Here is a 244,735-nt window from a genome sequence, read left to right as displayed (position 1 = left end):
AAGAAAGAAAGAAAGAAAGAAAGAAAGAAAGAAAGAAAGAAAGAAAGAAAGAAAGAGAGGAAGGAAGGAAGGAAGGAGAAAAGAAGGAAGGAAGGAAAATCTTAAAAAGCAGCTAGAAGGAAAAAATGTATTACCTTCAAAGGAGTAACTTCAAAGGAGGCTGAGTTCTAAACACAACAAAATCCAAAGTGAAAATGATGGCCTCAATGCACTGAAAGAAAATACCTGACAACCTGGAACTGTACACCTAGCACAAATATCTTTCAAGAATGCGGGTAAAAATGAAGATATCACACCAAAGAAAAATGAGAATTTTTCACCAGCAGTATCCTGAAAATTTGTAAGGATGTACTTTAAGCAGAAGGAATCTTAAGATTCAAGAATAAAAGAGGGGCAAAGAGAGTAATATGTAGGTAGATATACCTAAATGAATACTGATTATATAAACAACAATAATAATGTGATTGTGGAAGTAAAAAAAAAGAAGGAAGGAAAATGATAATACCTGGCCACTCCGTGTCAGGAAAGGTAAATCAAGTTAAAGGACATGAAGTGGGCGCCTGGGTGGCTCAGTTGGTTAAGCAACTGCCTTCGGCTCAGGTCATGATCCCAGGGTCCTGGGATCAAGTCCCACATCGGGCTCCCTGCTCAGCAGGGAGTCTGCCTCTCTCTCTGACCCTCCCCCCTCTCATGCTCTCTCTCTATCTCATTCTCTCTCTCAAATAAATAAATAAAATCTTAAAAAAAAAAAATAAAGGACATGAAGTTAAATGGCATTTATTAGCAACACCACTAATACATACACATACATTAAGGCTAAAACTAAAAAATAGGAAAATAAACCAAATACTATTCAAAAGATAGCTAACATAATTATATTACCACCGGACAAAATAGAATTTAAGGCAAAGGTCTTACTGAAAAAACAGTTATACTTTAAAATGGTATCTTAATTCATCAAAGAGTTACAACAAATTTGTAAGATAACCAATAAGCCTCAGAATACAGAAAAATAAAAGCTTTATAAAAGATACAGATATATACCAACAATCACTGTTGGAATTTTAATGTATTTCTCTTTGTATTTGATGAAATAGACCAAAAAAAATCAGTAGAGATATAGAAGACATAAATAACATTGCAAACAAACCACGTCTAATGTGTGTGTACCTAACCACTCCAGAGTACATATGAGCACACATGGAATATTTATGAAAAGTTACCACTTAGGATCACAAAAATGTCTCAGCAAATTTCAAAAGACTTAAATCACACCTAGAGCATGTTTTCTGACAATAGTGCAATTAAGCTAGAAGCCATAAACAACAAGATATCAAAATGTCCTATACATTTGTTAATCAAAAAATTAACCCTTGAACAAAGAAGAAATCACCATTAAAATTGAAAAATAATTTTCCCTGAACATCCACGGAAATACTATGAAAAATTACACACAGAGGAGCCTGGTATCATGATCTCAGGATTGTGAGATCCAGCCCCACATTGGGCTCCACACTCAGCACAGAGTCTGCTTGTCCCTCTTCCTCCCCCACCACTTGCTCTCACGCACACTCTCTTTTCTCTCTCAAATAAATAAATAAAGTTTTTAAAAAAAAATTACACACAAATCTTCAGTCAAAACACTACTTAGAAAAAAATATAGCTTTAAATATTAATAATAAGCTAAGCATTCATCTTACAAAGTTTAGAAAAAGGACACCAAAATAAACACAAAGAAGGGATGAAACGAAATAAAAATAATCTTAAAGTCAACAAAGTTTAAAACAAGCAGCCAGTGGGGAGTGCATCAACAATTTCAAACATTAGTTTTTTGGAAAGACTGATAAAATTAATAGACTTCTGATGAAATTGATCAAAAAGAACAAGAATAGTTACAAAAGCTTAATACTAGAAATAACAAAGGGAATCATATTAAAGCTGCTGCAGATATTAAAAATACAATAAAAGGATATTATGGAAAACATCAAGTCAGTAAATTTGAAAATTAAGATGAAATGGGAATTTTGTTTAAAAAAACTTAATAAAACTGACAAAAAAGTAGAAATCCTGAATATAACCAATAACCTATAACCTGAATATAACAGATAACCATTAGAGAAATTGAATAAGTAGCCAAAAATATTTTAGCCCAGTTCCACATGTCATAACTTATATAAATCTTCCATATGACAGAAAAAGATGAAATGCTTTCCAACTCATACATAGCTAGCATAATCTTATTTTCTCAGCTCAATAAGTAAAGACTAGAAAATTATGAGCCAAATTCTCTCATAAAGATATGTGACAAATTCTAATTAAACTATTAGCTAACTAAATCAAGCAATATATTAAAAAGATAATATAACAGGATTAAATTGGGTTTATCCAATGAATGTTAAGGTTGGTTTAACATCAGAAAAGAAATCACTGTAATTTACCATATTAAGAAGTTAAACACAGGAAAATCATATTATAATATCAAAAGATGCAGGAAAAGCATTTGGCATAGTTCAAGTCCCTTTCTTGATTAAAGAAAACAAAAAACAGAAACTTTCAGCAAACTAATAATAGAAAAGACTTTCTTAATCTAGTAGAGTATTTTCTAATAAAATGCAACACACAGGGCACCTGGGTGGCTCAGTTGTTAAGTGTCTGCCGTTGGCTCAGGTCATGATCCCAGGGTCCTGGGATCGAGCCCCGCATTGGGCTCCCTGCTCAGCGGGAAGCCTGCTTCTCCCTCTCCCCTCCCCCTGCTTGTGTTCTCTCTCTCACTGTGTCTCTCTCTCTCTGTCAAATAAATAAATATTTTTTAAAAATGCAATACACAAACATCATTCATAATGGTAAAATATTAAAGGTTTTTCCTTTTGAGATTTGGAAAAAGGCAAGAATGACCACTGTCACTGCTTCTAGTCAATCTGACTTCAGAGGATTTTAGCCACCGGCAAAAGGCCAGACAGGGGAGAAGTACAAGGAACAGAGAGAAGAGCCATCATTGCCATTTACTTCCAGGTGATATAATGGCTTCTAGAGAAACTATTAAAACTCACAAATAAATTTTAATAATGGATACAATATTTAGAATATCAAGCATATTCCTATGTAAAGGTTAGAAAAAAATAATTTTTAATAAATACCAATAAAATCATGTAAAAATTAAGTATCTGGAAATATCTAAAAAAATACAGAAAAATATTTATAAGGAAAGACTTCTACATAAAAATTATGAAAATTTAGTTTCATTTTAAAGAGTAATTAAATGGAAAGAAATAGTATGTTCATGGAGTGGGAAACTCAATATTATAAAGTCAATTTTCCCCCAAACTGATTCATAGATTTAATGCAATTCCAATAAAAATCTAACAAAAATTTTAGTGGAACTTGAAAGCTGATTCTAAAATTTGAGTGCAAGTATGAAAGGATAAGAATAGCCAAGATACCCTTGAGGAAGAAAAATGTTACTCATTCTAACACATATTTGATGGAGAAATTCTTTTGTTTTTGCTTAATTTTTTTTAATAAACTGATACACAATGATTTCCTCCCAAGGGGCAACATCAAATCGAACTGGCAAATATTTACCCTATACAATGCTTAGTATCTTTATGATAGCCAAGTGGTCTTCAGAGTATGACAAAAAGATCTTTCTCTATGGCAAATACTGTAAGAAACTCAAGGAGGGGAAATTGAATAAGAAATAGGGGAGCCTTTTAGTTTTCACCCTATTTTTACGAGACTAATAGGTAGAAATTGGTCTTTAGATGTTCAAATGCCCAATGGATTTTTTTAAATTTTATTTTATTATGTTATGTTAATCACCATACATTACATCATTAGTTTTTGATGTAGTGTTCCATGATTCGTTGTTTGCATATAACACCCAGTGCTCCATTCGATACATGCCCTCTTTAACACCCATCACTGGGCTAACCTATCCCCCACCCCCAGAACCCTCAGTTTGTTTCTAAGTCCATAGTCTCTCATGGTTCGTCTCCCCCTCCAATTTCCCCCCAAAGGATTTTTTAAATCCCCAAAATAATAAGAGTTCATATTCTACATGTACTTGTCAAAATATTTCTCGAACATAATACAGGTATTTTAAGTTGAAGTGTGTATGTTTCTAGTTCTTACAGAATTATGTGATATTTGAAAACAAAATTCATACACAGAGAAATAAGGGTATGAAGAGAGAAAATCTAGAAGCAAAATAAAAATGCCACATCACAAGGGCTAGAGAAATGAGTCAAAGAGAAATAAATCAACTATACCTTTGATTTTCCCAAATGGCAAAATAAATGTCAATGAAATAAACCAGTGGTTCTCAAAAGTGCGGTCACCAGAAGGGCAACATTAGCGTTACCTGGTATCTTAGTAGAAACACAAAGCCTATGGCTCCATCCCAGACCTGCTGATCAAGAACTGTTGGGACAGGGCTCAGGAATGTATATTCTAACAATCCCTCCTGGAGATCCTGATGTCCTTCAAGTTTGAGAACCACTGAACCATTCCAAACCACACCCCACTCATTTTTCACTTATGTGAATGGACAATTGGTCTTAATATTTATTATGAGGATTAAATAAATGGTCACAATTGAAAAGAAAAAAAATAAAATGTCTTTAAAATAGGTTTGAATAGCATCAATGGACCTCGTGTTTTGTCAAAATATAATTAACATGAGTATCTTTTCACTAATTTCATGAAACTAATATTCTACACAAGAAGAGAAAGATCTATCATCAAAACCTGCTTTAAAAGACTTAAAAATATTTCACATAAATATTAGGGAGATATTTCTCATTTGCAATTTACTAATTACGGAACCTCTCCATATACTGCTTCATCTATCATTGCAATTATATATTAGTTAGCACAAGTAACATCATTTTTGTTCCAAGATTATTATTTCATACTAGGATTTTCAAGTTCTCCAGAATTTTTTTTAAATTTGAAAGTGTTTCAAAAATACCCTCATGAGTCTACAATAATACCCTCAGAATTAAAGTGACATTTCTGAATCAGAAAATTTTCTCCTTTTCTCCTATTTGTTTCACTCAGCTTTGTTTACCTAATCACTATCTTCACATCTATTGTATAAAATGACAGATTTCCAACTAAAAGCTCAGTAAACGCACACAGTAGTCAACTTTAATTGTAAAAAATTACAAAACAAACTTTAAAGCATTTCTACCAATGTAAAGCTCTGTGGGAAATTTTCTCAGAGTATTGTGGATGATTATTATGAGCAAAATAATGGAGGTAAGGTAATGTTACAATAACGATCTGGAGCTGTGAGTCAAATGAGTAAGATTAAAGGCACAAAGAAACTCTTCCTAATAAACAAGCAGATAACTGCTGGAAAGAAAAATATGTTCCTTATTTGAAATTAACTGCCAAACATTCTCAACCTACACAAAGCTGTCATAAAGGACATCTAAATCTGTCCTTGTTTGTAACATGTGTTGTGACAAGATTTGACAGTTTATCAAAGAACTATAATTGCCACCTAAACATCTAGCATTTTGTCAACTGCAAGTATGTTTAGTGAAAGCATTTATTCTACTTAAAATACAACAACTGTTTTTCTCTACTTTCTAAAAGAATTGACTGAATTTCTTTTCTCCTTAGCTGATCAAGCTGCATCAGGGCTCTCTCTTTGAATTATTTATGTTGGAATTGGGAAGGGTAAAAGAATAATCAGTAAAACAAGAAACTATTTCCAAGGTAATATATATATATTCTGGGTATTGACTCAAAAGACCTTCAAAATATAGCAATTCTCACAGATCTGTAGAGATGACATTTAAATATGCTTGCCTTGGGAAGGAGAAAGGTAGGCATTTTCTCTATACCACAATTTATTTATCCAGAGTTATTTATTAAGGGATGCTGTCTTAAATACAGAGAATGTGTTCTTCAATAGGCATTATTCCTACCTGTAACTTCTGTTTGAAACAGCCAATAAGATAGATGTCTTTCTCAACCTACAGAGACCAAAGTAAACAGGAGCTAAATCCCCTTGCAATAGATTCACATAACAGAAATGTCAGAGTAATAAAGATATTTCCATGACACTGCCAATCGTTCATATCTTTCAGGAAATAATTTTTTAAAGAATTTTCCAGTCTCAGGTTTGGGGCTTTGCTCTTTGTTGTAGCTGTTTGATAATTAAAAATGCCATTTTTAGGCAAAATTTTCTGCATGCCTTTTAAATTTTTCCTTCATTCTCATAAACCTCAAAGAAAAAATGATACAGTGAGAAAAACCCTATTTGGAAATTCAGGAATCCCATATTTTAGTGCACACTCTGCCTTTAATTAGCTGTTTGATCCCAGACAAGTTGCTTTATTTCTCTGGGCCTCGGCTATCTGTCTGTCAATCGGGTTGTTGGACTGGAAGGTCTCGAAGGCCATTTCCATCTTTAACATTTTATGATTTCAGACAAATCCCTGGAACTATGAGGTGTTGCAACAGCCAGAACTTGGAGCAAAAATAGCAGCAAGACAAAAATTTCTCCTACTTAACACCTCAAGGAAAATGCAACCAACTATTTGTTTTTAATGTTTACATTAGCATTCAGTCCTATTTAGGTAATAATAAGTCTATTTAAAAATCTGTTTTGTTTTTCTTTAAAAAGTGAAAAATGTGTGACACATTGAGAACACTAAGAGAAAAATCATTTTAATTGAAGCTGCAAGTACTTTTTAGTGCTGCTAAATTAAGCTACAGAATTTTCTTCAGAAATCACTGTATGTAGTCAGGCTGAGGATGAGAATTACATAGTATAGATGGTTCTGCTGATTTTATGATAGGAAGGAACATGAATGGAGGGTTGTGGACAGAAATGAGCTGACAATGCACTGTCAACCGTGAAGAGTCTGAATTGAGGACTGGGAAGAAGTTGATGTTGGGGAGAGATGTGATTGGATCAGTAGCAGGACATTTTGGTTTAGTCTTTTTGACACAGCTGTTTACATGGCTTTATAATAATAAACCACTTAATATAAATACACTTTTTTTTTTTCCAGCAAAGTAATGTGTTTCACAGACACTGCCAAATCTTACCCATTCCTGTTGCCTAATCCAATTCCTGAGCTTATCCCATCCGTGAACCTAATCCGGTGGGGGAGCTTGAAGGTGGGATGTGAAAATATATTCAACAAATTATTCAGTAATTTCAAAATACGAAAAAATGGTTATTTGATTTTAGGCTAAATCAAAATGTTTCAGAACCAAATGTCAGACACACAATTAGCAGGATAAAAGTGTATGATTTATATATGATGCCTCCATTATTTTTATGACACAGTTTGCTATTGAAATTCCTGGTATCTGTGGCCCCTTCCACTTCTTTCCCCATTACTCTAACCCCCAGGGCACTTTAGAAGCTATGTACTCAAAATTTGCTAACACTTAATCATCTTATATATTTTATTAGTGTTTTTTTAATTATAAAAGTAATGGAAGTTCAAATACTACGTTGACAGATGGCAATAAAACGTGACAGTCCTCCTTCATCCCAAACTCCCACCAACCTATTCCCCTCTCCAAAGATAATCATAATAAAAAGAACCTCCACAATGATTTGATGTTTTGACTATTGCTTACTATTAAATACATACATTTCATATTATGCATATCTTTTTGACTGGGTTTTTTACATTTAGAAATATCTTGGGGATATTTCCATATGGCTACACATAAGTCAGTTTCTTTAGTGGCTGCTTATTTGATAATTTACATTATATGATAATACATTATATGATAATTTACCTATTGATGGACATTTCTTAGTTTCCAGATTTTGCTATTATAATTCTAGAGAGATTCCTATTTGTCAAGCACCATCTTGTATTCTGTAAATGGTACAACACTTGACACACAGAATACCTCAGGAAATATTGACAGAATGAATTAATACAGCAATAAATAACATTATCAATATATTTTGGGATTTGGGGGATGCCTGTGAATATTGCTATTGAGTAGATTCCTAGAAGTAGATACATCCAGTCAAAGGTTATACAAAATTTCCCTTGCAAAATTTACACACTTACACATTCTATTACAATAGAGGAGTTAATCTATCTTACAGTTTTGGCCCACCTGATGTGTGAAAATGATTGGCATTTTCCTGATTACTAGCACTTTTTCATGTGTTTATTACTTCCTCCCCTACACCCCCCCCCCAGCCCCCGTCCCCTGTGAATTTTCTATTTATGCTACTTCCAAACTGTTTTGGTCATCTTTTTCCTCACTCGATTGGAAAGAACTCCGCCTAAAATATATTTTAGACATTTTCTCCAGTCTGTAACTTCCCTTTTAAACATAAACATCTTTTACGCTGCAGAAGTTTTACATTTTTACGTGTTTCCATTTGTTTTGCAGCCCTAGGACACTACTGCAGGCACCAATAGAAGAAAAAAAATCCACGAACTGAAGAAAGACTTGATTTTTTTAGTTTAGAAGTGTGAAGCGGGCGCCAAACAGGAGTTTTTTTCTAAAGACCCGAGGTCAACTGAGGGCAGCTCGCAGCCGGAAGTGGGCCTGTAACCGGCCTGTAACAACCGGAAGTCCTTCGTTAGTCCGTGGTCTGACGTCGGTTGGGATCTTGGCCGCGGCGGTGATCGCTGGACGAGGAGTGCCTGGAGTGATTGACCAAAATGCCAAATATCAGAATCTTCGGTGGCAGCTCCCACCGGGAGTTATCTCAGAAAATCGCCGCCCGCCTGGGCCTAGAGCTAGGCAAGGTGGTCACCCAGAAATTCAGTAACCAGGAGACCTGCGTGGAAATTGGCGAGAATGTGCGAGGAGAGGATGTCTACATAGTGCAGAGTGGTTGTGGCGAAATCAACGACAGCCTAATGGAGCTCTTGATCATGATTAATGCCTGCAAGATCGCTTCAGCCAGCCGGGTTACCGCCGTCATCCCGTGCTTCCCTTATGCCCGGCAGGATAAGAAAGATGAGAGCCGGACCCCAATATCCGCCAAGCTTGTGGCAGATATGCTGTCTATAGCAGGTGCAGATCGTATCATCACCATGGATTTACACGCTTCTCAGATTCAGGGCTTTTTTGATATCCCAGTAGACAATTTGTATGCGGAGCCAGCTGTCCTGAAGTGGATAAGGGAGAATATCCCTGAGTGGAGGAACTGCATTGTTGTCTCCCCAGACGCCGGTGGAGCCAAGAGAGTGACCTCCGTTACAGACAGGTTGAACGTGGGCTTTGCCGTGATTCACAAAGGAAGGAAGAAGGCCAGTGAAGTGGACCGCGTGGTGCTAGTGGGAGACGTGAGAGAGCGTGTGGCTATCCTTGTGGACGACATGGCTGACACCTGTGGCACAATCTGTCATGCCGCTGACAAACTTCTCTCAGCCGGAGCCACCAAAGTTTACGCGATCTTGACTCACGGAATCTTTTCTGGCCCGGCCATTCCTCGCATCAACAGTGCATGCTTTGAGGCAGTAGTAGTCACCAACACCATACCTCAGGAGGATAAGATGAAGCATTGCTCCAAAATACAGGTGATCGACATCTCCATGATCCTCGCGGAAGCCATCAGGAGAACTCACAACGGGGAATCTGTTTCCTACCTATTCAGCCATGTCCCTTTATGATAGAATAACTTTGAGTTATTCTCTTTTTAAAATAAAATACGGCAAAATAAAAATAAAACATACCCTGCCCCTTGTTTTTTTTTTTTTTTTTTGGAATTTGATGGAAAGTTCAGTAGAAGACCCAGCTTCCTCGGGTGTGACTTTCTGCCTCCCACCTCAGGTATATTAGAGTTTATCTTAAACTGAGGAAAGACAGATTGGGGATAATTGCTGGGATTTTTCTCTCTGGGTTGTCTCATTCTGGCTTCTTTATTTTCTGAACCTTGCAGGTTTAACTACAGCTCAGCTACTGATTTCAGACTTCAAGGGTGTTGTGTGGAGGTGTTTGAAAGTGATTAGGGAACTTTAGAGTACATGTGAATGCTTCAGGATAACTAGCAACTTCAGCCAACCTGATCCACCATCCTCACCACTACCCTTTGCACCATCTTCTACTCCCTTTTCTTCCTCCTCCTCTGGGCTGCTCCCCCTCTCATTTGTCACAAGTTCTTCGAGATCCGTGTTAAACCCATTGCGAGACCAGAGTAGCAGCCTTCAGTTTGAACAGCCCCTGGGTAGAATCATGAGAGGAAGCTGGAAAGTGCAGCCAATGCTTCTGAAGAGGAAGAAGAGGAATCTGTCACCATCTGTTTTGAGAATATATGTATGGGATTCTCCACAGTTGGGGGGGGGGCGGCGGGCAGAGAGGGAAGAGGGATAATCTCAAGCAGACTCCCCACTGAGTGCAGAGCCCCCTGTGGGGCTTGATCTCAGGACCCTGAGACCATGACCTGAGCTGAAACCAAGAGTCCAACACTTAACTGACTGAGCTACCCAGGTGCCCCTGTATCTGTAACTTTTAGTTTTACCTCCAACCACCTTGACCTTTTCTGGGACAAATATCCTGTTGGGTCCAAATGATCAGTGTGCCAGTCCTCTGGGAAGCAAATCCACTTCCTGCTATGCAATCTCTTAACATTTGCATTAGATGTTTTTGCTGTAGCTTCATCTTAGCCTACTGCCACCATGATTATAGATTTTAGGTGATGTTATAGTGCCTTTTGATTAAGCATTTACCTTTGTCCTTCCTTGTATTTGGTTGGCATCTCAGAGGACCTCAGATTTATATTTAAAAATTGGTACTGTTGTCCTCCTGTTGGGAAAACTAATAAAATGTCTGCATGTATGTGGGAAAAAAAATACATATCTGGACATATCATGAAATTTCTGATCTCTAAGAGAATGCACACAGGCCCTAAAATCTCCTAATATATAAAACATAAACAGGGTGATTTTAAAGGAACAGTATTCAGATTACTGTTAGAGTTCTCATTTGATCTCCCAGGCAATAAGCAAAATGGAAAAAAAATTTTGCATTCTGAAGGACATTATTTTCAATCTAGATTTCTTGCCCAGACAATCATTTAATTTTGAAGGCAGAATTAAGGCATTTTAATATATTAAAAGACTCTGGAACTTTACCACCATGAATGCTTTCTGAAAATATCACTTAAGCATACTGAAAATTAAAAAATATATACAACTAAGAAAAACACATGAATTAAAAGAGATAATGGTGAAAATGATATAAAAATAATTTTTCATGACGTTATTATGAAGATTATCACAGCTATTAAGATAAAATTCACATAAAAATTGAGCCACAGTATAAAGTGAATTATTTTAAAATCTATAAATAAAATACCAGATGATATCCACAAAGCATGGGAGGTTAGGAGATGTTAGGGTTGGTCTAAGTATATCAATAATCTTATCTAGTTTGGGAAGGAGGTACGGACACAAATAATTTACATTATAGCAAAAACTGTGTTTACATATGTTTTCTAAAATACAAGGACAAGCAAGATAAAAATGCAATGAATTACTTGAAAATTCCTAGACAGAAAAAAAAAAAATGGATAATGGCAATTATAATGGCATAATGGCACAATGAACAAAGTAAAAAAATCCAGCTAAAGATAGGAAATAAATAAGAAAATATGGCAAATAGCAAATACCAAATATATGTTAAACTAAAGTCAATGCATTAGCTAGAGTCAAGATGTTAAATTAACTTTATGAAAGAAATTATTAGATTGGGTAGCAAAATTATCTAATGATAAGCTGTTTACAGGAGATAAACCTAAACAAAAATTTTGATAAAAAGGGATGATGAAAAATATATCAAGTAAATGCTCACAGAAAGAAACAAGGAGGGATTTTCAGTCAAAGTAAACATGGAATATGTTTTGCTGATTAAACCCCTCCAATAAGTTACAACCATCAAGAATCTTTATACACCTAACAGCTCAACATTGAAATATAAAAAGAAAAACAAGTGAGAGTATGAGGAGAAATGTATAAATTACATTAACAGAGGGAAATTTTAACAAAACTCTCATAAATAATCAAGATATTTTAATAACTACATATGGAAACTAAACAGATAATTCACATTTTCCAGCATGAATGAAAACATTTATGATATTAAAACTAGTAATAGGTCACCAAAAAGTCTTCATACATTTTTTAAAAAGAAATTTACATAGACCGTATACTCTAAAGAGGATTTACTACAGTCATCTTGACAATCCTGTGAAAAAATAGAACTATCAGTAAAATAGGAATAGAATGAAGCTTGCTTGACCTGATAAAGAAAATCCACCAGAGACAAAGATATAATTAATGCGTTCCCACTACAATCAGTCAAATTTCTAAGCCAGTGGAATAAGGCAAGAAAAAGAAGAGAGCAATATTGGGAAAAAAAAAAAAAGGTCAAAACTGTCCTTATTTATAGATGTCATTATTGTCAACAAGAAATCCAACAATCAAAAGAAAATCTGTCTGTTCCTACAGGAGGTCAGGAGAGTGACTACACATAAGATAAATAAAGTAATTGCCTCTCCTAAATACCAGCAAAACATAATTTTAGAATATAATTGAAAAAATTGTCCACAACCTAGGGCAATAAAATCTGCAAAATAACCAGTAAGAAACTCCCAACACTGTAGGACTGGTATGAAAAAAGTTTGCTAAAGGATATAGAATATATGAACCTGGAGAGGAAGAACAATTGAAAGTTTTCTCAAATCATCTAGTCAGTGTAACCCCAATCAAAATCCTAAGAGGATTAAAAAAAAAAAAAAAAACCAAACTTGACAAGCTTTTCTTGAAGTTCATCTAGAAAAATAATTAATAAAAATATTCAAGATATTTTTCAAAATGTTTTTGTATTATAATATATTAAAATATTATAAAGCTACAGGAATTAAGACTGTTGTGTTGATGCAGGAATGAACACATAAATCGATATTACAGAATTTAGATTGCTGAAACAGACCTATGTACACTTACAGGAATTTAGTATACCCATACCCTTTTTAATGGAGGGATTGTGTTACTGGAAAAAGAAGCATAACTGAATCAATTCTCCAGGAAAATCACTATCACAAAGTCTCTGTGGAGGTGCTTTCCTGATATCCTGCCTTGGCAACCACTCCTGCAATCTACACAGATTCTCTGAAATGGGGATGAGACTCCTGCCACAATTTTTCCCTTAGGTATCTTCATATAATTGTTGGTCAATCCAAATGATAGTGATGCTTATAATGGGCTCCTTAATGTAAGTTGACACTGACCAATATCTATCTTCTTGATGATCTTAACTTCCTGCTTACTTGATTCTATTCTGGAAAGCACCTCCAGCCTCTTCAAGACTTCTAATTTAAGTACCATTATAACTCTATTACCTTGTATATATGAAGTATACCCAATGTTATTTCCACACATTTAACTAGTCATTTTGGACAAACTGTTCTCAGAATACAAAATAAATGAAAGAGAGGCCATAGCATAGTAAATAACTCACATAGCAGAATATATTCATCCTATGGTTAGCGAAGTAGCAGATTCTCTGGCTGAAAGCTATAGTGTACTTATGCTTATTGGTCAAGAACTGTTTTATACAGCCCATCACACTACATACCAGCTTCTATCAGATGAGAGCTCACAACAGTACTTAGAAGCTGAAGGGGAGGAAATATGTGTATGTGTATATATATATATATATATAGTTGGCCCTTGAACAAGTTGAGAGTTAGAGGTGCTGACCCCACACACAGTCGAAAACCCTCTTATAACTTCTGACTCTCCCAAAACTTAACCACTAATAGCCTACTGTTGACCGGATGCCTTACCAATAACATAAGCACCAAATTAACACATATTTTGCATATTACACATACTATATACTATATCTGATAATAAAGTAGACAAGAGAAAATGTTATTAAGAAAATCATAAGGAAAAGAAAACACATTTACAGTACTGTACTATTTTTATTTAGAAAAATCCACATGTAAGTGGATAAGCAGTTCAAATCTGTGCTGTTCAATGGTCAACTGTGTATCTATGGGGGTATGTATGCATGTATATATTTGTATATCTATTAAAATTAATTTTGCCAAAATGGCATTCAATCAAGTATGCACATATATGACAAAATTGGCATATCATGTCATTAGATAAATAATGTACTGATCAATCAGTGATGCTGGATAACTATTAATTGGGAAACCAGTTTTTTCTAATCCTTAAATGATGCATAAAAATAAATTCCAGGAGAAATGGTCATAAAAAATAAAACTGTAAAGCACTGGAAGAAAATGTGGAGTAACTTTTATACTCTTGTAATGGAGAAGGCAGTAAACTGTACAAACTTTTAGGCCTAAAAGCACACCTTGAAATTTTACCCTCTCACTTTTAAGAACTATACTCATGAATTATCTCTTTCGGCAAAATTCTGAAGCCTGTTGGTCTAAAGGTAGAGACAGTCATAACGATTCTACTGCTCTTTAATATATTCATTAAATTCATTCAGTTCAACAGACTGATCATAGATCATTACCATTCTCAATACCCAATACCTCTCTGGAGGTTTTTTTTTAGAAATTTGCTACAAGGCTTCCTTTTTGAGGATCCTATCTATCTCTATGAACTTCCCATGCTTTCATTCTATTAGGATTTATTGGCAATTGGTTTCCATATATTTTATATCACATGGGAATTACTTACTTTTCTGATCTTTTGATGGTTTCCCTTCAGGCTACGCTTTTGTTTTATTTTATTTTATTTTATTTTATTTTATTTCTGTTGACCTTCCTTATTCTCCTTGGCATTTCTGAAAACCATTACAAGATTGTTAACTATTTTCTTATTGAGGTGCCCTTTTTTACCTGACTTTTTATGACACTGTACTACAGGGGCTTTTCTCCCAACTCTTGGTCCTTCTCAAACTTCTTCCCCACCATCCCACTGATACAGCTCATTCTCTGCCACCATAGGCAAGTCTTAAGGGCCAAGGCCTCTTTATATATAACTAACATCTAAGGTAAGCACTTAGCCTAATATCCTCCTCCAGATTCTCTGTGCACTTTTGCCAGACTTATTTTCCCAAAATATTACTTTTATTACCTTAATGCCATAATAAAATTTTCAATAATTCCTTTTTATGGTTTACAGCAAACCCCATCCTTTATTTTCACGCATGACCATCAAAATCTGGCCCACTATTACCAACTTTCTGCTCTGTTCTTATTGGTCTATTTATTGCCCCAGAAAATACTTGCAAACCTCTGCCATCATTCCTTTACACACATTCTCCTAACTTCTACTAGACTCTGTTACCTTCCACTTGACTGAATCTTACTTTTCTTCAAGGCCCACTTCTTTTACAAACATCACAATATCTGATCTCTTTGTGTCTCTCTCCTGCAGACTCCTTTTCTTTACATCATTCTTTATAGTGTTGCCTATTCTTATGAGATTAATTTGGATTGTCATTAAGGATTGGGAATATTTCATATATTCTTTTATCTTCAAGACACCTTATTTAATGTTTACCATATACCAAGCAGTCAGTTATTATGGTTTGGTTGATATTTTTAAATTGATATAAACCTTACCTAAGGATGGGTAAATTTAATAGTAGCTAAGTAGGTGTCTTAAATACCAACCTAAAGATTTTGTATTTATTTAAAAAGTAATAGAGAGCCATTATAGCCTTTTCAGTATATTTGCAGTAGATGGCTTTAAAATGAAAATAGTATATATTTTTTTGAAAATAGTACTTTCTGGAAGACAATACAGCAGCATTGTGCAAAGTGAACTGGACTAGAAAGATTCTGCAACTGGGAGATCTGATGTGTCTAGGTGATTTCCATTTTGAGAAATTAGGCCTAAACAGTATTTTTAAAAAAATTTATAGTAAACAAAGAAGTCCTCATTTTCCTAATCCCTAATGTACACAAGGGATGTTTACTGTAATTCAGTCTAAGTATAAATTTCTAAATGTAACACTGACAGTATCTCTTATCAGATGACATGATTAATGATGTTTTCTTCAGAGTGGCTTCAGTTAGTGTTTATTAAGATACTTCCCAAATCCTAATGCTCAAAGATACAGTCAGATGATTCTACTTATGAGCATCCTGCAAGAATCAAAAAAGATAAGGCTGTGATTGAATGGTTTTAAAGAATACTTTTTACCCAGATTTGTTATTGAACTAGTGACTTTGTTTTTATATTCGTCATTCTTTATTTTCCAGAAAAACCTTAATTTCCTCACATCTTTGTAGATGCTATGCAATGACTGTCATAACTCATTGCTTGGAGCTATGGCCTCCCTTTTAGAATATTAGAGATCGATTGTCATATAAGCAATGAGTCTACTTCACAGACTTAAAATCTTCCCCCTTGTTTACCATTTAGCTTTTTCTCTTAATAGCCCTACCACTTAAGAGAGGATCAGGGACACTAGGCCTGTGAAAGTCTACAGGGATGACATACCACGCAGGGGAACAGAAAGGACAAAAGCTTTGAGGTGGGAACGTGCACATGTTAGAATAACAGAAAGAAGATCAGTGTTGCCTGGAGTGGAGTGAGCAGGAGGAAAAGCAAATTGAGAATAAGACAGTAAATTGGGCAAAGCTAGATCCAGTGGGTAAGCCATCACGTGTGCTGAATTTCTCTGATCACTCACCATCAAATTGATCTGTTGTTTGTCCCTGGCTGGTAAATGCTCAAATCTCTACCAGGAAGATTATGTCTTAAATAATCACTGCTCAATAACTTCCGCATTTGTCCTTCACAGGGGCTTTCTGAATACAAAGGCAACTCAAATAATCCCAAACTTGCCAAAACATAAAATTCCAGGCCTCCTACTCTTAACCTCCTATATCTTCCAGATAAGAGCCCTGGGAAACAGTTTTGTTTTGTTTTGTTTTAAAGATTTCATTTATTTGACATTTATTTGAGACACAGTAAGAGAGGGAACACAAGCAGGGGGAGTGGGAGAGGGAGAAGCAGGCTTCCCGCGGAGCAGGGAGCCCGATGCGGGGCTCGATCCCAGGACCCCGGGATCATGACCTGAGCCGAAGGCAGACGCTTAACGACTGAGCCACCCAATTAATCTAGATGATTCCTATGATCAGGTAAGCTTAGGAAACACTAAGCCCGAAAAGTGAGAATAATTTTGAGAGAATTAAAGTGAGAGAATTTTGAGTGTGGAAGGCAGTTTTGGGCAGTAGCATACCAAATTACATATTACTTTGTTAATATTTGTGACAGCTCTAGCCACTACGTAGCACATAGCTGCCATTTTCCTCACCCATGACAATGGCCTTCAGCTCATATGGATCCCAAGGCTCCTTCCTGTTGACTTGGACTTGACCTCAGACTTTTTCTCTGTGCAGAGATCCAGGCAGCCACTACCAATTACTAAGATCTGACAGCAGATGGAATTTGTTTGCCCTCTTGTAGGGTTATCCCTAGACCAGGAGGTCTTCTCAGCTGATTTTTATTTTGAGCAATATTGTATTATTATGTAGAAAAGTGTATTTGTATTTGGGGTTGATCTGTAGAGTTAACTTTGTTTTATTAACTCAGAAAATATACTGACATAGACTTCATAGCTGCAGCATCTAAAAAATAGATTTAGAAGTTTCTTTTATAAAAGTTTATACAAATGTATTTCTGAAATATTGGGCAGTGAAATAAGAATGAGCTTTAGAATTAGATAGACCTTAATTTAAATTCTGGCATGTGCTGCTTACCAGCTATACTACTACCCGGTTAATACATGTCTTTGTATCCCTGATTCCTTATTTCCATAATGGAGACAAAATATCTCACACAATTGCTGTGATTCAATATGAACATGTGTGAAACAGCTAGAACAGTTTGGGTCACGTGGTAAGTACATGAACTAAAGCCTAGATTTCCTCTTTTCCTTTGCTTGAAACAGAAAACTTCCTCTATTAATAGACTTTCTCATAGACTTTTTCCTGTGTTCCTCTATTTGGTAACAGAATTTGGATAGTGTAATGTGGAAATATGAAGAAAAACTCTAAAATGTTATTTATTCAAAGTTTGGTAACTAATATGTATTCAAACAAGCAAAATCCTCAATTAACCTTTTTTCTGTGTATGGGTATATGTCTAGCCTCGTAAGGAAACCAGGGAGCCATAGTTCCTTAGAATTCAATGGGATCCTCCACATCATTAGTACAACACACTGAATTGCTACAGGCAAGTGATGAGAAAATAAGCTAGAATCGGGGCCTCATTTATAAAAATGTATGTCCCGGAGTTAATAAGGAATTGTCCCAAACTATACTTTGCACTTCTTCAGTAAAGAATAATGTCTGTTAATTATGTGCAACCTTCAAATTAAGGTATGTGCCTTATACTACCGTGATAAGTCTGGAAAGCAAAGCTGATCTAAGAAAAGTAAATATAGGAAGAATTTATACCCAAAAAAGTTTTCTACATAGCTCAAATAATCAGAAATCTAAATGAATCAGAACAATACAATCCTTGTACATGAAAGTTATTGCACATTTTATTGAAATTGTATGTAAATGCCTTTCAAATTCTCCCAACTTCTTTGTCTCCTCTTCCCCTTCGGCATGTAGACTACTTCAAACCATATATCAATATGCTAAAATATCAAAAATTAGACTATAGGCTCTTTATACCTATATTATTGCATCAGTTCCAAGGGCCAACCCTCATTTTATATCTCCTACCTCTCCTTCCTCAGCTATTCTCATGGGGATTTGGTAGTTTCTGAACCAGTTCTAACAAGATCAGAGATCAAAAGCTTTGAATCTGCAACCTGGTGTAGGTTTAGAATCAATCAACGCAATGCAACTACTACCCATAGTGGTTGGGTTCCCACGTGTCCTCTCTTTCTTCTTTACCATCTACATAGCTTAACCCAAGGTCTGTTATGTGAGGACCAAGCCTCAGGTCCCTACGCATTGCTTGGGTTGGCATACTCTGACACCCCTCTGGTGTTAGCTATTAGACCGGGATTTTCCTTTGATTATCTCTCTTCTCCATATTCTATCAGCTTTGTGCTCTGGTTCCTGTTTGGACTGGGGCCCTACATTGAGCCCCAGGGGATGTCAAGGCTCTAGTGTGGCATCCTTTCCTGAGGAGAAGCCTGGAATAGTCTTTCCCACACCTGTTGCTTTGTCACATCTGGTCAGCCCTCCTGCACCATCACTTCGATGATTTCCTCTTACGTTGTTCTGCCCATCAAATCAACTCTTCTGATTCTGGCAGTTGCCGGTATCATGCCCAAGCATGCCTTTTAGATGCTGTGCTTTGGAGCTCGCTTCTGACCTCACTGGGGCTATTCTTCCACTTCCTATACCCTTACCTCTGCTACAGTGGGTAAGTAGCTTTCTACCTGGTTCTGACTGTGACCTGCTCCCTGCTGTGGTCCTTATGTGTTTTTATCAGGGTCAACCTAAGTTATTTCTACTTGTTCCCTGGCCACTAATCTTAACCTATACAATCTCTCTTTCATAATGCTGACAGATTAATCTTCAAAGGCATCCTTTTAATGTCATCATTCTGATGCTCAACAGCTCTATAATAGCTTCCTATTGCCTATTTGTTTAAAAAGTTTTTCTTTTGGCATTTAGAAATCTCCCAGGATCCATCCAAATTCCCCAATCATTCTCACAAGTCAGATACTACTTGCTCACAGGCCAAGTCCTTCGCTCATGCTGTTGGTCACACATAAAGTGCCTCCTTCCTCCTTCCTTCATGCCCCAGTGTTAGTCATCACTCAAAGACAAACTCAAGTAGAAATCCCAACACTAAGTCTTTCCTGACCCCTCTAGCTTTTTGGTACCTTGACTAGTATTTAACAATTTAGTTCTTAATTCTTTCCAGTCGCTTCATATGTTTCATCAGTACTGACTTTCCAAAGAAGTCTGGAAGGATTCTGTAAGAGATGACCATTTTCTCTGCTCTTTTATCCCTTCCAGTGCTTAGGACAGTAACAGAAGGCAGGAAATAGATAAAACAAGTTCATTTGGTTTAAAAAGTGTCCAGTAGAGGCGCCTGGCTGGCTCCATCGGTAAAACATGTGACTCTTGATCTCGGGCTCTGAGTTTGAGCCCCACAATGGGGGTAGAGATTACTTAAAAGTAAAATCATTAAAAAAAAATAAATAGTGCCCTGTAGGCAAATCGTTTATTTCCATTGAAAACACACTGCTCACTAAGTTGAGTAGTAGTTTAGTTATGTTTGATACAGTGATTCAATTATGTGCTGCTTTCCTCTGTCAAAGCTATCTAAGTAGCAAAGAAGACACATAAGGTGACTCCACCTGGGTAAAACAGAAACAGGTGTTAAACAATTGTGGAAACCTGTCTAGAGCAGTAACTGGGATGGTACCTGACTCAGCTGAGTTTAAAAGCCTGGGAATAACTGTTTGCTGTTTGTTTTACTCAGAGTTTCTCTGGTATTTAGTTCAAACAGGGCAGAGTACTAGGTGCTATGCTCTCAAGATAAAAGGGAGAGAAAGAGAGAAGAGGGCAGGGGGCAGAGGGTAGGGGAAGAATGAATATAAATATAAAGATTCTTCTCTATGAACCAGCTAAGAGTTTAATCAGAAAAAGCTCTATAGGGGAGCCATGCTTAGTGATACTTACCTTGCATATAAACAGTGGGGTGCTGGTAAATGTTTAACAACCAGCTCTCCGGAAAACAAAAGTCCTGATTTGTACTGTTTGTATATTGCATATTTCGTTGGAATAAACTCCCAATTGCCAAATTCAAGCTACCAATGTGCCCTTACTGAACAAGGAATTAGAAAGAATGGGCACAATTGTGTCACGTGAGCTGGTAGGAGGGGCTCTAGACCCTTGCATAAAAGTTTAGGCCAGTCGCTACAAGAACTTTCTGAAAATAACGTGAGGGCTTTTAAATTCTCTCATGTTATTCAGTTTCCTGAAGCTGCAGGCAATGAACCCCTTATTGGAAAGGGCCTAATTGCTTTTATCAGAATAAGACTGATGACACAGTGTTCTGGAGAGACTAAGTCCTATTCTTCAAACAGTCTTCGGAGGCAAGCAACCCAATATTGCAGAATATATAGAAACATTTCCCATCACTTTTTCTGTTCTTGAAATAACCAGTTTTATAGTGAATAATATTCTTGTGTAATCCGCAGTTCTTACGAGAAGAATTTGGTTTTTCACAATAATAACCTGTCTTAGTCATTTCAGGCTGCTATAACAAGATACCATAGTTTGGGAGGCTTAAACAACAAACATTTAGTTCTCACAGTTTGGAGGCTGGAAAATCCAAGATCAAGGTGCTGGCAGACTCGAAGTCTGGTGAGAGCAGGCTTCCCAGTTTGCAACCTTGCTGTATTCTCAGTGTGTAGAGAGATTTTGTGTCTCCTCCTCTTTTTATAAGGATATTAATTCCATCATGAGGGTCCCACCCTCAGGACCCAATCTCAGCCTAATTACCTTTCAAAAGCCCCACCTCCTAATACCATCACACCGGGGATTACTGCTTAAAGCAACACATGAGTCTGGGGGGAGACCCAAACATTCACTCCTAGCATAACCATTTTTACGTAAGGAATAGGAACAGGGCAAGGGATTGCGGCCAGCATTGGGGGCAGGAGCGAGCTGAGAAGGTAAGCTAAAGCAGAGAGCCTGGTGGAGAGCTCTTGTTCAGCTTCACTGAAAACATATTTCTTCCTCTTGGGCCAACAGGGACAATAATGTGCTATGGCTGTTTTAGAGAAGTGAAAGTAAGAAAATGTTTAAGAATTAGTTGACCAAAAAGTAAACTGTTGTAAGCTAAAAGGTTACAAAAAAAATAAATAAATAAATTGATATTAGAGTGATCTATACAAAATAAGTTTGGACAAGTTTGATTTATTTAAATGAATAAAAACAAAATGTTAATTTATGGACATAATTCGGTAGGCTAATTAGTCATGCAGTACAGCGTTGCCCTTCGACAGTTTATTTCCATCAGCAGAATTAATCACAGCAGAGCAGATGTAGTAGGGACAACCCAAGGTTAAAATAAATGATACAAAATAATGAACTAGAGCACAAGATGATAACCTGGAGAAAGTAATGATTTATTATTCTGCCAGAGCCTTCTGTGGATTGTGCAGCCACTTTATGCAAGCCTGTCTCCCTTTTAACCAGATATCTCTGATTGTAGTGATCTTTTACTTTGCATTAATTTTATCTTTCTTTGAAGGTAGTGTAACTACCTTCAAAGTGATAAGAGCCAATTAGTTTTGCACCATCGAGAAGCACAATGAAATGTGACTTAAGAAAACAAAGATAAAATTAACTGTCTAAATGAGACTACAAGGCAATCTCATCTTTGCTATTTTCTTATAGGACTAGAGCACCATACGTTCAGCATCATAAACTGAAGGACAACTATAAGGATATTTAAGTTGGTTCAAAGACATGCTGTAATGAACACGATTCTTCCAGAGTACCATTAACCAGTAATTTAATGCTAACTTTCCACAGGACTTAAAATCTGTATCTACAGATTACCTTACAGACAAACACAAATGACAGGGTAGCACTATGGGGAACCAAATTCCTTTTAAACTTTATGTTTGGGATTTTGATTATGAAATAAAATGAGTGAGAGTGTCTTCCGTTGAACATCATCTGGCTTTATTATGCCATCATCATCCTTTCCCTGTTGCTTCAGTATACCCAGGACAATTCCAGTGTTTAAATCACAGAGGTATTGTAAAAAGGATAAACTTTTGGTGGAGTTAAAAATTTTGCATGTCTTTTATGTTTTTAGCTTGTGCTTCTGGCAAGAAATGAATGCAAATGATGGTTTAAATAATACAGACCTATTAAATTATTCTAGGTCTCCTTTATCAATCAAAAAATAAACACTTTTAGTGTTAATAAAAAATTTTTGAGGGTTAAACAAATTGATAATGAAAGGTCGTAGTGTTTTTTTTTTTAAGTCAAGAAACTGACATGTATAGATCTTTGGAATAGATTAGAGAGCCCAGCAATAAACCCACATATAAACGATCAATTAATTTAATACAAAGGAGGCAAGAATATGCAATGGGGAAAGGACAGTCTCTTCAATAAATGGTTTTGGGAAAACTGGAGGGTCTCATGCAAAAGGATGAAACTAGACTACTATCTAATCCCATACACAAAAATTAACTCAAGGTGGATTAATGATTTGACTGTAAGACCTGAAACTATAAAATTCCTAGAAGAAAACATAAGCAGTAAGCTCCTTGATATTGGTCTTGGTGATGATTTTTTGAATTCAACTCCAAAAGCACAGATAACAAAACTAAAAATAAAAAGCGGGACTACATCAAGCTAAAAAGTTTCTGCATAGCAAAGGCAAAAATGAAAGGCAACCTACTGAATAGAGAAAATATTTGCAAATCATTTCTCTGATAAGGGCTTACTTTCCAAAATATATAAAGAATTCATAGGGGTGCCTGGGTGGCTCAGTCATTAAGTGTCTGCCTTCGGCTCAGGTCATGATCCCAGGGTCCTGGGATCAAGCCCCGCATTGGGCTCCCTGCTCGGCGGGAAGCCTGCTTCTCCCTCTCCCACTCCCCCTGCTTGTGTTCCCTCTCTCGCTGTGTCTCTCTCTGTCAAATAAATAAAATCTTAAAAAAAAAAAAAAGAACGCATAGGACTCAATACCAAAAACAAACAATCTGATCTAAAAATGGGCAAAAGATTTGAATAGACATTTTCTAAAGAAAACATACAGATGACCAACAGGCACATGAAAAGATGCTCCACATTGCTATTCATTAGGGAAATGCAAATCAAAACCACAGTGAGCTATCACCTTAAACCTGTTAGAATGGCAAATATAAAAAAGACAAGAAATAACAAGTGTTGGTGAGGATGTAGAGAAAAGGAAACTCTAGAGCACTGTTAATGGGAATGTAATTGGTGCCGCCACCGTGGAAAACAGTATGGAGGTTCTTCAAAAGATTAAAAATTGAACTACCATATGATCCAGCAATTCCACATCTGGGTATTTATCCAAAGAAAATGAAAACACTAATTCAAAAAGGTATGTGCACCCCCATATTCATTGCACCATTATTTACAATAGTGAAGATATGGAAACGACTTAGGTGTCCCTTGATGGATAAATGGGTAAAGAAAATGTGATAGATGTGATACACACACACACACACACACACATGCTGAATACTATTTAGCCATTAAAAAGAATGGAATTTTGCCATTTGCTACAACGTGGATGGACCTTGAGGGCATTATGCTAAGTGGAACAAGTCAGGCAGAGAAAGACAAATACTGTATGATCTCACTTATATGGAATCTAAAAACCAAAACCAACCAACCAACCAAACAAAAAAACCCAAGGTCATAGATAGAGAACAGATTGGTGGTTGCCAGAGGAGTTGGGGTAAGGGATGGCCAAAATGGGTAGAGGTGGTCCAAAAATAAAAACTTCCAGTTACAAATTAAATAAGTTGTGGAGATGCAATGTAGAGCATGGTAACTATAGTTAATAATACTGTATTGCATATTTGAAAGTTGCTAAGAGAGTAAATCTTAGAAGTCCTCATCACATGAAAAGAAAAAAAAATTCTGTAACTTTGTATGATGATGGATGTTAACTAGACCTATTGTGGGGAACATTTTGCAATGTGTACAAATATCTAATCATGTTGTATACCTTAAACTAATATAATGTTATAAGTCAATTATATCTCAATTAAAAAATGTTTAAGAAGACTGGTGTAAAGGGGTGCCTGGGTGGCTCAGTTGGTTAAGCGACTGCCTTCGGCTCAGGTCATGATCCTGGAGTCCCGGGATCGAGTCCCGCATCGGGCTCCCTGCTTGGCAGGGAGCCTGCTTCTCCCTCTGACCCTCCTCCCTCTCATGTACTCTCTCTCTCTCATTCTCTCTCTGTCAAATAAATAAATAAAATCTTAAAAAAAAAAAGACTGGTGTAAAAAAATGGAAACAATAAAAAAGATTGAATTATTTGACCTTATTAAAAAAAAAACTCTGTATGGCGAGGTAATAAAGAAAGGCAGAAAAACCATCTTGAGTATAGACCTAACACATATGACAAAGGATCTATAGCTTTATCACGAGAAATAAACAAATCAGAGAAAAGATGATCATCTCAGAGGAACAAAAAAACAAAACAGGTGAACAAAAAAACAGGTAAGAATAATTCGCAGAAGAAATAAAAGGGCAAACTAAACAGAGGAGAGGGTAGAATTCAGCATTCCCAGTAATGCAAGAAATAAAAATTAAAATTAAACATACTATTTTTTACTTCCAAATAAAAAAATTCATACTCAATTAAATACTTAATATTAGCTGGGAATAGGAAAAGATATCATGTCACACATCATATGTAAAAGTATAAATTAGTGAATCTTTTTTGCGGGCAGTTTGGAAATGTTCATACTTTTGGATCCAATGATTCCAGCAGTAGGAATTTGTCCTAAGAAAGTAATCACAGCTGTGCTCAAAAATTTTGCTAACAGGATACTCTTGTTATTATTGTTTACAATGGTGAAAACAACAACCTTAAAATATATCCAATGACAAAATATTCATTAAATAAATTACAGTGTATCTGTTCAAGGACACTCTGCAACCATAAAAGCCTTGGTTCCCAAACTTCTCTGTGCTTTAGAATTATCTGGAGATCTTTAAAAAGTTCCAAAGCCCAGGCCACTTTCCACAACAATTAGACCATATTTTTGGGAAGGAGGCATAGGCATAATTATTCTTTTAAGCTCCTCAGCTGCAATGTGCAATATCGTTAAGAAACTATTGCATTAAGGTGACATCAAAAAATATTAATTATCATGAAAAAGTGTTCATAATATATTGCTTTGTAAAAAAAATCAAGATGCAAAACAGTATTACTGAGGAGATAAGAGTGTTCTGTAAAACATTAACTTTTTTCCTACCTGGTGGATCATCTTATGAAGGTTTCTCAAGCCCCTGGTGACGTACCTCACCTTTACCAAATCTGACTGGACCAGAAGTAAGCTCCTGACTTAGAGGCAGTCAGTCTATGAGCTAGCCAGAAACTCAGGGTAGTTTGGCATCAAAATCTATGACCAAGCAAAAATAAGGTGGGTCAGTAAGAATCTTGCCATAAGGAAATTACAATTGTGAATTTTATGTTTTGTTTTGTTTTTAAAGATTTTATTTATTTATTTGAGTGAGAGAGAGAGAGCATGCGCACAAGCTGGGGAAGAGGCAGAGGGAGAGGGAGAAGCAGACTCCCTGCAGAGCAAGCCCAATGCAGGGCTTGAGCCCAGGACCCGGGGATCATGACCTGAGCCGAAGGCAGACGCTTAACCGACCAAGCCACCCAGGCACCCCCTACTTGTGAATTTTGAAGCAATCCAGCAATTAGACTGAAGATAAAGGGGGTGTATAAAGGAAGTATCTTGAGGCAGAGAAGACTCTTGAGGTAGAGAGGGGGTCAAAAGAAAATTACAGAGAGCATTAGTAAACAAAAGCTATGAAGTGGTCAGAGAGACTAATGAGTGAGAAAGCAGGTGGTGGGAGGGACAGTTTAAAAAGACATACAAAATGAGGAAAGACCAAGAGAGTACCCAAAATGGCATTTGTGAAGCTCCACGAACACTTGTTTAGGCTTTTCTGAGCTTCCTTGAATTCAAAAGACCCACTTGGCCCCAGTTCTCCACGAGGCCCAGTAGAATCCCCAAGAGAATTGTCAAGGTAAGTGTTGTGCATGGTGAGGAAAGTCTGGCTAGTTTCTAGGAGAACAGAAGCTAAAGATTTCAAGGACCAAGAAGGCCAACACCAAAGCAGAAACCAAGGAAACAGACATAGGTAAAAACCATGAAAAACAAATAGATATGGTGATGACACTAGATTCAGGTTCTGTGAGATCCAGATTAATTTCCTGGCAGAGGCTTGTTCGCAGAGAAACCCCTTCTCTATACCTAGCACCTGGTAATTTTTGAATTCTAGTTTGAGACTATACTAAGGCTGGACTTTATAGAACAAACGGGCGGGGGGCACCTGGGTGGCTCAGTCGGTTAGGCGTCTGCCTTCAGCTCAGGTCATGACCCCAGGGTCCTGGGATGGAGTCCCCATTGGGCTCCCCTCTCAGCAGAGGGCCTGCTTCTCCCTCTGTCTGCTGCTCCCCCTGCTTATGCTCTCTCTCTCTCTCAAATAAATAAACACAATCTTTAAAAAAAAAGAACAAATGGAAGAGAATTTCTTTCCTAAGCACTATGGTTCATAGGTTCGTAAAAGAAGGCATTTGGTTTCTAATCCTAGTTACTCTGCTACCACTAACTATGTAGGAGACATAGGAAGAATCATTTTCTTCTGTGCATCTCAGCCTTCCATCTCGAACCAGGGAGAGGATTCAGCTAGTCGCTACCAACCGCCAGGTGTTATCATTGATTATTATATAACGAAACTTAGGACAGTTGGAATTTCCTCTCTCTAAGTATCTTAAAAACAAGGATGTTTTAATATTAATCACTGAATCGGTGTATTTAAGCCAAATGTTTTTACTGTTGGAGACCTAGAACACCAATAATGTTTAACCCATGTTTCAATATCTTGGGGGATATTTGGAAGGAACTCCGTAGGGAACATATGCAGTGACAGTTTTAAGAAAATCGATTTCCGGATCTTCATTTTTTTGAATGGCTTTTTTCTTAAACCTGAGGATGGGCCTATGGTCAAAGTATCATGTCTTTCTTCCTCTTCCACCTTCACTTTCCTAACGCCCTTGTCCACTTTACCAAAGAAAGGCATAAGCTCACCCACCCCGAATTTACAAGGTTGCATTTCCCCAGGTTGTATAAAGACTATGGGATTGCCAAACAAAAGGTAATTCAGAATGTGAGGGTCTGTGAAGCCTCCTCCCTTAACCAAGACACTGTTCAGGTCTCTTTACCTTTTCTGTTTTTATTTCCCATGAATATCCCAAGTCTGAGTGAAAAGAACAATGTAGAGGTAAATCAGTGGTTTTGGGTTTTGTTTCACTTTTTTTAGCATATGTTCAGACTCATAGCAGATATATTTCCATTAACATTTGCTAAAATATTATTGATGCTATAAATTCACATTTGTCTTTTCTTTAGGTAGGTCTCCTGCTCACCATCACATGCCAACTACTTCTCTATTTTTTCATTCCTATCACATACTAATTCGATTTGGACCAACATAAAGAGGATGTGTTATGGATTCTTCTGTAAATAATGCACTTAGAAACACTCATGAAAAACTTCACATAAGCCATACACTTATCAGTGACCTTTTGGTGACCTTCCACTAAAACTTGTCTCACTTTGGAAATAAGACATACTTACCCATGGATATATCCTTTATTGAAAAAAGAAAAAACTGCATTCATCATATTAAGAATTGCATTTCTGATAAAATCTTAATGTTTAGTAATAAAAAGCATAATATATTTAGGTTTCTTTGACCACTTAATATTAAATATAATCATAACTCAACCCAAAAGAAAAAACATTTTAAATACTTAAAGCTTTATGGTAACAGACAATAAATGAGTTTTAGAATGTAATTTTATGTGTATATTTTGTTTAAGAGAGATGTAAAGGTATAATCAATAAATCCTTTCAAAACATAAATAGGGGCACCTGGGTGGCTCAGTGGGTTAAGCATCTGACTCTTGATTTTGGCTCAGGTCATGGTCTCAGGATCATGAGATTGAGCTCTGCATCAGCTTTGCACTGGGCGTGGAGCCTGCTGAAGATTCTCTCTCTCCCATTCCCTCTGCCCCTATCCCCGTGAGCTCTCTTTCTGTCTCTCTGTCTCTATTTCTTTTTGTCACACACACACACACGCACACACATATTAAATACTTCAAACATAAAAATAGATTATATTAGGACAAAAAAAAAAAACCCATTGGGGTAAGTGTAATGAAAATAGGAATATAAGTAGGAAAAGGAACAATGTATACTTTCTGACAAGAAGACCTTGATGTACCTTTCAAATGTACCATGCTGGGCATCAAATCACTATGATATTAGATTCCATTAGTTATATTTAAGAGCAATCTAACAGTTTTAATTTAAAATGTTAGTATTTTAGGGATGCCTGGGTGGCTCAGTCAGTTAAGCATCTGCCTTTGGCTCAGGTCATGACCCCAGGGTCCTGGGATCGAACCCCTCATTAGGCTCCCTGCTCAGTGGGGAGCCCGCTTCTCCCCCTGCTTGTGCTCTCTCTCTCAAATAAATAAATAAAATCTTAAAAAAATAAAAATAAAATAAAATGTCAATATTTTAATATTGTGGAAATCGCATGTTTAGTAACTATTAATCCTATGAGAAAAATTCAAATATTCACTGAAAATGAGTAAGTATCTAAATTTTTCAAAACATTTTTAAGAATAAACAAAAAATTCGGGATGCCTGGGTGGCTCAGATCGTTAAGCATCTGCCTTCGGCTCAGGTCATGATCCCAGGGTCGTGGGATCGAGCCCCATATCGGGCTCCCTACTCAGCAGGAAGCCTGCTTCTCCCTCTCCCTCTGCCTGCCTGCCTGCCTACTTGGGATCTCTCTCTCTTTCTCTGTCAAATAAATAAATAAAATCTTTAAAAAAACAAAAAAAAACAAAAAATTCAAGATTCATAAATGAGAAACTTTATATTGAGTAATGTTTTCTCACCATTACAAATGGTCTTATTAAGAACATGGAAAATCATTCAAAACATATTGCTTACTATATGACAATCATAATAAGATACATTACAATTTTAAAAATCTAGAAGATGCTAAAATTTTAACACTGTCATATTATGCCTTTTATTTGAAAAATATTCATTAGGTTATAGTATTAATATTAAAAACTAAAATATTACCAATGGCCTGGGTGGTAAAATTAGAAGTAATTTTTATTTTCATCTTAGTTTCTCTTTTTTTCCCCTAATTTTTATACCCTAAGCACATCTTACATTGTAATTAAAAATTAAAACAGTAAAATGTATGTTTTGATCTGAACATCAGCAGCTTTCTAAGCGAAAACAATAACAACAACAACAAAAATCCCTGCAGAATGAGATTTTTTATTGTAATTCTAAAGCTTTAGCCAGGACCAATGCTGAAATAAAACCTTCCCCTTTGATCCTAAATTCTGCTGTTTGTTTTTTTTTTTTTTTTAAGATTTTATTTATTTATTTGAGAGAGAGAGAGAATGAGAGACAGAGAGCATGAGACGGGGAGGGTCAGAGGGAGGAGCAGACTCCCTGCAGAGCAGGGAGCCCGATGCGGGACTCGATCCCGGGACTCCAGGATCATGACCTGAGCTGAAGGCAGTCGCTTAACCGACTGAGCCACCCAGGCGCCCAATTCTGCTGTTTTTATTCAGGATTCTCAGGACATTTATTCTGAACAAGGAGGACAGAATTGGGCCCCGTAATAGCAACGGTACTACATCGCTAAAAATATGCCGCCTAAGTCTTTATAAAAAAGCCAATCAGCAGAAAACATATCCTATAAAGGCAACTCCTGCATGGTCCTGAATTATAACTTACCTTAACTGAAAAATATAGAAACTAAAGAACACAGAAATAGTAGACAACTTACATTCCACATTAAGTTTGAATTATTATTCTTCAAGGAGTTCTGAGGCCGTTCAGTGTGTATTAAATCTCAAACAAGTTACAGGTTTTTGGAACCAAACAGTAATTGGTTTGTAAAACTGGCTTAAGTGTTTCCATCTGCACACATAAAATTTTGATTAACTTTCTTTCTAGTTATGTAGTGAGGCATAGCAATGTATTTTGACATTGAGCTCTTATCCACATTTAGAGGACTGAAAGGTCATTATACTTGCACTCTTGGTGAAGACACGTCTCGAGAGTAATAGACTACCCAAGAACAGTACCAGGTGATACTTGGCTAGCAGTCAGCTGGAGCTCAGCTCTGTCTATAGCGACAATTTTTACAAGATTCAATTCTACAAACACGGGCCTGAACACTTTGATTGTGTGCCTTTCATCTTGTATATTTTGGAAATATAGGTCAGAGGAATCTCCTGATAACCCTATGTCAACACACATCTCTTTCCTCATCCTAACCTTGGTCTGCAAAATTTCCCCTTAATTTAAAATATAGAAAACAAAGTTTTACAGAAAATGTAAGTAAGAACATACTAATAAGCAGAGATGAAATTGTGCTTAATCTAGCTCAGTGGGTTAATGAAATAGAACTCTGGAAGCCAAATGGGATAGTAAGGTGAGACCAAATCTTGAATCTACAGTTATTTCAAATGTACAGGTTATGGTATTCTATGGGATACATCTAAATACTTAGGGAAGAGAACATATTAAGTGTCACGTCGAGATAGTGGGACTTGGAAATAGAAGCAGCTTAAGATAAACAGTGATGAATTCTAACGCACTTTTGTTTGACATGAGGGCTCATGGAGACAAGAGACTGTACGAAACTTTAAATTGCCCACCAAACCATTCCTCACCTACTAAAATCTACTTTTCATTTTAATATGTGATTTATTTTCCAAGATACTGCTGTACGTTGTTTGTTAACATATGAAATTCCTCGCGGCACCTGGGTGGTTCAGTTGGTTAAGCGACTGCCTTCAGCTCAGGTCATGATCCTGGAGTCCCAGGATTGAGTCCCACATCGGGCTTCCCGCTCAGTGGGGAGTCTGCTTCTCCCTCTGGCCCTCCCCGTTATGCTCTCTCTCTCTCATTCTCTCTCTGAAATAAATAACATCTTAAATATATATAAATATATATATATAATTCCTCATAAAAGCAGATTTTTGTTCTAGATTTTGCTATTCAGTCTATGCTTCTTTCACCCTATAACAGTCCACACAGCACCCCCTCCAAATTCTTTCTAGTTTATTTAAAGGTTTTTATTTTATTTTTTGTCAGAGAGAGAGAGAGAAAAAGAGAAAGAGAGCACAAGCAGGAAGAGCGGCAGGCAGAGGGAGAAGCAGGCTCCCTGCTGAGCAAGGAGCCCGATTCAAGACTCGATCCCAAGACCCTGGGATCATGACCTGAGATGAAAGCAGACGCTTAACCGACTGAGCCACACAGGTGTCCCCCCCACCTTTTTCTTTTAAGGGTTTTTATTTACTAGTTTATTTAGAGACTAACAGTGACTACCATAATTCCATAATCACTTCTGATGAGATGTTAAGAACAATAGATTTGAACACCAGAATTTGAACACCAGTTCTAACACCTGACTGTGCGTTTGACACTTGACAAGTTACTTGAACATCCAAAATGTTTGTTTCACCATCATTTAAGTGGAAACAGTAATATCCACCTCACATTGCTACAAGAAAGAAACAAGGGAAAAAATCTACCATTTTTCCTAACATAAAATTATTGTGTTCTGTTACATTTTCTCCTACTGTACCATCTACTGGGTTACATTTATTGAAAATTAACCATGGGACAATCTCTAAAGCAATAACACTAAGATATCAATAACTATGTGAAAACAGTATTCTTCTTATCATCAAAGTTGGATGGATCCAGTTAGAGATAAATCTATGTTAAACTGAATTCCATGCCATAATTGGTTTGATTATGGTCTATATTAACCATCACATGCTCTGATGTACTTACCTTATTGGTGCGTTTGTTTAATGGATGTCCTTAATAATTCTGTCAATGTCAATGCTGTTTAAGCTTTTTAATTGTCTTTGGACTTCAGTTAGCACAGTGTTATTACATTGAAATAAGAATATAATTTAAGAACTTAAGTGTTAAGCAAATGTGTGGTTTGATTTGGCTAAAAGTCCAAAAGCAAATGATGAATAAAGAATTTGCAGCCAAGGATAGATTTACTTTTAATGAAGATCAAATTATTGAAGGCTTATTGCAAGGGGAAATATATTAATAAAAATCATCCTGCAAATGTAGGATTAACCACAAAGCAATTAAGGAAAAGCAAGTGCCACTCATTCGCATGTGGAGAAAGTATTAAATCGTCATTTCTATGCTGTTGTGACCTTTGTTTCCCCAGACAATGACAACTTTGGAAGCAATCAAAGCTTAGGCAAATCATCACATTAGTAATTGGGTCCAGTTGCCGCACAGAATTTTTCCTAGGACTCCAAACTCTTTTTTCCTGGTGGGGCTATTAAAAAAAAATTAGTGGTGCTGGTCAATTATTTTATGTAATGCTACTCTGGAAATTTCTATGGATATGTTAAAAGGACAAGGTAATTAATATAAACAGAAATGACTACTGGTTTTCTTCATCAATCCCCATCTGTTGTTAAGAACTCATAATTACAACATACTTTCACTGATAAAAAGACAAATAACAGGAAAGAGAAAGGAAATTCACAATCCCTTTTCCTACTGAAAAGGTTCTAGCTCAATTCCCATCTACCTGGTACACTGAGTAGATAAAAGCTCAGTGTAGTAAAATCTCTACTTAGGCAGGGCGGCATCTCCATGGAAACGTCTCCCCCTCAGTGAAATAATGAGATGGTAATGAAAACAGCTGCCAAATAATGAACCTAGGCACAAGTTGAGGCCAAGTTACTCATGCCAAAAAGTGAGTGACAGGAGGGTCAAATAGATAGGGGAGGGATGGGCAAGGAGTAAGATGAAAGCCCATCAGTGTTTAATTACGGGAAGGGGTGGGAAGAACTGCATTGAATTCTGATACTGAGACTCAGAATTTGATTATTGCAAATTTTGGTACCAAATTTGTGGCATTCCCATTTTAGAGATAATTGGCTATAGAACTTGAGTTTGAATATCTGTATGCAACCTAATGTTTCACATATTTAACACTTGAAACTCAAAACATACGGCTTGACCATTTAGGGATCTATATTCTGCTGGGTTCTAAGGAGCATGTGTAAAAATGGGAATAACATCAGGATGCCAGGGGGACAGTTACATTTGGGGAGATACAAGGATATGATGCCTTCCCTTAAAGTGTTCCCAAGTGAATAGAAACTATACCTGCCACCTCAAAGGTGATCTGGGCCCACTAATTTCAAGATTAAGAGTAGAAATAGGTGGGAGCTGCTTAATAGACTTGGATACATAGAGCAAAGAGAGACGAATGTGAAGCATTCACAATAAAAGGCATGAATCCAAAAGGCCTGGGCCAAAAGTGAGAAACAAGGCATATAGCAACATGAAACACATAGATACACACACACGCATTTGTATATAATTTACATATAATTAATATTTAATTTAAATACCATAGTTTATCACATATATACTTATATTTACATACATTAGCAATTGGTCTGAAAATCCCCCTCCAGGAGAGAGCCACTTCTGTTTGATCAACCACTGGGAGACTGGGTCTCTAGGGCTGTGGCATAGCTGTCCACAAAAAGGGACCAGAACATTATGGATCTTGCTCTAGCTTTCATCCAGAGATAAAGTGAAAACTAGACCCAGAGAAACCACTTCAAAGGATATTTTTACTACTATAGTACATAAGCTATACTTGTTTCATGTAATAGTTTTACCTGGTCAACATGCTGCATATACAGGATAAGGGAAAGGAAAGTATTAGAAAAGGAAAAACAGGCATGAAGAAAAATAATGAGTTTGATTTCAGTTGAAGCAGGACTACCAGAGGTTTTAAAAACTCATTGGAGATGGAAATCTTATTTATTTCTTTTACACATCCATGTGTCCATTCCTTAATTGAATAAAACATTAACAAATGCCGATTAGGGCCTGCACTGTGCCAAGCGTGGAGGGTGAGTGGATAGAGCAGCAAACAAGATAGATGTGGTTCTGTCCTCATGGGTCTTACAGTCTCAAGCGTTGGCACTAGAGGTGGAGATTACTCTTTCGTGAAGCTTGACTGACCGCCAAGGAAAGGAAAAATGGAAGTACCTAGAGGAAATAGCCAAGTTAATGATTTTTTCCTAAGATGAGAAAGATTGGCAAGATTTCATTCTTTTTGATGGCTGAGTAATATTCCATTGTATATATATACCACATCTTCTTTATCCATTTTGCCATTGGCAAGGATGTGGATGGGACTAGAGGGTACTATGCTAAGCAAAATAAGTCAGTCAGAGAAAAACAAATATCATGTGATTTCACTCATATGTGGAAGTTAAGAAACAAAACTGTTGAACATAGGGGAAGGGAAGGAAAAATAAAATAAGATGAAAACAGAGAGGGGGGCAAACAATAAGGGACTCTTAACTATAAGAAACAAACTGAGGGTTGCTGGAGGGGAGGGGTAGGGGATAGGGTAACTGGGTGATGGACATTAAGGAGGGAGCTTGAAGTGATGAACACTGGGTGTTGTAGGCAACTGATGAATCACTAAATTCTACCCCTGAAGCTAATAATACACTATATGTTAATTGAATTTAATTTAAAGAAAAAAAATTTTTTTTAAAGATGAGAAAGATTGGACCATATTCATATCCTGGAGGAAAAAGCTAGTAGGGAGAGGTTAAAATACAGAGAGGGAATAAATAATAAAGTGGGTCTAGAAGAAGAAAGGAGGATCAGGACTAGATCATTCTCACACATAGTGGGGGAAAGATGGTGGGAGGCACAGATGTCCAGGGAAGGAGTTTTAGTTGCTCTGGTCTGCCAGTGTCTATGCAGTGAGGTAGAAAGTGAGGACAACTGCTAAAAAGAACTGGAAGGCAGGAGTCCTAGGAGTTTTTAGGAGGAAGTTTAGAATAGGCTGCTGAGAAATGTGTGGAGTGACCTAGTGGTTAAAATGTGTTGTTCTGACACCAGAAAGGAACTGATTTGAAACCCAGCTCCTCCACATACTGTGACCAGGAGCAAATGGCTTCATGTCTCCAATCCTAAATTTCTTCCCCTGTAAGATGAGGTGAGTAGTAATACCTGCCATGGGGTGATCGTGAGGATCAAATGAGATAATGCTTGTAAAACACCTGTCACAAGGAGTGTTCAATAAATATTAGCTATCATTTATATTAACTCAAGTAAAGGGGCTGACAAACTACTAGAGCTCTGGAGAGAATGCACATTAACACAGGATATTTTTTGCAAAGATTTTATTTATTTATTTGAAAGAGAGAGAGCACGAGCAGGGTAAGGGGCAGAAGAAGAAGCAGGATCTCTGCTAAGCAGGGAGCCGGATGCAGGGCTCAATCCCAGGACCCTGGGATCATGACCTGAGCTGAAGGCAGACACTTAACTGACTGAGCCACCCAGGCACCCCGACACATAATATTTTTAAAAGGATTTTCACGTGGTATTAAAGGACCAACTGAGATTGAGTAGTCTATATTTGGAATGACCCCATTCTCTCCAGTTAGGCAATATTTTATAGCTGTCCTTTACAGCCTGGATATAACAGGAAAAAAAAAAAAAAGATAAATTGTATAATTGTGTTGAGAATTTGCAGCCAGGGTTGACCATAGTGGATATTCATCCACCATGAGGTACGTTGTCTGTAGAGAAGCAAGTAAAGTGGGCAGAAGCTGAATGAAAGTGAAGACGCTAGGGCACCTGAGTGGCTCAGTCGGTTAAGCGCCCAACTCTTAGTTTTGGCTCAGGTCATGATCTCATGGGTTGTGAGATCAAGCCCTATGTAGGGATCCGTGCTCAGTGAGGAGTCTTCTTGAAGATTCTCTCCCTCTGCCCCTCCCCCCCACTTGCATGCCCTCTCTCTCTCTCTCTCTCAAATAAATAAATAAATCTTTTTTAAAAAAAGTGAAGGGGCGCCTGGGTGGCTCAGTTGGTTAAGCGACTGCCTTCGGCTCAGGTCGTGATCCTGGAGTCCCGGGATCGAGTCCCGCATCGGGCTCCCTGCTCGGCAGGGAGTCTGCTTCTCCCTCTGACCCTCCTCCCTCTCATGCTCTCTGTCTCTCATTCTCTCTCTCAAATAAATAAATAAAGTCTTAAAAAAAAAAAAAGTGAAGATGCCAGGGTTCTAGAGGGGAGGGGGGTGGGAGGATGGGTTAGCTTGGTGGTGGGTATTGAGGAGGGCACATTCTGCATGGAGCACTGGGTGTTATGCACAAACAATGAATCATGGAACACTTCATCTAAAACTAATGATGTAATGTATGGGGATTAACATAAGAATTAAAAAAAAAAAGTGAAGATGCTACAATAAGGCAGATAACCTTAAGTCAAAGGGCGGGTAGAGTGAGCTAGAAGGAGCCATCTAAGAGTTGAAGAAAGAAAGTGTTGTTGAGAATAGGGAATAGCGACTCGAGAGTTCCATGAGAGTCCTGTCCATTGACAGCGTGCTTTTGCAAGCAGCTAAGGCTGAGAGCTCAGAATGTGGTCAGCAAAACTCACATTATGAGGTCAAGTTCCCAACTGCTCCTGACCGGGTTAGTTCATATATACTGCCTGTCTCCTATTCCCCTGGAATTCAGCTGGCTTCCTCAGAGGGTTCTGGGTCCTTCTCATTGGTCACCTTGCATTGACTCTAGTCTCTCCCCATTGTGCAGTGCCCTGCCCTCAGGGATGCTCCAAGTGTTTTCTCTTGGGGTGCTGCTCTAGCCATTGCTCTGGTCCCCAAGGTGTGGTCAAATCCTTCATTTCAGATCCTCCTCTGGTAGCCCGGGCTTGTTCTTGATTACTGGCAGCCCCAGCGATGAGCCTTCCTGCTCTTCCCTGTCTCAGTCAAGCTGCTGAAGTGCCCCCACCTGCCTCAGAAGATCCCCTTCTGTGGCTGCAGCAACGTCTCCTCCTGCTGACCAGCCTTAGCTGAGGTAGACGGGAAAAATGCCAAGATTTCCATCCTTATGTGTATCAATCACAAAACCCCCGCTGACGACAGAATGGATGATGGAAGACATGAGCCATTAGAAAATTTATCAATTTGGCTATTGTGTTTAGTAGGTTTAAAATGTGTAATCTCTACCCAAATGTGCAGAAATGATGGAAATCTCATACTTCCACCATTTCAATATCTTTAACTCTTCTTTAAAATGTAATCTCTTTCAGGGCGCCTGGGTGGCTCAGTCATTGAGCGTCTGCCTTCGGCTCCGGTCATGATCCCAGGGTCCTGGGATGGAGCCCCATTCCATTGGGCTCCCTGCTCAGCAGGGAGCCTGCCTCTCCTTCTCCTGCTCCCCCTGCTTGTACACTCTATCTCTCTGTCAAAAATAAATAAAATCTTAAAAAAAAAAAAAAGAAAATGTAATGTCTTTCAGGCACGTAGTAAAAAAAAAAAAAAGGTAGTTTTCCTTCTACTCCTCCTCTCTAGTCTTCTCTTCTTCCCCTCAGTGAACTAAGTTTCCTGAGAATAGGGCATATCTGGTCCCAAAACTGTTCTCTGTCAGTTGCGTTCTGTGTCTGCCCCGTTGCTCTCCCCTCACCCATTCTGCATCTTCAGGCATGTTAACTTGGCATTTGCTATGGCTTAGCTGCCCTTACTTGGCCTTTGGGTATTATGGGTTGCCATGTCCTACCGATATCCCTGCTGCCTGCCATGGTGCCTGGTACAAGATCCCATGCATTTGGAGCTTTCTCATCCTAATGTGAGGCCTTTTTCAGCTGCCCGCCTCCCCCCCACCGCCTTCTCAGCTCTTCTATATAACTCTAGGGAGCTCAAGGACACTCAGCTGTTTTCCCCTCCTATGCTGGAATGTTGTGGGCCTCTGCAAGGTACCAACAATCTCTGTTGCCCAGATGCCTCCTCCAGCCATGGACATCCAAGTCCTATAGCACCAGGCTTCTTGCAGAATTTCTCTAAGGGGCCTGTGGTTCTTTGCTCTGTTTCTTGAATTCCTCCTCAACCTGTCTGGGTTTTCTAGCTAAGGCAGGATCTAAATCTTAGTCATCTTCCTCTCACCTTCTTCTTGACAGCTAGCTAAAATGTTACCTCTTTTCATAGTGTTGAGAAAGATGCCCTGACATTAAAGAGTACATTCTTCCCATTTTATGATTTGTAGTATAAACCACAGATTTTCAAGCTATAAATTGCAATTCATTAATAGGTTATAAAATCCATTTTTGTGTTAACCTTAAATAGAATCAAACAGAATAGAAAATGCTACTCAATCATATCATAAATGTAAAGTATTGTTTTGTAAAGCTTCTGTTTTATTTGTGTGTATGTGTGTGTGTTGTATACTGGATCAAGATGTAAAAATATTTACTTCTGGGAGTTACTATCAAAAAACGTTTTAAAGTCTCTGGTGCAAACTTTGCTCAGTTCTCCAAGCTCTGACTTTTGGGGACCTAAAATATTTTTCTCCTAGAAATCATTTGGCTCTTGCAAATCAAAGTACTTTGACCTATTACTGGTTTTTGATATAAATTTTCAGAAATCAGTATTAGCTCTTTATTCCAGATTCTATCATATCTTCCTCTGAGGCAATGGACCACACTGGATGATTGGGTAAAGATGCTTAGGACAAGGAAAAAAGGAGGAAAAAAGAAACCTGGGACTAAAGTCTTCATAAATTTTCTTATTAAATGGGTGAGAATAAAAAGATTCATACAGTTCCACACAAATGAAGCTATGATCATTTTATGCAATAACTGTATCTAACATTTATTGAACATCTAATGTGCCAGGGATGGGAACACAGAGATGAATAAGAAACTTCTGCTCACTTCCTTACTGGGTAGACAGATAAAAATCATTAATAATGTAGTAATTGCTGGTAACATAATTCAATGTAAAGTGCTAAAGATCCATAGAAGAAGAATTTTAGGATGGCTACTTCATTTAACTCTCAAGATCAATAGGTGTTGCCCAGGCCAAAAATGGAAGGAAATGTACTCTAGGAAGAAGGAACAGCAAAAGGGGGAAAAGTACATGAACACACAGTGCATGTTCAGGGTTATTGGGTGGAAGGTACAAGGCAGAAGTGTAATGAGATGAGGCTGAAAACAAAGACTGAGGACAGACTGAAGAATGGGAGGTTCTTAACACAGTCCTGGCAATAGCATATATTATTAATTGTATTGTTATATATCATGCTTAAGAATTTGTACTTCCTTTGGTAAAGCAGATGGGAGCCAGAAAGTTTTAAGCAAATGTGTGATGTTTCAATGTGTTTTAGAAAGATAAATGCAGTGGAGAAGTGTTACAAAGTGAAGAAAGTTGGTAGCATCCAAAAGAACATGGCAATAAATTGGAGGGAGGGAGGGAGGGAGGGCAGCAAGGGCATTCCAAATACTCCTCGCTGAGGTTAAATGTGGATGGTGTTAGTGGTACCTGAAATGTGGTTTATAAGAGAAAGCACAGAGTTGAGAAGCACAGGATCTTATGGGTAGCTTTGCATAAAACGACAACGAGGGGAAGAAACTATAAAGGTCATCAACAATATTAAGGGAATTTATTCTAGTGTGGGTTTCCAGGGAGGGAGAACTGAAAACAAAATGTGTGTGAATCATAAAGATATTCTTTCTCAGGGGGTTTCATGAGATCTTCTGGCTGCATCAGAATGGGGCCGAGTGGGAGAATAGGGTATCTGAGTATAATACTGGGGTGGGGCATATGCTGAGGTGACAAACCCAGTGGAAGGCTGAGAGTGTCTGTGTCACCTGGAATGGGATAGAGATAGGCGGTATGTGCTGGTAGAGTCAAATGTCTGGTAATGGGAAAAATCTATAGTGACTTGGTTGTCACTTGGGCAACCAAGCATAATGGTATATAATAATTCAGGAGAAAGTAAAATCTGGGACTCCCAGTGGGCAGTCAAGTGCAGGGGAAGTCTGTCAGTAGGTGACCCATTTACTGGGTGGGGTCTTAAGAGAGAATTCTAGTGCCTCAGAGGGAAACTGACAAGGCAAGGTACTACGGACCTATGAAAAAGGGAACACTATGTGGGTGTTAAGTAGGGACCTAGATAGGAAAACAAAAACAGGATCCAAGTATAAGGCTCTGGGTACGGTTTAGGAAGTGGATCTTGGAAACAAGATAGAAGCCTGTTACCAACTGATCGGGAACAACATGAAGAAAGGAGCTGATAGAGAACTGAATTCCAAAAAGTGTTAGTCAGTGCTTCTCCAGCTGGCTAGCACATTATAATCATTTGGGGGGAATTGAAACAAATATCTTCGCCTCGTACCCAATCTAAACCAATTAAAATCAGAATCTGTGAGGATGGAGACTGGGCATTGTTATTTATTTATTTACTTATTTATTTATTAAGATTTTATTTATTTATTTGAGAGAGCAAGCGAGTACACAAGCAGGGTGGAGAGGGGCAGAGGCAGAGGGAGAAGCAGGCTCCCTGCTGAGCAAGGAGCCCGATGCGGGACTCGATCCCAGGACCCTGGGATCAGGACCTGAGCCGAAGGCAGACGCTTAACTGACTGAGCCACCTAGGTGTCCCTGGGCATTGCTATTTAAAACAAAAATGTGTCCTAAACCAAAGTTGAGAAACACTAGTCTAGAGTGTTCTTAACATTAGCTGCCCATTGTAACCACCTGGGTAACGAAAAAAAAAAATCCTGAGGCCGGGTTCTATCCCAATAGATTCTACTTTAACAAGTCTGGGGTTTAGCTTAGACAAAGGTCTTTTATAAAAGTTCCTAGATGATTCTTTTTTTTTTTTTTTTAAGATTTTTTATTTATTTATTTCAGAGAGAGAGAGAGAGCACATGAGAGGGGGGAGGGTCGGGAGGGTCAGAGGGAGAAGCAGACCCCCTGCCAAGCAGGGAGCCCGACGCGGGACTCGATCCCGGGACTCCAGGATCATGACCTGAGCCGAAGGCAGTCGCTTAACCAACTGAGCCACCCAGGCGCCCGTTCCTAGATGATTCTAATGTGGAGCCAAGGTAAAGATTTGGGGTCTAGAACTACACTCTCCAATATGGTAGCCACTACTAGCCACATGTGACTATAAAACACCTAGTCTGAGTTGAGATGTGCTCTAAGTATAAAATACACATTGGATTTCAAAGACTTGCTATGAAAATAATAATGTAAAATATTCATTAATAATTTCTACATTGATTACATGACAGAATGCTAATATTTGGGGTATGTGGGGTTAAATAATATAGTAATAAATTTAAGTTTGCTTTTTGTTTTACTTTTTACACTGTAGCTACTAGAACATTTAAAATTACATATGTGACTCATGTTATATTTCCATTGGACAAATGACAGTCTAGCACTTCTTACATGTTTCCAGCCTAAAGTCCAAATTTGTCCTAAGGAACACAGCTGAGCTAAACCTGGGATAGACTAGCTGTGGGAGGAAAAGGGCCTATGGCCAAAGAGGCCTTTTCTTTATACAACCCTTATTTACTCATAAAATTAAAGTACGTCAGGGATAAGGGAAACATTAGAAGTCATCCAGTTTAACTTCCTCATTTTATAGTAGGAACTATATATTTCATTTCACTTTGTTGTCCTAAATGAAATTTTTCCAATTAGCTCTTCTAATTAGGTAACAAACATTTCCCTTAATAATGTAAATAACTTGAGACTAGAGAAACTTACTCAGTGACACAAGATTCAAATGAATTCTTTCCTTATAATACCTAAGGGAAGGCTGTGGAGAGACAAACAGATTGCTTTTCTCATAATACCTAAAGGAAGGCTGTGGGGGAAGAAATTTGATTTTGGACTTGGGGAGGGGAGCAAGGTAATTGGGAACAGTGAGTACCCTGGAGAATAGAATGGGTCTCAGAGGAGTCCTTTAAGGGGCACTTAGGATAGGAAGAAGATACCATGAATCTGAGTGGACCAGGTGGAGATAGTGAAAAAAAAAAGATACTAAAGGGAATTGGGAAGCTTTTTATTTCAAAATTTTCCTGTTTCCAAGGAAACAAGAGAAAGAAAACTAGATTTCCTTTTTTGCAATTCCCCTAAGTCTGACTAATACTACAGTATTAAAGTCTAGTGATACTGGAAGTTAAATAGACTTTTAAAAATTAAGAGTTGCCCACATAGAACACTGACTATTAAGAGGAAAATTCCTCATAAAACTTAGCTATATACAGTACCTGGATTTTCTAAATGGTAGCACATGGCATAAATCTGGACAAAACTAAGCCTATAACACACTCTGGAGGGGTTGCTTCAGAGCTCGAAGTTTTCCTCTCTTTGCTGACTGACATCCTGGAATTGGACGCTCTGGACAAGAGGGAAGGTGTTCATTTCTTCTTCATGTACCAGAGTCTGCTCTGTTGCAATTTAGAGAATCAAGAACATTAAAATGGGCCTATGAGTCCAAACTTGATTTGGTAACCTTTTGACAGTCAACGATTTTTTTTTTGTTAAATAAATTCCATTTCTTGTGCTTCGAGAAAGAGGTTTCTGTTTCTCCTATAACTTCCTCATCAGACGGTGACCATTTAAATCCAGTTCTATCTGTGCAACTTGTAGCAAATGCAAAATTCTCCCTGAAGGTGAGGGATTCTGCTTTTGGGTACAAAAACAGAACCTTGGGAGGATGGTAAAAAGAAACTCTAGCCAAGCAAAGAGAACCCTGTGAAGAAAGAATTAGGACCAGCCTAAATAATTTTGAATTGATATTCTGCTCTAAATGTAATGTTGGCTCACTCACACAAACAAAACAAAACAAAAACCCTTACGTAATCTTTGTGGGAAAAAAAACTGACTGAAAATTTTAATGATGAAAGGAAATTCGAAGATTACAAGATTACAATGTGTTTAGTCAACAGTTTTGTGGGTGCTTAGATACTCACTTATATCTTGGGGCCATTCTTCTTCCCAGCTTTGTAAACCAAGGCCCACTGCCCAGAACTTGGAATACCAGGCTGCTGTCTGAGTTCTAGAAATGTCTCTGCATGTACTGCAGTTCATTTAAAACCTGAGATCCTAATTTATCTACTTGTCCCCGCTCTACAGCAACGGACCCATCTGATTCAACTGAGTATAGAGTCAACTGCCTTTTTTCAAAAAGAAACACTTTCTTGCTCCCAAATTACGAGTTTGTGCCTAACAAATTTTTCTTCTCAAGTGTAAATTGATTTCCTTCCTGATTCAAAAACAAGTTTATGATGCTCAGAGTTTATGAGGAACTAAAGGTGGGGCACAGAGAAGCAACAGCCAGAGCTGAAGAGGATCCTGTAAACTAGCTTCAGGAAAACCCGCAAGTGCCTTAGGAAAATGCGGCAGTTGCGGAATTGGTTGTGCGCTGAATTCCCAGCAGAGCTTCTACAGTTCCTGCTTCAGAAGGAGTTTATTACATTTTTATTTTTAATGCGTACAAGCCCAACTTATTACAGTAACATTGGCCCAAATTGGCAGATATGGTATAATAATCCATAACATTTCTGGTAATTTTTTAGTACAATAATATCACTTTTACTTGTGATTTTTAATGGCCCTCCTGTTTTTGAACTGAGTACGTGGTCACTCTGAGTAAGAACTACACTCGTCAGCTATCCAGGTAGTTCAGCATAGATACTAATAAGTTCTATTCAATGGGATAAAAGTGGAAGTGATAAACATAAGTTTTAGGAAGAATATCATTCAATAAAATGAGAGTGCAGATGGTGATGACATTACAATGTATACCTCTCTCTCCCTCCACACATATTATAAATACATATGCATATATATACATATATATGTGTGTATATATATGTGTGTGTGTATATATATATCCATACATATACACACTCGCGCATACGTATATATATATCTCTCTCTCTCTCAAGAAGAAATGCAGAAACCATTCCAAGTCTTGCCAAATATAATTTTATATTCACTTTTATAAACAATTAGACACATTTTGGAAATTGTTCATTTTCTCACTTCAGTGACTAATATCCTCACCCCCTACACCCATGCCATATGGCCTTTTTTTTTTTTTTTAATGTTCCTTTTACGTATAGAAGAGTATGGAGATAGGGCTAGGCCCGGGACCGCCAAAGACCTAGATAAAATTTTGTTATGAGTTTGTCCCTTTGACATTCTAGTTGATACCATTTAGGAGTAAAAAAAAAAATAAGGATCATAAAAGGGTGTCTGGCTGGCTCAGTGGGAAGAGCGTGGGCTTCATCTCTGGGTCATGAGTTCGAGCCCCACATTGGGTGGAGAGATTACTAAAAGTAAATAAACTTAAAAAACATAATATGGGACACCTGGGTGGCACAGTCGTTAAACGTCTGCCTTCAGCTCAGGTCGTGATCCCAGGGTCCTAGGATGGAGCCCCGCATCGGGCTCCCTATTCAGTAGCGAGTCTGCTTCTCCCTCTGCTGCTCCCCCGCTTGTGCTCTCTATCTCTCTGACAAATAAATAAATAAATAAAATCTTTAAAAAAAAATAATAGTAAGAATGAGAATAACTAATATATACATATGGAATGTGAAGTGCCAGTCACTGTGTATAAACATAATCTTATTTCATGTTCTCAACAACACAGAGAAGCAGGTATCATCCCCTGCTTTTTAAAGAAAACCTATTTTCAGGATAAAGTTTAAATCCTTATTCATTTTTCTCCTGCTGGGACTAAAAATGAAAGAACTGTGAAGTGTAGCAAGTTATGGGTGGTAAGTGCCTGGAGTTATTCTGCATATGCCATTGTTAGGGCCCTTACAAATATAAAAAAAGTGCAAAGCACCTCATACAGATGTGTTTTGTGAGTGAGTGGGTTGGGGGAAAGCATTGTTTTTAATCAGTCAGCCTGAGTATTTTGGTCCTTGACAACCTAATTAAACTCTAGCTTTGGTTATTTCCGTCAATGAGATGCAAAGAAACACAGATATGAGTCACTTTCCTTTTTTATAGGATATTTTTCCTTCAACTAAATCAATATCATTAAACAATCTCAGAAAATCTGGAGTCTTGGACATCCTTGATATTTCTGAAAATCAGTGTATTCAGGAAAAAATTGTTCATACTAAATTCTTTTCTGCATGATAAAAACACAACCTTGACATAGAACTATTGCCATGATTTGAGGATTATATTTCTCAAAGAAAAAATTGGTTGAAACATTCATCTTTATTCTTTTTTTGCTTCATCCCATCAACTTAATGAACCAAGAATGACAAGCTATAAGGAAAACCTGCATCTCAAGCCATGATTTTATTCCTAAAATCAAATCTATTTTTAACAGCTACTGTGAGCCAGGGACTAATTTTTACACAAAATTATACATTCATGGAAAAACTGTGAATGAATCTACTGCTTGTTAAATGAACATAAGTAAGTGATGGAGTAAGCTGCCACCTAGAGTTGAGATTTTAATTCAGTTCAAAATATGATATAAAAAAGATTCTATCAGTCTGAGATTTTTTTTAAATGTCTCAATATTTAGATGTACATGGAAGTCCTTTAATTCTGAAAGTTAATGTCTGTATAGATTTGGAAATTTTGCCAAAGAAGAAAAGGGTAATATTTTTTAAGGAAAATACAAGACTACTAGAAGTTAAATATGTTGTTATTTATTGGCTATATATTTTTTTAAATGAGTCTTTGGGAAAATATATTTAATATACTAACACATGGAAGTGCTCCTGAAATAATTTAGAATGTCTTATATTAGGGTAACTGGCGGCTCAGTCAGTGTGCGTCTGATTCTTGATCTCAGGGTCGTGAGTTCAAGCCCCATGTTGGGCATGGAGTCTACTTAAAAAAAAAACAGAATGTCTTATGTTATAACTTTCTGGAACAATAGTCTATTCAGCTCAACTCTTCTATTCATAACCTATCCGATTTCCTAGTTCACTTATAGCCACAGTGGGGGCCAAAGACCTCTATGACATGCATATCAGGATCACTATCTGGGTCAACTGGGGTGCCTGGCTGCTCAGTTGGAAGATCATGTGACTCTTGATCTCAGGGTCATGAGTTCAAACTCCAGGTTGGGTGTAGACATAAATAAATAAAACTTAAAAAAAAAAAAAAAAAGGAGTGCCTGGGTGGCTCAGTCGTTAAGCGTCTGCCTTTGGCTCAGGTCATGATCCCAGGGTCCTGGGATCGAGCCCCGCATCGGGCTCCCTGCTCCACTGGAAGCCTGCTTCTCCTTCTCCCACACCCCCTGCTTGTGTTCCCTCTCTCACTGTGTCTCTCTCTGTCAAATAAATAAATAAAATCTTAAAAAAAAAAAAAAAAAGAAAAAAGAAAAATCTGGGTCAACTATTCAAATTTAAATATGACAGTGAATTATTCTAAGGTCTGGAAGCTAATGTTTTCAGTTCCTTAAATTAGGCTGGTCTAATCATACTCTTGTCAGAACCCCTGAAGTTAATAGATCAGCCATAAGAGAACACACCTAGCTCAATAAATTGTGAACAGCTCATTCTGCATCTACCCACAAGTGTGAAAAGGATTTTTCTGGCCTAACCATTCATGTGTAGCGTGGATGGAGCCTTGACTTTGTGTGTACCCACACTCTGTGAGTACGGATTTTCTGGGTCAAAGAGCGCCAGAGAGCATTGATGAGATAAGGGTTTAGAAATAAGCTTCTTTTAACTCTTCACCTGCACAATTCTATGACTGTATGTTTATCAGCTGACTATATTCATTCTTCAGCCCCCACCATGTACCTGGTTATCTTTCAGTTTCTTGGTGCGTGGAAAGTAAGTTGTTGACTCTTTTCTGCCTCACAGAATGTTCTACTTCTTTCTCCTACTCCATACTTCCTCAATCTTGTTCTCCCCACCCACTTTCACAGCACAAATTTATCGTCTTCATTTTGTTCAGAAAATTGTTTCAGTAATCCATTTCCCCTCATTTTCATCATCCTCTTTGCGATCTCTATGGCCCAATCCCCTGTGGGTGTTTAACCCTGTTGGTTTGTCACAGCTTCCCTCCAGCTCCTCTAGGCTCTCCCTGAGAGTCTTTGCCTCCCTTACAGCTCCCCCTAGGAAGCTCTTGCCTTCCTGCTTCTGTAATCAGCCAGAGAGGAAGCAAGATAGGTTTCCTTCTCACTCCCTAGCTATGCCTGTATTGTTAAAGTGTATTCTTTACTTGTCATTATTTGACATTTGCACCTTATTCCTTCTGTCCAACTTGCCTACAAGTTCCTAAGTTCTCTTCTCTTTCTTCTCCCCACCTTTTACTAAGCCATTTTTGTCTACTTTAGAAGATTTTGATCTTCATTGTCCTCTTGTTTTCTACCCTATGTCCAACCATAATATTAGTGTCTTGCCATTTATATCAAAATGTCTTACAACATGAATTTCACACCGGCTGTATAAAAGGTATTGTTCTGTGCTTTGCTATAGTTATTACTTCATGCTAAAAAAACAAAAACAAAAACAAAAAACAACCTCCATGAGGTAGGTATTATTACTGTCCCCATTTTGCAGATGCACAAAAAAACCTAAGCAAGTTGCCCAAGGGAACACAGGCAGTAAGTAGTAAACTTGGAATATGAATCCCAAAAGATTAGGCTCCAGAATCCATAGACAAAGTCACTAGGCTCTACAGCTTCCATGCCTCGGCCCTTTTCTTAACTCTCCTTTCTACTTCCAGTGCACACTACGAATCTCGAAAAATATCAGAAAACCTAGATTTAGGTTGCTTGGAGAAGGGGCTGGGCAAGTCAGCTCACTTCTGACTACTGCAATAGAAAAGCACTGTGGATTCAGGCAGCACTGCTATAAATAGCAAAATGGTAGAAAGGATTGGGAATCAGACAGAGTAGGATCTGATTTCAGGCTCTACAGCGTGTATGGAAGACTTCGTGTGGTTTTTTGACCTTTCAAGTTCCTGTGTGTGAAATGGAAATAGGCATGTCTTTATGTTAGTATTCTAATCCATGTTAGTATTCTAATCTAAAGTTAAGTCTCTTTCTTTTTTCCCTCTTTCTATTGCCAGTCATGTCTCTTCCAGTTTAATACTGTCTTCTGGCTGGATGCTCTGAACTGAGAAAGGTAACACATATATGAGCTGAGAAAGATCTGGAGCCTTGGACCCTATCCGTCCCCCTCTACACTCTGAATTGTTCACTCTTGTAATTTTTGATTCTTGTCAGCATCTGCTAAATGGCGGGCTATAAGTTTTTTCTATAGAACTCACTAGAAGTAATAAGTAAACTCCTAGAGAACAAAGGGTATTTTCTATAGGAAGTAAGTGAGAAATGGGAAAACTGCTTGTCAGTGCAGGGTGACTACTAGAATTGTCATAGCTCTCATGAGAAGCTAGGCAAATATACACATATGTTCTACCACCTATCAGTTACTATATGAATTAGTATACACAGTATATATATGGGACAAGATTTTTGAGGGAATATTAGATGAGACAATGTAAGTCAAATGAGCTAGGTACGTAGTAAGTGCTCAATAAATATTAACTATTTTTTTTTTAAGATTTTATTTGTTTATTTGAGACAGAGAGAATGAGAGAGAGAGAGCACATGAGAGAGGGGAGGGTCAGAGGGAGAAGCAGGCTCCCTGCCGAGCAGGGAGCCCGATGCGGGACTTGATCCAGGGACTCCAGGATCATGACCTGAGCCGAAGGCAGTCGCTTAACCAACTGAGCCACCCAGGCGCCCTAAATATTAACTATTTTTAACAGTAAACATTACTGTCCTATAAATGAGTCTATCACTTGACTATTAAAAGCCTGACTAGTATTCTATGCAAATAAAAATAATAGGACATGCCCACTTGAGAAGTGGACACAGAACTCTGCTTTCATATTTGTATCTTTTCAATTTGATTTAGTAATTATACTCCTCACAGACCACCAACAGTAATGTACTTGAATTTGATCTATATGAGCTTTTTGATTTTTTTAAAAGATTTTATTTATTTATTTGAGAAAAGAGAGAGCACAAGCAGGGGGAGTGGCAGAGGCAGGGAGAGAGGGACAAGCAGACTCCCCACTCAGCCTGACGTGGGGCCTGACCCCAAGACCCTGAGATTGTGACCCAACATGAAGTCAGATGCTTAATCAACTGAGCCATCCAGGTGCCCTGCTTTTTAATTTAATAATTATAATCTGAATGGTGCTCTCAGAATATAAGGGGAAACTTTAAGCAATATCAACATTGCTTAATCAATATGTAGATCAGATCATTTCTATTCACTAATATGTTCGAGAACACTGAAAATATAATACACGAATGTGCATGTTTCAGGTATTTAGAAAACAAAACATATTGGGGCCCCTGGGTGGCTCAGTAGGTTAAGCATCTGACTTGTGATTTCAGGTCAGGTCATGTTCTCCATGGGTTCGTGGGATCGAGCCCTGCATCAGACTCCATACTCGGTGGGAGGTCTGCTTAGTATTCTCTCTCTCCATCTCCCATTGCCCCTCCCCCCCAAAAATAAATAAATAAGTAGATCTTTAAAAGAAAAAGAGAGAAAACAAAACTTATTTTTCTAGGGGATTATTTTGGTGTGTATTATTGCTTAATGTCATATCTCAGCATGGGCAAAAAAAGAAACATGGTCTGGTCAATAAAATGGGCCGATGGCAGTTTTTTATTCTATCTGAAGTCTGAAAAGTAGCATCAAACATGGCAGAAGTTTCAGGAGCAGTTGTGCACCAAAAAATGCATACCCACGGTTGTTCCTGAGAAAAAATCAGAAATCCCCCATGAAACTGATAGAAGTTGAATTAGAGAAGAGATGGGGCAACTAGGTACCATCAACAAAAGGGATCAGGAAAAAGGCGAATTCAGATTAATTTGTCCATGTAGTTTGCCTCCTAAAATAACTATTTTGTATTAATCCAGTCACACATACAAAAGTTTTGACCCAAGTATGATGATACCTTAAAGGCGTTGCTCTACCCATGAGACTTAACAGGGAAATCGTAGCCATCGTAAGATGTACAGAAAGAGAGTTCAGAGGCACGTGAGTGCTCAAGAATACTGCTAGACCCATGAGCCACCAAGGTTACTGAGTGGCCATGGCCACATTAGTAAACTCTGTGCCTGCATCTTCTTATCTGCAAGAGAGGGTAGCAATAAACCCATGGAATAGGGTTGTCTAGAGAATTTTAAAAGGTAATGTGTGGAAAAGCACTTTGAACAGCTCCAGATCATAGTATTTGCTTATTCGATGTTAGCTATCATCACCATCACCATTTGCATTTAAATTTAAAAATGGGCCATCTGAGTACTTATTTCCTGGAAGCCCCTTCCATTGATGGTCATTTCAAAAGATTTCTTACCTGCTAGGAATTGTTTCAGCTTTGTCATGAAATAATCATATGTCTTCCATTTCCTTTAGCCTGAGATCATTAAAGACATAGCAGTAGAAAGTCCTTTAGTACTAGTGAAAGGGAACCAACAGTTACTTTCTTTACATTTATTCTAGGCTGAAGATTGAAAAATCATGTTGTCGGGCCCCCTGGGTGGCAGTCGGTTGAGCTTCCAACTCTTGGTTTGGCTCAGGTCATGATTTCAGGGTCCACATCTCAGGGTCTGCATTGGGTTCCACACTCAAATAAGAGTCTGCTTAAGACTCTCTCTCCTTCTCCTTCTGCCCCTCCCCCCCAGGTAAATAAATTAATCTTTAAAAAAAATCATGGGGGTGTCTGGGTGGCTCAGTCAGTTAAGCATCTGCCTTGGGCTCAGGATACCTGGGATCAAGCTCCACGTCTGGCTCCCTGCTCAGTGGGGAGTCTGCTTCTCCCTCTTCCCCTCCCCCTGCTCATGTGCTTTCTTGCCCTCTCTCTCTCTCAAAAAAAAAAAAAAAAAAAGATCATGTTGCCTTTCATTAATACAGATCCCAAGGAAGTTGTACTAGTTCTTCAAGCTTGAGAAGGGCTTGATATTTTCAAGGAACTTGAAATATTAATTAAACAACATCCTCATGAAGTAAGTCAGTAACTTCACCTTTCATAGTAGATAAATAAGACACAGTGAGGTAGAATAAAAATTTGCCTTGGGTCATGAACTAGCTCATCATTTGAATTGACTTCCTATAAGGTAACTAGTCTGTGCTTCAATCTGATAGGCCAAGCTACAACAAACAGACTATCAAACTACTAATTTGTATATTGTTATATTTAGTGAGGCATTGCTGTATCTTGCTGCTCATGAATCTGAGCTTTGCTTCTCATGCTCTCGCTGCATGAGATGACCTCTCTTCCCTATCCCATTTATTTTCTAGCTATTTTCTTCTCATTTTTGTAACTTATATGTAATCTCCTCTAAGAAGCCTTCCCTGACTTGCTGTCTGGAACTTTCCCATTCACTGTAATAAAACACTTTGGATCCCACAGCCCCTCTATTATGGCATAAACTATACTTTTTTGGAAAATGGGCCCTCTGGGGGAAAAAATTCCTCCTTATCTTTAAACTCTCTAGTACATGCCTAGCACATGGTATTTGCTTAACAAATAATTTTGAAGAAAGAATGCATAAATGATATGTGTATTAGGACAGGAGAGGATCTACCATAATAACATATACAGCCTAAGTTCATTTCTTATTTTATTTTTTGTTTATTTTTAAAGATTTTATTTATTTTTTTGACAGAGAGAGACACAGCGAGAAAGGGAACACAAGCAGGGGGAGTGGGGGAGGGAGAGCAGGCCTCCCGCCGAGCAGGGAGCCCAATGAGGGGCTTGATTCCAGGACCCTGGGACCATGACCTGAGCCGAAGGCAGACGCTTAACGACTGAGCCACCCAGGAGCCCCCATTTCTTATTTTAATATAAATGTCCAACACAGACCTGAAGGAGGTTCTGCACCAATAACTGAAGAATACAGGGTGAAAAGGCTTTACCATCCCGTGGTGCTGGATTTCCTGAAGCAGGTTGCCAAGGATTCCAAGCAGGTTTTAGGTCGTCCAGACAGGAGAAGAAAATGCTATCGGATCACACACTGGAAATTAAATTCACCTGTGATAGTAATTTCCTTCCAAAAATCACTGGCCAGAACTACTCAGCACCGAAGGGAGACAATGCCTATCCCTGGCTTAGCTCCTTAAGTCTCCAGGCTACAGGAATTCAATGGCCAGCACCTGTGGTCTTCTTCAGCCGCCCGCCTTTGAGCTACTGAAACTCCTTTGCACTGTTAGGAGTGCTCGGCATTCACAAGGATGAAGCCTGAAGTGACTGTTGATTAAAGACTGTCCTGTGCAAGAATATAAGCTCAGTTCCCTTTCTGCAGCCTAGGACAACACAGAGGCATCACCTATCCTCCAGAATTCGCCTGTGGGATCATGCTCAAGCCTACCCTCTGTGAGACTTTTGCCTGAACTTACACTTTTACTTGGCTTGATTTCATTCCTTGTTTCACTTCCTTTGTTTCTTTACCAGTCTCCCTGGAGAATATTTCCTTAATACATCACTTGCCTACGCATTTTTGTCTTAGAGACTGCTTCCTAGGAACTCGACTTAAATAGCACCACCTAACTAAAATGTGGGCAAAGAAGTATAATGCATGATGTTTCCAGAAAGAGGAGAACTGATAGAAGTAAGCACTGTGATTTCTACCACAGCACAATGAAAAGCAATTTGGTGATTAAGGGCTAAATGACGTGGGTTTAGCTATCTCTCTATCAACAAGGACCAAGAAGACGGAAGACAGGATGGCACCAGAATGGGTTCACTAAGAGGAGTGACTTCTTTGCCAGGTAAGAAGCTGAGGAAGCCAGACTGGTAGTCCAAAATACAAAGTTGAAAGAAGTTCTGGCCATGATTCTAACAGGAGTCATTATTTGAGGAGAGTCAGTTGTGCAGTAATAATAAAGATGACAGGACCACAAGGAATCCACATGACATCACAGTATAAACAGTATATACAGGGAAGTGCAAGTCCTCACTCATTAGATTTTCTTCATTTAGAGTTTTCCTAGCTATTCTTGAATGTTTATCTTAACATATGAATTTTAAAATCAACCTATTTTCATCAAAACGAAAACAGAAACAAAAAAAATTTCAAGGTATTTTTATTAATAATATTAATAGGGATCACATTAAATTTATATATTAACTTGGAGAGAATTTACATCTTTTTTTTTAAGATTTTATTTACTTATTTACTTGAGAGAGAGAGAGAGAGAAACAGCATGAGAGGGGGAGGGTCAGAGGGAGAAGCAGGCTCTCCGCTGAGCCGGGATCCAATGTGGGACTTGATCCCAGGACTCCGGGACCATGACCTGAGCCGAAGGCAGTTGCTTAACCAACTGAGCCACCCACGTGCCCAAGAATTTACATCTTTACTATATTGAGTTGGTTTATCCAAAAATAAGGGATGCCTTTTCATTTCTGCAGGTATACTTTTTGAATTTGAATTTAAGGGTATTTTAAGGTTTTCCTTATATAGATTTAGCATATTTTCTGTTACGATTATTCTTAAGTATTTATCTTTTTGTTGTTATTATAAATATTTTTTCTTCAGCTGTAGATTTTTAAAAAGATTTTATTTATTTATTTTTCTAGAGGGAGAGAAAGAGTACATGAGGGGCAGGGAGAAGGAGAGGGAGTGAACCTCAAGCAGACTCCACACTGAAGGTGGAGACTGACACGGGACCTCGATCCTCATGACCTGAGCTGAAACCAAGAGTCAACCACTCAACTGACTGAGCCACCCAGGTGCCCTCAATTAGAGATTTTAAGTGGTTATTTTTCTATCTGTGAAAGCTATTGGTTTTTATATATTAATGTAATTTAATATCTGCTACCTTATTAAATGTTTTTTCTCATTTGTGTTAGAATTGATTCTCTTCTGTGTTCTAGGTAAACTAACATATCATATGTCATTGGATACAGTTTTACTCTTTTTCAATTCTTATACTTCTGCGTATTCTTTCTTATATGATTGAATTCATTAATACCTCTGCTCCAAGATTAACAGTAGTAGAGCTAATAGACATCCTTGCCTTGTTCCTGACTTCGGTGCTTCTCTATATACTCATCATATTATGGAAAGGTGTATCAATTTGCAGAGCTTTTTAAACATATGTACGTCTGTGTATGGTTCCTGAGCATCTGCTTTATAAAAAGCTGCAAAAGTGATTCTAATGGAAACTCTCATTTGAGTATATGCTCCATAATAATATAGGGTATAAGTAAGTAAATTAATCAACTGCATAAACATTTGAGTCTCATTTTATGTAGGAACTATGGATGCAAAAACAGGCCTCTTTCCTTCAAGGAGCTGAATTTAGTAGAGAAGAAAGACCTACAAACCAATGATGGCAAAGAATATAATTATTACATTATAGAAAGTGTTCCATCACTGGTATCTTTCCTGAAAGTTATCTTTATCTAGAGTGTTAATAAAATAGTTACTGTTAAGTTTTACAAAATTGCATCTTATAATGCTATTTATTAATCTTTGATTTTTAAACTAACTCAAAATTGACTTACATCAATAGTGACTGACTGAGGGGCACCTGGGTGGCTCAGTCAGTTAAGCATCTGCCTTTGGCTCAGGTCATGATCCTGGGGTCCTGGGATCGAGTTCCGCATTGGGCTCCCTGCTCGGCGGGAGGCCTGCTTCTCCCTCTGCCACTCCCCCTGCTTGTGTTCCCTCTCTCGCTGTCTCTCTCTGTCAAATAAATAAATAAAATTAAAAAAAAATAGTGACTGACTGAAAAAATCATGATGTCCTACAGAAATTCTAAATTTCCCGCCCTACTTCTCCCTCACTCCACATCCTATTTTCAAACTGTAGCCATATTGATAATGGCAAGCAATCTAATTCACTTGTTGATTCCTGGTGTTTTCATAATTATTTTATCATCAGAAATGAATCAGCTGTCTATTAAACAAAATTATGCAAATAAATGTTTTCAAGAGAAAAGAAATACTCTTACTTTTGCTAAGGTGTTTACACTAAGATTTTAAATATTCTATACCTATCTCAAACCAACTCTGAGACCCATATTTTCCTCTCAGTGCCTATTGGCTTTATTCTTTTTAATTTCTCAGCAACTTTCAAATTTGGAGGGAGGTATAAAAGATGGCCTGGGGTGAAGGATAGAAGTGAAACTTTTGGAAAAAGAAGGGATGGAATTTTAAACCTGAAATGGACTGTGGAATTTTAAAAATTAGACATAATGGGTTAAATCTTTGTCATCTTGATTCCTTCAGCTTGAACTGGTGCAACATTTGGATGACTTTCTCCCTGCTTGCAGGCTGTCAGGCTCTTTGGTCAGAGGGACTGTCACTTTGGGAACTGCTCATGATTATTGTTTAGTTTGGGATAAGTTACTACTTTTAATGTCAGGGTAAGGCATCTTATGGAAGAAATAAACACTACCAATAAGTAGATGATAAAGAATAACAAGTCACATATTTCTTGTCCCCAAACAGATTTTTTTTGTGTCTAACTTTTTATTCTTGGAGTGAACACCTACAGCCATGTGAATTTGCACTTCTCCTATAATGAACTGTGATGAAAATCCAGGTTCTGTGGCCAGGAACACCCAGGAGCCAATCCCTTAATCTTATTGTACCCAAACCTTTCTCTTAGCTGTATATTACAGAGTGGCAAAATATTGTTTCTGTTTGGTGATCAGGGCCTTCAAAGCTTTGTGTGTCATGCTTCTCTATCAATCTATTTGTATACATGTTGGGTTAATATTAATAGCCAATAGCATAAGAAGTATTTGTGAAGACAATTAGAGACTCCAAGAATGTGAGCTGGTCTTAAAGGTCAGACTAGCTCAACTACGCATTAAATAGATATAACCTACTGTAGCCTTAGAACTAAAGATAGAATTTCTGTGCATTGATTAATCACACTCAACTGGTAACTTAATGGTTAATATGACTTAAAGAAGCAACACTAAATTTCATCTAAAAGTAAAGTTTAAATGTAGTAAAATTTTTTCTTAAAGTGGGCCAGTTAATTTGATAGCTTTAGCGTCTTAGCTCTCATTACTAGACTTACCAATTAACCTGATACCTTAGTCTAGTTGTTTTTAGTATAAGCCTTAAACATTATTCACTTCAGTCTTGACAGGATATTTATATTATTGTCTACTGGCTCTGATGACAAAGTGTTTTCAGTTTTTAGAAGTTTCAGTGTACCACATTTTAATTTTCAAACCAAATTTATTTTCAAAGAAATCTTGAGTATATTCCTTTATTATGTCCACTATATTTTAAATGAGATTTAAATAATTTCTTTGAGTGCAATAGGTACAATCAACCAAACCTCTTACAAAGGCTAACAGAATATTGCCTCGGTTAGGTAAGTGGGGCTGCACAGCCTTCTGTGTCAAGCTTATCCAAGCAATAAATTACTTTTTTAGACAAAAATCATCCTATGAAATTGCTTTAGCTTTTTCTGAAGTAAAAGTATTGAATGCATAGTATTGGGAAAACTTTATTTTGCTTTTTATCAAACACAATTATTTTCCACTTAATAGCTAGCATCACAAGAGAACAAGATAGATTTCTTATTTTTATTTTATTATGTTAATCACCATACATCACATCATTAGTTTTTGATGTAGTATTCCATGAGTCATTGTTTGCGTATAACACCCAGTGCTCCATGCAATACATGCCCTCCTTAATACCCATCCTAACCCATCCCCCACCCCCCTCCCCTCTAGAACCCTCAGTTTGTTTCTCAGAGTCCATAGTCTCTCATGGTTCATCTCCCCCTCCAATTTCCCCCCTTCATTTTTCCCTTCCTACTATCTTTTTTTTTTTTTAAGATTTTATTTATTTATTTAACAGAGAGGGAGACAGCGAGAGAGGGAACACAAGCAGGGGGACTGGGAGAGGGAGAAGCAGGATTCCCGCGGAGCAGGGAGCCCGATGTGAGACTCGATCCCAGGACCCTGGGATCATGACCTGAGCCGAAGGCAGACACTTAACGACTGAGCTACCCAGGTGCCCTTCTTTTTTTTTTTTTTTTTTCTAACATATAATGTATTACTTGTTTCAGAGGTACAGCTCTGTGATTCATCAGTCTTACACAATTCACAGCACTCACCATAGCACATACCCTCCCCCAATGTCTATCACCCAGACACCCCATCCCTCCCACGCCCCCACCACTCCAACAACCCTCAGTTTCCTGAGATTTAGAATTCCTCATATCAGTGAAGTCATATGATACATGTCTTTCTCTGACTTATTTCACTCAGCATAATACCCTCCAGTTCCATCCACGTCATTGCAAATGGCAAGATCTCATTCCTTTTGATGGCTGCATAATATTCCATTGTATATATATATATCACTTCTTTATCCATTCATCTGTCGATGGACATCTTGGCTCTTTCCATAGTTTGGTGATTGTGGACATTGCTGCTATAAACATTGGGGTGCACATACCCCTTCGGATCCCTACATTTGTATCTTTGGGGTAAATACCCAGTAGTGCAATTGCTGGATCATAGGATAGCTCTATTTTCAACTTTCTGAGGAACCTCCATACTGTTTTCCAGAGTGGCTGCACCAGCTTGCATTCCCACCAACAGTGTAGGAGGGTTCCCCTTTCTCCACATCCTCGCCAACTTCTGTCATTTCCTGACTTGTTAATTTTAGCCATTCTGACTGGGGTGAAGTGGTATCTCATTGAGGTTTTGTTTGGGTTTTTTTTTAAAGATTTTATTTATTTATTTGACACAGAGAGAGACAGCGAGAGAGGGAACACAAGCAGGGGGAGTGGGAGAGGGAGAAGCAGGCTTCCTGCTGAGCAGGGAGCCCGATGTGGGGCTCGATCCCAGGACCCTGAGATCATGACCTGAACTGAAGGCAGTTCCTTAACCAACTGAGCCACCCAGGCGCCCCTCATTGAGGTTTTGATTTGGGTTTCCCTGATGCCGAGCAATGTTGAGCACTTTTTCATGTATCTGTTGGCCATTTGAATGTCTTCTTTGAAAAAATGTCTGTTCATGTCTTCTGCCCATTTCTTGATTGGATTCTTTGTTCTTTGGGTGTTGAGTTTAATAAGTTCTTTATAGATTTTGGATACTAGCCCTTTATCTGATATGTTATTTGCAAATATTTTCTCCCATTCTGTCGGTTGTCTTTTGGTTTTGTGGACTGTTTCCTTTGCTGTGCAAAAGCTTTTTATCTTGATGAAGTCCCAATAGTTCATTTTTGCCCTTGCTTCCCTTGCCTTTGGTGATGTTTTAGGGAGAAGTTGCTGTGGCTGAGGTCGAAGAGGTTGCTGCCTGTGTTCTCCTTTAGGATTTTGATGGACTCCTGTCTCACATTTAGGTCTTTCATCCATTTTGAGTCTATTTCTGTGTGTGGTGTAAGGAAATGGTCCAGTTTCATTCTTCTGCATGTGGCTATCCAATTTTCCCAACACCATTTGTTGAAGAGACTGTCTTTGTTCCATTGGACATTCTTTCCTGCTTTGTCGAAGATTAGTTGACCATAGAGTTGAGGGTCCATTTCTGGGCTCTCTATTCTGTTCCATTGATCTATGTGTCTGTTTTTGTGCCAGTACCATACTGTCTTGATGATGACAGCTTTGTAATAGAGCTGGAAGTCCGGAATTGTGATGCCGCAGGCCTTGCTTTTCTTTTTCAACATTCCTCTGGCTATTTGGGGGTCTTTTCTGGTTCCATATAAATTTTAGGATTATTTGTTCCATTTCTTTGAAAAAAAGTTGATGGTATTTTGATTGGGATTGCATTAAATGTGTAGATTACTCTAGGTAGCATTGACATCTTCACAATATTTGTTCTTCCAATCCATGAGCATGGAACGTTTTTCCATTTCTTTGTGTCTTCCTCAATTTCTTTCATGAGTATTTTATAGTTTTCTGAGAGATATAGTTTTCTAAGTACAGATTCTTTGCCTCTTTGGTTAGATTTATTCCTAGGTATCTTATGGTTTTGGGTGCAATTGTAAATGAGGTCGACTCTTTAATTTCTCTTTCTTCTGTTTTGTTGTTGGTGTATAGGAATGCCACTGACTTCTGTGCATTGATTTTATATCCTGCCACTTTACTAAATTCCTTTATGAGTTCTAGCAGTTTTGGGGTGGAGTCCTTTGGGTTTTCCACATAAAGTATCATATCATCTGCAAACAGTGAGAGTTTGACTTCTTCTTTGCTGATTCGGATGCCTTTTATTACTTTTTGTTGTCTGATTGCTGTGGCTAGGACTTCTAATACTATGCTGAATAGCAGTGGTGATAGTGGACATCCCTGCTGTGTTCCTGACCTTAGGGGTAAAGCTCTCAGTTTTTCCCCATTGAGAATGATATTCGCTGTGGGTTTTTCATAGATGGCTTTTATGATATTGAGGTATGTACCCTCTATCCCTACACTCTGAAGAGTTTGAATAAAGAAAGGATGCTGTACTTTGTCAAATACTTTTTCTGCATCTATTGAGAGGATCATATGGTTCTTTTTCTTTCTTTTATGAATGTATTGTATCACATTGATTGATTTTCGGATTTGAACCAACCTTGCAGCCCAGGAATAAATCCTACTTGGTCGTGGTGAATAATCCTTTTAATGTACCGTTGGATCCTATTGGCTAGTATTTTGGTGAGAATTTTTGCATCCATGTTCATCAAGGATATTGGTCTGTAATTCTCCTTTTTGATGGGGTCTTTGTTTGGGGATCAAGGTAATGGTGGCCTCATAAAACGAGTTTGGAAGTTTTCCTTCGTTTCTATTTTTTGGAACAGTTTCAGAAGAATAGGTATTAATTCTTGAAATGTTTGGTAGAATTCCCCTGGGAAGCTATCTGGCTTTTGTTTGTTGGGAGATTTTTGATTACTCCTTCAATTCCTTGGTGGTTATAGGTCTGTTCAGGTTTTCTCTTTCTTCCTGGTTCAGTTTTGGTAGTTGATACATCTCTAGGAATGCATCCATCTCTTCCAGAAATTGCTGGCATATAGTTGCTCATAATACGTTCTTATAATTGGCTGTATTTCTTTGGTGTTGGTTGTGATTGCTCCTCTTTCATTCATGATTTTATTTATCTGGGTCCTGTCTCTTTTCTTTTTGATAAGTCTGGCCAGGGGTTTATCAATCTTGTTAATTCTTTCTAAGAACAGCTCCTAGTTTCGTTGATCTGTTCTACTGTTCTTGTGGTTTCTGTTTCATTGATTTCTGCTCTGATCTTTATTATTTCTCTTCTCCTGCTGGGTTTAGGCTTTATTTGCTGTTCTTTCTGCAGCTCCTCTAGGTGTAGGATTAGGTTGTGTATTTGAGACTTTTCTTGTTTCTTGGGAAAGGCTTGTATTGCTATATACTTTCCTCTCAGGACTGCCTTTGCTGCATCCCAAAGATTTTGAACAGTTGTGTTTTCATTTTCATTGGTTTCCATGAATTTTTTTAATTCTTCTTTAATTTCCTGGTTGACCCATTCATTCTTCAGTAGGATGCTCTTTAGCCTCCATGTATTTGAGTTCTTTCCGACTTTCCTCTTGTGATTGAGTTCTAGTTTCAAAGCACTGTGGTCTGAAAATAGGCAGGGAATGATCCCAATCTTTTGGTACTGGTTGAGACCTGATTTATGACCTAGGATGTGATCTATTCTGGAGAATGTTCCATGGGCACTAGAGAAGAATGTGTATTCTGTTGCTTTGGGATGGAATGTTCTGAATATATCTGTGAAGTCCATTTGGTCCAGTGTGTCATTTAAAGTCTTTATTTCTTTATCTTTTGCTTAGATGATCTGTCCATTTCCGTGAGGGGGGTGTTAAAGCTCCCCACTATTATTGTATTGTTGTCGATGTGTTTCTTTGCTTTTGTTATTAATTGGCTTATATAATTGGCTGCTCCCATGTTAGGGGCATAGATATTTACAATTGTTAGATCTTCTTGTTGGATAGACCTTTTAAATATGATATAGTGTCCTTCCTCATCTCTTATTATAGTCTTTGGTTTAAACGCCCTAATTTGTCTGATATAAGGATTGCCACCCCAGCTTTCTTTTGATGTCCATTAGCAAGGTAAATGGTTTTCCATCCCCTCACTTTCAATCTAGAGGTGTCTTTGCTTCTAAAATGAGTCTCTTGCAGACAGCATATTGATGGGTCTTGTTTTTTTAATCCAATCTGATAGTCTGTGTCTTTTGATTGGGGCAGTTAGCCCATTTACATTCAGGGTAACTATTGAAAGATATGAATTTAGTGCCATTCTGTTGCCTGTAAGTTGACTGTTACTGAATATTGTCTGTGTTCCTTTCTTGTCTATGTTACTTTTAGGCTCTCTCTTTGCTTAGAGGACCCCTTTCAATATTTCTTGTAGGGCTGGTTTCGTGTTTGCAAATTCTTTTAGTTTTTGTTTGTCCTGGAAGCTTTTTATCTCTCCTTCTATTTTCAGTGACAGGCTAGCTGGATAAGTATTCTTGGCTGCATATTTTTCTCATTTAGTGCTCTGAAGATATCCTGCCAGTCCTTTCTGGCCTGCCAGGTCTCTGTGGATAGGTCTGTTGCCAATCTAATGTTTCTACCATTGTGGGTTACAGACCTCTTGTCCCGAGCTGCTTTCAGGATTTTGTCTTTGTCTCTGAGACTCTTAGGTTTTACTATTAGATGTCGGGGTGTTGACCTATTTTTATTGATTTTGAGGGGGGTTCTCTGTGCCTCCTGGATTTTGATGCCTTTTTCCTTCCCCAAATTAGGGAAGTTCTCTGCTATAATTTGCTCCAATATACCTTCTGCCCCTCTCTCTCTTTCTTCTTCTTCTGGGATCCCAATTATTCTAATATTGTTTCATCTTATGGTATCACTTATCTCTCGAATTCTGCCCTTGTAATCCAGTAGTTGTTTATCTCTCTTTTTCTCAGCTTCCTTATTTTCCATCATTTGGTCTTCTGTATCACTACTTCTCTCTTCTGCTTCATTTATCCTAGCAGTTAGAGCCTCCCTTTTTTATTGCACCTCATTAATAGCCTTTTTGATTTCGACTTGGTTAGATTTTAGTTCTTTTATTTCTCCAGAAAGGGTTTCTCTAGTATCTCCCATGCTTTTTTCAAGCCTAGCTAGTATCTTTATAATTGTCATTCTGAACTCTAGGTCCGACCTCTTACTAATGTCCGTATTGATTAGGTCCCTGGCAGTCAGTACTGCCTCTTGTTTTTTTTTTTTTTAAAGATTTTATTTATTTATTTGACAGAGAGATAGACAGAAGAGCACAAGCAGAGGGAGTGGCAGAGGGAGAGGGAGAAGCAGACTCTGCACTGAGCAGGGAACCCGATGCAGGACTCGATCCCAGGACCCTGAGATCATGACCTGAGCCGAAGGCAGATGCTTAACCATCTGAGCCACCCAGGCGCCCTGCCTCTTTTTTTTTTTGAGGTGAGTTTTTCCGTCTTGTCATTTTGTCCAGAGGAGGATAGATGAATGAGAGAACAATATGCTAAGAGGGTAACAACGACCCCAGAAAAATATACACTAAACAAATCTGAAGAGACCTGAAACTGGGGGAAAAGAAAGAGAAAGAAAGAAAAAAGAAAAAGAAAAGGAAAAAACAACAACAATGGAATATGATCAAATAAGATCAGGCTGGTGCATAGATCAGTGCCATACACTAGATTTTGGGCATATTTTGGTCTTTTAGAAGAAAGTGCCTCCCAAAATTTTAAAGAAAGAAAAACTTATATATGTACAAAAATAAGGGTAAATACAATGAAGGGATAGAATATGACTGTAAAGATGAAAATTATAAAAGATTTTATATACAGAATTGATCAGAAGGTGGTTGATAAAAGAAGGAGAGAATGTGATCAGGCAGGAGACTAGAACAAAGCCGTACACTAGAGATTTAGGGTATATTTTGGTCTGTTAGAAGAAGCTGTATCCCAAAATTTTAAAGAGAGAACAACTTATATATATACCAAAAATAAGGTTAACTACAATGAAGGGATAGAATATGACTCTAACAATGAAAAATAAAAAAGATTTTTTTAAAAAGGGATTGATAAGATGTTGGTTGAAAAAGGGAAAAAGAAAAATTCAAAAAAAAAATTTTTTTTTAAATTAACTTTAAAAGACTAAAGAATCATGGGGAAAAAAGCCATGAATTCTATGCAGTATTCCCCTAGCGCTGGAGTTCTGCCATTCTCATTGATGGGTAAACTTGGTCTTGGCTGGCTGTTCTCGCTGATCTTCTGGGGGAGGGGCCTGGTTGCCGTGGTTCCCAAATGTCTTTGCCGGAGGCGGAATTGCCCCGCCCTTGCCCAGCCGGGCTAAGTAATCTGGTCGGGTTTGCTCTCAGGAGGTTTTGTTCCCTGCAAGCTTTCCATATAGCTTTAGAGTACGAGAGTGAAAATGGCGGCCTCCCAATCTCCACCCCGGAGGAGCCGAGAACTCGGGGCCCCACTCCTAGGTGAGCCCCAGAGAAAAGCAGTCACTCACTCCCGTCTCCCCGGTCTCTGGCCTCACTCCGTGCTCACCTGGCCTGTGACCGCGCGTTTCTATCTCTGGCACCCGACCCCGGGTGGAGTCTCCAAACCCAGCAGATCCCTGTGGTGCAGTCCCGCGCGGCTCCTCCCGGGGAAGGAAGGTGAGTCTCCCCGGATCTGCCGCTTGTTGGGTCCCTGCTGGAGGAGCAGGGGCCCGACTGTGCTGTGGATCACGGTTTATGGCAACCCCAAGCTGAGAGCCCATCTCCTCAGCTCCGTCTCTGCAGCCGGCTTCCCCGCTCTGATACCAGGGTGCTCTGCTGCACTCAGGCACCCCTGGTCTTTCTGTGACCCCGAGGGTCCTGAGACCACACTGTCCCAGCGAGAGTTCCACCCCCCCGCTTAGCCACTGGAGTGACGTCCGTCAGCGGAGCCAACTTCTAAAAGTTCCGATTTTGTGCTCCGCTTCTCTGTTACTTGCCAGAAGCGGCCGATGGAGGCCCCCTACCCCACAGTCCATCCTCCCGAATATCACCTCGGATTCACTTCTCTGCACGTCCTACCTTCCAGAAAGTGGTCGCTTTTCTCTTCAGAGAGTTGCTGCTATTCTTTCCTTCGATCTCCTGTTGAGTTCGTAGGTCTTCCGAATGGTTTGATCCCTATCCAGCTGATTTCCTGGGACCAGATGAAATCCAGGTCTCCTACTCCTCTGCCATCTTGCTCCTGGATTTCTTATATTTTACTGTTTTCTCATTTATATTGAGTCCAGTTTTAATTTGTCCCAGTAAAGATTCTTGCTACCCTATAACTTAATTTCACTGGCTTCTTAACCCAGAATTTTTTTTGAAAGTAATCTTAAGACATCTGAGATATATTTGTCAAATTTGAATTTCATACACAATATTATTTCTCTGAAAGTTATTTCTAAAGGTAGATAAAAGTCATGTTTAAAGATTTGTATAGAATATAGATACTGGCTTCTTATTAGATGCTCATCTTCCTTGATGTTTCACAAGTCAAGTGAATAACAAGTGCCTCTCATTTTACTCCCTTGAGAAATATGCTAACAATATCACACATACACAAATAGGCTAGTATGTGAAGAAAGTAACAAGGGAGGAATTAAATGAAAGATAAGTGTCTTTGGTTAAAGCTCTTAGAAAGCCTTAAAATCTAGGTTAAAAACATCAGGCAAAGATAGACTCTAATCCATACTCAGGTGAATGTAACCACCTCAATGTGGTATATTCTGAGCAAATTCTGACAGGCAAGCTATGTGTTTAGTTTATTTTTGTTCACATTAACTTAAATCAGTTTTTGTGGACTTATAGGTCTTTTTTTGAATCTGAGGCCACTATAAACCCTATTCCTGGGGGGTGGGCAAAATGCACTTAAATACAAACACAAAATCTTGCATACAATTTCAGGCAGTTTGCAGACTTGCCAAAGCCTGCCCATTAACTGCACAGGGATTTGTATTAGTCAGGGCCCTGGTATTACAAGTAAAGAGAAAACCAGTTTATATTATCTTAAGGCAAAGATAAATGTATTGGTTCATGTGTCTAGGATGATACTGAATAATTCACAGAAATGAAGAAATGGCTACAGGAAGTAATGTGTATAGGAAGAACTGGATCTGGAAACTCAACATCACCAGAATATATACGTTCTTTCTGCTGTTCATTTCTGCTTGTCTCTACTTCTCTTGACATATTAATGTCATTTTCTTTCTTTCTTTTTTTTAAGATCTTATTTATTTATTTGACAGAGAGCAAGAGAGCACAAGCAGGGGGAGCAGCAGAGGGAGAGGGAGAAGCAGACCTCTCACTGAGCGGGGAGCCCAATGCAGGGCACGATCATGACCTGAGCTGAAGGCAGATACTTAACCAACTGAGCCCCACCCCAGGCACCCCTTAATGTCATTTTCTCCTGCTCTGCAGGGATGCCTTCTTTCTGTGGTAGAGAACATACCTGCCAACAGATCCTGCTTACAACCCCAGGAAAAACACCAATCCTGAATATCCATAGTATCAAAGCCATGGAGGGACTCTATCTCTGCTTATGTCACTTGTCAATTCACTAATTGCTATTGCTCAAATTAATCAAGTGCAAGTTCCACAGCCACTTATGTGGCAAGAGAGGCAGAGTCTGTAAGTAAAAGAGGGTGGATCACCTTAAAAACTATAACCAACATCCTTGGGTCCCTGTATCAAGAATCTGGAGGAGAAGAGGAGTAAATTGGCAACCAATGGGTAAGCTGAGACTGTGTGAAGGGCGTCAGAGAGCGTCACTGCTCTTCATGGCAAGCTGGTAAACTGGCTCTTTTGGGGAAAAAAGGTTTGCATATACTTATAAATGCATATAAATTTATCAGGTATTTTACTGATACAAAAATGAGTGGCATACAATTTATTAAAAATGATACAAAGTTCAATATTGTTATTATTTGCATATAGCCAATTAATTCTCTTCTAAAGCTTTTGTCGATTTTTGCTGAATTCTTGTATCCTAGCTAAACTGTGATTGCAATTGACAGACAAGTGTTTGGTGAACGAACGCTGGTTGATATTTTCTTTTTCTTTAACGTTAAAGTAAGATGTCAGAATTTCATTCATTTGTCAATAGTGTGAGCAACTTCTTTGCTGAATTGGATAGTAGTTTTTGAATGACAGAAGAACAGTTTCTCAATTTGTGTGTGTGTGTGTTATTCACAATGTAACAGTTGGTCATCACACCTTTTAGGTTTAATGTGAATCATTAACATGTTCTTGATCACTTTCTTAACTCTAGAAAATCAGCAAAACAGCAAACAATAACCAGGTCTTCATTTTGTAATATTTGCCAATTTCCTTGCCAAATTCCTATAAATATTCTCTCCACAGCTGGTTTTAAGCTATCTCTGGGATATCACTGAACAAAGAGTTGAGAGATGTGAAGTAGCACACTATTCTATAGTATTTTTGCCAAAAATAAGCATAAATGACCTCGAAAACATAGGTAATAGTAAAATAATTAGGAAGCAAAGATTTTTGAGTATTCATGACCTTTGTGTTGTATATAATTTATCTAATTGTAAGTTTATGCACTTTAATTTTTTTTTGCACCTTAATTTTTAATAATGATTCTATCTAAAAATTGGCTAGTAAAATTCCAAGAATTTTAACAATTGCCCCTTGCTCATGATTCCATCTGAATCAGCTCCAGCACACCACTACTGATGGTTTGCAAGATTTTTATGAAGAAAAGGGTAGGTAAGAAATAAGAACTTGAAGTTACTATAAAATAGGAAGCTAATATGTGAAATGAAGCCCTGCTTTGGCATCACTATGATTTCTCTAAAACAATATACTCAATAAATATAGCTGGGTGGACATCCAGTATTAGACATGCTCAAATTTGAATGGCTTTATAGTTTGACAAGTTTTAGATTATACACCATTTCAGGTTTTTTAAAATTCATTTTCTCTTTTATTAGGCCCAGTGATGGAGTGCTTATTTTATCACACTTACAAAAAGTGTAATTTCCATAAGCTTTATTTTAGTTAGAAAAGGAAGCCAAAGCAGAATCTCCTCAAGCCTTTTCTGTTCCTTCATTGATGTGTGTGATTAAAATCTCACTTTCATTTCATCACATTATGAACTCTATCAGAATCTCTTTCATACTCTAATAATTGGCTAAAAAACTATACTTGACAAAGTGGAAAAATGAACACTAGGAATACGCCGTTTATCTCAGATGTCCTGCCATCTTTCAGAGATTATAATTTGGTCAAAATATAGGAATGAAGGAAAATAACAGTGAGAAACACTTTTGATATTTTACTTTACTTTTACCTATTTAGCTTTGAATACAAAAGTGTCTGCTTATTAGCTTTCTGGCCATTCAAAACTCTCCTGTGCTTTAAAGCAATAAATGAAATGAATAAATGAGAGTAACTGCTGAATAAGTTATATTGAAAATGAGATAGTAATTGTGTCATTTAGTTATTATTTTGTCTTTGATGTTGAATACAGACATGTTACTGTTAAACCTGGTGTTACTGTAAAAACCTACTAGTTTTAGTTAGTATACATTTTAAATTTTAGTATTCTTAAAATAAGCAAAGCAAAGCAAAACATATGATTATATGAGATACAGTGTTCCAAACATATTTCTAAGGAATTGGTTCAAAAGGAAAGGGATAATGAATGAGATTGGTAAATAAGGGAAAGAAAATCTGGAGCTTAGGAGAAATATCAGAAATGACTGAAAATGAACTTAACATTTGCTGTCTGCACTGTCAAAAATGGGACTTGGCAAATCAACTCTGGACTTATGTTCTCAGAAATGTCCACTTGCTGCAGCGAAGTAGGCCTGCTGCTGAATTTCGTGCACAGTTCGTCCCTTGTGTTTTGTTCTTACTGGTGTTTACCGATCACAGGTCATCCCTTTCAGTTCCAATGAGGCTCAGAGGCAGCCTGTGACCATGGACATAAGGATACTTTAGGGACTAGGGATTAGCCCAAGGAGACAGAGGAAGAATTGATTAATGATAGACTTACCCACATCAGACACAGATGAAGAGAGACGATGCATCTGGTCTAGAAAAACAGAAAAGCATTAAGTCTCTGAGAGTGAAGAATGAAGGAGAACAGAACTGACACAGCTCAAGTCTGGCAATGCACTTGGAAAGGGAGGCAGAGTGGAAGAAATAGACTAGATACCCTTAGGTTACAGCATAAGCATGGTGTGAGGCAGAGGCCAATAGGCATGAGGCAGACATAACAATCATATGTTGTCAATGATAAAGAGGCCTCAAGTGGGCTCAGAGAGATTAGCTGAATGTATAATGCATGTCAATCAATGAGAAAAATTCAATAAATATGTGAAACTAGCTTTTACTATCAGGAGAGGTAAAGTGTGTTTACAATAGACTGGAACTATGGTTAGATTTTGACACGTTAACAGAAGAAATCAGATAAAACTCTATAGAGTTCATACCCTTATCTGTTCTTATATAAGGAGGGGAGTGGGTAAACTGGAAAAACAAGTTATTGTTAGGTTGATTGTAGTATATTTCAAGAGATCCTCATGAGATCTAGACTATAAAAAACAGAAGATGCTTGAGAAAAAGAGACAGGTTTTTTTTGGACATTCAAAGCATATATTAACTCCTAGATCTGAGGCTGAGTTTGTGGGTAGTAGTATAGTAGGAAAAAGAGTACATTTCAAATCAGAAAAGTCTAGATTCAAATTGATATGCTATTTATTAACAGAGAACTCTGAGGCAAATTCAAAAAACTTCTGAGCCTTAGTTTCCTCATTTTAAAAATGGGGCTAACAATGCTTACTTACCGTGAGGTTTGAAGGTCACAATGTACATGAGGCACCCGGCACAGAGGAGGTATGCAGTAACATTCATTCCCCTGTTCCCAAGTGAACTCTCAGTGTGGGAGACTCTTTCTGTCGGGGTAAGGAGTCCCTGAAGATATCCCCAGGCAAAACTTGCCCCATGGTCCAATTGACCGAAGTCATTCTTTGATGCAATGCCTGAGCCAAACAGGACTGTACTACCTCTTTAATTCTCTATTTTCTTTATCCTTGGATAACGGCTATTAGAACTCTCTGGGAAGGCTCTCAGTACTTCAGGAGCAACCTGTCCTTCATTCCGGTTTATGTCTCTTATTCACTCTTTTCCCTCATCCATTAACTTTCATAGTTTTCCTTTCTGAGTAGACCAGATGGAGCAGGATCTTCAGTCTTCAGCCTGTCCACCTCTCCCAGAAATCTGTGTGTGTGTGTGTGTGTGTGTGTGTCACACGTGTGGCTGTTTAATCTGTAACACCTAGGTCATGATTTGATATAGTAGTTCTCCTTAAAACCCAGTGTAACTATTGAGCATCGACTTAAGTACTATCACTTAAAACAAGTCCCTTCATCCAGGAAGCTGGGGGGCAGAACAGAGGATGAGGATTTCTCAGGTTAGACACTTCCTATTCTCAGTAAGTAGAGTTAAAAAGTGTTTTATTTGGGGGGCGCCTGGGTGGCTCAGTTGGTTAAGCGACTGCCTTCAGCTCAGATCATGATCCTGGAGTCCCGGGATCGAGTCCCGCATCAGGCTCCCTGCTCAGCAGGGATTCTGCTTCTCCCTCTGACCCTCTTCCCTCTCATGCTCTCTGTCTCTCATTCTCTCTTCTCAAATAAATAAACTCTTAAAAAAAAAAGTGTTTTATTTGGGATACGTATTGCTAAGTGTGGTAACAACAACCTACTACAATAAAAGAACTTGACACTCACGCAAAGTCCAAAGGTTTTTTTCTTTTTTGATCTAGTAGATGGGTTCTCCTGTAGGGTTCTTTCCATCTCAAGTGTCTGTTATCTCAACCAGTAGCATCCAAGATCACCTTGGAAGGTGGAGAGAGAGGAGGATTGCTACATTCCATTGACCTGAGCTTGTTACATGACCCCACCTAGAGAGGCAGGATTTGTAATCTTTCTCAATGCCCAGAGGAAAATGAAATGACTAGGTCAACACATCATCATCTGCCAGAGAATGATTTAGAGAGATATTATGAAATATTCCCTCTTTCCCAAAAGTTAATGGTTCATAGATTAACAACTTGCTTCTAAAGACAAAAATAAAATTGGAGGACAGAAACTCAATTATATTTTCACATCATAGAGTTTCAGTGTAACCAAAATTTCTGGCAGAACCATGAAGAATACATTTGATGAATTAATCAGACACAGACTGAAACAAAGTAAAAGCTCTTGTTTAGGAAATCAACAGTCTTTCACAGAGTACTACAACACAATTAAGATAGTGATAATATAGAACATAATTTTGGGTTAACAAAATTACAATAAAAAAATTCTGTAATTCTTAAGCTGAGAATAGCCAGAATGGCCATTTTTTTTTCATGCAGTTTTAAGCACAGTATATACTAAAGTAATATTTTGTACATATTTGCTTGCCTGTGATATTTCCCCCATCAGTTTCCTGCCCTAAACAGTACAAACAATAATATATAAAGATGAAGAGCGAGATGGCTTGTATTTTAATTATGTGATCCTAAGATTTGAAGGGAAAACCAGATCTCATCTATTTCTTCCCTAACCCTCTTTTTTGAAGCTAAAATACACTAGGCAAAAATGTAAAAATGAGAAATGTCTTCTTTGTACCTTCTAATCACTGAAAGTTCAAAAGTTTCCATATGAATTCTATAACCCTGTAATCGTTACAGTTTAAATAGTTATCCTCTTTAAGCTTTAGTGAATAAAATAATGTGTAAACAAATAGACAAATTTCATGATTCTATTAAAGGATTCTCTGGTAAATAACCAATCATATGCCTTTACCCAGAAGGCAGACATCTCACTTACAGAAACACAGTTTAAAAAAAAAAAATGGATTCCTTCATTCATCCTTCTGCTACTCCTCCCAATAAAAACAAACATTTCCCATTCAAAGCAGAACATTTAGCTCTGTTAGCAACAGAAAGAACACTTCCCCAGCAACAGGAAAACCCAAAAAGGACATCTATTTTTAAAAATCAAATGTGAAGCCCTCTGCATTTTGCTGATTTGGTGAACAAGATAAATCTTATCCATCCATATTAGGTGAATATCCTATAGATTTCAAGAATAAATGGCCTGATTTCACATCCTTTTATTTGCCTATTTGCTTTGTTTTTTATAGACCAGAACTTTTCTTGACATGTGTGCTGATTTCTCTGTTTGTGGATATTTCCACACATGGCTGTTATAAGGTAGGACGTGTCTCATTTTCAGTAGAAAGGTGGTAATTTAAGGAGTTCGTTACCATTCACAGAACAGTTCACAGCAGCGTGTGCCTCTGGTCTGTAGCAAGGTTTTTGAAAAAGGTGATGATGACTACGTTTGTTGAAGGAAAGTGATAGGAAAATGAACTGCAGCTTTTTTGCTAGCATAGGCACCACAGTTTTAAACTTGAAAAAACCTTAAAAAGCATTTGATCTTGAGCCACAGGACATTGCCCAACGTTTCAAATAACACTGTGTACACAGTATGTTAGTATATTAGTGTTAATCTAATTATATGTTTAACCTCCTAACTACAGAAAAAGACACTAAACTCAACAAATGATGGATTTTCATTTCCAAGGTTTAATCCTATTTAATAGTAAAGACAGGACCACAGTGTAAATCTTCTCGGGCTCTTATTCATTTTCTTCCACAGCCAATATTTAGGGGCATATGTCTAATATCTTTTCAATTTAATTATGTGTACATCTATTACTAACAGGTTTAAATTTTTTATTTTTTATTTTTTAATATATTTTTTACAATTTTATTTATTTGAGAGAGAGAGGGGGAGAGAGAGAGAGAGCACGAGCGGGGCAAGGAGTAGAGGGAGAAGCAGACTCCCCACTCAACAGGGAGCCCGATGTGGGGTTTGATCCCAGGACTCTGGGATCATGACCTGAGCTGAAGGCAGAAGCTTAACCGACTGAGCCACTCAGGCACCCCATAAATTTGAAATTTTTATTTAAAACAGAAAGATAACCATATATGCAAGGGTGATGGCAGGTCAAATTAACTCTGTTCCAATTAACATAATATATTGCCATTTAAAAACAATAGTAATTTTTAGAATAATCTTATTCTTTACCTTACTTGTTAAGCTAGTAAAGTAGGGCACAATATAATAGCAATCTTTTATTTCACCCTTACTCTGTAAAAATGGAACTAGCTGAGGTAAGCCGTAAATATGGGGACATATTAGGTTCTATGAGCACTGATTCCTTTTCTCATTTCCTCCTTTGGCTGAAGGCAAAAACAGGAGGTCAAAAGCCAGTCATAGTTCTTAAGATTCACATAAGAAACTGGGGACATGATTATTGAAAAATTTTAATTTTTAAAGTTGACTAATTTAATATACTTGAAGTTACAGTAGTTACACACATATAATTCTAAATTATGTAACTATATGGTATATAGAGAGATACATACATACATATGTGTATATATTTAATTTTTTCATTAAATATCAACTTTACTACTAGTTGTGTAAACTTGAGCTAAAAAAATGTAATTCTCTGGACCTCAGTTCCATCATTTGTAAAATGCGAATAGTAATGTTTTATTATATAATTTTATACTATTGTTGTGAAGCACTTAGAACAAAGGCTGGCATATGGCAAGAACTTAATATCAGGTATTATAGAGAATTATATATTTAATATATCAAATATATATGTGTGTATCTTTATTGATCTCTCTATATCCAAGTGAAATTTTTTCTGTAAAATCATCAGTTGTTTGGGTCTATAATTAAAAATGTAAAAGTAATTTCATTACATATTTTCCTTTCCTTTTATGTTTTAGGGCTGTGAAGCTATTCTGTATGATATGACGTTAAGTTGTTGCGAAAAAGCACAGAGTGAAACTTACTATGTGCAAATGAGAAAGAAATCAAATCATTAAGGTGATTGGGGGAATCTCAAAGAGAGTAGAGTGCTACAAGAGAATCTAAACGTATTACAAACGTATGAAACAATCGCAGGGAAGGAAGTTGGGGGAAACGTAGCTGAACTAAGCAACTTTGGAAATAACTGAAATTAGTAAGATTAAAGACAAAAGGAATTTTGTCTAGACACTGTATTCTAGTTGACCAGGTTGTTGCTAAGGGTTAACAATTCTGATATTGCTATGCATGTATACTGAGATTAAAGAGTTAAAGAAATGGATGGCAAATGGTAGGAACCAGGTTTCCCACTGTTGGGAGTGGGAATTTACAGATAAGCAAAGGGAGAAGGCTGGAATGATTCACTGTTAATGGGTTAGAGTTGGGAGACATCAGTATGAACTCATGTTACCTTAATATAAATACAGATGGTTACATACAGAAATACGTATAGATAGGTGTATATATGGATTAGTGTACACACACATATTTCCTTGCTTTGTCAGTTGCAAGGGATGAAAAGAAAGGACACCCTGAGTAGCAAAGAACACACTTAGTGCCTAGATCTTGTTTTCTAATACCAATCTCCAATAAAGGAATGGAAATTCCTTAGAGAAATGGCTGATTCTAGGACTGGGGTATAATGACCCTGGAGCATTTTGTAGTATCTAGAGTATCTTGTACAAAGTAAGGAAGTGCTTAAAAAACAAACAAAAAACTACCCCACATTGATATGAATACATTAAGAGGACATAGGGCAACTAAGAATTCCCAATGCCCAAAGCTGGGACAATTTGAGCAACAAAATAAAAAAGTGTTGGATTTAACCCAAAGTATAAAATAAATATGTACGAGTCCATACTCATATAAATGATTGAATTGATAAAAAATGAAGAAGAGACAAATTTCCCATGCAAAATAATTCCAAATAATTTAAGTAGATATTCTGTCCTCAAGGAGAAGGAGCATAATCCTGGCCTCCTTGTGTGTGGGCTGCTGCTAGTGACTTCCTTCCAAGGAGTATAGCAGTATGGAAAGGGGAAAAAACAGTAACTTTGTAGCAGAGAAAGCTGACAAGCACTACCTCAGCCAGGTTGACTGAAGTCAACATCAACAGTGATAAATGATGTTGATAGTATATACCCTTGATAGGTGACTTGGGGCAGCTCACTAAATTTGTCATGGTCTCAAAGGGTAATAAGATCTACTGTGACAGCCTTCCTCAATTGTTAAGCATAATATGTGCAAAATACCTCCCACAGCACCTGACCCATAAAAAGTACTGAAAAATAGTATTCATAATTGAGAATTAAATGTTTGAAAAGTGCTCCAGGTCTAATTTTTGTGATGTAAAAATATCTCTTTTAAAAACTATTGGGGACGCCTGGGTGGCTCAGTTGGTTAAGTGTCTGCCTTCTGCTCAGTTCATGATCCCAGGACCTTGGGATCAAGGCCTGCATCTGGTTCCTTGCTCAGCGGGGAGCCTGCTTCTCCGCCTGCTGCTCCCTCTGCTTGCGCTTGCTCTCTCTCTCTGTCAAATAAATAAAAACCTTAAAACAAACAAACAAAACTATTGACTGAAGTTGCCAGTGTCTCTTCATACTTCTGAAATGTGAACATTATTATTTTGCTATGGCTACATCTATTATTAGCAAAGCTTCATATTATCTCTGTTTCAGTTTCTTAGGCTTGAGTTGTCTCAGTATTTCCTCAAAAAATACTATGCAAGAAAAAAGCACAAGCTGGGCTATTTGAAGCTAGACTTCAAATCACTCTTAAATGCCCCAAGATTTCTGCTTCCTGTTGCCCTACTAAAGCTATAACAGATTCAGGATATCCTGCTGTTGTCTTTCTTAGAATGTGTCTCCTCTGTTGGCAATGCATTACTTCAATACTGAATCACGGGCTTTGTTATTGGGCCTTGTTAATGAATGCATAGTACTATTTAATGTTCAGCAGCGGTGGTAATTGACACTGATGATATGGTATTACGAAGAAACTGGAGTTAATGAAATGGCTTAAGAAACCAAAAGATTAAAATATAACAACTGTGTGATAGATTTGATTTGCTTGGAAGGTTGATGCTATATTTCTCCAGTTTTTCAAAAGGAATTGTAGCCAATTTGTAACAACCTGAATATGCAGGAGAATCTTTTTTATGTTTTAAAACGAAAGAGTAGGCAAACTAGATATTCCAAATTGCTGCTTGGTGGTTTAGAGATCACTGGCAGTGGCCTGTTTAAAAGCGTCACACACTTGGTTTTTGCCTCTGACCTCCTTTTGTCATACCTTCCTGTGTTAATTGGACAGATTGGACACTGCTGTTGGGGAATCAAACCTTTTGCAAGAACAGCCACGTAAATATCCTTATCATGTGTTTCTTAAGACAGATTGTTTTGTTTTGAATTTCTGATTGATAGCTAAAGCAGCCAGCATTTCAGATCAGCTGGTTCCAGGTTTCCTTTGTACAACTGATATGTTTTCAAGACCACATGGAATGCAACTGTAATCGGTACCAAATTAGGTGCTTATTTTAAGCTAGCTGATTCTGTAAACATTCTTTCCCAACTATATAATTCCTCAATTTCCATAACTCACCAAAATGGCGTACCATATTCAGTTTGTTGCTCCCCTTGCTAGCAAGTTAATTTTAACTCATGCCCAAGATAAATACAAGGTTTGTTTTTAACATATTTTATCTTTTTTAGCCCTCATCCCATTACCACAATCAAAAATAAAGGCGTAGGTCACATTTCTGTCATAAACTTCTCTCCAGCATTCTAGTGACAGTAAAAGTAACTCGCCCCGTAATTGCAAGATAAGAATGCACATTGGCCGATTTAAAAAAAATTAACCTTTCAACACCAAAGATTTTGCTTTAAATCAATTTTAATTAGGCTTTTTCCTTTTGAGGTCTTTTAGAAAATGATTTACCCACTCACTTAAGAAATATTGTCTACTATATTCCATGCAATATTCTTAGTATTCTAGGTGCTGAGGAAACATCACTGAACAGAACAACAAAAATATCCCTGACCTCGTGGAGCTTATATTCCAATGGAGGGAAGACCGACAATAAGAAAGAAAAACAGTAATTACGTTAGAAGGTATAAGAGTTATGAAGAAAACTGAAGCAAGGGAGGGGGGGGGGGGACAGGCAACGTTTTAAATGGGTTGATCAGAGTAGGCTTCTTTGAAAAAGGTGACATTTGAGCAAAGATGGGACAATTGTGAGGGCTCTAGCCATGCAAGTATTTGGTGGAAAGATCCTTCTAGATGGAGTACAGTCAACGCAAAAAGATGCCTTGCTGTTACAGGAGCAGGAAAGCTGGAACAAAGTGCTTGGTAGAAATGAGGTCAGAAATGTGGATGTGAGGAGGGACTTGGGAGGCTAGCTAGCATAAGGTTTTTTAGGTCACAGAAAGGACTCTGGCTGAGAAAACAGGGAGCTAATGATTTTGGCTTGCTCCTAGGTCTGTAGATAAACTCTTAAATGTTAAAAGCATGTTCATGTCACATTATAGGTTGGTACAAACCTCACGTTATGTTTACACTTACTTCACCACCTTTAGAATAGGTGAAAATGTATTGCTCCTGGAATGGGAAAATAATGTACAAAAAGTTAAATACTCAAGGCTAGTCGCCTAAATTACAGTTTTAATTCACCAGCTGGTATCTTAAATATTAATAAGTATCCTTCTCTTCTTACTTACAGGTTGGAACAATATCTTTTTCCAGCTTCCTTGTTGTCTCTAGTATCTCTTAGTTTCCCTTAATATCTTAGTCCAGATAGTATATTCCAATCGTATTTCCTATTCATGGCTTAATCTGTCAATACCAGTAACACACTTTATTGTGTTGCAGAAATCAGAATTCTACTGGGCCAGTAATATGGAAATTATGTATCAGATGTAAATCGAAACAACAACAAAAACTACTTTGCCTCAATTAGTTGAATTCACTAAAATGAAGGTTTTTCTTGAATTTCTACCAGACTACCTAAATGAACAATTTTGTTTCCTTGGTGAGGATACAACAGAATAGTGGTAACACAAGTTTGTAATGCCTTCACTTAGTATTTTGAGAATATGGGAGTAATGTGTTAAATTTCATTTTATAAAATAGTACCATTGTTAAGGAAAGGAGTCGAGGTGTGGGTAAGGAGATTCCGGAAAGGGGAATGAACTATTGGCATTAGTTTCCCCAAATGCCTTTGTACCCCCTGTAAAAATCTGAAAATCTTCAAATTTCCTTGTAAACTAGTTTCTAACACACGCCAGAGTTAACACGCTTTGACAGCAGGTTCAGGTAAACTACTTTCATTCAAACTCAGGTAGAAGTGACTGCCTCCAATTCCACACAATGTAACCCATCTGGTAGTAGATTCAGAATGGTGTCAGTCTCAGGGACTTCTATGCACAGAGTGCCCGAGTTCAGTCCCATTTCAAGTTGGCACTGTTTACAATGACACCTGCTGAAATTTGCACCGATACATAAACATATTCTATCCAGAAGCCAGTAGAACTGTTGAAATGGCAGTTAAAAAGCAAAAGTGGCTTTACTTTTTTGATTGTTTTGTTTTTGGGTCTCTTAGAAGAAGCGAAACTCGGCCCTCATTGTTATGCAGGTGCTGGCCAATCACCTAATCTGCGACAGTCCGAACCGCTAGGATCGTGGGTAAAGCTGATACGCCTGTATCAGTTCTACAACCTGTCGCACACACCAGAAAGGGGTTCGCCGACGACTGGTAAGGACAAAGGAAAGTTTCTGTCAAAGTTCAGGAAGAGAGGAACTGCGCGGGGAGCAGTTTCAGATCATATTTAACCCCATTCGCGGAGGGACCCGACCCTCCGCATGCTCCTCGGTCGCTGCTGGGCAAAGGAAATGCGAGAGGAAGGTTTTTCTACAGGACATCTGCCGCCTTGTCCCCGAGACGCGCGAGGTTCGCAGCGCCATCAGTCAAAGGCTCGGTCTCTGCGGGTCTCGCTCCTCCCCAGAGTCGGCCCAGCCCGGCGTGCGGCGGAGGACGAGCGAACTCTGCGGACGCGCCCGCCGGATCCCGGGCTGGCCCTGCGCTGGGCCCCGTCTCCCCTCCCGGCAGTCCCAGGTCCGCCTGAGAACCCAGCTTCGGAGGCCTCACCGCCGCGGCCGAGCGGGCCGCGAGGCGTCCGCCTCCACTTCCCCACGCGCCGGCGCCATGGAGACGGTCACGAGTCGCCGGCGGCTCCTGCGCTCACCAATGGGAGCGCACGTCGCGGAAAGACGCGGACGTCGCTCTTCCAAGATGGCGGCGCGTCCGTCGCGAGCAGCCGGGCCGGGGGGAAGCCAGCAAAGCCGAGTAAAGCCGCCGCCCGGGAGAGGACTGAAGGAGCTGTTTCGGCCGTTGGCGGCGGCTCGGGCAGTTTTCGCTGCTGCTACGGCTGTTGCCATGCGGCGAGGCTAGGGAGGAGCTCACTTCCCCGGGGTGTAATAATGTTAACAGAGGTAAGCGGCGACGGCGGCCAGTGTTTACCTGTGAAATGGGGAAGGGGCCGGCGCCAGCTCTTCCGAGAACATCATTTCTCCCGCCCGCGGGCCTGACCCTCCGTAGCGGGCCCCGGGGCCCGAGGAGCAGCGGGGATCCTACAAGTGCCCCCTTGAATAGGAGCTGTGCTGACTCAACAGAGTCCCGCCACCTCCGGCTGCTGTGCCTCTTCTTTCGCAGTTGCCACTTGACCGTCGCCCGTGGCACTGGTCACCCTCCTGCTGTCGCTACCTCCTAACTCATCGCTTCCTTCGTGGTGTCCCCTTACACGCTGCTCTGTGGCAGCGTTGGTCTCTCTGCATTGCTGCTGGTTCCTGTTCCCCTACGGTTTGCCCGAGACCTCCCTTCTCCGGTCCCGGCCTCCAGGGCCCTCCACCTCCAAGCTCAGTCAGCATCCTGGGTTTGTCACTTGGCCAGACCGGTTTTTACCCACCCCCTACTTTGCCTCCTTCGTGAAGTGGACCTTCTTTCTCAAACGACACTTGAATAGCCCAGTTGTATCACCGTACCCCCTCCCCACCCCCGACCCTGTCACCTTTTTGAATCGTAGGAATCAGAAAGTTCAGTTTAGCATCTACACTCTTGATTTGCTTAAGGCTCCCTTGGTACCCTTTGTGGAACAGTTTTTTTTTTTTTTAACTTGAACCTGAAATGGAAGTAGGGCAACTATGACTAGCCAATCAGTGTCCCTTTTCTAGTGCCTCATGTCCATTGCAAAAAGCAGACTTTTTGAAGAGTCTGCCTTTGTAGAGTTTGCCTTTACTAGCAATACTTTAAGGGCAAGAACTAAATTGGTCTAATTAGATACTTGACCCAAGTTAACACAGTTATGTGTAGTGGTATATGCTGGTGTAGGTGTCATTGAAGATAAATTCTGCAGCTTGTGGATTTGAGGAAATGTCTTAGAAGCTACTTGCTTGAAGTCCTTTGAAGGTTCCGATGTCAGCTGTCAGGGACTAGTAGTTTGGGCATCTTTGTGGGCTGAGTTAAAGATAGGGAACAATTTTAATGGGCAACAGGAAGTATTCCTACCTGGGCCAAAAGGGAATAAAATCGTTTGTAGTTGAGTGGCTTTTATTGTGTTAAAATGTGATGAAAAAGGATTTACTTGCCTTTCCAATTTGATAAACCTCTGAGGAAGTTCACACTTTGGTATTTGCACTTGATTTGCACACAGAGCCTCGGCTATGATGTCTCTGGTAAATACTTACTGGTTGATTGTAATTCATGAACTCCTTGTTTCTAGTAGTTTGTAGCTCACTTAATATTTCTTTTTTTTTTTTTTTAAGATCTTATTTATTTGAGAGAGAGAGACACAGAGGGAACACAAGCAGGGGGAGTGGGAGAGGGAGAAGCAGGCTTCCTGCTGAGCAGGGAGTCTGATTTGGGGCTTGATCCCTGGACCCTGGGATCATGGCCTGAGCCACCCAGGCGCTCCTCACTTAATATTTCTAAATTTCACATATTTTTCATTCCTGGAGTTTATTAAATTCTCAGAGATTATGATATAACTTTCTGTTGTCATTAGCAGTATTAGGTTAAAAAAAAGATCTGAGTAGCAGAAGTTGTATTTTTACCTTCAGTGTGCTATTTTGGTGAGAATAATTAGCCTTATAATAAGTTTCAGTGGAGTCTTTAACGTGTGATATTTTATGACATGATCTTATGATGAAACTTGGCTTAGGCTAGCATGTTTTAAAGAGTTGTAATGCTATCACATGAGCTCATTGTCTGCTAGTAAAATGCTAGTGCCTTGATTTGGAAGGACTGTACCTTCTAAGCTTCTGTATTGTAAAATGATTTCGTGTTTCAGTGAAATATTTTAAATAGTAAGTCATTGATGCCAGTAAGATGTACTGTAGTGCTTTGTGTGTTACTGGTACAAAGCTTGTAAGTAGCCGATCCAGGTTTCCCACCTTGGCAGTCCCTTCCGAGTCCATTCTGTTAACTACTACGAAGGCCCAGATTAAATGGTACTTGGATTTTATCTTTGGTTTGTAGTAGTCATTTTATAGATTAGAAAACTGAAGCCCAGAGACTGGTCCAAGGTCAACATTTATTAGTGGCAAATGTGAAACTTGAATCCCATCTCCTGACCTAGTACAGAATTCTGACTGTATAGCTTTCAGTGAGTAATTTTCAGCTCTCTTGATCGATTTTATAATACACTACTATCTTTTTTTAAAAAGATTTTATTTTATTTATTTGAGAGAGAGAGAGAGAAACAGCATGAGAGGAGAGAGGGTAGGGGGTTGGAGGGAGAAGCAGGCTCCCACTGGAGCCGAGAGCCCGATGCAGGACTCGATCCCAGGACTCCGGGATCATGACCCGAGCTGAAGGCAGTTGCTTAACCAACGGAGCCACCCAGGCGCCCCTAATACACTACTGTCTTGTCCCAATATTGTCAGTAGGTAAACTGAGAATTATTACTTGAGAAAGACTTTTTACTTTACCTTAGCCTTTTGTTTCTAATGCTCAGAAATAGTCCTATTTTGAAATAGATAGAAAATTTTACTCAGTATTGGTTACTAAAAAATTAATAGTGTGGGACTCCGTTTTATTGCTTCTCGTTCTAACATAGATCAGGAGATATTAGGGGAAGTGATTTAATTCATGTTAGATCTTAAAATATATAATGATGAGCTATGTTAAAAAAGAATCTCTTGTTCAACAAGCAGACCCTGTGCTCAGAAAGTGGTGAGTGGTACTATCTGCTTGGTTCTTTGACATCTCAGCATTGAGGTAGGAGATACTGTCCTCGATAGCCAGATGAGAAGACAGAGTTAAAATAGTTTGCTTAAAATTATGTAACAGGTGGTGGAACCAAGAGTCACACCTAGGTCCTTTTATTCCACATTGTGTGCTGTTTTTGTGGCTCAGTGTGGAATGCATATCATTAATTTTCTTTTGTAGCTGATAATCATCAGTAGAGACTATTTTTAGGTTTAAGTTTTTTTTTTTGAACCAGGATGAGGATGCCAAGTATATAGATACATAATAATAGCAGTAATGATAAACATGCATATAAAACTTCAGTTTTGCATTTTGTCAAAATAGGTCTTTGAAACCTTTACAGAAATGAGAAACTATGCAAGTGATCAATTAAGAGCCATCTTAAGTTAATGGAAAAATTACCTAGTTGAGCAAATTAATATGTATATTGAACTTTGAAACCTGTGATATGATAGATTAGTGTGAATTGAAAGTACAGCCCAGTAGGTCCTCTTGCCCCCCCCCCCCCCTTTTTTTTCTCTAAAGGGCAGTTAACAGTTTTCGATTTAAACTTTTTGGCTTTAATTTGTATTATTTTCATTCTCAATACAAATGAAATACTTAAAAGACTTGCTAGCCATATCCATGTGTCTTTTGCATTTTCCACATAGGGATGACAGATTTGTTTTAAATGTCTAGTTAATCTTTTTCCCCTTCTACTGTCTTTGCCCCTGTTAGGACTTCTTCTTAATGTTACTCCTATTTGTCAAAAGTATACTTGAAAATTATTTGTTTAATACCTATTCACCCTCCACTGCTCTCTTTTTTAAAAAAAGTATAAATTTACATATATCAGAATTAGGGTATGGGATGTTTACTTGAGGATTTGTTTCAGTTAATCTGAATTTTCACAGCATTAGAATATAATGAAATACATTAGGATATAAAGAAGTATTTATCAACGGATTTTCTTTAAACACATTTTTAAACTTTTTTTCAAAAGCTATTAGGGTTATGATTCTGAGCATTTATTATTACAGAGAACTAAAGGTATAGAAGTTGTAGGAAAATATGTTGAATTTAAACAAGGGCTGTGGTATACTCTGGAGGTTGTTTTTTGCATAACAAGCAGTTACCAGCCTGTTGATATTTGTCTTGTGCTTTCAGAAATATGTAGTAAAACATTGTAGCTGTTTAAGCTTAATAATTCGGGTTGTGTGCAAATGTGAGGCATTAGTAAATGTTAAATAAAAATGGTTTATATTTGTGTTAAGTCACTGCCACCCAGATTTATTGGTTTTGTTTTTTTTTTTAAATATTTTATTTATTTGACAGAGAGAGACACAGCGAGAGAGGGAACACAAGCAGGGGGAGTGGGAGAGGGAGAAGCAGGCTCTCCGTGGAGCAGGGAGCCCGATGTGGGGCTAGATCCCAGGACCCTGGGATCATGACCTGAGCCGAAGGCAGACGCTTAACGACTGAGCCACCCAGGCGCCCTCAGATTTATTGTTTTTTTTTTTTTTTAAAGATTTTTTTTTAATTTTTTATTTATTTGAGACAGAGAGAATGAGAGAGAGAGAGCACATGAGAGGGGGGAGGGTCAGAGGGAGAAGCAAGCAGGCTCCTTGCCGAGCAGGGAGCCGGATGCGGGACTCGATCCAGGGACTCCAGGATCATGACCTGAGCCGAAGGCAGTCGCTTAACCAACTGAGCCACCCACGTGCCCGATTTATTGGTTTTTATATATTGACACTAATTGTAGCTTTTGTGGTTAACAAGATACAGATGGGAAAAGGCGGACTCTAGCACTTTTAGAAATCCCAGATTAATAGTTGTTAAGGGAATAAAATTTTGTGTTTCAAATACATTTTACAGATATTTGCACAAAGGAAGTTCTTTCGGGATTTTCAGAGCTTTTGATAGGTGATTTGCTCTCAAAGGTGATAGAGTTTGCATTCTGTTGCAAAATTGTTTAACCATGTGATGGGTAATTTTATTTGTCAGCTTAACTGGCCATAGGGTGCCCAGATTTAACAGTATTTCTGGGTGTGTCTTTTAGGGTGTATCTGGATGAGGATGAGATTAACATTTGAATCAGTGGACTCTTTAAAGTAGATTGCTCTTCCTATTATGGGTGGGCACTCTCTAATCCCTTGAGGGCCTGAATAGAACTACAGGTAGAGGAAGGAGGAATTTGCCCTTTTTTCCCCTCTGCCTTACTACTAGAGCTGGGACATCACATCTCATTTTATCTTCTTCCCTTGGACTGGGATTTAAATCATTGGTCCCCTGGTTCTCAGGCCTTTGGACTGAATTACCACTAGTTTTCCTGGGTCTCCAGCTTTCAGATGGCAGACTGTGGGACTTCTCAGCCCCCATGATCATATGAACCACTCCTTCATAATAAACCCCCTTAAAAAAAAAAACAAACTATTATTTCCTATTGGTTCTGTTTCTCTGGAGAACTCTAATACAGAGACTTAACAGAGTTTCTTGTGTGTCTCTCTGGGAAATCCTGAGATGTGATGAGTTGTGCAGCAAGGAAGGATTTTGGGGGCTCTTTTTAACACACTCTTGCCAATAAGTGTTTAGTAAAAAATTATGCCTTGCTTTTGTTAGTATATTTGTTAAGAGAAATATTCTTGGGATGCGTTAATCTTTAAACTACACGAGCTGTTTTTTAAATGATTAATGATACTGTAAAGGCTTCTAACCAGAACAAGAATCATAGCTCCATTGGCACCTAAAGGATGTTAGGAAGTAGGAAAGAGATTTTATAAGGGGAATGGAAGGACATTACTGTCTAGAATGGGGCTGGCTGCTAACTATACACACAACATTGTTTAGCATCTTTTGATAAACCGAGTTGAATATTGCCAACCATTTCTCAAGAATTTTAAATGGGTGGGGCATCTGGCTGGCTCAGTTGGTAGAATGTGTGATTTTGGATCTCAGGGTTGTGAGTTTAAGCCCCATGTTGGATGTAGAGATCACTTAAAAATAAAAATAAAACGGGACGCCCGGGTGGCTCAGTCGTTAAGCGTCTGCCTTCGGCTCAGGTCATGATCCCAGGGTCCGGGGATCGAGCCCCACATCGGGCTCCCTGCTCGGCGGGAAGCCTGCTTCTCCCTCTCCCTCTGTCCCTGCTTGTGTTCCCTCTCTCGATGTCTCTCTCTCTGTCAAATAAATAAATAAAATATTAAAAAAATAAATAAAAATAAAATCTTAAAAAAAGAATTTTAAAGGGCCTTTGATTTATTTTTTCCCTTTTGATTCCAGATTTTCCGAGTTTATAAATAAATTATATTCATAAATATTTTCATTATGTTTTATTAATCTAGCACACATATACTCCTTGTTCATCATTCCTGATCAGTAGGTTGCTAGCTAGTTGATAAATTTCAAGCAAAAGCAAATATATGTGACATTTTAGTTACGCCCTACAACTTTATATTAAACATGTCTTCCATTCAGTATTTTGAAATATTAAAATAGAGGTTTTAGTTTTTCATAACTATCCTTGGGAGTCCTAGATAGGGAGATATCAGTGTATATGACTCTGGTGTTTGGATGGATTGTTCCAAAGTTTGTTGACCAGTTTTCTATAGACATTGATAAAAAAATATTTTCTTAACTAGTCTACTGTATGTTTATGATTAAAAGTGTTATGTTGGGTGCCTGGGTGGCTCAGTCAGGTAAGCGTCTGCCTTCGGCTCAGGTCGGGATCCCAGAGTCCTGGGAATCAGTCCCACATCTGGCTCCCTGCTCAGCGGGGAGTCTGCTTCTCTGCCCCTCCCCTGGCTCATGCCCCCTCTCTCTCACTCCTGTCAAATAAATAATAAAATCTTTATAAAAAAAATAAAAGTTACATTAATTGCTACAAGTTTATGAAATTATTTTATTTGGGAAAATACAGAATTAAATTTGGGAGAAGAACTAAGAAATAAGTAGAAATGTTTGTAGTTTTAAAGATTAAAGGTAGGGACGCCTGGGTGGCTCATTCGGTTAAACATCTGCGTTCAGCTCAGGTCATGATCCCAGGGTCCTGGGAGTGAGTTCTACATCGGCCTCCTTGCTCAGTCGGGGGGAGTCTGCTTCTCTCTGCCACCACTCTTCCCCTGTGGCGTGTGCGCGCTCTCTCTGACAAATAAATAAAATCTTAAAAAAAAATAAAGATTAAAGATATTGGTTATATGTCATAAGGCCACTGGAAAACCTATTTGCTTTTCATCTCTTTATGTAGTAATTGCCAGCATATATATAGCTTTTCACAGCTTACTTAGGTTTAGTCTCATTTCTAGTGTAACTGTAGAATGAAGAGAAATCTCTTAAAGGGAGAAGAAAAAGGTTATGAGAGGAGGTTCGCTTCAGGTGGAATAAACCAAGCTGTGTTAGCTGAATAATAATGGAAAAGGATGAGCTTTTGGAAGAGGAAGAAAATAGGTTCTATCATGGGGAAGTTTTCAGTGCTGATCACTCAATAGCTAGCCATTTGGGGGTGAAGCTAAGTGACTTTATGGCATTCCCTGAGTGAGGGTCTCAGAGTATGGTTTTTACAATGTGTTTTGAAATTTTGTGGTTTTACAGACCATTAAGTGTCCTCTCTATTGATGTTAATCTGAAATTGACTTTCTATTTCTCAAGTTTAGTTGTGTGTTTTTTTTTTTGCCTTTTTTTTTATTATTATGTTATGTTACAACACTAAATATTTGGGAGGAGAGGGAACTTTGAATTAAAGCAAGTGGACAGCTTTTAAACTATTTTACCTAAAAAGGGGGTTAAAATTGAGTGAATAAATAGGCTGGACTCGTGGTGGTGATGCATCCTCATGTCTATCAATAAATCACACCTACCACAGTAGTGAGGCAACAGACAACCTATATGTTAAGTAATATAAGGATGAGTCCCGACTTCACTTATTTATGATGTGACATTAGGGAAGTTGTTTGAAATTTTTGAGTCTTAGTTACCTTGTTTATAAAATTGGATAATAGCACTTCCTAGCGGCTCTCATATTGTTGTGAAGATCAGATAAAATGATAGAGTACAACTTTGTAAATTGTCAATCATTATACAAGTATTAGTGGTTAATACATCAAGTTCTTTTTCTGTATGCCTTGCACTGATATGAATCCAAGTCCTAGGCTCCATCTAGCATTATGGCTCATTGGCTTCTTAGTGGGTGAATGGATGGAGCCCTGGAGAAAGAGGGTGCCTCCTGGCTATTGGTGCAGATACAGGGGAGGCAGAGAATAGATTAAAAGAAGTGAAAGGAAAAAAAAAAAAGTAGACTTAGAGCCTGTCTTGCAAACTAGTAATGAGGTTAGTTTCCTGTGTAGTTGGTAAACTGATTCCAAAGCATTTTTGAAAAAGAAGTTCTAAAAAATATTTTGAAAAAGGTTACTTATTTGAGGGTTAGCAGTCATTTCTACATATTAAATATTTGTGGGAAAAGAAATTATCCTAAACAACAGGAAAACCTGTTGTTTAGGATAATTTCCATAAGGCTTTGGTTATAACTTGCACTAGAGATTAATTTTTGTGGTTTAATTTGTTCACCAAACACAAATACACCTACTGTGTGGTAGGCACCTGAGAAGTTCTGGTGTTGAAGCAGTGAGTCAGATCTGAAACCTGCCCTCAGGAAGTTCACTATCAGAGCTAAATTGTGCCAGTTTGTCAGTCATTCAGCTGAAGCCTTGAGGTCTTTTGTCAAAATAAAACCGGTAACATAATTAAAGGATGAAAAATTAAGCGGAAGAAAAGGTTGGAGTATGTAATTAAAAGGTCATTACTTGCATTAGCTTTATAACTCCAGGTAAAACTACCAGTTTGGATGAGATGGCAGCTCTAAAATGAGTATCTCCTTGCTATTGAAGAGTCAGCCCATCTCTCCTTTCTGTATTTGCTTCAAGCTAATTCATAATAAATGGAAAAAAAAAAAAAAAAAAAAAGAGAACAGAGAGGCAAAAAAATCTGTGAATTTGTCATGTTCTTTGTTTTTGTTTTTTTCCTGAAAAAACTCTTTAAATCTCCTTAAGGGGTCTACCATAGTCTACTGAAGGATCCAGCTGAATTCTGTTACCCTGATGAAAGTAATGCTTAGTCTCCACCCTCATCTATTATATATTCATTTATATGTTTATTTTGTGTTTCTTCCTTACTGATTGCAAGCTCCTGAAGATGGGGCTTACAGTTGTGTTCCCAGTTCCTGCTCCTCATTAAATATCTTTTGAGGGAATAAATGTTAAATATTCTTTTCAGTAAGATTAAGGTAAAAGTGAAAAATAATTAAGACAACAATTGTCTACCATAAATTAATGCTATCACATCAATTACCTTTCAAGGTTTGGTTACTATCAGTGTCCATTAGATAGTTTTTAATAGGATACTGTGGTTGAATATTGTGTTTGGGATCACAAAACAGAAATTTGACCAAAAAAAGCTGAACACCAGACTTTTCTTTAGAATGTTTTTCTGTCTTAATTTTTCTTACAGGTAAAAGTATGGTTAGATTGATCTTATTTTCATATGACCAATTACAAATGCAAGAACAACTTAGATTTTATCTTGTATATCTTAATACTTAATTTTTATTATGATTTTATGTGTACTACTTAAAATTTGTATTCCTGAACTAGATAAAACTTTGTTTCTCACAGTACAATAATGCTGATTTTTGTGGTGTTTTGTTGAGTGTTTCACAGTTTGTATAGACTTTAATGCTATCTTGAAAGTCTTCAAGTTTGAGGAAAAATTTGGTCATGGGTTTCAAAAATTTGGAAATTTGGGGGGTACATTTTCAAAGAGGGCAGCTGCTACCATAATCTCTTGACTAAAAAGCCTCTCTGTGTCATTGTTAGAGACAGAACACTGTTAGATCATTTCAAGCCATCTACAGTTCCATTATAAATTCAGAAATGATATGTACCAGAAAAGTTCAATGAAACAATTCTGTGTTCAGCTTTGAAAATTAAACTGGTTTATGATCTTTAAGTTAGTACCAGACACATCTGGAATAATTTACTGTTGTTGGTTTATTGCACTGTTTTCTCCCAATTTCCTGAGGAACCTTTTTATCTGATGCATCTGTGAAATCCCCAGTCTTGCTTTTGCTTTTCACTGGAGCGCTGCATGATTGGAGAGTCCTTGGATGTTACTATGCTTAAACCTGAATTGGTTTTGCTCCTGGAACCCTGGAGCTATTTTTAGCCTGGCTATGGTTTGGCACTAGGGAGTGTGTGATTCTTTGTATTGTGACTTTTAAGGCTAGAGTTGAGTGACAATGTGCATGGGTGGAGAATGGCTTTTGGATTCACTATCATTTGAGGCTTGGAAATTATAAAACTGATTGAAGTTGTGCCGTGTTAATGGAAGAATTAAATATGAAATAAAATTTCATCTCATTTTAGTTATTACATAAATTTTGGGCAGTAATTGGTCTGATTTTAAGATATGTGTTATCCAGTGTTTCTTTAAGTCATAATATTGTACTTTAGATTAGTTCTTGATGTGTCTTCTCGAGTTTATTTGAGATGGTATATTTTTCTCAGGGTATTTAATCAGACTGCAGTTATTAATATAACAGCTATTTTTATGCCCGATGTTAATTACTAACATCTGACACATTTTCTTTTTTTTTTTTTTTTTTAAAGATTTTATTTATTTGACAGAGAGACAGCGAGAGAGGGAACACAAGCAGGGGGAGTGGGAGAGAAAGAGAAGCAGGCTTCCCGCCAAGCAGGGAGCCTGATGCGGGGCTTGATCCCAGGACTCTGGGATCATGACCTGAGCTAGAGGCAGACGCTTAATGACTGAGCCACCCAGGCGCCCCTGACACATTTTCTTGAGGTAGCACCTAAGTGCTCAACACTTAAACCTTTGGAATAGTCAAATCCTGGTCAAAGCAGAAAAAGAGGAAATGGGATAGGGGGAGGTTGAAGGCAGCTTGAAAGGTGTAACAACAAAGAAAAAAACCCCTGAAATATAATGTATTTTACAAAGAGTGGGTATGTTGATTACATAAAAATTTTAGAAAAATCAGTTAGGTTTCAGAGTATTTTGTAATTTATTAAAAGTGTGTTTTATGAACTAAAGCTCAGCAAGTTAATGTCTGATAACTCAGAATATTGAATCAAGTAATAGGCACTAATGCAAAATTTAGTATGATTATCTTTGTACTGGGGCACAGAGTGTTAGTCATCTTTTTTCTACCTATCTATAAATCTTTATATGCGTACATATATGTATTTTCTAATCACAAATTGAACATTCTAATTTCTGAAGAGTGTATGCTGAAGATTAAGAGCGATGGCTGGTGTCAGATTATTTGGATTTGAATCAAAGTTTTGTCACTTTAGAGCATTTTGACTTTGGAAAGTTATTAACTTTTTTGAACCTTAGTTTTCTCATCTGCGTGACTGTAAATTAATGGTACTTACGCCAGTTAAGTATTAAGTGAAATGACATGTTAAATCCTGTGAATAATGTTTCCCACAGTAACATTCAGTAAATACTAGGTTTTATTATTTCTTCAGATGTAAATAGCAAGTAATTTATTTTCATAACTTAGAATTTAGTGTTTGAAGTTGTTTTCTGTGTTCTTTGTTTCATAGTGGAGGTTTTAAAAAGTCAAATAAAACAAAGAAGTCCTCTTTGATCCAGATGATCCAATTCTTCCCTTTCTAAGTTTTTACTAACTTTCTAATTTATGTATTACGTTGAGAGCTAGATTTAGACTGAATTTCAGGAGGAAATCGAAGAGGTGTTACCTGTACAATATGAATTGGTCATAACTAGAACTTTTGACTAACCGGTATATCTCTTCTATATTAAAGCTTTTACTGTAGGTGAATGAAAGGGAAAAAGTTGTAGTACAATTTCATATTTACTGGCTTTAAAAATGCCAGTGTTACATAGTTTTCCGTTATGAGAAGTACTATGATTCTTGTCATTTTGATAAAGTTTTACGTAAAGTAGCTTTGAATTTATATAAGCTCTTTTGGATTGTTCCTTTTATAGGGAATAGGCGAGGAATGTAAAAATCCTTTGTTTAAAAAATATATATAGTGGCGTGATTTGTATTAGTATTGTGTAGTGAGTTAAGGAAAGGACTGAGGGCTATGTTATTACAAATAAAATTTGTACTTACAAGTCTAAATAATGGATACTAAGCATATACATTATTTCAATCCCTTCATACAACAGCCGCCTATCTACATTCATCCAATAATAAACTTATACACAAGGAGGGGGTGTTCCTGTTATAAAAACATTTTACTTAGCTGGAGATTACGCCATCAAAATCCTTTGTGGGTGAATCTGTATCTTTCTTTATTTTCCTTTCTGTACTTATTTTTTCCTTCTTGTTGGTGATGCTTTGTGGATGTGTTGATTATTTTCCCTTGCTTCTTTTATTATTCTCCTGTCTGTAAGCTTGCAGCTTGCCCTCTCAGGGCTTTTCCCCTAACCTTTACCCTTTCCTCCCTCTTGCCAATAAATTAAACAGGCCATTTTCATTTTTAACTTACCACGAATGGGTATAAAAATATTTTTCTGTTGTTAATTTAAGAGGTGAACAAATAAAACAATATATATATATTTAAAACAATATAGTGCAGTATAATTTTTTTATGATGGTATGCCTCTTGTCTGAATTTATCTTCATTAAAGAGACTCATGATCTCTGAGTTAATGAACACTGTTGAGCTTTGTTTTTTTATTGTGAATTAAAAGGATCTTGGAGTACTTTCAGGGTCATTGTTTTGATATTGAGTTGTTACTGTACAGCTGTTAGGAATGTGAAGGAAATTTATATGTATCTGTGCCAACTCTAGAACATACCCTAGAAGTTATCTGAATACTATTACTTACAAAATCTACATCAGATTTTTAAAGACTACAAGGGATTTAGGATGTTAGTGTCAGTTTAGTTACTTCAGGTTTTTCTGATAAATTGAATTTTTGAATCTCAATAAATCACTTTTATTTTATTATTCAGACATTGTGTGTAGAATCTTGCCCATCCCCTCCCTGCTTCCTTTAAAAAAAGTCACTTGAGAGTCTGTGTAAAATAACGGTTCAAAACATGCTTGAATTTTAAACCAAGCTCAGTTCATGGCCCAGTTCTATGAGTTAGCTGTTTCCTCATCTGTAGAATAGAGTTAGTAATATAACTTATGTCAGAGTTGTTGTGAGAATTAAATATATATAAAGTGGTTAGCAAAGGTCCTAGCCAATACGAAGCACGTAGTAAATGGTGGCTCTGACTGTTGTGTTAGAGGATGCTCCTTTCCATAAGAAGAAACGGTAGAAGATTGGTGAGAGTTTATGGCTAGGCTTTGCATTAAAGATCTAGGTCTCTCAACTGTGATAGGCTTGTGTTGTTTTGATTTACCCTTGGATGATGTATGATGGCAGAAAGCAAAAGTTGAGTTTGAATATTGAAACTTGCATTCGTGTATTGTTCCAGTCATGTGTGAATGAGAGAGAAGAGGGGCCATTTAGGAATATGGCCTGATTTGTCTTGCTTTTGTGCCTGTGAACTGCTGTGCTAAAAGTTTTGTGGATATTAGTAGAGGAACACTTTTGTACTTGGAAATCTTCAGCTGTATTAGTTAAATTCATTCTTTATAATTCATTTTTGTCAAAGGCACTGAATATGAATTGCCATGTAACTAAGCTTATTTTTCAGTATGAGGTAATGATAGGGAATGGTCTTGATTTTCTTAAAAAAGATTTTATTTATATATTCGTTTATTTATTTAGAGAGCATGCATGCGCATGTGGGAGAGCCAGGGGAGGGGCAGAGGGACAGAGAGTATCTCCAGTAGGATCCAGGCTGAGCAGGGTAGGGCTTGATTTCAGGACCCTGAGATCATGACCTGAGCTGAAATCAGGAGCCACCCAGCTGCGCCAGAAAATGGACTTGATGTTTGAGAATCTTTATGTAGTATAATGTGGCCCCAAAAAGGTAGGTAGACAGTAGACCAATTGTTGGGTTAGAAAAGCCTAGTGCAATACTGTATTATATTAGAACAATACATTTTATTTTAGTTTAGTGATGTAGTAAGGTATTCATGGAATAGGAAGAAAATTACTGAGAAACCTGGACGTTCAAGATTTTAATTTTTTTTTTTTAATGTTTTCTTTCTGGTCTTGAGGAATATAGTGGAATAATGCCCTCTTCCCCAATAAAACATTTCCATCGTTGTTTCAAGAAATGTAATGAATTCAGACACTCTCCATTATTTAGAAAGAACATCTTTAAAATTATTTATAGAAATATATAATATATAAAGTATATATAAAATATATAATTTTAATCAATTTTTTAAAGTGCAGTTTTTCAAACATACAGAAACCTTGAAAAATAATGCTTTTAGCACTCATGTACCAAGTACCTGTATTGTTAACATTTTGTCATATTTGCTTTATTTCTGACTCTTCTGTGTGTTATTTTTGTTGTTGTAGCCGAATCATTTTAAAGTAAATTGCAGATATTATGTCACTTCTCCTTAGAATACTCTCATAATCTCCCAAGAGTATGGATTTTTTTTTGGTTTTTTAAGTTTTTATTTTAAGGGGTGCCTGGGTGGCTCAGTCGTTAAGTGTCTACCTTCGGCTCAGGTCATGATCCCAGGGTCCTGGGATCGAGCCCCGCATCGGACTCCCTCCTCCGCAGGAAGCCTGCTTCTCCCTCTCCCACTCCCCCTGCTTGTGTTCCCTCTCTCGCTGTGTCTCTGTCAAATAAATAAAATCTTTTTTAAAAAAAGTTTTTATTTTAATTCCAATACAGTTAGCATACAGTGTTATATCAGTTTCAGATGTACAATATGGTGATTTAACAATTCCAAAATTACCTGGTGCTCATAATGACAAGTGTACTCCTTAAGCTCCATCACCTGTTTAACCCAGCTCCCCACTCACCTCCCCTTTGAAACCATCAGTTCTCTATAATGGTGAGTCTCTGTTTCTTGATTTCAACCCTCCTCTTTCCGCTTTGCCTGTTTCTTAAATAACACACATGAGTGAAATCATAGGGTATTTGTCTTTCTCTGACTTATTTCACTTAGCATAATACCCTCTAGCTCCATCCATCTCATTGCAAATGGCAAGATTTCATGCCTGGATAAAATTCCATATATTATATATGCACACATTTCACATTTTTATCCATTAATCAGTCAATGGACACTTGGGTTGCTTTCATATCTTGGCTATTGTAAATAATGCTATGATAAACGTAGGGGTGAATATATCCCTTTAAATTAGTGTTTTTGAATTCTTTGGGTAAATACCCGGTAGTGTGATTGCTGGGTTATAGGGAGGTTCTATTTTTAACTTTTTGGGGTACCTCCATACTGTTTTGCGGAGTGGCTGCACCAATTTGCATTCCCACCAGCAGTGCACTAGGATTCCTTTTTCTGTACATCCTCACCAACACGTGTTGTTACTTGTGTTGTTGATTTTAGCCATTCTGACAGGTGTGAGGTGCTATCTCATTGTGGTTTTGATTTGCATTTCCCTGATGGTAAGTGATGATGAACATCTTTTCATGTGTCTGTTGGCCATCTGGATGTCTTCTTTGGTGAAATGTCTGTACATGTTTTCTGCCCATTTTTCAATTGGATTATTGGGTTTTTGGGTGTTGAGTTGTGTAAATCTTTTTTTTTTTTTAAGATTTTATTTGAGAGAGAGTGAGTGAGAGAGAAAGCATGAGTGGGGGGAGGAATAGAGGGAGAGGGAGAAGCAGACTCCCTGCTGAGCAGGGAGCCTGCCTCTGGGCTCCATCCAGGAACTCCAGGATCATGACCTGAGGCCTAAGGCAGAGGATCAGTTGACTGAGACTGAGCCACCCAGGTGTCCCAGAGTTATGTAAATTCTTTATATATTTTGCATACTAACCTTTTATCAGATATGTCATTTGCAGATGTCTTCTCCCATCCCATGGGTTGCATTTTAGTTTGTTGATTGTTTCCTTCTCTGTACAGAAACTTTTTATTTTGATGTAGTCCCAGTAGTTTCTTTTTGCTTTTGTTTCCCATACCTGAGGAGACATAACTAGAAAAAAATTGCCATGGCTGATGTCAAAGAGGTTATTGCCTGTGTTTTCTTCTAGGATTTTGATAGTTTCCTGTCTCACATTTAGGTCTTTCATCCATTTTGCATTTGTTTCTGTGTATGGTGTAAGAGTGGTCCAGTTTCTTTCTTTAACATGTTGCTGTGCAGTTTTCCCAACACCATTTGTTGAAGAGATGGTTTTTTTCCCATTGGACGTTCTTTCTTGCTTTGTTGAAGATTAATTGACTATATAGTTGTGGGTTTATATCTGGGTTTTCTGTTCTGTTGATCTCTATGTCTGTTTTTGTACCAGTACCATACTGTTTTGATTACTGCAGCTTTGTAATATAATTTGAAGTCCGGAATTGTGATGCCTCCAGCTTTGCTTTTCTTTTTGAAGATTGCTTTGGCTATTTAGGGTCTTTTGTGGTTCCATACAAATTTTAGAATTGTTTGTTCTAGTTCTGTGAAAAATGTTGTTGTATTTTGATAGGGATTGTATTAAATGAGGATTTAAAAAAGTAGACAGCATTATTGTCACACCTAATAAAATTACCAATAATTTCCTTTTATCATTGAATATTCACTATATTAAGATTTCCTCAGTTTGAACCAGAATCTATTCCAGCAATATCATTGTTAATATATTTAATCCAGAATAGGTAATCTCTTCATCTTTCTTTCTCCTTCTTCTCTTTTTCCTCTTTCTCATCCTCTTTTTCCTCCTCATTGTTGTGAATGATTGTCCTGTGCATTAGGATGCACACAGCAACATCCTTGGCCTCTGTGCTAGTACCTTCTTCTTTACCCCCCCCCCCCCCACCTTTTGATAACCAAAATGGCTTCATATGTTGTTAAATGTTTCCTGGGGAGCAAAGTTGTCCCTGGCTGAGAGCCACTGCATTAAAGGTAGTACTCCTTCTTCACTGTAATTTTTTAGATATTTATTCCTTAGAATTGTTTTTATCTTGAATTGATTCTGTTCCATTTTTGTGTGTCTAGCCTGCTTTGCTTATTTATGTACTCTTTTGTTGTTTAGCTAGCAAGTGGTAATTTAAAAACTGGTTTTATTGAGATATTATTCACATACTCTACAGTTCACTCAAAGGGTATAATTCAGTGACTTTTAATACAGAGAATTACACCTCCATTGCTGCAATAAGTTGTAGAACTCATTACTCCCAAATAGAAAAACCCTCACCCTTTAGCCATCATTCCCAAATCTTCCTTCTTTGAGCCCTAGGCTATCACAAATACCTCGCTATGGCTTTGCCTATTCTGAACATTTTATATGAATGGAATCAGAATATGTAGCTTTTGTGACTGGCTTCTTTCACTTAGCAAGTTTTCAGGGTTCATACATGTTGTAGCATATATCAGTACTTCAGATTTCTTGTATTGCCTAATGATATTACATTGTATAGGTACACCACATTTTGTGTATCCTTTGATCTGTTGGTAGACATGGGGTTATTTCCATTTTTGTGCTATTCTGAATAAAGCTGGTGTGAACACTTGTGTACAGGTTTTTGTATGGACATGTTTCATTTCTCTTGGGATGTGTGGTAGGAATGGAATTGCTGGATCATATGGTAACTATGTTTAACCTTTTGAGGAACTGTGAACTGTTTTCTAAAGCACCTACACCATTTGACATTCCCACCAGCAATATAGGAAGTTTCTAGTTTCCACATCCTTGATACTCTTTGTTATCTCTCTTTTTGAGAGATAGCTGTCTGGTAGGTGAGAAGTGGTATCTCATAGTGGTTTTGATTTGCGTTTCCCTTACGCTTAATGATGTTGAACATCTTTTCGTGTGCTTTTCATGACCATTTATCTTCATTGGAGAAAACGTGTATTTGAATCTCATGCTCTTTTAAAAATTGGGTTGTCTTTTTCTTATTTAGCTTTAACAGTTCTTTGTATATGTAGAGGTTCGTTATCAGATATTTAATTTACAAGTATTTTCTCCTGTTCTGTGTGTTGGCTTTTCATTTTCTTGATGGTATCATTTGAGTGCAAAATTTTCTGATTTTGATATAGGCCAGTTTATCTTTCTTTAGTTGATTGTGCTTTTGGTGTCAAAAGGTATTTACATTTTGCAGTGTATTTTTTGTAGTTATCTTCAAGAGATAGTATTACTAGTATTGCATAATCGAGACCAAGTAGATAATAGTAGAGCTGAAATTAAGTTGTTGCAGTTTTCTCTAACTTGAATTTTTAAAAATTTTTTGTGAATTTAGTATCATGGAGATGGTGTGTATGTGTTTATAGAAGACTTTACTGAAATTTGAGGGTGATGAAGAGTTGGGTTTACATTGTGCAGTGTTGAGGGGCGCCTGGGTGGCTCAGTCCTTAAGTGTCTGCCTTCGCCTCAGGTCATGATCCCAGGGTCCTGGGATCAAGCATCTGGCTCCCTGCTCAGTGGGGAGCCTGCTTCTCCCTCTCCCACTCTTCCTGCTTGTGTTCCCTCTCTCGCTGCATCTCTCTCTGTCAAATAAATAAATAAAATCTTTACATTGTGCAGTGTTGGATAATTAACAACCACTATGCTCTTTAGTGGGGAAGCTAATAACTACAGTGACCTGAAATTCTGCGGTGTTCCTGTTTTCAGTTGCCCTGTTGAGTGTTCTTCATGGTTAGTCACACCCCTGGAGGAGGAAGAATCCTCCCAGAGCAGAGACACCGTGTATTTCCAACCTTGCCCTCTTTGCCCCTGTAATTTGCTTACTCCCCCTCGCTAAATTCCTGGCTGCATTATCTCGTGATAATTGCAGTGCTTATCCCATTATTTTTTTCTCCTAGCACATTTTGAGTCTCTAGGTCTTAACTTTGGAGATCCTTATTAGGCTGGCTTGTTTCAGCATCACTCTACGTCCAAGAATGTTACTCTTGAGAATCATCTCTGTTTATGGTCTAGCTGCCTTTTCACAGTCACTTGCAGCAGTGTCTGCCTTCATCACCTCCATCTTCCTAATGTCATACTTCCTACTAAACGTTTTAAAATTCTTATTAACTACTTAAATAATTACACCTTGGCAATATACAAATAGTATTTTTTTAAAGATTTTCCACATGCAAATCTGTTTTAAAGGACATGTGTGTGTTAAGCTGTTTCCTCCTTATTACCATAATTTGACCAACTATATGCCTTGCATCTCAAGGATGTTTCATATTTTTTGCTTAGAGGAGTTGTTATGTTATGACAGTCTTTATGATCATAGTTTGCTAGAAATAAATGTTAGTAATAGTGTATTCATTTAAATATTTTAAGTGAATTGTTAATTGAATGCTAATAAAATCAATTAAGGATATGGTGTGTCTTTTGTAGGAAAAGTAGTATGTGCAATCTAAAAATAATGAAGTATTATTTGCACTATAACATGATTTTTGAAAAGTAAACCAATGCAGAAGCATATTTAGTAAAAGTATTGTTTGCTTTTTCCATTTTCAAAACCGTATTTACTTCCATACCTTTCTCTATATTTAAACACACAAGAGAATTTTCTTAAATTTGTAAAAATAAGGTTAAGGTAGTGATGTGAATTACCTTTTCTTGCTTTGATAAGTTTCTGAATTGTTTATCTAATTTTTCCAATGATTCTTGTTTGTTAGTATACTTTATACTGTTATCTTCCCCCTACCCTATAGATAGCAGTTACTCAATGAACTGATTTGACACAGAAACCAAGGATAAGTGGAACCTAAGTGTTAAGATGCCAGTTGATGATCAGAAAGGAAGATAAACTGTTGAAGATTATTACTGGGGAAAAAAAAATCTTGATTTATATAACACTGATTTGATGATTGATCAGGATACTGTGTGTTCAATATATACTACTGAGAGCATACTGCATGAGCCAAATGTTATACTTGGCACCAAGAATACATCAATGAACAAAACATACACAGTTTATGTCCTCATGAGACTTATAGCATATGGCATATATCAGGAAATAAACAATTTCAACATAATGTGATAAATGGGGATATTGGCAAGAGAGTGGTTGAAATGGTGAACTGTGGAGTCCGGTGTAGATAGGGAAGTGGATACAGAAGTGGGCTAAATAAGGAGAAAGTAGAAGAATCAAGTGTCTGCAACTCCGAATGACAAAAATAGATACAGTTGGTATAACTAATTTAGAGCTGGAAGATTGTAGTCAGAGAATAAGATAATTAATTTTCACATTTCCCATTCAGAGAAGACAAGGTGATGATGAAGTCTAGAGTGTGGTCTTACAGTGGCTAAAGTAGAGTTGCACTGGAAGTTGGCAAAGGTGAAATATTAATGATGTTAAAAGTAGAGTGATGAATGGATTATCCATATGTATATTAAATGATTCAAGGTTATGTAGTACTTGGGATAGAGAAGAATGTTGAGTGTCACATATCAGGAGTTTCGAATGAACAGTTAGGCGTGCCTTCGAGATTAGTAGTTCCTCCTTGTGACCATGTTGAAATAACTTTGGGAACTTAACAAACTACTAATGCTCTTACCTTAATTTTGCTGCACCTCGGAAATCCTAATAGCTAGCTCTCATCCCCAGCTCTTCTGATTTAATTTGTGTGTGGTGTAATCTGGGCAACGGGACTTTAAAATCCCCCCAGGTAATTCCAAGGTGCAGGAATTGCACAAGGACAGAGGTTCTTACAGGAAACTGACTGGGAGTTATGATTGGGACCATGACCCTGCATTAAAAAGTCGGAGTAAGTGATAAATGAAAAAATAAGCAGCCTTTGAGAGAAGTGACTTTTATTTAAAGCAAATAGTGAAGTTTTTGAGGATGTAGGTGTGTGTTTTTTGTTTGTTTGTTTAACCATGGAACAGCGTAAACCTAGAGGAAAGCTTTGGGTGGGAGGGAAGCAGTGGGAAGTTGGATAATGGAGGAAAAAGCAAGAACAGTACAGTGGTTAGTGTACAAGAGAGTACTGATAACTGAATACATTTATCTTGGTAGTGACCAAACATAACAGGACATAGTGGGTTCAGAATTGATGTGGAAAATATATTCATTCCATAGTGGATGACAGTTGCTAATTGGGTAAATGGTTCTCAGGAGTCAGTTTTGACCTTGATGGGTTGAACATCATAGGAAACGCTAGCCTTGTACCCTTCTCTTTGTTATGGGGTAATGGGGTTTGGACTGATTGAGCAAGATCTGTGGAGAGACCCAGAGTTCTGGGCTGTTGTTCCACAGGTTCCCTGGGGAGCAGTTAGAGGCCTGGTTTGTTTGTTCTGACACTGGCAGGTGGCAGCTTTGGAGTGTCAAGGCTTGGTCCATTCTGCATAGCATAGTTCTGCACACTCACTCTGCTGCTTATGTGTGTTTGGCACTCTGCTGTACCTAACACCGGCAAAACCTTTACTCTTTCTTTTACTCTTGATGCTTTTCAGAATGATTGTAATTGTCCAGTTTCAGATTTGTGTACAGCTCTTGATGGGTTTTATTTTTTCCCAGTGTGCAAGAATTGGAGTAGACTTAGAAATTGGCAAACTTCCCCTTATTTATACGTTTGAATTTTGTTTTTTGTTTTTTGGTTTTTTTTAAAGATTTTATTTATTTATTTGAGAGAGAGAGAATGAGAGAGAGAGAACACATGAGAGGGGATAGGGTCAGAGGACGAAGCAGACTCCCTGCCGAGCAGGGAGCCCAGTGCGGGACTCGATCCCGGGACTCCAGGATCATGACCTGAGCCGAAGGCAGTCGCTTAACCAGCTGAGCCACCCAGGCGCCCTATACGTTTGAATTTTAAGTATAGAGAGTCGAAGTTCAAGTGAGTTTCACAAAGAAACCACTCAGCTTCGATTAGCTAAGGTATAATGGACCTAGAAATTTGTAATTGTTAAACTGATTCAAATTTGTTGCGAGAATAAATGGGTTAATTGCAGCTCATTTTATTAATTTGACATGTAACTTGATTTTCTTGCACTGTTAAACTTGGAAAATGTGATCATCAGACCTCCCTGTCACAGAGTGCAGCAAATTCTTCTTTTAAAATGAAAGCTTTTCAAATTATAATACTTGCAGTCTGAAAGAGCTACCCTAGTTATGCATATGTACTATGAAATTAGTTTTGAATGAAGAGTTGATTCAAAACATTTAAAAATTTTTTCAGTATATTTTTGGTCAAAATAAGGTAAGTAGTTATGTAGTAAATTTAATAACAGCTTGATGTAGAGATAAGAAAATTGTATGCTAAGTGGAAAACAAGACTTGCATAATTATAGTGTATCATGTTAACTAGTAATTAAAATCCATGTGCTTTTACTAAGCAAAATATATGTCATGATTAAAGCTTTTATGCTTTGTTTAATTAGATGATTTTTCATACAGTGATCTTACTTCATATGTGCTTAAATTATGAAACTAAAAGTAATTTTTTGAGGCTATGACACCAAGTAGATGAAGCCTATGATAGGTCATGGGGATTTAGGGTACATCAAAAGGATGCTTGTAACAGCTGGGTTATTACATGCATTTTTATATCTTTTGTATTCATTGTTTTCAAATGTACTTATCAAGGTGGAAATTGAGGCACAGTTAGGCTAAATAGTGCTCCTTCTTGTTTTCTTTTTGGATTGCATTCATTGGCTTTCCTGATATTAAGGTGGATATGAATGGTATCCATTTTTCTAAAAGTCAGTTGATATTTATTTAAAAACTACACAGCAAGTCAGTTGTCTTAGTCATCTGTGGTTTTATCTCACAGTTCAGTGTTTTTATTTTTTTGTAAATATTTTATTTATTTATTTGACACAGAGAGACACAGCGAGAGAGGGAACACAAGCAGGGGGAGTGGGAAAGGGAGAAGCAGGCTTCCTACTGAGCAGGGAGCCCGATGTGGGGCTCGATCCCAGGACCCTGGGATCATGACCTGAGTGGAAGCCAGATGCTTAACGACTGAGCCACCCAGGCGCCCCTCTCACAGTTGAGTTTTAACAATACAGATTCAGATGATTCATAGGAATGTTAAGATTTTTCTTTGGCTGTGATAGCTGACATCTTTTGGCTTGAAATTCTAGGCCAAAATGATTTCTACTCTACTGTTTGGTGGGAAATTCTGGTAACTCAGGTCAACATTTGTTATGTTGGAGTATATCCAGAGCTGCTTCCTGAGGAAACCTTTGGCTTTGCTTATTTGTCTTTGCTGTTTTCTCCACCTTATAAAAGTAGGGTTGAGAACACTAGTCTCTTTAATTTTTATGGTTTATTTGACTTATAGGTGTATGTGGATTAACTCTAAATCAGAAAGCTAGACAACCAACACGAAGCGATCTCAGGCTGTATGGTCCCAAAGCCCAAAAGAATTGATACTCTTTAATTTAGAGTTAAATTTGGAGTTAATTTAGTCTAACCTCTCTTCTAGATTGTCTTTCATCTATTTTTTATTTGTTTATAATTGTGGTTAGATTCTCTAATTTCTGCCCTTGGATATAGTTTGATTGCTAGAAAACTATAATCTTAGAACACATTAGTTTTACTCTTTGCAGAATTGCCTTCATTGAATTGACTTTTAATGTTTATGTCCACTTCTATTTAAAGTCATTATGAGAAGCAATTTTGTTAAACTTTCTAATGACTTTCCTGCACAACTGTTGTTGAGAACATTAACCAGTACTTCATGCTTTGTTTTTCAGGTAAATTCCTATATGATACAATTCTTTAAAAATTCAGAGCTGCAGATATAGAGCACCAGTTAAATGAGAGGAACCTTGGATATCATCTGTTTCCAACCTGTTTACAGATGAAGAAATTGAGGCTCAGAGAGGTCAGCTATAAGTAGCTGGCCTAGAACCCGGGTCTAGAAATTGTGTCTTCTAACAACTGACCCAGTTTTTTTTTTTTTTTTTAATTTTTAAAAAATTGAGGAGAACTTGAAATTGACATAACAGAGTTAACCATTTTAAAGTGAACAATTCATTGGCATTTAGTACAGTCACAGTCTTGTGCAACCACCACCCTGTCTAGCTCCAAAACATTTTCATCACCCCAAAAAGAAGACTGTATTCATTATAGTTGCCCCCCATTTTCTCCCTATTCCCTCACTTCCCAGAGGTTGGCATCTGTCATTCTGCATTCTGTTTCTATGGATTTATCTATTCTAGATATTTCATATAAATGGAATCATACAATATTTGACCTTGTGTGTCTGGCTTCTTTCATTTAGCACAATGTATCCATGTTGTAGCATGTATCAGTACCTCATTCTTTTTTTTTTTTTTTTTAAAGATTTTATTTATTTATTTGACAGAGACACAGTGAGAGAGGGAACACAAGCGGAGGGAGTGGGAGAGGAAGAAGCAGGCTTCCCCTGAGCAGGGAGCCCGATGTGGGGCTCGATCCTGGGACCCCTGGGATCATGACCTGAGCTGAAGGCAGATGCTTAACGACTGAGCCACCCAGGCGCCCCTACGTCATTCCTTTTTTATGGCCGAATAATACTCTTTTGTATGTAGATACCATAATTTGTTTATCCATTCATTTGTTGATGGACATTTGGGCCACTTCCATCTTTTAGCTATTATGAATAGTGGTGCTGTGAAGATATATGTGCATGTATTTGAGTTTTCAGTCCTTTGGGGTATATACCTAGAAGTGAAATTTCTGATCATATGGTAACTGTTTCATGTCAGACCTTATCATTTTACATATCCCCCAGTTTTGTTTGTTGTTTGCTTCCCCTCTATTCCACTATGGTAAGATCATGGTGGCTTGAAAAGAAAATGAGCCAAAGAAGAGTTTTGTTTTGTTTTTTTTTTAAAGGTATGAGCTCTCACTTGATAGGGCTTAAGCAGATTTTCAACCATGTTTATTTTTTTTTTCCTAGTTGTTTATTGGTTTATTGAATTTTATTTTGGTTTGTTCTTTTCGTTTAAACTGAGTTGAAATTGTACTTCTTCTTTTCCCTTACAATATTTATGTTCTTAGAACCTTTGAGAATGATTTTAGAAGTCTAAATAAATGTCAGTTTATTTACTGTCATTTATTTATCAAAATAACATGGAAATAATCAGAAAGAATAAATAATATGGGTTATTTTGGGTACTTTGGGTACTTTCAAGAAGTTATTTGTAGGTTTTAATGGCCTGAAGTACAGGTCAAATTTCTGTGTCTTCCACTTGTGTTTTGGGGATCAATTGGCAAGGCTTGGCAGTTTGTTTTTTTATCTCAAAAATTTTGGGACCATCCCATCACTTTAATGTCTTTATTAAAACAGTGCTTTGTATTACACTTGGTAGATGGATTTTTTAGAAGATTTTAAGTAAATGCTTAAGATGGGTTAAATAGTCCTCAGATCTCTTAAGTTTTTGAGGTAAGGCTGATTTTCATTTAGTTAGACTAAATAATGACCCTCTGTCATTATTGAAGTCTGCCAATTTTTTTCAGTATTTCATTTTTTATTTCATTTTAATTGTCATAAAATGGCCCTTACTAAATTATCTCTTTTCCAAGAAAGAAAAAAAAAAGTTAAGCTAATGTCAACTCTGGAAGAAGACTTAATTGAGTTTTCCTGTTAACAGAGAAAATTTCTTACTCCAAATAAGAGTATAAACCTATATTTATAGTCCTTGAGGAAAGAATCTGAAGGTCATTATTATTATTACTATTATTATTATTATTATTTTTGCTTTAGTTTTAGAAGCTAGAGATCTAACAGGTACACAGAATGCATTTATTTAGCTTTATGAAAAGTCTTAGGTATATTAGGCTTTTTTTTTTTTTTTAACATGCAAAGCATGGAATTACTTTAGATGACAAGAATTTTATTATAAAGATACATGATGGAATCAGTAAAATAAGAGCTTTATTAGATATTCATGCTTCACAATAGAACAGACATGGCTGCCCTGCCTGGCTAGCTACCTGGTTACCTTGTGACCGACCCTCTTTAGAATTAGACGTTTGTTAATCCCTGTGCTAGTGCTTTGCTATTACAGTTGACTTTCTGTTACTGTGTTACTGTTGCTTTTATCCCTCTTAGCACCAACTGACAGTTTTAAGAGAAGATCTTATTGGTCACATGAGAGTCCCCATTTTCTCTAGGCTGTCTGTGTTATTTGATAGGGCTTTACTGCCAGGCCATGTTACAGAACATTAAATCAGCTATAGAAATCCACCGTTATAGCTGTCTGTGGTCCTCCATGGTGGGGGTCATTTATGTGATTCAGAGCGTGGTGCTGTATTCCTAAGGAATCCCTCAGAAGATCATTTAAGGTATGGTAGGCAGGCATTTTTGAGCAAAGTCCAAGAAGGAAGGCAGTGTATCAGGTGAGTACCTTGCTTGTCTAGAAAGAAAGTTTCATAATTTGACATAGTTACTACATTTGCTTTGGGTGCTGCTTTATGGATTTCTGGGGTCTTAGGAGAAAGCCATTTTATACTCCCAAGTTTACATCTTTCATGTAGTTAGAAAAATTCACAAGACACTTCCAAAGGGTTGCTTTAAGAGTTTATATATCTTTGAATTTGTTGTTATGTGTACACATGTACACACCCCTCACACGATCATTGCAAGTTAATTTTTAAGCCATTTAAGTATAGGAGGTCTATAATCCAATTCTGTCTCTTCAAAGTGAGTAAACAAAAGTTGAGAGCATTTCGATTGCCCAGATTTGCATGATGTCTTAGAGCAGAGCTATGATTAGAAGCCAGAATTCCTAACTACTTCTGTGTTAAAGTTTGTAGTGCCTATTTAGTGACTTAGAAAAAACAAAAACGGCTCTGTGTTCCTGGCATTTATCTAATCTTATTTAGGACTTTCCAGTTGGGAATCTTGATTGTAAGGAACAGAAATATACCTCCATTACCTCATATAAAAAGGAGAATTCAGGGAAGTAAAATGGAATGCAGCTGGTCCTATGGGAACTAAAAAGCTAAGGTCTCAACTCTCTGTTTCCCTCTCTTCCTCTCCCTCCCTCTCTCCTTCTTTCCACCCCCCTTTCTTTCTCACTCCCTCCCACTTTCTTTTTCTCTCTTACAGGTAACTACGAAGTCTCTCATCTCAGCTTTTCAGAATGTATTTGCTTCATTTTCAGTTTTTCTCTCAGTTGGCTTCCTTGCTTACTTATTGGCCTATATGTCCCTTAAAATGGCCACCCCAGCCCCAAAATGTACGTATTCTTTTTCAGGTTCATTGCCCATCATTGACTGGCTACAATTTGTACATTTTCAAGTTACTGAGAGAGAGAGCCTAGTCAGATCATTGATGGAGCCAGGTCTCACAAGGTATACATTGTCTGTTAAACAGTAAGTTGGCTTCCTTTGTGTTAGGTGTACACATACCTGGTCTAGACCAGGGTGAATTTGGGAGGGGGGAAAGGTAGATAGGATAGTATGATTCTTGGGGCTTGTGGATAACAGAATGGGATAGGCAGATGAAACCTGCCTTTTATAGATGTAACAATTACTGGTTTTGTATTTCAAACAAAAATTTGTTTGTTTTATAAACTCCTAAATAGGTCTTACATTTGGATGACAAAGACTGAACAGATCTTAGCATGGGACATCATATCCTATACATTTGTGCATTGCTAAGTTCATTAATTGTAAATGAATCTCTGAAGTCATAACTCTCAAGTTATCACTTCTAGATACATGCTTCTAGGGGATATTTCTTTTTAGCTCTCCGCCCCTTTTTTTGTCAGATTGTTTATCGTATAACAAAAGGGGTCTCCTCCTGAATTCATTCATGTATTCATGCATATCACAGACTCTTTGAATTGTATTACATTCTAGGAATCTTGCTAGCTGTGGGGAGATGAAGTTGAACATGGTACATTCCCTGTCCTAAAAGAAACTTTAAATTTTGGAAACAGCTGTCCCTCTTGCAATTAATTAGAGGTTCAGCTCTCTTTGTACCTTTGAGTCACATCTATCTCACCTGTACTCTTTTTCCTAGATATTTCCCTAGAGCCCAACATGCCTGCAAATCTCTTCCCGTTCATTCCTAAACCTACTGCAGTGCGGTTCTATGTTACTAATGTATTGATCCTGCTCTCAGTAAAATCATCAGTTACCTTCTAGTTGTCAAGTTGTCAAGTCCCCTGGATATTTACTAGTTTATATGTTACTGAACTATTCTCTAGCTTTTGGATACTGCTGATTACTTCTTTCTTGGGGAGATACTGTTCTCATAGCTTCTGGGACTCCACCCATTCCTGATTCTTTTTATACCTTTCTAAGCATGCCTTCTCAGTCGTCATTATGGGCTTTGTTTTTCTTTTTCTGCCCCTTAAAATATTTCAGTATTTCATTCTTGACTTGCTGATCTTGATCTGCTTCATTCCAATTTGTAAGATTACTGTTTGTAACTTCAAATTCTATATCTCTAGCCAGAGTATTCCCTTGAAAATAACTTATATTACTATATCCAGTTGCTTGCTGGCTACCTTCACTTGAGATCTTGTGTATTACCCTTGACATGTCCCTTAGTGAACTTGACTCCTTCATCCACAAAACAAAACAATAAACACACTGTTCCCCAACCCTGTTCTCACGTATGTTGTTTGGGGTGACTATCTGTTCAGTCAGTTATTACTCAAGCTTAAAAAGCTATGATGATGGCTTTTTCTCATGCTCCATGCAGTTAATCACAACATCTATTGGTTGAGTCATATAGATACTTCTCTAGTTTATAGACTTTTGTGCATGCCTACTACCTTTCCCATATTTCTGGCTTTTAGGTAATATGACATAATTGCCCTCCTTAGGTTTTTCTGCCTCCAGGTTTGCCTGTTTCAATTTGTGCAGGTAGTTGATAGAATGGTTTAAACTTGTATATCCCATATGCTTCTCACAATCTACTTTTTAAAAACAACCTTCATTGGCTTCCCCATGGAAGTGTTTCTTGCTTCAGTGCCTACTCCTGTTGTCTTCTCTTTAGCAGTTTCCCTGTTCTTTATCTGGCTATGTTCTTTTACCCTCTGAGACTGGTCTTAGGTATCACCTTTTCTGGATACTTCCTCTGATTTGCTGTGCTTTCTTCCCTTCGTGCTGGGTCAGATCACATGCTCCTTCTTAGTGCCTTGTATTAGCTGATGCATGCTATATTGTTTTATATTTATATATATATGTGATTCTCTTCCACAAGACTGTGAGCTTCTTGAGGCCAAGAACAATGCTTATCTTTTAAATCACAGAGCCTGGCTACAGTGGGCATATGATAGACCTCAGTAAGTGTTTTTTTGTTTTGTTTTGTTTTTTTTAAGATTTTATTTATTTGAGAGAGAGTGAGCAAGAGAGGGAGAGAGCACGAGTGGGAGTAAGGGGCAGAGGGAAGGGGAGAAACAGACTCTCTCACTGAGCAGGAAGCCTGACACAGGACCCTGGGATCATGACCTGAGCCCAAGGCAGATACTTAACCGACTGAGCCACCCAGGTGCCCTCTCAGTAAATGTTTGATCAATGAATGAAGGAAGCTTCCAGTCTAGAAAAGGCAGATATACATAAATAACTCTGTAGAATTTTAAATAGTGCTATGGAGGCAGAGAATGCAAGGACTGAACGTTCTATCTGCTGAGAGAGATGTGCTTATGAGGGAGGATTTATTTGATGGAATATGTAAGTTTGAGCTAGTTCTTGAAGGGAACTTGATAGATTCTTGCTAAACAGGAAAGGTAATCCATACTAGAGGATAGACACAGGAGAACAAGTTGTACTCATGGAATAACTAGGTATTTCAGAATCTTTTCTAAAGGTCATTTTAACAGTAAGGAGGATAGAATAGAGGGGAGGCAGGAATTGTAGTCTTGCAGGCTATAATAAAGGTCTTGTCTAAGGCTTTAGTGGTGAAGAGGGGAGGTCCCCAAGAGATATTTAGGATATAAAGTATAATTAGTTGGATGTGACAATTCCAAGAGGGGACAATCCAAGATAACTTTGAGATTTATCTTTTCAGTAATTGGATAGGCACTGATGCTCCTTTTAAGGAAGGGAATATAGGAGATATTTAGGGTATGTAATGAGTTTATTTTTGGACATGATGAATTTGAGGTACCCATGAGAAATTTAGGCAGAAGTGTTACATATGCAGTTCAGTGTAAATTTTAGACACTCAAGAGGCATATTTGGGCTGGAGGCATAGTTGTTTTTTTTTTTTAAAGATTTTATTTATTTATTTGAGAGAGAGTGAGAATGAGAGAGAGCACATGAGAGCAGGGAGGGTCAGAGGGAGAAGCAGACTCCCTGCCGAGCAGTGGGCCCGATGTGGGACTCGATCCAGGGACTCCAGGATCATGACCTGAGCTGAAGGCAGTCGCTTAACCAACTGAGCCACCCAGACGCCCCTGGAGGCATAGTTTTAAAAGTCAGAGTACATATGAGGCAGTGAAAAGTAGTAGATTAGAAAACAAGATTATTCAGGGATTACATACGTAGAAGACTCTACGAAAGTGAAAACAGTATCTTGGGAATTGCAGGCTTTTTTTTTTTTTCCCCCTTTAAAGATGATCAAGGGCATACTTGCAAAGCAGTATTAATTTTACTTGATCTCTTTTATTTCCTTTTATTCTTAACCACTTTAACAAATTTCAGAGATTTCCTCCTTGCAGTCCCTATTTATGATTTCCTTGTTTTCTTCCTTCCCTTTTTCATCCATTGGATTCTTCTTCAGTCTATTAGTTTATTCTTCTTTAAGTGTTTGTTGTCAGACTAGAGAAAAGGAAAGGCCTAACTCAGGTATGTGAATAGATTCCTTCATGAAGTAGGTGTATATATTTATACCTTTGCTTCAACTAAGTAATAGGCTATCTGCCATTTTTTAAAACATAATACTCTTGGTTTATCTTTTGTTTTCCCACTTTTGATAATGACATAGTTGTAGACCAGTATTTTGCATCTTTAAAACAGCTGTGAAGTTATGATGATAAATTATATCTTGGACTTAGAATCAGATGGACCTTTCTGCAATTGTTGGTACTGTGGCAATACCGAACCTGAACTGAACTGAATTCTTGGCTCATTTTCATGGGGCTTGTTGCCACTCACTTTTATCTCATTGTTGCCTTGCAGGGATATAATTCTACTGATTCCAGATTTTTCATTTTTTTAAAAAAGATTTTACTTATTTATTTATTTGACACAGAGAGAGAGCGAGCACAAGCAGGGGGAGCAGCAGAGGGAGAGGGAGAAGCAGGCTCCCCGCTGAGCAGGGAGCCTGACTCTGGACTGGATCCCAGGACCCTAGGATCATGACCTGAGACAAAGGCAGATGCTTAACCAACTGAGCCACCCAGTTGCCCCCAAATTTTTCATTTTTTAAGAAAAGCCAGAAATCCTGATTTGTATGTGATGTTTTAAATGTTTATTCAGAATTTTTTTAAAAAAAATACTGTTGGCCAAATAAAACACACCAGGTTTTGATCCCTTTCTCAAAACTTAAATTCTTTGTAAAGAAGATCAACCAGCATCACCTACTGAGATATTTGAGATATGTTTTGTTCTCTTGCATACGAGGGTAAGAAAGGAAACTTGCCTGGAAGCCACGGAAGACTATAGTGGCAAAAGAGACAGGCTCAATCCCTTGGTTTGGAAGATTGAATAATAATTGGGTCTTGAAGTCAAATGGGCTGAGATTTATCCAATCTGCAGTAAGTATCCTGACAGTGAATTCTTGTTACCTTCAGCTCCTTATTTGCTGAGGTCTTGATTCTGAGCACCATGGTCAGTTAGGGAAGATATTTTTCTTATTATTTTATCCTGCATATTTAAGTACAGAATTAAAACACCCTCCCTCTCCTCTCTCTTACTGTCTCTTTGTTTCTGTCCCTGTCTCTTTCTCTCTCACCGTCCCCTACTGTACTCTGTTGTTTTGCCCCAAGAATGCAACCCACATAAATAATGTTTCTGTCAGATTCAAGTTCAGAACACCTGATTTACTAAACTAACTCGGAGTGTAATTTGTTAGGGCTTACTGTATTATGTTTATTTATTTTTGTTGAGTCAAAGTAAAGAATTTTTTTATAGGAAGTCTCCTACTCATTCCATGAGAAAATCAGGGAGATTTGTTGGAACTGACCTTTGGCTTTTCTGTTTGTTCTTCGTGGGAGGGAGGAGTAATGATTCTTACAAGTGGAAGTTTCATAGTTTTGATTGTGCATGTTTTAGCAACAGCTTTCCCTTGTAAATAAATTGCATTTGTTTAAAAATTAGATCTTACAATTAAAAATTATATTTAAAAAAAGTGCTACAAAATGTTAGAATTTGATGATTAATTCTTGATTTCATTGACCTTTTTTTTTTTTTTTTAAGATTTTATTATTAGAGAGAGAGAGAGCACAAGTAGGCAGAGAGGCAGGCAGAGGGAGAGGGAGAAACAGGCTCTCTGCTGAGCAAGGAGCCTGATGCGGGGCTCGATCCCAGGACCCCGGGATCATAATCTGAGCCGAAGGCAGCCAGTTAACCAACTGAGCCACCCAGGTGCCCCTTCATTGGCTTTTGATAGGTATGTGATATCAGATTAGATTATGAGAGGTATTTATATACTAGGTGCTCCTGAATAAAGGAAGTGTGATTTTCTTTGGGTGGAGAGGGGAGTCTAAGTGGAATTAGTTGAAGTATGTGCTAATGTATTTTATCAACTAAAATTTTGATCATCTAATAATTTTCCATAACTATGTGATACATACTTTATATATGTTTGTAGTTTCTCTTAGGGTTTTCTGTATCAGAGTGGTGGATCCCTAGTTTCCCCTACTAAGGTGAGAGATTATGAAATCCATGAAATGAATCTAAACAGTTAATTTTAATATCATAAAAATTACTTTTTTTTACATTTTATTAAAAGGTGAATGAATTTTGAGCTGTTTGACTTTTAGCATTTGTTCTTTTGGGCATTGATAAGGTTGACAGTTTATTATAATTCATGACTGGTGCCAATTTGTTATCATTTTCTTCCTTTGTAAAATCTTTTTGTACTTGTGATTATTTATATGTAGTTTTTTTAAAGACTTTTTGGGGAACAGTTTTCAATTTACAGCAAAATTTAGAGGAAGGTACAAAGATTTCCCATTTACCCTCTCCTCCCATATATGCATAGTCTCCCTTCTATATCACTCACAAGAATGGTAGATTTTTGTTGTCGAGGCTGAATTTATATTGATGCATGATAATCCCCCAAAGTCCGCAGTTTACCTTGTGGTGTTGTATATTTGGTGGGTTTGAGCAGAAGTATAATAACCTATATCCATCATAATACCACGCTGGCTACTTTCAGTCTCTTAAAAATTCTCTGTACTCTAACCTATTCATCTCCCTATCTTGTCCCTTCCCACTCCCCACCAGCCACTGATCTTTCTATTGTCTCCATAGTTTGCTTGTTCTAGAATGTTTTATAGTTGGTATCATACCTTCCTCTCTCACCCCCCTTCTCTTACTCCGTAGTAGTGGTGTAGCTAAAAAGGCATCACTCTACTCAAGGTCATGTCGTTTTTCTCCTGTGTTATCTTATGGAGTATTATAGTTTTGTATTTTACTTTCAGGTCTGTGATTTATTTTGAGTTAATTTTTATGACAATTTTAAGATCTGTTGTCTTAGATTCACGTTTTTTTTTTTTTTGCATGTGGATGTTTGTTTTTTTCTAGCACCATTTGTTGAAAGGAATGTCTTTGATTACATGTAGCTTTTTGGAAATTCTTAAATAGTGCATTTATCCCTCACAGCTTACTTTGTTGCCATTTATAAATGGAATCTTTAAATATATTTAGACATAAAAATGCAAATAGCCTTGAGCATTGGGCTTCAGTTCAGTAAGCAAATGATATTCTCTGTCCTACTTTTCAATCAAAGAGTACTTTCTCTGTGGCACACTCTTCAGTAGTCTTAGCATTTGTGAATCTTTGTTCACTTGGAGTTTTTACTTTTGGAAATTACCAGAGCTTTAGTACATAAAGTTTATAATCAGTTTTGTGTAGTACCATTTTGATGGAAAAAAGTGGGTAACTGTAAAGAAAAGAGATTTTCTTAACTGCAAAATTGCCTATGGAAGACAATTTCAAAGGAGTTTGAATACTTTATAAGCTCTGGAGGCTTATAAGAAGATTTACAAAATGTAAATCTTTTTATAGTGACACATCACATTTTTATGTTATCATTACATGTGTATTTTACTTATTTAGTTTGTGAGCATATTGAGGGCAGAAACTGATTCATCTTTGTGTAATTAAGACCCAGTACATAGCTACGTGATTGTTACAGAATCATGTGAAACCCCCCAAAATAATTATTTTGAAGGACAGTAGTTCTTATATAAAATGTGTACATAACCACAAAGTAGGATATTGAAACTCATTACTTACTTAGCCTGTCTCTTTCTTGCCCTTTTTTTTTTTTTTTTAAAAGATTTTATTTATTTGTCAGAGTGAGAGTTGAGAGTGCATGAGCACAAGCAGGGGGAGTGGGAGAGGGAGAAGCAGGCTCCTCACTGAGCAAGGAGCCCGATGTGAGACTCGATCCCATGACCCTGGGATCATGACCTGAGTCGAAGGCAGATGCTTAACCGACTGAGCACCCAGGCGTTCCTAGTGATTGCTTTTTAAATTCTTTTGTATGTAAAATATTTATACCATCACAAAATCAGATCTACACAACGAGGTGTTTTCAGATGTCTAGTTCTTATCCCTTCTCCTACCCCATTTTCTTCATTCCTCATAGATCAGTTAAAAAAGTTTCTCTACATCCTTACATTAAAAAAAATAAGCAAATGTGTGTATATTTATAATTCTGTCCCTTTCTTAGCTGAATGATACCTATACATACTTCATTAGTATGTAGTTGAATTTTAAAAATAACCAGGGTAAATATGCTGGTAAAAAAATACAATTTGCAAAATACACAGGATTGGTATTTTCTGTTCTGATATCTTGTTGGATTCTAGTAGCATGTAATTAGAAATTTAACTATCTTATTCTTTGGTGGCTTTAAAACTTTTGCTTTAATCAGTTATTTTTAAGGGAATACTTTTCCTTTTTGTATGTCAAATATATGTGTGTATATATATATACACACACAAACACATTTATACACACGTCATATATATGTACACATGTATATGTCAGTCTCATTCATAAACAAATTAAAGATAGACCTTCATTTGCCAAATGGGAACATTAGGAAAAGAATCTGTTTTCTTTCTTTTTGATGGAGATTGGAGGCTTATTTATTATTTAGATATCTTTAATTTATTGAGTTATTTATTACATTATATAGGCTCCAAAACAATATGTATACCTAGAAATATGTTGTCTCTGAAAAGCTCTTTTGGTTAATTTAATTCAGCCTTGTGTATCTACTAGATCTTTTAACAGAAATTCAGGAAAGCTTGATAAAGCAGTTTTTCAGTTTGAGGCTTTGAGTATTTATTGGAAGCCTGTTAAGACTATTCTTTGCTATACTGTCCCATCCACATTTTAGATACTTTTATGATTTTTCCTGTGTAAGAGAAGGTGCTGAATAAATACCATCTTTTGTTTTTTTTTTTTATCAATACTGTAGTTATTTCAAGACCCCAATTCAGTGATTCCCAGTGTATGGGCTGTGGGAATGAGAAGGAGGTCTGCAGCCTAGCTTAGTTGGTATCCTGAATAAATAAATACATATTATGAATGTTCCTGCTATTGTTTTCAAACTGTGTGTAGGTATTTTGTAATTGATAGTATCTAGTTTAAAAAACACTATTGTAGCTTATATTTGTCATTAGATGCTAGGAGTCCTAATTGTGTGTAACTGTATGGTAGTCTATGACCTTTTATAACTACTGCTCTAATAAAAAGTGAAGGGTTTGTTCAGGTTGTCAAGTATTTCCCATCCCTTGGGTTTTTAGGAGTCAAAATGGTTATGTATGAAACTGTATGAAACATGCAGTCTGTTTTAAGGGTGTGAGCAGCTATTGATTACTTAATGGCTTACACAAGAAATGTATCTTTAGGGAGTTACAATATATTTTTTTAAAGATTTATTTATTTGAGAGGGAGAGAGAGCAAGCATGAGTGGGAGGGGCAGAGGGAGAGAGAATCTCAAGCAGACTCTAACATAAGTATATGTATGTATATACATACATATATATGTACATAATTCATTCTTCAAAATGTATAACAGTTGAACAATATACTCCTGTTGTAAGGGAGAGAGTTCTATTATCAAAGAACTAAAAATACATACTCCCAGTTGGAAGAGGTAGGAGAAACTCTCCTGGTATCTAGTAGCTGTTATTTTTGCCAGCTGGGCAGTTAGCCATCTTGGAGACCAGGGTCATTGATTGAGGTATCTATCCTTTCCACAGGCCCTCTATCTTTCCTGGCTCACCAACTGAATTGAAAACACCCTATCACAGTAGTCTTTAATCATCCTCCCAAGAATATGCTAGGCATCTTAAATAGGAGTGAGTAGAAGAGGATCTTTATTCTCTTGTCCCTTTATTCCCTTGTATGAAAAGAGGGGTTTGGGACCAGTTGCTCCAGCAGATGTACTGATGATCCCTGTGTGGCTGCTATTCTTTGGTTTCCTCCCCATAAAGGAAGTAATGATGTGGGTTACTGTCAGCATATATTGAGACAGCCAAAAGAACACTTTTTTGTTCATCAGTTTCATGGAAGAACAAGGTCCAGATTTTTGGGTGACTTTTTTTTTTTTTTGCAGGTGGGAATTTGGTATGGGTTGTACTGGAAGGAATGTATAGCTCTGCCTAAAGCCATAAGGTGGGTGGTGGAGGAACACTTCAATTTAGGGTCCTTTTCGTTTTCACTTTTCCTAGACCTTTTCCTTGTCTTGCCATTTCCCCTTTCCCCTGTCCTCTCCTTTTCTCCCCTCCCTCCTCTTTCCATTCCCTCCATTTCATTTCTCTAGTTAGTAAATTAAATATTTCCATTTTTAGTGAGCAGCTTCTTTGTACCAGGCTTTGGTTAAATTATTATATAATGTTGAACGAGACAGGTTCCGTGTCAGGAGTATATGCCATCGAAATTACTTGGAGAAGAACTTCCAACTTATTGTAAGTGGAATAAGGTGGGAGGAAAACAATTTATAGTTGTAATAAGGCCAGTCTTCTTTTGGGTACTTATTTTTATTGTTAAACTCATATGATTTCTATGACCCAAGTTGGCGCTGAAGTATCAATTTTAAGATTCTCAGCGCTTAAATTTTAAGATTTAAGGATCAAATCTCACTCTTAAACTTATTAGCTTGCATGACCTTAGGGAGTTTTTTTTAAGCTTCTCTGTGCCTTAGTTTCTTTGTTACTAGACTAAGAATAATAATGAACACTAGACATTGGACTCATTTATTTACTCCCCATAACAGACAAATGACATAGTTGAGGAAATTAAGGCATATAGTGGTTATCTAACTAATAAATAGTAAAGGTAAGATTTGCACTCAGTCTAACTCCAGAGTCCATATTGTTTGGGCACTATGCTGTCCTAACTTATGATTATTTAGTAAGGTTGTTCTGAGAAATAAATGCGGTAAAGTATGTAGAATGTCTTGTACAGTTTTGGTTCTCAAAGCCTTTTAGGTTTTGGAGTTTGTGAATAAGGTTTTGTGGACCTAGAGATTAATTTAAGGGGAATTATAAATATATAGTTGTCTTAAGTTCTAAACAGTTCTGATAGCTTGTTGGAAGTGAAAGAACCACAGACATAATGGATTAGCATCTGCATTTTAAGAGTCTGCATTTAAGATTCTTAAAGTTTAAAAAGTACCGGAGTAGATGATGTTCGAAGGTTTCTTCCAGTGCCCAGTTGGTGGGTCAGTGGTTCTAGGGAATCAGATAGCAAGGATATTTTTAGCATTGATTATTGTATTTAGAGAAGAAAATGGTAATATATCAAGTATTATTTTAATGTAAATCACTGTAATAGAGATTTATTTCTATTTTTTGACTTCCACGTTAGGTCAACTTTTGAGGTAATTAATACCTGTTTGAATTTGTAGAAAGTTTCTGATGTGGTCCAAAATGATCCTAAATTTTATCATCTTGTATCATCTTAGGAAATAATTAGAACTCAATTTTTATATGGTATAAGATCAATTGTTTTCCTTAATCTCACCAAATAATAACATAATAATATCAGCCAGTTATATATATGTGTGTGTATATATGTGGGAACAGTAAGAATAATATAAAACTTTCTAGTTTTGTGCAATTCACTATTCTGGTGTTTGAATGAACATTTTAAAATTTGAAGTTAACTATTGTAAGAGATTAACTACAAAGCAAATGAACATGTGACTTGTTTGATTGAAAATGTGTAGTTTTATTAGTCTATGTAATATAAAAATTTCAAAATTAAAGAAAGGGTCTTCTTTTTTAGATTTTTTTTTTTTAATATAACAGTAATGTCTGTTTTGTTCATGCTAAATCATTAGTACCTGGCACATTGTAGTAGGTATTGACAAATATTTATTGAATGAATAAAAATTTGTGTTTTGAGCATTTTGCTGCCATTTTCAAATGAGAGGAGATAAGATTGGGTTTTAGACATTCAAGCATCTCCCCATGTTAACTAACTGCTACATTTAATAATCTTCCCCATATTAACTGATTGTGATTCTTCTTTGAAAAATTTTTTAATTGTGAGAGGTATGATTCAAACAGAAGAAGAAATATTACATTTCTTACGCTCTCTTCCTTTATCTATAGCAGTAGCTGCTTGGTTCATTTTTAAAACCTCTTAATATATCTAAACAGTAAGTTGTTTAGCTTTGAAAAACTGGCTAGCAAGCATAAATCTAACTTTGTAAAGAAAGAATAATATTGCAAATATTAGGTCAGACCTCATTCAAGAAAGTAGTTTGAATAAAATATCTGGGTCATAGTCTGGTTTCAGCTTTCCTGAGAGTTTATGAGAACTCTTTGCAGGGAAGTCAGTGGATAAGGTTTTGAGTGAATCTTGAGAAATAGCATCTGTTTTACATAGTTGGGTATCTGGCAGTACTGTAATGTGGATCCAGGTACTGGGGTGTTCAGCAGAAGTATTGTCAGAGGGATTAGACTGCTCTGTACTTTATTCTTAATCTCCCTGGCTTACTTTCAGCTCTTAGGAGTCAGAGACCCCTTGTGTAGGTGAAATAGTATCCCCAGCTGATTCAGGGAGGAAATCATGAGGGCAAAGCAGAAACTTCATCAGCAGGGCTTTCTGTCCTCTGGTTAAAAAGTGGCCAGGAGGGGCGCCTGGGTGGCTCAGATGGTTAAGCATCTGCCTTCGGCTCAGGTCATGATCCCAGCGTCCTGGGATCAAGCCCCACATCAGGCTCCTGGCTCAGTGGGAAGCCTGCTTCTCCCTCTCCCTCTGCCTCTCCCCCGCTCATGCTTTCTCTCTCTCTCTCTCTCTCTGTATCTCTGTGTCTCAAATGAGTAAATAGAATCTTTAAAAAAAAAAAAAAAAAAAGTGGCCAGGATGGGGGCGCCTGGGTGGCTCAGTCCGTTGAGCGGCTGCATTCAGCTCAAGTCATGATCCCGGGGTCCTGGGATGGAGCCTCACATTGGGCTTCCTGCTTGGCGGGGAGCCTGCTTCTTCCTCTCCCTTGGCTGCACCCCCTGCTTGTGCTCTTTCTTTCTCTCTCTGTCAAATAAATAAAATCTTAAAAAAAAAAAAATGGCCGGGATGAGGAAAAAGGATAGTAAAATTACAAATGAATAAGAATTGCACCAGCCTTATATAAAAGAAGAAATTTAAAAAAACTTCCCCAGAGTGACATAAAAGAGAATATGAACAAATGGAAAAATATTACTTGGGCTAGGAAGACACGTTATTATAAATTCTCCTTAAATAAATTCTAAGATTTCTGTTCATATGTCATCTGGTTGAGAGCTTCTTATATAGTCATATATATATAACTTACATAGCAACCACATGTAGTTACTTTATTTTTCTTCATAGCACTTATGCCCATCTGATATAACTATAAATTTATTTATTATTATTTTTTTCCCCTTCTGGAATGCAAACTTAACAGAAGTCTGTAAATTTATCCGAGTGTGCTTGTCTTTGTCTCCTTACTAGCATGTAGCCTTGTGAGGGTATGTTTTATTCCTTGTGGTTTCCCCAGCACCTTGTGCTTATAGCACATAGAAAGCAGTCAATGACTGGCGAATGAGTGAATAAATAAAACTGTCCTTTCTCTCATAATCCATAGAACTTATTGTCTATTCCATAGTTTTCTGGTCATTAATTTTGTTCACTTTAGCATCTTATAATGCTTTTTATTATTTTCTTTTGGTTCAGTGTCTAATTGTTTCATTCCTGTAAGACATTCTTCTCTGTGCTCCTTGATGGCAGGAATGGGACAAATGCTTCCTTTGTGGACCTCACAGTACAAGGCAAATGGATGTAGGAACTTGTTGAATTGAATACGTTTATTTATTCATAATTACCTAAATTGCTAAAATCCAGTTTGCCTTCAATAAAAGGAGTATTTTAAATATATAATACAGTATAATTCTAAACAAAATAGGGGTTTTTGTTTATTTTTAAGGACTGAGAATTTTTGGAGATGTTTTTTGAGCTCATGGTATATGTTGGTAATTGAAATTTGGAAGTTGTGCAATTATAATTTTACAAATTTCTGGACACAATTTGAGTAAAAAACAATTTTCGGTGAGATGTGGATTTCTTACTTTGAAATTTTAATTTTTTAAAAATGTCTTGTTATGCTGTAGTTTTGTTGGAACTTGGTTTTAAAATGAAATATTCTAGGGGCGCCTGGGTGGCTCAGTTGGTTAAGCGACTGCCTTTGGCTCAGGTCATGATCCTGGAGTCCCTGGATCGAGTCCCGCATCGGGGCTCCCTGCTCGGCAGGGAGCCTGCTTCTCCCTCTGACCCTCCCCCCTCTCATGTGCTCTCTCTCTCTCTCATTCTCTCTGTCTCAAATAAATAAATAAAATCTTTAAAAAAAAAAAAAAGAAATATTCTAAACAAGTACAACTTTGTAGTCTACCTAACTTTTTATATATAAATGTTTTCATAAATACTTTTTTTTTTTTTACCATTTCTCATGCCAGCATATCATTCAACAATTTGTGTAATGATTGCTTCCTGTGCATTTACATTGTCACTACATTTTAAAAAAATCATTGCTGATGTACTTAAATACCTTTCTGCATATAGATTTTGTATATTGTTTCTTGGAGATAAAGCTCTAAGAATGTAGTTAACATTTTCAAAAGTAAATACGTAACAATTACTGAAATAGTAACTGTATATGTTTAAAAGGAGAAATGTAAAACTATGTAAAAGTTTTGTTGGTTCTTTTCTAATTCATATGGACATTTATTTATTAAACATTTTTTTTCTTTGCTTTATTTCAGACCAGTCTATCCATATGGGGATGGGGAAGCCTTGGCATTGTCCTTTCTCTAATAACCTTTGGACCCTTTGTAATATTTTATTTGGCCTTTTATATCCTCTGCTTTGTGGGTGGGTAAGTATTCTCAATGATAATCTTACAATTCAAATGTCATACACTTGTTAGAAATTGAAACAAATCACCATGAAACCTCAATAAGAAGAAAAAAAATGACCATGAGAAATGGTAGTATGATTTGTGAATGCTATTTTTGCAAATTATTTTTTTTACCAAAGTTAAATAAAGTAAAATTAAGATATGCAATATAATAAAAGTGGTGGCGATAGTTATTTGTACCAGAAATATGGATAGTCATCTTCAAAAAATTTTTTGATGATATAAAACTTTTGTATAATTTGAAAAGTTTTAAAGATTTTTTATTCCTTTTGGTGTTGTTATTATGTTTTAAGGTGGAAAATTTTTTATCTATTACAATATTAACAAGATAAGTAAGTTAAATTGAGATGACTCATCAAGTTTTACATAGTATAGAAGATACTGTTTCATTGATTAGACTTCATACAATAATATTAATTATTTCCCTTAGTGAATGCTGTCATTTTGTTATAGAAAATTTAAACACCTGATTTTGCTATTTTCTCTTCATTGTTTATTTGATTATGCTTTACATTGAGTTGATAAACGTTCGCAAGAGAGGTTTCAGTCATGATTTAGTATAGCTTCCTATGTGGAGCATTTGGTTCAGATGTGAATTGTATCTAAGAAAAGTATAGAAAAGAGAGGTGGATGCTTGTTACTTAGATACTCAAACCAAGGTAGCTTAACTGAGCGAGTATTTTGTTGTTACTATATATATTTATATATATGCTTGTGTGTATGTATGTATATATAAGATATGTTTATGTAAGTATTTGTGGTATGAATGCCTTTGAGTTCTTTTTAAAAACTCTTTTGAGGCTCCAAGTATTTGGAGGAGTTATTGGAATCTATAGGTTTAGAGAACTTAGATGAATTGAATAGGATACATGAACTGCATCCTGAAAGACTATATGAGACACTCAAGGAGTGATTTCTGATTGTACTTCCCACCTCCCACCTCTTTCACGATAGGGTTTGAAAGTTCTGTGTGGCCTTTTCAGAGGGAGTACACCCACTCTTTGTGAAACAAGTGAGAATCAAATCAAGCAGCTACCTCAAGGTCTATCCCTAAAACTGCATTTATTTTAGATTTAACAGTTTCATTATAATTGCTTAGATATGGTACTGGATACTGAAACAATGAGAAATAAGCTATCAGGACCAGATAAATGGAACTTTGAATATCTTTATTGACTAAGATTATTGAAGACTGTAGGTCTGCAGCTCCCTGGGCTTCCTAAATTACACTTCTTTGTCACAAATGAAGACCAGAGAGCAGAATGGTTGCAGAGCTGTACGGTTGCACCTCTTCCCACAGAGTCATGGCTGCTTTTACTGATTGGAAAGGAGGCCGTTTTGAGGAGATGTTTCTCTGAAAAGGAGAGATTTCTTCTCTTTCATGAATTGAATAAACCCTTGGCAAAAGTGAAAGAGAATGATTTCAGACTATTTCCCAATATTTCAGAAAGGGAGAAAATTGTAGCTTTCTTTGTCAGTAGGAGCCCTAGGAACCCTTGGAAGTTGGAGGGGTGGAGAATTATTTCTCAAACTAAAGTGCTCCATATAAAGTTTTGGAAGAGGGGAAGGGTGAGGAGTCCATGCATTTCAAAATCTTGGTAACCTTTCTTATTTCCTTTTTGAGTCTGCAGATTTATCAGGGAGTAATCAAAATTGATTTTAGATACTTCTAAAGTTCTGTAAAAATTTTTAGATAAGATGGGATATTAGATGGCATGCTAGGATCACTAAAAACTTTTTCGATAATATTAAGAGTCACATGGTAAGGTCTGAAACTCCAACTTCATGCTATATCATAAATGTTCTGGTCTGATGTTCTGTTCAAGATTGTTAATCTCAGTGAAATTCACTGCCGTAGTAAGGGGACTTCCAACTTAAGTACTAGAAAGCCTCCCAGAATTCTCTCAGGGGATTAATTAAGCATTTCTAGATTACTCAGTTATAGTCAATGACTACCATAGTTCTGAATCAAGTCTTCCTTATTTTGGCTATAATTAGAAAGGAATGATTGTTTTTTCTTTGATGTAACTTAGTATAGTTTAATGCCTTATGAATTGGAAGAGCAGATACAGGCTTTTAAATATCAATCTCAAGTAAAATAATTACATTTCATATAATCATTTCTTGGTTTTAGTGTGTTTTTTTATTGTCTAAGTTTTTAAGATACTTTTTTTTCCTTATATAAAATGCAAGTTTGAGAGCAATTAATACATTCCTAGGGAAACCACCTTTGTTTAAAATTCTGCAGTTAACCATCTACAGTGTTGATAATGTATATGTTTTGCTGATAGTCAAAGCTAACTCCATATTTTCTATAATAAAGATAGCTTTTGGAAGGAAAATCACTTAGAGTTTTTTGTATTATGTGTTTTTTTGGGGGGATACTATTGATACTGTGTTATGGGTTATTTAATGGAATTCTGTTAGGTTGCATGATGCAGTCATTTGTAGCACCTGTTTTTACTTAAACCTCAAGGCTGAAACCGGTGCTTTGTAAGATTAGACTGTTCCTTAGTTTACTTTTCTACTATCATTCTTTGGACAAAGGTTAGTGTTTTATCAGTCTGTCTCATGATAATAATTTTAGAAATACATAGTTAATATAAGCATTTAATTATGTCTAAATCTGCTTATTGCTAGATATAACTGAAATATGGGGCCAACTTGATTCTTAGTAATAGTATCAGATGCAAGACAGATTAAATTTATTGTTCCAAGGCTAGCTTTTTTAAAAAGAAACAAAGAATTGATAACATGGGCTGATTTGATTTTGTTTTCTCAACTCATCTTTCAGCTTTTGTAGTGCTTGTACTAAAGAGCAGCAGATAGCCACAAAAAGCAGAGGACTTTGAGAACCTTCCTTTTAGTAGTTGAGGCTGATCCATATTTAATTTTTCATAGTTCCCTTCTTGTCACAACAGCGGTTGAATTGTTGTAAGATTACTATAAGATTATTATAAAGTTAGAATTTGATGTTTTTCTGTTATGGATTTCCTGTCTACTTAGTGGTGCTTAGATTTAACTGGTAAATTTTAAATATAGGAAATATTGATAGCATTTAGTCAATACTTAGAGTAAAACAGTTTTAAGCCAGTTTTTATCTTACCTTAACTCTATAATTGTTTTAAAAAAATAGCCTTTGGAATGTATTTATATGTATTTTTAAATTCCGGTCTGATTATAAACTATATCTTTTTTTTCTTCTTTGGACTATAATTGCTTATTCTGTTTCCATAATGGCAAGTTACGTTACTATTTCACATTAATTAGTTAATAGAACTATAGAAATGTGTGATTTTAGCTATAGATTTAGATCTCATTTGTCTTCATCCTTGGTTACCTAGCCTACTTATTTAGCAAGGGCTGATTTTCCAAAAGTTTGAACTTGTTGCCAGGGATTCTTTATGAAACATTTATATGAAAACTTTGAAAGGCATTCTTGTAGAAGTTCACAGAATGTTTGTAGTTGTTTTAAACTTCAGAACATAACAGTCAATTACTTGCCTTGCTGAAGTCAAAAGCTGATTTTTTAGTGAGTGATAAACCATCTATTAAATCTGAAAAATATCTGGTTAATAGATGTGTTAAGTTATAAAACAATTTTGTTTTTGTTTCTATAATTGAATTTTTTCTGCCCCAGGGGTTTTGTGGTTACTCTCCTGTTTGGAAAAACAAACTCAGAGAAGTACCTAGAGCAGTGTGAACACTCATTTCTTCCTCCAACGTCAACTGGGATTCCTAAGGTAAATAGGGTAAAGGAATGTAAAACCTCAAAGTCTTGTTCTATGAAATGATGGTAATGTGATCATCTGTATGTGGCTTGGCAGATGTTCCTATAATCCACTGATGCTCAGTATAAACTTATGGGACACTTTCTGATCATGCTTAGAAAATACATTTTAAAAGATTATTTTGAAAACTTTTATAGTGTTAGATGTTAAGAGTGGGAATGCAAATTTTAGGAAAAGATAGAAATTTGGGGCCTCTTCCTACTATCTTAACACAGGATTTCAAAATTTGAAATGAAATGAATTGCATAGAAACCAGAGAAAAGAAAATGGGTATTCTTTTTTAACTGACTTGAAAAATACAGCTTACTATTAGGATACCATATTCTATAAGTAAAATTGGAATTTGGTACTATAAGTAGGCTTTAGATTTGCATTGTCTTCAGTTCTTGTGGTATTGGGATGGTTTGTTTCATCTTGTATGAAAAGAGACAAAATGATCTGGAGTTAATGCCAGTATCTTACCTTTACAGTTACTAACTTGTCCATTATGTGCTAAGATGTAGGAGATGCAGAGATAGTTATATACAGTATTACTTTATATTACTGAAATAAAAGAATTCACCCTATCCTTGGATGTTGCATGTTATAATTTGAAGTGTGTGTTTTATATATATATTTGTACTTTTGTTTGTTTGTTTTTGTTTTTTGTTTGTTTGTATTTTTAACTGAAGAGTGTCCCACTACTTTTCACTTTATTTCCAGGCCAGTGGTCTTACTGAACACTACAGAGAAATAGAGAAATTCATTTTCTTTTGTGCTAAAAATCAAATAAAAAATTTTATTTGGCACCTGCTATACTGTTTTGGGCTGGGAGGGGGAAGGGAGAAGAGGAGCAGAGTTTAATAAAGACAATCATTAACTTGATTCACCTGAAACACTAACTTATGGTTTGAAAGTTTCATTGAAATACAACAACAGTATATCTTACATTTTCAGTTTTCTCACATTCTAAATAATATTTGCCAATTTTACTAAACTTTTGAGGATAACAATAGATTTTTTTCCCTGGGTGTCTAGCTGTGTTAACTTGAGAAATAGTCTTTGGTTTGTATCAGAGAATTGAGAAATAAGATTACTGACTGACTTGAAATGACAGGGAAGTTGCAAGTTAGAGGTAAACTATACAGATTTTAAATCAAGAAAATATGCAGTAAAATGTTGTGATTTCCCTTAAGTGCTTAGAAGAAATGAAACGAGAAGCCAGGACTATAAAGATTGATAGAAGATTGACAGGTGCCAATATAATTGATGAGCCTCTCCAGCAAGTGAGTTTTCGTATGTGGTATTTGAATTCCTTATATTGTGTTGTAAGGTATATTTCTTTTGAAAATACAAGGAAATGAAAAAAACAAAAAAGAAAGAAAATACCAGGAAATAATTTTTGCTATTTATGTAAGATGCTGGAAATTCACTGTAATGCTGTTCTTGGATTCTGTACTTAAAGATACTGCCTTATTTGTGAAATCATTTATAATGAAGTGGTTTATGTAGTATTAAAGCCTTTTGTTTGAATTTGCATTTAATAAAGTTTTTGCTGACCTAGTTGATAATGTTTCTAATTATTTTAAAGTTAAAATGCTCTTTAGCTGATGAATAAGCTTAGTGTTTTGGCAAATCAGACAATTTGTATTATAGTTTTTTAAATGGATATACCTGATTTGATTCAGAAATCTTAAAAAAATTAAAAATTATTCTCCCTCCAGATAGTTTTCATTGATATTTGATTATATGATTATTATAATGTGTTCTTTAAAATTCTAACATTTCTTTTATAGTTAAACCCATATTTAGTTTATCAGATTTTCAAAAATAATATACATCAAGTTGTATTATTTGATGTATTGACTGATTTAATACTGTTGGCAGTATCAAAGTTATTCGATTTAAGTGAACTCCTGTGTTTTTTTTTTTTTTGTAATTTGATTGCAACAGATCTGATGATATAATCTTGGAAAAGTGGTTTCTTTTTGAGAATTAGGGTCAGTTGGCATTATTTTGCACCTCATTCCATCAAGCTAATTAAAACTCTTCATTATATTATAGCATTGAAAATTTATTTTTTTTGCAAGCTCTATCTTACCTCAGTATGGGTAGGGGTTGACCATAGGTAACTCTAATTTTTAAAAAATTTGGGCAGTGGGTGAATTGGGACACCAAAATAATTTAAAATTTTTTGAAATGGTTTTTTAGCATATCGGTCCTTTTGTAATGAAGGCAGGTTTTTTTTTTTTGTTAATCACAATTTAGTATGTAGAGAGTAAATATAAATTGGTAAATAATCCTTTCAGGTTTTAATTTGCTGCTGATACTTTTTAAATCCTAAAAAGCTGTGTTTTTTCCCAATATTTTTGTTTTAGGTTATCCAGTTTTCCTTGAGGGATTATGTCCAGTATTGGTATTATACACTAAGTGATGATGAATCTTTTCTTCTTGAAATTAGGCAGACTCTTCAAAATGCACTCATTCAGTTTGCCACTAGGTAAGGTCACTGATGCAGAAAAATTTAAATATGTTGTTTATACCAGCATGGAAAATGACTTTTAAATGGGAGAGGGAAATTATTAATTATTATTATTAAAAGGTAAGTGAAACAGTAGATGATTGTGAGATAACTCTCAAATTATAGAACTAGAGCTCTAAAAACCTGTACTTCTTTAAATTTAACCTTTACATTTACAGAATGTTTATCTTGATTAAACCCTGTTCTCTCAGTCTGAATGTCAGTTTCTTCCTCAGGGTCCAGTCATGTGACTTTTACCTCACTCACTGAGAATACTTTTTTTCACCTCTTACCCAGATACTCTGTTTTATTTGAGTGCCATGGAAATAGTTTCAGTAAAACTACTCTTTTTTTTTTTAAGATTTTATTTATTTTTTTTATTTATTTGAGAGAGAGAGAATGAGAGACAGAGAGCATGAGAGGGAGGAGGGTCAGAGGGAGAAGCAGACTCCCCGCTGAGCAGGGAGCCCGATGCGGGACTCGATCCTGGAACTCCAGGATCATGACCTGAGCCGAAGGCAGTCGCTTAACCAACTGAGCCACCCAGGCGCCCAGTAAAACTACTCTTTTGACATATACCTTATGGAAGTCCTCTCAGTGGGAGAGGAAACCAAAGGAGCATAAATCGGTGGAGAATATTCAGTTTATATTTTCAGAAGTATATTTTGATGAGTTTGCTTTAAGAAATTTTTGTGAGATATACTAAAATTCTTACTTTACAAATCCCACTTATATACTGCCTCCTCTATGACACAATATTTTGGTCTATATCATTGTATTTAAACTACTTGATTTTGGGGGTAGCCATTTTATATACAGAAATGACTTATTTTTGAAAGAAAGGATTTTATGTTTAGATGAGTTTGAAAATTTTTTTGATTAAAAAATCACTACACACAAAGATTTTCTTACTAGCCTATAGCCTAAGGCAGGAAGCTGCATGCCATGGCCATGAGAACACCTTTAAATCAGAAGGTGCTATTTTTCAGCCAACCCCCTGTTCTTCCCTACTTAGGTTCTTAAAATACAATCTTGTACTTTTGAGAATCTTGGAGAATAGAGCTTTGCCCTGGGGCTTTTACTGCATTTTTATCTCTGTGCACATAGATGTTTCCAGCTGAGTCTACCCTGTCAGGACTTTTCATCTGTAACTCAGGTAATCCTAAGCTTTAGAGTAGGAGGTTAGTTCCTCAACCTCAGGTCATTGGGGAAGCCTGCAGTAATGTTTATGGTTTGAATAACAACCTTACTTGTAGAGATAAATTTGAGTTCCTTCTCCCTTAGTATTAACAGCAGACATTTGCAGAGTAGCCAGCCTTAATTACAAGTGTAGAGTTGCTTTGGAACACAGAAAATAAAGTATAATTAAAGTTCAGAAATAGGATTTTATCTCCTTTATTTCATATATATAACGTTATTGAGTATTAGGTATTCATTTTTTCAGGCAACTCTTCTGAGTCAGTCATTTGCTACTTTCTATAGTAACATCATCCTAATGACTTTTTTTTTTTTGCCCTTTGGAAACGTGGGAATAGGAGTTCATTATAGATGTGTCTGACTTCCTAAGTATATATTGAAACATAACAAATTTTAGACCTGGAAAGAACTTTGAACTAGGAATTGGGAGACTTCAGTTTGCATTCTGCTCTACTACATAGCTCTGGAACTATGAGCACGTATTTTAAACTTTTTGAATCTTGGTTTTTCTTATATGTGATAAAAGCATAGTAATATCTGCCCTGTTCTGTGTTCCTCACAGGGTTATTGTTGGCATCAAATTCATCTGTCCATTCAACTAATATCTTGTGATTCCTTTGTACCAACCAGGTGCTGCAGATACTGCAGTGAATAAAACAAAATCCCTGATCAGTGGAATGTAATGAAAATAATAATTTTGAAAATTGTGAAGGAATTTAGAAATTTAAGTTTTTAATGCCCTTTGACATTTATAATTTCACAACAGATGAGGAAGCTAAGGTCCAGAAGGACTAAATGGTTAGTCCAAGATTATCCAGTGAGTTGGGACAGAGTAAGAATTAGAATCAGATTGTTCTTAGCAGTCTAGTGTTCTTCCTCCATTCCCTACCAGAAGATATATTATGATCTAGATTTTTCATCTTAGTTTCCCCCACTTTTTTTTTTTTAACCTTTCATTGCAATGCTTTCCCTGTTTTTGATTCCCCCAAACCACTTTTTCTTTACACTTCATGTAATAAATTGTTATGTTTTTGGCTTTCCTCCCCTTTGGTAACATTGTATGCTATCAAGCTGAATATTTAGGTGATTGCAGGAAAAGTCAGGTTTCTTCCATCCTAGACTGATCTGAATTTATATCTTTGCTTTCTCATTGGCCTTAAGATTTTGGACAAATTAATCAGCTTCTTTTGAACCGTAGCTTATTCATTCATAAAAGGTTGATAATAACGAAGTTACTTCTGAGGCTGTTTTCAGGCTAAAAATGGTATGAAGTAAAAGCCTCTGGCATTTAGTAAGGCTCAGTAATTGATAGTGCCATCTCTGTGAATGACTTTATTTTTGTTCTATGTTGGTTTTTTTCTATTACTACTAAAAGGTATGTCTTAATAGAGTCTCCCTGACTGTTTTCAATGCTAGTATAAAGAAAATTAGGTCTATTTACAATCATTTGAGTACTACTTCAGTCCTTGTTCTGTGCTGTCTGTCGTGTATTCTGGAGCAGACAACAGGAGCGCTACATTATTGCCTCTTTCAAGTCACAGTCTTGTATAGGGGCCCATGAAGTCCTGAAAATGTACACAGAACTGTTTTTTTCCCTTTTGAGTGATTATAGATTTCATTTTTAAAAGGGCCTATGAATCCAGAAAAGATTTAGAACCACTCAGTTCTAGTGTTCATATTTATTCATTACCCTGAGGAAACAATTACAGAGTATCAGCATAAAATGAAATGCTAATTTTGAGACATAACAGGAAGAAAAAGATACTTAGAGTCTGAAGTCCTGATTTTCAGCTTTAGTGCTATTATTTATTAAGCTGTATGGTCTTGAATGGGCAAAACACATAAATTCTTGGAGTCTGATGATAACCCGTATCTACTTATTAGGTTGTTAGGGTTAAATGCCCTCTCTCAATGCATCACATGTGAGAGAGTACTTTGTAATGATAACACCTTGTGTTAACATTAGTACCTGTTACTCTAGTAGCAATTTGGGGATGGAAACCTTCATAGAGCACTCTTGACTTCTCTGTGGTAGAACCTGGGTGTGAACTAGGTTGGAGCTTTAGGGGTTGAATCTGAGATAACCTATGTATTTTTATTTCTCTTCAAATAAGATATTATGTATAAGGCTGAGAGTCCTGGGAGATTTGTATTATAATTCTACCTGTACCATTGAGTTACAGTGTACTTAAAATTTCTTAACATATGTCTAAAATAATAATAGTAATACTTGTAGCAAACTTAGAATTGTGAGGGGCAAATGAGATGATGTCCAAAAAGCATTTCCTGAAGTATTTGTCAACCAACAAGTGGTATTTTGAGCAAGTTACTTGACTTTCTGTGTCTCGGTCTCTGCATCAGTAAAATGGGATAATTACCTCATGGGGTTGTTGTAATGTTTATCTGGAGGAGTAGTGCGTGTCACACACCACAGGGTCTAGTACATAGTAAATGTTCAGTGAGTGTTAACTTGGCTGTTACTGTTAATTTTTGTTATAGATTACCTTCCTAGGATATATAGATACAGATTCTTTGACTTTGTCTTAGTTTGTTCTGTTTTGTGGGGGAAGGAGCAGGTGGAGACAATATTAAAGCACATAAAATGGAGAGAAATAAAGTAGTCATTTGTGTGGTACTGAGAGCAATTTTTATCTAGAGGTAGAATGGACCAGAGTAACTAATGAAGACCTCATGTGGATTAAAGTTAAAACTGGGCTTCAAGAATGAAGGGGGGGAAATCGGAGGGGGAGATGAACCACTTCAGAACCATCGGAGGGGTGTGGGGGGATGTGTTAGCCTGGTGTTGGGTATTAAAGGGGGCACGTACTGCATGGAGCACTGGGTGTTATGCACAAACAATGAATCATGGAACACTACATCAAAAACTAATGATATAATGTATGGTGATTAACATAACATAATTAAATAAAAAAATAAAATAAAACCGGTCTTCAAGAATGAATAGTGGAATAGACAGAGGGATGAAGGACATGTTAGGAAAGAGCAAAGTTCTGAGAAGGGGAATAAGATTAGTGTGGTTGAAGCAATAAGGAGATACAAGTGATCAGGGAACCTTGTTGCTTTCACAAGTGTGAAATGTGGCAACTGTGTTCATCCCTGTTCCCGTTAACCCCAAGATTAGCAGAAGGGAGATATATTCTAATGCCACTGGGTTCTTCCTAAAGGGTTTTCCCATGGCAGGAGGAGGTATGGCTAGATAGGTTCCAAGATTCAGTGGTTGTAATACTAATGATAGCACTGTTTCTGGAACGATGGGGGATATGTTCTGAAAGTTTAACCATTTTTCTCACTAACCATTTTGCTATTGAAGTAATAGATCATGTGTTCCTAGACTTGTCCAAAAGGCAGGCACATCAAATAATGGACATTTGCAACAGTAAAATTGTATATACTCTTTTGCTGTTTTACATTCTTTGCCATTTGAAAACTTAGCTTAAAACTGACTTTAACTAGAAAGATGATTATTGTCATATTTACTACAATATAGCAAAAACAATTAGGAACCATTAAGTATTTAAAAGAAGGGGCAATAAGTTAATGTTTTTGCATATGTAGAATAGACCAGGAGTTGTTAATTGTATAGTTATATAATTCACATACCATACAGTTTACCCACTTAAAGTCTCAGTGGCTTTTAATATATTTATAGAGTTGTGCACCCTTCATTACAATCAATTTAAGAACATTTTAATGATTCCATGGGAAACCTAGTATCCACTTTTCATTCACTCCCTACATTCCCCCCAAAGTTTCTAGCTCTAGGCAACCACTTACCTACTTTCTGTGGTTTTGCTAATTCTGGACATTTTATATGAAGGAAATAATACATTATGTGTTCTTTTGTAACTGACTTCTTTTACTCAGTGTGATGTTTTCAGGGTTTATCCATGTTGTAGCAAGTGTTATTACTTATTCTTTCTTACTGCTGAATAATATTTCATCATATGGGCATAAACCACATTTTGTTTATCCATCAGTTGGTGGACATGGGATTGTTTCCACCTTTTGGATATTATGAAGAATGTTACTATGAACATTCAAATACAAGTTTTTCTGTGGACTTATGTTTTCATTTCTCTTGGATATATAGGAGTAGAATTTCTTTCGTACACAAGTTTTTCTGTGGACTTATGTTTTCATTTCTCTTGGATATATAGGAGTAGAATTTCTATGTTGTGTAGTAACTCTTTACCTTTGAGGAACTGAAAATTGTTTTTCAAAGTGGCTGCATATTTTCACCAACACTGTATGAGGGTTCCATTTTCTCCACATTCTTGCTTATACTTGACTGTCTTTTTTTTCTTCTTCAAGTTTTATTTATTTAAGTAATCTCTTTACCCCACGTGGGGCTTGAACTCACGACCTTGAGATCAAGAATCACATGATCTTCCAACTGAGCCAGCCAGGTGCCCCATGATTTTGTCTGTCTTTTGGATTACAGCCATCCTAGTGGGTGTGAACTGATACGTCGTTATGGTTTTGATTTGCATTTGCCTGATAGGTAATGATACTGAGCATCTTTTCATGTGCTTATAAGTCATTTGTATAGCTTCTTTAGAGGATGTCTGTTCAGATCTTTTCCCCATTATTAAATTAGGTTATTTGTAATTTTATTTTTAAATGGAGTGTACTGTAGTCAATTTTTGTAAATACAATTTTATTGGGCAGTCACACTGATTGGTTTGCATTTTGTCCATGGCTGCTTTTGTGCTACAGTGGTAGAGTTGACTAGTTGTGACCCCAGACAGTGTCGTCTGCAAAGCCTAAAATAGTTGCTCTTTGGCTCATTAGAGAACAAGTTTTCTGACTCCTGAAATAGTTTTTAATCATTAAAATATTTAGGAAGTGTTGTTAAACAAGTAGGAAATAATTTTAGAATAAAAACTCATGCAATAGAGTGTATGATTTTGGCTATGTAAAAAACTCAATATGCATGCATAATAAAGAGACTAATAGGAAATACACTAAAATATTAACTGGTCTTTGGATTGTGGATTTATGGCTGATTATAACTGATGCTGAAAATCAAAAGAAGGAAATTACACTTTACAAAATGGGAATATATTTTATAGCCAGAGATAGAAACATTTGGTAATGAGCAATAAAGATCTCTAAGATGGCTTATTTTAAACTGAATTTTCCTGTTTCTCTGTTTTTTACGTTCTTAGGAACATGTAAATTTAAGAATCATTTTTTTTCGACTACAGATGACCTGTTTTGTATAGGCAGCCACCATCCCTGTATGTCTTTGGAAGGTGATCCTGGAAAATAATGCTTAATAGAGTGTTTTGTACATGATGAAATAGTGGAATAATAGTCAATAAATTCTTGTTGATTGAGTTCCTGTTTATGACTTACATGTTACCTTTTTTCCCCACAGAATTTTAATATATTTTATTATTGAGTCTGGGAATGTTTCATTTGTCAGGTACATTTTACTAGAAATCTTGTTTATTAAAATAGTTAGCAGCATTACTTTAATTTTTTAATACTTAACATTATACCTAAGAGGATGCACACTTAGCCCCAGGTTATTTATTTTTTTTTCCTTTCCTGTAGCTTGTTTAAGGCTTCGTGCTCTGTGTTCCTTATACTTAATCTCTAAGATAGGTGAATGTGCTCTATATGTGTTTCTTTAAGTTCTTCATTGTATGAGAGCCACATCCTTTAGAACATCTGGATATTTAACCTCTTTTTGAAGCATTGGGACACAGGATATAGAACTGGACTTCTTATGTAGTGTTACAGTTCACTAAATACCATTTCCTTTAATATGGTTATATAAAACTGCATATCTAAAATTTTTCTCCCATTTCTTCCAATTTGTTTGTAACTTTAAGAGTCAGGAAGTTTTGTGTTCTTATTAAGGTAAAGAAAACAGTGAATTGAAAATTAAGTACCTTGATTTATTTTTTTAAACAAAGCCTTGATCTCACTAGCTATATAATCTAGAATAAGTAATTGAAGCCTGGCACTACAATGATAGGGACTTGTAATTATTTCAGATCCCTTGAGTGTTAACTCCCTGGTGAGGTTGGTACTAGTCTCAGTTTGTTTTTATTTTTCCAGTCATACCTTGTCCTCAAAACATGCCCTCATATACTCCGTCATACCTTACATTTTGAATACCATTTGAGGAGTTATTTCTTATAATGTCTAATGTTGCTAATTAGATTTAACTTACTTAGAAATTAAAGTACTTTTCTAGTCTGTTACTTTACTAGTAGGAGGTCTTAGAATAAGATGATAATAAAGTTTTTATACCTCTTATATTTCTATGTGGTCAGAAAGAATGCTTCATTTCAGACATAAAAGACATTTAGTAGACTAATCTTTTTTTGATGGTTAAGTCTATCAGTGAAAACTTAAAAATTTTTATTTGATTATCCCGATGACTGCTATTCTTTATAGAATGAGGAAAACAATAAATTTGTAGTTTTAGAAGTCTGCTGTAAGTTTTCTGAAGTGTAAATATTCCCACCGTGGTTGATTTTAAGCTATCGTCAGGAAGTCACTGAAAGTGCAACTAGAAAAGAGATGTGCACGTTTGGCCCCGCGCCGCAACTGGGAAGAGGTGCAGCCAGTGAAGGGAGCAGACAGGTTTGTAACCATCAAGCAGTGAGACTTGTTTCTTTGTGTGGTTGCTAATTTAGCTCTTATAAAAGAGGAATTTTCTATATATATTTGAGGATTATGGTAGAGAGTAATAATAAATTTCATGTAAGTTCAGGAATGCTGTGGAAAAAATGTTGCATTCTTTTATACTTATCCTTATAATTTGATTTTTAAAATAATTTTAAAAGGGAAACAAAGGTGTTCGAGAGAGGTGGTTATGGTAACGTATTTATGAGTAAATTGAGATTGGAAGAAGTGTACTTCTTTTAAAGGATTTAGAAGCAAGTTTACAATTCTGTGCCTTAAAAATCTGCTCAAATTCAATTTCAGGCTGAAGCTTTTGGCACTGTGACAAAGTATTCCCTCAAGGGCTCCTAAACGATGGAAACAAGTAAAGGTTTATGTATTATAAAGAGTATTTCCTTTCTAATAGGGAATTATGAGGGGGAAGTTACTTCCTGATTCAATGGCTCAGGGAAGAAGGAATTCTTCTTTAGAACACCACCTGCTTTCAGCAAAAAATGTCTGTGGATCCGTTGATCAATAGCCCTCTACTGGAGTAAAACTTTTCCAAAATCTTCTCAAAGATCCTTGCTTGTTGAAATCTATCCAGAAAAACTAGGAATTTTACTATAGTAAAGTTTTTTTTTTTCAAAAATGCATATTTTTTTTTTTACATAGAGGATAAAAGAACTTATATATAGGAGATTAATATATATTATTATAAATTTATGTGATTGGTTATTATATTTCCTTTATTGATTAATATATCTTTAAAAAGCCTTAAAAAATATACTTTAAACTCATACACACTATGCAGTATACAGTGCCATTCTTACTGTTTTCAAATAAGGTCTTAGGAGTCATTTCTGAGAAAAAATAGTGTGGCATCAGGAACATAACATTTATTATAAGATTGTTTCTGTGGGAAAATCAGTTTTTACCTTTATCATTTTGATATAAAAAACCTTTTCCAGGAAAGTATTCTGCCAAGAATGTGAAGATTACCTTTACTGCCAAACAGCTACCCACTTCTCTAGTCAAGCAAGTCTACCACTACATGGTGACCCTTGCATATACCATGCTCATTCCCTTCTTTTGCTCATTCCTTTCTTTCTCCTGTTACAGTTAAATTCATTAAGATTTGTTTTAAGTGTAGCTGCCTTATTTAATCCTTTTAAATTACAACATATCACTTAATCAACCTCTACTTACTTTTGTGTGTGGTTATCGTCAAACAAAATTTTAAGTTATTTTTGGCATGGTCCCAGTTCTGGACTACTGTAGTAGCAGTTCTCTTAACTTACTTTAGTTATCCAGTATTCTCCATTCCCTTTCGAAGGTGTACTGACTCATACCCTTAGTATTAAAGCTAGGCGAAGAGACCACTCTCTAGTACTTCTGTCCACTTCTATGCCTGGGTCCTGTCCCCAGAAAATCTGATGTACTTGGTCCCTGGTGTGATCTTAACATGTGTGATTTAGAGGAGAAAGATAATCAGTTATGTTAAAAAAAAAAAAAAGAAAGTTGTATTTGTTTCTGAACCCATGTATCCCAGTTACACTTTTTATTATAATCATCACTTAATTTATTCCTACATAGTTGGAAGAAGTATGAGAATGGCAAGGTAGTTTCTGTAAAAACTAAGGCATTTGCTTTGGAATTTTACTCAAGCTAGTTGATAGATTGCAGTTGATTCAGGTGTGCAGAAGACAACTAACGAAATATTGGTGGAAAAGTCTTGAAGGACTGCATTCAGATTTGTTCACAAATGTCTTTAGTTGTCATGCCATTTAAAAGAAACTGGACACCATAACTGTTGCAGTGTTGTAATATTTTATTAAAGACAAAAGCCACATTAATATCACTTGGCACGTGATGCAAGGTCTTATGTTGAAAGATTTGTATGATTTTAGTTAAAATGAAATATATTCATGACTCCCTCTTTTGTCAAATATTTTGATTTACTTACCAGTTTCCCACGTACTGTGTGTGTGTGTGTGTGTGTGTGTGTGTTGCACATGCTTGGTTGGGTATTCAGGTAATATAATCAGGGACTCTTAAAGCTCTAAGTGTCTTTAGAGAAAACAAACCCTGGGAAGTGATGTGATTTGCTGAATTTCACAACAAATGAAATGGTGAATCTTTTACTTGAATTAAGGGCGTATATGCCAATCTAGTGTTCTTTTACAGAAATCCTTAATTGATTTGGGTGTGTTTTTTGCATTACTGATGCTGAGCTGCACACTGCTTAGCAAAGATGGAACCAGTGAAGCAATTTATATAAATCTCATTGCCGGCCCACATATTTGGGATATTCACTGCATTTTTTTTTTTTTTTGGTATTAGCATTAAATAGCTTAGAGATTTAGAGAGGCAAAAGGAGCTCCTCACTTTATGTTCTGTTTCAGAACTTTAAGGAGTAAAGAGACTGTCCTATGCACCTCATGTTGCCTTTCTCCAGGGACCTATTAAGAGTGTTTTTGACCCTGAGAGAGGAATCAGTAAATCACTATGTATCGAGTGTTTCCAATGTTCAATACATTATTTAGCCATGGGAGATACCACTGTGAATAAAATGAGCATGGAATAAAACAGATGAAGTCTCTGGCTTCCTGAGATTTTTATCTCAGCAGTTGTATTTATCTCTACCAGTTGAATTATTTAACTGTAGGTTGTAAGTGCTATAAAACATGAAAAATTTGGTGCTATGAGATCCATACCTCGTCTGAAGGAATATGGCAGAGAGAGAGGGGGGCGAGGGGTATTGAAGGCTGCCATGTAGAATAGATATTTTAGATGAACTCTAAAGTAAGTGGGAATTGTCAAGCCAATGTGGGGGAGAGAAGGGAAATGTGTGGAGAGTGGGCAGGGGTGAGCAAACTTGGCAGAGGGATTAGCCTGTCCAGAGGCTCTGAGATATGAAGGGGGATATTTGAGAAATAGAAAGAAAGCATGTGAGTCAGCAGAACAGAAGGGAAGGAGGAAGGTGGAACTGATGGTGATGAGGAAGTAAGCCTGGTCCTCCTGGGCATGCGAGATCTTCAAGAAAGTATTCATGCTTAACCCGGAGATTGATGGGGGAGGTATTGAACTGGTTTTGAATCTCGTATTTTGTACTGTCATATTTGTATTTGTATTTTTTTGTTTTTTACATTTTACCATCTTTTTTATTGTGATAAAACATGCAAAATTTTAAAAAGACCGCTCTGGCTGCTCTATGGAAAACAGAATGGAGGGGAGACAAAGGTGGATGTGGGAGACCATTTAAAATAAAAGGCCAGGAATAGAATGCTGGCATTAGGGATGGAGATAAAGGCATGCAAATATATGTTGAGAGGTACACTGGTTTGCTTTCTGCTTTTGTACTTTAATAAAACTTCATTACTTGCTTGCATTCCTAATTAACTTCCGTAATTCTTGCAACCATTCTGTCAAGATACATAAGCTTCAGGGGCCTGCTATGAATTTTAGATTTTCAAGGTAAGGTTGAATATATTACTTATTCTCTTGGTCATATAGGAAATAATGCTCTCCTATCTTTAAGTTCAGGAAAGGAAAGCTTAGTAATAAAATGAAAGTGTAGGTAATAGCATTTATTGTAATAATCCGGGTGTTTTTATTAGAATAGAAATCAAGTGGAGGAATACTTTAAACAAAGTGAAAAAGAGCCTTGACTATAAGGGTACCTGGATGGTTCAGTTGGTTGACCATCCAACTCTTAATTTCGGCTCAGATCATGATCTCAGGGTCATGAGATCGAGCCCTGCCTTTAGCTCCGTGCTCGATGTGGAGGCTGGTTGGGATTCTTCCTCTTCCTCTTCCCCTCCCCCCACTGTCATGCTAGCGTGTGTGCTCTCTCTCTCTCTCTCTCTCTCAAATAAATCTTTAAAAAAAATAAGAGCCTTGCCTATAGGCATAATTTAAGAATAATTGATACTAAGAGCTCTAATAGAAAGCTACATGTGGATCAATTGAAGAAAATGTGGCTATTATATAAATTGAATGACTTTTTAATTGATTTTTCTATTCATGTTCCATTTATTACATATTTATCAGTACATTCTAATTTTAGGGAGTACTTCACTGTCATCAGAATATTTTCAAATTTTGTTAAGACAAATACTACTAGAAATTGTTAGTAGATGTTTTCCTAATTTACAAAGGGAAGCGATTTACTACTGTTGTTCTTTTCTTCCTAACCTAGAAAAGTTCCTTTGAGTTGAGCAAAGGGAAAATAATGATCTTAGGTAGAAATATAGAATGCTGTTCCTGGTTTTCTCCACCCTCAACATACTTGTATATTGAAAGTAGAAATCCCTATTTTATTTTATTTTTTTAAAAAGATTTTATTTATTTATTTGACAGAGAGAGATACAGTGAGAGAAGGAACACAAGCAGGCGGAGTGGGAGAGGGAGAAGGAGGCCTCCCACCAAGCAGGGAGCCCGATGCGGGGCTGCATCCCAGGACCCTGAGATCATGACCTGAGCCGAAGGCAGACACTTAACGACTGAACCACCCAGGCACCCCAAAGAAATCCCTATTTTAAATTGAAAATAAATTTTATGTATTTGCATTGCTTGTTTATTTTCACTTATTGTCAATGTTATCCTCTGTAATGAGTTGAGATGGGTTTAAAATGCCTTCTAAAATTAGTAAATTTTATTTTGTTTGAGAATTTCAATAACTTACATAAATAGCATTTTGCCCTGAAACAAAACAGATATAATTTGAAAGATGTATTCAGCTTTCTTCTAAATTTGTTAGAATGACCATTTTATGGATAAAATGAGTATTGGCCTATACCAACTGAATTCTGTTATAAAATTTTTAGATGTGGATGATTTTTTACAAATAATTTATGTAAAGACTTTTGAAAGATGCTTATACAGATTGTGGGTTTTTTTTTTTTTTTTTTTTAAATAAATAAAAGGGAGACTCTAGAGACTGCTAGGTTTAAGTTTTTATTTTCGGTTTTATGTTGAAGCTGAGTATTGTCACCAAAGTTAGTATATGCTTATATACTATGGCTCTTGTAGTATTTTAAGTAATGTTAATCCCTTTTCAGATCCCTGAGTGCAGTTTACTTTTTTAAGGTTAATTTCTTTTGTGTTGATGTACTTAGTAATTTACTCTTTCTTCCCACATATGTAACAAAATTATAGTGTGCATTTGAAAAAATATGAGTGTTAATAGCTTCTGTTTTTATTTGAAAACAAGCATCTGGGGCGCCTGGGTGGCTCAGTCGTTAAGTGTCTGCCTTCAGCTCAGGTCATGATCCCAGGGTCCTGGGATCGAGCCCCACATCAGGCTCCCTGCTTGGCGGGAGGCCTGCTACTCCCTCTCCCACTCCCCCTGCTTGTGTTCCTGCTCTCGCTATCTCTCACTCTGTCAAATAAATAAAATCTTTAAAAAAAAAAAAAAACAGGCATCTGTTACATTCCTTAATGCCATCAACACCTTTAAGTTTTCTCTGAAAATGCTACAATAATCAAGTTAATTTCTTCACTACCTTCTTTATTATGTATGTTTGGGTAAATAACATAGTGAAGTATAGTATACTTTTTCTTTGCTCCTCTGTTGCCCAGCATCTTTATGAATAGATTCTTTTATCTATTTGGTATGTTCCTAAAAAGGTAAATTAATTTGAGTGCTAATTTAAGGAAAATCGCACTGAAAAAAATACTTACTTAAAAATATCAATCCGAGGAGAGGTGTAAACTGTTTTTGACTTATCTGTTTTGTTACTGTTTCACTGATGTACTAAAGTAGCAGTGTTTCTTGAGGTTTGTTACTTTTAAGATAGAGTAATAGGTAACTTAATAAAATTAGTAATCACCTTTTTCATGGGTACTGTGGTATTTTGTATCATTCTTTAAGCCATTTCTGTGTGACTATAATTATTTCAAATGGTCAAGTTTTTAAGTGCAAATATCTGCAAACAGAAACCATTTAGACTTATACCAAAGGTATTTGGTTCAGAACTTGGGCTGAACAACTAAAGAGAAGAATGTAGAGAATTCAGAAAGGGTGCAGAAGGAACCAAGAAATGTCTCAAATGCTCTTTTAAAAGCAAACAAAAACATTTCGAATCCCTAATGTATTCTTCTGTCTCGGTGAGAAATATATGATATACCTGGTGTCAGACTCATTTTAGATTTAACTGGAAAAACATTTTTTTCATTATATTTTAAGTACTTAGTATTTTAAAGCTTTGGCACATAAAATACTTCAAATAATATTGTTCAAAGACTTCGTCAACTAGATTTGATATACCTTGGGTCTTGTGAAAGGGAGGACTAAGATGTAATTGAAATTAAGTAAACAAAATCTCAGTGTAAATAAATTCAGTCTCTGTGATAATCATGTTTATTAGTCATTAAAATGAATTTATACTTTTTGATTAAAAAAGCATTTATATAATGCTTTTATCTAATGTGTTTTTTATAAGGTCAAAAGAAATAGACTGGCAGCCTTATTTTACTACACGTATTGTAGATGATTTTGGCACACACCTACGAGTATTCAGAAAAGCTCAACAGAAGATAACAGAGAGAGATGATCAAGCGAAAGGTAATACCTTTATTCCCTTTGAAAATTAGGACTTTAAAATCTGTCTTTCTTTATCATTCTGTACATCTTATTCTTTTCTTTCTGCAGGTACAGCAGAAGATCTTGTGGATACCTTCTTTGAAGTTGAAGTTGAAATGGAGAAGGACGTTTGCCGTGATCTAGTGTGCACTTCTCCCAAAGATGAAGAAGGTTTTCTTCTCAGTTTAACTCTTTGGAGAACAGTAACTGTTCAGATTGGTTAGAGACAAGTTAGCAGAGCCAGGGAACAAAATAAGGGTAAAGGGTGAAATTATTCCTACAGGATAGGTAGCATAGTATAGACAGTGTCACTATTCATCTTATTTTTTAACTCTTAAAAGTAGTTTCCAGATTCTTTTCTCTTTTTTAAAGGTTGTCTTTAACATTTAAAGGTGGTTATTAAAGATTACTTCTCTTCTTTTAAAATACAGCAGGCACAAACAATTTATAATTGTAAATTTACTTTTTATGGTCTACAGTAATTTATCTTCTCCATACCTGTTACCCTAAAATATTTTCTAAGAGAATGAGTGTAGTGATTTCAAATATAGTTTATCGAGTCGAATGGACTTGTCTTTTCTTTGTGAGAGGTTAGACCGGATAAGCTTTAGCTGAGGAGGTTGTCTTTTCCTAGTTTTGCAGCCTCTCAGAAAGAGTCTTTGCTACTTAGCACATTTTTTGATTAACAGGATCAGCTATATAATTCTATTCCCAGGAAGTGTCAGCATATGAACTACAGAGTAGTTCTAGTTGTGGAAATTGTTTTCTTCAATTTTTAAATTGTGCTCTTCTTTCCCCCCTTTTTTCTTCTTTCCTTTTTATATTTACACTGCAATTCAATTTTTAATTGCCGTTTCATTAGCACTGGCATGAAATAATAGCTAAGTATAAGAAATAGTTATAGTGATGTGCAGTACTTTTCATGTAAATCGAGGAAGTAGTAAAATAGAAGAGCATGCTCTTTTTCTTTTGTTACTACCTACCAAGATAGTGGAGGTTCTTTCTTGAAAGAAGAATTACAGGTATATTTTAAAATATGCAAATAACTTTTAAGTATGCTAAGATAATGTCTAGTAGAAGTGTAGAATACGTGGTACAACCACAACTGTTTAGGGGGAAAACATTTTGATAATAGAAGTTTCTCAGTGATTCAAAAACAAGGTAAAGCTGAGCAGAATAAAAAAAATACTAGTTTGATTAATGAATCGTTACTGTTTGGAGAATAATGAAAAAATTTAACCAATACTGATTTGTACTAATTAATTATTAAAATAATAAGCTGCTATAATTGGGAAACTACTTATTTCTGCCTTTACAATCAGTGGAGATTTGATATTTTCTAATGTTATTATAGCTACCTTTTTCATTTCTAGGATTCCTAAGGGATTTGTGTGAGGTCTTATTATATTTATTGCTACCTCCTGGAGATTTCCAGAACAAGATCATGCGATACTTTGTCAGGGTAAGCTTAAACTCATATCAGATAAATGGCTATAAAGAAATTTAGCGTGGTAATTCTCAAAATATTTGGTTTCAGGACCCTGTTAAATTCTTAAAAATTATTGAGGACCTCAAAGAGCTTTTGTTTACATGGGCTGTATTTATCAACATTTACTGTATTATAAGTTAAAACTAAGAAATTTTGAAACACAAGAATACACAAGCACACATTCCATTAGTTGATTTCTATCATCACGCCATCATGGTCCTTTCTGAAAATATCACTGTGCGCTTGTCTCCTTCCATCACCCAGAGATCCCTTTACAAACTTTGAGGACTGCCTGACTTAGAGTTAGGTATGGGGATTTTTGGGTTATAACAAAAATATGTTTTAAATTTTAATACAGCTTTACCGAGAAACTTACTAGAGTTAGGCTAATTAAAATAACACTTCTGGATAGAAACTTTAAAAAAACTAGGCAGCTAAGATTCTGCTTCTTATAATTAGAAAATGAGTAAGTGGGATAAGAACAATAGTCTTGGATTTTTTATTCCCCCTATATAAATATAGGAATAAAATTCTGTATACAGATGTAAAGGAATAACATTTTTGTTTTGATTGCTGGTTATGATTGAGAAATGCTAGCTAGCTAGCTACAACCCTTATGCTGGTTGAATGGGTAAGATCAGAGTTTCTAATTTATATGAAAGTGAAAGCTTAGGATCTTTTTGTCTACCATCCAGCAAAATAGATACCAATTCCTGAGGTGTGCTTTTATGCTTTTATGTTGTTAAAAAGCAATTTCACACAATTTCTTAGTACCTACCTAACTCGAGTTCAGTGTACTTCTCTAGTAGGGTAGTGGTGCCGTGAATTGAGTAGTAAATGCTTGGTTTTAATGGGAAATGTCTGATAGACGATGTATTGTTAATAACAATTATTTGGGCTAGCCATTATCAAGGGCACTAAATACCTGACATGTCTATCACTAGATTCACATCTAGCACTGAAGGAAGACACTGCTAATCAGTTACAGTACTCGTTCCTGTTGAGTATTTGTTTGGCAGCAGAATCTTTGTCTACCTGGTACACTAGACAGCCACTGCTGGGCAGTGTCTCAGCAGCTTTCACATGGCTGGCAAACTTTTCCCTCTTGAAATTTTGTCTTTACTTGGGTTCCATGTCATTGCTGTCCTGATTTTTCTCCTCCTTTGGTCTCCTTTGTAGTCATTTTTACATGTTTTAACTCCTCTTGTATTTAACTTTTAAATATACAAGTTCTTTAGGCCTGGGCCCTCTTCTTGCTCACCCATTCCTGTGTCTTTAAATACCATCCAGGTGCTAGTGACTTTCAAATTTATATCTTTAGTACAGACTTTCCTTCTGAGCTCCACGTGCCTCTGACCAGCTGCCCACTGAAATCGCCATTTGATTGACGCACAGCCCTTTTAAACTTTAAATGTTCAAAATGGAAATCTTACTCTTGTTTCCATGTCCTGTCTTGCCTTTTAATCTCCTCTCCATCCTAGTAAATGCTGTGACCATCCAGCAAATATTTCCCATCTCGAGTTCTTCCAGAGGTTTACAAGGCCATACATGATGTGGCTTTGTTTACCTCTCTGGCCTTTGTGCCATGCCGTCACTGTATTCCAGTGATGCTGTCTTCGTCAACGTAGGGCCATCTCATGCTCCTCTTTTTCTGGTCAAAATGATTCCTCTTATTCTCTTGGCTAAATTGTATTCACCCCTCGTATCCCACTTCCTCAGACATGCCGCCCCTGACCACCCAGTCAAGTCCCCTCATAATTCCCTATTGCTGTAGCCAAGTACACAGTTATTTTCCTTCAAAGCATTTACCGTATTTCAGTATTATAATTTGGTTGTTGTGTTTACTTACTTGATGCCTTTTTTCCCCACAGTAGTACTCTAAGGCCCATTAGGACACAGGCCATATCTGTATCATTATTATCTACTTCATGGTTGTCACGGTGCCTGGCACATAGCACATATCCAATCAGAGAATTAGTTTTAATGAGAGGAAACCTATTTGCCCTTCTTGCTGAAGGTGCACATGCTACTGCAGCTCCTGGAGATGTAGTTGACTCTTAACGAGACGTGACTGATGACCTGCCTTGTTACATGAGGTTATTGTTGAAAGCAAGTAGGGTTGGTTATTTATTTATTTATTTTTATTTCAAAAGATTTTGACAGAGAGACACAGCAAGAGAGGGAGCACAAGAAGGGGGAGTGGGAGAGGGAGAAGCAGGCTTCCCGCTGAGCAGGGAGACCGATGTGGGGCTCGATCCCAGGACCCTGGTATCATGACCTGAGCCGAAGGCAGATCCTTAACGACTGAGCCACCCAGGCACCCCTACAAGTAGGGTTATTTAAAGAGCAAATATGTTTTGATGTGGATTGTAGACCAGTATTTCGTATCTTTATGGTTGAATCTAATTGTGTATACTTAAGTATCCTGCATTCAGCAACTCAGGTTTTTCTCTCTTAACTTGATAATTCTTTATCAGTTTTCTTTTGTTGGTAATTCAAGTTTTCCCAAAAGATGTTTTTGTTCAGATTAAATAACAGATTAAAGAGTTTTTCCTTCTTGGGGCGTCTGGGTGGCTCAGTCGTTAAGCGCCTGCCTTTGGTTCAGGTCATGGTCCCAGGGTCCTGGGATCGAGCCCCGCATCGGGCTTCCTGCTCGGCAGGAGGCCTGCTTCTCCCTCTCCCACTCCCCCTGCTTGTGTTCCCTCTCTTGCTGTGTCTCTCTATGTCAAATAAATAAATAAAATCTTTAAAAAAAAAAAAAGAGTTTTTACTTCTTTCCTTTATATGGATTGTACAAATCGTAGTATTTGACTGTAGTAATTGCTATTTAATCGTCTCTGCTTTCTGTCCATTACCATGTTTTATTTAAAGATTCATGGCCTCGATGACTTTGTAGCTTTTAAGCCTTCATATTTGACAGCAGGTGCTTGTCTTAAAGTAGAAATTATATGGAAATGGCTACTTATTTTGGAATATTTAGAGCTCTCACTAGAACCTGTATAGGAATTGTTGAGTCATATGATTACATCTTAACTAACCAAACCCTTTCATGAGGCAAATTAGAAGATAAAAGTAATTTTCTAAGACAGACTGACTAATTGCATTGACTAATAAGCACTAAGTTTATTCACATGTTTTTTTTACTTTGCAAAGAAACTTTCAAGAAACATAGTTTTGTTTATGAATTTTCTCCTTACAAAGCACATTTTAAAATTTGAGCATATGTGGCCAGAGATAATTTGAAGGAAAGAATTATGTAAATAATATAATTTTTTAAGATGTTGGAGGCTAAAAGTCATCTTGAAAGAATAATTCCTCCTAATTTTAGAATGTAAGATGTCTCGAAAGATACTTCTAAAAGTTATCAGAACCGTCGCACATTTGACTTAAGGATTACTTAAAAATCAATTAATTAGTAAAAAAAATAAATAAGAGATACTGGCTGACTCAGTTGTTAGAACATGCTTCTCTTGATCTTGGGGTCGTGAGGTTGAGCCCCACATGGGGTGTAGAGATTACTTAAAAGATGTGAAGACAAGAAAATAATTATAATACAAAAAAAAAGTTACTGGAACCTTCATGAGTGCCTTTTGGAAATGTTAATTCATCATTGGGTAATAGTTTTCAGAGACTTACACAGCTTACAAAAGTAGAGTTTATATAAAATATCTCTCTAAAGGAAAATAAAGTGAAGCCTACCTTTTATGAGCTAAGTATACCAGAAAATGGACCATATAAATTAGAGATCTTGATAAAAGGAATAAATAAACTGGTCCTTTAATTAGAAAAGTGAAACATCCTGTTAAACTTTTAGTTATTTAGCCTTCCAGTTTTCTTAAGAAATGGTGTTTCATAGATTCAGGTATCAGCATGCATAAAAGAATGAAGATTAGTAATGGGTGAAAACATGGTATTAATAGAATCAGCACTAAATTCTTTATTTCCATTCCTTTAATATTTATGAAATGCCTGCCATGTTTAAGAATATGACCTTGAGTAAATATTTTTGAAGATCGATAAATCAATAGATCACTTGACAAATGTCATTTGTATGCAGAACGTTCCTAGATAGTGGTAGCGTTCTAGAGAAGTGGAAGAGACACAATTACATAGAGAAGGATAAGTGACAAATGCCATAAATTCAGGGCATGAGTGTATTTTAAACATGTAAGTAAAAGAGTATTCAGCTGAAATGATCAAAGTTTATTTGATTGGAGATTTCATTCTGTAGTCAGTCCTTGGAGGAAGAGCAGGATTTTAGTAGGTAGGAGCATAAACAACTATAAAGAATGGGAGGATCTATTCTAGAGAAAGATGAATAATTAACATATTTTATTTTCTATTAGGAAAAATTTCAAACACAGACAAGAATAGAGAATAATACAGTAGACATTTATGTACCAACTACCCAAATTTAACCAGTGTTAATGTTTTACTGTAGTTGCTCTGTTCTTCCCTTGAAGGTAACTACTATTGTAAAATTGGTATCTTTTCCTTTTGTTCTTTGTTTTTATACTTTTAATATAGATGTAGGAATTCATACATCTGTATGGTGCCATGTTTTGCCCTTTAAAAATTGACATAAATGCTAACATACTAGAGATACCCTTTTACTTTTTTCCACTCAACTCTAGGTGCCATTGTGGAGATATATCCAGGTTGGTATAGGTAGCTTCATCTCATTTATTTTAACTGAGATGTATTAGTTAATCTTTTTATAATATTGTGTTGGTTATCAAGTATTATGTGTATCATACCTTTCTTAAGTAACAGCGTTGTGTTATTTACATTATGCTAGTGATTTAAGAAGTATATTAGGTTAAATTTGTTTTTTACAATTTTTGTCCAGGAAATCCTTGCACGAGGAATTCTTCTTCCATTAATAAATCAACTCAGTGATCCTGATTATATTAATCAATATATCATATGGATGGTACGTACGTTCTAAAATTACAACTCTGTTTTTAAAACAGTTTTTTAAAATTTAGAAAGAGTAATTGGAGATCAAGATGATCAAGCAATAATTTATTAAAGAAATTAGGTAAAAATATGTTTAAAGGTAATCTTTATATTTCTAGTACTTCTGTTTGCTAATATGTTGAATGCACTAGCCAAATTCTTTTTAAGAAGTTTGTTGATAATCCTGTTACAATTTTGGTGTTGTTACTACTTATTTAAATTAAAAAAAAAAAAAAGATTTTACTGCCTGAGTGTTTAGGATGAGTATTTTAAAAAGTTGCTGTTGCTGTTTGGTTTTAAACACAGCTTGTGGTCTGAACTACTTAAATAGCATGTACTTTACATTTTTATACCTTATAGTGGAGGAAAGTATGGTGAAAGGAATACTGGAGTGAGAATGGGAGGATGTGTGTTCTAGATTTGTTTCTGTAAGTTGCTTAGTGTGTGTGTAAGTAGCTAGTTTTCTATAAATCATAGTTTTCTCATCCGTCAGACATATCAAAGGGTTAGTGATTAGTAAGTTTACTAGGTCTAATTATTTTCGTGTGTGATTATATATGCTTTTCCTCAGTAAACTCATAGTCAAGAAAGAGTTGTAAATGGGCTATTGCTGGGAATTCTTTGATACATATCTCTAGATCTTTGATTCATTTTCTTGAAATAGAATTTCTTCTCCACAGTTGTCTTCTGTTAACTCAGTCTAGCTTTCTTAGGAAAGAATTACTTTATTGTTCTTTGTTTCTAGTAGCCATTATCAACCTTGACATTGTTTTATTGTTGTTGTTGGAGCAATTTTTGTCTTTCCCACCAGATTGTGGGTTACCTACAGGCAGAAATGGTTTTGTTAGCTTTGTGTTCCTAGAGCCTTTTATGGAGGTCACACAACTTGATTCTTCTTTTCCTTTGTCAGTTTTTTTAGCGTCCTGTTGGGCTCTTCCAAAGCTTTAAAAACATGCATATCTGCCTAATTAAAATTTTTAAGAATGCATATCCTTTAGTTAGGAGTTCTACTCATGAAATTTATTCTAAAGTGATAATAAGTAAGTTTGAAACAATGTATATTTAAGGACATTAATGCCAACATTGCTTTTAAAACTAAAAAATTGAAAGCAATTTAAGTGTTCTACATGGAGGATTTGTTTAATAAGTTATGGCATATTGATACAATAGAGTAAGTACATGAAGCCATTAAAAAGAATGATGGTAGTGTATCTTGAATATGAAAAGATGTTTACATATATATTTTTAAAGATTTTATTTATTTATTTAAGAGAGAGAGTGGAGAGAGAGAGATCCTGAGTGGCGGGGAGTGGGGGGTGGGCAGAGGGAGTAGCAGACTTCCCGCCGAGCGGGGAGCCCGATGCAGGACTTGATCCCAGGACCCCGGGATCATGACCTGAGCCAAAGGCAGAAGCTTAACTGACTGAGCCACCCACGTGCCCAAGATGTTTATATTTTTTATGTGAAAAGGATAACTAAAGGTGATGTGTGTGTAGATAATGCTTTTTAAAAATAAATATATAAGTAGGGGTGCCTGGGTGGCTCAGTCGTTAAGCGTCTGCCTTCGGCTCGGGTCATGATCCCAGGGTCCTGGGATCGAGCCCCGCATCGGGCTCTCTGCTCAGCAGGAAGCCTGCTCCTCCCTCTCCCACTCCCCCCGCTTGTGTTCCCTCTCTCCCTGTGTCTCTCTCTGTCAAATAAATAAATAAAATCTTAAAAAAAAAATATATATATATATAAGTAATTATAGTTTTATTAATGACTATATAATTCTGATAGTGTATATACTGTTTGAAATCTTAATAGAAAGAATTCTGAATGTTTTAATTTTCCTCTCGTTTATATATTTCACTTTATAGGGAGTATTGGTTATATAATAAAAAAGTAATTTTTTAAGAAATAGGAAAGCAGGTAAAATTTAAAAACATTTCAGTAATGAAATAAGAGTAAATAGTTTTTTTTTAAGGGTAAATGGTGTTAGGAGATTTTTTTATAACACAATAAAATGGATGTTTTATACTAACCTTAATCAGGATACAATACTGTATAATCTTACTGGTGGTACAGAAAAGGATGCTTGTTCACCAGAATGTTATGGTTATCTCTCACTCCTGGGATTAGGAATTATTTTTTTCCTATATATTTTTTCTTTAGCTTTCAATTTTTCTTTTGCTGAACTTGTATTAACTATATAATTAAATATATGGTGTAAACATTTGGGGGGGTTGGAATTTAACACATGCTCTAAAAGGAATTCAACCACCAAATCTTTACTTATTCTCCCCAGAGTTGGATTAATACTACTATTGTGTATGATGCTTCGGTCTTTTTGCTATTTAATGAACAGGAGTTGATCCCTATTTCATGTTTCAGTACAATATCAGAAAATATATTTAAAAGAACAGAGTTTATCAATAAAGGATCTTTAGCCTACTTTGTTGTCTGGTTTACAGTCTTTTGACATTATTCGTGTGGGAAACCTTGTATACATTGGTATTATAAGTATTAAAATGAGCTGAGTTCTTATTCTTAGTTCAGTTATATTAATGGTATCTAACCATATAGTTCATTTCTATTTGGACGGAAAAGTTTAGTGCAGTCTAGTAGTAACATATCTTCTCTCTATAAAATATTAGTGTTACCCAAGAGTAGTTTTAAATTTTAAATCATTTCTAAAAATAGTATGGATGGATTTGCATTATTCATCTCTGTGTGTAATTTTTTTAAATAGCAACTAATTAAGGATTAGTCTTATTTCTTAACTCATATTGTTACCTTCAACTAGAGCAGATAAATGGACAGTTGTTTGTTTCTTAATGTATTCTTAGAAAAATCATGTCTTTAAAAACCTACCATTTTTTTAATCATTGAAGTAAAATTTACCTAAAGTGAAAGAAATTGCCGAGTAGTCTTATAAAGTTGTATTCTAATTTTGCACTTCCCTAGCACCATTTGAGAGTTTTCATCTCTCCACATTCTGATGAACATTTGGCATTGCTGTTTTGTTGTGGTTAACTTGAATATGCCTGATAACTAATGATATTGAGTATCTTTTCATGTGCGTATTAGCTAGTTTTTCCCTAGTTCTGGACTTCTGCAGTTCCCAGGTCTTCAACTCCTTATAGAGAATGGACAGTATCCCAAGTCTGCTGCCTTTTCGTAGCTTCCCTTACTGTTTTACTTAAGTATTGTTGGCAGTCAGAGTGGTTAGTCACTTTATAATATCCTCGAGTACTTTTTGTCTCTCACTTTATTTGTTTGGTGAAACCACACTCTGGTTAAATTCAACTCAACTGTCAACTCCCATTCCTGTTCTTAAACAGCACATGGCTGGGGGAAAAAAAACAAAATAACAAAGTTATTTATGTGATCACATTGATTCTGTTCAATTTAGGTCAGAGAATGCCACTCTTCTGTTTAAAACCCTCCAGTAACTTTTCATTCCACTCAGAGTGAAAGCTCCCTCATGTACTGTACCCTACCAGATTGGCCTTCCATTGCCACTAATCTCGTCGTCTACTCCTCTACCTTTCTTTGGGACCATGAGTGCAGAGTTTTTCATTTTGTTTTCTTAAAAGCATTGGCATAAACACTTACTGTAAGATTGTGCCTACTTCGCACGTGCTAGGCACTGAAGGTTCTTTTTTTCCTTACTGAGTCCCTCTCCCACCTGTTTTTTAAACTTTGTTTTCAGATCCGTGATTCTAATTGCAACTATGAGGCCTTTATGAACATTATTAAATTGAGTGACAATATTGGAGAGCTAGAAGCGGTCAGAGATAAAGCAGCAGAAGAATTACAGTATCTTCGATCTCTAGATACAGTTGGTGATGGTAAGTAATTCATTTAAGTATAGAAATGTTGTACTTCTTTAATTATTACTATATCTTTACACAGAACTTTAATTTACCTAAATGTCATTTTATGCTATTATTTTCACCTTATCTAAATCTAAATCTTTCTTATTATGTTAACATGTGCTTAGAATAAAAGCATTATAATTTTCTGAATGTGAGGCTATTAATATTGTAATTATCTCTAAAGTAAAAATAATAGGCATGGTTTAATTTTAATTAAATAATTTCACTATAAAATTTCAGATTATTTCTTTTATTGTTTGCTCTGTTTGTGGTTATTATGTTAAATTACAATACATACATGTTTAAAGTATTCCATAAATAACATTACCACTAGCTCACAATCAATTTGTTTGTATTTAGATATCAACACTATCAAGAATCAAATAAATAGCTTATTATTTGTAAAGAAAGTATGTGACTCAAGAATACAGCGATTGCAGTCAGGCAAAGTAAGTAAAGTACTTTCAGATTAATGTTTAGTTATAAATACTTTATATTTACTAATATCTCTAGCAAATGACAAGAAGTGGAATATTAACCAGTGCAGCCCTCCACAAAAGGACTTGTAGGAAAAATTTCTCTAATACATTATGGTATTAATAAGTATTTGTTAAAGCCAAAGAGATTAAAACACTTCCTGTAAAATGCCACAGTAATTAAAGATTTTATTTATTGATTTACTTTTCATTTTTTATTCAAAATTTAACATTTATATAGTTTTATACACTGGGCACCATTTTAGATGGACCTAATAGACAAAAGCTCTCTCTTCATAAAACTTATGTTTTAGTTGCAGAATCAAAAATAAACCAGTAAATAAATTAATATAAAATGTTAAAAGTGTTAAAAACAAGTAAATATAAAAAATAACAAGTAAAGCAAAGTAGAGGGATAGAATGTTTTAGATGGATGCTGAGTGATTTGGTTACATTTGAGCTTAGAGAAATCTGATAGAATAATGAGAGAGTCCTGAGAAATTTTTTTTTTTTTTTTTTAAGAATCTTTCAGGCAGAGGTGAAAGCATATGCAAAAGCCCTGAGATAGGAAGATGTTTGGTGAGTTAGAGTAGGTCAGCATGGCTGGTATGGAATAAATGAGAGGGGATGATAGTAGGAATGAAATTGGAGAGGAACCTTGGGGGTTAGGTTAGATCATATATGGTTTTATCTACCATAGTAAGATTTTTTAAAAAATTCTAATTGTGATGGGAATCCATTGGAGATTTGTGCTGGCAAGTGACATGATCTGACTTATTAGTTAAAATAATTACTTGGGCTCTTTTGTGATGTTTAGATTGTGGTGGAGTTGCAGCGGGGGACAAGAATGGAGACTGAAAGATCATTTAGGAGACTGTTGGCTTTAGTCCAGTAAGATGTCTGCAGAGGTTGTGAGAAGTAATTAGAGATTGGATATAGTACTAACAGATTTGCTAATAGATTAAATATGGAGTGAGAAAGGACAAAAAAGGATTTGAGGATTCCTAGAATTTTTGGCCTCAGCAACTACATGAATCGTGTTGCTGTTTACTAAAATGGATAATACAGGAAAGAGGAGGTTTGAAAGAGAGAATCAAATTTTGGATGTTTTAGTTTGAGATCCCTGTTTGACAATCAAATAGACCCAGTAGCTTGTAAACTCTGTAGTTCAAAGGGAAGGTCGGTGATGGATTATTAGATGTTTATTTAAAGTAAAGAGACTGGATGAAGTTACCTAAGAGAGTGAATGTAAGTAAGAATATAACCAAGGACCTAGTCCAGAGGCAGTATAGTTACTAGAGTTTAAGACAAGGTGGAAGATCTAGCTAAAGAAACAGAGTAAGTGGCTGGTGAAATTGAAGGAAAACCTGGGAGTGTGATATTCCAGAAGCCAACTATAGAAAGTTTTTAAAGAAGTAAGAGATCAGGTATGTCAAAGGCTATTAATAAGTTGAGTAAGATGAAGACTTAGAATTGACCATTAGATTTGCCACCAGGGGAATATTGGTGATCTGATAATAGCATTTTGGAGTAGTGGAGAGAAACCCTTATTGGAGCTGGTCCAGGAGAAAATGGGAAGAGATGAATTAGAAACAGTGATTATAAGTAGCTGTTTGGAGGGGTTTTACCTCAAAAAAGCAGAGATTTGAGCCTTACAAACAGAAGAGCTTTTTTTACTACCTTAGTTTTTAGTGTAGTCAATTTTTTTTTCTTTTTTCTTTTGGCTGGTTTTCTATTTTGGAAATTTGTTGTGACTCTCTGGGCTTATAGTTTTACAATGTATTTAAATTTCTTAAGGAATAGAAGACTTATTTTTATAAATCTTGAGTTTAGTTGCTGGATTCATTATAACTCACATTACTTGAGGCCCACATCTGTCATATACCTGAGTGTACATGTATGTATATCTTTGTTTCAGTTAACTGTATTTTAAAATTATATACCCATGCACATTCAGTATAGAACGAAACGGTTTTATGTGTCTTTCTATAAAAGATGGTAGAGTTTTTATTCTGTTAGAAGAAAAATTACTCTTTCGAGATATTTCCTGTTCTCTCAGTGGATAGATTTCAGTCTGTACTTGAAAATGTTGGGCTTTATTTATTCTTGGACATTGTAAGCATTCCAAACATCCCCTTTACCTCCTAAAATGTTCATTTTCATTTGGAATATGTAGAGATAGAGAATACTTGAAATTCTAGTAATTCAGAATTATTTTGTAATGAAAGAAGTGAATGCTTATCATAATACTTTTAATGCATATTTACTAAGCAACTCTTAACTAGGAAATTCTCTAGGCTGGGACTGTTGGGAACCCACATGAACGAGAAAATGCTTAATATTTTTATATCTATGTAGAGATCTTTAACCTAATGAGTGAGTAGATGAAGTATTAACCTACCTTTATTTTTCTCTGTAGGAAATAAATACTGTGAAACTGGCAGCAAACTTTGGGAAACTTTGCACAGTCCCCTTGGACAGCATTCTTGTAGACAATGTTGCACTACAGTTTTTTATGGGTGGGTAAATCCATTTTATGAAAATAATATAGCCCTCAAAATTTTTAATAATTATAAATATAATTAAATTTTAAATATATTAAGCATGCCAAATATGTTTTTCCTCCACTCTCCATTCTCTGAAGTATTCCTTTTGGAATCATAGAGGTAGAGATATATTTTGTTTAGAAGGAAAGAAATGCTTATTATAACTTAAATGTGCATTTGTTAAATATTGCTTATTTAAATTCTAGCAGAGTCTATGAATTTAAATTATTTGAGAAAGAGTACTTTATCAGCAACACACATTGTTTATAACTTATTTGTATCATTTTGTGCATGAATAGAAGGACTTTATTTTTATATCATTTTAATATATATAAATATTTACTAATTTTGTTAATATTATAGTTGACCCTTGAACAACATGGATTTGAGCTGTGCAGATTCACTTATTTATACATGGATTTTATTCGATAAATACAGTATAGTAATACAGACATATTTTCCTTATGATTCTCTTAACATTTTTTTCTCTAGCTTACTTTAAGAATATAGTACATACAAAATGTTCTATGTGTTAATTAACTGTTTATATAATTGGTAAGGCTTCCAGTCAGCAGTAGACTATTAGTAGTTATGGTTTTGGGAGTCAGGAGTTATGCATGGATTTTTGACTGCGTGGTGAGTCAATGCCCCTAACCTAACCTCTGCATTGTTCAGGGGTCAACTATACATCAAAATTGCTTTTTATCTGGAGAACATTTTCAGTAACCTTCCTTGATTCTTCATTTTCATGACCAAAAACATAAATATATGGCTTGTTGAAGATTCCAATCCTTACTTTTAATATTTGTAGGAACATTAATATTATAATTTTCATAATCTTTATTAAGAACAGAAGCCGAATGTTACTAAAGTAGTTTATTTTTGATGAAGCCTTCTGTAGCAGTTTTATCTCCTAGAAATTTTATCGTGAAAAATGAGATTTAAAAAAAAATACATCCATTTGTGTTTTTCACATAACTGGTCTTTTTAACCTAACCAATTTGTGATGTAAGCATTCTTCATCTCAGGCATTTGCTTAACAGTTTGAAAATGTAGAGTCTTAAGTATTTGAAACTTTAATCCTTTTTAACTTGTCATATGGCTACATGCACCCAAAAATGTGTGACATTAATATCTATGTTGTTAACGGATTTTGTTTGGTAGATTACATGCAGCAAACTGGAGGTCAAGCACATCTCTTCTTCTGGATGACAGTGGAAGGATACCGAGTTACAGCCCAACAGCAACTGGAAGTTTTATTAAGTCGTCAGAAAGATGGAAAACATCAAACCAACCAAACCAAAGGTCTTTTAAGAGCAGCTGCTGTTGGAATATATGAACAGTATTTATCAGAAAAGGTGAGGCTCTATTTTGATTACTGTTTTCTTATCTTCTTTGGTAGTATCATTAGTAATAATTTTTATAATACTTATAAATATTCATTACTCATACTAGGCACAACTACTTGCAAGCATTATCTCATTTAACCTTGATAACAATCTTTTTGTATATTATTATCCTTATTTTATAGGTAAAGAAACTCATGTTTAGAAAATTGAGTTAACTTTGCCAAGGTCATGCAAATACTAGTGACAAAGTCAAGATTCAAGGTCACACACACTCTAGATTTAAGGACACAAAAGATTGAAAATAAAAGAATGGAAAAAGGTAAACCATGCATACAGTAACCAAAACAGAGTTGGAGTGGCTATACTAATGTTAGACAATAGATTTTAAAACAAAAATTATTACTAGAGAAAAGAGGAGCATTTTATAATGATAAAAGGGTCAATTGATCCTTGATTTATAACTGTTAAAACAGTTATAAGCACAACAGCAAAACCTCCATATACATAGGACAAAACCTGACTGAATTGGAGAGAGAAATAGACAATTCAGCAATAAGTGGGTATTGAAGACTTCAATACTCACTCAATAACTGATAGAACAATTAGACAGAAAATGACCAAAGATACTCAAGAATTAAAGAACACTATAAACCAATTAAACCTACACATCTATAGAATACTTCCCTTAACAACAGCAGAATACACATTATTTTCCCTTAACAACAGCAGAATACACAGCTTACATGGAACGTTGTCTAGGTTAGATAGACCCTTTGCTAGGCCATAAACAACTCTGAATTTAAAAATAATGAAATCATACAAAAGTATGTCCTTTTATCATAGTAGAATTAATTAGTAATTAACAGAAGGAGTTCTGAGAAATTATAAGTTTTTAAAAATTAACACATTTCTAAATAGTCTCTGGGTCAAAAAGAAATCAAAAGGAAATTAGAAGGTATTTTGAATTGAATGAAAATAAGAACACAGTGTATCAAAATTTATGGGATGCAATTACAGCAGTGCTTAGAGAGAAATATGTCACTTCAAATGCCTAGTTAGAAAGAAGAAAGATCTCAAAATGACAATTCACATTTTCACCTTAAACTAGAAAAGGAATAGCAAAATAAATTCAAGGTAAACTGAAGGAAGGAAGCAGTAAAGATCAGAATGGAAATCCGTGAAATGGAAAACAAAAGAACAGTAATGAAAATCAATAAAACCAAAAGTTGATTCTTTAAAAGAAAAATAAAATTGACAAACCTTTAGCCAACTTGGCCAAGAAAGAAAAGAAAGTCACAGATACCAAAATCATGAATGAAAGAGGAGGCATCATCACCAACCCTATGGAAATCAAAAAGACTATAAGCAAATACTATAAACAACTTTATCACAAGAAATTAGACAACTTAGATGATATGGGCAAATACCTTGAAAGACACAGATTGCCAAACTGTCATTCTGATACGAAAGCCAGACAGAGACATCATTCAGGAAACTACAGACCAATATCTCTCATGAATATGGACACAACAATCCTCAAGATTCCTCACACTCCAGTATTTGTAATGGTTATGCTATAATACCTTTTAATTTATATGTCCTAGCACAAAAATTGTATTTGAAATTTTTTTAAATAAGATTTTATTTTTATTTATTTGAGAGAGATAGCGAGAGAGAGAGAGCATGAGCGGGGAGGAGAGGGAGAAGCAGACTCCCAGCTGAGCAGGGATCCCGATGCGGGACTCAATCCCAGGACCCTGGGATCATGACCCTGAGCCGTAGGCAGACACTTAACCGACTGAGCCACCCAGGCGCCCCTGTATTTGAATTTTAAGTGTGAATTTTATTTGAAAACTGCTTATTAGTCCATTTGCTTATATTTTTGCCAAATGAAATATATCATTCTGTTAAAGAGTGCATATTTTAAAGAATAGTAGTATAACAGACACATTTGTATATCCCATCTAGCTGAAGAAATAGAACATCTACTGTGCTTTTGAAGATCCTTATTATATTCTTCACCTGTCTTCACCTGTCTTGTTTGCCTGTTTCCTTACTCCCTGATGAAGCCAGTTTTCTGTAATTATTCACTTACTTTCCCATACCATTTTACTATACATGTATGTTCTAAAGCAATATCTTGCTTAGCTTTGTTTTTAACCTTTATATAAATGGAATGATACTGAATGCCTTGCTTTTATTCCCCTCATTATTATATTGAATTTTATACATGTTGATTTATGTAAGTGTAGTTCATTTTTACTGAAGTCAAGAGTTTATTTACCTTCAATAATATTTATGAGCAGTTTGGTTTGTTTCCCTTTCTTTTCTGTTATACTTTTGCTCTGAATATTGTGGTTCATATTTCTCCCTGCACACATTCAGGAGTTTCTGCTGTTTAAAAACACAGTTTTAGTGTATATATCTAAGTCTTTCTGTGTTAATTTTTAAAGTAGGTTATAGAGTAAGCTCTATTGTCTATAGTCCAGTAGAATGGATTATAGTTAATACTGGAAAAATAAAAATTAATAGTTACTTAAGTCAGTTTCTTTCAGCATTTTAAAGATAGTATTTCATTGTTTTCTGGCTTTCATTATTTCCAGTAAGAAATCAACTATGAGTTTGTTATTCTTTTGAAGTTAACCTTTTTTTAAAGCTTTGAAAGACATCCTGAGTCTTGGGAAACCCTTCCCTAGGACACAGAAGTCCCAGATTTTAGCAGTGGATGGAGAAGATTGAGAAAAAATGCAAAACCCATACATGATTCCAGAATTCAGAGCTGAAGGCAACATTTTAGTGCAAAAGACCCTGGGATGGATTTCCCACCTTCAGTAGTCATTGCTGTCTTTTTCCCTTAGATTCTAATATTGGCAGCCATTATTTACTCTTTACAGTGAATTCTCCATCATGTAGCACTCCATGTATGGCTTAAGTGCATTGTTAACATGAATGTTAACAATCCTTCTTTTACTTTTCCTGCCCTGTGCTTTGTATTATGATGGGACTTTTTAATTTTTAACATTATGAATATTGTAACCATGTTTTCTAAAAGTTCAGATAATGAAAATGAGAATGATGACAGTACCAACATCAGCATGACCCAGACATTGCCAAAAAAGGAGACTAAAGGACTAAGTCATTTTAATGACAAATAGAAGGAGCCCTACACCTGGATTAGGGAGAGTTAAATAACCAAAATAAAGCATGCTGACTGCATGATGTGCAAAAAATATTTTGGGATTGGTCTTGGTGGAGAAGGGGATATAAAAGCAAATATGGAAACTGAATTTTGCAAATAATTTTAAGTCAATAAAAAGTTTTTTTCATCTCCCAAAAAGACCTCAATGGTCAGTTAAAAGTAGTGGCTGTTAAGTGAATAGCTTGGGCATACTGCACAAATGAACACACATTAGCCTGTCCTTTTTTTTTTTTTTTTTTAAGATTTTATTTACTTATTTGTGAGAGAAAGAGAGTGAGAGTGCATAAGCACAAGCAGGGGGAGTGACAGGCAGAGAGAGAAGCAGGCTCCCCGCTGAGCAAGGAGCCTGATTGGGGACACCATCCCAGGACCCTGGGATCATGACCTGAGCCAAAAGCAGACATCTAACGGACCGAGCCACCCAGGCATCCCGCTTGCTTGCTTTTTTTTTTTTTTCTTTGACCCATTATTTATTTATTTATTTTTAAATTTTATTCTTATGTTAATCCCCATATATTACATCATTAGTTTTAGATGAAGTGTTCCATGATTCATTGTTTGTGCACAACACCCAGTGCTCCATGCAGAATGTGCCCTCCTCAATACCCACCACCAGGCTAACCCATCCTCCCACCCCCCTCCCCTCTAGAACCCTCAGTTTGTTTTTCAGAGTCTATCGTCTCTCATGGTTCGTCTACCCCTCCGATTTCCCCCGCTTCATTCTTCCCTTCCTGCTACCTTCTTCTTCTTCTTTTTTTTTTTCTTAACATATATTGCATTATTTGTTTCAGAGGTACAGATCTGAGATTCAACAGTCTTGCACAATTCACAGCGCTTACCAGAGGACACACCCTCCCCAGTGTCCATCACCCAGTCACCCCATCCCTCCCACCCCACCCCCCACTCCAACAACACTCAGTTTGTTTCCTGCGATTAAGAATTCCTCATATCAGTGAGATCATATGATACGTGTCTTTCTCTGTTTGACTTATTTCACTCAACATAATACCCTCCAGTTCCATCCACGTGGTTGCAAATGGCAAGATCTCATTCCTTTTGATGGCTGCATAATATTCCATTGTATATATATACCACATCTTCTTTATCCATTCATCTGTCGATGGACATCTTGGCTCTTTCCACAGTTTGGCTATTGTGGACATTGCTGCTATAAACATCAGGGTGCACGTAGCCCTTTGGATCCCTACTTTTGTATCTTTGGGGTAAATACCCAGTAGTGCAATTGCTGGATCATATGGTAGCTCTATTTTCAACTTTTTGAGGAACCTCCATCCTGTTTTCCAGAGTGGCTGCACCAGCTTGCATTCCCACCAACAGTGTAGGAGGGTTCCCCTTTCTCCGCATCCCCGCCAACATCTGTCGTTTCCTGACTTGTTAATTTTAGCCATTCTGACTGGTGTGAGGTGGTATCTCATTGAGGTTTTGATTTGGATTTCCCTGATGCTGAGCGATATTGAGCACTTTTTCATGTGTCTATTGGCCATTTGGATGTCTTCTTTGGAAAAATGTCTGTTCATGTCTTCTGCCCATTTCTTGATTGGATTCTTTGTTCTTTGGGTGTTGAGTTTGATGAGTTCTTTATAGATTTTGGATACTAGCCCTTTATCTGATATGTCATTTGCAAATATCTTCTCCCATTCTGTCAGTTGTCTTTTGGTTTTGTTGACTGTTTCCTTTGCTGTGCAAAAGCTTTTTATCTTGATGAAGTCCCAATAGTTCATTTTTGCCCTTGCTTCCCTTGCCTTTGGCGATGTTTCTAGGAAGAAGTTGCTGCAGCTGAGGTCGAAGAGGTTGCTGCCTGTGTTCTCCTTTAGGATTTTGATGGACTCCTGTCTCACATTGAGGTCTTTCAACCATTTGGAGTCTATTTTTGTGTGTGGTGTAAGGAAATGGTTCAGTTTCATTCTTCTGCATGTGGCTATCCAATTTTCCCAACACCATTTGTTGAAGAGACTGTCTTTGTTCCATTGGACATTCTTTCCTGCTTTGTCAAAGATTAGTTGACCATAGAGTTGAGGGTCCATTTCTGGGCTCTCTATTCTGTTCCATTGATCTATGTGTCTGTTTTTGTGCCAGTACCATGCTGTCTTGATGATGACAGCTTTGTAATAGAGCTGGAAGTCCGGAATTGTGATGCCGCCGCCTTTGCTTTTCTTTTTCAATATTCCTCTGGCTATGCGGGGTCTTTTCTGGTTCCATACAAATTTTAGGATTATTTGTTCCATTTCTTTGAAAAAAGTGGATGGTATTTTGATGGGGATTGCATTGAATGTGTAGATTGCTCTAGGTAGCATTGACATCTTCACAATATTTGTTCTTCCAATCCATGAGCATGGAACGTTTTTCCATTTCTTTGTGTCTTCCTCAATTTCTTTCGTGAGTATTTTATAGTTTTCTGAGTACAGATCCTTTGTCTCTTTGGTTAGATTTATTCCTAGGTATCTTATGGTTTTGGGTGCAATTGGAAATGGGACCGACTCCTTGATTTCTCTTTCTTCTGTCTTGTTGTTGGTGTATAGGAATGCCACTGACTTCTGTGCATTGATTTTATATCCTGCCACTTTACTGAATTCCTGTATGAGTTCTAGCAGTTTTGGGGTGGAGTCTTTTGGGTTTTCCACATAAAGTATCATATCATCTGCAAACAGTGAGAGTTTGACTTCTTCTTTGCCAATTTGGATGCCTTTGATTTCTTTTTGTTGTCTGATTGCTGTGGCTAGGACTTCCAATACTATGTTGAATAGCAGTGGTGATAGTGGACATCCCTGCCGCGTTCCTGACCTTAGGGGGAAAGCTCTCAGTTTTTCCCCATTGAGAATAATATTTGCTGTAGGTTTTTCATAGATGGCTTTTATGATATTGAGGTATGTACCCTCGATCCCTATACTCTGAAGAGTTTTGATCAAGAAAGGATGCTGTACTTTGTCAAAAGCTTTTTCTGCATCTATTGAGAGGATCATATGATTCTTGTTCTTTCTTTTGTTAATGTATTGTATCACATTGATTGATTTGCGGATGTTGAACCAACCTTGCAGCCCAGGGATAAATCCCACTTGGTCATGGTGAATAATCCTTTTAGTGTACTGTTGGATCCTATTGGCTAGTATTTTGGTGAGAATTTTGGCATCCATGTTCATCAGGGATATTGGTCTGTAATTCTCCTTTTTGATGGGGTCTTTGTCTGGTTTTGGGATCAAGGTAATGCTGGCCTCATAAAATGAGTTTGGAAGTTTTCCTTCCATTTCTATTTTTTGGAACAGTTTCAGAAGAATAGGTATTAATTCTTCTTGAAATGTTTGGTAGAATTCCCCTGGGAAGCCATCTGGCCCTGGGCTTTTGTTTTTTGGGAGATTTTTGATGACTGCTTCAATTTCCTTAGTGGTTATAGGTCTGCTCAGGTTTTCTATTTCATCCTGGTTCAGTTTTGGTAGTTGATACCTCTCTAGGAATGCCTCCATCTCTTCCAGATTATCTAATTTGCTGCCATAGAGTTGCTCATAATATGTTCTTATAATTGTTTGTATTTCTTTGGTGTTGGTTGTGATCTCTCCTCTTTCATTCATGATTTTGTTGATTTGGGTCATTTCTCTTCTCTTTTTGATAAGTCTGGCCAAGGGGTTATCAATCTTGTTAATTCTTCCAAAGAACCAGCTCCTAGTTTCGTTGATCTGTTCTACTGTTCTTTTAGTTTCTATTTCATTGATTTCTGCTCTGATCTTTATGATTTCTCTTCTCCTGCTGGGTTTAGGCTTTATTTGCTGTTCTTTCTCCAGCTCCTTTAGGTGTAGGGTTAGGTTGTGTACTTGAGACCTTTCTTGTTTCTTGAGAAAGGCTTGTATTGCTATATACTTTCCTCTTAGGACTGCCTTTGCTGCATCCCAAAGATTTTGAATAGTTGTGTTTTCATTTTCATTGGTTTCCATGTATTTTTTTAATTCTTCTTTAATTTCCTGGTTGACCCATTCATTCTTCAGTAGGATGCTCTTTAGCCTCCATGTATTTGAGTTCTTTCCGACTTTCCTCTAGGATGTGATCTATTCTGGAGAATGTTCCATGGGCACTAGAGAAGAATGTGTATTCCGTTGCTTTGGGGTGGAATGTTCTGAATATGTCTGTGAAGTCCATTTGGTCCAGTGTGTCATTTAAAGTCTTTATTTCCTTGTTGATCTTTTGCTTAGACGATCTGTCCATTTCAGTGAGGGGGGTGTTAAAGTCCCCCACTATTATTGTATTGTTGTCGATGTGTTTCTTTGCTTTTGTTATTAATTGCCTTATATAACTGGCTGCTCCCATGTTAGGGGCATAGATATTTACAATTGTTAAATCTTCTTGTTGGATAGATCCTTTAAGTATGATATAGTGTCCTCCCTCATCTCTTATTACAGTCTTTGGTTTAAAATCTAATTTGTCTGATATAAGGATTACCACCCCAGCTTTCTTTTGGTGTCCATTAGCATGATAAATGGTTTTCCACCCCCTCACTTTCAATCTGGGGTTGTCTTTGGTTCTAAAATGAGTCTCTTGCAGACAGCATATCGATGGGTCTTGTTTTTTAATCCAGTCTGTTAGCCTGTGTCTTTTGATTGGGGCATTTAGCCCATTTACATTCAGGGTAACTATTGAAAGATAGGAATTTAGTGCCATTGTATTGCCTGTAAGGTGACTGTTACCGTATATTGTCTGTGTTCCTTTTTGGTCTATGTTGCTTTTAGGCTCTCTCTTTGCTTAGAGGACCCCTTTCAAGATTTCCTGTAGGGCTGGTTTTGTGTTTGCAAATTCCTTTAGTTTTTGTTTGTCCTGGAAGCTTTTTATCTCTCCTTCAATTTTCAATGACAGCCTAGCTGGATATAGTATTCTTGGCTGCATATTTTTCTCATTTAGTGCTCTGAATATATCCTGCCAGTCCTTTCTGGCCTACCAGGTCTCTGTGGATAGGTCTGTTGCCAATCTAATGTTTCTACCCTTGTAGGTTACATATCTCTTCTCCCGAGCTGCTTTCAGGATTTTCTCTTTGTCTATGAGACTCGTAAGTTTTACTATTAGATGTCGGGGAGTTGACCTATTTTTACTGATTTTGAGAGGGGTTCTCTGTGCTTCCTGGATTTTCATGCCTGTTTCTTTCCCCAAATTAGGGAAGTTCTCTGCTATAATTTGCTCCATTATACCTTCTGGCCCTCTCTCTCTCTCTTCTTCTTCTGGGATCCCAATTATTCTAATGTTGTTTTGTCTTATGGTATCGCTTATCTCTCGAATTCTGCCCTCGTGATCCAGTAGTTGTTTATCTCTCTTTTTCTCAGCTTCTTTATTTTCCATCATTTCATCTTCTATATTACTGATTCTCTCTTCTGCCTCATTTATTCTAGCACTTAGCGCCCCCATTTTTGATTGCACCTCATTAATAGCCTTTTTGATTTCTACTTGGTTGGATTTTAGCTCTTTTACTTCTCCAGAAAGGGTTTCTCTAATAACTTCCATATTTTTTTCAAGCCCAGCTAGTATCTTTAAAGTGATGATTCTGAACTCTAGATCTGACATCGTACTAATGTCCGTATTGAGTAGGTCCCTGGCAGTCGGTACTACCTCTTGTTCTTTTTGCTGAGGTGATTTTTTCCGTCTCGTCATTTTGTGCAGAGGAGAAAAGATTAATGAGAGAACAAAATGCTAACAGAGTAACCACGTCCCTAGAAAATATACTTTAAACAAATCAGAAAAGACCTTCCAGAAAGTGGTCGCTTTTCTGATGAGAGAGTTGTTGCTCTTCTTTTCTTCGATCTCCTGTTGAGTTTGTAGGTGTTCAGAATGGTTTGATCCCTATCCAGCTGAATTCCTGAGAGGAGACGAAATCCAGGTCTCCTACTCCTCCGCCATCTTGCTCCCGCTTGCTTGCTTTTTAAAAGTAGAATTACTTTTGGGCGCCTTTGGTAAGAAGTTTATGGACTGGGAGGAATTTGTGGCCCTTTGAAATGTAGAACTTAACTCTGGCAGATCTTACCAGCAATCATGCTTTCTGTAGTATATCATGTTACATCAGATTGTGGCAACAAGAGTGTATTTTCCATTGCTACTACGTATTTTGATTTGAATAAATGGGAGTTTTAGATATCTTCTTGATTACTAAGATTTTAATAAATTGCAGAAAACGTAAAACAAACTTTGCTCATATATTTGCATATTTAGTAGACAGTGCACTTGATCTTAGCCAAAAGGCTGAGAAACAATAGCACACAGTGCAAATGTAAATTTTAACAAATTCCTTTCAGTCCATAAACTTCTTATCAAAGAAAATGAAAAAATCTTACCTGCTAAATATCATATATTCCTTCTATACAGTACTGCTAAAACAGGATATCATTTGCTTACCTGTGATATTGAGGTTTTCATAATGAAGTTTTTTGGTCAATTTTTAGTTTCTTCAAAACATTAGAAACACTTAATGAGATTTTTGACATTATAAAAATGTCAGAAAATAACTTCTTTAGACATTTGCTTCCACATGGCTCTCATTGTTGCCAGCCATAGAAAAGATGCTAAAATATTGACATGCAGTTAAATCATATTTTCAAAGAATGTGATAAGAATAGTGACATTAAAAATAAATATGGACAAGAATTGCAGTAAACAAATTTATTTGCTTTTCTCCAGAACTATTAAATGATCTTTGAAGAGGCTAAAAGGAACCTTGAAAAGGATAGATTGACCTGAGTTGTATATGTGTAGGCTATAAAAAAAAAACCTCAGTCAAAAAAATGACTAATTTTTTTTGAAATGAGACTGTTGAGAACTCAAAAAAATATCATAAGAAGGGGATAGTTAGCTTAACAGGATTTTCTTAGTTTCTTTACTAAAACTATAATTTATTTGGAATCTTCCTTCACTCTTACAAGTTTAAATGACCTGTTTTTAAAACTATTTTCCTTGAGAAAGAGAGGTATAACTTTTAGTGACATCCATTATGTTTTGAAGTGTTTAAAATGGGCATTTTAGACACAAATAGTCTATATGTAAATTCTTAGATGCAGTTTTTAGTAAGTAAAATGTCATTATTCTGTGCCTAAATGGTTTTACTGAAAAGATACTTAACTTGATGTCATCACATTGGACTGATAAGGGAAGTAAGTGTGATGTAGGCTTAAGAACAGAGCTGAAAGTCTGAGTGAATTTTGTATTTGATTGTATTCATTTATACCACTTGATTTAAAACAAAACAAAGCAAAAGATGATGTCCTAAAGTCTGCAGGCAGATCAGAGAAGTATTGTTAAAAAAGGAAACACAAAAAGGTAAAAATATCCTATGGGATCATGGAATAAAAAAAGTAGTTTTTTAAATTAAATATAGATAATACCTGTTTAGTCTTATTGTAGGTATATAACTTTTTTAGAAGTCTTATATTTATGCATTTTAACAATACACAATAATATAGCCTACAATATTTAAATATCTAATAAAGAGCTTAAAAAGTTAAATTGTGTATTGGAGGATAAAACCTAAATAGTTACATTTTTCTCTAACATTATTTGTTTAATTAGTCTTATTAATTACTAATTGCTATTAACTAGTCCTCTTGTTTTAAATAACCACATTTGTGTGGAAAAGTACAGAATACAGATTAATAGATAATTTTGGAAAAACACTTATTTTTGTATTTTTATGTTAAAGTGGTAAAAAATGTACATAAATATTTTTTCTGTTTTTACTTTTTTTGAGTGGGGAGATCTGGTTGGTTGTGTCCCATGATAACTCTAAAAGTTTTGGTCACGTTATACCAAGGATGAGTCCTAATCCAGTTCTGTGTATTTGAGATTCTAGGAAAAAGTAAACTAAATAAAGGTAAAATGTTATGATTTTCAGATTTGCACCTTATTTCCTAGAAACTGAGTTTCATGGGCTTAAAGGACAACTGACAGGGCAAAATAACTAAAATCAGTCCCTCTCTAAAATTTTTGTCACACACTTGAAGTTGTTTAGTTCTTTTTTTGTTTCAGGGGAAAAGACACACACACGCCACCACAGCACATCCTCCTCTACACACACAAACAACAAATAAGCACTCTTCCCTTCCTCCTGCAAAAAACCCCGACCAGCACACAACGTACTTGAGCTTACTAACTAGAATGTAGAGTGAACCAGGGAGCATTAGACGTTGTATAGGCTTTTTCCTACATATTTATACCCTGCTGTTTATATACTCTTTAAACCTTTTCTCCTTTTCTGTATTTATCCCATCTTTTCCTTGGATATCCTATTGGGTTAGCATAGAGAAATTATTTAAACACTGCATTCTTGTGCAAGTTTCTTTAGAAGTTCCCATCCTTATCACTCATTTATTCTCTAGAGCCTTCAGAGCTAAAAATTCAAAAGTTGGCATGCCAAAGATGACCATATTTCTAGCTTTTCAGCATTTTTTTCTTTCAATAAAGAAACTTTTCACATTGAACATCAGATATTATATTTCTGTGGCATATCTGTCATATTATGCACTTTACAATGGAAATTGTTGGAAAAATTAACTTTTTATATTTTTGTTCCTCCATATCACACTGGAACTTCACCACAGCATTATAAAGCCAAATTTAGAAAAAGGGTAGTCTCTTAAAGACTATTTAAAAAGATTGTTTCTAGTGTTAAATAAGTAACAAATGGCTTATTCTTTGGCAGTCATATTAAATACACATCCAGGACTACTGGATGTTCAGCACTAACTCCTCATGATAGTGTTTCCTATGTGCCAGACACTGTGCTTGTATGCCTTAGATAAATCTCATTTATTTATTTATTTATTTATTTATTTATTTAAGATTTTACTTATTTATTTGAGGGAGAGAGAGGGAGAGAGAGCATGAGCAGGGGGAGGGGCAGAGAGAGGGATAAGCTGACTCCCTGATGAGCAAGGAGAGGACGTGGGGCTCACTCCCAGGATCCCGGGATCATGACCTGAGCCGAAGGCAGACACTTAACGTACTGAGTCACCCAGGTGCCCCAGATAAATCTCTTTTAATATGGTAAAATACTAATACAGTTACATAATAACCATAGGTGGTATTATCTCCATTTTGCAGATTGAGGAAATGAAACCTATTGAGAGGTAGCTAACTCAGCAAATGTCAAGATTTAAATCCATGTTTGTCTCCCAGTATACTTTATACTACATGATGACAAGAAGGTTTGGTTCTTATTTCAGCCTTCTTAAACGTCAAGGTGTTGTTTATAAACCAAGGGTTTTTTTGTTTTTTTTTTTTTTACCAATTATTTTCGATAATATGGTTCCATTATATAATTCTTCTACTATAAAGAATTAACTTGAATTAGAAACTCAAAAGGTCATTACTACTATTATTTTTCTCTTTTAGGCATCTCCAAGAGTTACTGTTGATGATTATTTGGTAGCAAAATTAGCAGATACTTTGAATCATGAAGATCCAACCCCTGAAATCTTTGATGACATTCAGAGGAAGGTATTATATATAACATTTATCATTATATGTTTCTTATGAAAAAAATGTATGTTTCTATATGCATGTAATTCATTTTTTAAAAGATTATTGAAACAAAAGTATAGTGGTAACTAAAAAGGTGAGTTAGCTAACACTTCTCATTTACAAAAAAGGTAGGCCAGTTTTTTGTTTATTTAAATGACAAGTGAGGAAAATCCTTATGCTGCGTTATTGAAATTTGACTAAAGGGCCAGATACATAGTCTTAGAATTTCATGAGTTGATAATGATGTATAAATGACCTGACATAAATTTCTTTTACTGTGTTCATGGAGCCTTTATGTGGACTTGTTTCTTAGAGAACACTACTTCCTGGAACATTATATATAACCTGTCATGTGACTTGTGTTGCAGTGGGACCATTTTCAATACATTGAGGTACTAGAGGGACTGTTAGTTGTGAAATTAGTTGAGAAATCATTAGTTGTGGTGTAGGCTTATTGCTGGCATCTTACAAGTATGGAATGTGTGATTCATTATAGCAATACCTCTTTCTAGCTTTTGGTGAAATCTTATTAGTGAAAATTAGTACATTATCTGTATTAATGATGGAATATCTTGATTTATTTCAACAAGGTTTATGAATTGATGCTACGAGATGAAAGATTTTATCCTTCCTTCAGACAGAATGCACTTTATGTGCGCATGTTAGCTGAGCTGGATATGTTAAAAGATCCTAGTTTCAGAGGATCAGATGATGGTGATGGAGGTAAGGTGGCACATATGCATGGTGTGTGCATGTGTGCGTGTGTGTGTGTGTGTGTGTGTACATAAATATTTCTATATACTGTTGACCAAAAGATGATGTTTCAAGTAAGATAAAAAAAATGCCTTGAAGCCCAGTGTGACTTGTAAAATATTTAAAATTCTATAAATGAATGACAAAGTTTAGTTAGTACTAAATTAAAATGTTGAAAATTTAGTAACAGATTAGAACATAACTATAAAAGCCTTGAAGTCTTAAGAAGAATGTTTTCTTGAGTTTTGTCACCCAAATATTTTTTATGGTAGTTTCCGTTTGGCTAGTAACTAATAATATTCATGACTAACAGTGGGATTATTGAGAAGATTAAATGAGATAACAAGTCATGATCCTGAGAGTGTACCATAAACTATATAAAGCATTGTTTTAAAAAGAATAATTTTTTTCTCTTTTATTACACCATTTTCCAAATCCTGAACAGTATAAGGTGGAAGAAACTACATGAGTTGTTTATTCCAGTCTTTCAATTTTTTTCAAATGAGGATATCATCAGTATGATACAGTGAAGAAGCAGACTTTGAGAATCAGAATATTTAAATTTTACTCCTGTTCTACTACTTAGTTCCTATAGTGTTGTTGGCCAAACACTTAAGTCTCATTTTTCTCAGTTGTAAATCTGGAATAATGATTTTGTCATAGTAATATCTTCAGAGTCATTATCACACCATTGTCAGATTTAAAGGAAATTATGTATATGAGAATGATTTATAAACTAAAACAAATACCAGTTTTTATTAGTGGTATATAAGCAGTTATTTAAAAATAGTGGGAGAGGTAGCACTTAGAGCACAAGTCTCCATATTGTGAAGCCCAGTGGCCATTTTACTGGTGATCCAATTCAGCAGTATTTATAAAACTAATAAAATGTGTAAGGTGTGATAAGCTTCCTGGTATGTTCAAATAAGCAGTAGAAATAAAAAGTAAATGGGAAAGATTTCAGTAATTATTTTAAGAGAGTAATTTTAATTATTTATGAATAAGTTTTATGGGCAGGACTACTTGGGGTTGGAGATACAATAGGTCTATTAAGTGGTAAGCACTGCTTTAAAAAATATCTGTTACAGCAGGTTCCTGCTCTTCCCTCTCCTCTCTCGCCCTGCCCCCCTCCCTGGTCTGTATTAGTAAGATTTTACTTTTTAAATAATCTAAGAAATCCAGTTACAGGAGTTTGCATTTGAGTTTTAATAACTTTTATATTGGTTGTTGATCTAGTATCTTGAGTTTTTAAATTAATACTCTTTCTGGTTTGTTTTATTTGTAAACCCGGAATAATATTCCATTAACTGGATTTGATAGCATAATTAAGGAAGTTTGGGGTTTTTTTAAGAGTACTTCTGTGGGAGCTGAGAGTAAAAATCAGTGTAACTCAAGTTTATTATACAGTTATCTCTGTATTTACTGTCTCTTGAAAAATCTTTTACAGAGCTGCTATGAAATTTGCAAGTAGCAGTGGAATGTATATATAAATATATATAAATAAATATATAAGTATTTTTGTTTATTTTAATTTCATCTACTCTAGAGATTTCTTAGTATTATGGATTTGCTATATGACCCAGAATGAAAGAAAGATAAGTTGAATCATAATCGGCTAATGGTATGAGCTTCTAAGTAATCTATAATTTAAAATGATAGTAGCATTATATTATGTGGCAGTAGTTTTTGTTCCAATAGTGTAAAAACGCTTCTAAAGTCTAATATATTGACTTTAACTTTTATTTATATCTTTCTAGGCAGTCTAGTTAGTTGTCTTGTATGCAACTAATGGAACCAATTTTTTTATAAGCCATCTGAAACTTCCCAAAACTTCATACTTAAAGCATGAAGTACATTAAAAATTTTTTTCTGCAACTTGTTTTGGTCTGAAGTAAATGTACTTCTCATATATCAGCCATTGAATCATTCTTCACATTGGAATTATTAATTGAAGTTTGAAATTATATACATAAATATATCTTTTGTCTTTCTAGGACATTGCTTTTTAGTATTCTTTGTCCTTATTGGTGATCTTTTATACATCTTATAACTAAGAAATTGTCTAACCCCTTGAAACCATTTGAAAAAAGTATGTAGAATGATGGGTATAAATATGAAGCATTATTGTTAAAAACAGCTGTCAGGTTTATTGTCTTTGCCTGTGTTTAGGTTTTAGGCAATTGCTAGGACTTTTTCAATAGTGATGCTTATGAATTTTGATTGTTTAATGAAAAATAGACCTTACCCACATTTTTTTGTTATAAATTCATTTTTGATTTTTAAAATTAAGGTTCCTGGGATCAAGCCCTGTGTCGGGCTCCCTGCTCAGTGGAGAGCCTGCTTCTCCTTTTCCCTCTGCTCCTCCCCACCAGCTCGTTTTCTCTCTCTCTCAAATAAATAAAATAAAATAATAAAATAAAAATAAGATTCTTGACATTTTATTTTTTAGACATTTTGAAATAATTGTCTAATCTAGTTTTCAACTATATAGATGATTAAAAAAAAAAATGCAGGCTACATTTGAGCCTAAAATGAATGGGCCAAGTCTTATCATGTGTGATAGTATCCTTTAGTGTTTTGTTTTGTTTTGTTTTTTACCTTCTGGGAAAGAAATTTCATTCCTATTTAATCAAACTTCAGTAGGTAGGTAGTAGCTGAATGGCTTTTGTAATTATGTGTGTGCTCTCTCCTCCCCTTTTTTCCTTCTTTCTATTTGTGATTGCTTTTTTTAGTTAGTTCAGCCTTAAAATATTTTTAAAGTTGGTATTTCTCCTTCATTAAAACATGGTCACACAGTCTTTTAAAAAATATTTAAATAATGCTGTTTTAATTTTAATCACATTATTTTTCTCACCATATCAAATCATACTTTCTTTTGTTTTCTAATGTTTATAGGCAGTTATCAAATTCTTGACTAAATGTGGGCCTAGATTGATTTTAGACTCTATTTCTGTATCTTCTTATTGTTGATCACAAAAGTAAATTACATCTTGGGGCGCCTGGGTGGCTCAGTCGTTAAGCGTCTGCCTTTGGCTCAGGTCATGGTCCCAGGGTCCTGGGATCGAGCCCCGCATCGGGCTCCCTGCTTGGCGGGAAGCCTGTTTCTCTCTCTCCCACTCCCCCTGTTTGTGTTCCTTCTCTCACTGTATCTCTCTCTGTCAAATAAATAAATAAAATCTTAGAAAAAAAAAAGTAAATTACATCTTGTTTTCCTTCTGATTGCTCTTTTAACTTGATTTGAGAGGTGGGCAGATCACAGAAGGAAGTAGGAGGTATATAATTGAATACGGAGGATAGAGAACTGTTTGCTCATTTTAATTATCACCTTGCTATTAACCAAGGGGTAATCCTAGGTGGAATTTCCTGTTTACTTTTTGTGACCATAGGCCTGAGGAACCAAGAAATGTTCTTGGGCATTTAGAATTGTTAAAGATGGAAAGCAACACCAACTGCTTCTTTCTAAAAGTAATAGAAATTGATTTTATCTATCTATCTATCTACCTATCTACCTATCTATCTATCTATCTATCAGAGAGAGAGAACACAAGCAGGAGGAGTGGGAGAGGGAGAAGCACGCTTCCCGCGGAGCAGGGAGCCTGATGCGGGGCTCGATCCCAGGACCCTGGGATCATGACCTGAGCCGGAGGCAGACGCTTAACGACTGAGCCACCCAGGTGCCCCTAGAAATTGGTTTTGAAGACCCATTTAGATACCCAGATTCGTAAATAATCTCAAGTGCTGGAAGCCATACATTAACCTTAAACTGTATAAGAATACTGCTTCACCATATATTCATTTCTGTTTTTAACAGAGGGGCATCTTAATTGGTAACTTTGTGTGCTCAGATATAGAATAGAACACTGAAGGAAAAGACATTAATTTTATAATGTATAATTGACTTAGCTCTCTAACATTACTTTTTAAAAATAATTTAGTTGTTTTTTAAGTAAATGGCAGTGCATATGGAGTTTTACATATCTTGTTCTATTATATATTGATTTAAGAATCTAGGGTTGTGATATTTTGGGGCCAAATCTACCAAGAGTAAGTGGACATAATAGGTATATTATGTATACAAACCGATCTATTTATTCTTCACATGAAAGAAAAATTTTATTTATACTATTTCTTAATCCAGTGAGACAGAACTAACAAAAAGCTTGTGACATTTCCTAATGAACTTCACTCTGCAGTGTTTTCCTCATGTTTACTTTTTATCAGACAACTTCATATGATACAATAAAGATAAAATATTTAATAATTGCTCTCCTGTACACGAACGCCTATTTTTGGTGTGTGTTTTGGGGGGGGGGGCAACTCAGGTACATTTATATTTTCTCTGAAATATATGGCTTGCAAAACCATGAGGCTTAAGGGAGCAGCAGGTGTTTGGGAGTAGTATACCACAATTTCCTTTGCTGTTTTATTACGTCTTTGCTTGGGTGACTTTCATTCTTGGTGTTTGAACCTTAGATAAAACAATTTCTTCAAGTTTTTTACTGTGTACTAAGTTGAATTTCCCCTCCCACAGAGTCTTTTAATGGGTCTCCTACTGGAAGCATAAATTTGGTAAGTATTATTATGGGTACTTAATTATTAAAGTGACTTGAAAATATTATAAAAGGTGAGCTTTAACATACATAAATAAATGATATATTAGAAGCTCTCAGATCATCCTTTTATATCATAAGAAGTTCTTTGCTTTAAAAGAAATGTTAAATTCACGTATAAGAGCCTCTGAAATTTATTTTCATTTTTAAAAATGGGCTTTAAGTCACATCTGCATAATTCAGTTGTATTTGATTTAAAAAAAAGTGACTTCATTATTTTCAATCCCAATATTTAGTATTTTGAAATGACTCTTTGGTGATTGCTATGTTGGATAGTAAACTTGTGACATACAAGTGTTTACATTGAAATTCGGTTTTTCTTTTTGTATGTAGAAAAGAAATATAAAATTAGGATATCTGAAAACTTCCAGATATTTCTTAATGTGCACACTATGGTTGTTATAAAAATTTTTTTTAAGCTTAAGGCCTTATAGTAAATAAAGCAACTTTATTTTAGGATTACAAATTTAAGAATGATATACTTTTAGCACATAAGCTGTCATTGGCATTTTATACATTCAAAGTGAAGTGTGAAATAATGAACATTTCTGTTCTTTTATATATACACCCTTGTCATGAATAACTTATTTCATAAAATGCTGCTAGGAAGAAATATTATTATGTTCTGTGAAAGTTTCAGTCCAGAGTTTGTGGGGGGTTAGGGAGAGATTGCTTGCTTTGTTTTTATTCTACTTATATTATTTCCTCTTTCAGACTTTTTATAATAGCTAAATAGTCTACAGGTCCATTATCTTATGTTGTCTTCTATATATAACTATATTTCAGAAAATAACCTTATTGAGGGTTTTATTACTCTACAAAGTACAACGTTTAACAAAACACTGAAGCAGTCAGCCATAGTGTTATGTCAGATATGATGTAACATTTGAAATATTGTCCTAAATCATTTGGTATCATTACCATTTGTTTGTTATATTCCATAACCTTATAACAAAAAGGAATAACTTGTAGAGCATGAAGAAAGTATTAGCAATAATACTCATTTGTAATGAAAATGTTTCCAGATGTGATGAAACTTCCTTCATTTGAAATTTCAAGTGTTCACTTTTGTAGTGCTTGTACAAGTGTTTGAACAGTGGTAACAAATACTTTTTTTTCTTTATTCCATATCTGGAATAAATGCTTTTCCAAATAAGAGTGATTCTTTTGTCACGTAGAGATATAAACCAGAGAGTCTCTTGATTGACAAAGGTCACACTTGAGGTCAGGGACTTGCAGTATTTTGTTATTCACATAAATCTATTAAATTCAAGGTTTTAAGTACCTGGAGTCTTTTGGATTCTTTTTTTTTTTAATATATAGACAAATTTTAGTGGATAGCTACGTTTTAAAAATAGTTTTAAGATTGTAAAATAAGTCGTCATAATAGTTTTTCCCAAAATGGGAAAACAAAACACTGAAAATAATGTGGTGATTTACTTGTTTTCAATTGAGAAACAAGTAAATAATGTGGTGATTTACTTGTTTTCAATTGAAAGAAAATAATGTGGTGATTTACTTGTTTTCAATTGAGATTGACAGGTAAATTATAAGCCTTTCTAGCAGTGCCATCATAGTTGTGTGGATTATCACAGTAAATCTGAACTTTCATTTTTTGTCTTATCATGTTAAAAAAAAAACACAACTTTTTTTGCAAGCAGTTCAAGAATCTTAACCCAAGAATCTTTACAAACTGTATTTTATTTCAGGACAGCATAAGTCTACTTGTTTTGAAATCACAATTTTCTTTTACTAAATAACACTTATAGTTCTAAATCAGAATGTAGTTAATATTATTTCACCAACTGTAATTTTATAGTCTACTTGATATTTACATTTGCATTATACCTGTGACTGAGAGATGTTTCATTGGATTTTTTCATCATATTCAATGAAAATAATATTAATTGTTTAAGTGTGCTAAAAAGACATTTAGGTACAAAGTTTTCTAACAATTTCTGGGTTGCATAGTATAAGATGGTAACATGTTTAAAGTAATAAGTACTGTTTTGCTGTTGAAATGTTACTACAAGGGAAGGTTAACAATAATAGTAATAACAAAAATACTTCTTAAAACAATTGCTTTATATTCTCTGGGATAGCTTGTAATTGGAAGAAGATCATAGTAAATAACAATCTAAATTTTGTAGAATATTCTATTTTCTCTGAGGCTTCTATCTTTCACATAAAAGTAATACTAAAACAAAGGTAGTGTTTCTGTCAAGATGTTTTATTATAGGTCATAGGACCACTTAAAAATAAGTGCACTCTTTTCAGAGCATTATAATTCACTGTAAACTGACAGAGTTGTAGAGCAAGTATTACACTGTTGTACCATTGGGAACACTGAGGTACAAGAAAGACTGGTTGGTTTGGCTAAAGTCTCTTAGGGTGTCACTGGTGAAGCCTGGACTAGACCCATTTTAATTTAATGATTCGTCCACTTGACCAGGAAAATACTGTGGATTATCTGTATGTTATTATCATACTTTGTTGCTCTTAATGAATAGTCTTAAGTAGTAAACTTTTTGGCTTTCTTCTTAGAATGCAGTTGGCTTTCTTCTTAGAATGCAGTTGCCTTAATTTAAATGGCTGTATGTCATATATAGCTGCATTTAAGTCATTTAAATGACTCTCCTAATAATATTGGTAATATCATGTTAGAACCCAAAGTTCATTCAGATCCTGTGGTTTTTAGAGTATAAAATATGTCTGAATCCTATAACGTCGGTGTGTCAGAGACCATTTCGTTGTTCACTGATTACTAAGAGGACTCGTAGGCCTTAGCATACTCTGACTCTTCTGGAAAGGATTTATTAGAGAGAAAGGATATAAAGCAAAATCAGGAAAGGGAAAAGGCACATGCAACAAAGAACAGAGGAAACCAGGTACAAGTTTCTAAGACTCCTCTCCCATGAAAGTCACATTAGACAAACTTAAATCCTCCAGCAATGAATGTGACAACACATATGAAATGTTGCTGCCAGGAAAGCTTATCTGAGACTAAGTGACCAGGGTTCTCACTGGAGGCAGGCCACATAGGCAAACCTCTAGTTAGTACATACTAAAATTCCAGACTCCCAGAAGGAAAGCAGGTGTTCAGCATAAACAGTTATTAGGTACAGTGAACTACTCTTAGTGGTTAAGGAATGGTGGGAACCTTCCCTAATTCTAAATTCCCAGATGTCATCCAAGGGCCAGGCTTGCAAGCATTCCTTTCAAAGGAGAGCAATTTCAAATGAACTCTTTCTTGTTTATTTTTTTTCCCAGCTTTATTGAGGTATAATTGACATAAAACATTACATAGGTTGAAGATGTATGACATATTGGTTTGATATTACAAAATGGTTACCACCTTAGGGTTAGCTAACCCCTCCATCACATCACATAGTTACCATTTCTTTTTGTATTGAGAACATTTAAGATTTACCCTCTTAGTAATTCCAAGTATATAATATTTTATTATGATTATTATTATTTGAAATATAGTGGACTCAGGTTAACTCTTTCTATACAGTCTGTCATTATGTGCCCTTCTAGGTATGTGTGGGTGTGTGTATATGAGGCAAAAAAGTTTTAAATTTAAACCCAAAGGCCATAGTTGAAAAAAGATTCATTTGGGTCACTCAGTAATGATTTTTGTTTGTGGAATTATTTTTGAAAATTATTTAAAATCTTAGACTGGATTCACTTCATGTAATAAGTAATCATAATAGGTAGCATTTTTTTGTGTTAGGCAGTCTTACTGATGTTTTACATGTCTTCTTATTTAATCCTTACATAACCCTATGATGTGTAGGTACTATTACTCTCATTTTATAGATAAGGAATCTAAAATTATTCCTAAGTTTACAAAAATGTTACATAATACAGAATTGGCTCTAGTATAGTTCAACATTAAAAAAAATTGAAATGGTAACTTAAGAACATGTCTACTTATTTTTATCCATATTTTTTTCCTTGCCATATATTGAATATATTTGAGAAGTAACAAATGTCGGTATATGGATAAACAATGAAGGAAGAAATAATCAATGTACTAAGTTGATTTCTGAAATACTTTGTTTTATAGTTTTTTAATTGTGGATTTTCTCTCTGCTGTTAGTATAAATAGAGAAGATTATTGTTGGGGGAGGAATACAGATAATATAAAGTTTACGTGGGGCAAAGATGAGTAAGGCATATATGATGTAGGATGCGTTAACACTTTTTTCCTATAAAATTAAAATATTTTTTTGATTATTTTTCTTTTTCAAGTCTTTAGATGACCTTTCAAATGTATCTTCTGATGACTCAGTACAACTTCATGCTTACATTTCAGACACTGGTAAGAGACTTTGTGGTATAATTATTACTCAAAAATTATTAATTATTATCACCCTTGGACTATTTTCTACATTTATTTTTACAAACCATTTTTCTCTTCTGTAGTCATTTTTAAGTTACATTTTTTTTTCTGCAGCATGTTTTCCAATAAATTCTGTTACGTTTGTATTATGGTTTGATATATACTCTTTATCATGTTCAGTGATATTTTGTGTATATGTTATGATGTACTTGTATATCTTCTTTCTCTAAGGTTGTTACTGTTTACATTTGGAAAAGCTTAAATTCTAAGCATTTTGTCATTGCTAATAAACTCTTGAAACCCAAACTTTTCTTCTTCTTGTTTGCGTCTTGCTGATAATTGTCTGCATAATTCTTATTAAATTGCTTGGGGCAGATTTTAGCTCCATCTTTTTTATACATGTAAAGTCAGACTAGATAAGTGGGTTAATGAAACATTGGTATAGGAGTTTACAGACGCTTAAGAAATGCTTGGATGAGGTGAGAAACCTAAAATTTTGTGACTTAGCATACATGCAAAATGGTTAGTGAACTGAGAAAAAAATCTATTTTCATCATTGCTATTGGGTTATTAGATAATGCCAATGAGTAGTAGATAGTGATGGTTTACTTATCCCGCCTCTCATGTTCCTAGTTTATAGGAGTGTGTCTGTCCGATTACATTTGAAATATTACCATACTGAGGTATCTCAGTTCAGTTTCGTGCTTACATTTTAGGTAACTAAGAAGAGATTTTATAGTGCAAGTACAGCTTAAAAGATAGTTTGCATTTTTTTTTTTAACATCTCTGTTTTCTTTTTCTTCCCACTGGAGCTGGAATCTCATTTTGCATTGTGTTCCCTGCCATATTTTTGAAATAAGTTATTTATAATTACTGTCTAAGTTGTTCTTTTATCCTTTACAGTTAGTTGGTGCATACATTACTCTGCTTATAAAGGTCATTAGATAACAACTTTGTCAATAAAACCAGAGGTTTTGTTGCTTTTCTTTCTAGCTTTTATTATAGTTGTTTCACTTTTCCTTCCTGAAATTTTAAAATTCTTTTTAAAAATCTCTCTTTTCTTTGTTGGTTTATCTTCCAAATATGAAAGTCTTTGTTAAACCACAAATGTTTAGTATTTGTCCTTTTATTTCTTTCTTAAAGACCTTAAACTTTATGTCTCAAAGAAGATACTCATGTCTATATTTCTTATGTAGATCTTTCTTTTCTCTGAAAGTTGTGGTTTTTCTAGCTCTTTTGTCCATTTATTCAAGAAGTATTTATTAGCTTCTTGAAATGTATGAAAGCACCATACTAAGCATTTTTAATAAATTGTTATTTTTGTCAAACTTATGTATAAATACTAAAGAGGCAGCATAATACAGTTTTAAGAGCATTACTTTTTGTCCATTTCCATGGGTTCAAACCCCAGCTCTGCCACTTAATAGTTGGGTGAACTTGGGCAAGGTCCTTAACTTCTCTGTACTTCAATTTTCTTATCCATAAAATGCAATAATAATAATAATATTTACTTCATAGGGTTGTTAGAGGACTCATTAATTACATTAGTAACATTAGTTTGTTCAATAAATATTTTACCAGTTGGACTCCAGAAAGTCTAGATTTTATATTCTTAGCATCTTTATTACAGGAAGTAGAACTTAGAGTCCAGTGAAGGGCTTCTCAAGGAGTGGTCCATGAACCAGTGCATACTGCTTCTCTTCTTTGTGAAATCTTCCTTTAAAAAATATTAGCTCAATTAAGCAATGTACTTAATGATGAGTCTGATTTATATTCTGGTTCTTGTTCCTTATCTGATTCTGGATTAGTGACAAATAGTTTATATCACCTGCTGTAACATTGTCCTAATGAAAACAGAATATTTCCACAATAATATCTCACCATCATCTCATAATCAATATATGCAACCTCATTATCTTTCTTTAAAATCAAATTGCCTTTTTATCTTTTGCACAACCTCTTTATTCTTCCTATTGTGCATGCACCCAAGTCATGAGCTCTTCTGCCTATCATTTTGTGATAAATCTGATAATTCTTCTTCCCCTCATTTCTGTTCTTCTTATTCTCCTTGCTCTTGTTAACTTCTAATTGGTTATGATTTGCTCCTAATTGGTTTCTGCTTTCTGTTTTCCTTCCGCAAACCTATCTTGAGCACAACAGATAAAACTATTCCCGGGGCGCCCAGGTGGCTCAGTTGGTTAAGCGACTGCCTTCAGCTCAGGTCATGATCCTGGAGTCCCAGGATCGAGTCCCGCATCGGGCTCCCTGCTCAGCAGGGGGTCTGCTTCTCTCTCTGACCCTCCTCTCTCTCATGCTCTCTCTCTGTCTCTCTCAATAAAATAAAATAAATCTTTAAAAAAAAACCAAAAAAACCCACTATTCCCTGTTGTCATGCTAGCTGTATTTGAGTGGTGGTGGTTCTCTAACATGATGAAAAAGTTTTGTGCAGTTTGTTCTGCATAGGTCTCTGAGAGGATGGCTGGAAGAAGTGAACAGTAAATAATAAATAGTGTTACCTATAGTAATAGGAAAAAACAAAGAATGTCAAGATCATGCCTGGAAAAGGTATCTGTCATCCTCAAGAAATTGAAAGCCTATCTTGATTCCCAACATGGGTGTGTCTAGAGTCAGCCATCTTCAAGTGATTTGTACCACAGGTCCTCCTAGCCTGAGAGGGTGTTAAAAATAGTCACAGAGATAAAACCTAAGGCAAGAATGCAACACTATGAAAAAACAACCAAATACAATTGTAGAAAAAAATACTGTGATTGAAATTGAGGTCAGTGGTTAGATTAAGAAATAGACCAGATGTAGATGAATGGAGACTCAGTAAACTTTTAAAGACCTGAAGAAATGATCTAGAATAGAATACCACACTAGAAAGAGGTAAGAAAATGGAAAAATAGGAAAGAAAATTAAAGAAAATGATTCAAAGTGAATCCCTTTACTTAAGGTTAGTACACAGTGGGAACAGGTTTAGATTTTAGAGACTACCTCACTGGAATGGTTTGTGACACGTCAGTAGGAAAATGCCTTTTCCAAAAAAAAAAAAACAACTCCAGAATGAACTACACTTGTAAATTTTTGAATGTTATAAATGGTGAAGAGGCGTGTCAAAAGAGTGCATGAAACCTTATTCCTTGGCTTTTGCTTTCTGTTTAGTTGAAGAGATTTTAATTGAAATACAGCTGAATAGTGAAGGTTACTATGAAAGATTATTTTGTTTCTGTTATTTTTCCTCTATTAATTTAAAGAATAATACTGCAGTAGGTGGTAGTGTGGTATCGAAACTAAGAATCGGCACAAGCTCTTGAGGAAGAGAGTCTAAAGTAGATACCACTGTGTGGTTGGTAGTGTCATCATGAACTTATGGTGGAGTTACTGTGTATAAAATCTTGTCATTGTGAGTACAGAGGATGGAAATCTATTTGACCCTTGGGTGACATCCTTTGGTCTCAGTCTGTCATTTCAAATTCTTCTTCATTTCATGTCTTTTTGTTTTTGTTCTTCATCTTCCTCCTCTTTGTGTGTTTTGTTCCTCTTCATTTTGTTTTAAATGACTAGTATATGCTGACTATGACCCATATGCTGTGGCAGGCGTTTGTAACGATCACGGCAAGACATACGCATTGTATGCCATCACTGTACATCGGCGCAATCTGAACAGTGAGGAGATGTGGAAAACCTATCGTCGCTACAGTGACTTTCATGACTTCCATATGAGGATCACTGAGCAGGTAATGAGGTGGTTAAAGTTTCTGTGTTTTACATTGTTTCCTGATTTGATGTGCGATTCTAAATAGTTCTGAGGATGCTAAGATACTGACCAGAGCAGAAGAAAATAAAGTAAGCATTTTCGTATGATCAGCATAATGTCAGAATGATTATGGGCATTTAACCAATAAATCAATCTTTAACCAGTCCCAAGCATTGTAGACCAGTGACAAAATATCAGTGATCTACCTTGGAAAATTAAAATGAATGTATATTTCTGATTGTGTGTGTGTTGCTTTGTAGAGGTGTTTGGGTTTTGTTTAAAATAGGGAGGATCACTGCAAGGCATTTTGTGTTTTGTTTTCGGCAATATAATTCAGAGCTCTAGTTATTTTAAATGGTATCCTTATCCCCACAGTGTAACAGTTAAGTCCTTTATCCATCAAGTTGTTTTATAAACACAACCTAAATTAAATTTAACATTAACCAAATAATGTTTTTAATTCTTACTAAATACAACCCTTTTGTTTTATAGAAGTATATGGACCCTTAAGGATAACACATGTAAACAAGTTATTTCTCTGCTTTACTTTTTTATTAAATACTTTCTTCTTTAACTTTGAAAAGTAGATTATCACCAGATGAATTGCAATATGTGATCTGTGGAATTTAACTTTTGAGAATCTTTTATTTCATTCAAAGTTTTTAAATATGCGGTGATATTAAACCAATAAAAATAATAATTACTGGTGATGTTTGGACAGAAGCTTTGAAATGGCATTGTATTATTTGAGTCATCAGAAAATACCTTTTTCAGTTAAGATAGTGGAAAAAATATGGTTGATACCATGATAATCTCATTAAAATATTCTGTGAATAGAGTGAGATAAACTATTAATGGCTTAAAAGTGATTAAAAACAGATTAATGTTGGCTCCAGAAGCCCATATGAAAAAGACTATTTTTTTTTTTTAAAGATTTTATTTATTTATTCATGATAGACAGAGAGAGAGAGAAACATAGGGAGGAGCGGGCTCCCAAGGAGCAGGAAGCCCGATGCGGGACTTGATCGCAGGACCCTGGGATCATGACCTGAGCCGAAGGCAGACGCTTAACCATCTGAGCCACCCAGGCGCCCGAAAAAGACTATTTTGAATCATAAGGAAATTAATAACTTCAGGCATGCCTGTTCTATTTTTGTTGTTAAATAGATCACCATGTTTCTTGATTTGTTTCATGTTTAGCTTGATTTTTGTGGTTTTTTTTTTGCAGAGGTGAAAGAATTTTCTGTCCCACATTGAAGAAATAAATAATTGCTTTGATTTTTTAAATATTGCCTGTTTTGTATGCTAAAATCCCACAGCTTATGTATCTTTCTCCCCATCCTCACACTTTAACCAAGCAAGACAAATTTAAGATAATATGAATTGCTAGGAAGTAGTTTTATTTACTTGCAAATCAATGAGAATTTGGTATAATGTGAAATTTTCTAGTCTAGGAATGTAAATGTCATGTTTACATATTGACAAATACAAGTGAAGAACATACTTTAAAAAAACTTTATTAATAGAACAGTTCATACAGAAATTCTTTTTCTTTTTTTTTTTTTTTAATATTTATTTATTTGACAGAGAGAGAGAGAGTACAGGTAGGCAGAGAGGCAGGCAGAGGGAGAGGGAGAAGCAGGCTCTCCGCTGAGCAGGAAGCCGATGTGGGGCTCGATCCCAGGACCCTGGGATCGTGACCTGAGCTGAAGGCAGACACTCAACCGACTGAGCCACCCAGTCGCCCCCAGAAATTCTTTTTCAATACAGCATCAAAAATTAAATGAAATTAATAAAGTGAATTCATTTTTGAGAGGGCTCAGTACAGGCAAAGTGGTTTTGACTTTGTGTTTCCTATCAAGTTCTGTTAGTGTTTAATAAGTACTTAACTATTTAGATTGCTCACAGAGCTTAAGAATTTAAAAACAAAGCTTGTGAGTGAAAATGTAGCTTTAAGCAAAATGCTAAGCATTTGTAAATAAGATTCAGGCTGTTTGCCTCTTAGCTCTGCTTTACCTGTAGTTTTAAATTTAAATCTCTCATAAAATAGAAGAAAAATGCAGTGACTGAATAGTAATACATCCATTGGTAACAGTACAACCTGTTGACACAAATGAATTTTAACTCCATAGAGCTCTTGAAGTGTTAACATTTTTTAAAACAGGTTTTGTTTAACTTTGTGATGTGAACTTTTTCCAGTCTAAATATATAAAAACATTTATTTTCTTTAAAGATTTTTTAGCCTCATTTGATATTTTATGGGTAAAGATTTATAAAATTGAAAGAAAATAATTAAAAAATTAAATGTGACATTATTTTAGAAATCGCCTGAACCTACGCATTTATTTATTCAACAAATATGTATTAAGTTTTTTCTCTGTGCTTGGTACTGTTCTCAGTGCTGGTAATATATCAGTGAACAGGACAGACCAAGTCCTTGCCTCTCGGAGCTTACATTCTAGTAGACACTGCATTACTGTTACACTGGGTGAATTGTATATTAGTACTGATAAAATACTAGTGATTTAGAAAATATTAAGTATGCATCAAGGTAACTGAGTAAAAGTATTTATGTGCCTGGCTATAAACCAATTTTGAATCCTTCTAACAAAATTTCAGGCATGCTCTTTGAATTTTCCAGTAGTGCATCAGGAAGACATAATTCAATGTAGAAAGATAAAATCTTTTATTTTGGAATGTTTATGAAATATATATATCTGAGTTCTTTGTGAACATGAAATACTCTTTAATTTATGTGAGTTCTTATGTTCAGGCAAATTTCTAATTTTTTTTCTTTACATGCTTTAAAAAAATTTCTTGAATTTTTGGCAGAGGGAATTATATTACCTTTCAGGGAGTGGGCTACTTCTTACTTGTACTTATAAAATCTTTAAAATACCAAACTTGTAATGAGTTTAATATAGAGTATAAATTTCACCATTTTTTCCTTTTATAATAATAATATTTGAGAGAACTGTCAGTCATTAATGCTTCTGTTCCAGATAATTTTAAAACGAGTTTGATAATCTAGGCTTTAAGAAAATAACTTTTTTGGCATTTAATTTGTTTTCTTTTTCTTTTTCTTTTTTTTTTTAAAGGTTTTATTTATTTGACAGAGAGATAGAGCACAAGTAGACAGAGCCGGCAGGCAGAGGGAGAGAGAGAAGCAGGCTCTCCGCTGAGCAGGGAGCCCGACGCGGGCTTGATCCCAGGACTCTGGGATCATGACCTGCGCCGAAGGCAGACGCTTAATGACTGAGCCACCCAGGCGCCCCTAATTTGTTTTTTTCTAATTAACAAGGTTTAATATTTTAAAGTTTCTGAAATAAATTGTTGTTTTATTGCAAACTGCTATATTCCTTTGATGTATTAATTTGCTAGGGCTACCGTAACAAAATACAACAGACTGAGTGGCTTAAACAATAAAAAAAATTTTCTTTCAGTTCAGGAACCTAGAAGTCCAAGATCAAGGTGTTGGTGAATTTGGTTTCTCCTGAGCCATCTCCCCTTAGCGTTCAGATGGACACCCTTTTCTCTGTGGCTCCACATGGCCTTTTCTTTGTGTGCTCACCTCCTTCATGTCTCTTGTGTGTTCAGATTTTCTCGTCTTAAAGACACCAGTCCCAGTCACATTAGATTAGGGCCCACCCTGAGGGCTTTGTTTTAATTAATCCCCTCTCTAAAGGCGCTATCTGCAAATACAGCCACATTCTGGAGTACTAGAGGTTAAGGATTCAATGTATGACGTTGGGGCAATACCTTTCGGCCCATAACATCTTTGTATTACCAGAATAAAGTATGTATTCTGTAAAGTTAAGTCAGTAGTTAAAGATGATGTAGAAAAGTAATATTCCAGCAAATTAAATAACTTTTGGGACACCTTGAAAAACTTAATTTATTTCCATAAGGTATATAAGGTATGATTTTTTTAATTCATAAAACCAGGAACTCTCCACTGGACATTTGATATTCAATGAGGACCCATTCTAATACTTTTGTGAGCAACCAAATTTGTGAATATGGCTACAGCATAACATTTGCCCTGTAAATTGCAACTTTCCTTTTTTGTTTTTCTTGCCTTTGCTGAGGCAAAAGAACTGCCTTTACCTTTCATGTATAACATACAATGAACTTATTCACATTATAGTTGCAGGCAACCATCAGATTTGCCATTCCATTTAATAATTTTTTAGAATCTTCCAGTTTGGAGATGAAAATTAACTTAAACCTTTTCATTTCCTCTTTAATCTCTGCACCAGGAATGAGTTTTCTTTACAGAACCATTACTGTTGATGTTTTTAAACAAAGGATGGTTTTAGAAAGTTTGTTTCAGTTTAGGACATGTATCACATGGGAAAAACAGGAAGGCTGCTTGAAGTTTCAGTTACTAGGCTTTTGGCCAGCCACAGTCAATAGCTAAATGACCTTCCTCCCGTGCTGTGTTAGTAGCTGGTGTAGTTAAACTCTGTGCTTTAGCAAGGCACAGCACATTACTATATATGTGGGCCTTTGAAGGTGCACCCAAATGTTAAGTCTGTAAATGCTAGACCTAAGAGCATATACACTTACTTGGTGCTTGTGGTCTTGCAAAGATACGATACATACTAATGGCTTTTAGGTTTTTTTCTTAATAATCTCTGAGTTTATTTTTCATGTGTTTGATGGGGAAGAAGTGTCCATGTTGTACTACAGTTGTTTATATACAGAGTTGTAATAAAACTGTAATCAATATTTTGAAATTTGCCTTTTCTATTTTTTTTTTTTTTTTAAGATTTTATTTATTTGACAGAGAGAGACACAGCGAGAGAGGGAACACAAGCAGGGGGAGTGGGAGAGGGAGAAGCAGGCCCCCCACGGAGCAGGGAGCCTGATGCGGGACTCGATCCCAGAACCCTGGGATCATGACCTGAGCCGAAGGCAGATGCTTAACGACTGAGCCACCCAAGCGCCCCACCTTTTCTATTTTTAATAACTAGCTATTAGAATGATTAACTGATTGACAGTCATCAATATTAAAAAAGATTTCTTTAGTAGATTTCTTAAGCCAGGAACTCATGGGTCTTTGGTCTTTAAAAATATATTTGCTAATACTTTATTCACAAGTCAAAGTGTTAAGGAAAATATTTTAAAACCTTTTATTATTGATAATTTTGAACAAAATTAGAGTATTAAAAAGGAAACCCCATGTGGACATCATTCCTCTTTTTTTTTTTTTTTTAAAGATTTTATTTATTTATTTGACAGAGAGAGAGACAGCGAGAGCAGGAACACAAGCAGGGGGAGTGGGAGAGGCAGAAGCAGGCTTCCTGCCGAGCAGGGAGCCCGATGTGGGACTCGATCCCAGGACCCTGGGATCATGACCTGAGCCGAAGGCAGACGCTTAACAACTGAGCCACCCAGGCGCCCACATCATTCCTCTTTATCAGTTATCCATGTTTGTCATTCTTGATTGAAAATACTCCTTTATAAATAAGTAGCATTAGAACTGTGGACATACTTTCTGATTTTTGCTTAATAGAATATATTACAAAATAATCTGTTAAAGATGCTTTTGATATATAGAGGAATTGTTCCTTGGAAAATGCTTTTCATTTTTTGTAAAAAAAAAAAAAACTAAAATTATTGAATGTATTTTATCTTCTAGTTTGAAAATCTATCAAGCATATTGAAGCTTCCTGGTAAAAAGACTTTTAATAATATGGATAGAGATTTTTTAGAAAAAAGAAAAAAGGATTTAAATGCATATTTGCAGGTAAGTCCATGTTTATTATTACCCATAGATTTTCATTTTAATGTAGCCTACAGATATAGTAGATTTCTTTATTAAAGAATGTTTTAATATAATAGTGGAATAGTAACCACTTTTCAGTAGTATGTCACATCTGTTCAGTAATTTATCAATATTCTCTGTTTTCTGGACACTGCTAGGGATTTTGTCACTTCAGGTTTAGATGAATACACACACACAGGCACACATGTGTCTTACACATTACTGTAAAGTCTAGGTGTTTTATGGTACACTAAACAGATAAATGTTTCCAGTTCACTAGGTAGTTGCTCTTCAAAGCTAGCATATTTTCATTCCTGATAAATGCCTCCTATGGTCCACAGTAAGTCTAAGACTTCTAAAATTACAGGATAATTCAAAAGAGGAATAGATCTGAGGGACTATTTCTTACATGTAGTATTCTAGGTATGTAGATTTTCTATTGTGGAATAACAAAACTTGTCTCACAAAGTTATTTATCCCAGAAAAAAACTTTTAGACCTGGGTACCCAGATGTCAGATATAATAATAATATCACGTTATAGTTTTTTATACTAATGAATGATTTGTAAAGGTTTTTCATCAAATAGACCTGGCTTTAGCCCAGGTATGTAATGTTCCATTATTTAGACCCCCTACTCCACCCTCTAGAACAGGGGTCAGCAAATTGCAGGCTGCAGACCAAATCTAGTTCACCATATGTTTTATTGAGTTTTATTGGAACACAGCCATCCATTCAGTTTATTATTGCCTAGTACAACTTTTACATTTTGCTACAGTAGAGTTGAGTAGTTTCAGCAAAGACACAGTGGACTACAAAACCGAAAGTAATTATTATCTGGACCTTTGCAGAAAAGTTTGCTGACCCTTCCCTCGTATGTAGTGAAACTTAGCTAATGCTATACTGGATATTTTGTTTGGAAGGTTTCTCTCTCTCTTAAGCATTTATAAAAACATTTGTAAGTTTGATTTGGTTTGTTTATAACCATAATTGTAATTCCATGGCATTATTATTTCCTGGAAAGATAGCAAAACATATAATTCTCTTATTATTTACCTTTGTCTTCTGACTTAAAGCTGGATGTGTGATATGATTCGTATGACTCTTGTCAAACACTGGTTTTTTAATTTAAAAAAATTTTTAAAGATTTTATTTGAGAGCAAGGGAGCACAAGTTGGGGGAGGGGCAGAGGCAGGGGGAGAGGGAATTGCAAGCCGACTCCATGCTGAGCACAGAGCCCAACTCGGGGCTTGGTCTCACAACCCTGAGATCCATCACCTGAGCTGAAATTGAGTCAGACGGATGCTTAACCGACTGTGCCACCAGGCACCCCAAACACTTTGATTTTTTTAATATGTTAGCTTTAATTGTATAAAAATCTGTATCAGTTATGTGTAAGATTTAAAAGACTTTTTCCCAAATCTGGTGCCATAAATGTATCTTTTAAATATGGCTGTACAAAATATATTGTAGCTGATGAACTCAAGATATGTCAAAATAACGTTCCATTGAAGGCATTAAGGTAGAATGTTAGGTTGTATCATTAACAGTTGTGAAAGCGGTATGTTCAGATTATTTTATGTACTTTCTATTAATGTTAACTTTAGAATTAGGATGTGATAAACATAACAGTTTACTAATGTGGATCTTCGTAGTATAAGCTATAAGACCTGAAAATGGACTATAGTAGTCTCCTCCCCTTATCTGTGGTTTTTGCTTTCCGTGGTTTTACTTACCCAGTCAGCCATGGCCATGGTCCAGAAGCAGATGATTGTCCTTCTGATGAATTGTCAGAAGGTCAGTAGTAGCCTAATGCTGTGTCACAATACATATGTCATTCACCTCACCTCGTCTAATTATGTAGGCATTTTCTCATCTCTTATCATCACAAGAAGAAGGGTGAGTACAGAACAGTAAGATATTTTGAGAGAGAGACCACATTCACAGTATATTGCATATACTTTTATTACAGCATATTGTTACAATTGTTCTATTTTATTGTTATTATTGTTAATCTCTTACTCTGCCTAATTTATAAATAAAGCTTTATCACAGGTATGTATGTATGTATAGGAAAAACCAGTATATGTAGGGTTCGATACTATCTTTGGTTTCAGGACTCCACTGGGGGGATTGGAATATATCCCCCATGGAGAAAGGGGAATGCTATAGTAAATACATTTGACAACTGTCACAGTAGATGCATTGAAAGTCAAAAAAGCAGATGGGAAGAATATACACCGAACTATTACTGGTCATAGAATTATTGATGACTTTATTTATAAACTGTGTAATTGGTTTTTTAAATACAAAATTAAAATTCTGTAGATGCTTAATTTTCTAGCAGATAAAATTATAGATAGGAGTTAATTTCCAATACCGTATCTATGTAGGATATCTTCTTTTTTTCCCCCATTAGTTACTGTTGACTCCTGAAATGATGAAAGCATCCCCAGCTTTGGCTCACTATGTGTATGATTTCCTTGAGAACAAAGCCTACAGTAAAGGGAAAGGGGATTTTGCTCGCAAGGTAAGCAGACCATTGCATTGGTTTTCTTTATAGGTCTGTTTTCATCATTTTTAAAAAAGATTTTAATTATTTACTTGAGGGAGAGTGAGAGAGCACAGAGGGAGAGGGAGAAGCAGGCTCCCCACTGAGCGGGTAGCCTGACACGGTACTCAATCCCAGGACCCCGAGATCATGACTTGAGCTGAAGGCAGCCTCTTAACTGACTGAGCCTCCCAGGCACTCCTTCATACATTTTTAAATAAAAGAAAATAAATTTACATTTGTAAGTTTTAAAACCGGAAAGTTTTATTAAATGCTTTTTGGCATGTTTATCTTCTATGGTTTATTAAGCCTGCTATTGATAGGCATATCTGATAAATATAAACTATTTTTACGTGTAGATTAAAATCTAGCAGGAGCTTAAAAGAAAGAAAAAAGACTTTTTGAAATAATGCAGTGAGGAACATTTGCCTAAGATAGGTCCCAAGCTTTTCAATAACTTGAGGAGGAGCCATTTCTTACTGACAGGAAGGGTCTTTTACTTGGAATGAGGATAAGAAAAATGTTCAATAGGTTATGTTCCTGAAAGTATTTATGCCCCTTGGGTGAAATCTTTATTATTTAAAATTTCTTTGGGGATATGGGTCCTAAACTTGGAATTAGATGGTAGGTTAAGACAATAAATGACAAAGTGCTCAAATCGGGCAAGATAGTTTAGTGAGTGAGAACACAGACTTTGGAATTAGTCTTTGGTTTAAATCCCTGCTCTGCCATTTACTAGCTGTGACCTGCAACATGTTAGTTACTTCACGTTTTGGTCCTTTAGTTTTCCCAAGAAATGAAGATACTAATCCTCATTTTACAGCATTGTACAAGTCAAATGTGATATTCCATGTATGACAGCACCTGGCACTTCATTAACTTCAGAATAAATGTTGCCTCTTCGTAGGAGTGGCGGCAGTCGTAGTGGGAGCAGTAACAGCAGTTGGGAGGCCTGGGTGAATAGTGGGTAGGAACTCTGTAGTTTTATACCTTTTCAAAAGTCTAAAATTATTTCAAAATGAAAATTAAAAACAAACAAAAAGTGACTTCCCTGCCACTCCTCCCCGCGCTCTGAAAAGACTAAAAAAAAAAAAAAAATTATGGAACTGGTACAAAATAAGTAAGAATTAACTGGTACAGAATAAGTAAGAATTAAACATAAGAACTGTGTATGATTACTCTAGGGTGTTGGGTTTTAACATCCAAGCGGATATTAACATTTTTTAGTGGAGTGTTTTAATAACAAGTTCCATATTATGTGCCTCATAATGGTGGGGGGACAGTGTGGTGAAATGTCTTTGTATTTCGTGATTGAAGTGATTGAGTTTAAATTTCAACTCTAAGTGGTTTTATTGTCAGTAGAGATGCCTTCTAGTGTTCCATCTTTTTGGTATTTACCTTATTTTCTCTCAAGATTTTATCAATTTTAAGAAGAACTAATAAATCAATAACAGCTTTTTTGAGATAAAAGAAATGTTACCTCAAATGTACACAATTTCTTTTTGTCGACCATAGTACTGTGTGTGTAGAGCATATATATGCTCTATATATCTGGACAGCTGTGTATTGCTTTTTAAAAATATTACCACTGGAATCTAAAGATCCTCTGAATCTTTCTGGAAGTCCATAGTAACATACATTTTTCATAAATCATATTGGCTGTTACCAAGGTCATCTTGACCTCTTTTAGATTGGCAAAATAATTTTTATGCACATCAAGAATTAGGGGTTTTCAGCTACATTTCCTTTTTGGCTAAATTATAATTTAATATTTTTTTCTTAATTATATTTCACTGAAAATTAAGTAGGTATTAGAGAAATCATCTGCAAACATCTCAGTGGCTATCAGAGCTTGAGAAATAATACTTTATAACATATTAACCTGGTCACAGAGTTTGTCTAGCCTTTCAAAATATGTGGGCAATTCCTAGGAAGAGTAACTAACACACAGTCTTCCTTTATTCACACTGTTTCTTTCTATCCAGTTTGATACTACGGTGTGAAGGCATTTTTTAAGTTATAGTTAAGGGACCTAAATTTAAATTAAAATTACTTTGTGTTGTTACTGATACACATAATTGAAGTGATAATGCAGGGAAAACATCTTTGGTAAGTCAGGCCAAGTGTACACTTATGCTGGTGATCCATAATTCATTCCTCTGCTTGGTAATTTACAAGTTTGTTTTTTTGTTTTAAGCACGTGTTTTAAGACAAATCCTGTTTGTGGAAATCTTGTCATACAGCGATGGACTCTGTTTTTATGCTTCTGAAATTCTGCTTTTTTCAGGATTAGGCATCAAAATCACCTGTGGAGGTTTTTCCATCCCTCTAGTTCACCCATTCCCCGTCCCCAATACAGATGCTTGGGCTTTACCCTCAGAATTGAAAAACAAAAAACAAAAAGGAAAAAGGAAAAAAAATAGATTCTGTAGGTCTAGGATAGTGCACAGGCAACTATTTATAATTATTAACTAATACATGATACAGATTTAGGTTCTGTTATTTAAGAGTATCAGTGGTAGTTTAGCCCCATGTCTGGTGTGAGGCTACATACACATACACACATATGTAGTTTTACCCACAAGTGCACATGCACACAGAGTTAGCTTCACCTTTTTAGCCTTTTTATCTCTGTATCTGTGTACCAGTGGTAGTGTTTTTCAGACCCTTCTTCGTACTTGTTTTTGTCCTTTGGTTCTCTTCTGAATTGTTCTATTGTGACAATGTCCCTCCTAAATGTTGCATATTCCATCAAGCATATCTAGAGCACTATTGACTCAGCTTAATCCAAAGAGTAACTAAAACTTCCAATTATTTTATGGCTATCTTGAAATTCATTTGTTGTCATTTTTTTATAGCACTTATTTAACCTTTTCTAGTTTTTCTTAATGGAAACCATGAAAACATACTAGAGTGAAGGAGTTTTATCTTCTTGATGCCATCTCTTAACATTGTGCTATGTTCCTGAAGTAGTGGAGTTCAGTGTCTTTTAGTTTTTTGTTTTTGTTTTTGTTTTTTTTTGGTAGGGAACATAATTTGTTTCTGCATTAGTTCTTATGAGAGTCACACTTTCTGGAAAATATTCTTGTAGATTTTTTATGACTTTGATTTTGTGTCCCTTTTTTGTTTTTTTCTTTGTTTCTGTTAAAATTCTCAGAGTTCCATATGCAGACTATTTTGGTTTCTAGATGTTTCTTCCTTTCTTAATTGAAATTATCTGACATTTGTGCAGTCAGAATGTCAATTTTAATGCTTCCTATCCCCCTGGAGATTATTCCTTTTTATATTTCTGATCATATTTTCTTTTATAGTTTTTCTTTTCTGTCTTACTAAAGGATTCCATAGTCCCTCTATAGATTCTGAGCATGTAATGTAACCAAAAAATTATTTTAAAAAATAAATCTTAGTTACTTGTTAGTTACTTGAGCTTTCTGCTTATTTTATCTGCTTGTTTATTTTTCATTGTCTCCTCAAAATACCTATGTTATTATTGCCTTGAATTGTAGCAGAAGTATGTTGTGGCTAATTCCGTTTGCACCAATTTCTGTTTTGGAAAATGTTTTATTTATTTTAGCTTATTTCTTTAATAAGGCAGCCAAAACTTGTAATCACTAGCAACATATTTTATTTTTTGTATAAGCTAAAGCTTATATTTTCTAGCAATTGCCTTATCACCAAGTTTTTTAATCATATATTTGTGTGTGAAAATACATTTTAAGACAATACATTTTGAAGAAAGCTCTGTACTTTTAAAATGCAATTAGATATTATAGACTAGAAAGTTACTGCATTTTTCATGTGTGTTGCACTCTGTATTTTCCCAGGCTTCTCAGTTAAATAACAAGTCTGATACAATGAAGTCATGGTATAATATCTTTTCCCCTTAGATGGACACTTTTGTAAATCCACTTCGAAATTCTATGAGGAATGTTTCAAATGCAGTTAAATCCCTTCCTGATAGCTTGGCAGAGGGAATGACTAAAATGTCAGACAACATGGGCAAAATGTCAGAAAGATTAGGTCAAGACATAAAGCAATCATTTTTCAAGGTAAGAAGATGTTTTCAGTAATATCTACAGCAAACTATTTTTAAATCAACTAAGATTTATTGAGCTTCTGCTTAGATTTACCTTATTTCTTTTGAGAAGTCCAAAGCTCCCTAGACACATAGTCTTATAAAAAATAAAAAAAAATAAAGAGAATGAATTCTTATCAGAAATGGATACTGTGAAATCCAGTCACTCCTCAGGCTTTGCTGTGGTAGAATTTTGAAAGCCAGTAAAGATAACCGACATCCTTTGTACTGTTATATTCTATTATGCCATTTTTATTTTATAATGCTATTAAATTTTAAAACAATAGCAAGTGCTGTTGTGCAAATGAGCTATACTAGTATTCATCAGGAAACATAAAGCCTAATTTCTCCTGCTTCACCTGACCAAGTGGCTAGGCTAGGAGATCAAAGGGAGGAAAAGTCTCACAATCATCAGGCTCTGGGGCCATCCTTAACTTGGATATACAAGTGAGTGGTATAGAAGAGTTTCATAGAGAAACATTTTCATCACATTTGCAAATACAGGTAGCAGACCAAGTTGTTTGTTACTTTCTGAGTTATACTTTTTATAATTTTCACCTACTTGTTTAACGTTATAATCAAGACTATAAAAAGAAAACTTGTTACTGTTAGAGTTTTCTATTTGTTAGATCATGTTTGAAGAATAAATATAATATGTATATAAATATAGAATAAAAATACACACAATTTAAGAGACAACTCCTAAAATAATGTGTGTATAAATCCATACTTTTCTATTTATTCTTATACTTTCTCTGATGCTTTATCTTTGTTTCTAATCATGGGGGGATGTACACTAACACTGGAAATGAGGATTTTTGCCAAGTGGCACTTCCGCCGATAACTACTCATATGACTTTGTACAGAAGTCACTGAGCTTTTCCCCGTTCCTTTTTCCTTACCGGCAACATGAAGGGGTTATAAGTGATCTTGATGGTCCCTGCTGTGCTGACAAATGATTTTCAACTAACACCGGTCTCTCCATTTTCCTCATAACTTATCTAAAACAGGTTAATTAGTTTCTTAAGTCTGTTAACTTACTGTCAAGCTCCTTATGGTAAAATAAAGATTGGAATTCTGTTCTCTGGCTGTGCTACTAACTTTTGGTTTTTAAATCATTTAACCTTTCTTAGCTTTAAGTTCTAAAAAGTATAGGGGTTTTACTAAGTAATCTCCCCTTCCAACTCAAAAGTCCATTTTTTTTTTAAAGAAAAAAATCTTTTGGTAATGAAGTAATCACACTTTAACATTGGGTTTCTAATTGTAGAGTGTTAATACTTTTTAATACTATACAAACTTTATATATCGTTCCAAAAATCAAATTAAATGCTATTATTATGCTTTATACTCATTTTGATTTATTATTGTATTCTTTCACTGTCTGCTTTAGTGTGTTTATTTTGCTCTGTTTTTATATACTTTTAAATGTTAGGTGCCTCCTTTAATTCCGAAGACTGACTCAGATCCTGAACATTGTCGGGTCTCAGCTCAGCTTGACGATACTGTGAGTTAATTTTATTTTTGGTAGTATTCAACTGTAATTGAAATCATACTTGGTAAATCTTTTTAACTGATTAATGAAGTATAATACGTATACCTATTACTATATACCTATGTGTATATATTATGTGTTAAGTTTGATGAATTCTTACAAACTGAACGTGTCCATATAATCAGCACTCTAAGCAAGAAACAGAATGTTACACCAATACCCCAGAAAGCCCCTAATGCTCTCTTCCTGTCACTATCCTCTCCCCCACCAAGGATAATCACTATCCTGACTTCTACCCTGCTTTTATGCTTTATATAAATGAAACTGTAAGGTATGTACTCCTTTAAGTCTGGCTTTTTTTTTTTTGCTCAACGTTGTGATATTCTTCCGTGTTGTTTTGTGTGATTGTAGTTTCTTCATTCTTGTGGACTTACAGTACTCCATTTTGTAAATATAGTATAATTTATTTGTTGTAATATGAATAGTACTCCTGTGAACATTCTGGTACCTGTCTTTTATTTGATTAAAAAATTAAGTATACATTTCTGTGGGGTCTGTACTGAGGAATGGAATTCCTTGGTTAGAAGGTATTCATAAGTTCGGTTTTAAGAGATACTGTCAAATAGTTTTCCAAAGTGTTTGTGCTGCTTACGCTGCTGCCAGCAATGCATGAGGATTTCAATGCTCCATAGCCTGTCAACAGTCAGTATGTTGTGTCTTTTAAATTTTAGCCATTCTGGTTGTATCTCATACGGATTTCCATTTCTCTGATGACTGTGGAAAAGTTGAACCTCTTTGCATATGTTTGTTGGCCATTTGGGTGTCTTGTGTCTCTAGCTCTTTCCTCTACTTTTCTGTTGGCTTGGCTGTCTTTGTCTTTTTTGATTAACAAGAGTGCTTTATATAATCTGAATAGTGGTTCTTTGTCAGATAAAAGTATTTGTGTATTGTGAATATCTTCTAGTTGGTGTGCTTTTGTGCAAAGTATATATATAATCTGTGCGTACTACAAGGTCACAAGGATCACTTGTGATTTTCTTTAAAAATCTTTTTTGTTTTAGCATGCCGAAATTTAGATTTCCCATTCATCTAGGATTGATTTTTGTGTATGGAGTGAGGGCAGTTGACCCAAGCACCATTTACTGAGAAGGCCTTCTTTTCCCAAGTGTACTGTTTCTCCCTTGTCACAAATTAGATTATCGTATATGTTTGGGTCTGGGCTTTGTATTCTATTAGGCAGATTTATTTTAAAGTCATAATTATCTCCCTTCAGTTTTTCATTGAATTTCCTATAATAAACTGTATTAAACAAAGATAATATTTTATTTGCTTTTTAAGGAGTATTTTATTATGAGTTATGCTGGTATAACATTTGTAACATCATACCTTCTGTTGAAAGTTTTTACAATTTAGCTATTTATTAGAATTACCATGTCTTACCAAACTAATGAGTATATACTCAATCAGAAAATAGAGAAGTATTTATTTGCTTCTGGAGTGAAATCCGTCTCTGCCCCCCACTCCCTCACCAGCCCCAGCCATTCCTTGTTTGGTTTAGCTCTGAGTTTTCAATATGTGGAAGGGAAGGTGCACTAAGAAAATGTTTACAGTGTAACAGTGAAAATAACTCATGCTGTTTTCTCAAGATTTAAATTACAACATGGATGAGGAAATGATTGGAAAGAGTATCTTAGTGATGAAAGAATTATAAAATTACTGGCAATTATATGCAGTTTGATTGTAGTTCTAAATCTGTTTTGCTTTGTATATATTTTTTCACATCAAAGCTTTCTCGTCTTTATTTTTTTTTTTAACTTTTATTTTTTTGCTCTTCTTGTAGTCATCTTTACTTTTTACATCATTAATTGAATATTCCTGTACAAATTTTTACTTGCTAAAAGTTAAAAGAAAATTTTAGGGGCGCCTGAGTGGCTCAGTTGTTAAGCATCTGCCTTCGGCTCAGGTCATGGGATCGAGCCCCGCATCAGGCTCCCTGCTCCACGGGAAGCCTGCTTCTCCCTCTCCCACACCCCCTGCTTGTGTTCCCTCTCTTGCTGTGTCTCTCTCTGTCAAATAAATAAATAAAATCTTCAAAGATTAAAAAAAAGAAAATTTTAGAAGTATAGTGAAATATGCCTTTTGTAATAACTTAGCTATATACCGGATTTTATTTTAGCTTCTTTTTCCTGAAAATACCTAAGTATGTACAACGCATTAAGCAAAACATGTTATTCTGTGTAGATTGTGTTTTGTTCTATTAAATCAGGAGAAATGTTGAGACTGTTTTGTTCTTTATCAAAAAGATGCTCCAGAAAATCGGCGAAGGGGGCCAGCATTTGCCTTATCAAAGCAGTACAGACTCTACTAAAAGTAAAAGAGCTGAATTATTTTTTCCTAAGACATCATAGATTCACTTTGAGTTTTTTTCACTACCACTTTGGAATTGTAGGGTTGTAAAATTCTGTATTCTTGCAAAATGACTGTTAAAAACCTATGTTTTTAAAAATTAGAATGAAATGTTAGGTTATGAAGACCGTAGTATAACTTATTCTCTGATCTCTGAAATTGAGTACCAATCATTTTGTAAAAGCAGCAGAAGTAGCCATTCATAGTATAGATAAGTAACTCAAATAAATGTATTTTCATTTCTTCCCATATTTTTTCAGGTGGATGACAATATTCCACTTAGGGTAATGCTGCTTCTTATGGATGAAGTATTCGACTTAAAAGAGAGAAATCAGTGGTTGCGAAGGAATATCAAAAACCTACTTCAACAGCTTATTAGAGCCACATATGGTGATACTATTAATAGGTACCAATTTTTTTTTTTTCATTCCTTAGAGCTGTTCTTACTTAGCTCTTAAACATGTACTTCTGGAAGTAGATTGTTCAACCTTTGTAGGAGAATTTTCTTCTCTGAGCCTTTTAAGATCATTAAAACAGTCTGTTGCTTTCACAGATAATTTACATACCGATTAAGTTACTTCATGAAAGGAATGCTTATTTTATACGCCTTTTAAAATTTTGACCCTACTAATTTAAATTTCTTTACTTTCAGAAAAATTGTTGACCATGTTGATTGGATGACCTCACCTGAGCAAGTAGCCGACTTAGTGAAACGTTTCAGGTATATCTTAAGACACAGTCACTTCATTCAGGTAGTACGGAGTTTAGCATTGTTATCACTAATTAACATTCACTGCTTTCCTTTTCTTCCTGACCATAAAGTTGGTTTTAATCATCACTGATGAGCAAGAAGAGTTGTAAGAATTATAAACATTTGTTCCGTGGACTTTTTGATCTTTGTTTCTTTAAAACCAGAGTAGAAAAGTATAAGAGAATAATCTTTAAGATGTTGGTTATATTTTATCACAGTAATGTGGCTTTAAAGTAATTGAAATCCTTGATTTTAAATGAAAATTTTAAAAAATATGTATGTCTCTGCCTATGGACTAATTATTAACTATTTGAACCCCTGAAAAGAATACAAATTAAGAGCAGTGATACTCCAGTTCATATGTTCATCCTACAAAAATATTCTGAACCCCTCCTCTGTGCCTAGTATTTTCCCAGTCACCAGGGACTGAGATAAAATGTAACCCCTTCAAGGAAAGTACCACATAGTCAAGAAATAAACCTCTTTCCTAAAAGTGAAAGACAAGCAAGGCATAAATATTCATGGCATCATGTACTCTGAAGTAACAGAAGCAAGAAAGGAGCTATCAATATTGAACATTACTTGCTTGGCACTGTGCCAACTACTTTATGCGTACTTCCTGATTTTACCCTATTTTATGAGATAGGGATTGGTCTCCATTTTGTTATGTGAAAAGTGAGGATTAGAGAAGTTGAGTGGCTTGTCCAAAAGCTCACATGCTGGAAAGCGGGGAACAGCAGTTTAATCTGAAGCTGGGTTTCTCCCCACTATACCGTACTGTTGCCAAAAGTTAGAGCACCTGTCCGGGCATGTTCATTCTGTTTCAGGGCCGGTGAATGATGTTTGGTTCACTGTGGAGCAGTGATTCTCATGTTGGAATCACTTGGAGAGCTTTAAAAAGTACTGATACTTGGATCCCATTTTTAGAGTCTGACTTAATCAGTAGAAGGCCTGAACATGAAGATTTTTTAAAGCTCACAGGTGTTTCTAATGTTCAGTCAAAGTTAAGAACAGCTGCTCTGGGGAGTCTCTCCCTCAGACCAAATTCACAGATGGAACCTTAGTTAGTGTGTTCCGTTCTTGCCTTTGGCCTGTGAATTGGAGAGTTGGAATCAAGCACGCTGAGCAAGTGAAGAAGAGGGTATATATATGTGAAAGGAATGTTGTAATCAGTCTAACTGTAAGGTGTGGATGCAGCATTAGTTTTGTATTGGCTTACTTATAAGGAACCTGAGGGAGATTAACTATAAGGTATCCAAATTCAAGATATTGTGGGGTTGTAGTTGGATCAGATGTTCAATCTCATTGAGATCAGAGGCCTACTTTGAGTTTAAATGGCTGTGATGTAGTCACCTGTATATTCCATTTTGCTGTCTTTTTCATTTGTTAGTGTTTATAAGTTATTCCAGGGCAGAATTCATCTGTTACTTCTCTTATGTATATCCTTTTACACCTAAAATTGAACCCTGCTCTTAGTTACTATTTTTTGAATGTCATACCTCTATAAAATTTCAGAAGTGTTTCCACTTTCTACTTACATTTGTGTTTTCTGTAGAAAATTGGGATAATTTTACTGATTTATATCATTAGAAAATGAAAATTTTTACAAAATGTATTTAATTTTCTTAAATAGAGATGCCTTTTGGCCAAATGGCATTTTAGCAGAGACTGTTCCATGCAGAGATAAAGCTATTCGAATGAGAACAAGAGTTGCAGGAAAAACTAAATTACTTTCAATTATGCCAGGTGAGTGAACAGATTTGGTAAAAATCTTACTAATTTGTAGTTCTTCTGAATTTTTGGCACCGAGCATGCTGCCTATTGATTTTCGTAACTACCATTTAATGGCTTACCATGAATTAGGTAGGCACTGTTGCTGTGCATTTCTCATATATTCTTCGCTAACTCTCATGACAGTATTAAGAAGCTAGGCACTGTTAACATCGCAGCTTTATATGTGAGCAAATAGAAGCTCAAAGAGGTTAAGTAAGCCACTCCAGGTTTCAAGCTAGGAAGTGACTGTTGGGCTTCTACTCCATGCTGAGCGACTTGAAAGCCACTGCTTTTGATCATGAGAAAAAAGTGGTGCTTTTAACCATGTCATTTGCTACCTTGAGCCATTTTGAGAATAAAGTTGATGACAAAATATGTGACAGATGAATAAAAGAACATGAAGTGTGAGGTTTTCAGGAAGTATATCTGTTCTACTTCAGAGAACATATTCTTTCAAAGAATCCCTTTATGTAGAAACATTATTAATCTCAATTAAAACATGATTCCGAAGAAAATATACTTAGTGGCATTCTTTTGGTCTAATTTGAATTACTTCTTTAGAACACTGCTGTCTTAGACTCACTTTGTCCCCCTTTTGACTTCTCTCAATAAGAGGGCCTCTATAATATGAAAAGCAATTTTGTGTGGCTGGGTGGTTGTTTGGTCCCTTCTTTAATTATGAATATCTTTGAAAATACTTAGATATCTATTCTCCACGTTTTGATAATGAATATAGAGTGGAAAAGGAGTATTTATGAAGTTCATTAACATCATGTAATATCTATTTCTTTTTCTGTAACTTTGTTTTCTTTAACTTAGAACTATATATAGTTCATTTTCATCATAGATTTTAAAATCTCTCTTCTGTCAGTTAAGTTGGAAATTTGCCTCATGGCTATTAATTCTGTCCTATTGTGTTTGGAGAAAAAAAGCAAATTACAGAAATAACATTTTAGAACAATAGATGACAATTTAGGATTAGATACTATTTAATATACTGTTAGCATAAACCAGATTGTGCTGTAGACTGATTTATATAGCCGAAAGAAACTAATGCATTTGTCCAGTAAGTATTTCTTGGGAGTGTTTCATGTGCCAGACACTTTCTTTGCACTAATCTTTGCCTTCTTGGAGGTTACACTCTATTAGGGAACCACAGACAGAAGGCAGACAAATAAATAAAGGCCAGTATGTTAGCTAGTAGTGCAGGAAGAGGGAAGTGCTGGGTGGGGGCAGCTGTGTGAGAAGAGGACACTTGGGTGAAGACTTGAAGGAAGTGAGGCTAAATATAAAGGTATGTGTTTATATACACATAATCCCTGTCTTGTTTTTATTGGTAAATTCATAAGCCGTTTGCTTTAAATTACCCTGTACTCCTAGGTAGAAACATACCTTCTGGAAGTTGCATGTTTTTTTTTTGAAAGCAGTTAAATAGTATTTACTGCTCTTGAGGCCCTGATTATAAATAATTAAGGGTAGTCATACATGTTCCCCTATTCAACTATCTGTAATAACTTCATGTTGCCTGGGAGTAAACTCCACACTTGGCTCACTCTGATAGCCATAGCACTTATTCCCATTCTTCTCTCCGCTTTCTTTTAAAAGAATCTTAAAATTTAGCCAAACTGTAGTGCCCCCATTTTTTGAACCTGCCTTGTTTTTCCCACTTAGCTCTCATTTGCTCGTTGTTCTCTCCCCCAAAGCTAATCCATCATCTGTTTGTGCCTGTCAAACTCCTGCTCGGGTAGCAAAGTCTCCTTCATTCATCACTTCCTTGAAGGGAACCTTTTTTGATTATATACCATGTGGAATTCTCCCCTCTGTAAACATCTTTATACTTGGGGTATAAAGTATACTTGCCAGCTTTTTGAGATCGTTAATCAGCTTTCATACACCATTCCCTTACAGTATTTCTCACTGTGCGTTAGACACAGTAAGACTATTTGTATAGTGTTTTAGCCTTTGCAGATCACTTTTCACACTGTTTCGTTAAAGCTCTCCAAATTCTTAGTTATAAGGATTTGGTTGTTATTATAAATCCCCATTTTACAGATAAGGAAACAAACTCAGGATGGGTAAATATCATATAGGTATTTAGGGACAGGATTGTAACTCTAATTTGGGGTTTCACAGTCTAGACCCTGCTTTTTTGTGTGTTTTATCATCCCCAGTATCTATTCTTACATAAGTGGATGGATGCATGAAGACATGTGTAAATTTTAATCTCAGTTAGAATATAGAATACATAGCTGAAACACATGAACTGAAGATCTCCTATTTATTACCCTGCTGTGTACTTCACATACTTTAAACTCAGAGGATAGTTTAGGCCTTGTGTTTCCTTTATATGAGTAATGAATGATGTTTTTTTGTCCACTCTTCATTTAGATGAACTGAAGCACATTATCGGGGCTGAAACAACACGGAAAGGTATTCTTCGTGTTTTTGAAATGTTTCAGCACAACCAGTTAAATAGGAGAATGGTTTATGTCTTCTTGGAAGGCTTTTTGGAAACCTTATTTCCACAGTATAAATTTCGTGAACTTTTCAACAAACTGCATTCACGATCAAAGCAGATACAGAAATATAAACAGAAACTTCAAACTACTCAAGCGCCTTCTTTACAGAAGAGGTGACACTCCAATCTCTGAAGCTGGTGTTCATTTTGTCCAGGACTAATAATATGGACAGATCTTCTGGGGCTTAACTCATATACTGTCATGTCGCACCAGTCTTTTAGTGTCTCAAAATAGATTATTAATACATCCATAAGACTGTGGTTCTTCTCATCCTCGTCCATAATCAAGCCACTACCAAGAGAGATTTCTGTGTCTCAAATGATTTGGTGCATACTTTTGCAACATTGAGAGAATACTGCCCCCTTCTCAAGCAAGAATGACATTGGTCTCTTCCATTTCAAACTAATCAGCATTCTCCAGCAATGACAAAGTGCCAGAATGTATACGTGAGAGCTGAGGAAAGCACAAAACAATGGTTCACAGATAAACTGGCTAATTTGTTTAACCGTGGGAGACTGAGCAATGTATGATTTGGAGGGATTTGTTTTTGCATAATAATTTTATAGATCTTTATCAGAATTTTGATATAATGTGGATTAGCCAGGTGAATGATCTTTGGAACATCTGCTTCAGGTCAGGGGAAAGTGACAGGATGCCCTTAAAGTATGAAGTAACCTTATACCCTAATTACAGTTTTGTGACATAAAATAAAACCAATCAAAAACAGAATTTGATTGGATTTGTTATTATTGGTATAAAACAAATTTTAATTGATTCTTACGTGCTTTGGGGCTCTGTTTTGCTCTTATGGTACTCAATCATAAGTTTTCTTTTGGTGTTCTGTGTGCAAAAAGAAGCATATAGTGGCGCTCTCAGTTAAGTTTCAAAATTATTACAGTTTTCTTTAAGAGATTACTGATTACACAATAGGGAGTATAATCTCGAAAGAACTGCCAAATACATTCTGTTATTTTAAAAACATGGAAATTAAAAAAAGAACAGCACCATTGAAAGTTACAATGTGATCATTTTAAATTGTGTGATCTAGACATACCTTAGGTGATTGCAAAAGTAGCAAATCAAAGGATTAAATGAGCTTTTAGTCATATGTAAACAGACAAATTCCTAATTCTATTACTGTGTATATATATATAAAAATAAATAATGAAAACAGAACTATAATATTTTTTAAAATATGCTTTTATTTATATTTTGCATAATGTAAAATTCTACTAAATAAAGCAAGTTGGCAAAACCCCTGGGTGTATACATTTAAGTCCCTGAAATAATTTTATACCAACAACAACAAATTACCTTTTCCAGTTCTGGAGCCTCTGCATTTCTTTTAGTTTTCTCATTCTCCGTTTGTCCATCTTGGAAGTCTTCATATCCCTTGTATGCAGGATTTCTGCATAGTTTTAAATACTTACACTGACTAAGGGTTTGGATATGTCAGCATTTTTTGTTTTAAAAATATTTAACACTACAACCTTAAAATAGTGAAGCTACTTATCAGACCACTGAGCCAAGATCCTGGTATTAAAAGAACGTCTGGGTGCTTAAGATAAAGGGACAAAGTTTCGGTATCCCAGTTATTTGGGAGCTTTAAGATGGAAACAAGATGTTATTGTCTTGTTTTCACCGAGATTCTACTTACAAAGTGAAGCCTAATAACAGATTAAAGCCTTCCTTTAAAGCTTTATAATAATAATAATCATCATATTTATTAATAATGCTGTTGTGCATACTTACAGTATGCATATATTCAGCATGTATTGCATGTCTAAAGAATTACATAAATGAAACCCCTTTCGTTGCAACTTGCAAATGAGAAAAGATCCTTATTGACTCTGGCGGAAGAAATAATACTTTTTCTTCCCAGTGTATTTCCCTGCCGTGGTCCCCCCCCGCCGCCCCCCATGCCCCAGGCTTTAAAGGTGAGGATTTGTGAAACATGTCTGTAGGAAGCATCAGCATGGCCATAAGTGCAATGATTCTCAAATATACCCTTGCCCATTTCAAGTATATTTTTGACATAAATAAGTCTAAGAGTAAACAAGAATTCATTTAAGAGCCTAGTGTGTACATATGAAAAGCATTTCCAGATAATGTGAGGAATGCTGGCCATCAACCAGGGAAAGAAAGAAAGGTCCTGCAAAATTGCAACTTTTCATAACAGAGCCCTGCAAGGTAACTGCAATCATACCAAAAACTATATGAGTAAATGGGTTTTTTAAATAATTTTTTTGTTTCAAGAGTTTATATTTCAAAAGCAGAAATGTCAAATGGTAGTTTATGTAAACGGTTGTGCGTCTTCTCTATGCACATCTATGTTTTACATCAGAGAGCTGTGGTCATGCTAAAATTAGAGATACTTTTTGAATGACTTGGTCAAGCTGTGTGTAAAATATTTAATTCATAAGTCAAGTACAGTGTACTATGTTTAATAAAGTTATTACATTTAATGCATTTATTGCATATATAAATATATACCTGAAGAGGCTTTAAGTCTTCTGATATTTGATTTTTTGAATGTGTTTTTAAGTCAGTGGTGCCTTTAGGCGAGAACCTTCAAAATTAATCATCCTCCTTTGGGTTTTCTGATTTTTTCAGGTAACAAACTATTTAGAAACCATCACTACTAACAGTTGATTCACCTAAAAATTGATTGTATGATTTAAATATAGCGCTTAGCTGGGCATTTCCTCTGATTGGGGTGTTCTGAATAGTTGCTGAAAAAATTGTGCCATTGACCAATGGATGCACTTGGTTAGCCTTAACTTTTTTTTTAAAAAAATTAAAAACTTTCTTGAATATTTCTGTTGGCTCATCTTAAGTTTGTGCTGCTGGTGTTTGGAAAGAATCAAACAGTTAAGTGCTACCAGAAAGTGTATCAATTTTTAAAAAATTAAGAACAATATAAATTTCACAATCTAAAATTTTAATTTTGTGCAATATTTTCATTTAATGCATGTGTATTTGAGTAATTGTAAAATAAATGAATTTTTAATGTTTTGAGATCTAGTTTAAACTGTCTTCTTAACCCAACAACTTACATTCCGTTGTTGCTGCATCCTTTTATTTAAGGACTTGTTTTAAAAGTCTTTTTTGTCACTCCTTGTAAAATTCTTTTGTTACTGGTAAATTTTGCTTATAGGAGCATGGCTCCTGTATTACAAGGGAAAAATATAAAGAGCACATCTTAGGATTATAGTTGTTAAAAGATAACTTGTGCATAACATTGTACAGTAAATGTCAACTGTGTGCCTAACTATTCTATCAATACTTTCCTTCTTTAACAAAGAAGAAACAACAATCAGAATGTCAGTTATTTTTATTGAACTAAAAAGAAGATTAAAATTTTTATTTGGTTTGCGTTATGTTCTGTCCATTAGAAAATACTAATAAAATATTAACAAACCTTTTTGTTGAATTTATTTAGTAGTGATGTATTCTTATTACTTTAAAAAGTGCTTGCTCAATGGTCTTATTTTTAGTATCTCTGTGTACTTTCCTTTCTTTTTATTTTAGAAATCAAGCAACTTAAGTTCCCTAGTGATAGAAGAGCTGTTGAGTGATTACTGATAACTTAGTGAATTTCATTTTTCCATTTATGGGGCAAGTAATTTACGACCACTATGTTCTAGAAACTTCATACTTAACCTATCATACAAAATTATAAAGTCATTTTCCCATAGGGAGAAAGAGCTGTACTAAGTAGTCCATTAACAGTTTTTATTTGATCTCATTTTTAATTCATAGTCTGCCTAATATTTTAGATGTTTCACTTCTAAAGGCAACACAATGTGGCTATGTCTGGTTGGTCATAATATTTTCAGTCTTGCATCTGTATCCATAGACTTCTCAGACATCAGCTGTGAGTACTTTTACCCTGCTATGGACAGGCATAGTATTTGTCAAAGTGCATCCTGTAAAATATTGGTCTCTTTAAGATGTTTCTGAGCAGTAATTTTATACTTCTATGTAACTTATGCAAATCTACGTACACTTCCAAACCCTAAAATGTTCCTTTACAAGTCAAATGATACTATCAAAGTTTCTGAAAAGTTCTGGAATAAATAAGTCTATTTATTTTGTTTACCTAACTTTCCAAACCACAGAATTTTTTTGTCATCAACACCTGTTAATAGCTTGATAATGTTCCCGAGGAACATGATTTGAAAAATCTTACATGGGGTGAAAAAAAGGTGAAGCATCTTTTTTTTTTTTTTTTTAATTTTATTATGTTAGTCACCATACAATACATCATTAGTTTTTGATGTGGTGATCCATGATCCATTGTTTTCGTATAACACCCAGTGCTCCACACAGTACGTGCCCTCCTTTATACCCATCACTGGGCTAACCCATCCTCCCCCCTCCTAAAACCCACAGTTTGTTTCTCAGAAACCATAGTCTCTCATGGTTCATCCCTCCCTCCGATTTCCCCCGCTTCATTTTTCCCTTCCTTCTCCTAATGTTCTCCATACTATTCCTTATGTTCCACACATAGGTGAAACCATATGATAATTGACTTTCTCTGCTTGACTTATTTCACTTAGCATAATCTCCTCCAGTCCCATCCATGTTGATGTAAAAGTTGGGTATTCATCTTTTCTGATGGCTGAGTAATATTCCATTGTATATATGGACCACATCTTCTTTATCCATTCATTGTTGAAGGGCATCTCGGCTCTTTCCAGTTTGGCTATTGCGGACGTTGCTGCTATGAACATCGGGGTGCATATGGCCCTTCTTTTCACTACATCTGTGTCTTTGTCCAGTAGTGCAATTGCTGGGTCATAGGGTAGCTCTATTTTTAAATTTTTGAGGCACCTCCACACTGTTTTCCAAAGTGGCTGTACCAACTTGCATTCCCACCAACAGTGTAAGAGGGTTCCCCTTTCTCCACAACCTCTCCAACATTTGTTGTTTCTTTCCCTGTCCGTTTTTGCCATTCTAACTGGTGTAAGGTGGTATCTCAGTGTGGTTTTGATTTGGATTTCCCTGATGGCTAATGATGATGAACATTTTTTCATGTGTCTGTTAGCCATTTGTATGTCTTCTTCAGAGAAGTGTCTGTTCATCTCTTCTGCCCACTTTTTGACTTGATTATTTGTTTTTTGGGTGTTGAGTTTGAGAAGTTCTTTATAGATTTTGGATATCAGCCCTTTATCTGTAGTGTCATTTGCAAATATCTTCTCCCATTCTGTGGGTTGCCTCTTTGTTTTGTTGACTGTTTCCTTTGCTGTGCAGAAGCTTTTTATCTTGATGAAGTCCCAAAAGTTCATTTTTGCTTTTGTTTCACTAGCTTTTGGAGATGTATCTTGAAAGAAATTGCTGTGGCCGATGTCAAAGAGGTTACTGCCTATGTTCTCCTCTAGGATTTTGATGGATTCCTGTCTCACATTGAGGTTTTTCATCCACTTTGAGTTCATCTTTGTGAATGGTGTTAGAGAATGGTCGAGTTTCATTCTTCTGCATGTGGCTGTCCAATTTTCCCAGCACCATTTATTGAAGAGACTGTCTTTTTTTCCATTGCATGTTTTTCCCTGCTTTGTCAAAGATTATTTGACCATAGAGTTGAGGGTCCATATCTGGGTTCTCTCTTCTGTTCCATTGGTCTGTATGTCTGTTTTTGTGCCAGTACCATGCTGTCTTGGTGATCACTGCTTTGTAATATAGCTTGAAATCGGGCAACGTGATGCCCGATTGTTTTTCTTTTTCAACATCTCCTTGGCGATTCGGGGTCTTTTCTGATTCCATACAAATTTTAGGATTGTTTGTTCCAGCACTTTGAAAAATGTCATTGGAATTTTGATCGGGATGGCATTGAAGGTATAGATTGCTCTGGGTAGCATAGACATTTTAACAATGTTTATTCTTCCGATCCATGAGCATGGAATATTTTTCCATCTTTTTGTGTCTTCTTCAATTTCTTTCATGAGTGTTTTGTAGTTCCTAGAGTATAGATCCTTTACCTCTTTGGTTAGGTTTATTCCGAGGTATCTTATGGTTTTTGGTGCTATTGTAAATGGAATAGTTTCTTTAATTTCTCTTTCTACAGTTGCGTTGTTAGTGTATAAGAAAGCAACTGATTTCTGTGCATTGATTTTGTATCCTGCCACATTACTGAATTGCTGGATGAGTTCTAGTAATTTGGGGGTGGTGTCTTTTGGGTTTTCCACATAAAGTATCATGTCGTCTGCGAAAAGAGAGAGTTTGACTTCTTCTTTGCCAATTTGAATACCTTTTATTTCTTTTTGTTGTCTGATTGCTGTTGCTAGGACTTCTAGTACTATGTTGAACAATAGTGGTGAGAGTGGGTACCCTTGACGTGTTCCTGATCTTAAGGGAAAGGCTCTCAGCTTTTCCCCATTGAGGATGATATTTGCTGTGGGTTTTTCATAAATGGATTTTACGAGCTTGAGGAATGTTCCCTCTATCCCTATACTCTGAAGAGTTTTAATCAGGAAAGGATGTTGTATTTTGTCAAAAGCTTTTTCTGCATCGAGAGGACCATATGGTTCTTCTCCCTCCTCTTAATAATGTGTTCTATCACATTGATTGATTTGCGAATGTTGAACCACCCTTGCATCCCGGGGATAAATCCCACTTGGTCGTGGGGGATCATCCTTTTAATGTATTGTTGGATCCTATTAGCTAGGATTTTGTTGAGGATTTTGGAATTCATATTCAACAGGGACATCAGTCTGAAATTCTCCTTTTTGATGGGGTCTTTGCCTGGTTTGGGGATTAAGGTAATGCTGGCCTCATAGAGTGAGTTTGGAAGTTTTCCTTCTGTTTCTATTTTTTGAAACAGCTTCAGTAGAATAGGTATTATTTCTTCTTTGAATATTTGGTAGAGTTCCCCAGGGAATCCATCAGGCCCTGGACTCTTGTTTTTTGGGAGGTTTTTGATCACTGCTTCAATCTCGTTACTGGTTATTGGCCTATTCAGGTTGTCAATTTTTTCCTGTTTCAGTCTTGGCAGCTTATAAGTTTCCAGGAAGGCATCCATTTCATCCAGATTGCTCAGTTTATTGGCATATAGTTGTTGATAATAATTTCTAATAATTGTTTCTATTTCCTTGGTGTTAGTCGTGATCTCTCCCCTTTCATTCATAATTTTATTAATTTGGGTCCTTTCTTCATTTGGATAAGTCTGGCCAGTGGTTTATCAATCTTATTCTTTCAAAGAACCAACTTCTAGTTTCATTGATCTGATCTACTGTGTTTCTGGTTTCTAATTCATTGATTTCTGCTCTAATTTTAATTATTTCTCTTATGCGTGGCTTAGGCGTCGTTTGTTGCTTTTTCTCTAGTTCTTTAAGGTGTAGAGTTAGTTGGTGAATTTGGGATTTTTCTCTTTTTTTGAGTGAGGCTTGCATGTCTATGTATTTCCCCCTTAGGACCGCCTTTGCAGTATCCCATAGGTTTCGAACCGATGTGTTTTCATTCTCATTGATTTCCATGAATTGTTTAAGTTCTTCTTTGATTTCTTGGTTGACCCAAACATTCTTGAGCAGAGTGGTCTTTAGCTTCCAAGTGTTTGAATTTCTGCCAAATTTTTTCTTGTGATTGAGTTCCAGTTTTAGAGCATTGTAGTCTGAGAATATGCAGGGAATAATCTCAATCTTTTGGTATCAGTTGAGACCTGATTTGTGACCCAGTATATGGTCTATTCTGGAGAAAGTTCCATGTGCGCTCGAGAAGAATGAGTATTCTATTGTTTTAGGGTGGAATGTTCTGTAAATATCTATGAGGTCCATCTGGTCCAATGTATCATTCAAAGCTTTTGTTTCCTTGTTGATTTTCTGCTTAGATGATCTGTCCATTGCTGAGAGTGGAGTATTGAGGTCTCCTACAATTAACGTATTGTTATCAGTATGACTCTTTATTTTGGTTAACAGTTGGCTTATGTAGATGGCTGCTCCCATGTTGGGGGCATAGATATTTACAATTGTTAGATCGTCTTGTTGGATAGATCCTTTAAGAATGATATAGTGTCCTTCTGTGTCTCTAACTACAGTCTTTAGTTTAAAATCTAATTTGTCTGATAAGAGAATTGCTACCCCAACTTTCTTTTGAGGTCCGCTGGCATGGAAGAGGGATCTCCATCCCTTCACTTTCAGTCTGGATGTCTCTTTAGGTTCAAAATTAGTCTCTTGTAGGCAGCATATAGATGGGTCCTGTCTTTTTATCCAATCTGCAACCCTGTGCCGTTTTATGGGAGCGTTTAGGCCATTCACGTTGAGAGTGATTATTGTAAGATATGAATTAATTGTCATCATGTTGCCTGTGAAGATGTTGTTTTTATAGATTGTCCTTGTAAATTTCTGTTGTAGATCACTCTTGGGGTCGGTCTTTCTCCTTTCATAGAACTCCCCCTTAATATTTCTTGCAGGGCCAGCTTAGTGGTCACATATTCTTTCAACTTCTGCTGGTCGTAGAAGCTCTGCATCTCTCCATCCATTCTAAATGAAAGCCTTGCCAGATAAAGTATTCTTGGCTGCATGTTCTTCTCATTTAGTACCCTGAATATGTCTTGCCAGGCCTTTCTGGCTTGCCAGGTCTCTGTGGATAGGTCTGATGTTATTCTGATGTTCCTCCCTCTGTACGTAAGGAATCTTTTCCCCCTAACTGCCCTTAAGATGGTTTCCTTGGTTCTAAGATTTGCAAGTTTTACTATTACATGCCGGGGTGTTGGCCTGTTTTCCTTGATCTTAGGAGGGGTCCTCTCTGCCTCTAGGACTCGAATGTTTGTTTCATTCCCCAGATTAGGGAAGTTCTCAGCTACGATTTGCTCAAATACATCTTCTAGCCCTCTCTCTCTCTCCACTCCCTCCAGGATTCCAATTATTCTGACATTGGAACGCCTCATGGTGTCACTTATTTCTCTGATTCTATTTTCATGGATTCTGAGTTGTTTTTCCCTGGCCTCTTCTTTTCCCTTTTTATCTATTATACTGTCTTCCAAATCGCTTATTCTCTCTTGTCTCAGTTACCCTAGCTGTTAGATTATCTAGATTGGATTGGATCTCATTGATAGCATTTTTAAGTTCTGCCAATTCCCCTTTTATTTCTGCCCTTAGAGACTCTATGTTGCCATTAATTGATTTCTCCATTCTAGCCATTGTCTTCACAATTGCCAGCCTGAATTCCATCTCCGACATCTTGGTTATATCTGCATCCATTTGTAAATCTGCAGCATAAGTCATAATCTCTGAGTCTTCTGTTTTGGGGGCTCCTCCTCCTAGTCATTCTGTTGATGGCTGTTTGAGGGAATGTATAGAGTTGAAATTATTGACCAGAACCCAAGCAAGATGCACCTGTTTTCTTGGGACCTTAGGGTTGCTGGCCTCTTGTTTTCCCAGCCTGTCTTCTGCAGGAGGGGCCTGCCGCGCTGTTACTCAGGCCACCCTCTTTGGGCGGAGTTGCCCTGCGCCCCTGTGGCAGGGGATGGGCTCAGCGGGAATCAGTGTTTGGGGCTTTTGTTCTCTGGCGCCTTTCCCTGGCAACTTTCGCGTGTCTTCCGCGAGTCAGAGCAGAAGAGACCGTTTCCAACCCTCTGCCTCAGAGCAGAGAGACCTCAGTCTGTTCTTCAGTGAGCTCTCCAGGCCACACTGTCTCCGTTTCTGTCCGTGCTGCTATAAACTGCAGCGTCCTGGGTTGTGCGACCCTCCGCAGCGCCCCAGTCCTGCCTCCAAGTCGGGGCACCTCTCTGCCCTTTGTGCTTCTAAAACCACCAGGCGCTCCCAGTTCGCGCGCGCACGCACGACTCCGCCGCTTGGGGTTCTGTCCCGGGGACTGCAGTTCGCGTGTGCACGACTCCGCCGCTCGGGGATTCCACCCCGGGGGTTGCAGTTTACCGGCGGGACCCCGGCGCACCGGGTTTCCATCTCGGAGGCTGCAGTTTGCGTGCGCGCGACCGTCGCTCCGGTTTCTGTCCAGGGGGCTGAGGTTCACGTGCGCACAACCCCGCTGGTCTGGTTTTCCACTCCCGGGGGCTATCCTAAAGTCCTTTCCCGACGCTACCAGTCTGCGAGTGTGTGCCCCATCCACAGCGTGCGAGGCTGTCACTCACCGGCGGTGTGGGATCCCCACGGCCAGGCTCCCTCCCGTTGCCATTTATCCTCCGATATCTGCCCGCAGAATCACGGCTCCCCGCTTCGTACCTCAAAACCAACTGCCTGCGATATTCTGTTTGTAGAGATCCAGATCTTCTTACATCTCAGGCTGGTTTCGTGGGTGCTCAGAGTGGTCTGGTAGATATCCAGCTCAATTCCGGGGACCAGTTGAAATAGGGTCCCCTACTCCTCCGCCATCTTTCCCCCCGTGAAGCATCTTTAGTTAGGGCATAAACTCTAGATAGAATATAAACCAATGGATTTGGGCTATGAAGTTTTATTTTCAGCCTGTAATTCCAATGGAAAGTTGAGTCTTTGAAAGAAAAAGGAGAACATGAAAAATTAACAGATGGTTATATATCAGATACTAGAGTTGTGGACCTGAGTACCAGAATAATGAACTCAGTAAGAGATAATATAGTATGTCCCATGAGGCGTGGGAAAGATACTTGCCAAGGATCTTGCTAGTGTGGTCAAGAGGATATTAAGTAGGAAGTGCAGAGGGGAGGGAGAAATGTGATACAGTTCAGTTTTTAAAATGTGTGCCAGACATTGACCCATATATACTGGCAGATATCGTTTGGCCTAGGAAAAATTGCAGCAGCTGAGAACCTAGTACTTCACAAGAAAAAAAATTTAATAGAATGAAAATTAATCCACTCATGTTTATTACAGTGTATGAGAAATGGATGAAATGTGATATTTTAAGTGGGTAAACATAATCTTTTGCATAGCATCAGGTGGAATAAAAAATAGGATTTTTGTATGGGAAGTCCCCAGGACCACCCCCTGGTAATTCACTAGGAGAGCAGACAGACTCAGAGCCTATAGTCCTACTCACAGCTAAGGTTTATTACAGCAAAAAGATAAAGAACAAGATCAAAAGGAAAGGGCTCGTGGGGCAAAGTCTGAGGGAAACCTCATGAGCTTCCAAGTTATCCTCCCAGTGGAGTCTTGCAGGAGATACAATTCTGCCCCCAGCAAAATGCACTTAATTCTGCCCCACGTGAACTGTTGGCAACCAGGGGAGCTGATTCAAGACTGATTTTTATTGGGGGTTGGGGGAGGTCCTGTAGGCACTCTGCCTGGTATGTACTAAGATTCTGGACTCTCCAAAGCAAAGCACGTATTCTGCAAAAGCCATGCTTTTTGTACAATTTAGTTTGGGTAGGAATGCTTCCGAAATTAAGTTCTCAGATACCTGAGAACAAGGGCCAACCTTGTAAGGCGGCCTTTCAAAGGACAGCAGTTCTACCTGCTGTGTTAATTCTTTTTGCTCAACTATATACCTTGATCCCAAGAAATGGCTAATAGTGATGAAGATTTGCACTGAAAGTAAGATTTATCCTCATGTAGAAGCCTCTATACCTAGAGGTGGAAATAGCAGAGAGAATTTAGACGTAGATAAAAGGGAAGAAAGATGAAGCGATGTTGTCTTCTATATATACTGCAATCCAAGAAGCCAGAGGAATAGATTTGTGTATTTCCAATAAAGATTCCCATAACAGTTATTTAGTACTTAATACTCCAAACAACCTTTTGAGGTATCGATACTGTTCTGCAGTTGATAAATGGGAGAACTCAGGCATATAGTGGTTGAGTCATTTATCCAAAGTTTCACAGTGGGTAAGTGCTCAGGATGGAATCTCAGCCGTGGTGGTTTGATTCCAGTCTGTGCCATAGTTTCTCAGGAGTGCTATTGACATTTTAGGCTGCATAATATGTTCTGGGAGCTGTCCTGTGCATGATGGGATGTTTAGCAGCACCCTTGATCTCAACCCACTAGATAATTTCCGTAACACTACCCTTCACCCCCAGTTATAACCAAGAATGTCACGAGACACTACTACATGATATCTGGGGCAAAATTGCTACCAGTTGAGAACCACTGATCTATGTTCATTCACAAAGACTGTCTTTTCTCCACAAGCAAATACATGACAAATCTGTGACTTGCCTTGTAGGGGAATGTAAAGAGGATGCCTAACTCTGCCTTAAAAGGAGGGGAAAGGCGGGTGGGGAGGCAGCAAAACCAAATATTTAACCTTGTCTTTAAGGAAGCATCCCTGTAGTTGACGGGAGGGAGGGGGAAGAAAGGGAGTTTGCAACCTGAGAGAGAAAACGGGGTTTTTCTTAAAGATGTGAGATGAATGTATGAGAAAATTGCCACGATCAGGCTGTTAACTTGCTAACACTGGTATTGTGGGATCTTTTTCTTTCAAATAACTGTTGTCCCTTTTATTTTGTGAGCCAGTCCTTCTAGAGCCTGAAAATTCCCGTGCAGTCTTTGCTAGTAAATGCTTTCCCTGAATGCTCTTGTGTCTTGAGTTTTCCTTTTGACAGGTGAGAACCCCACTGGGATGCCCAGGTGACTCACCTAATGCACTGACTTTGCCTTCAGGGATGAACCTCATTCCACAATTAGAGCTTCTACCCCTGCTGACTGTTTTCTTTTTCTTTTCCTCTGGTTCTTCTTCTGGGTCTTGGTCAAGTCAGGTTCTGGTTTTGAGTAAGTGCGCAGATGCTTCATTTCTCCATTGATAGAAGCAATGTTGGGAAGCTGGTTTTGCTTTCTGATCTGATTATCAAGCAGTCATTTGTCTTTTTTTTTTTTTTGCCTACCTGTCTTGGGGATTCTTAATATCTTACTGGCATTTCAGACATAGGTTTAGTCAGGCCAATAGCTGGTCTCACCTGTCGGATTAAGATGGTCACGTTCCAGCCCACAGGTGTTCCTTCTGGTAGTAGAATCCTCCATGTTGTTTGTCTTATTCATACAGTACTATAAGCTAAAAAAAAATTCAAGAAACAATTTTTCATGCCTGTTGGAAAGAAAGCAGCTTCCCGCAGTCATTCTTGTCTTTGAACTCCCTCCTTACAACGCTGTTACAAAGAATTGGTAAGTTTTGTTCCTTATTTTTGATTCAGATTGCAGTTGTAAAAGTGAGCCTGCTAGTTGTGTGTTTGTGCGTGTAAGTGGAAAAGAAAAAAGCCTTTTACAAATTGTCTGTGATACTGTACTTGTTGCTGGCATTCACCCACTTTATGGCCTCAACTTCTGGAATTAATTGGGCATAAAAATTGATCATTTATAAGCACTATTGGTATATCTAATATAAAAATACAGATTAGCCATCAAATAGAGAATGCATAAAAAGATGAAAAAATTAAAATTAGTATCATTTGGTTTTAGGGTAAGAGTTGAGAATTAAGAATTTTCCTTGTTTTATAACTATGTATGATAGAATGGGACTGCAGATTGAAAGATTACTTCTGGCTTGTCAGGAGCTTTGTGGCTTCTTATGCAACCTGAGGGAAGTTGAGTAGCCTGATTTTTTTCTTCCTTACTTCTTTAAGAACAAACAAAAAAACCCACAGTGAACGAGATGAAGATTTGAAAAAAAACCTTTGTGTCAAAAACTAAATACACATATGTACTGAAATAGGAAGAAATCTAGCACTAAACTCCTCCAGGGTTTTCTAGATTGCTCAAGAGTTGGATAAAATTCTTTTATTGCATGAGTATGAAATATTTTCCAAATGTGTTTGCTGGTAGACTTGTGTATCTTTGCTTATCTCCATAATTGATAAATTAGATTATAAAGTCTTAAATTTAATGAAGCTCCTATTCTGATTGCATAAACAGACTAAGTAGGAATTAATGTAAATTTAAAATAAAAGAACCAAGTAAGTTTCAGAGTCAAAGTAAAAAAAAAAAAAAAAAAAAAGGTCCAGTGGATAAATTTGCTAGTTCTTTAAGGAAACCCAAATACTTGCTGAAGGAAGTGGGGTAGAAGTTAGTCATTCTTTAAATTAATGGCCTAGATTGCTGGGATGCAAGATCAGAAACAAAAACATGCATAAGCTATCAAATAAAAGAAGAGTGCTAAGAGCTTGTTTTAATAATTAGGTATATAAATGTAGAAAAAGTCAAAATATTACTAAATGAAGCAAATACTTGGATAAATTAGACAGTTTTAATAATTTTGGTTTAAAACAACTACATGTCTTTGCCCTAGTATGAAAAGTAATATTACTCTTAAGTTTCTAATTTTTATAAAACCTGGATATGTTTTCCTATGGAAAGCCTTATTTGAATGTCATGTATTTCCCACACTGATTTAATGGATCAAGTAAGTTATCTTTGTCTCCACAGAACATTTAAGATTATGAAAATGTGAAAGTTGTGTTTGACTAATTTAGTAGTTTTCAAATGGGGGTGAATTTACTCTTCATGGAACGTATGGGAATATCTGGACATTTTTGATTGTTGGGACCAGAGAAATTACTTAATGAGTAGAGGACAGGAATATAGCTCAATATCCTATAGCATTGTAATGAGTAGAGGACAGGAATGTAGCTCAACATCCTATAGCACCCTACAACAAAGAACTTTCAGGTCCAAAACATCAATAGTACTGAGGATTGCAAAACCCGGAACTGAAAAAAATTATTATGGCTTTATAAAAAGGATTTATTCTTCTGGTGCTTCAGATCATAAAACAGTGTTGTATAGTTACTACATTTACAATGACTATGTAAAAATTTTTATATGGTTTTTGAAATTCATCTATGTTGTGACAAGTATCAATAACTCATCCTTTTTATTGTTAATAATATTCCATAGTGTGGATAACTGCTTATCTATTCCTCAGTTGAAGGACACTGGCTTATTTCAAGGCCTTGGTAATTATAAATAAAGCTACTATAAGCATTGTTGTATAATAAAGAATTTGGCCTCTCTCCTTGGTTCCTGAACCTGGTAGACTCTAAATCCATGGAATTTCCTATGTAATGGGGGTGTCTTTGCTATTCATGAGCCCCTTAGATCACCTGAGTTAATGCTAAGGAGATGAGTTGACTTAGGATGGGAGCTGGTCACCAGAAGGATCAATCATGTGATTAAGAGGTTTGGGTAAGAAGAGGGGAACTGGAGGGGTGCCTGGGTGGCTCAGTCATTAAGCATCTGCCTTCAGCTCAGGTCATGATCCCTGGGTCCTGGGATCAAGCCCCACATCAGGCTCCCTGCTCAGTAGGGAGCCTGCTTCTCCTTCTCCCACCGCTGCTCCCTCTGTCTGTGCTCTCTCTCTCTCTGTCAAAAAAATAAAATCTTAAAAAGGGAACTGGAAATTGAGTTCAATTATGTGGCTAATGATCCAATCAGTCATGACTCTGCCATGGAACTCCAATAAGAACTCATGACATCAAAGCTCAGTAGAGTTTTCTGGTTGGACAACAAACACATTATTGTGCTAGAACCTTGACCCATCCTGATTCCATGGGAAAGGGGGCAAGGAAGCTCTGCATGTTGGAACCTCCCAGACCTTACCATCTATGTCTCTTCATTTGACTGTCCTGATTTGTATCATTTATAGTAAAACTGTAATCAAATTATGTTTTCCTGAATTCCATGAGTAGTTCTAGTGAACTATTGGAATGAGGTTGTGGGAACCCCTGGATTCATAACCAGTTAATCAGAAGTACAAGTGGCCTGGCACTCCCAAGTGTGGTTGGCATCAGGAGTAAGGGCAGTCTTGTTGGAGACTGTAGAATGTGATGTTAACTTTGAATGATTAACACAGAATTGTATTGCTGTGTACTAGTTGGTGTCAGAATAAGCATTCAAGGGAAAAATAACACAACGAAATCAGAGGGAGAAAAACCATAAGAGACTCTTAATCATAGGGAACCAACAGGGTTTCTGAAGGGGAGAGGGATGGGGGGATGGGGTAACTGAATGATGGGCATTAAGGAAGGCAAGTGATATGATGAGCACTGGGTGTTATATAAGACATGAATCACGGACTTCTGCCTCTGAAACCAATAATACATTATATGTTAATTGAATTCAAATAAAAAAATAAAAATTTGAACTGTGAATTCAGTGTCTTTTATAGATACAGAATTACTCAGCTGTATTTGTTTATTCTTGAGAAAATTTTGGTAGTTGACATCTTTTAAGAAATTTGTCCATTTTATCTAAGTCGGGGTTTCTCAACCAAAGTGACGTTAGGGTAGGATAATTCTTTGCTGTGGGAGGGTGTCCTTTGCGTGATAGGATGTTTAGCAGCATCCCAGGCCTCTATTCACTAGATGCCAGAAGTCTCCACTTGGGACAACCCAAAATGTCTTTACACAAGACATTATGTAATGTCTTGGCTAATTGCCCACTGTTGGCTGAGAATGGGTGATTTAAGTTATCAAATTCATTGTCATAATGTTTTTTGTAATATTCTCTATCTTTTAACATACGTATGATCTGTAGGAACTTTCTCTCTTTTATCTCTGATATTGGTAATTTATGTCTTGTCTTCTTCTCCCTCTCCTTCCCTTTCTCTTCTCCCTCCTCTGCCTATCTCTTCCTCTCATCAGATTGGCTAGTGTTTAATTTTATTAGAACTACTTTTGGTTTCATTGATTTTCTCTGTTGCTTTTCTGCTTTCAATTTTATTTTTTCATGTTTTTATCTTTATGTCTGTCCTTTTCTTTTCTTTCTTTTTTTTTTTTAAAGTTTTTATGTATTTACTTATTTGACAGAGAGAGAGAAACAGCATGAGAGGGAATAGGGTCAGAGGGAGAAGCAGGCTCCCTGCTGAGCCAGGAGCCCGATGTGGGACTCGATGCCAGGACTCCGGGATCATGACCTGAGCCGAAGGCAGTCACTTAACCAACTGAGCCACCCAGGTGCCCTGTCCTTTTTCTTGATTTTAGTTTATTTCCTCTTCCTTTCATAGTTCCTTAAAGTAGAAGCTCAGATAATTTCCTAATATATTCATTTAACACTATAAATTTCCCTCTAAATGTATTTTAGTTGCATCCCATAAGTTCAGGATTGTTTTCTCTTTATTTTCATTCAGTTCAAAAGATAGTTCTATTTGACTCCTTTGATCCATGGGTTACTTAGAAGTATATTTAATTTCTAAACATTTTGGGATTTTCCATATATGGGCTATTGATTTCTGGTCTCTTTCCATTTAGGTTAGAGAATACACTTTATATACTTTCTGTTCTTTTTAACTTTGTTGGGATTTGTTTTGTGACCAGCATGTGACCCATCTTGGTGGATCTTTCATGTGTACTTGAAAAGAATGTATATTCTGTTGTTACTGGGTAGAATATTCAATCATTGTTCGTTATGTCAAGTTCTTTGTAGTGTTCAGGCTTACATCTTTACTATTTTTTTTCCTGCTTTGTCTTTCAATTACTGAGAAATGAGTGTTGAAGACTCCAGTTACAGTTGTATACAGTTTTTCTCTTTTTTAAGATTTTGTTTATTTATTTGACAGAGAAAGAGAGCACAAGTAGGCAGAGTGGCAGGCAGAGGGAGAGGAAGAAGCAGGCTCTCCGCTGAGCAGGGAGCTGGATGTGGGGCTCGATCCCAGGACCCTGGGATCATGATCTGAGCCGAAGGCAGCCACTTAACTGACTGAGCCACCAGGCATCCATTTCCTTTTAGTTCTATTAGGTTTTGCTTCATGTTATTGAAGATTTGTTCATACATATTTAAGATATTTATGTCTATGGGATGAAATGACCCATTCATCATTGTCTAATGCTTCTCTTTATCCCTCCTAATATTCTTTGTTCTGATGTCAACTTTGTCTGATATGTAGACCTTAAAAAAAACCATACTCCAGGCTAGACTTAGCCCATGAGCCATAGTGTGTTGACTTCTGTTCTAGGAGGTTTCTTGTTCACAGGCATAGTTGATTCTTTTGTTGCTGGCTGGTTGGTTTGTGTTTTTATCTCTGCCATTTATTCTGGGTGTTTAAACCATTTAAATTTATTTATTGATATTGTTGAACTTAAATTTATCATCTTGCTAGTTGTTTTCTATTTTTTCCATTTATTCTCTATTCCCCTTTTCCTCTTCTTTTGGATTGTTTTTTATGAATCCATTTGATCTTTCCTAGTGACTGTTAGCCTTACTTTCTCTAAATAATTAATGTTTCTTTTAAAGTTTTGTTTTTTGTTTTGTTTTGTTTTGTTTTTAAGATTTTATTTATTTATTTGAGAGAGAGAATGAGAGACAGCACAAGCGGGAAGAGGGTCAGAGGGAGAAGCAGGCCCCCCGCTGAGCAGGGAGCCCGATGCGGGACTCGATCCCGGGACTCCAGGATCATGACCTGAGCCGAAGGCAGTCGCTTAACCAACTGAGCCACCCAGGCGTCCTCTTTTAAAGTTTATTATGCAACTTTAAATTGTCACAACTGTGTTAAAATGATATATTACTTTATGTATTCTATAGGAATTGTACAATATATTTCCAATTCCTCCTTTATTGTTGTTTTGCTATACATTTTATTTTTACATATATTATGAGCCCTACAGTTAAACTCTTAATTACCTTACCTTAGTCAAATATCTCCTAAATTGATTAAAAACAAGGAAAAATATCTTTTATACTTAGGTTCATTTTTACCATTTACAGTGCTTTTCATTTGTTTGTGCAATCCAAGTTTTTATCTAGTAATAATACTTCTGCCTGAAAAATTTTGATTTAACATTCGTGGTGGTACACATCTATTGCCATTGAGTTCTCTCAGTTTTTGTTGTATACACAAGTCTTAACTTCACCTTGATTTTTGAACAATATTTTCACTACACATATATTGTGGGTTGACTGTGCTTTTTTTCCTCGCCAGTACTTTAAATATGCTCCATGACCGTGAAAAGATCAGTGGTTGCAGGGGCTTGGGAGGTGGGAAGAGAGGGAGGGATGAATAGGGGAAACAAAAGGAATTTTTAGGGTGAGGAAACTCTTCTTAATAAAACAAATGGTGGATACATGTCATCAGGCTTGTGTCAATACAATACAAAGAGTAAACCTTAATGTAGAGTATGGACTACAGTTAATGTAGTCCATAGTTTACATTGTTAATATATATTAATAAGGTACATTATGTAATAATTATAACTACATTATTATATTACAATAAGCATTTGTAACAGTTGTTTAACACTAATGCAAGATGTATGTTAATAATAGAGAAAACTGGGGCGCCTGGGTGGCTCAGTCGTTAAGCATCTGCCTTCGGCTCAGGTCATGATCCCAAGGTCCTGGGATCGAGTCCCGCATCGGGCTGCCTGCTCGGTGGGAAGCCTGCTTCTCCCTCTCCCTCTCCCCCTACTACTTGTGTTCCCTCTCTCACTGTCTCTCTCTCTCTGTCAAATAAATAAATAAAATCTTTAAAAAAGAATAATAGAGAAAACTGGGTGCGGAGTTGGAGGGTGAAGTGGGGAGTGGGTGGATATATGGAGCTCTATGTACTTCCTCTTAATTGTGTAAATCTAAAACTACTAACAAAAATAAAGTCAGTTAATGATTTTTTAAAATACATCACTCTGTTGTTGGTCTTGCATGGTTTTGGAAGAGAAGTCTGATGTAATTCTTTTTTTGTTTGTTTATATATGTTGCATCTTTTTTTCTTTTTGCTAGCTGCCTTCAAGATTATTTTCTTTGCTTTAGAGCAGTTTACCTATGCTGTGTCTAGATTTTTGTGTGTGCATATGCCTGTGTGCATGCATGTTATTTTCATCTTGCTTACTTACAACACTTATTGGAGCTTCTTGGATCTGTGGTTTGATGTATTTCATTATTTTTGGAAAAGTATCTTCATATATTCTTATTTCTTGTTCTCTTTTTCTTGGACTCCACTTACCTATATGTTAGTTCGACTGATGGTATCCTACATGTCTGGGATTTATTCCCATTCTTTTTTTCTTTGCGTTTAATCCAGGAGAGAGGATTTGATTGATTCATCCAATCAACATCCAGCTTAGGGCATTCCTAATGTGTGTAGACTTTAGGACAAACCACATCAGAGGTCAGCGCTGGGTCAGGAGCCGTTCTTTGTCCAGTCATCTGTGGCAGTGCTCTCTGGTATCGAGCATGGTTGCCTACATCTGATTCTCTTAGTAGGCATCAGAGGCAAGATTTCTGATAGAGGTCATAGGTACGGCCAGCATCCCAAGGATGGCAGACGCCTGTCCAATACAGTTTACAAGGGAGAGCAAAGCAGGAAAAGTAAAATCATACTTTGGGAAAGGGAAATCAAGATATTTTCATGCTCTTGCCCTAAAGCACAGAAATATTGTACAGACGCTCATTCATCCTCTGGGTGTCCGTAAGTTCATGGGAGGTAGTTACTTCCATTTGACCTAAAATTTTTATGAAGGATAGGAGTTACCTCTGAGGAGGCAGAGGAAAATTTAAATGACACCTACAATCAAGTACTTAGTAATATACTGAAAATTACCTAGCAGGTCTAGGTTCCTATTACAACAGTATCACAGATCACACCAAAACTACACTTGTCTGAAGTTAGCACATAGAAAACGGTTTTTAAGGAATAGATTAATTAATCCCCTCTGCTGAAGAGTAATTGTGGGGAAAGACAATCCTTTATTAACTCTAGTGAGCCTTGTCCCTTTCTGATTACTGCTCCTACTTGTAATTGACTTGTACTAGTTCATGGACTGAGGCAATATTCAGTGTGAGAACAGAAAATGAAAAAGGACAATGGAATTAGACTTCCATGGCTAAAGTAGTAGTTCTCTAACCCACCAGAATGACAGAATCATTCTGGAGCATGGACTGATCAGCTGGAGCCTCTGCTGTGCTCATTCTTGAATTCATATGCTTTAATGAAGGCACATACAATGGATGTATGGAGAGGCCCTCAGAACCCTCTGGAAGAGAATGTTTCCTAGGGGAAGAGGGAGTCTGGGTTAGAATCTTGCTCAGACCCCAGTGATCTGAAAGGAATAGCAATGCTGAGGGCAGCATCTCAAAGAGAGGCCTTTGCAAAACTTCTCTAAAACCGTAGTGTCACAGGGTGATTATTTAGGACCCATGTAAGCGAGAGCATGTAGCTCAGAGAGGGAGCTGAGATAAATTCTCCTCACTTCCCCAGAAAAGCTTTGGCGTACTGTGGGCTCTGAAGAAGAGAGCACATCTTGGGCATCTGTGCACCTCCTCCGCCCCCGGCAAGCGCAGCTCTCATGGACGAGACCCAGCAGTGCTCTGGGCCCTGGCTCTTTCTGTGGGCATTCTTTTGGGAGTTATTTCCTGTTAGCCTAGTCATTTGTTAGTCATTTGTTTTTCTTTTGAGACTTTGCACCTTTTAGGAGACAGGCTTTCTAGAAAATGTCTACACATTCTTTTGCAGAGCCATTTCTATTTCTTGAGTTATTGCAGAGCTTACAAATTACTTTGGGGATTTTCTTATGTGGATAGATCGGCATGAAATAGGAAGTGGTAAAGAAATGAATGATTCTGTTCCTTCAGTCCATCTGCCCCTGGTACTTAGAGCCACCCTCTCATGTTGGTGCTATGAGGGGGTAGAACCTCAATCTATGGAGTTTAATTTATTTCTATTGAGCTACAGTTATGGAGATAAATTTACCAAGAACCAGTTTACAAATTATGGGAAATAATTTGATATTTTTACATCTAATTCTGCATTTCAGGGTTGCCCTCAAGAGTGACTCGTGAGACTGTTCAGTATTGATTACAGGAATGCTTTTTTTGAAAAATAATAATCCTAGCTAGTGTTTAGCTAGCACTTTACATAGCTTGCCTTATATAATCCTTGAAAAATCCCCATCAGGTATTATTATTATCCCCATTCTATAGCAGCAGAGGCCTTAGTTACAGGGGAAGATCCATAATTTGTACATGGTCGAACAGTTAACATTGGGTTGGGCCAGAATTCCAAGTTGCTCTCCATCTTTCTGCCGTCTTGCCTTCAAATAGTGAAGAAAATGCCACTGGTGGACAGCCAAGCTTGAAAGCCAAGAGACTGGTTCATGAATCACAGTGGGGACGAATGGCCAGGACAAGAAAACCCACGGCCCATGAGGTATAAGCACATGAGGCTGACTGATTCACGCATGTGGGAGCCCTGAATATCTAACACTGTGAAGAGGATGACTCCTGGAAAACTGGGCTGCACATAGGAAATGTAAGACATTATTAATGTTGCATATCAGTTAGTAGGCCCATCTCTGTGAAGTGACAGTCGTGGATGCAGACCATTTCCTTTGAATTCTTACTCTTTTTTTTTAAAAGTAGAGTCCATGCCCAGCGTGGAGCCTAATGTAGGGCTTGAACTCATGACCCTGAGATGAAGACCTGAGCTGAGATCAAGAGTCGAACCCTTAACTGACTGAGCCACCCAGGTGCCCCTGAATTCTTATTCTTATCAATTCTTGTCCCCATCCAATAATTTGGAAGGGAATCTGGATCTACAAATTGTTCCACAACCATAGCATCATAAATTCAGAATGCCGATTTCATGAAGAAATAAGATTTCTCAAGTTGGTTTAGGGCAGTGTTGCTTTTAATTTCATATCAGAAAGCCTACCTAAGTTTGTCTTGGGGCTCAGATGCCTAAGGGACTGGTAGAGCAGGCTGGCTGGGCTCACCCGGCATGGAGAACTGAGACCCTTTTGAGACGGAAGTTTCGATTCAAGGGGGAATCTTCCGCCTTTGTAGGTTCCCCAGCAAATGGGAATAGAGCCCCAGAATCATCATTAGCAGCTGTATTGCAACCCAGTGTTTACCTGCAGGCTGGGCTCACTGTGCGATGGGGTCGTGTGGCTGTTCTCTGGAAACGTCGCCCTTTGGGTCTCCTACTTAGAATTCATGATCATCGGGGGCACCTGAGAGAGGCTTTGGACTCCAAGGAGCCAGTCAGTAGTATTGTGATGCAAGCTTGTTGAGGCTTACAAAGAGAGAATCCTCAGAAAATAAATTGGAAAATTACAATAAAGGGACGGTTGTACTGTTCAATTAGTCCCTGAAGAGGTTGGTTTCTAAAGGATACAACCTTTAAATCCATACACAGTGTGGAATAGAGGAGCACTTGAGATTACTGGAGAACGGAGCCTACTCTCTCGGAAAATCTTTCGGCAACAGGTGTTACTTCTTTTTCTCTTTGGGACATCAAAAGGTCAGAGAAGCATGAAATTTTCCCTAATGCAGCTTAGCGGCTAATCGTACACAAAGAAATGAAATTTTGATGGAGTTGCGAACAAACGCCTGTTGACACCTGTTTTTGCCATCTTGGTTTGTTTTTCTTCCCACAGCATTTTACACCTCCTAATTTAATTTGTGACCGGCCCCCTTCCTCCCAGCTGTTCAGGCCTAGAAAGCACACACGCATTCACATGGGTTCCTGGAGCTTAACGCAGCACAGAGATTGAGCCAAGAGCACTGGCCAAGTCCTACGCAGGTCTTGGGGCCCAGCAATCCTGCTGCCTTTATCCCCCTGTGCGCTTGTAACTGGAGACTAGAGGTCTGATATGGAGTCTGCGAAGTTCAAAAGCTGTCAGAAAGTCTATCCCATCCAAGCGGGGCTTTCTAGAGGATTAAAGGGACCTCGGGTCACAGAGTGGCCTGTGCAGGAGCTTTGTGGTACGAAAAGTGACTTTGGCTGGAATAAACCCTGTGGAATTCTCACCAGATGCCCAAGTCAAGCTGCCCTTGGTGCCGTGGCCTCTGGGGAGTACGTGCAGATCCTGGAAGCCAAAAGCAGACGCACACACCAAGTCAGGAGTCTAGAGAGTTGGAACGTTTGACTGCGGTCCTGCACTTGTACGCGCTGCTGAGGACGTGTGCGTGGACAGAGGTGGTATACCTTCTCTCTGGGGCTGCCGACAGTGTGAATTCAATCCCAGTCCTCATGCCTGCTGTTTTCCAAAGAGTGGAGCCCACGGAATGCTAGGAATTCGAAAACCGCCTCAGGGGATTGTCACAATATCTTTGTCACCAGGGACCGTGTTTCTCAAGATGGGGCTGCTCCAGGGCGCCTGGGTGGCTCAGTTGGTTAAGCGACTGCCTTCGGCTCAGGTCATGATCCTGGAGTCCCGGGATCGAGTCCCGCATTGGGCTCCCTGCTTGGCAGGGAGTCTGCTTCTCCCTCTGACCCTCCCCCCTCTGATGTACTCGCTCTCTCTCATTCTCTCTCTCTCAAATAAATAAATAAAATCTTAAAAAAAAAAAAAATTAAAAAAAGATGGGGCTGCTCCTGAAGCCTCATGGTAAACCACGGTTTGCTACTTCTACAACTTCCCCAGGACAGTGAGGGATGTTGGCCATAACACGGTACATTAAAAGGCCATAAATGTATCTGTGAGGCTGAAATAATATTTGAGTACAAAGGCAAAGCCTCTAGCTGCCTTGTAAATCAAAAACATGGTCCCAAAGGGACAAAATAAATCCCGAAAAAGTCTGAAATACATAAGAAAATTCAATTTGTGATAAAGAGGGCATCTCGTATCAGAAGAGCAAAGAAGGCAGTTTAATAATGGGTGTTGTGAAAATAGTGAGCTCATTCATACCTCCACCTGTATATCACGATAAACTGAAAATTCATGAAAAATCCCATATGTAAAAGAGACTGAAGGCACCAGAAGAAAACACTGGGAGAATTTCTTTGCATCCTTGAAGTGGGAAAGGTCTTTCTAATGATGGTTCAATATGCAAAAGCTATAAAATGAAAAATTAATTCAAATACAGAAGATAAAAGCAAATTATACCATAAGCACATCAAAAATCAAATGACAAACTGGGAAAAAATTTCTAACAACCAAAGGCTAAACTCCCAAAACTCAACGCTCTCCCAAAAACAATTTGAAAAAAGAGATTTATTTTAAATGTAAAGGCAGCGCATTATACACATTGTACATCTTGTCTTTCAGCTCAGTGACAACTTCTTTATACTTTTTCATTGTTCGGGGAATTTCTTTACCCAGCCAGTCCCCTATTGGTGTATATACGTATGGGGTTCCCCCCTCCCAAATCTTTTGCTTTAAATGATTTTTCATGAAAAAAGAATTGCAGTGTTCAAGAGCACAGACTATGAAGTCAGGTTTCCTGTGGGTTCCAGTTTTGGCTATTATCAATTTCAAGTTACATAACTTTGACTTTGGGCCTCTGTTTTCTCATCTGTGTAATGGGTTTGAAGTCAGTATCAGTGACACGAGATTGTAGTGAGGATCCAGTGTGTTACCATACAGGTAAAGGCTTTGGAGTGGTACCTGGCCCATCATCACTGCCCTGGGGGTGTTCATCATCGTTATTATTACTGTATGCCAAACAATATACATTTTACTGGCTTTGTAACCCTCTGGTTTTATAATGTTTAGGACTCATAGTAAGAGAGACAAAGCCTCAGGGAAAGGTGCTGTTTTCTCAAGTAAAAATATGGGATCCCACGGTGAGGGAATAAGTCTATTACTTGCTGTTTCTTACTTTCTAGTGAAGAGCTGCTTAGAAATGCAGCACGTCAGGCACCAGGTGTGCAAGTTCTGTGCTTGCATACGTGGCCAGGGATTCTGCGGCAGCTGGTCCCAGGTTACAGACATTGCTTGCTTGTGTTTTGCATTCTCATTTATATTGTGAGTCTTTGGAACAAGTGAACTTGATTTTCAGTTCTTTTCAATGTCTTCCAAGTCCTGGACATATTCTCTTAGCACATTCTTATTAATATTTTAATGCTGTTTAACGCTAATAACGAAAGAAGGAAGTTCTAATTCTACTTCAACATTTCTTGTTGCCCTGGAAGATTGAGATTTGGTGGCCTGAAAGAAAGACCACAGGCTTCATAGTTGGTCAAATCTCAGCTCATCAATTAGTAAATTTAGAAATGTTGGGAAAGTTACTAAACTGCTCTGAAAATAATCTAGCTCCTTTATCAAATCAGGATGTGAATACTTCACGCCCACAGTTATTCCAATGAATAGAGAGAATATTAAGGAGGGTGCTACCCAGCAGGTGTTCAGTCAATGGTAGATATTAGATGTGATTAGAACAGATTTTTCCAGGGGATTCTCTTCTGGTTGTCTGATGCCCCCTCCTGGACAGTCCAGAACCTGGATTAAGCAAGAGTCTGTCTATTTGATTCAAATTAAAGGTTATATGAAGTTTCCAGAAGCAGTGTATCAGGAAGTGTCTGAAATCAATGCCAGATAACCAGTACAACCGAGAAGAAAATCCAGGAGAGAGGCACTGGGTAGACACCAGAGAAACAAGATAAGGGTAGAAGGCGGAACCCAGAATTATCTGAAGGATAATCTTAATTATGATAATTACTTTGTGTTGAGATTGACATGTTCAGAATTTGTATACATTATCTCAGTTAATCTTCGTTGAAATTCCACAGTACATAGGAGTAAATCTTCATGACTTTGGATTAGGCATCAGTACCCCAAACACAAGGAACCAAAGGAAAAAAAATAGATAAATTGGGCTTCATCAAAATTAAAAGTGTTGTCTTATATGTGGAACCTAAAAAACAACAACGAAAAAATCCAAACTCACAGAAAAAGCGATCAGAACTGTGGTTACCCGAGGCAGAGTATGGGGGGAGGGGAAATGGAGGAAGGTGGTCAAAAGATACAAACTTCCAGTTCTAAGATGAGTAAGTACTAGGGACATAACGAATCTAGCTAACACTGCTATACATAGAGAAGTTGTTAAGAGAATAAACCGCAAGAGTTCTCATCACAAGGAGAGTTCGTTTTTCCTTTTTTCTTTTTTTCTTTCCTTTCTTTTTATTGTATCTGAGTGAGAAGATAGATATTGGCTGAGCCTATTGTGGTAATCATTTCACAATATATGTAAATACCTTAAACCGATACGTGATGTAGGTCAATTATTTTTCAACAAAACTGGAAAAAATTAGAAGTATTTTGTTTCCAAGAGCACAATCAAGAAAGGGAAAAGACAACCCACAGGGAGAAATTATTTGCAAATCTTATACCTGACAAGAGGCTTGTATCCAGAATATATAAAGAATCCTTACAACTCACTAAAAAAAATAGACAAAGTACTCAGTTAAAACATGGGCAAAAGATCTGAAGAGACATTGCTCCCAAGAAGATATAGAAGTAGCCAACAGCACATGAGAACATACTCTACATTATTATTAGTCATTAAGGAAATACAAATCAAAACCACAATAGGATGCCACTTTATATTCACAAGAATAACTTTAACAAAAAATACAAACAAGGATGTGGAGAAATCCGAACCCTCATCCACTGCTGTGGAAATGTAAAATGGTGCAGTCACTTTGGAAAACAGTTTGGCGGTTCCTCAAAATGTTAAACATAGAGTTACCGAATGACCCAGCAACTCCACTCCTAGGTATACACCCAAGAGAAATAAAAACATATGTCCACACAAGCATTTGCTCACAAATGTTTATATGGCAGCACTGTTCATAATAGCCCAAAGTTGGAAACAACACAAATGTCCATTACCTGATGAATGGATAAACAAAATGTGGCATAATTTTATGATGGAATATTATTTGGCAATAACAAGGAGTAAATATTGGTACATGCCATAACATGGATAAATCTTTTTTTTTTTAAGATTTTATTTATTTATTTGACAGAGAGAGACACAGCGAGAGAGGGAACACAAGCAGGGGGAGTGGGAGAGGGAGAAGCAGGCTCTCCGCAGAGCAGGGAGCCCGACGTGGGACTCGATCCCAGGACCCTGGGATCGTGACCTGAGCTGAAGGCAGACACTCAACCGACTGAGCCACCCAGGCGCCCACAACATGGATAAATCTTAAAAGCATGCTAGATGAAAGAAAATAGTCACAAAAGGCCACATAATGAATGATTCCGTTTATGTGAAATGTTCCCAGTAGGGAAATCTATAGAAACAGAAAATAGATTAGTGTGATCAGGAATGAAAGGAAGACAGGGAGATGAGGAGTGACTGCTAATGGGTATGGAGTTCCTTTTTGGGGTGATGAAAACATTCTGAAATTAGTGGTGATGGTTGCATAACTCTGTGAATATACTGAAAAGCATGGAATTGCATTCTTTAAATGTGTGAATTGTATCATATGTGAATTAAATCTCAATAAAACTTTTAATAGATGTAAATTCAAAAAATCTTATGAAGTTGGTATTATTTCCACTTAACAGATAAAGTAACCGAGGATTGCAGAAAGCCAAATGCACTAGTGATGGAGCCAGAATTCAAAGGCAGTCTGTCATCCCCACAACCCGGATTCTTGGCCAGAATGTGCTGACGCTATAGGGACCTCCTGGGCTGGGGAGAGACCCTGAAGGGACTTTTATAAGGGACCTTTGGTCGTAGACCTGCCAGAGGAGGAGCCCTCGCTTACTGGTCAGCCCTGGTTTCTCGAGCCCCTTGTCCTGGCCGGGTTCTGGCTCACGACTTCATGGAGGAGTGATCTCAGGATGCTGAGATGACTCACTGGTTGCTCAGATTTTGACAAGACGAACGAGGTCGAGGGCACAGAAGGCTTTGTTCCATTGCACAGCACATTCACTGGGATATGCGGAGTCCAGATGCTCTGACCTTGGGTGTGTTTCAACATCACCGGAGAATCTTGCTGAAAAGGCAAAAATCCAGGCTCTACCCCGGACAGACTGAATTAAAAAGTGAACATCTCTGCCTGGTGAGAGTTGGCAGCTGAGTGAGATAAGGGCAGAAAATCTGGTCCCAGCAGAGAGGCTCTTGTAAATCGGCGGCGCTACCTACAAAGCTCCCGAGGAGGCGGTTGCGATCCGGCCCCAGAGGCGCCGCGGGGGGCAGAGAGCTGCGGAATCGGACCCCCCGCGGTTGTGGGAGGAGCTCGCCGGGGAGGCCGTGCTCGAGTCGCAAACTACAAGGGGGTCCGAGGAGCGAAACTTGCAATACATGTTTTGACTATCTTGATAAAAAATCCACCATTTGCCTTCTTTTGAAAGCCACTCAAATAATCAAGAAAAACATGAAGTTTGGAGTAGAATTCATCCCACACTTTCTACCATGGAAAACCATTGTTTTATACTTCGATGAACACAATCCCAGAGATGATAAGACTCTGAGCTCCGTACATGTAGACAGAGTCGTTTACAATTTCACGTATATGGGATAACACAGTCAATACGTGATATCTTATAAACCTGATAACAGTATTTTGGGGACCTCCATGCTTTAGGGAGAAAAGACTTCATCTTTAAAGAAAGAAAAACAGCTTGGGTTTGGTTTCTACAGTTTTCTAACAGTCACCTTCTTATATGAAAAATAAAAACAGTCCTAATCCTAAAGGACATATCCCAAATCAACAGATCACAAATTTTTTATTGCTATTTATGTCAATACCTTTTTTTCCTTTGTGAATTGCAAAGCTAATAAGGAAATAGATGAAAATAAACAGTTCATTTCTTCCATAAATATTTAGCAGTGCAAGAAATATAATGGTTGTCAAAAAATTTTATGAGTGCTTTCTAGATGCTTGAATGTGTACAGGTCCTTGGAAACGAAAGTTGAGATGTTTGAGAGTTTATAACTTTTAAGGTAATTCTTCCACATGTAGAAAAAATACTAGTTTTTTTCACTCTATGTAAAGAAATTCTAGTGGGGCAAGAATCATTTTAGAAGCTGTTCCATAAACTTCATTGTACTTTGTAATAAACACACATTGAAAATGTCCCAATAAATGTTCACTGACAGAAATTCTAAAAGTTTTCAAAACCAAACTTTATGTTCCAATAATCATTCTTCCTATCTTCAGGGAATTCAACAGAATATTTTCAGCTTTTATGCTGGCGGATGTCTCCATGGGACTGGAATTCTCGATTCTAATCCAGAGCAAGAGGTAAATTAATCTAGAAAATAAATTAGGTGGAAGAAATTTAGTTTTGAAACATTTCAGGTTTCATTTCCTATGGCATGAGAGCTGGTCCTGAAAACATGAGCTGTTTCTCAAGAGAAATTTTTAGCTTGATCTACAGAAGAAAGAGCAAATCTTTTGTTGTTGTTTATTTAAAAAAATTTTTTTTTAAAAATTCCAGTATAATTAACATACAGTGTTATATTTGTTTCAGGTGTACAATATCGTGATCCAATAGTTCTATACATTGTTCGTTGCTCGTAATTGTGCTCTCAATCCCCTTCACCTGATTTAGCCATCCCCCCACCTTCCTTCCAATAACCCCCCAGTGTGTTCTCTACTTTTAGGAGTCTGCTTTTTTGTCTCTTTTTTCCTTTTTTTCATTTGTTTTGTGTCTTTTTTTTTTTTTTTAAAGATTTTATTTACTTATTTGACAGAGAGACACAGTGAGAGAGGGAACACAAGCAGGGGGAGTGGGAGAGGGAGAAGCAGGCTTCCGGCTGAGCAGGGAGCCCGATGCGGGGCTCCATCCCAGAACCCTGGGATCATGACCTGAGCTGAAGGCAGATGCTTTACGACTGAGCCACCCAGGCGCCTCTGTTTTATGTCTTAAAGTCCACACGAGAGTGAAATCATATAGTGGGAAAGAGCATATCTTTTTTATTCACAGCTAAATGTAGTATTACTAAGGATTAAGGAAACATCTGGAACAAACAGAAATCTCATGATAAATGATAGCACATTTAAATATAAAGATGTGTATTTGACACTTTTTTTCTTCACATATATCCGCCTTACCCACTGTTGGTATGAATCCATATTCTTTTTTTAGAGGTGTATTCCTCCCTCTAGAAAATACTAAAATTCTCTTGGGATATCCATAAATAAGCAAAAAATTCTTTTTAATTTCAAGGGATTTTGCACATAAGATAACTTTTCAGCTTGTTACCACTTCTATTTTTGTAATTGGACAGCTTGATAAAAGTGAAAATTAAACTTTTTAAAAAAAGCATACAAATACCAATCACTTATTAAAACCTTTTCCTTTTTATATGCCCTAAGAAACTATATCCACTTCCAGAGTCTGCTGATCCAGAGCATACAGGGTCCATTTTTTTCTTTTCTGAACCTGATGGCAATGCCTGGGTTGGGGGCAGGAGGCGGGAATAAACACTTCATAGATTTTGAGGGGTTAATGCTAGGAGTTCAGCTATATATTGGATCACTTGCTTTTAGCAAAGCCAGGGACTGACTAACCAATTATCACTTGTAGGTAGTGACAGAGCAAAGAAACCAAAGACAGAAAACACTGCAAAATAAAAGTGTCAAGAGACATTAACAGTGCTGCGCCTGCCCTACTTGCCTTCCAAAGCAGTGTCAGGAAAGGGACACCCGGGTGGCTCTGTTGGTTAAGCGTCTGCCTTTGGCGCAGGTCATGATCCCAGGATCCTGGGATCGAGCCCCGCATCGGGCTCCTTGCTCAGTGGGGAGCCTGCTTCTCCCTCTCCCTCTGCCTCTTCCCCTGCTTGTGCTCTCTCTCTCTCTCTGACAAATAGATAAAATCTTAAAAAAAAAAAAACAAAAACCGGGCGCCTGGGTGGCTCAGTTGGTTGAGCGACTGCCTTCGGCTCAGGTCACGATCCTGGAGTCCCAGGATCGAGGCCCACATCGGGCTCCCTGCTCGGCAGGGAGTCTGCTTCTCCCTCTGACCCTCCTCCCTCTCATGCTCTCTGTTTCTCATTCTCTCTCTCTCAAATAAATAAATAAATAATCTTTAAAAAACAACAACAACAACAAAAAACAACAAAAAAAACCAAAAACCAAAACTAATGCTGCCACTTATAAAGGGCCCGCTGCCAAGTCTTTAAAAAAAAAAAAAAAAGCACAATGTCAGGATAAACTTCAGAGGGCCTTTTCGGACTGGCACACAGATGTGGACTCCCCAGTTAGATAGAAACTCCTGCTTATGGTGAAAGGATTCTTGGGTTTCCTTTGAATGTTGCGATCTCTGTGCCACCAGACACCGAGGCGCCGCGAGCTTGCAGCTTGACTGCCCTTCACATGGATGGGAATGTTGAGATAAATTAATTGGAGCCCCAAGTGGGGGTAGTCAGCTTTTATGGATGCCCACTCATTTAGAGAGAGATTCTTGCTCTTTCAGGAAAATGCCAGGCTAAGTTCATGGGATCCTTGGTAAAGGCATCTGCATAGGTCACTGAATTGCACTCAAAAGGAATAGGGAGCACCATGGCTGGTTCATATAGCCTCGCTGGGGACTTTACTTCCATTTGAGATTCTGGCCAAAGGCAGATGACTCACGTAAGGAAGTGTGGGTCACTCCTGAGAGAAGCAGACATTGTTTGGAAATAGCACTGGGAGACTGAAGCTATGTGAATGGGACCCGCTGTTTCCACTTGTCTGTGACCCAGCAGCAGAAGCCTAAGTAGGAGCCGTGGTAGGAATTACAAAGGGCACAGAGGTTTCTCTGCAGTTTGAGAACCACTAGGCCACTATGCAGATGTGCCTCCCGAAGCGACTACCATTAGATAATAAACATTACCCAGATCTCTTATTTAGATTGACTGAAATGGAAGGCCTTTCAGAGGCCACCCAACATATACATTTCAGTGCAAAAAAAAAAAAAAAAAAGAGTACAGTTATGTATTGTGAAAAACATAGTATACATATTAAAATAAATAGGTTGATGTCCTAGCTCTCACTAACTAGACTTGTGACCAGGCAATTTAATCTCTTTGTGTCTCATTTACCCTTTAAGAAATTAATATAAAAGTAGATAAGAATACAATTTTCAAATTACAAACATTGTTATCATCAACACTGTGATTGCCCTATTAATCTGAGACAATAGAATCTTTGGTATCTTTCAGGCGTTCTAAAGTATTGGTTATTACATCTTAATACCATATGGCAACATGGGGTCTTGAATTAGTCCCTGAATGGAAATACCTTTATTGGATCACTGTTAAAGCTTGAGATCCTGAAAGGATGAGAGTCAAAAAGACACTTGATACCCTGAGAGAAGCAGGCAGAGCTGAGGAAGCCCTCTGTGAAGAAGTGTATTTGTGGGTCCTGTTGCACATTATTGTTAGAGTAGAAAAGTTACTACTCTATCCCGAAGCTTTCTGAGCTCACCTGGAGAAGCTAAAACAACAGGACTGATCCTGGCCTTCTGACAATTGTAGAGTAGTTAGCTGGAGATGAACCCTCCCCTTGAGTGTATCTAGACACGCGAGACAAAAGAAACAAACATTGGTTTTAAGACCTTAGATTACTACCGAGGCAATCGGAAATCGAGGCACAGAAGTCCCAGAGAGAAGGGGAGTGCACTGAGGTGTGTACCTTCCCCCTCAGAACATTGGTGACACCAGTGGGAGGTGACACCGAACGAAGAGGTTTCAAAGTCAAGCAGCTGCTGCTAAAAAAAACTGGGGAGAGCTTTGAGCTATCTCACAAGGGCAGAGAGAAAAAGAAAGGATTTCAGGTCCCACCAAAGAGTGGGAACACCAAAACACTCACACTTTCAGTAGGGTGAGAAGGGCCTATACCCTGGGAGTAAGGGCAAATTACAAAAAATACCAGCCTTTATAAAGACTGAAACCCAGTTTTGAAATAGGTAAAGCCCAGATTAGATTAAGGCGATCTGCCAATACTGTTAACTACCCATCTCCCCTCCCCTCTGCCTAAAGTAAAATAAATCCTCTCTGGAGGAATAAAACATCAACCAGAGACTCAAATTATCTCTAGATTCTGCCATTGCATTCATTCATTTTATTATGCAGGAAAATACAAACAGATAACTCAAAACACAAAAGATGTACTAGAAATCAATAGGCCACTCAGTTATTGGAGTTTTCCAACACAGACTTTAAAATGACTATAAATGTTGTTTCAATAAAATAGATAAAATGAAGAATTTCATCAAACACTAAAGTTTCTAGAACATAACATAAAAATTCAAGCACTGAAAAATAACTCTATGGCTGAGTTTAACAGGTTAGATATCTCACAGGATTGGTGAACAGAAAGATAAATTAGAAGAAAATAGACAGATGAAGAGGAAAAAAATGGAAGATACATGACCCAGTGAAAAGGTCTAACATTCACGTAGCAGTAGTCTCCAAAATAGAGAATAGAATGGGACAAAAGCAAATATTTGAAAATATTTGAAATACTCAACACCCAGAAAACAAATAATCCAATTAAAATGGGCAGAGGATCTGAATAGGCATTTTTCCAAGAATGACATGCAGATGGCCAACAGACACATGAAAAGATGCTCAACATCACTCAGCATCAGGGAAATGCAAATCAAAACCACAATGAGATACCACCTAACACCTGTCAGAATGATTAAAATCAACACCACAAGAAATAAGTGTTGGTGAGGATATGGAGAAAAAGGAACCCTCATGCACTGTTGGTGGGAATGCAAACTGGTACAGCCATTGTGGAAAACAGTAGGGAGTTTCTTTAAAAAATTAAAAATAGAATTATCCTAGATTCAGTATTCCGCTACTAGGTATTTACGCAAAGAAAATGAAAACACGGGATACCTGGGTGGCTCAGTCATTAAGCGTCTGCCTTCGGCTCAGGTCATGATCCCAGGGTCCTGGGATCGAGTCCCGCATCGGGCTCCCTGCTCCGCGGGAAGCCTGCTTCTCCCTCTGCCTCTGTCTCTCTCTCTGTCTCTCATGAATAAATAAATAAAATCTTTAAAAAAAAAAAAAAAGAAAAGAAAATGAAAACACTTATTCGAAAAGATATATGCACCCTTATGTTTATTGCAGCATTAGTTATGATAGCCAAGGTATGGAAGTAACCCAAATGTCCATCCATAGATTAATGCATAAAGAAAACGCATAAAAGGGGCTCTTGGGAGGCTCAGTTGGTTAAGCGTCTGACTTGGGCTCAGGGCATTATCTCACAGGGTCCAGGGATCGAGCCCCACATCGGGCTCCCTGCTCATCGGGGAGTCTGCTTGTCCCTTTCCCTCTCCCTTTGCCCTACCCCCTGCTCATGCTCTCTCTCTCTCTCAAATGAATAAATAAAATCTTCAAAAAAGAAAAAAAAAAGAAAATGCATAAATAGCAATGAGGTCTTGCCATTTGGAATAACATGGATGGACTTAGAGAGTATAATGCTAAATGAAATAAGTCAGTCAAGGAAAAACAAATACCATATGATTTCACTCATATGTCCAGTTTAAAAAGCAAAAAAAAAAAAAAACCCAAAAAACCCAAAACAAACAAAAAAGAGACCAACAAAAAACCCCAGGCTCTAAACACAGAGAACAAACTGGTGGTTGCCAGAGAAGAGTTGAGTGGGGGGAAGGGTGAAACAGATAGAGGATCAGAAGTACACTTATCTGGAGGAGGATTGAACAGTATATAGAAATGCTGAATCATTATATTGTACACTGTATTGTATATTGAAATTAATATAACACTGTATGTTAATTATACTTCAATAAAAAAGGGGAAAAGACTAAACTGTTCTAAAGACTAAAAAACAAAACAAATGTATTTGCAATAAAACAAAGAGAATCTGGGACGCCTGGGTGGCTCAGTTGGTTTAGCGTCTGCCTTTGGCTTGGGTCATGATCCCAGGGTCCTAGGATTGAGCGCTGCATCAGGCTCCCTGCTTCTCCCTCTGCCTGCCAAACCACCTGCTTGTGCACTCTCTCTCCCTCTGTCAAGTAAATAAATAAAATCTAAAAAAAAAAAAAAAAAAAACAACACAACAAAGAGAATTTGCCTCTACCACTAGACTCACGCTAAAAGAAAAATCTAAAGTGAATTTTCATAAAGAAAAATCATCCCAGGTGAATGCATGGAAGTGCAAACAGGATTGGTGAGTAATGGCTAATACATGGGTAAATCTAAATAATTAGTTACAGCATGAAAGAATAACATTTTAAGAGCTTGAAATAGGAAGAATGAAAATACATGAGAATCATAGCATGAAAGGCAGGAAGGGGAATAATGGAGTCACAGTGTTTGAACTGTCTGGAAACTGATAAAAGTAATGCCAGTGAGACATATTATAATCTCTGATAACTGGTAAAAGCAGAGTAAAATCATATAAAATAAGAGGGGGGAAAATGAAATGATAAAAATATTTGATGAATATAAAGGAAGGCAAAAAGGAAGAAAGGTAACATATAAGACAAATGGACCAAATAGAAAAAAAAAAAAAGGAATCAAACTTAAATACATGTTATATTAAATATTAATGGAATCCAAGTAAAAGTCAAGGATTGTCAGACTAGATTGAACAATAAAACATTATACTATATTCAAGAAATACAAAGAAAAAGGAAGAATAAAAGTAAACAGATGAAAAAGGTATACCATGCAAACTTGAGCCGAGAGAAAAATAAGGCTGATCTATGCTTAGATTAGATCAACTGGCCTTTGGTGAAAGTGTTTTTTGAAATAGAGTATCAGTACTCTATTTTGTATCAGTACAAAAGTATCAGTACGATGTTTAATTTGTGTGCATCTAATAGCCCCAGCTTCAAATACATGAAGCCAAATCGACAAGATAAATGACAAAAGTAGACAAATGCACCGTTCTAGTTGGGGCCTGGAATAGACCTCTCTCAGTAACCCTAGAAAAAGGGTAAAAAATAAACCCAGAGTACTCCAGAATATTTGAGTAACAAAATTATCAAATTTGACCAAATGCCATAGCCTTAGTTTTACATGTGACAATGGAGTATTGGTTATATTGCTAAAATGTATTTATCTGTGATAGAAACATATTGGAGTATTTAACAAATGGGAGGATAAAAGGCCCTGAAGACAATGACCTTAGAGGAGTCATGGGGGTTAGAGGAGAGGAAATGGAAATACAAGAAACATTAGAGAAACAGTGGGACCTGGACTTCTGGCCCCAGTATCAGAGCAAGACTGAAAAATGACAGATAACACAGGACAAATAATTGCAAAATATAACTTTCACAACTTAGGTTGCTTATCATTATTGCTTCAGAAATTGTAAAGAGTATGACAATAGCATAAAACATTTGAAAAACAGTTAGCAATAAAAGTCAGGGATATCCCAGCATTTTCTGTATGTCTGTTAATGTAATATTTTGTTGTAGATCTAGAAAAAACGGAGTACCCTTTCTCTTCTGTTACAAGGCACAGTGGCTTTGATATTTTGCAACAGTTTCACTTTATCAGAGAATCTTTTTTTGACCAAATATGTACTTAGAAATGCTATAAATAATTTAGATGTTTCCAGAGAAATAAGTATAAAAGTCTTAGTGGATCTAACTCTTTTGTAGTTACTCTAGTTAAATTATGCTTTACTCTCCAAGTCAATTTTTAGCTCAGTTAATTCTTCCTGGAAATACTGGAGAACATGTCCCATTTCTTTTTTTAAATGGGTAAATCACAGAAAATGGTATCGGAAAGGTCATAAGATCTTTAAATTTCATTATCAAATCTTTTTAACAGCGTCCAATTGGAAGTCTATTCTCAAATCAATGATTTAAACCAATCATTTTCTATTTGTTGCAAAAACAGAAGCTCTGGAAATCTGTGGGCAGGCTTACTTTAAAATTATTTAAATTGGCTATTAACTCTCACTAAATTTTCTTTTACTTTAATGATCTCATTTCCTTCCAGTTTAAGAAGGCCTTTACTTAAGCTTTTCAGTAGATTTTAGAGGGGTTGTGTAATTTTATATTTTCATTTTTATTGCTTAATTTTTCATTTGATAAGATAAAAAATCAAAGATAGTATTCAACAATAGTATCAAATATTAAGCCAAAAAAACCCCCAAAAACCCAAACCCCAAATAATTTCTTTTGGAGGGTCAACTTACTTCCTTTTGTAAGATAAGATATACAAACTCTTCTTCATGTCATTGAACATATTACAAAATAATCTGTCATTTAAGGGGTCACTCTTTTTTTTAGTATTTATTTATTTGACAGAGAGAGACACAGGGAGAGAGGGAACACAAGTAGGGGGAGTGGGAGAGGGAGAAGCAGGCTTTCCGCGGAGCAGGGAGCCGGATGCGGGGCTTGATCCCAGGACCCCGGGATCATGACCTGAGCTGAAGGCAGAGGCTTAACAACTGAGCCACTCAGGTGCCCCTAAGGGGTCACTCTTTGTTTTATAAATAGACCAAGTAGCATCTATTGATCTAGCAAGTCTCTTACTACAGTTCTTAGCAATTAATAGTCAAGGAATAAGATAATAAATTGCTAAAGTATTTCTTGCTCCTTTTTTGAAAGCTGGTGTAAACCTATTTTGCTAAAAACAAGACACAGGTCCAAAATGAAGTTGCTTTTGCTGAGCCCCATGTCGCCTAATTGAGACTTAACAGTGTCAGCCCTCCAGAAATAGAATGTTAAACCAGTCAATCAGGAATCACCTGATCAGCACTAGTTAGATAATGTGCCCAATAGACAGCTACTTGCCCAAAAGGAAAGTAACTATGGTGATCAACCAGTTTTTTTGCCTCGTATAACTTCCTTGTTCCTGCTCCCTTCTGCCTATAAACATTTTTCATTTTATACAGGTCCTCGGAGCTCCTTTCTTCAGCTAGTTTGGATGCTGCCTGATTCACATGGATTTTTTTCCTCAAATTCTTAAAATTTTTAATATGCCTCAGTTTATCTTTTAATACTGTGTTGCTAACCAGTTATAGTTGCAACTTTACCTTTTACATAAGTTTCTAAATTGGGAAATGTAATACTTTCCCTATTAAATAGTTGTAAAGACTTTAAACATTGACAGCTCTTTTATATTCATTGTCAGTAATTTTTAGAAAGTTGATTACTTTTTCTTAATTAGTTTTTGTCCTTGATACTGTTACCTAAGTAGAAGACCTCATTGTCACACAGGATACATGTTCATTTGACTGTTGTTTGTTACACCACTGAATTTCGCCATCTTTCACCATTTTATTGCTTATTCTTAAACCAGTATCATTCTTTTTTTTTTCTTTAGAGAGAGAGAAAGCATGCACACACGTGCGCACATATGTGGCGGGGAGGAGAGGGGAGAGGGAGAATCTCAAGCAGCTCCACACCCAGGGCTGAGCCCGACCTGGGGCTCCATCTCATGACCCTGAGATCATGATCTGAGCTGAAATCAAGAGCCAGACGCTTAACTGACTGAGCCACCCAGGCATCCCTAAACCACTCATTCTTAAATAGAAGGCAATACATTATTATTATTATTATTTTTAAAAGATTTTATTTATTTATTTGAGAGAGAGAGAATGAGAGACAGAGAGCATGAGAGGGAGGAGGGTCAGAGGGAGAAGCAGACTCCCTGCCGAGCAGGGAGCCCGATGCGGGACTCGATCCCGGGACTCCAGGATCATGACCTGAGCCGAAGGCAGTCGCTCAACCAACTGAGCCACCCAGGCGCCCAATACATTATTTTGTCTAGATTTTTTTCCCTTTGTCACATACCTGGTAAGATCTCCTTTCTTCAACACTGGGTGCCTTATTCCATCTGTGGTCATTTGTGCTATATGATGATCCTTCTGATTAGAAGATTTATAAAAACTTGAAGTGGCAATATTTATAGTTCCAAACTTCTCCGGTAACTCTTATAAAGATGGCAACTCTATTTTGCCAACCCACCCTATTATTGTGTTTCTTGTAAAATGTTCAAGTTAATCTTGATGACTCATTGTTTCCTCAATTAAAAAAAAAGCACAAGGCACGTTTGCAGGGCTGATGGATGGTTGTCTCAATATAGACCTATTAGTTGTTAAAACAATGAAATATTACCCTTCCAGTTGGTAAATAACCTCTGTTTTGAGTCTCTGAGTTTTCAAAGCAGTATGTTCATATATATTTTGTGTTTATATCTAAAACAGCCATAGGGTCTAGGCTCAGATGTTTGTGAGCAGGTATAATGTATGTTTTTCTCATCCACTTCAATGTCTGGAGAAGTATGTGAATGTTTGGAGGAATGTGGGACAATTTTTTGTAGTGCTGGACTTCTAGCATCCCTGGTCACATGCTAAATAGCAACAGTTCCTCAGTTATTGGGACAACCAAAAATGTGTCTACAGCTTTCCAAAGTTTTCCATGTCCCTATTGAGAAACACTACATTAGCTTACATTATTAAGTGCTAGTATATCCCCTGCTTTGGCCCATCAAGAAAACTTGAGTCAAAACATTTAGTTTTAGTTTCTCTCCTTGAAAAACAGAAATAGAATAATCTTAGTTCCATATAAATCGAGAATATGAGGTAAATGACACCAAAACTATACAGTGAGGATCAGGAAAGAATAGCTATAAGGACATTATCTGAAATAAAATATTGTGATTTTCCATAATAATAATGATAAAATAATTATAATTTATTGAAGAATTACTTTATGCCAGGCTCTGTGATTATTGTTTTACATATTTGAATTTTAGTTAATCCTCCCAACAGCCTGATCTGGAATAGGCATTGTTATGCACTTTAGAGGAAAAGTATATTCTCCAGAATATGTGCTCTGGAGCCTGATGCCTACCTTCTTTTTTTTTTTTTTTTTTTTAAGATTTTATTTATTTATTTGAGAGAGAGAATGAGATAGAGAGAGCATGAGAGGGGGGAGGGTCAGAGGGAGAAGCAGACTCGCTGCTGAGCAGGGAGCCCGATGCGGGACTCGATCCCGGGACTCCAGGATCATGACCTGAGCCGAAGGCAGTCGCTTAACCAACTGAGCCACCCAGGCGCCCCCTGATGCCTACCTTCTAAGCAAGCAGGCTCTGAGGATGGGGTTTGTAGCTGGGGTCTAAAGATCACTACTTTGCTCAGACCCAAGAAAATATACAGAAAGAATGGTTGAGAGCACAGCCAACATCATCTATGGGGTTTTTCTGCCCCTCTATATCCTAGGATCTTGATTTTTTTTCAAACATCTTTATGTGCAATTTCAATTTTATGAAATTCTCTTCCTCTCAGTTTTCAAAATTGAACCATTAACTTGAGCCAATCATTTTTTAAAAGCATTTTGTCATACCACTCTTTGAATTCTTGGACTGATTACCAGAGTTTTGTTTTCTTATAGGAGTAATTAAACTCTTTCTGTATCTGATTATTTTCTGTAAAGAGACAGAAATTGCTATTTAGAGATAACAGATTTCTAGCAGAAACTTGGAGCATCAACATATTGGCTAGAAAGAAGCCATTTGGTCCAAATATTTGTTGGAGAAAACAATGTCTTTGTTAATCCCTGGCATTTGGGAATGCGATGTTGATTCTTCTTCTAAATTCAGATCTGCTGACATATTATTGATGCTGATATTTGGGCTCAGAAATGTGTAAGTTGAGGCAAAAAGTGCATGCTATTTGGATTTCAGTCAGATGCATCCTGATTATGCCCTGGCTCTGGGGAATACCCGCAGAACTGCAGACGGACCTCTGGAGCCTCACGGACACAAACTTCGGCCAGAAAAGCCTTTCCCACACTAACTGATGTGCTTTGGGTATGGGAAATCTCTCTCTCTCTCTCTCTTTTTAAAGATTTTATTTATTTGTCAGAGAGAGAGAGGGTGTGAGAGAGCACAAGCAGGGGGAGCGGCAGGCAGAGGGAGAAGCAGGCTTCCCGCCGAGCAGGGAGCCCGATGCGGGGCTCGATCCCACGACCCTGGGGTCATGACCGGAGCTGAAGGCGGACGCTTAACCGACTGATATTATAAATAAGAGTCAAGGGACACCTGTGCGGTTCAGTCGGTTAAGCGTCTGCTTAAGATTCTCTCTTTCCTTCTCTCTGCTCCTCCACCCACTCACACTTTAAATAAATAAATAAATAAATAAATAAATAAATAAATAAATAAATAAATAAATAA

General features: G+C 36.6%; 2 protein-coding genes across 6 annotated transcripts; both read left to right on the top strand.

Annotated features, from left to right (window-relative positions):
• The first annotated feature begins 8,382 nt into the window (after positions 1–8,382).
• On the top strand, positions 8,383–9,620 carry PRPS1L1 (phosphoribosyl pyrophosphate synthetase 1 like 1). Its single transcript, XM_035021426.1, has one exon. It carries the CDS (start codon positions 8,664–8,666, stop codon positions 9,618–9,620), a length of 957 nt encoding a protein of 318 aa, XP_034877317.1. The 5' UTR covers positions 8,383–8,663.
• Positions 9,621–77,581: 67,961 nt separating this feature from the next.
• Positions 77,582–232,307, top strand: SNX13 (sorting nexin 13). Of its 5 annotated transcripts, none has more exons than XM_035020685.1 (26): positions 77,582–78,946; positions 120,064–120,176; positions 123,859–123,961; positions 125,185–125,274; positions 126,367–126,488; positions 140,795–140,916; positions 141,004–141,105; positions 142,308–142,396; positions 147,273–147,356; positions 151,077–151,215; positions 151,603–151,691; positions 154,138–154,237; positions 155,429–155,622; positions 168,182–168,286; positions 168,901–169,033; positions 173,595–173,632; positions 177,931–178,000; positions 181,586–181,758; positions 187,423–187,530; positions 189,966–190,076; positions 193,985–194,146; positions 195,605–195,676; positions 198,331–198,476; positions 198,723–198,791; positions 200,455–200,567; positions 231,196–232,307. In XM_035020685.1, exons 1-26 carry the CDS (start codon positions 78,317–78,319, stop codon positions 231,300–231,302), a joined length of 3,384 nt encoding a protein of 1,127 aa, XP_034876576.1. In that variant the 5' UTR covers positions 77,582–78,316; the 3' UTR covers positions 231,303–232,307. The 5 variants fall into 5 exon arrangements, with proteins under 5 accessions (XP_034876576.1, XP_034876574.1, XP_034876575.1 ...); XM_035020683.1 differs by lacking the exon at positions 231,196–232,307 and adding an exon at positions 202,983–207,204 and having other exon boundaries at positions 77,583–78,946; XM_035020684.1 differs by lacking the exon at positions 231,196–232,307 and adding an exon at positions 202,983–206,462 and having other exon boundaries at positions 77,585–78,946; positions 181,619–181,758.
• Positions 232,308–244,735: the final 12,428 nt, after the last annotated feature.

This window comes from Mirounga leonina, unplaced genomic scaffold (genome assembly GCF_011800145.1).
Source record: "Mirounga leonina isolate KUSES-001 unplaced genomic scaffold, KU_Mleo_1.0 Mir_174, whole genome shotgun sequence".
In the NCBI taxonomy this organism is placed as follows: Eukaryota; Metazoa; Chordata; class Mammalia; order Carnivora; family Phocidae; genus Mirounga; species Mirounga leonina.
Note: the sequence above shows the minus strand (reverse complement) of the source record. Positions and strands in the feature narration are given on the sequence as shown.

Excerpts from the sequence above, each read along its gene's own strand:
- PRPS1L1 (XM_035021426.1), top strand. The coding sequence starts at position 8,664 with ATGCCAAATATCAGAATCTTCGGTGGCAGCTCCCACCGGGAGTTATCT.
- SNX13 (XM_035020683.1), top strand. The coding sequence starts at position 78,317 with ATGCTCCTCGGTCGCTGCTGGGCAAAGGAAATGCGAGAGGAAGGTTTT. Across the intron at positions 178,001-181,585 it reads TGCTTACATTTCAGACACTG|TATATGCTGACTATGACCCA; the intron begins GTAAGAGACTTT and ends TTAAATGACTAG. Across the intron at positions 181,759-187,422 it reads ATATGAGGATCACTGAGCAG|TTTGAAAATCTATCAAGCAT; the intron begins GTAATGAGGTGG and ends TTTATCTTCTAG.